This window comes from Chlamydotis macqueenii, chromosome 5, assembly GCF_036417535.1.
Source record: "Chlamydotis macqueenii isolate bChlMac1 chromosome 5, bChlMac1.mat, whole genome shotgun sequence".
Lineage (NCBI taxonomy): Eukaryota > Metazoa > Chordata > Aves > Otidiformes > Otididae > Chlamydotis > Chlamydotis macqueenii.
The window spans coordinates 26,520,797-26,744,859 of NC_141560.1; the positions used below are offsets into that span (position 1 = coordinate 26,520,797).

The 224,063-nt window shown below is 43.7% G+C and overlaps 8 protein-coding genes across 31 annotated transcripts; 4 read left to right on the top strand and 4 right to left on the bottom strand.

The window, feature by feature from the left end:
* Nucleotides 1-2,063: 2,063 nt before the first annotated feature.
* VSX2 (visual system homeobox 2) lies at nt 2,064-25,010 on the bottom strand. Of its 2 annotated transcripts, none has more exons than XM_086749929.1 (5): nt 24,569-25,010; nt 23,284-23,368; nt 20,238-20,361; nt 3,446-3,626; nt 2,064-2,395 (listed from the first exon to the last, which is right to left on the bottom strand). In XM_086749929.1, the coding sequence occupies exons 1-5, from the start codon at nt 25,008-25,010 to the stop codon at nt 2,064-2,066; spliced, it is 1,164 nt and encodes a 387-aa protein (XP_086606055.1). The 2 variants fall into 2 exon arrangements, with proteins under 2 accessions (XP_086606055.1, XP_086606053.1); XM_086749927.1 differs by having other exon boundaries at nt 2,064-2,458.
* A 45,864-nt stretch (nt 25,011-70,874) lies between these two features.
* Nucleotides 70,875-117,260, bottom strand: LIN52 (lin-52 DREAM MuvB core complex component). 6 transcript variants are annotated; one of them, XM_086748764.1, is made up of 6 exons: nt 117,191-117,260; nt 117,033-117,107; nt 116,785-116,822; nt 116,271-116,337; nt 114,981-115,064; nt 70,875-73,287 (listed from the first exon to the last, which is right to left on the bottom strand). In XM_086748764.1, exons 1-6 carry the CDS (start codon nt 117,207-117,209, stop codon nt 73,232-73,234), a joined length of 339 nt encoding a protein of 112 aa, XP_086604890.1. In that variant the 5' UTR covers nt 117,210-117,260; the 3' UTR covers nt 70,875-73,231. The 6 variants fall into 6 exon arrangements, with proteins under 6 accessions (XP_086604890.1, XP_086604889.1, XP_086604891.1 ...); XM_086748763.1 differs by lacking the exon at nt 70,875-73,287 and adding an exon at nt 75,632-75,729; XM_086748765.1 differs by lacking the exon at nt 70,875-73,287 and adding an exon at nt 83,652-83,876.
* Nucleotides 117,261-117,582: 322 nt separating this feature from the next.
* ALDH6A1 (aldehyde dehydrogenase 6 family member A1) lies at nt 117,583-129,731 on the top strand. Its single transcript, XM_086748608.1, has 12 exons — nt 117,583-117,688; nt 117,903-117,965; nt 120,391-120,465; nt 122,023-122,184; nt 122,773-122,851; nt 123,401-123,703; nt 124,406-124,527; nt 124,774-124,963; nt 125,645-125,826; nt 127,274-127,453; nt 127,652-127,750; nt 128,190-129,731. The coding sequence occupies exons 1-12, from the start codon at nt 117,623-117,625 to the stop codon at nt 128,292-128,294; spliced, it is 1,626 nt and encodes a 541-aa protein (XP_086604734.1). The 5' UTR covers nt 117,583-117,622; the 3' UTR covers nt 128,295-129,731.
* Nucleotides 129,732-133,271: 3,540 nt separating this feature from the next.
* On the top strand, nt 133,272-158,338 carry ENTPD5 (ectonucleoside triphosphate diphosphohydrolase 5 (inactive)). 9 transcript variants are annotated; one of them, XM_086748483.1, is made up of 16 exons: nt 133,284-133,384; nt 135,603-135,720; nt 136,290-136,491; nt 138,666-138,943; nt 140,178-140,257; nt 142,245-142,388; nt 142,769-142,844; nt 144,462-144,497; nt 145,372-145,460; nt 148,177-148,256; nt 149,744-149,805; nt 151,246-151,347; nt 152,217-152,357; nt 152,716-152,772; nt 154,334-154,449; nt 154,637-158,338. In XM_086748483.1, the coding sequence occupies exons 4-16, from the start codon at nt 138,727-138,729 to the stop codon at nt 154,721-154,723; spliced, it is 1,287 nt and encodes a 428-aa protein (XP_086604609.1). In that variant the 5' UTR covers nt 133,284-133,384; nt 135,603-135,720; nt 136,290-136,491; nt 138,666-138,726; the 3' UTR covers nt 154,724-158,338. The 9 variants fall into 9 exon arrangements, 8 of the variants coding, with proteins under 8 accessions (XP_086604610.1, XP_086604609.1, XP_086604608.1 ...); XM_086748482.1 differs by lacking the exon at nt 136,290-136,491; XR_015258641.1 differs by lacking the exons at nt 133,284-133,384; nt 136,290-136,491 and having other exon boundaries at nt 133,436-135,720; nt 154,637-155,006; nt 158,089-158,338.
* Nucleotides 158,339-158,854: 516 nt separating this feature from the next.
* COQ6 (coenzyme Q6, monooxygenase) lies at nt 158,855-168,603 on the bottom strand. 2 transcript variants are annotated; one of them, XM_086748478.1, is made up of 13 exons: nt 168,372-168,503; nt 167,557-167,683; nt 166,534-166,668; nt 165,764-165,822; nt 164,520-164,643; nt 163,946-164,076; nt 163,470-163,577; nt 163,315-163,377; nt 162,856-162,963; nt 162,237-162,439; nt 160,995-161,110; nt 160,473-160,639; nt 158,855-159,008 (listed from the first exon to the last, which is right to left on the bottom strand). In XM_086748478.1, the coding sequence occupies exons 3-13, from the start codon at nt 166,595-166,597 to the stop codon at nt 158,979-158,981; spliced, it is 1,173 nt and encodes a 390-aa protein (XP_086604604.1). In that variant the 5' UTR covers nt 166,598-166,668; nt 167,557-167,683; nt 168,372-168,503; the 3' UTR covers nt 158,855-158,978. The 2 variants fall into 2 exon arrangements, with proteins under 2 accessions (XP_086604604.1, XP_086604603.1); XM_086748477.1 differs by lacking the exon at nt 167,557-167,683 and having other exon boundaries at nt 168,372-168,603.
* A 279-nt stretch (nt 168,604-168,882) lies between these two features.
* On the top strand, nt 168,883-191,452 carry FAM161B (FAM161 centrosomal protein B). 4 transcript variants are annotated; one of them, XR_015258747.1, is made up of 10 exons: nt 168,883-169,151; nt 170,319-170,881; nt 172,488-172,825; nt 173,202-173,329; nt 173,624-173,791; nt 174,278-174,377; nt 175,345-175,475; nt 175,717-175,923; nt 181,427-181,562; nt 190,385-191,452. XR_015258747.1 is itself a non-coding variant. In XM_010125389.2 (8 exons), exons 1-8 carry the CDS (start codon nt 168,922-168,924, stop codon nt 175,805-175,807), a joined length of 1,749 nt encoding a protein of 582 aa, XP_010123691.2. In that variant the 5' UTR covers nt 168,883-168,921; the 3' UTR covers nt 175,808-176,781. The 4 variants fall into 4 exon arrangements, 2 of the variants coding, with proteins under 2 accessions (XP_010123691.2, XP_086605577.1); XR_015258748.1 differs by having other exon boundaries at nt 175,862-175,923; XM_010125389.2 differs by lacking the exons at nt 181,427-181,562; nt 190,385-191,452 and having other exon boundaries at nt 175,717-176,781.
* Nucleotides 178,298-201,546, bottom strand: ZNF410 (zinc finger protein 410). Of its 6 annotated transcripts, none has more exons than XM_086749458.1 (11): nt 201,487-201,546; nt 199,337-199,464; nt 195,636-195,834; nt 187,471-187,606; nt 186,941-187,174; nt 186,457-186,648; nt 185,540-185,699; nt 184,534-184,715; nt 181,460-181,549; nt 179,486-179,611; nt 178,298-178,918 (listed from the first exon to the last, which is right to left on the bottom strand). In XM_086749458.1, exons 3-11 carry the CDS (start codon nt 195,666-195,668, stop codon nt 178,734-178,736), a joined length of 1,338 nt encoding a protein of 445 aa, XP_086605584.1. In that variant the 5' UTR covers nt 195,669-195,834; nt 199,337-199,464; nt 201,487-201,546; the 3' UTR covers nt 178,298-178,733. The 6 variants fall into 6 exon arrangements, with proteins under 6 accessions (XP_086605584.1, XP_086605580.1, XP_086605582.1 ...); XM_086749454.1 differs by lacking the exon at nt 201,487-201,546 and adding an exon at nt 199,947-200,388 and having other exon boundaries at nt 199,337-199,460; XM_086749456.1 differs by lacking the exons at nt 199,337-199,464; nt 201,487-201,546 and adding exons at nt 196,557-196,748; nt 196,787-196,956.
* Nucleotides 200,995-221,075, top strand: FBXO33 (F-box protein 33). The gene is made up of 4 exons (XM_086749452.1): nt 200,995-201,530; nt 208,277-208,387; nt 213,928-214,613; nt 218,675-221,075. Exons 1-4 carry the CDS (start codon nt 200,995-200,997, stop codon nt 218,944-218,946), a joined length of 1,605 nt encoding a protein of 534 aa, XP_086605578.1. The 3' UTR covers nt 218,947-221,075.
* The last annotated feature ends 2,988 nt before the right edge of the window (nt 221,076-224,063 follow it).

Genomic DNA, 224,063 nt, shown 5'->3' on the forward strand with positions numbered 1-224,063 from the left:
GGACCAAAGTGCCCAAGCCAGGCTTTACTAGTCTGCTCCCGCTCCCAGTTGCCCAGGGCTGCTTCAACCCCTGCTCACCTCCCTCCACTAATCCCCATCCTGTTGCTCCCCACAGCCCCTCACTGCCGGCCCTGAGCTCCTCCTCTGCTAACTCAGTATGGGCTCTCGCTGCTCTCAAATCAGAGCTGGCCTCGCTGGAAACCCCTGCTGGTGCCCTTCCCACTCAACAAGCTCCCTCTGCTCCTCAGGCCAGCCAGGCCCTGCAGCCTACTCCTGGCAAAGATGGTGAGCCTGCCCAAAGGTCTGCCCGGCTGTCTAACACCAGGGCACCTGTGATGTGGGGTAACCCAAAGCACCAGGGCTGTTGTGGATGCTGAAGTGACTTGTTCTCTGACCAGTTGCGTGCCATCACACCGAACTTCATCCCCAAGTACAAGCGCACCCGCTTCAGCTTTGTCTTTCACTGCAAAGGGAGAGCAGCACCCAAGCTGCGTCTTCTCCATGCCTGGATGGTGAAGAAGATGGAGACTGCTCTCTGTGCTGCTTTGGAGCTCCCACCTCTCTCTGGCTTTGGCCTGATGTCCAACTCCCTCTCAGCTTTGGCTGAATTCACCCTCTTTGAACATGGGTGACCAGACTCGTACACAGTCTTCCAGTTTAGTTTTATTCTTGTTCATATCTTTACAGAAAATGGCACATAAATCACAGATGCTGGATGACTAGAAGTTGTTACAGCTCCATATCTCAAACACCTCAATACTGAATTCTTTTCTCACTGTATATACATTATTTACACACCATGGGCTATCATCTAACACATCAAACGACTGGGGGACAAAGACAAACAGGGGCTGGATGGAGGGGCTTAACCTTTGATGAAAGGAAAACAGTAGCTCTGGGGAAAGGGTGCTCACAGCTGAAAGCAGGACAGAAAGGGTCGCCTGGAAGTCACTGTCCTACCGCTTTCGGGGAGGAATAGTGCCTTACCAGGATGGGAAGGTGATGGTACCATGAAGTGAGTTTGGCTGCATGGGTCTGTGTGTGCTCATGTGGGGCTGGCTGGGAGACGTATGTACAGGTTGCGGGGTGTAGTGGGGTGGATCTGCATGGCTGTCGTTCCCTTTAACACTCAGAGGGCGAGCTGGACAAATTTAATTCAATAAATACATTGGGCAGATGTTGTCTCGCTTGGAATAATGTATTCAGTAAATAAATTCACCGCTCGACCCCTCTGCAGGGGTGCAGGAGGCTCTGTGGGCTTTGGCGTTTGGGGCAGAGTCAGGCCCGGCTGTGGTGGCCAGCCCTGCGGGAGCCGGTGGCATGGGCTGGGGTCACCTTAAGGTGCCCGGTGGGACTGGGATGTCACACTCGTGGGGTAAACCTGCCTCTCCCTGCAAAATGGAGGCAAAACTGAACCGCCCCAAAGCTGCAGACCCTTCCCAGCAGACCCTAGTGCCAGGCAGGGAGAGATGGGTGGAAAATGCAAACCACCCTGGATGGAGAGTCGCCATTTCATGCAAACACTGCCATGGGCTTGTCCTGCTATGGCCTGGGCCAGAGGCAGAGGTGATGGCCGGGGGAAGGTGGCAGGTCTGCCTGGGGCACGGTGGAACAGGGTGCCCGGGAAAGGGGCCCAGGCAGCACTGGGGAGAGACGTGTACCAAGGAGGGTCATGGTGGTAGGGGACAGGCTCTCTCCAATATGGCAGATGGCATCTGGGACTGGAGCAGGAGGATAGAGCCCCAGAGCTGGTCATGAGGCCACAGGGAGCAAGAGCTTCTGTGTCCTCTCAGGTGGTGATGACGATGGGACACTTCCCTGTCCCCCAAAAGGAAGGGGTGGGAGGGTGAGGAAGGCCCAGTGGGGCAGAGGAGCGAGTGACAGGGGTACACTCAAGGGGAGCAGGCAGGGGACACCTCTGCCAGGCAGCCCCAAATGCAGAGACCGGGGCCCCACTCCCTGGGCACGGGCAGCCAGGGGGACCTGGCGGTCCGGGGAGGGGGGTGTGGCCCCCGGAGGACACAGTGTCTGTCAGGGCTGGCTTCTGCCACCCATTCCCCGGCCTAGATCAGCTTCTCCTCCTTCTGCGATGAATTAGACTTCTCCATCTGTCTCTCATCCTCTGCTGTCGCCGCCTCCTCCCCTGTCTCCATCTTCCTGCCTGGGGCCGGGGTGTCCCCAGTGATGGTCCCCAGGACTTTGGTGCTGTGCTCCTGAGCTTTGGCCCTGAGGGCGGCAATGCTATTTTCTCTCAGTTCCTCCTGGGAAATGGTGGTTTTGGGATCCGGGCCCCTCTCTTCCTTGTCACCCTTGTCAAGTTTGGGCAGGGCCTGGCGCTCCACCTCCGTCTTCCTCCCCGCCTCAGCCGCTGCCTCCAGAGACTTTTTGTGCATCCCTAAAAAGAATTGTTGGTATTCGGGTTTAGAAAAGCGCCTGGGCATGGGAAAGCCATCTTGAACTGAAAACAGCAAAGATAAAGAGAGGCCAGAATTAAGGAAAAGCAGAAACCCTCACTTCACGCAGCAGTCACGGTGAGCCATTCGCTCTGGCCCCCGCGCAAGGGCAGCCCAGGCAAGGCAGCCCCGGGGCTGCCCCCAACGGTCTATAATTACTCTCCCCTTCATTTCTCTCTGTGACCCTAAAGCTAACTTGTCCCTGCAAGGGGACAAGCAGCACAGTTGTCTGAGCTTCACTGAGGCTGGGGAGGAAGATCCCCCATTGCCTCTTCCCATATCAACCTGCTCCTCACACAACCCATCCCTCTGCCTCTCTCAGCTTCACACAGAAGGAAAGAACAGCCCATCGTCAAGATGTCAGACATTAGTTTTGGGGCAGAACCAGCCTGAAAGGTCAGAAAGCAGGAAGCAAAGAGTAGGAGTGTGGTAGGGCAGCTGCTACCTCTGCGTTTGCACAGAAAATCAGGTGAAACCAGACAGAAATGCAGCTTCCCTTGGTGCTGAGAGCAGGAGGAGGCAGAAGCATTTTCCTCATGGAACTTAGGGCAAGGAGAGCGCATTTGGGAATCCCAGTACCCCACACAGCATCACTGGGATGGGGGAGTTGAACTGGGATGACCTCCTGCCTTGGGTAAGGGTTGGAGCCCCTGCTCCAGGGCTGGGCCCAAGGGCTGCTCATGTCATGGGAGCCGAAATCTAACACCAGCCTGAGCGCAGGGAGCAAATGCCTGCCCCAGACAGATCCTGCAGGTCAGGATCCAAGGACCAGCAGGGATTTGGGATGAATGGTCAGAGTCTATTGGCCATTGAGGGACAGGGGGGTAGAGGGCTGTAGGGCGAGGTGTCTCCCCCCTGCATATGCAGGGCAGGAAGACCTCGCCTTACTGACCTCCACCCATATTTTCAGCACGGCTCTATTTTCTTCCTTGCATCCCTCCACTTTGTCTCAACCCACTCACCATCCCCCATGAAGGTGGCTGGTCACTTACCCAGAAGCCAAGGGGCGCAGGACTCCATGATGCCATCCTTGGCAGACTTGAGGATGGACTCAGGCAGCGGGATGGAGTGACGCACCATGGCACCGTAGAGCCCGTACTCGGCCATCACGCTGCTCCTGCCCCAGCACTTCTCCCTCTTCCGCCACTTGGCCCGGCGGTTCTGGAACCAAACCTGGGGTGGGTGACAAGGAGGAACATGGGTATTTTGACAGACAAGGTGCATTAATCCCCTTCCCACATGGGAACACATGTGTGCCTGTGCGATGGGATGAAGGCGGATGCATGGATGCTCCTCCCGAAAGCACTGCGACCTCTTCTCCCATGCAGCAGCTGCCAGGTATCTTTCCCTCCCTCCCCTGCAGGAGCAACAAGGGCCAAGCGTGAGAGCAGGTCCCATCCCTCTCTGCAGGATGTAATTAATTTGCTATCACAGTGTCTTTTTCTAGCAGCTTTTGGCTCTCGTGCCTGGGATTTTCTTTCATTATTTACTGGGTGTCTGAGCTGCGGCACGGGGCTGTGGGCAGCGGTGCCTGCAGGGAGGGCTGGGATGGGGGTGGATGCTCGGGAGAGGCGGGAGAGGGGGGAAGCTGATCTGTGCGCTTCGCCCTGAATTCCCAGTTTGAAAAGCCCCTCATCTTCTCAGAAAATTGGCAGAATAATCTCTGAGCTGTGACCTGGGGGGCAGCGAGCAGAGAGGCGGGCAGCAATGCGGGGGGGGGATGCTCTCAAAAATCTATTAGCGCGCTCTCTCTCCGATTTCCATTCCTCTTGTCTCCCTCGCCCTCCTCCCTTCCCCGGCTCCCCTCCCTTCCCTCCAAGCAGAGGCATCAGCTTTAAATGAAAAATTGCTCGAGGTCTATTCAGAAGAAGGCAAAGGAAGAGTCAGCCCCAGGGGCAGCCCAGGCCTGATTGAAAAATAAGTTAATTTCAGTTTGAATCGATGGGCCTCAGGCACTGAAATATCACGGGAAATTAAAGCAGCTGGTCCCCGGGGAACCACGCCATTGACCTGCGCTAATTAATGCCATGGAGTTACCAGGCCCCTCTCCGAGAGGCAGCCCCTCCCTCCCCACGGACACCCCAAACACCTCCTCATTTAACTAATTAGACTCACAGAAAATTGGGTGTTAATTTGTTTAGGATTTTTTTTTTCTTTTCTATTTTTTTGCCTCCCTTTCCTGGAAAGTACACAGCAGAATGGAAATGAATGGTCGGGTCTCGCTGGCAGATGGATGCTCGGGGTCACTCCGCAATCTTCTCCGACTTGATTGCTTGATTAGGTCGTTAGCACATTAAAAAAAAAAATTGCTTGCCGTCTGGCGCTGGCCTGATGAGTGGGATGAGGCGGGAATCGCCTGGGTAATTTATCTTTTTATACTGCAAAGAATTTGATTTCAATCTGCAGATATATGGAGGTGCCTTTGACACCTGTTTAACATTACAGAGCTGACAGCTTAACCCTCTCTTGTCCCCACTGCCCATAACCATGCTCAGGCTGCAATGGGGAGCACTGGGGGACTGGGGCAGACCCCCAGCTCTGCAGTGGGGACCATGAGACTGATGCCACAGAGTGATGTCCTGCTCTCAGCTAGCAAGGCAAGCTTGTCTCTTCTAGCTGTGCAGAGGGGACCTGCCCAGCACCGAAACCTTAGGGGGACAGAGCTGCAGGGTAGGCGAGTGGCTTGCTAGCGCTGGTGACAGCCAGTCTTGGCCACTCCTGGGAGCCCAGCCAGCCTGGCCCCACAGGAAGCTCTGCGGTGTGGCTGGGGTGGTGGTCCCAGCGGCTGTGATGCCAGTTTCTCCCAGCAGAAGACACTCTGTGTACGTTAGAGGGAATTTAACAGCCAGGCAGCTTTGCCACACGTTACCTCCTCTGCATGATAAACAGCCTGATTTACACTGTCATACTGCCAATATGTAACCCCTGGACCGTGGATGGCTGTGAATCCACTGGGATTTGAGCAGGGACCCTCAGGAGTGCACAGCTTCCTCTCTCGGCCGCTCCTCCATGCCTGCATGACACCTGGGTTTGCTGGGTCATGCAGTCAGCAGGACGCTGGCAGGGTCTCTCGCTCCAGGCCACACACTCCTCCAGCTCCCGGAAGGCAGAGCTGGTCCCCTCCATGCTGCCAGTGGGCAGCTCGATCCACCGGTGCCAGGAGAGGGATCCTGGCTCTTCGGCCCTGGATAAAGCAATACAGTTACATCCCTTGCCATAGAGCTCCTCTCTGTCTCCCCTTTCAGGGAAGACATTTTTCAGGGAGAAATTCCTGCACACCTTGAGGGATGGCGTCTGCAAATCTGCCTTGGTTTGGAGCTGCAGTGACTTCTTTCCTTGTATCCAGAGCAGCTTTGCAGGGCTCATCTCTGCACAACTGCATTTGTCACCAGTTGCACACCTGGGATCTCAGCCAGGAACAGGTTTTTCCGTCAAGTACCAAAGCAGGCAACTTTTTAAACCCTCCTCAATCCTCTTCTACACAGGTGCCTCCTCACTGATGCTTTTACCACCCTCCCTTTCCCCGCCCTCCTGCCTTGGTGCTTCAAACATCTTCTCTCCTGCCTCATGCTCCCCTGCCCTTCTCCCTGGTCAGATCTCAGCCCTGTCCCAGCACTGCCCACCAGCCCACCCGGGCACTGCTGCTAAACCTGCTGCCCTGGAGCAGCCATGCAAATGCCGGGGCCAGGAAAATGCTGGGGCCAGCAGAAGCTTTGACAGCTGGCAGCCTAATTTTGACCAGAGCTGGTGGAAAATTTTCAATCAAAAAATGCTGATTCAATCACACAGGAAAAACTGCGTCCGGCCAGTGGAAGTGTAATCAAAATTATCTATGGCTTTCTTCTGAACATTGCATTTTAATCTCGGCTGCCTAAGACATGTGAAATCTATATCTAAAGTCAAATGGGAAAATAAAAACGACATCAACACCTTAGTAAGATCATTCGAGATTTCTTAAAACAATTTTTGTCGTTTGATGGGAATTTCCTCTTGCTTTTGACTTGGAAAAATGAAAGTTTGAAATCCTAGAATTTCTAGCAGAACAGAAATCGGGAGGACTGGCCATCTTGCTTTAATAGCAGGAGCCATATCTTGATCTCAGGAATGAAGTCAAGTGAACCTAATGATGCCCACTATTGAATATTACTGGGCTCAGGACCCAGCCCAGCACCTCTGTGACAAGCCTGTCCTGAGGAGCACGGAGGGAAGAGCTCCAGCACGGCACTGGCAGCCCCCACACCATTTCAGATCAGCAGAATTATTCCCCATGGGTCATTCTCAGGGTCTTGCCATCATTCAGATGGCTCCATCAGTGGGATTTTCTTCTAAGAGAAGATTTCATTGCTTTCTTCAAATTTCTTGATATGTTACCAAAATTTTCCTGTGCTTTGATTCTGAGCTGAATTACACACTAGGTATTTTTGACTCTGTTGGTACATTAACCACAACTTACAAATAGGCAGTTATTTATTATTGCCACTTCACTTCCTGCCCCAACTGGAGAGAGTTTCACCCTTACACTTGCATTTACTCGTGGTTTTGGTACTGTATGTCTTCTTTGGTTGCGTGTTGTCTTTGCTGGGAGATATCTACTGCACAACTTCCTCCAGCTCTGTAAAATTCAGCCTGTTTCAAGGAATGTTTAAGTATGTCCATGTTTGGTCTTGTCCCTTCTCATCACATGGGTTGGCTCAGCTTTGTGAAATGCTTTATTAATGTGGCTGTGTACCATGCACTCTCCTCACTTGCTTTCATGTGGTTCCCCGTTGCACAGCCCAGAGTACAGGGAAAATATCGTGTTTGCACGTCCACACTTTACAACCTGTGGTGAAAACCCCTCATTAATTTTAGACTGAAGCATATGAGATGTTTGTGCAAAGCTATCGTAATCTGATACACAGGGATCTTTTGGACCAACAGGCTACATCTTAAGATAATTTACAGCTTTTTATTATCATATGAGCACCCTCTGAAACGTGGGGAGCTTGCTCCAGGAACACTATCCTCAAACATGGGACAACAGAATAAAGAGGACAACTTTGTCTTGCTATCCACCGCATACATTAGCATCTGAGTTCAGCCCATGCATGCTCGTTTGCTGTTTAGCAGCCCAAAGCCCTCACCTGAGCTGCTCCCAAAGCCCCACAAGTGCCATCTCTGGCAGACCAAGGGCTGGATCTGGAGTGGTGAGCGTCCCAGCTGAGCTGGGGGCAGCAGCCAAGCATGCTTCTGACAAGGCTGCCGGGCACCCTCTGTGCACCGGCAGCAGGGTAAGATGATGCTTGCTGCACATTGCACACTGCAAGTTGAGTATGCCCATGCACCCTGCAGAAACTGCAGGCTCTTCCATATCCATGGGTTTTGGTCCTCTACGCATAAAAAAGCTGCAAAAGCAAAATCCATCACCTTGCAAAACCTGCTCTCAGTATGAAACAGGCGGATAGAGGGTGGTAACATAACACATCACTCAGAGAGGATCTGCCCATCACACCTTCTCTAACCCCACCAGGCATGTCACATTGATGCTGTCTCCTCCAAGAGCAGCCACAGCCTATGAACCAAGACAGCAGCAAATACCAGCACCTTCAGTGTCATCTCTTGGATGCTTGTTCCACACAATCTGTCCTTCTGAGGCCCCCTTTCCAAAACCAGCAGTACTGCAGAGCTTTATAAACTGGGATGTCCCTAATCCTAATCATAATCTAATTCTCACCCTCAGAGCCCACTGCCCAAAGCAGTAAAAGTGGAGGCACCCTGCGCTGCACCGCAGGGTTGCAGTGTTTCAGAGTCAAGACTGGCAAGGTTATTCCTGCCAGTTTCCTCCTCTGAATCGCAAATGATGACTGACAGTTCTTCGGATTATTGATGATCCAGAAGAGCAAATTGTAGTAGGAGGAAATCTCTCATTTTGCAAAGGGACGTGAGACTCAACGTGTCCTTGTTATCCACATTTATCATCTTAGTTAGTTTGTTTACCTAATCAGCTCCTGAAACGTTGTCTGCTAGAGAGAGAAATCTCCCAGAGGTCAGCTATGAGGCAGGAACCTGTATTAGCAAAGCGACGTTTTAAGGCATTGGTAGTAGCCGATTTTGTCTTTCTGATAAAATAACGTCATATTACCTGCCCAAGCATTCCTCATCTCTTAGAGGAAAAGTCCAGGCTAGATAATGGGGAAATTTTGCTTCACCAGATTTCACAAACTGCCTTTGACATAGCACTTCAGCAGGGGTCTTTCAGGGAACAAGCTTTACGGAGCACAAGATGGTCCCAGCCCAAAGCAGCGCATGCTGAAATGCCCACTAGATGGCCACAAGCAAATGCACGTCCACACAGACACAGACACGCAGACACAGACACACAGACACAGACACACAGACACACAGGCGCACACCCCAGCACATGCCTTTGCCAGGCTGCGGGGAGCAGCCGCACATGGCTGTTGGCAAACTGAGGCAAGGGACAAAACCCCGAGTCCCCCCCAGCGCCAATGCTGAGACAATCTGCCCCACACGTGCACTAACAGGCATTTTACCCTGTCTTCTTTGCTCTCTGATAATTCCCCTGGCACAAACCTTCAGCTTAAGGGAGCCAAACTATACATCTATCTGATCCCTGCAAAGAAGCCATTTTGGATACTGAGCTCTTCCAGTGAGGACACAGTAGAGAAACCCTGTCCTGTTCAGCCAGGGAGCTTGGAAGCCTTCTGGACTATTCCAGTGATATTGCTTCAGGTTGTAATCTGCTGTCATGGTCCCACCTGATCTCATGGTGCTGATAGCTTCTGACCCAACGCACTCCTGTCCATCCAGCACCAAGCACTTCTCCCAGGGATCCAGCCATCTTGGTCTGAACCCTGCAGAAGGTGAACTTCTCACATTCATCCACCAGACCTCTGTGGCATTTACTGCTGTGGGAAACACCCAGACATGGATGCCAACACTCTGTAGTTCCTGATGTCCCTTTCCCCCCCAATGCTGCTCTGGACTGATTTTGTCACCTCACTGTACACACAGTGAAGCATTGCACACTGTGGTATGGAGAAGCTCTGTTTCTCAGTGCAAGCTCTTCATGCTTCTGCCTGCATGTTGGTTCCTCCTCTCCTTGACTAGAAAAGCCCGGTCAAGCCCATTCTCCCCCTTGCAGCAGAACACTGCTCCTAAAGTCATTCCCAGCGGCACACCTGGCACTTCCCCGCTTGGAGCCCTTTGGTGTGTTCAGCTGCGGACCAGAGAACATGCGGACCAGAGAACATCCCCAGCTCATCTCCACACCCGGGGCCCTGCTGCTGTCTCAGTGCTCAGTTCTTTCTGACAACTACACACCTCCCTTTCTACCTTCTTCCTTTCCAATGCAAGCCTTTAGAATGAGAGCAGTCAAAATTAAAACCTCTTCTGAAAAAAAAAATAGCCATGTCCTCACCTTTGTATCTGACAGGGCCCATGGCCCTGGCTGGGTCCAGTCTGAGGATGTGAGCACTGCAAAGAACAGCCTCCTGTATTCCTCTGAGCATCTCCCCATCCACACTCATGGGCCCTGGGGCTTTGTAATTAATTGCCACAAGAGTATATGGTTTGACTAGGTCTTGGGGCTTCCCTGGATCCCTCCCCTGTAGCCATCACCCTAGGAAAATTTCCTGTCCGCAGGCTGCTGATGGAGACTGCACCACTTGTGTAAGCCTGGAAACAGTTTATTGCTGTCTTTTCAAGTGTAATATCAAAATTATTGGCACTGTTTATGGTGATATCACTTTCTATGGCTGGTGTAAAGTGGGTATGAAGTTAAATGAGAGCAGTAAAGGTTGCACATGGGCTGCATGGCTGATCGCAGGACTCATCATCCCTCCTCTTACTGAACACTGGCAAAGAGCTTCCTGAGCTCACATTAGAAAGAGCAATTCCTGTACATGGCATGGCAAGAGCCCTTCCTGGTAATAGCTGGAGTCGTGTCTGACCCACTTGGCTATCAGGTCCAACCAGATGTACTGAGATGAGCTGCGAGATGGTGCTCATCCCTCTTGAGCAAAGACGTGATGGTTCATCCAAGCTTGGGTCTCCTCTAAACTACACTTGCACAAGGCAGACTTTGAATATGGGCTCAATGCAGCACCAAGCAAAACTGTACATGCTATTACCATGCCACCAGTCGTGCAGGCCAGGCCTGCCTCTGAATCTTGCTCCTAAAAGCACTACATGGCCAAATACAGCTTGTTGCAATTTATCTGACTTAAGCAGGCAAAGCTGTAAAATCCCTCTTGACCAGGGAAGATGTCTTAAACTGTGTCCCCTTGGCAAATCTGGGGGCTTCACCTGGCCTTGCCACCTCATATGGTGACATGTTTTCTCACTTGTTGGCATGTTGGCATGTTCAAAAAGTGAAGAACTTCATCAAGGGCAGGGCTCCCATCTTCCTCAAAGAAAGAGAAGTGTGCACACGATGTACATGGTAGATATAGCAAGATCAGTGGTTCAGCTCACACCCGATCTGCACAGCACATGTGCAGAGCAAATGCATCCCTGAGACATTGTCTTCATCACGGTTAGACCATGATGCCAGCTGACCAGCAACTTAGCTGGAGCTATGGCTCCATATAGGCTGCCAGAAGCTAGGACATGGCAGATAAATACCCAAATTCCTCTCTTCCTAATCTGCTGCTAAACAGGAAAAGCATCAGAGTAGTGGCTGTGTGACAGACACAGGAAAGCTAGCAAGGGTGCACCCATCATCCTAGTTCACACAAACGAGGGGAGATGTCTATCATCAACACAAAGGGTGATACTGCACAGAACCTCCATCCTTTGGGTGCTCACAATGCCTGTCTCCATTAACCAGGTCAATATCCTGCCTGTGTAATTTCATTTTGCCTCCTTTTTCCCTGCTAAAACTGCTCTGCAGCTCCTCTGGCACAGAGGAATTGTGAGCGTTGGTCTTCATAAACACTCATATGCAATGCACTCTGTGAACATGCAGGGACGTGCTGTATTATCACCTTCATGTTAGAGCAAGGCGGGTCAGGGCAGTCAGAGGAGAAATGGCATGTCCTTCTCCATGATGCTTTTCAACGGGCACCAAAATCAGAGCTTGGGACGCCCGTCTTCCTCAGAGGCTGCGGAGCACTGCCTGTTCTCTGGGGCTGCCCCTTGCATGCCAGAAGTACGTTGCCCTTTCCTTTATCTTTATACACAGAGTGAAGGATAAAGACGTGCTTGGGTCTTCTCCAGAAAAAAACATAGGAGCCTAAGGCTGTGCAGCAGCAGGAGATGGTGTCTGCAGACCTGGTGCCCATCATTTCCTGAGGTGAGGCTCAAGCCCATCCCTGCGTATACAGAGAGGGCCCACAAAGTCCTCCCTGAGGGCTACAGCACGGGTTCAGTGATGCACAGGAACTCTTAGCACATTGAAGTATTAGCTGGAAGATATCTGGGGAAACATGTTATGTATTGTAAAGTGTGGTAACATGTTTCCATGCAGCAGCTTGGACTGAGCACCAAAAGGAGAAAGTTGTGGTCCTTTACAATCTTCCCTTAGGAAGATACATAGTAAGGATGGTGTTTGCAATTCCTTGTCTCATGCAATAAGATATCTAATCACCCAAACTCAGCGAATCCTTCACCAGACTCTCTTGACTCTGGGGAAGGAAGAGGACCACCACAGCCAAAGAGCAGGCCAGAACAGCAGTCCATCCCCTGACCACCACCCAGGAGGTTGGGACCATCAATTATGTTGGCTGCACTGGATGTGGGCCTTCAGCACACTACTTCTACCATGTGTCTACTCCAGGCTCTACAAGTTCCTCAGCTCTGTGTGCCCTTCATCTTTTTCAGGTAACTCATGACTCCAAGATTTTTCACGTGACACCTCACAGCTGCAGAATACTTATGCTTCAGTGTTGTGGTTTTGTTTAGTGAGGGGAGACCCCCCCCTCACTAAACAAAACCACAACATTCAGGCACTGGCTGCTGGTGTGCCATTGATGTCTGCAGCTGATGTTGTCAGCTCAGGGCTGTGCACAGCACAGCTGATGGTGCGACCCACAGAGCTGGCAACATGCAGCCCACTCGTGGATGCTACTCACACCAGGACAGCACATCTGAGCTCACCAGGGCATTCCCAGGTATGCCTCATGCCTGGTCCACCCAGACTAAGATCTCCCAGGCAGGGACCCTCCCTCTGTTGTCACTTAACCACCAAACAAGTTGATGCAATCAACTAACAAATGGCAAGGCACTGTAGTAACAGTCATGGGGGACTCTGAGTTGGAAGGATAGTGGTGAAGCCAAAGACATGAAGGGACCTAGAGATATCAGAAACACCTGCAGGACAGGAATCAATTTATCTTGGAAAGGACATCACTGGCACATCTGGCTGAGAGCAGTGACCAGCACAGATAGTCATCATGTATATTTACATGGATGAGTTGGCTAGATGCTTCCAAGAGGTTGTTTCTCAAACCCTCTCACAGGTCAACCTCCCTCTGGGTGAGCCAAGCCCTTGGAGATGACAGGGTAGCATGGATGAGAAGGTATTCCCTGTGCAATACTCTGTGGACCCTATGGCTGCAGATGAGACAGAGCTTCCCAGAAGCATGGGTGGTCAGCCTGGTTGCGCTGGCCTGGCTGAACAGCATAGGTACGGGCTAACCCAGCCTGGCAAAGTGCTGCTGTTTATCCAAACCATAGTAGGTCAGCTCCAGCAGCCAGGCAGAAGTCACTCAGTAAGCTTCTGCTAGACCACAGAGGGGACATAATACCCATGTTTATGAATGGGCAATATGTGTGCCATGGACACTTAATATAGTCCCAGGAAGGTGACCAGGTATAAGCAATGCTTCACTTGCATTCCCTTGCTATGAATTTGGAGAAAAAGCTGCAGCTGAAAGCTCTAATAACCACCAGCCAAAGTTTCAGCTCTGCCTTTGCTCAGACAGTTGGGAGCCTAACAGAAACTCACTGAAACAGAAAGTAGGGAGCAAACTGCTTCTCACACCAAGTAGGTACTAAACTGAACACCTTTTGCTGCTCCCAGGGCAATGCCACTCAGAGTAAAGAGCACCTAATGCCTTCTCACAGCCTGTGATGAAGGTGGTCTCTGGAAGCCACCTTTGCTGTAGGATTTTGTAGCAACAGTTTGTTCTCCAGCTCAGTTCCTCTTTTCTGCTCCACAGAAGGACCTGCCAGCCTCACGTGTGCAGAGAGCAGGGTCACCTGTATGTCTGTGGAGGACTCAACTTGTCAACCCTGCACAGGCCTGTGCAAAACCTGGCTCGCAGAACACCCACAAAGGAGGACAATGAAAAGGCAGAGGAGGTTTGTGCTGCCAGAGAAGGATCAGAAGAACTTGTTGAGATTTATCAGGGTAAAAGATAAACACTACAGAGAAAAATAGACCCATTAAGAAATTAAGGAGAAAGTAAATTAACTGTGTCTCTAAAGTGGCTGTGTTATTGAACTGTTAAAAAAATCTCTATTCAAAGTAAGGAAAGGAGGAAAACTTTATAACAAAGGGTCGTTAAAGGAAAATCTGAACACACAATCGTCAGCTGGTCCCTCTGCCAGGCATCCTAAGGCTAGAGGGGAATTAACTATTGAACTTGCTGGGCTGCCCAATTATTTTTTTAAAAATCAGTTGTGAAAAACTGCAGCGGTATCAGAAGAGAGAAAAGAAAGTTTGTCATTAAAAGGAGGAGTGAATGCAAGTGTTGCCAGCGCAGGGATTTAGTGTAGCATTTCCAGAAGAGCTTAAGTGATCGAGGAACTGCAGTGCCTAAGCTAACTCGGAGAAGTGTTACCCTTAACCAACTGCTGTTAAGAAAAGAGGGAGATAACTGTGGGGAAGAGTTGTCACAGCCTGACATTAAGCCTGCAGAGCTGTTCCTCATTCTCCTGGCCATGATGGGGAAAGTCTTTGCCAAAGCACTCCACAGCAACGGGCTATGGCATGTTCTGTTGCCTGCCTGCCTTTCCACTTACAGCCAGCTTAAGTGCCCCAACACTTGAAGGTATCTGACCCCCAGTGATGCTGTCTCCACACCATGGAGAGAACAAGGAAGGAGCTGTCACTGCAAAGCCCCATTTCCCTCCCACTCATGTGGAGGAGCACACCAAAACCACACTGCCCCTTATGCTGTGACAGCCATAAACATCTTGCAAGGAACAGAGCAGAAGGCAAGGACAGGCAAGTTTGCTTTTATTTGTTCTTCTGTCCCATTTAGAAAATTGGTCAGTAGCTGAAGCAACTCAGGGACTGAACACAGAGGGATACCTCACAGTAAGGTGAAAAAATGTCCCATTTTCTTCCTGTTTCCTGCCACTTTTTCTTTCTCTGGCCAAAGACATGCGGTGTAAGACTTTTCAGACAGTAATCTCCCTGGGAAGGCTCGCCTGGGCCCCTGCATTCACCCATCAGCCAGCCCCTCTCTTTGCAGCCATGGTAATTAACTTGTAAACGAAGTTCTAGCACATGGGCTGAAAACAGGCCACAGATAAAGGGTAATGAAAACACTCCATTACAGAAAGGGCCAAATTAAACGACTCTTAATTGAAAAATGGAAATGAATATGAATTTAGATCAACTAAACACGCATGTTATTGAAGAGGCAGCAAAGTGGATTAACTCCTCACATACCAATTAAAGACATGGAGGCAGAGATGCACCATACGCCATGAAAAACACTCATAATAATATTCTCACCAAGCCAGTAAGTTTGATTAGTTTTATTACTCTCACTTGTACACTTCCTACATTTCTAAAAGCGTGGGGGAAGGTAATGACACTTATCCGGTATCACACTGCCGTGGCTTGCCCCAGTGCTCAGGAATTATTGGCAAATGTAGCCAGCAGTAGCTGTTCAGCTCTATTTCGTGATTAAATTCTTGCAGGGTTCTTAAAAAAAAAAAAAAAAGATATTGAAATGGCTGGCGCACACAGCAGCAACACTTCAAGCTTCTCCTTCACCTTTAGTCTACCTCCAGCCACTCTTATCACTCTGGTAATTTCCTTCCAGCTCCGTGATCTCCATTACCGTGCTGTGTAGAGATACAGGTGGGAACCCACTGTGCCTCATGCTGGTCTTTGTCTCCTAGGTGTGAAAGTTACCCAGAGTTTTAGCAAGAATAGACAGGTCCTCCCTTGGTAAGAGTAATAGTGACAAGCTTAGAAAAAAACACCAGCAGTACTACTTTCTGCACCACTAAGAAATCCCTTGGTGGCCATTCCAGGCACAGATTCAGGAAAGGCCAGTAACTGTATGGAGCAATCACCCCCATTCCACACTTACAGCATGGGATTAGGACTAAAATTCAAAACTCCGCTGCAAGCAGGAAAAGCTGGTGAGAAGGGGAGAAGCCAGGGCTGCTAAAGCTGCATAAAGCCAATTTTTCTTTCACACTTTCCACCATGTTCCTTGAGGGAACTCCATGGGTTCACTCCTGAGCTCCTGCTCAGTGCCATACAGGTTCCTCAGGCCTTTTCAAATTATGTTTACCTCTAAGTACAGAATGTTTTTGCAAAACTGAAGCAAGGTAAGCCTCTTGTTCTCAAAAAATACTCTTGGTATGAACGTTTCCCTCCAGATGAACACCCTTCCCGATTCCTCCATCCCCATCCAAATCCTCAAGGGCTATACAGTGATACTGAAATGTCTTCATCGGATAGCACCTAAAACAATACATTTAAACTAGAGTTTTAGTGGTTTGATTTTGATTTTAGCCAAAATTGACCTCTTAGCTGCCTGACAAAGCTTACTGGACACACAGACAATCCCCGCTCCTCACACATGGCACTAGCATCTCCTTGGGGTTCCTTTTGCTTACGTGAGCAATTTCATTTGTCCCAAAATACTTCATCCACGTAATTACTATACAATCATTTAACAACAAAAAGGACAATTTTTAGCACTTTTATTTTCTTTTTTAATTGATTATTTCCCTTAAAAGATGAATCTAGCATCCTCACAATGGCAGTCAGGATCTTATTTTTTGGAAATACTGAACTGATTAATCGATCTGTTTGATCAGTAGGAGACATACTGTAATGACAAACACAAACAGTTGTTTCAATAACCTCAAATCAAACTGTTACTGAGCTTTAATACTGTAGATACTGGTGTTTAAAGTTTGAAACTGTCACATATTAATAAACTCAGTGAGGATAACTTATCTAAACCCTATGCTTTAAATGCTTTAAATTTTTGTACTCTGCTGAAAATTCTTTTCCCTCGGGTTTATAAAGCATTAATTTGTATTTTTTATTTTACTATTTTTTTTCAATTTTAAATCAATAAGTAATTCAGGACTAGCATTGCAGTTAAGAGTATCTGCTATGAGAAAGACACTGATTTAAGTCAGGTGTCAGAATACTCATCAGCTTGAGGCCACTTTGAATACTTCAGGTTGTCTCTTAAGGATATGCTTCCCCGCAGGAATCTGCTTACCTCCCCTGGATTTTACAGAATGGTCTGTGTTTATTTATTCCTGCAAATATATTGATTAATGGAGCCTTTTTCAAGTATCTTGCAAAATGGCCACAGTGATATCTGGTCTGACTTGTGCAAAGTGTCTCACTGGGAAAATTAAATTCTTTTCCCATGTTGCCCAATGTGAGGATGCTCATGTTCCTTCTAGGAGCAGCTGGCTCAATATGGGAGGAAGATGCATGCAAGGTGAAAGAGTGCTGCCTTGAAGAAGACCACATGTTCATCTTCTCTTTAAATGGAGGATTTTGAATATTTTTCCAGAATTTATCATTCTCTCAAACCAATAACTGCCTTGGCCTCTGATGGCTATTTGAAGTGTTCTGCTGAAGGTTTTACATGCAAGCAGTTCCTATATCGTTCTCTCAATTGCACTCTTTGAATTTCACTTTCATATTGAATTTCATAGGTGATTTACTTTCTCTTTGACTACTACCTCCTGAGAAATAATTCCATGAATGAAAATAAGGGGTAGATATCACTCTTAGGTGTGGATCCAGTGGGATCCCACATGAAATGCTGTGAAAACCCCTAGCATGGGATGTTCGCAACAATCTTAGAAACCACTTTCACTAATGACCTACAAGAGGGAGAAAACAATATTGAAAGATGGAAGGAACTGCAAACAGCAATGAAAATGCAAAAATATAAACTCCCTCAAGCAGTTAGAAGCTCATGCAAATAAAAAAAAAAAGATTATAAGAAATTAGAAATATTATAAAGGGAATAAAGATTCATTGTCAGCTGTTTCTTCCAAGGGGTATTAAATGATGTTAATAGATTTAAAGCAAGATTTACTTCACTTGTGCAGTTCTGCTGTGGAACTCCGTTATTATGCTTCTTAGCCAAAGTTAATAAAATGCTATTTGAAACCTAGAACACTGAGGGGAAAAGCCTGAGGATAAAAAAAAAAATCTGTCTAAAAAAGACTTGAATTAGATAAATAGAAAGAAATAGATATGGAAGCAAGTAGACCAGTGCTAATCCAAGGCTGTTTCTGCAAGGACTCAGAAGTCCATCCGAACTGGTGTGAACACAGCACACAGCTGCAGGCATGTGGTCCCTTAGCTTTCTCATTATTTTTCCTTTCATGATGAGCAAAAGTGTCATTCATGAGCACTTTTTCCTGGAATACGTGTGCCATTAGCAACACCTGATGTTCAGAACAGCCACTCCACAGGGTGCTTCTGCTGTCCAAGTCTAACCAGATCTCTGGGGCAGAGGGATCACAGTAAGGAGTAGGTTTAAAAACTCTGCAGTACAGGAAGAGTTGGCAGTCGTACATTAGCCAGCTGCAGAATTATATGCCAGCAGCAAGTCAGTGAGAACTGAAATAAGTTACCCACTATTGCACTTCCAAATCAGATAAAACACTGAGCCTCAGAACTAGAAGGATGCTCCAGATGCTGAAGCAGTACATGCAGGGCCCAGCTCTGCACTGTTTGCTGTAACATCTCACTCCACCCCACCTGTGGTGAAGGCCCTCAGCTCTGGCCACAGGAGAAATGGTGCCTCTGCAGTTCAGTGCAGAGGCACTGTGCCTCTGTTCAGAGTTCTGTGCCTCTAGATGAACCTCTTCCTTGAAAAGGCTCTTTATGGGAAATCAAAGGACCTTCTTTCCAACCCAGTATCAGATGATGGATGTAGACAACACTAAATTCCCAACAGGCCTCTCCTTTTTTGATATCCTACAGAGTCACATGTGGAGAAGTGACCATCCCGCTCACGCTCTCTAGAAGCAAAGCACCAGGGCCTGTTGCTCAGAGCAAAATCCCAATGCATCAGGTAGGATTTCAGATGGTGGGTCATTATGTCTGAAGACCATTGGAAATCCTGTCAGCATGCAGGTTGTCTACAAGCTGTTAGGTCAGCAGGAGTCCCGCCAGTACAACAGGATAAGAAGCACAACTTGCTTTTATGAAAATGTCACTCTTGATTGAGCACAAGAATGAGGGCAGTGAGAGGGGCTCAGGACTGAGAGAAAAAGGGCTGCACTTCTGTTTAGGAGCATCTCCCTGTCTCTGCACAAGGTCATGCCTCAGCAGCTTCCAGCATCAGCATTATCTCGCTAAGTGCCCTGTGAACTGCCTTCCAGACCCACGAGGGAGCAGCTTCCTGATGTCTCTTTGGCAAAGGAAGGGCTCACACTGAAGGCACAGATCGACAGGTGCTGGGTGTGCATAAGGAGGGACTGAGCAGAAGGAGGAACTGGGGAAAGCAGGACCTTCCCAACACCACGTGGCACTGAGCCTAATGCCTCTTGGAGAAATTGCTATGCACCAGTCACAGAGGCAGCCACTGCCACTGTGTGGGGAACCAGACCCATTTCCAGCCAGCCAAGAAACATCACCCGCACCAGCAAAAACCTGGTTCAAGGCTTGGCCGTTACATCTCTGTGCCTTGTGCGGCAACCAGGCTGAAGCGGGGTATGGGAAGGGAGGAGGCAGCAGAAGCTGCTGGAGTCCACTCTTGTGAAATTCATGTTTGGTCTGACCAAGCAGACTGTGCCCCCCATGCTGTAGACAGCAGCTGTAAGTCTTCTCTGGTTTTTTGGGCTGTAATGATTGCTCGCATACTGGCTGCCATGCACACCGACGGCTGGTGCTGGCACAGCCCTGCAGCTCAGGGTGCTCCTTGCCACCGGAGGATTTGTCACACAGCGGCGATACTCCACTCGGCCTCATTCTGTCTCCTCACAGTGGCACAACAAAACTGGCATGCAATTAAACCCCAAACATTAAAAATCATTGAAAAAAATATCCCCAGAAACTTTCAGGGAAGCTTCACCTGAGGAGGCCAAATGCAGTGAATGTGCAGATGATGCAAACACTTCCCTGCAACTCACCCGTCATTCCCATGCTGCAGTCCTAGCTGCAGTGCTAGCTGCCTGCAACATCCCTGTGCACCCCTCTTCACCCAAAGGAGTGGAGACAAGCTCTTTCCCTCCTGCAGTGCCCACCCAGACCCAGTCTCTGGGAGGTTCTCGTCTTGTCTATACCACCAAGACCTCAAAAGACTGTGGTCTTTCCTTGCACACCAGTTCCCCTTCAATGATTTTGGATTCCCATTGTTACACCCCCTCCGAAGCACCAGTACAACACACCACGTACAGCACGTGTCGACACACAAACACCAGATACAAATCTGCCAGGAACAGCTGATCTGGCTGCCTACCCATGGAGAGCGGGGGAGTGGACAGCCTGGGGAGGTTCATTCAGAGCAATGTCAGCCTTCCCGTGCCGCTACCTTTTCTTCAGAGCGGGATGAACGTGGCTGAGAGGGGCAGGATAAAGGGGAGTCTGAGAGATATGATTACCTGTATTCTGTCTTCTGGTAACTCTGTTTTCATGGCCAACATCTCTCTAGCATATACGTCAGGATAGTGGGCCTCGTTGAAAGCCTTTTCCAGCTCCTCCAGTTGGTAGGATGTGAAGATTGTCCTGAGGGGAGTAAAACTCTTTAATCAAAAAAATGCAAAAAGAAGCAGCAAAGATGACGAAGAGTCAGAGAAATGGACACAGAAGCTACAGACCTAAGTAACCTGCTAATGCATATCTCCCCCCCGCTTCACCTCGCTCCCCCCCCATCTTCTGTGTTTCTATACACAAAAGGTCAGGTGCCAGGGTGAAAGGAGAACCAGAAAATGCCAGAAGACAGCGCTTTAAACAGTTACAAATCACCTTCCCTTTCCGGGACTTCCCTCTGGAGACAGTTCCTCCCCAACAGCAAGTACCCGCAACCAGCAGCTCTCACATCTCAGACCCTGCTGCCTCTTGAGAGGATTTCAGGGGTGTCCCTGTCCCTCACCCTCCTCTGACCGGACAGCGCACCCACCCCCTCCTCCTCTTGCATCCAGGGGTTTCTGAACCCTTTGACAGTCACGATGAGATAAAGCAGCATCCCCTCAGCACCCTGCCTGGAGAGGTGCTGAGCCCTTCTCCGGCTGTTCTTCAGTCTCCAGGAGCAAATAATCCTCTCCTGAAGCCTCAGTCCTCAGCTGAATCTTCCAAATGTTTTCTCCGCACTGCTCCCCACCGCTTTGCCCCAGTCCTTCCTTGAGATGGTGCCCCTACAAAAGCCAGCGCCAGGTCCCTTCCTCTGCCTTTCTCTGGTTGCTTCCAGTCCCATATCCCATTAGCTGCTCTCTGCCAGTTCGCATTACCCCATTATCCTCTGGAAATCCTCCTGGACCGCCCTGGGCGGGCAGCAGCCCAACCCGCCTCCGTGCAGCCAGTTCTCAGCTCGGGACAAGGAGATTGAAAAATCAGCAGCTGGAAAGCCGAGACGGATGAAAGGCTTTCTCCAGGGGATGGAGGAGAGGTCTCGGACAGCTTCCACTCCCCCGAGGGTTAAAACTCCCACCCTCCAACCCCTCTGGTAAAAAAAAACCCACCATTTTTGGTAAAAACTAACAACACTCCAATGGCAAAAAAAAAAAAAAAACAAAACCCAAAAAAAAAACCACCAAAAAAAAACCACAACAAAAAAAAAACCAAAACCAAACAAAAGCAAAGACCAAAAACCAACCAAACGAAAAAAAAACCCACAACAACGAATTTGCAGCCTTTGTTCAAAGTAAACGTATAAATATATTACCAAACTAAGAATCATGTACTTCCCAGAAGGGGGAACGAAAGAGAAAAAAAAAAAAAAAGTCTTTTTCTAAAATACATCTGAATTTCGGAAAAGCCCTACGACTCCAGAAAGCATAAACAGAAAATCTCAGAAATGTCCTCCACTATTCAGAATGAAAAGGATTCCACCAGATCGATAACATTACTGACAAAAGCAGCATGCAAATGCAAGGGACCTGCCTGCAACCAGATCCTTCTTTAAATTCACTCCTAAATCCATTCTGTTTTTGAACAGTTTCCGTTCAGCTCCAACAAATCTGTGAAGTCCAGGGACAGCAGAGGCACGTTAGCTCGTATATTTTTCTCTCTCTGGGACCACAAGAAAAATTATTCCAATTTTGATCCAGTTGAGATTTCAAGCATTCCCCTCCACCCTCCTCCTCCACCAGTGGAAGGGTTTTGCCTGACATCCAGCCGAAGTTTTCCCCTTTTAGCTCTCATCCCTGGGTAGCCCCCGTCCCTTTTACAACACACGATCCACTCTCCTTTTTGGTATTTCTATCCTGCAGCTATTTGGAGGCTACTGGCATGTCATTGCCCAGCCCTTTCTTGGTACAACTGGAGTTCTTAACGATTTAGCACAGAATATACAGCTACAGCTAAAGGTTGCAGGTTTGTTTCCGTCTGGAACCGAAAATAAAACAAATCCTAATTCCCTTTCCTCTCTCCCATCCAGACCATGACCTGTACACCAGCCCCTGCTGCGTTTTCACCCAGCACTGTCCGGTCCACAAAGAAAATGAAGCCGTTATTTACTCCAGAGCACCCAAACTGGGAGAATTTGTCTGGGGCGGGAGCCCGGATTTGGGATGAGCCCTCCGGACCAAGGCTCCTGTTGCGCGCGTGGCAGGACGTCTCCTGGGACAGTCGGTCTCCTTCCACCCTGCATCCTGCTAAGCTTTCACTGGGGCATCGTCTAATCCACCCTTCCTGCATCGTGGCAGGATTGATTTAATTATTCCTAAATCAGCCTCGGTGGATGGTGTCTGGCCTTCCTTTGTCCAGAACCCCGCACGGGGTTTTGCGTTTCTGTTTATCAGGCGCAGGCAATCCCACTCCATTTTAACTGCGGGACAAGTCAGACAAAGTCCAGTACCCGGCGCGTTCCCGAGGGAAAAACCACCCCCCCACACACATACACCCCCCTCGGATCTCCCAAAGTGGATCTTCGTTTCCTTAAGCAATTCTCCAGCCCTTCTTCAGCTTCTCCACAGGCTGCGTCTGCTTCCCAACTATTTAATCGATTGGCAAAACATTTATTTATAACTAGTAAAATATGTAAATCACTGATAGACATGGTCCCTTGCTGATAGCCAATATTAGGATTGCTATATGTGGAGCAGGGAACGGTTTTGATTATTTAACTGCTTCAGTTTCAGACAGGTTGATCCCCCCCCCCCCCCCCGAAACACCGCTGGTCCGCATCCCGCCCGGATGCTCACGGGCTGCTCGGGTTTGCGGCTCGGGATACCCGGATCCGCAGCCAGAAAAATTAAACAAAATTACACGTGCGGCCGATACCGCTCCCGTGTTTATAGTCATGTTCCCAAACCCGATTTATTTCGGATGGACAGGAAATAATAAAAAAAAAAAAGGGGCGCTGAGGAGAAGCCGCCGGGGCGGGTGTTTCGCCCCGGGCCGGAGCGGGTCGAGCCCGCCGGGGCGTGGGGCTGGCCGGTACCCGGTGCCCTGGGGAGGGGGGCTGCGGAGCGGCGGCCACTCGCTTACCTGTGCCGCCTCTTCTTTCGTTTCTTGCTCTGGTTTAGGGAGGATTTGGACATTTTTCGGTCGCTGGAGGAGACATCCTCGGAATCTGCGGAGAGATGGATAGCGGCCGTGGGCTGGGGCTCCCGCCCCACAAGAGACCCCCGGGCAGGGCCGGGCCCGGCGGCTCCGCTCCCTCCGGCGGCTCCGGCCGAAGGTTTCGTTGCGATCGCGCCGCGGACGGGGCCCGCCGCCGGCCGCTCCCTCCAGCCCCGGCCCCAGTCCCGGTGCGGGGGGCTCGGGGCCATCCAGCCCCGGCAGGGAAGGCTCCGGGCCGGGCCCCGGCCCTCGGTCTCCCCTCTCTCCCCCCAGATTCGTTTGCTGGAGCTGCTGTAGTCGAGCTGCTAGAAGGCAGAGCCCGGCGAGCACAACAAAACCGTAGGAAAATGGGGGAGCTGCGGCCCCCTCCCCGCGGCCTCTTGCCCCAGCCCGGGGATCCCCGACATCCCCGCAGAAACACCAGAGCAGAGAGGGGAAAAAAAAAATTTGCGGTTTATGGAGCTACCGGGGAAAAAAAAATTAAAATCCAAGGAAGAGCTGTTGTCTGCCAGCAGCACCCCGCTCCCCAGGGGTGCCGGGGCCAGGGGTGTTCAGGGTAGGGCGGTGCCGCTTGTGTCCCCGAGGAGCAGCCACGGGACGGAACCGGCACCGGCATTTCGATGCGGGCCGCTGTGCCCCGCGGCGGCCGGGACTGGCCCCGCGCTCCGGCCCGGTTCCCGCCCGCGGCTCCCCGCCGCCCGCCCGGCCCCGGCGGGCCCTGCTGCAGGCGGGGGAGGCGGGCACTGCCCGGAACGGGCACCGCGTCGGGTGGCTCCGGCCGGTCCCGGGAGGGGGCTGGGGGTCGCCGCCGGGGCCGGGGCCGTGTGCTGCTGCCTGCCGCTCCAGGGAGACCTGCGGCTGCCTGGGAGCGGGGCCTGTGGACGGGGTTGCGGGGCGGCTGCTGCCGTCTAGGAAAGGGACGCCGAGCGGCCTCTAATTCCCCGGCAACGAATTGGGGCCGCCGAGGCCGTGGCGAGGGGCCGCTCCGCCGGGATTCCGCGTATCGCCGGGCCGGGGGCCCCCGGCCGCGCCATCACACTGTGTCCGCAGCCCCGGACGGGGAAAAATGCGGTGCCGCCCGCCCGCCCTCCTCCTCTTCCTCGGGAACGAAACGAAATCGCCTTCCCGTCGCCGAGCGTGGGGCCTCCCGCCGGAGTGCCGGGTACCGGGGGAAGGCGGGGGAGTCCCCGGGGGCCGGGGCCGTGCCTACCTGAGCTGGCCGTCTGGCTGCTGTCCAGCTGCCCCGGGGCCCGGGCCAGGGGCTGCAGGTGGACGCTCTGGGGGTCGGAGAGCACCTCCAGGAAGGTGGGCTGGGTGTAGAAGCCGGGAATACCGCCGGCCCCCAGCAGACCCATGCCCACACCGCCCACCCCAGCGGGGCTGAGCACGGAGCGGGCCGCCAGCAGGTGCCCGGCGGGCAGCGAGTCCAAGGCGGCCCGAGGATGCGACGGCGGCTCCTTGTTCAAACCCAGGATCTCCTGGATGCCGAAACCGGTGCAGCGGGGAGGGGTGGGCCCGGAGCTGGGCTTGGCCCCCGACGCGGGGGGCGGCGGAGGGGGCGGCGGAGGGGCGGCGGCGGCGGCGGCCGCGCCGTCGGGCTTGGGCTTTCCGGGCAGGCTGGGGGCCAGCGCCGCGCCCGCTTTGCCCGTCATGCTGCGGCCGGCGGTCCCTGGTGCCCGCTCCGGGAATGCCTGGGAGCCCCCGGCTCAGGCCCCTTTTATCCGCCCAGCCGGGAGCCCGAGCGGGGTCAGAGCCGCGCAGCCAATCACAGGGGCCAGCCGCGATTAGGGATGCCAAAAAGCCGGCACCGGCGGCGGCGGGCCCGCTGCTCGGAGGGTTGGGGCCGGTGCCCGCCGGCGGGGCTGGGGCCGCCGTCCGCCCCCGAGCCCGGAGAGGCCGCCCCGGCGGGGCAGGCCTCGGCCCCGCGTCGCCTCCAGCCCTGCTGGGGAGGTGGGGCCCGGGATGGACGGAGGCGTCGGTGGTTTCACCAACACGGCTCCAGCCTGGCCGAACGGCTGGTGTCCCTGGCTTTCTGAATCATCCCGTGTGCTGAGGTATATACGCGGCTGATAGAGAGAGAAGGGTCCACGGAGGAAACCTAAGGATTAAAGGCAAGCAGTGTTCCTTGAAAGCGTAGAGCTGGAAGCTTCATATGCTGGAGAAACATCTGTCTTCACACCGTCGGAGGTGGTGAACTACTTGGTTGGACTCTCTAGACACCCTTGCCCATGAGCATGGTTTCTGAGCCACACAGCTCTTCAGTAACTGAGCACGCCTTTCGCCACCCATGGGCAAGGTACCATGCACCTCCTCCCTGCCAGCCCTACCGCAACCAAAAACTTTAAACTAAGAGAAAGCCTAAGGCGTCCTGTTTTACTCAACCTGAAGCAACTGCTCCACCACCACATGTATCTTGACAGTGGTCCACAGTGTGGCTCCTAAAGTCTGCTCATGGGGGCCAGTTAATCTGTGGGACGCCAAGCTGGGGCTTGGGACTGCAGCTCCAAAAGTACAAAAAGCCCAGCTTCCACCCCAGCTTTGATAGAAGCAGCTCCCCATTCCTCCTCCTCTTCTCAGCTTTGCAGGCCTCCTGGGGTGGTCCATCAGGCCAAACAACTCGTGCCTTCCTGTGAAGGGGAAATTCTCCTGGTCTCTGGAGGAGGCCTGCAGTGCCTGGTGTGTGACGGCACAGCAAGGGCTGGGAACTGCCTCTTAAATTGGTGAGATCTGTCCAGGATGGTCACAGGTGTTTTGGGCTGCCCATCGGCCACGTTCTGCGTGCTTTGGGAGTCCGGATTTAGAGTCTTGGCCTGTCAAAGGATCGGGGCTGCTGCAGACGCTGAATGCCATGCCTTCCCTGAGCAAACTGAGGGCACCTCCACCGTGATGGCAGTATTGCTGAGGCCATCTCCTATCAGAGCTGCAAGGGAGTCATATACCGACTTGGTGTTTCAGATATTCCCAGCCGTGATTGTAAAGAAACTCGTGTCTCCATGGTGATGAAAGTGGTTCATAAGAGGTGAATGAAGACTGACAGGGTGCTGCGGGGGCCAAGCTGCTCCCTAAGGGACGGGAAGCTGGGAGCTAGGTGTGATAACACAGCCATTGGGGCAGGATCCCCCCAGCCAGGGCCCTGTCCCACCGTACCTGAGCACGGCAGGCGGAGTAGTTCACAGACAGCAGCCAGGCTCAGCCTCCAGTCCAGGTTGTCAGACAAGTGGACAGGGATGAGACAGATCCCAGTTCAAGCCAGAAAGGTAAGTCCCCAGGTGGGGGTCCAGATGAGTGGGCTGCATGGTCAGGTACAGGCACAGTTGCAGTGTAGCTCAGGAGCCAGGAATGGGACCCTCAGTTTAAAGCAGCTGCCAAGCAAAGGAGAGGGGAACCCCTACTGAGGTTCCCTCCAGGTCTTTCGTAACAACAGCCCGTATCAGTAAGCTGACCTTGAGCGGCCAGCTTCACTCCTAGAAGGTGGGGAGGCAGCGCTATGGGCTCTGTCAGGGATACCCCAAGCCCTCCTCCCACCTCAGACCTTGGTTGTGTCTTGTCTGCGTTAGCTAATGCTTGTTTTGCCCTCTGTTCCACTCCACTGGGGCTTCCCGAGTATGGTACAAAATTTCCTTCTCCAGCATTCAACCTGGAGTTACACCAGGCCCTGCCTCAGTATGACTGGGTCTGTTAGGGTAAAAATTCAAGCTATCAGGTTGCCAATAAATTGTTCAGAACTTTATTATGGTTACTCTAATTCTCAGGTTCTCCAGGAACTGATGCAGATTTATCTAGAAACAGCTCCTCCCCACACATCTCCAATGCACTATCTGGGCTACACAGCCACAGGCTGCAGTCTGCTGCAGAACCAAGACCACCAGGTCTGAAGGCCTCTGAAACGTTGCAACTACCTCTGTTTGGTGCCAACGTCACTGTGGGGAGGTGCGTGCTGTGTCTCTGCCTGAAGAACTGCCCAGGGCTCACACAGGTTGTAGAGGTGCACAGGTGCTGCCTCACAACTTGAGCCCATGTTCTCATCACTCTTTGTGCACCACTCTTCCTCCCCTTTTTCCTTCAGACCTGGCTCTGCAATCCCTACCCAAGCACAGGTACAGGCGTGTGGGTTATCTGAGTAGGACAATATGTTCTAGCTGAAGTGGTTCTGAAGCGGTTGAGAAGCCCATCAGAGCTTGTCAGCCTGAGGTTCGCTCTACAGCCTGTGTCACCTCTGCCATTTTGTGCCTCCCTGGCTGGTGATTTGAAGCAAGTCCTGCAGCTCATACAAAGTGAGCTCCAAGCACTGCTACACTGTAGAGGTATAGACATAGGGTCTTGCAGATACACACTGGAGTTTCTTGGTGTTTCCATTGCTTTGCTCCAAACAATTCATCACCTGCCCACTGGACTGGCTTTGCAGTGGAATGTCACTCAATGGTACCCCACATATCCTCACCTTCGTTTCTCCTGACCATGCCTCCAAAGCTGTGAGGACAGCTCTGTCCCTCCCTGCCAAATTTTTTGTGACTTTCTGGTCGCGGAGCTGCAAAACTCAGTGCTTGGCTGTCTGCTTGTCAGTATGCCTGCTCTCGTTCCTCTTTGCTTCTCTGCAAGCTTTTGTGATTAGGAAACTGAACTTCTATTTCAATACTTGCTTATATTTCAATGCCTCTGTGACTATCCTCTGGCAACATTTTCAATCCATCTTGACCAAAAGAAATTCTGACTTTATTTGAGCGTTCCTCAGCTAAATGGCTCAGATGCTTTCCTGTGGAGAGGAGCCTCAGCTACCTCAGATCCTCTCACATTTTCCTAGTCCAGCTCATCCTTTGCCTTCTTCCACCATTCTGCTGCTTTATCCTTGAGGCTGAACTTCTCCACTTCTCCCGTTTCTGTTTGCAAATCTGTCCTTTGTCCAGGGCACACATATTGGGCTGACTTGGTTCTTCATCCAGTCTTGACTTTCTCCCAGCCTCCTTCTGCATCCATGGACGTTCTGAATCCCAGTAGAAGCAATGTTTGTCATGACCCCCTCACTCTGCAGAGTGTCGCTTCTCCTCCATTTCTATCATATAAGTGTGTTGTGTGTCATTTCTTTCAGCAGTCAGTCCAAAGCTGCCTTGCCCTTTGTCTAGACAAGCTTCAGTGGATTCACACTGATCAGGTCACAACCCTGATCTCCCTGTGCTCTTCCATCTCCTCCAGAGTGGCTTTTGGTTCCTTCCAGCACAGCATCACTTGTCTTGGTCTCCTCTGCATGTTCTCCCAGGGGAAGTGGCCACGCAGCTTCTGCCCATCTCCTTTCAAATCTTATATGGGGAAAAATACTTTGAATAAAAGTTCCTCCCAGTATGATTTTATTTCAGCTGTGTTCTTTGGAGAGCACTGGTGATGTACTGAAGTTGCAGACACCAGGCATTTTCACATTATCCTTCCACCATATGTTGCACTCTAGATGGATATAGGACATGATAATGCTAATATGACAAGAACAAACACTTGCTGTATTAATAAAACTGCTGAGACACAAAGAGTGACCAGAGCTACATACCCATGGATGTTGTAGATTCTCTGTCACATAAAGTCTTCAAATCAAGGCTGAAAGTCTTTTTAAGATATGATCTACAACTCACCTAGAAGCTATTGGCCTAATGCAAAAATCATCTGGTGAAGTTTTGTAGCCTATTTTATGTTGAAATTCAGGGTAGAAGGTTGTTAACACTCCCTTCAGGCTCTAAAATCTTGGACCCCATGGAGCTCATATTGTCTGTTAGGTATGCTCTTCTGCTAGGTATGGTCTTCACATGTAAGAAGCTTCTGATGTCTATTCCAGTGTCCTGTTGAAGGTATCTTTTTCTTTCCATGTCAGTACATTGATTTCTAAATAATCACTGGGGATACAAAGTACACGCTGACAAGGAGATTATGGCACCTGTCATGCCCATCACCAAATGCTCTCAGCTGGCAGCTGCCGGCAGAGTTACCGCAGCCCTGAGCAGATCTCTCTGTTTCTATCTGCTCTGAATTATCCTGGTAGTTTTGAGCTGCACCTCTCACCCCCTGGGTAAAATCCTCATCCTACTGAAGTCAGTGGGACCTTGGTCACTGGCACTTCACAGAGCCAGGATTTCACTTTGCATAAGCACTTATTCTGGCATTTTGCTTTTTTCCGTTACATCTCATCATCCCTCCTGACACAGACGCATCTGCATTTCTCCTGTTGTTTCTCTCCTGTGGCTGAGTGCCTCCATTCACGCCATGCGGAGCATCCAGCTGCTGGGACTCAACCACACCGCACCGGAGGCTGTTCCTCTGTCCTGCAGTTTTTCTGTGGCAAGGACAGGGCAACTCATCATGTCTCCTCTGACATCTTTCAATTTGAGACATCGGGCAGCTCTGCCCTGCTCAGGACAAGGAGTTAGCCAACGTCTTTTCTGTGTGGGGCTGCTGAGGGGTAAGGGATGGGCAACAAGGCTTTCTGTTAGCTGAGTATGTCGGCTACTCCCAGTTATCTGTAAATTGGAGGGAAAACTTCTAACCCTTCGGGCCAATTTGGAATGGGTACTGCGTGTCAGCACCCCATCACATCTGATCACACCTCCTCTCTCTGATAGCAGGCAGTGCTGCATGGGGCAACACCAGAGGTTCCCTGCCGCTATTTCCCATCAGAGGAGAATAATATGCAATGAATAAATGTTTCTATCTCCTTTTGAAAGAAGCTTACCGGAAGTTATTTCATACAAGATAGACCCATCATTTAAACATGCTATCAACTATTTTGGAGCAACTAAGCTTATTTTTGTTCAACCGGTTTCTAGTGCTTCCGGTGTTGATTCATTAGAAAGTAACAAAGTCACCAGACATGAGCTATGCCAGGGTACAAGCAAGTGGACTAAAATCTGTTCAGCAGAGAAAATTTTAAAGCCAGATAAAATGTGGCACATGAAAGTAATGATACTTGACCTGGACATGCTAAATGAATCTGCCACAAATGTTTATAAAGATTCACTTGATCCACCTCATTCACCATTTAATTCTAGTGCTAATTTTTGGGTGAGGATGTCCTGCTCTGTTCTAAATAATGATTTGGCATATAAGTACAATAGGTAAGTTAGACACTGTGCCAAAGTATTTTCTCTGAAGCATTGTCCTTTAACTGTATTAAGTGTTCCTTTTTCTTGGTTTGTGAGAAAGATGAAATTTGGGAACCAATTTGATGTCCTTTCCATCATCAGGTGACGAAGTAGTCTGCCTTGTTTGAAGAAAAACGTGTGTGTGGGTTTGGGGGGAAATCCAGCGAGATATCGTTTTGCTCCAGGGCATGGAGTCTTCAAGAAAAGTAAATGTATAGGAAAATGCTACCAGACCCAGCTTCTGCCCATAAGTGAGTGTCCATGCTGGGAACAGTACAAAAGATAAAGCCAAGTATCTAAAGCAAGTTTCTAGCCAGTCCATGGCCTATGTTGCACCCTGCTCTACCCATTCTGGGTACTGAGCTTCAAGACAGATCTGGACCAATTGGTGAGGAACTGGAGAAAAATAATGAGATGTCCACAAAGCACAGATTTCTTTAGTCTAGAGAGAGGATGACTAAAGTAAGATACCATCAAATCTTCAAATACGTTTAGAAAACTGAAGCAATGGTGAGCTTCCAAAATTGTCCACTACATCTACTGAGGACAGTAGCTATACTATCAGGCCTGCTGAGGTCCTTACAAGCTGTGATTGCCGTGTTTCTATGAATGAGAAGTCAAAATGCCAAGAACAGTGCTTATTCCACTGCCGTTGAGAAGAAGGAAGCCTTCTACCAAGGGTGAAATCTAACAATCAGATTTGGGAAGACATGTGGCTTTTTTTCCCAGAGGAAGCAATCTGGTTTTCCAGACTCTAAGCTTTAACTAAAGAAAAAATATCTTGCACCAAAAATCTTAAAATTACAAAGTGAACATAAAATGATGCTGGGAAATCTAAGCAGCCCGAAGCTCCAGCCCTGTAGAGAACTGCCCTTATTTGTGTCACATATTGCTAACGGGGACAGTTTGAATTTCACTCTCCTTCACTTTCTCACTTTGGAAACAAGCTTGTGTTTCATACTGGAAGGAGAAGTCTGAGCAGGTAAAGGCTTGTTCTTATGGATTTACCAGATGTAAAGCTGTGTTGGGCCTGGCCCTGTTCAACATCTTTGTTGGCGACATGGACAGTGGGATAGAGTGCACCCTCAGCAAGTTCACCGACAACACCAAGCTGTGTGGTGCCGTCGGCACGCTGGAAGGGACGGATGCCATCCAGAGGGACCTGGACAGGCTGGAGAGGTGGGGCCATGCAAATGCCATGAAGTTCAATCAGGTGAAGTGCACAGTCCTGCCTGTGGGTCATGGCAATCCCAGGCACAGCTGAGAGAGCTGGGGCTGTTCAGCCTGGAGAAGAGGAGGCTCTGGGGAGACCTGATAGCGGTCTTCCAGTACCTCAAGGGGGCCTACAAGAAAGATGGGGAGAGGCTGTTCAGTAGGGCCTGTTGTGACAGAATTAGGGGTAATGGTTTTAAAATAGAGGGAGGTAGATTTAGATCAGATACTAGGAAAAATTTTTTTACACTGAGGGTGGTAGAACACTGGAACAGGTTGCCCAGAGAGGTGGTGGATGCCCCGTCCCTGGAAACGTTCAAGGCCAGGCTGGATGAGGCTCTGAGCAACCTGATCTAGTTGGAGATGTCCCTGCTCCTTGCAGGGGGGTTGGACTAGACGACCTTTAAAGGTCCCTTCCAACCCTAACCATTCTATGATTCTATGTCCTTCATGAAGTCAGTTGTGGGGCATCTTTCAGAGTTTCGGCAAATGTGCTTGGCTAGAACTCCTTGCAAACAACCCCTTGCCTGGGAGTGTGCTGTGTGCTGGATTTAACTGGTGGCTGTAGCCTTGGGAAGAAGTGCCCCTGGTAGGATTTTTCCTCCAGTGCCCCCACAAAGAGGTTGAGGTTTCAAAAGCTGGGGCACACATTCTCAAAATGACCTAATGAGGTGGTAGGACAGGCTGCATGCTCCCTCACTGCCTCCAGTGCCTTGGGGAAGTGTGTGGAAGGAGGCAGGGTGCTACAGCAGCCCCCGCCACAGCACCCACTGGAGGCTGCAGTGCTGCCCTTACCCCCACTACGGGGTCCTGCCCCCTCCTGCGGGTCCGCAGCACAGGTCGTGTCTGGGAGCTGCTCTCCCGTGCGTGGGGTGTGAAGCCATGGGCAGAGGCACTGTGGCAGGGACATTGGGTCCATTCAGGCTTGGGAAGGCAGCATGCCTCAGCAGCGGGGAAGGGTTTCCTTTCTGCCTTGCCCTGCTTCTTTTGAGCTGCTTGTGTGGCAGGAAAGGAGCACAGCTCTCAGACCTCTGCTCAGGGTTTCTGTGCTCAACGTAACCACCCCGGGTCCATCTCCTCCTTCAAGTGTGCAGCAAGCTAGGCTTCCAGGTCCCAGAGATTACTTCACCCACAGAAGTGAGCTGGATGAGGTCCTTGGGGACCCTCCTCCTCAACAGGGTGCTCCCATAGGCAGATGTTGCCCACATCCCAAGCTGGGCAACCTGCCATGCCCAGCATGAGCTCACGGTGATGCTAGGAGCTGCCAGGACATGTTACCAGTCCTGGAGCATGGGGCAATCCAGCATCCCAATGGAAGACTGTGGGTGGAATAGAGACATCCTGGGCCCATGACATCAATGGGGACAGGACTCCTGTGACCAGAGGCAATCATTTGGAAGACGTGGGCTCAGATCCACATGAGTTTGGAGATGCAGTGCAGGGCCATGGTAGGAACGTGGGTAAAAACTACCTCTGGGAGGTGGGGTCAGGAGCAAAACTTCCTCCCAGCAGCTGCTCTGCACTGCATCCTGCCTTCCGCAGTGCCCAGAGAGGCTGCGTAAGCCCCTGCGTACCAAGAAGGACCAAGACCATCCAGTGGCCTCCTTACTCAGAACCCTTTTAGGAAGGATTTTAATTCGTGTAAATGAGTGTTTTTAATTTGTTATACTGGCCTTTATCTCTATTACCATCTCATTTGCTTTTAAACCTAGTTTTGCCATCCTGACTGAATTCCATTTGATGCATTAGGAGTAATTCTCTTCCCAAAGGGTTAGACATTTTCTCTCCACATAAAAGTCGCTTATTTTGGATAAAGAGACGATTAGATTTATCTTTAATATTTTAATGGCAGCCAGGATTATTGGGTGGGCAGCCTCGGTTTTGGTTGTTGTTGGGGGATTAGACTCTAATAAACTCTTCAGATTGGGATTTTTTTTCTGTTTTGCACAAAGTACTTGTATTTATTTAAAAAAATTCACTTCTTTTTGAGTCATAAATTCCATTTGCTGTTTCCTATTAGTATTAAATCAAGTTGATTAAATTCGTAGTGACTATTTGCACATATATCTTTTTAATTTTAACATCCACAACATAAAATCTTTAATGGTGCAATTTGAAATACCTGCAATGTACATTGCTGCTGCTGTTTAAACAGATGGAAATGAGGATCCAGGGGGGTGGAAGGGGCGGGCAGGGAGAGAGGAAGGGATGGAGAGATGGACAGACAGACGGATGCTGAGAAGGGAGTGACATGGCTCTCCCCATCGCATGTGACGTTAAAGATTTGGGGGTTTATACGGAGACAGAATTTGGAAAGAGATCCCCTTCCTCTCCTCAAAATCATGAGCCTCTCTGATGAGCAAAAGGCGCTCGCAGCCCTCCCAGGGCCACAAGCCCAGCTCGCCCGGTAGCCCTTCAGCGCTGGGAGGTGGCGTTTGCTGGGAGCCGATGCTTGCGGGGCCGGACGGTTGCAAACCCAAAGAGCGGGCGCCTCTCGCCCCTCGGGGCTCCGCACCCTGCCTCGGCCGCCACAGATCCTCGTTTAGGCTAATCGGAAACTTGGTAATAGAATAAAATGTCAGCAAAGTAGAAATCAATAAGTGTTAATGCTCCCGGACTTTCACTGCTGGGCTCCCCTCTCGGGCTCCCCCCCTCCCGCACCATCCTGTCCCTTTGATTTCAGTCCCTTCTCTAATCCCCACCTCATCAGCTCCGGGAAGGGCTGATCTGCAGCAGAAAATCCCTCATTCGGGGCAAAATCAGCTTAATTTGCAGCAATTTGTAGCAGGTCTTTGCTGGGATTTGAGTCTCAAAATTATCCCGCGGGTGGGGGCGGCAGCCCCTCGCAATATGGGCAGAGATTTCCCCCCCGCTCCTCTGTTTGCAGAGATTTGTCTGGGGAGTAATTACAGGCGGGGGCGCAGCCCGGCCCCCGGCCCGGCGCTGCCGCCCCCTCCGCCCGCCGGGCCTGGCACCGGGCGAGCGGCCGAACACGCAGCCGCCCGGATTAGCAGCATTAGCGGCCAGCGCCGAGCAACAATTAATCATTTGCTGGTAAATACGAGCGGGAGCCTCCCGCGGCTGGCGGGGAGGGAGGGGAGAAGGAAGAGAAAGGAAGGGGGTGGCCGCCGCCGCCGCCGCCCGCCCCGGCGTGCAATAGAGCAGTGAGGGGATGGAGAAGGGATGAAGGGAGCGAGAGAGAGTGGGAGGGAGCGAGGGAGAGAGGGAGGAAGGAATGGAGGGAGGGAGGGAGGAATGGAGGGAGGGAGGGAGGAAGGAAGGAATGGAGGGAGGGAGGGAGGGAGGGAGGAATGGAGAAAGGGAGGGAGAGAGAGATGGAGAGATGGAGGGATGGAGGGATGGAAGGCAGGAGGGAAGGAGGCACCCGGGGGCCTTGCGGCCTCGGGGCGGGAGATCAGACCAGGCGACTTTCCTGCCGCTAATGCCGCTAATTACGGGCGGGCAGCGCCGGCCTCGGCCTTGGGGGGACCCCCCGGTATAGGGACCCCCGGTTCTCCCACGGGGGCAGGGTGCCACCGCCAAGAGCCTCCGCAGCGCCCGGAGCCCCGCAGCCTCGGCCGCGCCCACGGACGAGCGCCTTCCCGCGGGGACAGCCCATGGACGAGCGCCTTCCCGCGAGCATAGCCCACGGGTGCGCGCCTTCCCGCGGGGATAGCCCACGGGAGAGCTCCGGTGGGGCCGGACCAGCGCCAGGCTGCGGCGGGTACCTCTTCTCACGGAAGGGTGAAGGTGCCCAAATCCCCAATCCCAATAATCCCGGGGGATGAGCGCCCAAAGGGGAACGGTATTTTGAGTTCCCGGAGAGGGAGAAGTAAAGCGGCATGGAAGTAGCAGCTGTCACGGCGTGTGCGAGTGTCGGGCACTTTGCTTGGCACCCCGTGACCTTCTTGGTAAAAAAAAAAATTAGCTTGAGGTGAAATCGGAATTACGCACGTTAAATAAATTAAAAGCTGACTAATTAGTGGTTCTGAAAAAAATCAGCAGGGAATCATCTGCCGGCAGTGAAGTTTTGGAGATGGGCTGCCTAGAGATTGGTTCTCGGTCCGTACAGTGTAATATCTCTGTAGTGACTCGCAAGAAAATACGAAGTCAATGCTGGTAATGATTTCTACTTGACATAAAAATTGGTGGAGTGATAAATAATGATGGGAGCAGGTCAGTTACACCGAGCAATCTGGATCACTTGGCAGGCTCTGCTCATTTAAACAATATGTGATTTTAATATAGCCAAATGCAAGATCATATATCTCAGAAAATGAAGGTCGCAGGATGGGGGATGCTGTCACAGGAAGCAGTGGCTCTGAGGAGGATGGAGGAGATGTGATAGATAATAAAAACTAAACATGGGTTTTTGGTGTAATCTGCTCTATCGGATGTACGCAATTTTTGGATGTATCAGCAAGAAAACATTATCTAGCAGGATGAGGTCGGGCTTGGCATCTCAAGACCATAACAGATCAATGTCATGTCCGCTTCTGCTGTCTGTGCTTCCAAAAACAACACCGAAGAACTGGAAACTCTTCAGACAAGAGCTTCAGGAACAACTTGTGAGCTGGAAAACCTGCCCCACAGTGGGAATTAAGAAGCTCAATCCATTCAGTTTGTTAGGGAGAAAATTAGGAGGTGGCTTGGTCACCCTCTCTAAGTAGTTAGGAGCGACGCTTTTGGACAGTGGAAGGTTCTTTAATTTATTAGACAAAAGCATAACAGGATTCAGCACTGGAAGGTCAAGCTAACTAATTCATAATTAAATTAATTAATTTAATTAAATATAAGCATTAATATAAGGCCTGGATTTTTCACAGTGAGGATAATTAGTAAAGTAGGCGAGACATTTTTAAAAGAGCTTCTACCTGGAAAAAAAAAAGCTGTTTTGATGGAAATGTTTGGAGGTTTGACAGAAAAATAAATAGTTGCTTACAGAAATTCCTACAGCAATATATTTCAAAACGGTTTGTTTTAGAAAATTGTTCTGAAATGTATTTTCTCATGTTGATTTATGCATTTTCATTTTTTTATTATTGTACTATTATCACATTATATAATGAAAGATCATTTAAATTTATTTTCATTTTAATATTCAAACTGTTAAGTACATTTGCTACAGAGTACTGCGTGAATACTAAATTGATGGAAAATTCTTTCATTATAACATAGCGGAGACTCTTCGTGCTGCCAGAAGTGGGAAATATTTCAAGTGCCATGAAGTTTCTGATGACCTTAATGATTTCAAAATATAAAATAGGAGTCACTGTCTCTGTTGTCATTCATGGTGTGTTGCCAGCACTAGGTGTGTGCCTACTGCAGGCAGTGCTTGCTGTCAGCTGTTGCTGCTGACCTGTAAGACTAGTGGGGAAAAAAAAAAAAAAGAAACAAATGAAGTTACAAAACAACAATTTAAAATTACAACATTAATTTTCCATGGAAAGAAGATACTCCAAAATGACAGAATTTCCCATAGTGTGAGAAAACCTGATTTACAACCACCTCTAATATTCAAGCATTAAAACACTTTACCTGAGTAGTGGTCTTTCTACTTAGATCTTCTAAAACATGTTCTCCAGCACACACAGCGCTTACAGCCTTGGCATAGGTCAGGCAAGGCAACTAATGTGTCTGTCTACATTGAACTTTGCTTTTGGATCCAGAGCACACTCAAGATCAAAGATCCCGTTCGATTGCTGTGCTTTGTGTTGTGCAGGGGCAGCAGGAGATGCCCACTGGTGTCCTTATGGATGAAATGGGATGGGTAGACGATGTGCTGCTGGAGCGCCCCAGCACCCTCCAGCTGCTAATGGGTCTTTAATCCACGGCACCAGAGAAGAGCTAATCCAAAGGAATTGCACCAAATATCTACAGTGGAGGTGCCGGGTCTTCAGCACCAACAGTCATTAGTGCCTCCTGGCCCCTCCAAATGGATTAATAACCTGCAGGGCAGACAGAGTCATGAAATGCCTAAACAAAGCCATGGAGCCAACAGAGAGCGTGGCCATGGAGAACTGGGATGGAGCCAAAGATTCCCTCATCTGAGCAATCCCAGGAGGTTCTAAACAGGTGATATCCCCAAACCAGGGCTGCATGGAGGGTCACTGGGACCCCATGGTACCCTTGCTCCTATGGCGGGGAGGAAGGCTGCACTCTGGCTGCCCAGGCATCTAGCAGCAGGTGTCACTTACACCACTTTGCTTTGAATCACTGGGGTCCCATCAGCCCTCTGCATCCCCCTTGGTGACCCAAGGGACTGAGATGGCAAAATGAGTGCAGGGTGCCCTTTTGTTTCCCTAGGCTCTGTATTAGCAGCTGGAGTATCTCATGTCTATCCCAATTTTGGGTTTCTTGGGATAGGTCCACGTTTTATGAACATTCCCAGGCCTCTTTCTTATCTTACATCCTTGCATAGGATCTTCCAACCTGCATCCCATTTTGTTGGAAAGCATTTCCCATTCTGTTGGAAAAAAGCTTCTATTTAGCAACACATCTCTGCTTTCATCCTGGTGGAGCTAAGCAGCACCACCACCTGACAGCCCACCTTCAGGTCAGCTTGGATTTCTGGAAACACCACAGTCTCACTCTCCAGGCTCTTTACAACCCAACCTAGAAGACTTAAAAGAGCATTTTGACAGTCAGGGTTGGGGAAAGCCTCTGTCAGTGCTGCTGCTCTGGTGTGGTGGAGCATGGGCTCACAGCCACCTGCCAGAGGTTTTGTTTGCCAGAGAGGGAACGAAGGGGAAGGAGCTAAAGACACAAGGAAGTGCTTTGAACTGCTCCTGGTCCTTCTGCACATGCCACGGCACTGCCCTTCATCTTCAGACTGCTAACAAAACCTACACTGAAAAATAAAGCTAAACATTGCTCAGGGCATTGCAATAGGTTCTTAGATTCATTGTAAATGAACATCCTTTTCCCGAAAATCTCCATAAGAACCATCAACAAAACCAGCTTCAAACTGAGGTTCCTCCAGAGGTTAATAACCCTTAGAAAAGCAGATACTGAAACTGTGATGGAAGCAATGCAAAAAAAAAGGAGAATGAGATGGCAACGTGTGTTAAGGTCTTGATTATGCTTCCAGTTCACACATCCTCTAACATAAATCTAAGCCTGGGAAAATTAAGGGTAGAGAAACATTTCTGTAATCTCTTTAACTTTGAATCTCTGCAACAGAAATATCAAGGTGCATAATGCTTTCATGTGGGCTCCAGAGATGTATTTATAAAATAGAACAAAAATACTTTTTTTTTTTTCAAAACATAAAGCATTAACATACCTTCGGTAACTATGGCTTGTCTTGCATTAACCTAAGGGGCAGATTTGCCACCGCTCCTCATATTGAATGATACTCATAGAAGCCAATGGAACTACTTATGAGTAAAATATTACTCAAAAAGGTAAGACTATCAGAGCCAAATCATATGTAAATAATATCCTTCAAAGTCTGCTGAACACATCTTCTAGCTACAGAACACTAACATTTTAATAATCGAAATATAAAAATGCTCACTGCAAAAGCTCAAGAGTCCAGAGTTTTTGAATTAAGTCCATAAAATAAATATATTAGGTTGAAAAATATGGAAGACTTTAAATAATGTATTAAGCTTCTTTTTTGAGCATTAGAATGGCTCCAGTTTGTATTGTCAAACCTTCTGCAGCAGTGGTGGTAGGGACAGTTTTTAATAAAAGCTGAAATTTTCTTGTAATCTCTTGATTCTTAGAGATCTTTGTGAAAATCACAAATACAATGAGATGCAAGGCAACACTGTAAAATTTGACAATGCAGAAATTGCAATTAATGAATTCTTTTTCTTGCAGTGTCCTGTAAAGGAGACACGTTACTTTAACAGGATCTTGATCAGCTTCCTTTGGAGCTGACAGTCCACCATGGAGTTACTGGCTAAACAGGGAATAAATATGGGCCCGGTGCTTCCAGCACTCACACAGGCTAACTCACAAGAATAAATCTTTGTAAATATTTTTGAAGGGCAGGGTAGGCTTTCCAGAGGAAAAGCAACAATATAATTGATCCAGACTGCGTATTACTGGAATGACACAGTAAATCTTCGCATTTACATTTGTGCTAATGAAAGGGTATGAATGACAGAGTAATCAAAACTTTACACATTTTGTAGTAATTTATTTCTATTACTTTTTAAATAATTACAGTTTTTGATGCTAATATTCTCAAAACTTATTTTGTGAAATGTTTGCTGCAGCTGTGAAATGTTTGTTCGTGCAGCTCTAGCTTTAACTAAATTCTACCATGAAATTCCTTTATGTTTAGAAATGTCTTCCACTTTAAAGAAGGTGCATTAAATAACTTCCAACTGCCATTACAATGTCATCAGTGACCTCAGCAAAATGGTCTGCAGCCCATTAAATGCTATGTTAAGTTTCCACTCCCAGCTTTAGACCTTTGGTCTCTCTGGCATCTGCTTCTCCTCGGTAGGGCCAGCCAGGGTTATGGTCTCCAGCGTCAGGCTGGATACCTCAAAACGCAGCAGCTCCCGTAAAGCTGGCAATGCCGTCTTCACCTAAGCTAAGGAAGTCTGTAATAATTAGAAAGGCAGAGAACTGATCACCATACCGCTAAAAGAAACTCCTCCTTGAAGTTTTCTTTGACTAAGCACCAAACAAAAGCACCAACATACAAAGTGTTATTTATTCCAAATTATTTGTATGGGCTTACACTCATAGGATGCTCAGATGCCATGGTAATGAATGCAGCCTAGAAGTCACATAGATTATACGCAAATACTTCTGGGCACAACACTACTGCACCTGAAACTTTTGGAGCCTGAGCCTGGTCCTTCTCACCCTCCTCCAGGATTTCCACCCTGAGCTCCTGTGCAAGTGCTGAGCCTACTCTGATCTCACCAGTGCCAATGCTACAGGATAGATCTCAGTACGGTCTGGGAGCATGGACTTAAACTGATGCTGGAGGAGCACAGGAGCTGATTCTGTTGACTTTGCAAACACTGCAGCTGTCCCTGAGAGATGGAGCAGCCATTTATGGACAGTTTTGGGGGAAGGGGTATGGACTGCAGATGGCTTAGAGGTTAGAAGGGGGAAAGGCGGACCTGCTGCTGTGAGCAGTGCTTTTGAGGGTGATGTCTGCAGGAGGAGTGGGGCTTTAAACTCAGAAACAAGGTGGCAGGGAAGACAGCATTCACATAGCAAGGCAACACATTGAAGGTTTTAAATACTTGGTACCTCAGTACAGGTAGATGAGTTTATGAGAGTTAATATGTTTGGGGTTTCAGCTCCATTTTTCTTGTAAAAGAGCGTTTCTCTAAGCCTTATCCCTAATTGTCACTGCCCATATCTGACAACCTCTGTGTTGAACTAGGGGGTAAATTTCACTTCGGTTGTAGGTTGTTAACTGATAGTTTCCAAGTTATGTTATGAAATTACCTGAAATAAACAGTCCACTCCAGCTCAGCAGGGACATCAGCAAATGATTTCTTTTTCCTTGTTTGAATTTACAAGAAGAGTAAAAATAATCAACAATAGTTTTTAGTTTTTCAGTTTCATGCCATTGCAAATCACAGCGAGTGATGAAGGTGTACACCAGGAGACAAGTAGGTGACAGCTAGGAGAGAAGGGCAGAGGGAACGCTGTTAGACAAGGGAGGGAACAGCAGAGGAGACCAAAAGATCCCCATGGAGCATTCAGGTAGCGGGGTGTTGTATTTTTTCTCTCCATTTTTTCCTGCTTCCAACACCTAGACAAGTACTGCACTCTCTCTTTCAGCCTGGCTCAGGGGTATTGTGGCTGTATGTTTGGGACAGGAGAAAACATCACTGAAAAAATAAATCCATTACAAGTTTTCTGGAAAAACCTGGGCATGCTTCTCCAGGGACACCACGCTGACACCACAGGAGCTCGGGGACTTGCTGCTGGTTCTTCCTGGTGCAAGAGTTGGAGCCAGAGTCTCCGCACCGCTTATGATTTTACAACATCCAGCACAATGTAGAAATTGCTCTGCATGACTCCGAATGACATGAAGAGGGAAACCTGATAAGAGTCTGCCTTAGGAACACAAAGAAAAGGCAGGGATTCCAGAATTGTTTAACAGAAAAGTGAGAGTATAAGGACATATCATTAACATGGCAGGACGTTAATGCAGCCGAAAGCTCTTGCTGGTCAGCCCTGCCAGAGCATCTCCGACTACACGGGTGTATCAGCAGCCAGACTGACTCTGTTGACATAGGTACGTGTGATCAGGAGGAGAAAGTGGAGAGAAGGCACTGGAGGGACAGAGACCAAGAAATGAGAAAGAAAGAAGAGAGAGGGGGGAGCGAGAGAGGAAGGAAAGGGCAGAGAGAAAAGGGAAAAGGAGAAAGAGAGAAAATGGGGGGGGGGTGGGGGGAAGAAGAGAAATGGGGAAGGCGAGCAAGCGAGACTGTATTTCTATAATTACTGTGGATTGGCTCGGATTAAGGGCAACTAGCTATCTCTTGGTTTTTCCTTTTTATATAACAACTAATCTCCTTCTAATCAGTTATTATTAAATTATATTCCATTTTTAATTCATTCACAGATCATTGGTGGCACAATTCGGACATCTGGACAGATAATTGAATAGAGATAATTTATGTAAATGAGGAACAGTTGTGTACAGAGGTGGGGGAGGGGAGATTTCGGCTCCTGAGGCCGGTGACCTAATGAGGAGTCTCCAAAAGCTGCCCTTGCTCCCTGGGAGGACTCAGGTGCGAAGGGGGATGCTGAGGATATTTGGTTATTGTGTGCTGGGTATTAACACAAGATGATGCAAGAGGGCATCAAGCTTGAGCTCTCTCCCTTGACCCGAAGGACCAACCTGTATTGAACACCATTTCTCCCAAGGCTGAAGATACCGGCCAAATCGGCAGCTGAAGATGCCCCTTGCCTTCCAGGAAGGGGTTGTTTTTAACGCAGATCTTTTCACCACTCTGATTTACAGCGCAATGCTCCAGCACCGCACTGACCCATCCGTGGGGCTGGGGTAGCAGTGCAGGAGCTACCCCATCTCAGTTATCCCAGGTGGAGCCAAGTAGCCCAGGGAAAGGCCCTGGGCAACTGTTCCTCCCAGGGAGCAGGCCCTCGGCTCAGCCTGCTCAGGGGAGCTGGGTGCCCCGAGCCAGGGCCGAGGGACAGAGCAGGCTTGGCTCAGCCACAGGCACACCAGGCCTCACAAGTGACTGTCATTTCCCTGTGACCAGGGGCTGCTATCTTGCAAAAATTAAAATCTCTCAACAGCCATCCACCCATCACCAGCGCTGCTGGGTGGACAGACACCAATCAGGTGCCAAGCCTGTCACCTTGTGCAGGCCCAATCTTAACCCCGGGGATTATTCTTGCTCCTCAAAAATGCCTCTGTGCTCTTTGATATACATGGATTAATCCCTCATTGCCTGTTCCGAACTCTGAATTTGCGAATCAGGACAAACTTATGCAGGTAGCCTTCAAAGAAAGCTTTCATGATCAAAGGCAATAGCTGAGCACCACAGAGGACCCCAACTAAAGCATCATGTTAGCAACAATAGGAAAAAATTTCCCCAGAATTCCTGCTTATTGCCGTTGTATTGCATAGGAACTATCAGAATGAGCGAATGGACATCTGAAGTGAAATAATGTCCAGAGAGAGGACACAATGCGGCAATGGGATTCATCAGACCCGGGGTGAATGACTACAGCACAGGGAGTCTACAAGGAGCACATTCACATTCTAGCCAGAGGGCTCTGGTCAATAGACTCAATAGAGCCTAGGGCACAGTTCATCTTATCTTGAAACAGTGGCCCACAGTGGATTAGAGGAATTGCATCTCCTTTGACTTTATAGACAAGACTGATATTGGCTGCAGAAGTAGCCCATGACTAGCTCAAGTGTAGGCATCTAAACTTAGGCCAAAAGGATCCCACTCTAAGGGAGACAAGGTATTATTCTGCTTTCGCAGCAATGGAACAGCACAAATGTATATTCCTCTGCCTCAGAAGAAGGGTGAAGATGAAAAAGAAGTTCTTGTTCAGGGCTGCGGTTGTATTATTTTTCTGTTATATTTGGATGCCACTGAGGTAGGTGCTGAAGAAGGAAGTATGATAGATAAATCCATCTTCCAAAGGGGGAAAGAATGCTAGACCCAGTCTCTATGGCAAAAATCTAATTTCCATCCCTCTACCGTAACAGGAAGAATTTTGCTGTGCATACTGAATTGTCTCAGCATTATGGAACTGTTAGAGGAAGAGAACACCACAGATGCATTCAATGTGTGGGAAAACTACTCACAAGATTTGTTTGTCAAAATAAATTCAGGTTGAATTGTCAAGGACACAATCCAAATGAAATGAAATTGGTTAAATTGACCTTCTTGCCTGGTGTCAGAAATACACTGGGCCTTGTTCAGCTCTGTGCTTCATTTTGTCACTTAAAAAACTCCCTTTTCAGGTTTGTACTTGAGGTTCTAATTAGCAAAATGCAAAATTGCCTCTGGGAAAATAATTGTGAATTTTCAGATAGAAGTTATCAATGAGAATGCATCTAGACGACTGTAAATAATAGGCTCTGAGTGTAGCTGTCAGGCTGGGACAGAAGTTCTCCAGCAAGGAGAGTTTAAATCTGCCCTCCTTCAAGTCTTCATAAACAATTGAGAAAGCACACCAAGCTGTGTATTAATGCCATTTGCAGATGACACAGAGTTGGAAGAATTTGTGCCCATTGGGGGAGAGAACCAGAATGCCGCAGCGAAGAGAATATAGGTGGGAGTCAACTCAGCAAACCGTCCTAGGGGGAAAATCCCAGAGCCAAAATTATGCCTGAGAGACAACCTGACAGTGAGAACAGCTGAAAATAATGGTTTGGTGTGATCACAATGTACATGTGTGATATGACAAAGCTCTAGAAAGGATTGAGACAGCTCCATGTTCAGAAGCATGACACTGTGGAGCAGCCTGTTAATGCTATATTGCTCTAACATTGAGTTAAGACTCTAATTTTCTATGCAGTTTTGCGTGTTTGTTTTTTTAAGGAAATACTGACAAAGTGACCAGAGTCTACAGAAGAGGAAAGAAAATGACTGGGAACTTGTGATTTTGGTCTGTGAGCCATGCATAGACGTGCCTGACTTGCTTAAGTGATAACTAAAGGGAGGGGAGTAGTAATGCCTCATCTACCAGAAAGGTACAAAATCTGACGAGGAAGACTAAAGATCTGGGCTAGCACCAGTGCCAGGAGTGGTAGTCACTAAGTGAAATGCCGATCACAGATTGCCTACACGCAGGATAAGGTGAGCACTGAGAGGAGATGGTTGACATTAGACTGTAGACATTTCCCCAGAGTAACTGGTAGAACTGTGAGAGCTCTGTCACGGGGAACATTCAATAGATTAGATGTTTTCACTCTCACACACTTGCCTTCTCACTTGTGGTAGCCACCAGTGCCAGACACAGGAGCTGTGCAGTGCTGCTGACCCCTTGCATCCTGCACGCTTGGCTCGTACAGATCCTGCCGAAGGCATCTGCATTGCAGGACACCCCCACACCATGTACCAAATCCTGTCCCAATCCTCCTCAGCCCCACCCTGCCAGCCTTTTTGACAGGTTTTCCTGCAATCTTCTGTACACTCTGTGTCTTTCCTGATACTGCTCGTCCTTAAGCTTACTGGGGGCTGCTGAATGTCTAACGGTCTCAGATAATTTTTCCTTATGACCATTAAACTATTTAGGTAACTGCTAATATAGTGTTAAGAAGGCACTATCATTTGTTGTTGTTGTTGTTGTTTTAATCATACTTCATAATACTAAGCTCTCTTTTCCATTATAGTGAAAAAGCTTCTTACGAAAAGGAGCATTGCTCTGTGTCCTAAATGTATCCAGTTCAGAGTAGTGTATTTCCTCTGCAAACTTATTCAGTAGCCAAACCTCCTTGACATTTATCTCCATTTCATCTCCAGTTTCCCTCACTTCATCTCCAGTTTCCCTCACTTCATCACGGACTTAGTCAACTGTGTTTTCCCAAAGGAGCAGGAGGGCCGTGATGAAAATGCAGACTCAGACATAATTGACTCTGAGAGAGCTTTGAAGACCAGAGCTAGTATCTTGGCTTGGCAGACAATACAATATGAGAATCGGCACAACCCCTGGAACACAATGGTGAGCTACTCATAGAAGCCCAAAGAAAGATGGAGTTCAGGAATATGTCCATCCTTAATCCCAGTTATAGTGAATTTAAGTCCAAGGCCAATCTGGCCAAGGGACCATGATCCTCTCATGGTCCGTTTCTCATCTCAAAAGAAAGCACGAAAGGCTTTATTCTCCTCAGACAGACAACGGTGTGTGAAACATCAAGTGTGATACAAGGGTGTCATACAAGCATCCTGGCCTGTGTCAGGAATAATGTGGCCAGATTAGGGAAGTGATTGTTCCCCTGTACTCAGCACTGGTGAGGCTGCACCTCGAATACTGTGTTCAGTTTTGGGCCCCTCACCACAAGAAAGACCTTGAGGTGCTGGACGGTGTCTAAAGAAGAGCAATGAAGCTGATGAAGTGTCTGGAGAACAAGTCTTATGAGGAGCGGCTGAGGGAACTAGGGTTGTTTAGTCTGGAGAAGAGGAGGCTGAGGGGAGACCTTATCGCTCTCTACAACTACCTGAAAGGAGGTTGTAGCAAGGTGAGTGTCAGTCACTGCTCCCAAGTAACAAGTGGAGGCAAACAGCCTCAAAGTGCACCAGGGAAGGTTTAGATTGGATATTGGGAAAAATGTATTCACTGAAAGGGTTGTCAAGCATTGGAACAGGCTGCCCAGGGAGGTAGATGTGGAGCTTAGGGACATGCTTTACTGGTGGATTTCGCAGTGTTAGGTTTACGGTTGGACTTGATGTTTTTAAAGGTCTTTTCCAACCTAAATGATTCTATGATTCTATTTTATGAACAGGAATGCATGGAGCCAAGGAAAGAAAGTGACAGAGGATGAACATACAGACTGAAAATAGCTGGGAACAGAGAGAAAGGGGCAAGGAAAAAATTTCCAGCCTTTACTTGAATCTCCATTAATTGAGGTACTCATTCCAGCCTGATACATTTCCAGCCTCCCAAGATTTCCCCAAGGAAATGTCACAGAAATAGATACTTCTATGAAGGTATATGGCCAGTTTATAATAAGTCTGCAAGCTATTGCTTGTTTTAGATTTCCTGGCAGGGAGGAGCAGTCAGGTTGGTGATCTGGTGGTCATGGGGAGGCAGATGCTCACGCCACTGTGTTTACTCTAGTAGCAATGCTCCGTCAGTCATAGGCTGGAATGGCAGATGGACAAGCACCTAAGTAATTTCTTTCAGTGTCTCCTTTGCAGTCTTTCTCTCCCCTTCCATTTTTCTCAATTTCACTCCTAATGTCTAACACAGACCTTTCTTGCAACAATTTCCTGTGGACTTACCCTCTTGCCACAGGCACAGAGGACAGATTTCTCCCTCTCCCTTTACAGTTTTCATGCCTGGGGATTTTCTCTTATCCTCTCTCAGTCTTCCCTCTTCAAGTTATACAACACCACTTCATTCAGTATTTCCTTGCAGAACATGTCTCAGACCTGTGATCATTCTCATTGCCCTCCTTTAGACACACTCCGGCAGGTCCAAATTGAAAAGCAATGCCAAAAATGGGCTCAAAACACCAACTGAAGTCTCACCAGTGCTGATCAGAAGGAAAAATAATTTCCAGAGGTCTTGACAGCTGTAGTCTTATTTATTCCTTACAGTAGAAGGTTTGCTTTTTTGCAACAGCATACTATTTTTGACAGGGCTTGTAATCCATTCTAACCCCTAGTGCTTTTTTGGAAGAACTGCTGCCTAACAAGTTGTTTTCCAACCCCTGTTCATGCATTTCATTTTTTCTGCATCACCAACATTCTTTGCATGGTTTCTTACTGACTTTCATCTATGTTTTTTCAACCACTTTCCCAATTTGCCAAGATTATTTTGAATGCTAAGCCTGTCCTCCAGTGTACTTACAGTGCCTTCCAGGTCTGTGTCTTCCCGATGTGCCCACTCTCTCTTCTGTCATCCATGTTGCTAATTAAAGCAGCAAGCAGAACCAGACCCAGAACAGATCTTTGCAGAGGTATTTTCAATACATCCTTTATTTTGACAGTAAACCACTGATTATTCACTGAGCATGGTTTTTCAACTACTTTTTAATCTATCTAACAGTAGTTGCTGCTAATTTATATTTCCCTAGTTTACTCATAAGGATAGCTTTTGAAATGGAGCCTAAACAGCTTATTGAAGTAAAGATACACGACATCATCTGTTCCTTCCTCATCTACAAGACCTGTTGCCTTGTGAGAGCAAGAAATCAGAATGAATGGAACGGACTGATCCTTGACAAATCCACACTGTGGTTTTCCTGTGCTCTGCTGCATCTCTGCAGGTTCTGGAAGACAGCCACCCACTACTGACTGAGACTACTGCAGCCAAATCTCTAAGTACCGACGATGAAGCTCATTACGCCCAATAAATCTGAGTGCATCTAACTCATCTAACACTACCTCTACCATACTCTTTCCTTATTCCATGCCAAGATCTTACCTCTTTATCACCCATATTAGTTTCTCTAATATTATCCTCTGTCAATAGTTTTCACTCGCTGTTGAGCACCAGTCTAGTATTTTGCTTAGCCTTCCTCCTGCTACTAATGAATTTACAGAATGATTTCTTGTTCCCTTTGATTATCTCGCTACTCCAAACTTATTTTATGCTTGGCCTTTTTGATTATGTTCCTGCATGCCTCTGCTGTCCCTCTATACTCACCTTTTGTGTTCTAACCTACTGCTTATCTTCTGCATCCTTCCTTCACAGGAGTGAGGTCAATGGGGAATTTGTGACTTAACAAGTTTGGTTTTAAAATATGTTTCCTGTTCTACCAAGAAGCTGCTCCTTCTGGAACAGAGGAGGATGAGGTGGCTCAAATAAACAAGGCTGGCACCACATGACCTTGCCATTCTCCCACCTTGTTCCAGTGGAAGGAGAAGTTAAGGGGCAGGTAGCAGGTTGGCAATTAGATCAGGAGATGCTGTAGGCAGTGAAACACAGGAGAGCTCTTTTCCCACAGTCATGTTAGCTGTAAAAGCAACTATTTAGAACATTATTAAAGATCATAACCAGAGCCCTAACCGACATCTGTTTGAAAGCAGCATAGGCTACATCTTTGGACTCTGCAGCCCGAGGTGTTAGCCTGCTACTCCAACCTGGATGAAGCTGGTTGGTCTGATCCTCAGTCCACCTACTAGCAGTGCCAGGGGTGTGCAGGTGGAGGAGGGGTGGGAAACCATGGTGCTGGGCTGCGAAGATGCCCTGCACTGCAAGGCACCCAGGGACAATGCTAGGGCTCCAGTGTATCACCGCAGTGTCGCCCTGCCACCTCTCGCTATGCCATCACCAAGCCCTCCTCCAGCATCCCACCTCAACGGAGCCAGGGGCTGAATGCGTGGGTAGAGGGCTGGGCGTCCCCCTCAGCATCCCTTCACACCACCCTGCCAACGCTGCCCCATGCTCATGTCTTCTCCAGCATCCCAGCACCAGTGTCCTTACCCCTCTATACCCATCACTCCTTTCCTCCTCCTCCTCCTGGTACCCTGGGGTCTCTGCAGACAGCCCCCCTCCCTGCGCTCCTCATTAACACCCCTCCTAACCGGCAGGCGCAGACACCACCAGCAGCTCCTTTCCCCTCCAATCCCCTCCCCTTCCCTTCCATAATCTATCTACATATTAAAATGAGTTTGTCCCTGATTTACATGCGTAAGAAGGGATGTAATAATGAGGACGTAGATTAGAAGATTTAGCACAATCGTTTGTGTAGATTGTGTCCCATCAAAGGGCAGCTCTGACGAGCCGAGATTAAGGAGCAAACAGCTGCCGCTGGAATTCAGTCCATTTGTTTGTTTGCTGTTTTCTCTCTTGACTCCAGCAAACAGTCTCATTAACATGCAAGTGATTTGCCCCTTAAGCCTTTTCCTGTTTATTATTGGGGGAGTTGCTGACAAGGGCTTTGCAGAGTCCCTGGCCCAGTTCTGAGAGATCGACGTGCAAATCAAGATTAAAATGGGAAGTAATTAAAAACAAAGAAGGGGCCACGACACCTTGGTCCCCCCTTCCCTTTGAGGGGTCTTAAAGTTAGGGTGCCAGGAGAAGTCGTAGAATGGGGGGAAAGGCACCGCTGCCCACCAAGCCTGTGTGCCCCGGCGGGTCCCTCTTGGCTGCAGCACCAGGCTCTCCCTTTCTCCTGCTCTCGTCTCCTCCACTCCCCCTCTGCCTCCCCCCTCCTCAAAATGTCTGGCTGTCTACTAAACTCATTTGCAGCCTTTGCTTCAACGGCCTCGTTTGGCGGCACCTTCCATATGGTCCCCGCTCGCTCCCCGCCACAGCCTCGGGACGCCAGGCAGCATGCCCTGCACCGGCTGCTGCCTTCATGAGCATGGCCCCTAGTGCAGGGTTGTCTGTGCCCTCTGCTCCCTTAGCGGTGGTGTCCCCGTCCAGCATTGTGTCCTCCATCACAAGCTGCTGCAGCCTCCAGCATCTGCAATGGGGATGCTGGGACGTGCAGGGACCATGAAGCAGCCATGCTCACGGGCACGGATGGTGATGCACCAAGGGCTCCTCATGTTGTGAAGGGTAGCTCATGTCACTGGAGCAACACTGGGAACAAACTGGCATGGCGTCTGTCTTTCAGTAGCACTCAGATTCAGCTGGGTAACTCTGCCACAGTCGCAGATGAACAGCACTGGTGCCCTCAGCACCTCCGAGGAGCCTCGGCACCGATGACCGCCACTCCCTGGGCTGCTCTGCCTCTTTGTGTCTGGCGTTTTAGCTGCCCAGGGCTGGTCAGAGCCCGCTTGGAGGTGGCTTTGTGCCGACTTTCTCCTGGTGGGAGCACAGGGACAGCAATGGCGTGCCCAGCCGCTGCCTCCCCAGGCCCAGTGAACCCTACCCGCAGCTGGCTGGGGATGCCAACCGTGAGGAATGGCAGGATGGATTTCCTGGGCTGAGAGAGAGACTGTCACATAAATCCCCTGCAAAGCAAACGGCCCTTTCTCTTCATTTATCAGAGCGCATGCTGTATCCCCAGCAAGACAAGTGAAAACATAACGAAGCCAAGAAACTTGCTTTGGGAAGCAATACCGGTTATTAAGTGTTTGTCTACACAGCCAAACAGGGAGAGGTGCAGGTTTGCTCTGCCTGCTGAGCTGGTTGGCTGGCAGCTGGCTCCAGCCCGGTGGCGTGGAGCTGTGCTGGAGCATCTCCACACCCAGCCTCATGTCTTGGTCACCCTTGAGGCGCCTGGCCAGCCCCAAACCCCTGGCCCGGGGGGCTGGCTATTGGTTTTGGTGAGGTTATCACTGTTATCGCTGAAGTTAGTTTCACGCAGGACTGGTGAGAGACTACGGCACTGCAGATACGTGCTGCAGACTGCATTGTAACGAACAGGCGTAGGAGAATCAAGATGCGCGCTGTAAGCACTTTCTAGTCTGAGTGCTTTGTTTTTATCATCTTGGGGTAGAGCTGTGCAGAGGGTTGGTCAGGAAGAGCTCACACTCCACCTTGCTCCAGTTAGCTGCCAAGCCCAGAGAAGCCCACGGCTTTCGTTGGATCAATGGTTCAGAGCCACAGTGCCTTCCCCTCAAACCACTTCTGCTACTTGGCAGGGCAGTGCAGCAAGGAACACCCAAACCAAAAATGTGGCCAGCCCCAATGTTATGGCATTGCACAAAGTAAATGAGGCGACGTTCACAATCTTTACAAACAGCCAGTATTTTGTACAAACGGAATGACAGGGGGGTTGTTGTGAATTCCCTACTGTTGTTTCTAACTCACTTGCCAAAACAGTTACTGAAATAGTTACAGCTATTGCTTTTTCAAACTCAGAAAAAAAAGCACGGCTTCATTGCTCACCCAGGGTTTTTTTTGTGTTTTTTTTTTATGACAGTGCCAAGGGGCAGAAGAGCACTTTCCCAGCTGTGGCACTACCTGCAGGACAGCAGAGTCTGGTACAGCTGGAGTGGCCAGTAAGGTTCAAACAACATCAGGGATAGGAATAAATATCTTATATTTTCCTGTCTTGTACCTGAACAGCCACTCTGATCTATTCTGGCTCTTCCTCCTCCTCTTCAGGAGGTACCTCCCCAGCCAGTGGCCGGGCTCCGGGTGTGCTCCCCTAAGAGGTGGCCATCTGTGCCCTCAGCCAGGCCCTCGCAGTGCTCGGCCATGCAGTGCCTTGCACGCTTACCCGCCGTGCAGGCCCATCAGCAGGAAGGTCACCAGGCAGCAGCAGCAGCAGCGGCGCCTCACCAGCAGTAGCACTGCCGCTCTCAGCACGATTTCTTGACCTATAACAACTCCATCCTGTTACAATTGATTTTCAGTAGATCATTGAAAGCTGCTCCATCAGTCTAGCCCTAACAGGTTTCTACTGCCTGCTTCTCCGGTTTGGGGGGGTTTTTTTGTTGTTTTTGGGGGGTTTTTTGGTTGTTGTTGTTTTGGTTTTTTTTTTCATCTCCACAAAGATAGAGTTTTGGTTTATAATGGGATAAGGGTTCTGTGGCCTGGGCACTTACCCTCAGAAACCCCCGAGCCTTTTTTGCTCAAACACAGCACAGTCAAAGCACCCACCGCTTCCTTGGATAGAGATCAGATCTGGAGAACTTCACACTCCCAGGCTGAAAGAGTTATGAGTGATTAAGAAGGGAGCTGATAATAGAAATGCTTAGTCAACCCTGATGCGAGTCATTTGAGTGCTCCAGCTCTAAACGGGAACGAGCCGGTGAAATCAATGTGCATCTGCAGCACGCCCGTAAATAAACAGGGAGCTGTAGGAGAGCGCTGCTTGCTCACAGCTCATGTCACCGTCTGTGACACCGTCGCACAGCACATCCCTCCCACATCCTTGTGAACATGCTGATAGACCCCAAAGAGCCGGGTCAGTGCTCCAGCCAAAGGAAGACATGATGGAAAGGGGAGAAAACCACTCATAAAGTGGCGGAAATGAGGATACTGGAGTGGTTCCTGATTCCCCAACAAAGACCTGTCCTCCCGGAGGGTCTAGAGACCACCCTGAGACAGGAGCTGCAGGAGAAGCTCTGGAAAGTGGTGGCTTTGCTGAGTCCTCCAGCATCTCATGGCCTCCTGCATTATGTGCACAGAGGGGTCCCTGCCCAAACCTCCTGCTGTGGCAATAAGCACTCGACTGGGAACAGGGCAGGCAGAACAAAAAGAAGTGCCTCATGGGCCTGGCTGCAGCCTGTGCCACCTCGTGAGGCGGGAAGGTGAGGGAGTCTCTAATCCCCTGGGGTCCGGCCAGCTGCCAGGACCCGGCTTGTTCCCCAGCCTGGCAGCGTCACAGCCCCTCACCCCATCCTCCCTCCGCACCCAACGGCACTCTTTGCAGGGCAGCCAGCCTCTCTTCTCAGGGCTTGTGCTCCAAATAGCTGCAGGCATGGAAATGCCAAGTTTGATGTACACCTCTTGAGAGGGCCAGGGGGCTTTTGGGACCTGCTCAGACACCTAGCAGGGTCAAGGGGGCTGCTTGCATCTCCTGACTTGCCACTCTAGTTGCTGGTTGTTACATGCACCAACTTCGCCAGGTCTGGGCTGGGTTGTTGCTTTTCCCTGCTGTCAGGAATAAAGCATAAAAGAATTCTTCCGGACACAACAGAGGGATTTTTAATCAGAGCCACTCCGAAGCAGGCAGCTTCTCTCTTCAGAGATGAGAGATTTAACTCACCCTCCACCGCATCCTTCTTCCCTCGACTATGATTATCGTTACATTACTATTATGTCATAAATTGACGTCTTGTGTCCCTGTTTGTTATCCGGGGATTCTGCTCTGCTCTAATCTTGACGATCGCTAATGCAATGTAAATCCAGCACACCGGGTGATAATCTGGCTACATAAAAAAAAAAAAAAAAAAAAAAAAAAAAAAAAGATACTTTCTAGGCATAATCAAAACCTTTCACTTTAATATCACACACAATACTTTTATGGTGAAACTGCACCTCCCTCAGCCCCTCTCCGCCACTCAGAAAGATGCTGAGCGGCGTTGGGGATGAACAGCGCTGGTGCTCATTGCGAGCTGAGGCGCGGGATGGGGACATCTTGGTCATCTCCAGTGACATCTCGGAGTTGACAGGAGCCCCGCTCCCTCCCGAGCCCTGAACGTTTCCCCTCGGCACAAATATTCAGCAAGAACACACGCCCCCCACCCCGCAACCAGCGCCACGGCTTTTTGCAGGCCGGATCGCTCTCCCCCACCAAGCAGCGCCCGGGGGCTGCCCCCACGCCGTTGGGGGCAGGGACCCCCCCGCCCTGGGGCCGGTGGGGGCCGAGGAGGGGGGGGGGCCCGGGGCGGAGCGGGCCGGGCCGGGCCGGGCCGGGCGCCCGGGTGTCGGTGGCGCGGCGTCCGGGAATGCGCGGCTGATCCTAACCAAGTTTGCCAGCCATGCTTTTCTCATGGCTCCCGCACAATGGCCCGTTCTCTGCCCACCTGCCGATGATGCTTAATTAGGCGAGGAGTTGATTAATTTGAGGTAATTGACAGCTAATTACGGGCCCGCGGGCTCATTAACGTGACGTCCTTGTCCGAGGGACTCGGCTGGAGGGGGTCAGGTGATGTGCAGGCCCCCTCCTCGGGGGCCACCGCTCACCTGGGCGGCCCGGGGACGGGGGCGAGCGAGGCCGCTCCGTGGGGGGCCCCGTGGGAGCCGAGACACCGCGGGGCCACGGCCGCAAGCGCCTCGGGTGGGACCGACGCGACGGGGCGGGAGGGCTCCCCGCCGTGATAAAGCCGGCTCCGGGGGGAGAGGGGTTTTCCGAGGTCGGTGACGGGGTGGAAACGGCCGAGCACGCAGGTAGGAGGGGAGGGGGATGTGGATGGGGTGAGGGGCTCCCGCGGGCTCGGCCGGCGGTGCCCACGGCGCCCGTGGCCCCAGTCAGGGTCTGTGGTAGCAGAGGGGGTGCCACGGGTCTGTCACCCCGCCGGGAGCGCGGAGCAGCCGCTGGCAGGCTATGAGCACCCACGCTCGCCATAGGGCCGGGCCCCCTCCCAGGCAGGGGTCACTGCAAGGCAGCCTTGGTCGCTTCATCTGTACATCGAATAATACAAATATTGATTGAAAACAGGGGATTTTTTTTTTTTCAGTAAGATTTTTCTTAGTTGCTCCTTACTATGTGTAAATCATGATGCAGCAAGAGAGGGCCGTTTACCTGACATCCTACATGATCTCCTTCTGGAGAATTTGGGCACGTCCTCTGGATTTACAAAGCTGTCCTTATCTCGCGCTCCTGGAGCAGGCAGGGTGCCTGCAGAGAGAGGCCGAACGATATAACCATGGTCACATTGAAAATCTAAGAGCTGAATTCAGCTTTTTAAGCCCTAAATGCAGGGCCTTGACCATAAAACCAGCTTCACCATATTCCCCAAGCCCAAGGCAGGTAACTACCTGGGGACTGTGGCAGTAATTAGGTTTAATTACGTGGTGCTACATGCTCTGAAATTGCAGTGAAAGACAAAGCTGAAGGGGCAAACAGTAGTCTCTGCTTTTCTGTATGGTTTCCGATGTGGTGCTCACTGACAGAGGCTTTGCTGCCTTCCAGGGGTGTAGAGGATCATGAGTGACACCTGTCAGAGGGCTGGCCTTGTGGCTACTCTTTTTCTGGGGGACAGGCAGCTGCAGTGGAGCACTTACAGGTCTGGGATGTTCCTGGCAGTGCTGACGAGAGGGGCAGATGCGGCCTTTTTAGACTCTGTACCTTGCTACTGTCTAATTTTTGCAGGCAGAATGTGGCTGAAGAAATCATCAAATTGTACAATATCTTGAGTTGGAAGGGACCCATAAGGATCATCGAGTCCAGCTCCATGTACTTGAAAGGTCACAAAGGGATGGCTGAAGTTTGTGTTGGCTGCCTGCTGCTGTGGCAATGCTCACCACCCTTAGACTCCGTCTCATCTTTTGGAAATCTTGCTCCAGACGTGGTGCATTCTGGATGCAACAACTGATTGCTAAGCTTGGTTCAGGATTCAGTGGTAAGCTAGTACAGAAAGTGGTAGAGAGGCTGAATTCAGAGTCAGCCATGCCCATGAGCAGGGCGACAAAAGCACACGGTAATAGTGGGACTGTCCTAGCAGCCACAGGCTCCATACCAAGGTACTTTGCTCTGCTGCTGGAGGTGAAGGTTTGGATAACTGAAGTGGAAGGAACGGGATCTCCTGGCAAAATTGCAGACAGCTCTTCCTGGGTGCCCACATGGAGGTCTGGTGAAGAATCCCCAAAATCACCTTAAACCACAGTCTGACCTGACAGCTGCAGCTCTTCAGCCAAAGGAAGCTGCATTGCAACTGCAGCCTTCTGGGACACCTCCCTTCGCCCATTGGCATCACCCTCTGCCTTACTTCTGCCGGCGTCTCCTATGAAAGCGCTGTGCCATCCTCACGCTCTTTGTGTGATCAGAAGGGATGAAAAATAGTTAGAGGTGTCTCATCTGCATATTGCTGACAGTGGATTTTAGAAACCTGACTAAACAACTTGCTTCGACATCCTGCTATTGCATTCCACAGCTAACTTACACACTGCCATTTGTCCCTTTGAAATGTACTGGGGTTTCATTTTCTAAGCTCTCTTGTTTAAATTTCATGGAGTTGGGTAAAGATGAGCGGTCTCTATGGCAAACATTATTTAATATCCTCCTCCCATTTGTTGTTCCTTCTTTCTACCCTAAATACATTCAGACTTGGTGATGATTCATGGTATGGAGGCCAAATGGACCCATGTGATGAATAAATTTTGCTCACCTGCTCAGAACCTCTCCTGTGCCTGTCTCTTTCAGGAGAAGGTGTCCGTAATTTAAGTTGTAGTTCAGAGGAGAACACCCAACAACTTTTATTATGGCATTTATCACTTAGAACTTGGGAGAGGAGTTATTTGGAGGAGCCCAGACAGGTAGTTTCCTCTTTTTCTCTGTAGATTCATTGTTGAAATTGGCTAAAGCTTGGCTATTTCTCATCTTGACTATTACAAGGCTGTTGCCTTCTAGCATGAATACAAAGACTATACATTGGTGCAACGATATTAACCCTTAGGTATAGCACTGGGCTGCCTAGTAGTGAATGTCTTCGCCTTTTCTGCGTTGACCCAGATTCCATCAGTAGTGCATGAGAGTCTCAGAAACAGGGATACATTTAACCATATACATTTTCCATGAGATTGCTTAATGTTATCATCAGTTTACAGATGGAGCACTAGGACCCAGGTAGATTAAGTGGTTGCCCACATTCACCAGGATGTGTGGGGTAGATCCAGGTGAGAAAAACACATTTTCTGTGTTTCAACTTGCAGAACCTTTAGACCTCTCTCTTGCTACAGAAAGCCTCACCCACCAAGCACTGCACTGTGATGCTGAGTGCCTTTCTGAAGAAAGAATGCTTTGTGGGGATTGTGACTTTTCTGAGGCCTAAGCTTTAGGAAAACTTCCTTTCTGATGGTCAGTATTTGCCTGAATCCCCCAGTCATCACTAGAAGCCAGAAGCCCCACTCAACTGAGTCAAGAGCTCCTTCTGTAAAGACATTGCTGAGTCTGGGCTTTGGGGTTAGTTCTAGTAGCAGCAAATTTTACACCACTGTAAAGCTCTGGGTAGGCAGCAACAGATATGATCCCTGAGGGAGCAGTTAAGTAACCTCGCTAGGATTGTCCCAACAGATCAATGGATCAGCATGGTGTAGGATCCTTCAGTTGGGAGGTGGCTCTTCAGAGCAATCCACTCTGTAGCAGTATATTTTGACTTCAGCTCTCCTCGTCTGAAGAGATGGGTTACTGGTATATGTTTGTGACAAGTTGTTGGTATTTGAATACAGGTCTCTTGGGCATTTTGAATTTGATTAAATTTAGGCCATCTCCTTTCTGTATTAAGTCTGTGGATGCTGGAGAAAAACACAATTGGAAAAGTCACCAGTACTCAGAGAAGTGTGTAATACTGGTGGTCTGATTTACAGAAGTGCAAGTATTCCCTACACAAACTACACAGAGTCTTTCTAAATAAGTTGACAGAATGGAAGTTATGACCAAGATCAAAGACAGGGTAACCTGTTTGAATTTAATTTGCTTTTTATCTCAGAATTTTTGGCTTTGGAATCCTCTGGCTCTTGGGAATCCAAAGAAGAGGGGAAGGTCTCAGCAAGTTGTTTGTCTGTGGGAGGCAGCTCTAGCATTTTTTAAAAGCAATCTGGACTTCTAGCAGGTGGGAGTGTCCTAAAGTCTTTGGATTTGAAGGAAGAGGGTAAGATATTCCTACTTCTGACCGTTACCTGCTGCGAGGATGCAGTTGCTCGTGCCCATGGTGGTATAAAACGCTGCATCAGCCATCATGTGAAGCAGTCATTTGTGTTGCTGGGATGAGAACTGTGCTCAGATGTGGACTGGTGACGTGGCTTGCTCGTTCTGGGATACCCTTTCCATTGCCATTGCTTTCTTCTTTGAGCATAGCTCAGGCCATTTCAGCAGGAAGAGCGTTTGATCTAAAATACTAAGATTTTCTTGAATCTTCATCTGCTTTTCTCTGATGTGGCAGATAGGAGCCGCTGTTCAGCTCTAACATCCCTGGAGCACACCTCTAGCCACAGATGCTGCCTCCCTTATATTTGCAGCTGAATCTGTGTCTGAACCTCTTCACAACACTGTCTGTAATCAGCGACTTCTTTTAAAAGTGACCTACTGATTCTCCAATGTCTTTGTTTAATTAAGGTACCTCTGTGGCATGAGATAATACAGCAGGCCAAGAGGACTCCTCTGAGCCTGAGGGGTATGAATGTCCAGAGGGAAGGTTTCTTGGGTCTGAGTTTTCTGAAATACTTTCAGCTCTTTTTCTTACCTCAGATAACTTCTTTTGTAACCTATGGAGTGTGTGGCCACCAAAAACAAGCTCTTTCTATTAATTCTGGCTCCAGAAGTCTTCCCCACCCTCCCCCCAGGTACACAAGGTCTGTGTGAATTAACACCAGGCTGTGATGGCAACAGCAGCTTGATGCAATATTGCTTTAAAATCCAGGTGATAACTGCTGCGTATTTATACATGCCCATGTTTGTACATGTGCATGTTGATGCCTGCTCTGTAGAGGCTGGAATGGCAACCCTCCCAATGAGAAGGTTGGTAGTGGCATCGCTGAATTTTAGAGTAAGATCCTGGTACTCCCACAAATATCCTCAACCTATGGTCACACCAACCAGGTCACCTTCCGAGTTCTGAAGTCCAAAGGAAGATATTTTTCAGGTGCTGCTTGTGTAAGTGCCATAGCTCCCAAACACCAGCAAACCAGCCCGTATTTTAAGCTTAAATGAGACCTCGGGATCAAAATCCTACACTTCCGACGCAAATGCAGTACATGGTGCAGAAATTACACATGCTTAACTTAATGTGCCTGAAAAGCCAGTTAGCAGAAGAGTGTACACAGGTGCACAGACTTTTTATATCATTTTGAACATATTTCATCTTAAAGAGCTTTTAAGTAACTATTCTCTATTGATATCTGGGTTTCAGAAGAGAGGCTGCCTGATCGATTGCCTTGCTGAGGAGTAAGAAGGTTACTGTAATTATCTTGTTTGCAAGAAAAATAAGAACATTTATCTCATTTTAGGTTAGTAGAAGCAATAGCAATTGTGGAATTTATCATTAGCCCAAATGCATTTTTATTTTGCTGATGAATAAATGTTGAATAACTGACTTCTGTGCTAGTATTTTTCCCAGTATCTCTGTAGGAATTTTATATTAAATCTTGTCTAAAATGCTGAGATTTTTCAAGACATCTGACCCAAATAAGAACAAACCACATTATCCTTGCATGTCCTGCATTTTTACGTTTTGAGTGAGAGGAGAACTGGAAGCCATCAGGTTCCATGCTGTAGAAAATAAAGAATATTTTTGAACACTTGGCTTCCATGAGACTGTTTATATTCATGCACAGCAGTGCTGACCTGTTCCAAACTTGTTTGAATTAAACTAAAGGGTCCCAAGGGGGACCTCATATCTAATTGGTCTGAAGGTGCTGCCAGACAGTGGGAACCACAAGAATCAAAGGCAAGGAAACTTTTATTTTTTTAGATCAGTAGGTCACCAGGAGGACTAGTCTCCTGGATACCCTGAAGGAAGATGGTTGCCTTGGAAAGAGTAAGCCAGCAAGTGAGTTTCTCCTTCCTGGCATCCATCTCTCTGTGCATTCAAGTGAGGTCCGCAAGTCCAGAACGAAGCGGGCTCTTTGGGGAATGTAGGACTGGTATGGGGGTATCAAATGATCTGCTATCCAGCAGCAAGGTGTTGTCCAACAAGTCAGGTGTGAGCAGTAAAAGGTTTGCCTGCGCACCGTCTTTTGACTGTACCTGACAGTACCTCCTGCAGATCTGGAGTGTGAGGAACGGAGTGAGGGGCCAGCTGAGTCAGTGTCTATACACACATTCTCCCAAATAAAGGTATTTTGAAGTAGTGTAGATGCTAGACATTAAAAGACATCAGATACTCACCTCTTCAAGGTACAGATTCTGTTTACTTTGGTATAATGGCAAGCTGGGCTTTATAACCAATTTAGCAGGAGAGCTTCTCTGAATTTATAGGGGTTGATTATTTTGGCATTAGTTTGATGACAGATCTCCCATCCAATGCTAAGAATAAGTTAATTTACTGATCTGATAAGACAGTGTTCTTTTTGTTAGCTTCCCTCAGTAGTACTTACAGCTTACACATACATATATGCATATATGTGGCTTATTTGGATGCTATTTTTACTTCATTTTAGTTTAAGGCTTTTATGAATATTACAATAAAAAACATGTAAAAATACCCTCCTGATACTTGTTCAGCAGGCAATAACAATTGCCCAGAATGGATATTACCAAGCAAAAAGCCTGACGGGATTCACTTAAGAAGTTAATGATTTCCATGCATTTGTTTCACTGACAGCACATTTGGCTCGTCAAAGATGTAGATGTAGCACTGTACCTTCAAGTTTTCGGGATTGGGGCTTGTGATGAAGGGACATCTGTCCGTCCTCTACAAGGAAAATGACAAACATACTTTTTTATCACAGACAATAATTTTGATAAATTACAAAAACTAGGAAGCTGTCTGGAGGTTAAAGAAAAGAAATTGTGCCATTGATATTAAAAAAAAAAAAAAGAAAAAGAAAAAAAAAGAAAAAGGCAAATTTAGAGTTCTCAAGAATATCTATTGCCAGCAAAATAATATAATTTTTTAAATGTGAAAAAAACCACTAACCACCTTGCAAAAGGATAAGAAAACAATTGTCAGCACTAGGGCTTTATTAAAAAAATTGTGCTGGAGAAACCTGATTGCTTTTTTAAATAGAATTATGAAATTAGTGAATGAAAGGAACACAATGGATTTGAAAATTTGGATTTTAGTAAAGATTTGATACATAAATCCTACTCAAAATTAATTCAAATTGGCTTGGCTACACCACGATATGGAATGAAAAATTGGCTGGAGACCTGCAAATAAAGGATAATGATGCATAAAGAGGTATTGTGTTGGAGGCAGAGGTCTCCCTCCCTCCCGGAGATCAGCAGTCAGTTCTGTCCTATTTAACACCTCTTGCCATGACACCTTCTGCCAGGAAATCAGGGAATTTTGTTAAGTGAAATGTAGGGATGTGCAGGATAGACCAGATCCCAGTAAAAATTCAAGTATTATCCAAACCACAGTATCCAGGCATGGGGAGGTCCCTAGAAAACACCAGATGAGAATCACTGCAGCAGAAACCAATGAGCTGGGAATTTGCAGGGAAGGACAGCAGAGAAATAATTGGAGTGTCTGAGTAAAAGAGCTGCAATCCATCCTGGTACAGAAGGACCACAAGGCCTTTGCAGTATCTGTGTCCCACAAACGTGGTCAATGAGGCCCCAGGTGGGTTTTGGTGGCATAGCTGGTAGGGGAGCTCCTTGCATGCTGGAGACAAAACTGCAGTAAGAGATTTTCCTCCCCAGAAGCAACTGGTGCGGACACTCGCAGTGAAATTAGCCTGATTTGGGAGGAGGGCTTTAAATCCTAGTTAATTTTATTTTTTTAATGTAAAACCAGGAAAGAAAATGGCAGTAAAGCAAATTAAATGCATTAATAGCAGACATAAATCCCCATTTTCCTAATGTTTTCCCCTTTCCATCACTCACTCAATCCATTTGCAATTTCATTTCTTCATTATTTTATCTTGCCACCCATCCACAGGTGTACATGAGTGTCCCAATAACTTTGGAACCTGTCATCCAATTTCAAACAATTTTGTGGAGGGCAGATAGTATATTTCTGTACGTTTTGTTAGGTCAATCGACAAAAGAAAGAAATTCAATGGCTGCCCGCACTGAAGTGTGAGCATACCCTCTGTTAGGCATCAGAGAATCCACATACAATACAATCTTGAGACACCTTCGCAAGGAAAACCATGCTTCTCTGGCTAGTTCCACTGCTCATAAAACTTCTGCTTTTCTCTGGCCTCCTTCTTGCTGAAAACCACTATATATTTCTATTTGCTCCCCTTCTGTTTTGCTTTTTTCACTATTTTCTTAAATTGCATTTGTGACAGTATGCCACCTTCACTCTTCTGCGTTCTCCCCGACCTCCTGCCCATGCCTTGCTGTCTTCCAAACTGTACTCTCTTACCTCTCTCGGTCTACTCTCCTCTGTTTTTAAGTCCTTAATTTTAAATTCTTCTGTCTTCCCTGTATTTTCCATTCAGTCTTCCGTATCACTCCACTTCCACGGTCCTGTCCCACCAGAACAGCTTGCTAAGAATATTTTGCTACTTGCTGGTGAAACTCCTGTACCCAGATGCATTACTAGGTAGGGCGTCAGCTAGTATTTATTGCAGCAAGTTCCAAAACTATTGAAGTGAATGAGAGAGGTGATCTCTCTTTTGCTAAAGCAACTAGTTTTAAGCTCCCTAGAGAGCTGCTGTGATCATTTTAATAATGTTCTCTGTTAAGGCAGGATCAGACTCACAGAGCATCAGAGCAGGAACAAGGACTTCAGTGTGGCAGAATTAGGAAAATTACATTTTTCCTGCCCTGGTCTGTCAGCAAACATTTGGACTGAGCAAGTGTAGAATTATATGAAATCTGAAAGTAGCATTTCACCCTCTCTGCATCAGTGTGAAAGGCTTGGGAAGGTCAGAAGAAGTGTTTTACATCAGTGAAGATGTTATAATTGTTATTAGGATCTCTGTAATGCTTATAGCTTTCCTAAATGCATGGGTACACCGCGCACACTGTGGCAGCTAACAGCACTGTGAGAAACCTTCATTTTTCGTGTTCTGTTTTTAAATTTTCAATCTTTAACACTGCATTAAGTGACTTTTAAAAAAATTTAATTCTCTGAATAGTTCTTACAGGTCTTTTAAAAAAGATTAAAATGTCTGGTATCACATTGTAATGTATTATTATTTAAATTACTAATGCCTGTCAGTTGCTTAGGCGCTTACATTTTTATTTATTTTTTTTTTAAAAGCCACATCTGTTTAATGAAACAACAAGGCAGATGGCAAGCAGTGGAAGGGCCACTGGACTGTGGCTAAGAAGTCACAGGGTTTGAGCTGTGTTTGCTGGATAACCTCTAACAAATCTCTTCACATCTTAGTGTCTCCTTTTCTCCTCCTACTCTTTTACTACTTCATCTGCTCATAAGCTCTTGAGGACAGAGAACTTCACCTAATTATGCGTTTCTATCATTCACAGCACAATAAAGTTTTGATACTTACTGAGATCGTTGTGACTTAAATGACTACTGTAATGCAATTGATAACTCAAACTGCTAAAGAGATGTCCTCCAAACATCGCTCCAGCCCACAGGCCAGGCACTGCAGGTGCTATATGAGTGCCAGAATGTCTTAGTGAGGAACACAAGAAGTCACTGCATCCTTTCCCTCCATCTGCATCTTTTTCACCTGTCTTCACAATATTCTTGAGTGCTGCTAATCTGTAGGCAGGATGTTCTTCACCAGAATGTCCTTCTCACAAGGACAAAAAACCAACACTTTTTTATAGCCAGTCGATACTTATCTGCATTTGGAAGTCAGAAATTTTGCATGATATTATTAACACAGCAAGATGACAGGCCAGTAAAATAGAGGTGTAACAAGCAAGGACCCTAATACTTCCTTGGGCAAAGAAATTGAGATAAAGTGGGAAAACTTTATCTCAGCAGCAGTGTCTTTTTGGAGACTTTTCTCCTGGTGTCTGCCAGTGAGGTCCAGTCTCTCGAGGGAGGCTTGACATGGGAAGTGTCACCAGCCCTTACTCAGGGAGGTCACTCAACTCGTGAGCTTCCAGAGCATGAAAATGGAGGTGAGTATGATGCTCTTCAGTTTTCTGCCATTGACTTGGGACTCCTCCTCAGACCAAGCATCTGGAAGTCAAGGTAAGTGGCCACTCGGTGGCCATCTGCAGGCAGTAACAGTATTTCTTCCTCTTCAAAATTGGTGTTACTGATCTGTTCTGCTGGGACACTTGAAAGCAGTGGTGATGTGGGTTTCACTGAGAATCCACTGGAGAGCCTCAGGGCAGGTGGAGTAATTGCATTCAGATGTTTCTCTCTGTGCTTCTTTCTGTTTGTGAGGCAGCATAAAAGCTCCCTGCTCACTAGGGTAAGGCAGGAGCAATAAAGCATTTCACCTTTCCTCTCTGGGTTTTAGTAAGAGGATTACATATCTCCTCCTTCTAGAATAAACCTCTTTGCAGCGAAGATACTTCTCAAGCCCTCTTTGGAGATCAGTCCCTGCATCAAGACTCCTAAGATTCAAGCCATCACAGCAGCCAGTAGGAAATAGACCCCAGTTAAAAGGGAAAGGCTTTTCCAGCTCTGCAGGACCGCACGGCTAGAACATAGCGTACACGCTGCCACGGGGAAAGCGTCCTTGCTGGGTTCACAGCTATCGGAGATGGAAAAATAAGGAGGTACAAGCACAGATCAGAGTTCAAGCTCCAGCCAAGATGACAGGAGACTGTTGCTGGAGCCTGGGAAAGACACAGCTAACTGTCTTGCTGGAACAGCTTCACCACTGGGGACAAATAACCCAAGAAAGAAAAGTGGAAACCTCTTGTAGCTTTAACCCTTAACCAGATATGTCTGAAAACAGTACCCAAGCATGAATGGGTGCATGCAGTGAGTACATTGCTGAAAACAGAGAAAGCAAATTGAAAGATTTAAGACATAATATTATATGTTTTACTACATCTAGGCCAATGATTAATTAAGGACCTTTAGAAGGACCATAACATCCAAATCAGACTTAATCACTAATACCTTCCCATAACTTTGGAAACTTCTGCAAGTTACTGTGTTCCTTTACAAAAACACCTATGCATTAAAATGAAAGTCTGTGTGACAAGTAAATAAAACTGCTCACTTCCACTTACCCGCCTCAGCACCCACTGTTCTTCCCTTCTGCTGAGGCTGTTTCAGACACTGTAACACTATGGACTTGCTCTGGCTCCTGTTTTGTCTTCCATCTCTTCCATCACTCCCTCTACTCTCACTGTAGCAGGTTTAGGCAAAAGGCATGAAAAGTGCACTTTTTTTTTTTGCATTTCCTGTGGCTCCTTTGGTCATCATCTTCACTTGCCTTAACCTATGCAAAGCATTTCAGTTTTGTCTAGCTGCCTTTCTGGGGCAAAAGGAACATCCTGATCCAAACATACATCTTGCTTCTCACCTCAGACCATATGTGTCCCACCATCAGCATAGAAAATGGTAGTCTGATTCACCTCCGGGTTACCTCTCGTTTTTCCAGCTTTCCCCATCCTGGCTACACTGGGACCTGTGATGATCACAAGAACTCACAGGAGATATATTTCTTGATGGGATCTGGAGGCCCTGGCGATTCCTCAGGTCTCTTCCTTTTGCCCACTTCCCACCTCTGCAGGGCAGAAGACAACACTTTGCACTCTACATGAAGAGGCACTCGGGGGAAGGGATTGTTGGAGCTCGACCTGCTCCTGCTGCAGTGCTAAGCCCTTTCCTTCTTTCTATTGACCATTTTAATGGTTCTTCTGCCTTTTTGGATGACTGATGGATGCATCATATGCAAATCCCCTTCCGCTAGTACACACAGTGTTTGCCTGGCTTGCCCAGTGAGATGGTTGAGTTTTGAAGCACCAGGTGCAGCTGCTGGGACCGCTGGTTGGAGAAACATTTGCCTCCTGAGCCCGTTAATTAGCACAGTAACGGTAACTGTGCTCCATTAGCCAACCCATGTGGTCGAGTCCCCTCCCCGTCCACCAACCTTGCCCTTAATGAGAGCTGGAAGGGGGACACTCACAAAACACTGCCTCAGAATAATATTCGGCTTTGTCCGTGCCGGTAACAAGAGCTGACAGGATCACTACGTCCATTTCTCTTCTAATTAGCACACTTCCAGCTCGGCCTGAGCCAGCAGCCAGAGAAAAGCGATCGGACAACCGTACCGAATCACAAACACAAAGAGGCCCATTCCCCGTAATTAGGTGAGACAATCCCTCAGTCTTTTCTCGGCTGGAGCTTGCCGGTAAGACTCTCGCTGTTTTGGTAAGTCCCAGCAACACAAGTTACACGTCTCCCCAGGACACTAATAAGCCCCTAATTGTCTTCCGCTTCACACGGCTCGTACCATGGGTCTGACTTGGGGGAATTCTTCTAACGAGCGGCAGCCAGTGCTCCCCGCGCCGCAGACGGATGGAGACCCGCCTCTCGGGCACCGGGAGGAGAAGGCGGACGGAAAGAAATAGCCAGAAAAGCAGCCCAGGCGCTGGGGCCCAGCTACGTGGCACGGGGCTGGTGGCAAGGGAGCCACCCGTTACTGGCATCACAGGCCTTCTCCACCCTCTCTTCATCGCCACCATCCGTCTGTGTGGTGGAAACCCAAGGTCAACTCTCTGGCCTGTCTTCTTTCTCTTCTCCAGTGGTACACAGGTACCCCACGTTTCCATGCAGAAATGCATCATCAAACCCAAACATCTGATTGCAAAGATTTGCCTTAAGTCTCTGCTAAGGCTCGCTGGGGGCTACCCTTAGGGAAGTGCAGCACCCTGCACGAGCTTCTCTTCAGTGAGGCCTTGCCTGGGGTCTGCCTCAGGGTTCAGGCTGGGAAGGAGCAGGGGCATAAACAAGACCCTGTCAGTTCCTGTGGAAGGGAAAACGTGCTGGGTCTCACAGGACAGGTTTCTAAAGATGCTCACAAAACGATAAAAAAAATACAAGAACTTCCAGAAGAGGTCGTGAGGTGGGTAGGAGACCCCAGCTCAAACTCCCTGATCAAAATAAGGCAAAGGAAGGACACATCCTCCCTCTCTGACGCTTTCTTGAGAAACTGTCATCAACCCAATATTTTTCAGCAAAATATTTTGCCCAGAACCTGAGGACAATTTCTGACAATAAGCCCATTTTGAGCAAAGTATCTCAGCTCATCATGTTAAGGACACCCAGGGCCTACAGATGGATCCCTTTGCCTCCTGTGCAGCTGATTACAAACCAATCACTCCTGCAAACAAAGCCAACGAGCCTCACCAGAAATAGTTTGGTCCCTGGTTTTACATGTGCTATGTGGCTTTGGTGTGCTAAGCAGTGGGGAGAAACCTAAGACAAGGGTGACCAGGGTGATAAACTGATCCATGCAGACTACAAGAGAAAGATAGGCACTGATGATTACCTTGAAAGGCAATTTAGGATAATCAATACAAACACACACACATATATATAGATATAAAAATAAATCAATTAAAACTAACCATAATTTATTTTAATACAGGGAGAAGAAAACAAAATAAAGGCCACAGAACCAAGCAGCCTGAGCATCGGCGCCCACCTGGGTCACCCTGCTGGTCTCTCGTCCCTCGTTCTCACAGCTGGTGAGCCCTCATCCTGCCTTTACATAAAGAACCTGCTGCGTTTTGGGCTACTGTTAGTGGAAGATGGCAAATGGCAAATTTATGATGCTTCAGAAATAGCTTTAAAATTCTGCGATTACAAGGAATGTTGTTAGATGTGCCCGGTATTTTTCAGAGAGGAATCTTCCCTGGCATCCAAGTGCCTGCAAGCATAAAATTTAATTACCCTATATTATTACGTCTGCTCATCAGCTATTGGCCCTAGAGCCAGCCTTTCAAGTGATACAGAACCAAGTCAAGTACTTTGTCCCCCCAGAGATCTGGTCAATAAATAAGGTGCAAGGTCATTCTTATTACTCATTTTTTCTACTAGCAATTAAGTAAGGGCTTTCAAGCTCACTCCTCTTCCTCTTTTCTGTTCCTTACTGAGGTGTCTATAACAGAGACAGGCAGGGAGTGTTCTGGCTTCACTGGTCACTGATCTGTATTATGGGAATCAGCAGGCAAGCCAGAGGTCAACCACACAAACCCAACAAGACAACGCCTATTCTGTACACGCATCAGCTGTCTGGAGTCAGTCATCCTGCTCAAAGGGACATGACAGAAAAGGTCAAGTCTAAAATCGGCAGTTTCAGTGGATGATGAAGTCAAAATGTGAAGAGATCCTGCCATGCTGAAAATCTAGCACAGCCTAAATAAAAAATGTGAATTACACTCTTTGGAAACTGGATCAGTCTATACTTCTCCGGCCACTTGAGATTTTAAGTATCTTTATGTGGATTTAAAATGATTGGCCACAGTTGACTTCAGGATTTTGCATTTCACATCCTCCTGAAAGAAATTCAAAGCACTGATATAAGGACTGGCTTGCAGAGATAACACGTCTCTAGAGTAGCTTTGATTTCAAGAATCACAGTATCACAAGACAAAAATATTGAAGACAAAAAGGATCCCATCTTTTCCTTTTCCCTTTTTTTCCTTTTTCTTTTTTTTTTTTGTTGTTGTTATTTTCTTGCCTTTTAAAATACCAAGGTTCATCTCTTATCAGGACAGTGTGTATTTGACACCACACATACAGTATCTTTGGAAGTATTTGGCACACTGGCAAATGTATATGCTGGGATGTGCATGTAGGAACCACGGGTTCTGATATTTCTGAGGTCGGATATTTCTACTACGGTGATTATAAAAATGCATTTACAACAGTTGCATTTGTTGTTCTAATCACATTGATTTGGTTCAGAGTTTGTTGGCCCTTGAGAAGCGTCTGACCAATTGTGATTTTGCTAGGCTGAAGATACAGAGAGGATCTTCTGGGAAAATGTCTTTCAATGAATTATTTTCTTATTCTAGAGACTCATTATTTAATGACTTTTTTAAAAGTGTCAGTACAGAATGGTCTATGAAAATGGGGGTAACAACATTAAGAAGTGAGGATTACTTTCATATCATAATAAGTTTGCACACCATATTCACACAGCTTAAATATGTGATGCATTTCCCTGTTAAGAGCTGTCTTTATTTTGATTGCATACATCTAAAAATTGATATTAGTTTAGAAGTATTACAGAAATGTTTATGCAATGTTACTGAACTTGTGGTAGGATAGGAGTACAGGACTTCAGACCATATGACAAAGATGCAATTTATCTTTTTTACATACTGCATAGGCTGATGATGGAATTACCCTGTATCACTTGCTCAGTACGAAGCAGTTGGCATAACTGTCATCACGATTTGGAAAATGTGTTGCCTAAGACAAGCTGCTGCAGGTGAAGAAGAAGTGGACAAGATCAGCTGCATGCACAGACTGCAAATATAAGTGATGTGCTTGATCTTAGAGATACTCAGAACAGGATTTAGCCCATCATTATGTGGAAGAAAACAGCAGAGGAACAAAATACAAGCTGTAATTAGGACCTACACGCCTCCACAGTATGCTCACACTCTGAAAACTCCGTAATTTGGATTATGCCATCTCAGAGAGGCTGTAAGAGGAGACAGACTATTGAACATTGTGAACATAAGGAAGGTGAACACTAACCATGGAACCAAAAACATAACAGGAGCTGAAAAATCATGAGTAGTGCACAGAAAGCAAAGAAGAAAAAAAACCAAACACCTCTTTCTGACAATAAAACAAATGAAAGGTTCAAAATGGAATTATCAAGTAAGCAGGTTTAAAACAAATGGTGACACCTCCCCCCCCCCTCTTTTAAAAAACAAAACAAACAACAACTTTTCTTTATATAACTGAATTATGGAACTTGCTGTCTAGGGGCATTTTAGAGGCAAGAAGTACAGACAAATTAGGACTAAGATAAATGTATGGAGGTTAGAATCTACTGTGGACCACATTCAAATAAAACAGATTGCAGGATGCTGAGTAAGTTAACCTAAAGCAAAATCACTCTGTGTAAGCCTTTTGTTTCTATCCTTCCCTATGAGTCTACAACTGTTTATAATCAAAGAGAAGATTACAGATAGGATGTGATTCGACTTGTAATAGCACCTTACATTTTAATGTAAATAAAAATCAGTAAGATAAACCAGCATAAGGTTCAAACATTACTTCTGAGTTGGATTACTCAGTTTCCACTAATCTGCTATTTCTAGGTGACTTGTGGAGCAAAGTTGAGAAATGTCAGTTACAGAATTATTCCAAAATTGTTAATTTTATAAAGACAAAACACTGAGTTAAATGAAATATTATGGTCTTCAATCACCAGTGCAACTAGACTTTCATTTTGATAATGATTAATGTAACAAACAATAACTTCTTCTCAGTTGAGTTAAAGAGCAAAGCATTTGATACCACAAGACTGAAGTGAATAGCCTTTACAACTGAATATATGTAACACTGGCATTTAAAAGGAAGTAAATACATTCTGGGTTTATTTCCAAGAACCTCACGGTAACATTTAACATTCCAACACATGAAAACACTTTATAAAGCAATGCATTAGCTCAATTAATATTGCTAAATCTTGATCTTCTTATGCTCTTCATTCTCATCATTTAATTTATCAAAACTTCTGCTTCAAAATATAGAAGGTTATGAGCATACCAACACCCAGCTCTTCTTGTCAGGAATAACATCACTAAAGGAAAAAAGTAGGGTTCCAAAGGGTAGGAACACCCTTATTACCATTTGGATATTGCCCAATATTTATTTACTGATGGCCAAACCCTGAGGTGGTGGCATGCAGAAGTGTAAAGAAGAGCCTAGGGAAGAGTATTGTCTTGGTGGCTAAGCAAAAGCTTTTGCATCTCAGAGGGCTATTTTGGAAACCCAGATTAATCTCTGATCTTTCCGTTTGTTTATTATCAAACCACAAAGCAATAACAGACAGATTACAATTCTCTGGCTAACACATAAAAATACATATAAATATTACCAATAAAAAAAATACATCACTGGCTCATCTCTACAGATGAGAAGTACAAAGCCAGTAAGTATCACAATTCTAAGGCATATGTTACTGGCTGCCCTATAGAAGATAAGTACTGTATATGGTAAAAGGCTTTTTTCATTTGTTTTTTTTTAAAAACACATGTATGTTACTAAAAACTACCTAAAGTTTGAAACTCCTTACTGAACGTATCAGAAAATATACATATACTGCCATGCCAGGCTTTCCTATCTTCTCCTATATTCCTCCTCCTCCTTTCAGTCCTCAATTTTTTAATGTGTTGGATCAACAAACCTCTATAAAATGCACAAACTCATACTGGTGATACAGACGAAGTATCCCATTATGTCATATATGTGTATATATATTATATATATAGTATACAAACTTAAAATTGCATTCAAGATGTATAATTTAATACTTAAAGCTACATTAACATCAGTTTGCACCAGCAGTTTTTTTTTTCTCTGTCTCTGAATTATCACTTTTAGCTTCCCTTCACGTTCACCTGTCTTAACTCTTGTGTTCTCAAGGGATGGAGTTCCTGTTAAGTTCAGCCCTGCATAAACAGTGAAGTACAGAAATAAACCCATTAAGTTTAAAATCAGACTCTTGACGTTCCTAAATATTCAGTATTTGTGCAGTGTTTTTCCAGGATTTGGGGTTTAAATGCTTAAAACTGAGCTGTCCAAAATGAGCCTAGTTCTGACTGGTAATAACTAAGACTCCAGACTGCAAACCAAAAGGCCACCAATATGTTAGTAAAAATTCAGAGAAGTCTATTTGATTAAAAAAAAATCTCCTCCTTTTTATTGCACGTGCACCTGAGGAGATTCTTCTCTCTCTGCAAAGACAGAAAAATGCAATGCTCTAAGGACAGCCTATTTCCAAGTAATTTCTCCTCTCACATGTCACTGCAGCCTGGGAAATGACAAGGTTTGAAAAGCCTGCATGCTAAAAATAACATTTCTAAATGGAGAAAAAACCCTGCTCTTCATCCAATGTTTCAACATTATGCTGTAACCTAGAAAGAACATACTTACTAATGCTTAAAATATTGTCTTCTAGGAAAAGGAAAGAGCATGAAAAAATTCTTCTCTTAAATATAATAAAAAGTCTGAATATGTTCCTCACCTCTTCTCAGGGGTGAACATGCAGAAGTGCATTAACAGAAGAAAAAGACATTAAACCGTAAGATGAATAAAGCCCAAAACTGTGCGCTGGAAGACCAGGTCACAGAAAATTCTCTTAAAAATTGTGGGTTTGTAAGGAAGAAAATTCTGAGGTTGCTGTTTTATAAGTAATTGAAAATACTACAAAATGTTATTTTCAAAAGTGTTAAGATTCTGTATAAGCAGACCATCCTTGCAATGTGGCTACCAATCCTGTTGCCCCTTCTTGGAGCGCTAACTGAAAATATTACCACCTTTCAACTTTACAACCTTCTTCAGTTTCTAGCTCTGCAGAAAGCGGAGAATTGCAGTGGGCTGACAAAGTTGGACGAAGTTTTTGTAGGGATATTTTCCTTCACGATACAGTAACACCTCTCACTCCCTATAGTCTGTCAGTCTCGATTTCATTCGAGAACCGTTTAGAGGTGAGATGAAGCTCCTGGTACTCCGAAGGTCTGGAGGTCCTCCTTGGAGTACCAGACACGCTTTTCTGAAGGCAGCGAGTAACTGAAATCTAATGCACAGATTGCACTCAGCTTCTACACCAAAAGCATACACTCCTGCTGAATCAGTGCTATCGGTCAATCTGCACCCCAAACTCTGCTCACAACTTTTAGCACAGATGTTACACATAGGAAAGCAATGCAACTAAGACAAACGACACACAAAAGGCTCAATGCCTCATGATGCGCGCTGGCCAGTGTTGTAAGATCTGCTGTGTATTTCAAAGAGGTGCTGCCACTGAGAGAAATTTAATAAGGACACTACGGCTCTTCACTTTGAATAGCTGATTAAAACAGGTAACTTTGCCATAGCAAAGGGCCGAGCCCTCCTGTTGGACATCTTGTGGTCAGATGAAATCCGAACTACAATGCAACCAACTGCAGTCCTTGTGACCTTTGCATGCAATATGTCTCCTCCGTAAAGAGATGAACTGTGGAAGCAAAAAGAGATGTTTGCTTCTGAAGGTCTAGAGCAAGAGCTTCGTACTTCTTGGAAGTTCTGGGGTTCATCTGGATCCACAGTACGTAAAATGATCTAGTTGGGGTATTTTTGTTCAAAGTCCAGATGTGGCAGCTACTTTTTGGGTTTCTCTAGGATGTTCAGGAATTTCCCTCGAGTCATTTCTCTAGCTGAAATCACAAGGGAGAAAAAAGAGAGATTAATATTTTTTAAAAAGCCAAGAAAGCAGAACAATTGTATAATTTACAGCTTTTAACCATAGAATAAGAAATTCATTTAGATTAGTGCTTATACCAATAGTGACTAAGGATTTTTAATTTTTAGTTATTTATTTAAGTGGAAAATACATAAAACTGTGTTCCAGCTTGAATTCCTGACATTCTAGAAATACAGGCAGGGCCTGGAATCTTCAAAATTCAGCAATAATTCCCACATGCTGTCTCATTACATACAATCTATGCTTTCTATTCCTGCTGCGTTATGCTCTCACAGCACCTCCTTTTCCCTGTACTATCCATCTCTGAAGGGTATAATCCAGATCTCCATCACTCCATCTCAGAGCAATTGTTCCTGGATGTTATAATCCGTCAGAGATTATGGAACTCTCTCTTTCTCCATTTCAGGATTATTGGTCCCTGGATGCTATGATCTTCAAGAGAAATTAGACAGCATTTTCTCTCTCTCAGCAGTGTCAGTCCCTGGATGCTGTAATATAATGGGGTTTGTATTCCTTCAATGCAGTTCATCTATGGATAGTGTAATAAAGTAAAGTTTATAGTGCTTTGGTCTTCTCTCTCTCTCTGCATTGTCAGTCCTTCGATGTTTAATACAGCAAGGCAAGGTTTATATGTCTCTCTCTCACTCTTGGCACCATCAATCTCTGGTAGCTGTATTACAGCAGGGTTTACACAGCCACTTTTCTGCACGAGACATTTCTGACTTGCGAGTCCATAAGCTCACAAGCTGGCAGAGCAGCCCTAATACTATCTTTGTCTTGCAATAACAATACAATGCATCAGAGACAACACGATTAGCAATTGAGTCCTGGAGAAAGACAATCTTCCCACTGGTGCTTTCCTTCATTTCTTTTAAATAAAGGTCTAAGCTTTATGCTGGACTGACAGGCATCAAAACATGGAGGTTTTTTATTCACAGGATTGATGAAAGCATGCACATTACCCAGAGCCTAGTCTACAGAGACTCTGGAATGAGATGGGAATTCATTTTCTGTTTTATCCGTTCAATTCCTGACCTCTCTACTGAGAGGAACAACAGAAATTACAATTAGCACAAAACCTGGAGATAGGTTTGTTGCTGATGTTGGCTTTTCTACATTACTGATTATCTGTTAGAATCTAAGTAAAATGTAATAAAAATGTTCATCTTAAAATACTCAATATTACCCCCAGATAAAGATATTTTGTTACGCTTTACCTAAAGGTTAGAATTTGTGCCTTAAAGCCTCTTTAAATTATTACATTCTAATTTGTCTACCCAAAATTGTACCACAAGGTACTGCTATCAACAAGATCCCTGTAAAACAATCAGTGGTATTATGAATTGTCCGGTACATATTGATATTCATAGGCTGCAAAGCCCACTGCCGTGAGTGGAACATGCTTCAGACTGGCTGCAGATTCAAGCAGATCACTGCATTATTCGCTTGGTTCATGCCTCCAGCTGTGAGTTATATCATCTGGGATCCATTCCCAACTCTGCTTCTGATGCACAGCGTGAGCTACCAAGTAGTACTCAAAAGTACTCATCCGTACCTCTACTTCCCCATCCGCAAGATAGTTTCTATCTCGTAAGTGCTGCTGAAGTGACACACAGACAGAAGGTGCTGCAGAAGGCATTGTGGATTGTTATTTTGTAAGGAACTAAGTTCTTATACACCGAGAACATGATTAAATAAAAATGCCAGTTTTTAAAAATTTCAGCTAGAAATAGATTTTCAGCACCAGTCCTTTGACACCTCCCTGCCTTGCACGATCAACAGTGCATGGTTTTAAAACACTCTTAACGGAGAAAGCACAAAGACGAACTGTGGCTGATAGAGTGGAAAGTTTTCTGGAGTGCAAGTCCCATATCAGAGATATACGAATGCATGACAATTCTGTTCCCCCAAAGAGGGCTGCACCCTATAAATCAAGCAGAGAGCATAGAGTCCTTCTGTGCACTGAGTGAAATTACTGTGGGTTGGGGGTTGCTCCCGAGCACGTGCCCTCCCATTCACTTGTCATCGGAGATGTTAACATTTCTGATTAATTCACAGACCTCTCATTTTATTCTTCATTCCTTTATCCTTGCTATCCTGTTCTGCTGCAGCTTAAAGATTCTTACCAACCTGCTACAATAATCACCGCCCGCTTCCCCCCCCAACCTGGTGAAATTGTTTAGTGATGCCAACCGCGCTTTTAATTTGCAAGACATCAGACACAGAGGTAATTTATACCAACATCTGTTCATTTCTGACTTCTGAAACAAACTCGCACATGCTGCTACAAAATCCCATTAGGAGCAGGAGACAGCCTTCTGCTATTCTGTATTCCTCTTCTCTTCACATACCCAGGTTTGCATTGGGGCTTTATTTTTAAAGATATGATGCCAAACTGAAAAAAAAAAAAGGACCTTACATCTTTGTATATGTATGAAAATGGCCAGGAAATAACATCCTATCACCAAAAAATCACAGCCAAACTAAGGGCAGGTTTCCACAAACATTACCAATCTTGTTTTCCCTGCTTCAGCTGCTTCTCTTATCTGCCCAAGAACCACAGTTCAATGTATTCCTGGTAAACGCAGGCCAAATACATATTACATGGTGCTGCGTTCAAACGTCTTGGCTATTCCTTCCCCTTTGTTCCTCTTTAATCTGCACTGGAGTACGATTTTTGCACAGAAAAGCCTGTAATATTAAACTGACTCCTCTGCTCAGTATTGCTTCTGATAAATGAATTCTTAATAATCTGAATATCATTTCCAATGGGGCCTTTTAGAGCTTGCTGGAGTGAGGGAAGAGCTCGTGAATGAAGAAACCATCACCCACATTCTAAATACGATTGCAGTCCAAGAGAGACGGCAAAACCTGCCTTAAGCAACTACCCAAGGGACCAGCAGAAGCCAGTTGCGTAGTAGACAGAGGTGGATTTTTTAATTAAAAGGTTGGACAAAACTGTAGTGAAAACCTTAGGGATTTTTTCTTTAAAATGGTTGCTTAAACCACAGACTTCAAGTGCAGAGAGAGCCTGAGTGCAGGTTTCATTGTACCAGCAAACAGACACTACAGAGGCTGTGCAGCATGAAACAGAAACATGAATCTCCATGTCAAGTCACGATTTATAACCTTGCCTACACTGTGCCTCTACTACAATAGAAAAATCAACAATGGATATGATCGCAATAGCTTGGATACAAATTAATCTCACCTACTAGGGAGGAGGAAGCGGATACTGAAGACCATAGAAAAAACACTTTAAGACGTTATCAGCACTGGTTACAAAGGAAGTTGAGTGCTTCAATAGACTCAAGAGAAATGTATTGAAAAATGGTATCAGGCTATTACAATTAATAGAGAACGCTGTAATGTACAAATTAAGTTTGCTGCCTGGCAAGATCTGCCAAGCAGATCTCAAGACAGGTATTGGGTAGGAAAAGCTGGGGCTGAAAGGAGAAGGAGAGATTTCTACTTGATAGGGGAGCAGAATAAGGTTTAATATAATCTCCTCTTTAGAACTTCAATCCCCCAATCCTGCATTTAGCCTTGTTGCCTGAGGATCCTTTTCTACTACAATTGTCCCCAAGCTGCCTCTTCGCAGTAAATTTTGTGGTTGCTGGTTGAAAAAAATTTAGTAGTACAGATTGATTTCCTACAAGTGAGGAGATGAGGGATTACCAAAAGCAGTCCTAGTTAACAAGATTGGGTACAGAATCTCCTGCTAGAGCAGCCCACTCTGCCAGTGCTTTGCATCCTTTCACTATGACATATGGGTTTCATTACACAAAGATTTTCCTGATTTTAACTCAGAGGCGATTACATTGGAAACTCAGAGCTATCTTTACATCTGTAGCAATTTAAAGGTTAAGTAACTTTTAATCAAATGACAAAGACTCATAATGTTTTTTCCTCGACTGAAAATGAAAACTGCTGTTCTGGATATTCCTTCCGGTGACAATTTAATTAGAAAAAAACCATTGCACTGGAGATTGGGGTCCAGCCTGATTGCTCCCCATAAAAAGCCTTCTCATACACACGACAGCTCAGGACATACTGTGTCATAAGGTCTGGATAGCCAGGAAATAATGAAAGGATTTAGTGCTATAAAATCAGCACCAAAACCAGTGATTTACACTTATATAAGCAACTTTCATCCAGGAGAATCCCTAAGCAACACACATACTACATGTTTTTTTAACATAATATACAGTTAAATGCAAAAACACAACACACTTGCTGATAAAGTCTATGTAGAAGTTGTATGTAACAAACTGTATTTATACACATTTATCATGATCATTATACTTCCTGCTCCTTACTACTTCTTGGCTTATCTAAAATCTCAAAACAAAGTCTGTGAGCATCTTCAAAATCACAGATATTTTAAAATGAAGTCACTCGCTGAAGAAGCACTTCTCTGCCTCTCTCCCAGATGTACAACTTCTGGGACAAATTTGAACGTGCTCCTTCTGACATGAAAATGTAGCAGTTGTGAATCTAAAGGTCTTGCTACTAAAAAGAACCGGATATACAATTAATGCCCTGTGAACAGAACATGTTTTTAGCCCTGAAATGTCTTCTATTATCACACTTTGATCCTTGACTATGAAAAGGTTATTTTAGGCACTGTCATACTTTGTTAGCTCGCCAGTTATTCCTCCCATTCAGTTGTATTTACAGTAACTAAAGAATTTGTTTTTCAAGATGGAAGGATTCCTTTAAAGTACTAATCGTGCACTCTTAAACTACTGCTACCTTATGACTACACAGAAAACAAAACTGAAAGGGTTTATTTCTACAGAACTATCAGTAGAAATTACCACTTCAGGGCAAAGAACATGAATTGCAGAGAGACAGCAGAACACTCCTCTGGTTTTCAACCTTTCTATCACAAGGGTCTGTTGCATGAGAAATTATTTTGTCCTGAGACACAATGTTAGGATAAGAAGACACAACCATTCTTCCTAGTTTGTAGGACATAAAAAAGGCCTAGAGGAATCTGCCTGTGAATAACTGTGAATGGCAAAGCCACATCTTTTGGCTGGGCTCAACTAGCATTGCATTTGGAAGGGAAATTTTAAAAATCAGTCATGGGGGTTGGGGGAGTGAAGGCAAAAAGGCAATCTGAAACCAGCAAAAATATTCACAATTGACATTGTTATTAAACAGCTCTCAAGGAAAGACAAGGTTTATTTCGGACAAGACCAACAGAATACTATTACCCAGCCAACATAATCTGAACTTCTTTGAGAGAGAGATCTGTATGGACCACTTTCTATTCAAAAATCCACCCAAAATCCTAGCACTGCCTGGATGCCTGCTGGCAGCAGCTTGCTCCCCTTCCTTCACAAAGAGCTCCAATTACTCTGCTCATCGCGTACTTCCTTAACGTAACTGTCAAATGAACTGCTACTTGATGACTGTGGGCCTGTGACAAATACTTGTCAGCGAATGCTACACCAAGCCCAGTTTCATAAAGAGCTGGAACTGCCACCTCAGGAGAGCAGTGGTTAGCAATGTCAGTCATCTTTACTGAAAGTAGGACTGGCACGTGCAGATACCCAGATCTGTGCTTCGGGAACTGTTACATTTACACTGAAGACCAGTGTAATCACCTAGCACTCCTAAAACACATTTTTCAAGTAAGATGGCAGAATCAGCATAAACCTCCAGGTGGAATAGGCTTGCATGACTGCAGCATCTTTCAATAATCAATATCAAAGCACTTGCAAAGTTTATCAAGCTTCACAATATTCTTGAGACATACAGCGATTTAATCCCCATCTTACAGATGGGGTCACAGCCTCAGTAAGGAGTGATGCACAGATGTATACTAAAGGAGTCAGCAACTGTGCTGACTTTCAGGCTCTGAAAGATGAGCTCTGTCAAGTCTTGCTGCATTTTAAAATATTAACACCACCCTTGGTACAAAACATCACCGTCCTTCCCTTGGTGAATGAGGCAGCAGAATGTGCCCTTACTTCAGCTGTAGTTCACAGTCTGGCATGACTTGTTTTGAAATGCCCAAGAAGATGGGGCCTTGCACAAAACCAGGCTCTGAACCAGAGCAGGTGAGGCACATGGACTACTATTTTCATAGCACACTGGGAGGAGCTATCTCTGGTAGAGAACTGGTAAGCAGCTGACACTGACTAAGTTTTAAACCACTGAAACAGTTTTGTGAGTGTTAGCTAGAGCCTCAAGAATTGGAATCAAATACCTAACACTTTCCTGAATCATTAAATCCTCATATCACCTCTTTCCACCTCATTTTTCTCCAGTAGTATTTTATCATATACCTGATAAGAGATCTCAGAGATCGTTCAGGATTATCTGGAATAGCGATAACAGATCTGCTGCAGATTAAGATAGCCTGAAAAATGTTATTGTTGCTATCAATAAATACTAAAAAATTATATCCACTCTAAAAAAAAATTGATTCCTTCTCTGCAGAATAATTTACCCTGTTCTCCTAATCAGATTTCCCTACCTTGCAGGGCAGCACTGTTCTGTTTGTGCTCAGCTGCAAATAACAACGTTAACAGAGCTTCAAATGCAAAAACTACAAACAGTATTCATTCACATACAGATCAGCAAAGCCAGTCAATGAAAACACTCGAAGCAAGGGGCAATGACATCCCTGCCAATGCCCATGGAGCTACTGAACTTAGGTTCCAGGTCACAGATATTAGGATGCACAGCTATTTTGTTCTGAGTGACTGCCACGTTAAAGGAAACTCTTACAGCACCTCCCACTTTGAGGAGCTGCCTGCAGCCAACATCCTGTAGGGCCAAAGACCTGATCTGTTTGACCCCCAAAGCAGGGAAAGAGTTACACCTTCTCTCTGCGAAGCCAATAAAAACCTCTCTTGATTATAATTTAGATAAGAGCCACTGGATTGAATAATAATGTCTGAAACTCCCCTGGCTGTTTCACCTTGAGACGTCCATCACTGGGTTAAACATGATGCTAATTGCATTTGGATTGATTAATTTCTCTCACTCCTGTCTATTCGAATAATGCTTAACAAAATAATCACAGTACCCAGAGCCAAATCTTCTCCGTCAAAGGAATGAAGCCATCAGAACCAGCAGAGATGAAAGAAATGAAGATGACCCGTAATTACTGCTACGGTGATATCATTACCATATTATAGAAAATGAGTGTACGTGGGGGAAGCAGGGGCTGCAATTATTATTTATTTTTTAATGGAACCTCACATCCCAAGAATACAGATCTGACACCGTGGAGCATACGGAAATACAGAACTAAAAAAATACTGTGCATTAAATTGCAAAATACAGTGAACACTGGGATTCTAGATACATAGTGTCCTGTACTGTGAGCTGTTGTTTACTCACTTGACTATTTTTTCATTGCAACAATACTTTGTATATGACTAGCATAGAGATTTAAGATTCCTCCCTTCCAAAAAGACCCTCAAGTATCTGCAACACAACTCACCCACAACCCTGATGCTAAAGCCACTCTCCTTTAGTATCATTACAAGTCATCTTACTTTGAATATTGGCATTCAGATTTTTAAACCACAATACCTAACTTGATGCTCAAAGAAAAGCTAGTGTGCAATAAATTTTTTCTCTTAAATGCTGATTCCTATGTGAAGGTAGTTATAAATTCCATCACCAGCCGCACTACATCACTTCCAGTCATTCACTGCGCCGGTTCTGTAAAGATATCAAATGTATAAAGTCTGGAAGAATTTAACCTAGGATTTGAGGAAAAAAATTAAAAAAAAAAAAAAAAAAAAAACCACAAACAAAACCACAACCCTAACATCCAAACGGAAGGCCTTCTGCTCCCTTTATTCTCCAAAATGCACTCCCAAAGCCCCTCTCATTTGAGAAACAAATAGCTTGGCAATTGTATAAGATCTTCAGACACCTGTGCACTGCAATTCTAATTGTGGTTTATACAGTTCACTTCTCTCAGTGCTGGTTATGTCTGCCCCCTAGTCACAGATGAAGACAAAAAAACCACACACAACTAGCAGCTTAAAATATTTATTCTGGAATAAAGCCAAGGTCAAATACACAAAAAAAATTCACATGCTAAAAATGTCAAGACCTAAGACCAGACACTGATTCCTGAGGTTAATTAAACACAGAAAAATGATGTTCAAGTATTTTATAAGGCTTAAAGAAAGTTATGCTTCTAATATTAAAAGCAGTATGAAAAGAGATTTTATATCAAAGTTGAGGATATTTTCAAGCATACCTGAAAGGGACTTTACTCACGTACATTATCACTGGAACAGCTACAGCTTGGGAGATCTTTGACCACCAAGTCCCACAGATGTTGGAGGCAAATAGTGGGATAGAAATAGGGCATGTTTTAACAAGTAGCACTCTGAAGTGTTTTTTTTTTTTCTACCTGCTTGTACCAAAAGGAAAAGAATATCTTCCTAGCCTCCCAGCCCCTGGGGAGGACCAAGAGTTCTTCATGATTTAGGTTTTCTCATCACAGTATCTCAGAAAGGGATCTTCTTTATGAAGTAACATGGAGAAATGAGATCAAAACTGTTTGCTCAAGAACTCTTGAGCATAAAACACAAAGAACCTACGCAGAGAGGTCTGCACTGAGTATACGCATGCAGTCAGGTATGAAAGGTTTCTGGGTGTCAGTGAACCCTTCTCAGAAGGCATGCAGGCAGAAGCGCTGCCCAAGTTCCCATAAAACACTGCACCACGATGAGATGCCCCTGCCTACACTGGGGAGCAGGAATTTACCAGTTGGGAGCAAAGCAGGTGAACCTTGAAAGTAACAATTTTTTCAAGTCTTATCAGTGGCCGGGGCACGCAGGCCATGGCAAAATCTGAGCCCAGGAGCCAATAGGAACAAAGGGATTAAGAGTTATTAGGAGGAGAGAGAATTACATATTTACAGTACAGTTACTGAAAAATAATCGTGTAATGATTATGTAAGTCCCTATATTCCTTTTGGCTAATAACGTTGGGATACAAGCTGTATGGTTATGCAAGCCAGGGCACACAAATCCAATCAGGAGACATCAAGGTGTGTTTACAGGGAGGCTCGCAGCTCTGGTTCAGGAACAGTACAGCTTCCTTGACCTCCAAAAGGCAGAAACGAGCCCCTGGCAGTAGGTTAGCTAACGGCTTGAGCTGTGAAGCAGAATTGAATTTTTAAGTTTAACTTGTCAACAAACTTCATGAGAAGCGATATCTGGATGAAAGAAGCTCATACTATGGTAGTCTGTATTTATTTGTCCAGAGGTATGACTTTACTTTAAAAAGCAGACTACATTTTTTATGTGTTTTCTAATCCCAAGATTCCTTATTGAAACATTTTCCATGTAGATGACTGCAGCTCTTGACATGACAATTATCAATATCAAAGGTCTCTATGAAAGGAAGGTTCATCCTTTTATGACTGAACAATATTATTTGATTTACATATGAAATAAACCAAGATTCCTTTTGCCATTAGTACAACAATATAACACATGAAATTACATAGGGGACTTCTATAATTTAAAAAAATTCAAGTAAATTCTGTATGAGCAAATACAAGTAAATAACTTAAATCTCAGTTTTCCAATGCCCAAGCCTCAACATTTGCTAAGGTAGAATTAGGGAAGGGCAGCAAAATGCAGTTCGTAGGCCACAATCCTCTTCTGGCAAAAATACCCTGAGCTGAGGAATATTTGAAAGTCCAGAAGAGGTTTCAGGGAATTCAAAGCCATCTTTACCAACTTCAAGTTGTTCACAAGGCATCTGAGGAAATGCACTGATTCAGAAATGTTACAGTTTTAACAGCATACAAATGCTACTAGAGTCAAATTCAAATGAATAGAGAAAAAAAAAGTATATTTCAATGAGTTAAGAATCACAGGAAAATTGTTGTTTCTCAGAGAAACTATCACTAGTTTTAATCTGACCTACTTGGTAACAAAACTGTAAAACCATTCAGAAACATTTGGAATAGATATTAAAATATAAACAATGCAGGCTCTGTAACAATTATTACAATTTAGCTGTTAATGAGCTCAAAGGCAACTAGACAAGGCCCAGTTGTAAAAGCAGATGCACATAAAAATAAAATCTCCCAGACCCACGGAAAAACGCAAGAACATTCTTCATGAACACCCTCACACTTCTAGTACTCATGGGTTTTGAAAAAAAGCTTAAAGACATGATTCAAATACAAGAAAGAGAGAGGTACTGGAGTCTGCAGATATCTCCTGAGAGTAGTGGTCACAAGAAACTCCAGTTTCTTGAAACCCAGAAATAAAGCATACTAGTCAACTGTCGTTCCTAAAAAAAAAAACCAAACAAGACAAAACAAAAAAAATTCACAATATTCTTTTTTGCTCCAGAAGGTCTACTGAGAACAGTCCAGAAAGCTGGGCTTCCAAAAAAAAAAAAAATCTCTTCATGTTTCCCAGTCCATGCACGCCACTAGCCTGAGGCTGTATCTACCATTATTTTCTTCTCTTCTGAAAGATGAATACAGTGCCATAGCTGTCTTTTAATGAGCGGACTAGTGTTCTTCACCCATTACTGGAAACAAAGAACAGAGGCACTGCAGCAGAACAGATGGCAAATCATCTACAAGACAGCTCAGAAAGTAAAGCAGAAGGTGGTGACGGCCATGAGGAGTAGTGACTGGTGAGATTGCTCTGAGGGTTGAGGGGCATTGAAGAAACTTTGAAAGCCAGGAGAACCCAGAAGACTCCATGATCCAGTGACTATGGGACTACCAGACATATCTGGAGGCAGAAAGGCAGAGTGGAGTAGAACAAGTAAATTAAAAAAACCCCCCAAAAAAACCAAAAAACCAAACAAACAGAGGATACAAGGAAAAGTGATATGTGAAGAAAATTTAATGTATGAGAACAGGTCAAGTGTACAATATCATATGAGAAAAACTGTACAGAATCAGAGAATTATTCAGGTTTGAAAAGGCCTTGGCAGGTCTCCAGTTAATGTTCTGTTCAGAACAGACAGGCTGCTCAGGGGTTTAGTCGGTCAAGTCTTAAAAATATCCATGGATGGAGACCACACAACATCTCTTGGCAATCCTTCCAATACTTGACTGCTCCATACTGAAAAAATTTCATCTCAAATCCAGTCAGAAACCTTCTTGCTTCAATTTATGATGTTTGTCTCCTGTCCTCCTGCCATGCAGTGCAGAGCCCGTCTCCATCTCCTCAATAACCTCCTCGCAGGTATAGCAGGCAGCTATCAGATCCCTGTGAAGTCACCTCTTCTGCATTCTGAACAAGCCCATTCCCTCAGTCTCTGTTCACAGGTCAAGTGCTCCAGCCCCCCTGATCATCTTGGCAGCCCTCCACTGAACTCACTCCAGTTTACCAATGTCTTCCTCATGCTAGGGCATGGATGACACCACTGGATGTGGCATTGCTCAACACGACCCAGCAATTAATTTAATTTAATTTAATTAAGACACATTAAGCTCATCATGACCCAGCAACATGTGCCTGCTGCCCAGAAAGCCAGCCGTATCCTGGGCCGCATCAAAAGAAGCATGACCAGCAGGTCAAAGGATGTGATTCTTCCCCTCTGCTCTCGTGAGACCCCACCTGGAGCACTGCATCCAGGTCCAGGGCCCCCAAGGTAAGGGGGATGTGGATCTGTTGGCGAGAGTCCAGAGGAGGGCCACGAAGATGATCAGAGGGCTGGAGCACCTCTCCTATCAGGACAGGCCAAGAGAATTGGGGTTGTCCAGCATGGAGAAGAGAATGCTCCGGGGAGACCATATAGCAGCCCTTCCAGTACCTAAAGGGGGCCTACATTATTCTAGAGAGTATAAGTATAATCACCTTTCTGTGAGGGTGGTGAAGCACTGGAACAGGCTGCCCAGAGAAGCTGTAGATGCCCCATCCCTGGAAGTGTTCAAGGTCAGGCTGGATGGGGTTTTGCGCAACCTGGTCCAGTGGAAGGTGTTCCTGCCCAGCACAGAGGGGTTGGAACTGGATGACATTTAAGGTGTCTCCCAACTCAAACCATTCTTGATTCTATGATTGCAGATGCAGTCTAATGACTGCTGACTAGGGTGGACAATTAACATCCCTTGATCTACTGGCCATGCTCCTATCAACATATGTATATGCAATCCCACATTCCTTTCCCAAATATTATCTACTTGCTATATTCCTGTTCAACACTGTCTCCTAGCCTCTAACCCTCCACCTAGCCACTGCTTTACTTATTGTTCCAGAAAACCTGAGCACCATAGTCAAGCATCACTGCATTTCACATCTTGAGACAGGGGAGGAACTGTTTGCTCCTCCAAGTTTTATATGCATGCATTAGTAAATAGAAATTATAAGCATTTCTTTTCTTAATTAATATAATCTCTATTTTCAAGTAAGCCAGGTACTAGGCATGAAAATCTTGAGGCAACCCAGAGAACTATCTGTTGAAAACTAAATGACAGCTTGGCCTGCTACCCAGAAACATCCATCACCCAGCCCTTTTCTGTTGGGATTTGTGCTGAATGACGTCTTCTGCAGCAGGTTAACAATTAGTTTTTAGCATAAGAGTCCTGTGTCATCGTCGTCATCTCCCCAGGAGAGAGAAACAGGCTGAGTGATTTTTAGATTATATGCTCTGATAAGACACAGAGCTCCTGACTCCCTGTGTGCTTGTGCCGTGCAGGCCACCTGCTCTATGGAGCTGCCACCGGGGACAACCTCAAAAAGGTTTAATAATAATGTTATCTCTAGAGACGTAACTCAGAGCATGCTCTGAATCTACACTCTATATGACTGACTAAAATCTTGTATATAAAATCCTATCAATAGATAGGACCTGAGACTAGTCGCTAAAAAAAGACTGTAGAAACATTATGTCCTATTAAACAAGAATCTGTCAGATCTGTAGTCAAGAAAACCATAAATGAACACAGGAATTGATAGAGGAGGGCAGAGCAGTCATCTACCCCGTAAGGTAACCTGTCTGACTGCACCCAATATCAGAAGCATCACGGGGGGGGGGGAAGCAAAGAACCCCATTGTGAAGACATATGGAATAATTGTCTGAAAGATTCTTCCTCTTCCTAATTGCTTGTTTTATATCCTGAAGCAGTTGATATTTCTTACTTCATTTTATATTTTATTCTGCTATAACTAGCAATGTTCTCATCATCCATTTAATTGCTTGATTCCCTTTCAATAGCTAGTAAGTACTTGGCCTAAAAAAAAAAAAAAATCCCAGTGTGGCAGAAAGTTCCACATCAAATTATTCATTGTGTAAAAAGCATTCCTTTTTGCTACTTTTAATCTGACTGGCTTCCATTACTTTTTTCTGAATTCCCCCCCTCTTATTCTTGTCAGGGTTGGGAGTCAGTAGGAATTTTCAATTTATCTTCTCAATTGTAGAGATGTAAAATAACAACTGTGCTACCTTTCAAAATCAGAGATTCACTTTTTTCCCCACATTCTCATGAAGAAATCTCTTGATTTATAAGCAGCTCTCTCAAAGTGAATGGTGTATTTCACACTATCTCAGAATTATTCCTACCAAAAGACTGCCTGAAGTGACAGAGTATTTGAAGTTACAAAAGAAAGAATGAGACTTACTTCCTTTCTGGGAAAATAATATGAAACCTTATGCAGAAATATGGACTGTAAAGTGCAAACAATTATTAAAGTCAAGCAGAAGAGGTGGGAAGCAGCACAATAATTTGCTGTGTCTTGGAGCATCACTGAAGCCTGAAGACATACACAGATAGGGCACAATCCGCTCTGCTTCACCATGCTGGGGAGCATGCTTCCACTTGGCTGTTCTGGACCATCCTAGGAGCTCAGCAGGTTTGAGGGGTACATGCAAAACATGGTTAAACACTGCCACGTTCACCAGCTGCACACAAACTCCATTCACTTTGTGTAACTAAATTCTCTGGCAGATTCCGAGAGATTTGTCATGAAAATTCATGCTGCAAAACAGCAACTTTTTTGTTAAAAAACATCAAGATCCTATTCAAAACCCCAACATACAGAATATCAGAACATCTTAGCATAACTATTCTTATCAGTCTGAGCATGAAGAGCTATCAAGTGAAGCTGGCCAGAGTACAGATCCTTGGGTCACCACCTTCTATCCAACAAAACTTATGTCAATTATTTTGAAACCTACTCTTTACGAATCTACCAAAGTGACAAATCTTTGTTAAGAAAAAAAAAAAACTACATCAGTGTAGTTTAACTAAAATTTTATGATTACAAACACCTATGAAGATCACACTTAATTTGTTAACTTTCTCAGACTTACATAACAGCAAATTACCATTACTTTACCACTTCTTGAAAAAAAAAAGATTGTTATTTACATACATGACATAAAACATTTAAAGATATTATGGCCCTTCAAGAAGCCTACAATTTACACAGAAAGTGAAGGTCCAGAGACAAATTTTACTCCACTCTCTCCCTTCTGTTTCATAATAGAAGAAAAAGCAAGGCTGTGACTAATTGAGCCACGTTTGAACTTCAAGGACCTCTTATGTTTCTGATAATAGTGCTGAACGACATTATTTTGGTGTCAGAAAGTATTATCTCAAATACAATAAGAGCTGTGTTACTTATAAAGTTTTCTTTGATACAATTATTGGGCTAGAATGACAGCATGTCCAAGCACACAGCACTTTAGCCTGCAAATGGAAACGTGGTTTCTATTCCTGATGCAGTCACTCCTCCTATGTGATTTCTCAATCCATCTCCCGGGTTCCCTCACCCATGAATTGGCATGTATCTTTCTCTGTCAACTTCCAAGACTGAGGGAATAGAATTATTATGAAACAAGGAAATCCCATTTTAATCTCAGGAATAGTGTTTTAGATCCAAGATCCATGCCAACTAAATTAAGGTTCCAGACTGCGGGGTCCAAGATGAGAATCTCATATAGAACTACAGAAAGATACAAACGCTTTCAAAACAGCCAGTTCAGCATATTTAAGATCTGACTGCATGTACAGCTTAGCATGAGTCTATTTCTGATTTGGAGAGTCCAGGCAGGTGTCAAGGGTAACAGGTATGGATACTGGTCCCAAATGTCAGCCATATCTTTTTGTGACATTTTCTAGAACTGCTTTCTTAAGCAGTTGGTCAAAAGAGCCTTGAGCACTCCTGCAAAAGACTGAGTTTATGTCATCAAAGCCCTTCAAGGAATACTTCACAAAGTTTATTCCATACGTATCTGCTGTTACAACATGTAATGCCACATGGTGTACAAACACAGGACAAGTTACTTCTGCCCTAAGGAGCTTAGGGAAGACACTATATAAATATAGACAACAGATGTACACAGTAAATGAAGACACTGAAAAGTATCACACTTACAAGATATAATCGTAACAGTTATCAAGATTTCTATACCTACTGTACAGCAGGTGGAAGGAGGATGAGCTAGCTGCCTGGATGTTTACAGAGTACGCCTCCAAAGTCTGCAGGGAAACCAGTTTCTTAGAAAACACAGCAATGGCTCACAGTAATTTGCATTCTTGACAGACTGGAAGCGTCTGTTGTCTTTCTTTTACTGGATGCAGTGTATTAGATAAAGCACAAAAAAACATGAAGAGAAAGAAAAGCAGTTTGATACAATATCAAAATGTGTGGAGAAGTGTATGGAGACCTTGATCACAGTCAAAATTATGAGCTCATTTTTGTGAGTGGAAGAACATTCGTTAAGATCAGAGTAAAAGATCCTGGAAAAGGTGTAATATTAAAATAACTTGGATAAGAGCTGTGTGGATAGATAGGAAAGGTTTTATTCCAGAGGTATTGTACAGAAAAATGGAAGATTTAGATTATAGGTTGGATGCCTTGACTTACTGGAGAGTCAAGCACTACACTTGGCCACAAGGCTAAATGAGGGACAGAACAGCAGCAGTGTTCACAGTCCTGAAAAGAGGGAGCACACAATTTGTTTGGAATAGGAAGAGAGAGTAAAAAGCTCTGGTTTCCACATCTTCTCAGGTCCTCAGATATAAAGGAAATGCAGGGACTGGTAGATGGCATTTTTAATCACATAGGTTCCAGAAAGGCAGCAGTGTTCATTAGCTCCCAATGTGGTCTAAGTACTTTGAAATGGGTATGTTGCTAACTTAGAGTCACAATATAGAAACAATATGAGGCAAACAAAGCCATGCTATGTAGTTCTGACATGGGCATCCATGCCAACTCCACATGATAGTTGTGTTTCACATACATAAATGTTATCATTTTTTTCAAATTATTTGGCTGCTCAGGAGTAACAAAACACTACCTTGCATGAGCTACAGTAGTGCTTGTACATAAACGATATCAAACAGTATATTTACTGAAAATAAAGAATAAAGATAAAAGAATACAGAAGAGACAGGAAACAAAGATAAAGTACTACAGAACTGACTTTTTCACTTCTCAGCTTTGTTGGAATAGCCAGTTACAATTTGAATCATCATACTACATCTACATCCTACTGTCCTCCTCATGTTTTAATTACAAGCTAAGTGATACCCACTCTAAATATCATCAATATCCACAATCTCTCCTCCTCCCAGTGACCCACATGCAAAGCGTCTACAAACTCCTACTGTTACCAGCCTAAGGAATGTCCTTCTCTGGGACAGATGCTGCCCTTGGCTTGAAGAACTTGTGCCTTCTCTGGGAATCCAGCGGCAGATCTGAACTAGTGAATATCGCAGGACTACTCAAAAAGATGAATGCTTAACGGTGCCTTTGGTGCTGAGCTGATTGAAAAACTGCTGCTTATTTGCCCACATGACACAAATATAAAGATGACTGGTAGGCGAGCAGATGGACAGACAAACAATGTAAGTCTGGAAAGACATGACTACTAACAGGGCTTGCCCAAATGCTAAATGTTTAAAGGAATACTTTGAAATCCCGAAAACTGATTTTGTTGCACAGTATGGCACACCAGCCTTAAATTCCTTTCACGTTAATCCATGGATGTGTTGGCTTTTGTTTTACCCACTAGGCAGGGGGCACTCCAAATCCTCATTAGGAAGTGATCTGCAGCTATGCACCAGAGAAAAGGGAAGAATACTGCCTGTAGGATTTCAAATTTCAGTTGAGGCACTGCTTAGCAAGAAGAGAGAACAGCAGGTACATTTTCAATGCCATCTGCTGGATAAGATGGACAACTCTAATAAAGGTGAGAAACCATTGTTTTCTATCTATCATCATCAACACATACCAACAGTTCCCTCCTCTTCATACCTTACCTAAACAGAGATCAAAACTGAAGTTGTCTTAATAAGCACTTCTTATTCCCCACACTCTATCAATGCATCTAAGAAGGCAAATCAGCCATTAGTTACAAAAATGTTAGGATGCGTAAAAATGACTGCATGTTCCTCCTCCTGAGAATTCAGGTGGTTCCGATGGCGGAAAATTATCTTAAATTAGATTTGATGAGAAGAGTCTGATGCCTAGGTTGCAAAAAAAATATTTCAGCACTGGGCCCATCTCATGTCCCATCCTAGAACAGCTAATATTTCTTTCCAAAGATAGCAACAAAAAAGTCACAAGACAAGAAGGTTGTTTTCCTCTTGCCTGAAGAGTATTTTTCCCACTGGAAAGACCAACAAGTGGCAGCGTTCACCCAGCTAGAGGAGTAGAGACAGACTTGTCACACTAAAATGAAACAGACCACTACTCTGAAGAGACAGGTAACTTCTATTGCTAAGGAAGTCCAATACAGAAAATAGTCTAGAATTTGAGGACAGGTATTTACTCATACAGAGTGAATAAAAGGTCAGCTTGATCTTGAATATGAGGTAACAACTTTCTGACTCTCATGTATTATAACTATCCAGGTCGTTCAAATTGCAAAGTTGCATTAAATCTGTCTCAACTGTTTGCAGAAATCACTGACACTACAGATCTCTATAATTTCTCATAATAAACATCCAGAAAGATTCCTCTCATGATAGTGTAACCAAAGAAGTTCTGAAGACTCTGGTGGAATGATTGTCTTAGTCTATCACACCATTTAGGCAGCCTATTGGATCACTTGGATTCAGTAAAAAAGAGGGATAGACATGAAATATGGTCTGGCATGAGACTGATATCATTCGTATAAGAGATGCAGCAACAGATTGCACTCCCAGGTCCTCAAATACAAAAATCGTACTTGCTGACGTGAAAAAACAACAATTGTTAATAAACAGATATTCTGCTCTTCAACACTCCATATGGCAGTCTGATGGATTAAACACCAGCAGAGTGTTGATCACTCTAAAAGCTCATATTGAGATGATCTGGAAAATCTGTCTATCTACAATTTACGAATTCTGGTTAATTTAATTAAAATGCTGCATCACTAAGTGCCTTAATATGTGGAAAGCCATAAGCTTGTGAGGTTCCTGGCACATGCCTGCTTTCAGAAGCTACACAACAAACTAACATGAGTCTCCTTTTTAATTTTGGATATACAAAGGAAGACTCCTGAGCTACACAACCAGTCTAAGGCTACATGCAGGGAAAAGAGAGCAGAAAAATCTCCAAAATAGGCAGAGGGACAGGTGATACAGTAAGGCTAAGGATACTAGTGTCATGAGAGAAATAAGGACATAAGCTTTCAAGGTACTGGTGACTTCTTTGAAAGGGCCAGTCAACGTTAAAGGAAATTAGATGGGTTATAACTAGTTAGCAGACTGAGAAATGGAGAGAGAGGGGTGGGGTTCAGGAGACAAACTGTCCCCTTGCAAGGCGACAAAGGCCAGAAAGTCCCAAGAGAGAAGGAGCCCATGATCAACAGGCCTGGCCAAAGGTAAATCCAATGCTGTCATCTACCTTTACCAATGGAGGCTTGAGGTTTGGCCTCTTCTTAAATTGAGGCTACATACACAAGCAATTACTGCAATTTACCTAAGGGATGGTACCTGTTCATTTTCAATTTGGTGCCAGCACTAGGAAAGAGAATCCTCAAGACTAAGCCAGCTTCGAATTTTTTTTCCTTGCTAGAAACATGGCTGGATGAAAGAATACAGATATCCCCAACCTAAAAACTCTCTGACAAAAAACAAATGAGTAAACTGTTGGGATGTGGAAGCAGACGATAGTTTGGAAAACAGACGGAAAACCTCTTCCCTGTCTGCAGCAGCTCTGAGTTCACACAAGCCAAGACATTCCCAGTACGCTCATTACTGTCTCTGGAAGGGACCCATGTATACGAACACTTTTCTTACACTTAATAATATCTACTTTTGTTCTTCCTAAACCAAAGATGATGATGCTGGGATCAGTTCTTAGCAGCTGAAGCTGAGGATGCAGCATCAAGGGTTTTCCAGGCATGATTGCTAAAATTTGAGAGGAGTCCGAAAAGAGGAAAGTGGTCTTATCAGGGAGAGGTCATGAAAGAACAGATGAAAGTCCCCATCTTACTACTGTCTCAGTCCACTATAACTCAAAGCATTCTTTTTTTTTTTTTTCTCTTCACAGTCTCAAAACTATCTAATGAGAAAAAATTACAGAAGGTAGGAACAGCAATTTTCCCCAGGAACACATTACTTTAGGCTAATTTCTCATTAAGAAATGTTAAACAGAAACAATTTTGGATTTTGTTCTGCAGAATGACCATCTTATTTGGAAAAAGAGGAGCAGTCTCTCTAGTATGGCAATTGGTTACCCACTTGCACAGGCAGATGAGGTTCTGCCTGCAAAACCCCGGAGGATATGCTGACTTTCTGCAACAGAGGATAAGGCATTCAAAATTGTGAAGGTGGTCTGATGGCATTCTATGTCTAGCACAGTACTATAAAGGAAGACTGTCATCCAGGAAAGGCCACTTCAGCTGTCTTTCTACAATTCATTGTACGACAAGAGAGAACATTGACATTTTGCAATGCACACCCCTATACTCATCTTTCCCATAATGGCAGAACTCAGAAAAATTGATCTGGAGTACATAAAAAACAAAGCCATGTGCTTAGAGAATAAAACTCATTTCAAAAAAGACCAATGAAATTACATTTCGCTCTCCAATATGATCTCTATGCTTCCTCTACACTATTTCCAACCCCTTTTCATGACATGTGACTGAGCATTCTGGAACCAAAGTTAATTATTTCCATATTCAAATACAGGAGTACTGATCTTTTATACTATTACAAGCATAAGAGCCAAGAAAAAGTGCCTAAGACAGAAAGCAAGGTGGGAAAAAACCTTCCTTCCCCTAAGTCTTCTCTGCTTCACAGAGACCAAGCAGGCTGGTTTCAAAACAAGAGCAAGTGATATAACCAAACAAAAGCAGATCTGAAAGGTGAGCAAGCCCCACAAGCCACACAGTCGTTATTACTCTGTCGACATCACACTTGTTAAAAATGTATATTTTAATTTTCTGTATTGCTAAAGGTCCCAATTTGCCCAGGGATCTAGCTAAGCTGCCATTTTCTACCACGACAGAGTCTAATCTTTATTTAATGGATTTAGCATCTATCTTCACTAGAGTGGTCTCTGAGGAAAAGGGGAGGGGAGTATGAAGGGGCATGAAGAGATGATCAGAGCCCCCCTCTCCTTCATCCATCCGGCGCTCATGTTTGTGTTCAAAATTCAATTACCTCCTTATTGATACTTCACAGAGATATTTAAGCTGCAAACATGAAGCCCTGATTTCCCAGGGGGCCATGCCCCTCTCTATTTCACTGCTCTGCTTCCCCCAGGGTGAATTCCTGAGGCGTCCATATTAATAGGTAATCAGTCACAATTCATTTATTAAACAGCTAGCAAGGTTTATCAGCCTGCCCTGATTAGCCGGAAGAAGCCACTGAATTCCTAATTTATTTATGGAAATGTAAGTGTCTTTTTGAATTCCATTCATGAAAGACAGGGGTGCCGTCGGTCTGGCACACTGAATTCTAACAGGGAAGCAGCAGGCAACCCAGAGACTGGGGACTTTGCAACTTCAGCCCAGGAAATGCACTACAGTGACCCAAGCGTTATCGATAGATTTAGGGCCAGAACCTTATACAAGCATTCACAAGCCAGCTCTTCAGAGAGCAGGCATTGCCACCCATTGCAACTAGAGAATGACCATTCTCATGGCTCAGGGTGTGGATAGGCTGAACAAAGTTCCCTAAACAGAGCAGATGAAGTTGTGAAACTGGATCAAAATAGAAAAAAAAAAAAACAAAAAAAAAAAAAACCAAAAAAAAAAAAAACCCACCAAAAACGTGCTAGATGACACTACCGTAAGCATTTACATACAAAGTTCAGCTGTTTGAAAACTGCAGACTGTTACAATTTTTAAAGTACTTTTGCTATAATAATTTAAACTGAACCTGTTTTAAAATGCAACAAACACTGCCTCTGTACTTTCAAACTAAGACACTGAAGCTCAGCGATGCTGCTGGATTAACAGAAAATGAAAGCGGCTAACAAAACTAAAGAAAAAAAAGTCACTTCTCTATTGTTTTAAACAGAGAAATGGAGAACTCTGTAAAAAGCAGACCTTGAAGCTAAAAGACTTATATATGCATTTAATACATCTTAAGGCAATCAGGATACAGCTTCATATATACAGGCCTTTGAAGGTTCAAGGCCAGCACTGGTAAAAAACACTTCATTTTCATCCCTTTCAGCTGTGTAGTGATCTCTGAAACTCATGTTCACCTGAATTTTACCCACCACAGTTACTTAACCATAAAACAACTAGGAATGGAAGACTATAGAAAATGTTTATTTCCTTTTTCTTCTCCAAACAAATTTGTGCCAAGTAACTTTCACTCTATCCCCCTCTGCATTTAGTGACTTTTCTGAACAGCTCAATCGGGAAATAAACAGAGGGATTCTATTTTTAAATCCTCCAAACAAGACAGATGTCCCTCAGGCAGATGCAATAGCCAAAAGGGTATTTTTAATTCATTTTTCTCCTAAATTATTTAGATCTCAAAACTGACAGGGTTTAACAATGTACAGTGTTATATGGAATATAGACAGAAGCATGTTTAAACATATTGAGAGCATTTCTGTAACCCTGCGACATTTTGTTCAGTGAGTTCAGTATTCTGACCTGATTATTAACTGACTAGCAAAGTATTCGAAACTATCAAGTCAAAGCATAAATAATAAAGGATGCTCTATTATTTCAGTTAAATCACAATTACTTGAAAATGTATTTCAAATAACAATCCAAAATCTATGTAGTTTAAAACTGGCTACACCTATGCTTACCCTCTGAATTTACAAGCACAAGCTCAATAGTTGCACAAAAGGTTTTAATTTGCTTAAGATCCCATTACACAAAAAATTCACTAGTGTATTAAAATCCCCACTTCAACTAAACTAGTACATCCCATACCCTTAAATGAAAAAAGATATGATTTCCTCTCAAGTTACAGTGGTCAGACATGAAAAAATGTAGTACATGCAATAAATACATCCAAAATGCTAGGAGGAATGAGCATTTGAATTAATCTATGACCAGAACTCGTGCACTGCAGGTGTCTGAAGTCAGGGATGGCATGGGAAAATGAATCCTGGAAGAAGTATCTTTTCACTGCCCGAATAAGTAATCAATAGCTTAATTGTTATTAGTTTGTGTTTTATGCAGACAAGGGTCATTCAGTGTATTTTTCCTACTATGAAAACTAGCTCCTAGAGGATGCTAAAAAAACCAGAATTTACAGGAAAGATTTCTCAATATCTTTCCTTCACTGTCTAAGGAGGCTTTCCACATTGGCACAACCGGTAGACATCACAAGATTTTACAACAGGCCCAAACACCTAATCAAAATGTGGCTCTCAGCAGCCAGTTTCTTCAGCCCTCATTGCTTGGGGAACTGAAATGCTACCAGTGAAAATAAAACAACCTGTTCCCTTCCTGAATCTAGCCATACTTCACCTTTTCCCCCCTCAGCAGTAAATTTACAAGGGTGATCTCAAGTGAGGGCTCTGCAGGGCACACAAGACAGAACTCACCACAGAGCAGGTAAAGCAGGGCACTCATGCATGGTCTTACTGGGGAGCTTACTGAGCGTCAAACTCAACATTATTTTCACTCCCTCAAGACATAAGCTCCTATCATACAGAAAACAGCAGCACCATCCATAACATTCAACCGACACTGCCCAAACAAGTTGGGGAATATAAGCTGTAATCACACTGCAGTTATTTCTAATCTTCTCACAGATGTTATTTCTAGTTATGTCTAGTCTTCATGCTTTTGAAACACAAGAAAGTGAAAGCAATGCAGCACTGGCTTTCTGAAACCAAAGACAATTGCTCCAGGAGATGTAAACTGTTGTCATTCATGTCACTAAATGTTTCTTCCTTGGCTGTGTTTAAGACATTAGCATTAGCACTGAAATCATTACACACCACTGCTGACATTAGCGCGCACCCTCAATGAAAGGGCTTACCTACCCAACTGCCTTGCAGTCTTACCTGCATGTCAACCCCTCCCTAAATGTCTCCAGCCAGCTTCCCAAGCCATCGGCTTCCCTTATGCAATGCACTATCAAACACAAAACCATGTATGTGGAAAAGTAAACCTACAAAACTAAGAGAATATAATTTAGCATTACAACAGAGAACACAGCATTATAATCCTTAACTGCTTGACTCATTTTCAAACTAACAATTTTAAAGTCCAGTTTTATGTAACCAAGTCAGATACAGAATATTCAGTCAAACCCAGCATGATATCGCACAACCACTAAGGCAGAACTGGGATTCATGTCCCTGTGTAACACCCAAAGGAAGGGTTTGGAAATAAAAAGTATTACATAGGTATTCCTTCCTTTCTAAATGCCACTTGATACAACTTGATGACAAATGCCTATTAGTCTGCTGAAAATTACTGTTCATACTTTCATCTTGCCTCATCTAGTCATCCATCCTTTACACTTATTTCTAACACTCCCGTAACAATGCCCATACACTTCTACAGGTTACTACAGTAACAAACTGCATGGTTACAATAAAGACTGGGGTCATTATTTCCAGTCTTTCTTGCACATATAGCCAGTGCTGATAACATTGTACTTCTAGCGACGTACACAAGGAACTTCACAAGTTGCATACACAAAAATTATTTCCTAGGCTCCTTAAATGCTGTAACTTAAGCGACAGCTATTTACTCGCAGAACACAACACAGTTCAGAATTAAAATGAGAATCTCTAATTGACACTTGAGAAAATTAGATTCTAATTGCATATGCTGTATTTTGTTGACGACAATGAGGTAAGCATTTGCAAAAAAAAAAAAAGTGTTATGAGTTCTTTAATGACAACAGGTTATTAAGACCTTTGTCACACAACTCATTGGAAATGAAACATTTCCAACAGCAGAGAGCCCTCTAGAGCTGCCACGGGATAACAGTTCAGCAGCCCACTGGGAGAAGGGCACCAACACCACCTTACTGCAACACCTGGCTCTTCACAGATTCCCCTCCAGCTGCTGACCAAATCTGATTTTACCTGGTTCAGCAGTACTGAGATTAAACCATAGAGTGAGAAAACAGAAGTCACATTTTAATTTGAAGAAAATGGAAGCTAATATTTGTTGAATTGTCACTGAACCTAGAAAGCTTTAACATATAACAATAGGCTTTAGACACATCATACAAGGTGTTAAAGACAGATTTACATTATTTATAACACAGATGTTTGTAAAACATCACCAAATAGCTGGAAAGCCAGACTTTACTGACAGCGTATATTGACACCAAAATAATTGGCATTTTGGGCAGTTAAAAACAAGATGTGGGTATATGCCTTATGGCACAGAAAGCTCTCCATATGGAAACCTCCTATCAGTGCAAAATAATTTTTACACAGAAAACATACTCAGCTGAACTTTATTATAATAAGCTTCACTAGCTTTAACTAAAACAGTGCTCAAAACAACACACAAACAAAATCTGCTTAATCAGTTATTAGATGCTTTTCACTTACCTTCACTCTTGTGATTGTGCTGTAGCAAGCAATCAGTAAAAATATCTCCTCAAAATTAAATTACGATTTGAAAATCCCTACTTAGGCAGCATGGAGTTTCCCATTCCTACCTCCCCAATTAGAGCAAAAAGTTGTAAGATAAATGACAGGAAAATAACTGAACTATATCCTTTAGCTTTACTGTCAACACTTACAACTCTGAAAAGCAGTAAACAGAACTTTATTCTATCCTCATTGTGACCAAAAATTTCTGCAAGAATAAAATTTCTGAAAGAATAAATGCACTTATTTTCTCAGAACCAAAACCCATCAATATATAACATTTTGGGACTGACAACTGAAGTACAGCACACCAGCCACATGTTTTAAGAGCCCAAGTTAACCTCTTAAAAGTTATGACCTTAACTTTCTGCATGTTAATTCATCAGGCTTCATTATGATACGAGTTTGCAGTGTGCTCAGGGAACAACAATCTCTTGGACACTTTAAAGAATCCACAAACAGCATTCAAACATGCCTTCATGGGCAAGTATAAAGTAATGTTTTATTACCAAAATAAATTTCTAGGAGCCAACATTTCACTGGAGGGGGGAGGTGAAGAACAAACTTGCAATGAATATGATGAGAAGAGGTAGTATGTTTACTCTGCTGGCAATGGCTTTAAGCACCCTTTTTTGATCTCCAGCTAGAACTCAAAAAGCCACAGCAAACTCCTCCTGTATAGACAGAGACAATTCAAAATATCTCAGCCACCAGACAAATTCACATTAGGATCAAAAGTTGGATTTTTAATAGTGAAGTAAACAATAGGTATGTAGTACATTCTCTATCATTATTAATTTGTTTTAGTGAAACAGGATTTAAATTTTTTCCCCCTAAAAAAGATGAGACAATTCAGGCAACAAATTAATTCAAAGAAGCCTCCTAGCCACATGATCAAAATTTTTCTTGTGACCTTCTTAACTGTATCTCTTTCCCACATCTCAGACTGGGTCTCATTTACAAGCTCCATTCCCTAGGGTCACCTTTTAGGATACTTTGGAAGAGTTGGAGAGAAGTGCTCTCTGTAAATTCTAGTCTTCTCAGAAGATTGCCCCTAGGCCTGCAACCAGATAGACGTACACTTAGAATAACATATGAGCAAGAGCAACAAAACACAGTTTTCAACACTTAAATCCAGAAAGTGGCTGGAACGAATTACTACGACCTATTTTAACCGTCCCGAATTTACTAAGATACTTCACATTGACTTCAGAGTGGGCTGAACTGAGTCATCTAAAAGCAGAGATGAAACAAAAATGAGACTTGGTACCAAAAAATTAGGTTCATTCCATTCCCCTCCCTGCACATTTCTGTCTTATCATTTGACCTTGTACATCTGTCCCACAGTCTCATGACTGATCTAGTATTAAACACCCTGCCTTCAGTGAGTCTGTCCTTTTAACTCTCAGCTTCATGTAATTGGTGAATGCATATTTCCAAGCACCCTCAATAACTAAGACAAAAAAAAAAAAAAAAAAAAAAAATGTTTTCCATTTGGCAAGGTCTCCCCTTTCCCATCTCTTTTCCAAATTCCTCCTCCTGGTCACTCAGCTTTGTGAATAAACCTGTTCTCTCCTCACAGCTTCCTCAAGCAGGAGCAACACGAATTTCATTCTTCCTCCGTCCAAGGCAGCACCGAGCCAGAGGTGACCTCTTACGTTCACTCTATAGACTCTCAGAAAAGAACGGCCTCGTAAGTAGCAAAATCAGCCACAAGATCTCTCAGTCCAGTACAACAATATCATACCAGATCCAGTTAATTCATACATGAGAAGCCCTTTTATAGTCATTACAGGTAGATTTGTTTAATGAAAACAAACTGTATAGAAATTAATTTAAAAAAAAGAACAGAGGAATAAGAATTAAATCAGTCTAAAGAGATCTGTGAGAGGAAATAAAGGCAAAGCAAAATTCGCTAGGAGAAAAAGTCTTACATTATTAGACCAATGGATATAGCTGGAGGGGAAATGTAAGCTTTCATGCACTCACATTATTAGCTCTTTAATTAAAAATCATATGACATTATATTGTTAAGTTTAACAAGATCCTGAAGAAGCATTACATTAAAATTTAGAAACAGCTGTATTTTCAATAGATAAAGCTCTAGAAGCTTCACGTTTCAGGGAACGCACCAACTGCTGTTGCAGAGGATTGGCAAGAAACCTCCTGCTCCCCTGCAATTGTGTAGAACAGTGAGTGGCTCTTCACACTGACAACGTCCACTGTCAGGGACAAGATACTAGAAGAGTATTGCTCTGAGTAGGGCAACTCTCATGTTCCTGTTAAAACTTGTTTCCTGGATTGATATAATGCTGTGATCTTTGCTATTACTGGCAGAAAGCATTCATTTAACCCAGTAAGTTTCATCTGCCAATCTCAACGCAGCACTTAAACAAAACAAAGCACCAACAAAAAACACACTCCACACACAAAAAGGCTATCCTGGAAATCAGGAGTACAGTTCCACATTCCAGCTATTTTTATGTCAAGCCAACTGCTATATTCAACAATGCATCTCTAAAGGAGACAATTTTCAGGAAAAAAAAAAAACCAAAACACTGTTGTATATAGATTGGTCACTTCTCTGTCCTAAGCCCCTAAAAGCTCAAGGCCATAAACTCTGGTCCTCTTGGGACACAGGGATGTGCTACGTTTTTGCAAGACTTTAATTATCTTACATCCAGTTTTCAACACCTAACAAACTGCAAATAGCTATCACTACTTCCATGCCATTAATACCAGTGATCCTTTGATATTCTGAAATAGTTCTTGCCTTCTTTTATAATCCAGTACAACCTCCATGCATCAAGGACCAGTATCACAGAAGACAGGGCTTAGACATAAAATAAAAGGTATGCTCAGGTGAAAACAGTTGTACACGCCTGTGTAGTGACACCGAGCAGATCCACAGCAAGACTAGAGGGGAGCAAGAACACGCAGCCATCTTTGTTAGAAACACATCAGGGCAGCAAGCTACATGTGTAAACCAAGAGTCATAGCAGAGTCCTCAGCTTCTTTTCCCGCCCCCATAAAATGTATATTTCTGCAGGAAATATATGGGAACTAGTTATGAAAGTCAAGCAATTAAAAAGCATTTCTGAGGCATTCATGGGACTGTACCAGCCACAAGTGCCTGACAGCTCTACGCGTGTGCAAGTCCCTGGAGAGCCATCACGCTTCAATTACTATCACTAACATTAGTCATTATCAGGCTGGCTTCAGTCCCTGGGGAAGGCAGCTTGTGATGACAATATCCAGCCTCTCCTTGTAAAACAATTCATTAGGCAAAGCGGAACAGCTGGGGCAGCCACGTGGAGGTCTGCAGAGTGGCAGCCCCACCGGGAACTCCAGCCCCCCCTTTTCCTCTTGGAGAGGGGCAGCCACCGCCCCTATGACAGCTGTAAAAGCCTCCAGGGACACTTCAGGTTTAATCAGTGCTCCTTATACTCAAGGGAAGCATTTGATTGCAAACTTAAACTAATGGCACTCAGAAGGTTACAACAATCATCAGATAAGAGGCTTTAAGGCATTTTTATCTTGTTCTAATGCTCACAAGTTAATGAGGCAATAAGAGACAGATACTATCAGACTTGGTCTAGCAACATTATACAGCTGGGATGTTCAGAGCTGCATTTACTGGAGATGCAAGAGGTTAGGTGGCAAGTCCATTATTGATCTTACACAAGACTTCACGCTCAGAACAACTGAAATCACTCAATAAAGAGAAAAAACGCCTGGAGATTTTTCACATCGCCTTGTATGCATTATCACCTGATCCAAAACAGAGAAAGTAAGTCCACTGCTTCTCAGCTAGCAGGGCAAATGTGCCACCAAACAAGTAAATAATCCCTGCTAGTAGTATGGATACATACTAATGATTTTTAACCTTTATGCTACATGCAAATAGAAATATTTTTATACATAACATCTGTAAATGGGTCAGAATAGCCTTGCTTTTCTTAGCTATCTTGCTTGGGTCCCAGGCTGAAGAGCACTTGATATTAGGATCTGTTCCATCATCACATTCTCATTTTACTTCTACTGATGACATACAGAGTCTTCTAATAATGCCTTTCTGCAGCATATAATAGCAGCAAGCAGGAGACAACAACAAACAGCATATAGGATAGGATACTTCATGACAAAGGCTTTATATGGTGTTTTTTAAAATCTGTGATTTTTCCCACATCTTGCAAAAGCAAGTTAACACGAACTCCATCTTACAGTTGGAGAAATAGGGAGGGACACATGAGAAGGCAAACAGACCAAGCAAGCAGAACGGTGATAGTGCCAGAAACTGAACCAAGGTCTCCAAAGTCATGTACTCTAGCGCAATTTTCACTAAGATCAGCTGCTGCTCCACAAATAGGTCCAGCTACCCATACCGAGAAAGAAAATCCTCTCTTCACTCCTGCCAGGGCCAAAATTTACAGGAAAATATTTCAGACAGAGGTGATAATCTCAAGGATAATCTTTCCAACTCGTGTAAATACAGAGGAAATGTTCTATTAACACAGATGAACTAGGAAAGTTTTAACTGAATAGCGGTATAGACAGCAAAATAATTTTAAATAATAAACACAGACCAGCTGTAAAGGTTTGAGAGTCCCTGCCAGCGCATCTCCTGAGATTTGTTTGCCATTTTTGTGTTTTTAAACCGTAATGGAAAAATACACATAACCTTATGCTTGATCAAACTTTTCCCCATCCTCAATTCCTCCACTGACAGTAGTCTACAAGTTATCCTGTCAGAGTAAGAGTAGCAAAAAATAGGCTTCTGACAGTATAATGTAAGAACATTTTGTTTGTAGTCATGTTTCTTTCTGTGCCAAGCATGTGGCAGGTAGAAATGCTTTAATGTGACAGCCCATTCCTTTAGTTTGGTGGCTAAAAGCTCTTCAGTCAAGCCCCATTGACCCCCTGCTTGTCAAGTGATGGTGGTTTCACTGTTCATTTGAGCCGAGACACAGAAGAACCTCTGGTTATGCCGAGAAGCATTCTCTCCCTCTGCTTAAAAAATTATATTGACTGTATATCCCTACACAAAAAAAAAACCACACACAAAAAAAAACCCCAAAACAAAAACAAACAAACAAAAACCAGGTTGCCCAGCCCAAGTTGCACATAATCAGCTCTCTGGATAAGTATCAGGAAGTCCATTCATTTTTCCCAAAAAGCATGAAACCACCACTGTGACAGAAGAATTCTTCAGTTTCTTGGTTCTAATCAGGCTGCTTACATGGAGGCAGACCATGGAGTTGCACCTGAGATCTCCTGCTTAGAGCCCAGAAGCTGAACCAACTGCCTGGTGCTGTGTTCAGCTGAGACTGGGGAACGCAGGTTTTGAACCAGCTCACTTCTAGAAAGGATTTTAGATCTTTGAATTACTGAATCACTGGATGATCCAGGTTACAAGGGCTCAGGAGGTCTTCTAGTTGAAGTAGGGTTGATTATGGGATCAGATCATATTGCTGAAGGCTTTATTCAGTCAGGTCTGGAAAATCTCTAAGAACAGAGATGGCACAACCACCCCTGCCATCACACAAGGTGTTCCACTCCTTAACTGACCAGCGCTAATACTCCAGATGTCCTCGCAAAGCACAAAATACTGTTTTGCGCAGCATACCAAAAATTCTGCAAAAGCTAATGGTGATGCATCAGATGAATGACTTCACAGTCTTCAAAGCAGTTTGCTCAGTTAAGTCTCAAGATTAATCAGATCTCTTCCTCTTCCTCCCCACTAACACCAAAAAGCTTTCCTTCTCTTAACCACAGGAAGTACCTAGATTGACCTTTATTCTATCAACATAAACTCAAAAACTCTTTCCAGAAACGATCAAACTACTGCAGCATTTCTTCCTACTATCAAAAAAACTGTAGGAGCCAAAGGGGACTTTCAGAAGAGACATTTTTAGAAAGGAATACCAGGGTATAACACATGTTTCGTGTGGAGATTTTGTTGGGGTTTTTTGTTTGTTTGGGAGGTGGGTTTTGTTTTGTTTGTTTTTCTTCCTTTCCTCTTTTTTTTTTTATAAAGCAAATAATACATCCCAGTTGAAATACCTTTCAGAAGTGACCTTTGTTTTAACAAAATCAGATCCACAAGCTAGGTATGGGGTTGTAGATAGGAGAGGAAAGGAAAAGAGACAGCCATTTCAATAAAGATCAGGTAAAAAGCATCCCATAGTAACCCAGCTTTTTTTTTTTTTTGCCTTTTTTTTTTTTTTTTTTTTTTAAGAACACTGCTGGCATTGAGCATCACTCATTAAGATCAACAGCAGTTTTAGGAGCACAGTTATCTGCCAGCTATTGAGCCACTTAGCATGTGGTCCTTATACATAACTTTGGAAACTCAGTTACCAGAGGCAGGTGGACACTGCCCAGCACTCATAGAATCATAGAATAATTTGAGTTGGAAAGGACTTTGGTTATCTCGTTCAATCCCCAGCTCAGAACCCTCCCCTCTATTTTCAACATTAGGCTCCAGAATTAAGAACCATGCAATCTCAGATGTCATCTTAACATTTCTAAGATTCCTACATCTATGCACAGTAAAAAGCTATCTATGCAAGCACAGAGTTTTCATTGTGTATGATTATCTCCCTTTCGTAAAAGGTGTCCAGCAGACTTAGAAAAATTTAATGAGTTGCATTTGGGTGTCTCAATGCACACCTGACATAATGGAAATTTGTGTTTTTACAGCTTAAAAATAACTCAGAAAATAATTACCTTCTTACTCTAACAAAAATTAGTAAGAAGTCAGACCAAAAAAATTCCAACCCAAACTATATAATCTAACAAAAGGATATTCTATCTACACAAATACCAACAGGCATCAAACAGAAAATAAAATCAAAGAGAAACTGCAGGAGTTTGAACTTCTGACACATTTAGGGGAGTTTTAGAGATTCTTCTTCTTTTCTCAAACTCCAACAGTATACACCTCCTTCTGCAGCAAGCAGAGTCATCAATGCCTGCAGCCTAGGATGCTGTATGAGTACTTGCCATGCAAATCCACAATAGCACTCTCCCCTCAGAGTAAGGGAGGGGGAAGAAGGCAAAGATGCAGAAATTTCTTGAAGCTTAGAGAAATATTTATTCTACTTCACCAGCAGACAGAGAACACCCTAAGGATCCATGCAGTATTTTTTACATATATGACAGTTACCTAGATACAGCATTTGTTTTATGGTAAGAATGCACAATTTATGCATATGGGTAGTATCACATTCAATATCATCAGTAGATTCTGTATTTAAGAACAGTCTGGACCTGCTTTTTTTTTATGCACATAGAGGGCAACTCAACCACACACCCCCTTATTTAAAAAAAACAAAACAAAACAAAAAAAAAACCCAAAAACAACAGCACCAAGGTCCAGACTCAATTTCCATCCTCACTATCGCAACCTAATCTCCTGGCAAGTTAATGCAAATCAAAGCTAACACTTCTCTGACACTGGTAGCAAAGCATGTTCCTCTCCCAGGAGAGACCTGTAAAACAGGACAGTCACTGACAGCAGTACAATTACTGACACAGATACAGACTTTATGGACATGTTTATCTCTGCTGTAAATCCACACTCTCTCTCCACTCCGATTCATGAGTCATAAAGAAATTGCAGATAATGAAAAAGTTGGAGAAATTTACAGCATGTCGGAAACCTCAGACAGCCAGAAGAAATTAAAGAGCTGACTGAGGATAAATCACACAGGTACAATTAAAACTTCCTATACCTTCTACACTTCCAAACTGGGGCACAAACCAATGGAGATGATGAAAAGTTGAGGTCATGACTCCTCTGACTGTAATAATTTCTTAACTACCTACATGTCAAAATTAGCCAATTCACAGATCATGTATGAGTGGCAATTTCAAGTCGGCATTCTGATGTCTCGCTCTTCCAACAGGAGCTGCCCCAGAAGAATTCTGCCTGTAAATAAGCCACCCACTGAGTAGTATAAGGAAAGTTGATCTCCTTGTCCCTCTGCACATGCAGACTATCTCTTGCCCTAGCGCTGTGCTGTGCATTAAAATGAAGAAGCAGATCTACACTGTGGGAGGAGGGGATAAAGAGAGTCGGGAAAAAGGCCAAGGTTTCACATGGAAATCATAGCAGTTTGGACATCAGAGTGACAAGGCCATATAAACACCCTAACTGACAACGTAAGTATTCTTTTCACCTCTCTGAAACAATCAAATAAGGACTGAGAATTACTATGAATGTAAATTGAGAACAGCCTCCAAATTTTTTTCAAGTAAGGAAAACAAAACCAACCATTTCATCTGTTTATGTAGTTCCTTAAAAACTCTGTGATCATTTCCTAACCCACAAAGGAACCACTCAAAATGTGAGACTTTTTTTGGGAGAAGTCTACTTACTCTGCTAAGTAAATCCTTAAGCTAACCGCATATTACAGAAATCTAGTGTCCAAAGAGCATAATTTTGTTGTCCAGCTATAAAACTCTGCCTTCAAGCTTGGAAGCACATGAAGGATACTATTTCACATAAAGTCCTTGCAAACACAGTACTAAATAACAAAATAAGGGAGAAATATGCTTTCAGGCAAAACTGAAACACGATGAAGATTCATTCCGCAAGGCAGGGAATGTAGAAACTAACCAACAGAAAAAAAAAAAAAAACAGTTGCTACAAAGAAAATTCTAAGCAGAGCAGAAACAAATGAAGTACATGCACCCGAAACTGCTTCCTCCTATGCAGGACAGCCCACCTTGCAAGAGTAAGTAAACCGTGTATTTTAAGTATAAGGACATAATGAACACTAGACTTGGCATACAATGTTCTCTTCTGAGTCCAACATATTTAGAACAATGTAGGCAATTCTAAAACATATTTGCTTCCTTCTTCTTTCAGATTAATGTAGATACACTAGTGCTAGAAGCACTATACTTCTGGAGGTGGCAGCTTTTAACAAAGAAAAAGGGAGCATCCTCCTTACTCTTTTGTCAGCAGTCAAGTTGTTAAGAACATTGCTATATCTTTCCAATAACAGGCACTGAGATTCTTGCTATGGGATCTAGATTTGAATCCACACCACGTGACTCTTTCATTTTATTACCTTCTTCCTCTCCAAAAGTCAGTTCTCTTCTCCAGCTTCCCCACAACACTTTAGGTAGTCTATTTCTCCAAGGAAATAAGGAAAAGGTTCATGTTCAGGAAAGAGACTGCTCTTCTACGTAGATTCCAAAAACCCATTCTAGCTAACATGAACTCATAAGAATCCAGTTCACTTTTTCATGTAACTTCCCAGACTGCAGAGAGCGGACACACAGCTTTTACTGAAATGGACCAACAAGAGATTTCAGAAGAAGCCATGAGGCAGAAATTCAACTGACACCCTGAATATTAAAACTGTCTTTACTTACACGTACCTGTTGATATGTTGATTTCCTACAAATGCAAGAATCTGAAACATTTTGTTACAAACAAGTGTACATACAGACTAGAAAAGGCAGTAGTCAGCTGGAAAAGACACTGGGCAACTGTACAGCAGGAAGTGGGGATATGTTCACAAATGTAAAAGTAAGGCTTCTGAGCTTAAAAAGGCTCTGTGTTGATTGACTCAGAAGTGAAAAAAAAAAAAGTAATTATGGTCAGGAAATATTTTTATCTGATCCGTTACATCACTAAGATAAGCCTGTTGGGGTACAAAGGCTGTGTTTTGCATGGAGCCTAAAGACTGCATGTTGGTACTACACGTAGACACTCCTAGAAAAGACAATCCATTACAGGAAAGGAAAGAGATGTTTCAGTCAGAGGATACATTGTCATCTCCTCTTTCCTTACTTTGATTCTATTTCAACAACTTACACAACGTTCAAGTTTAACACTAAATTGTCATGCCCTGCTTTTTAGTTTAATACATAATAAAAGTTTAAAGATGATGCCCCTGATTTAAACATATCCTACCTACAGTCAGCCTCAAAAAGCAGGGAGGGGTGCAACATCAACCATGTAGAGAAGAGCTACCCAAGCTTTGAAATTACCCAGGTCAAGAGTAGCCTCCAAGGATCTCAGGCAGAACTAAGTATTTACGTTTCAAAATACACTACAGTTAAATCCTGCTGAAGGAAAAAGGTAGAACTGCTCTACCCCTCCAAACTTACAAAAAAAAGCTGAACTTGCAGGCAAGACATCATGATAGACAGCATTTATGTGAGAGAAATGAAAACCAAAGACAACCAATCTGAGAAAGATTGGCAATCTGTAAATAGCTTGGGAGCTCAGAAGGACTCCAGAATTTCCAGAAATTTCAGAGGCTGCAGAGGACTACAATTCACAACCAAGGAGAGCTTAACTTGGAAGGAAGGTAGCTGCTCCTCATTCATGCACCCATCAGTCTCCTGCTGTCTCTGGAAGGGTCTCTCTGTTATAGGAACACCTCAGTGATTTCTGCTAGCAGCTGCTTAATTACCATGCAGTCTAGCTTATTACTAAAATAAATAAATAAACAAAAACCACCCACTGTTAAAAAGGGTACTTCCAGCCCACCACCCTGACTGACACGCTGATAGGAAACACCTACAGAAAAGTGTAAGGGCAGCAAAGCACATAGCTGTACCTGCCTAGCAATCTCTCTCAGCTTTTTGCATCTCCAAGATTTCCAAGCCACTGGTGACTCCTCTGTGGCCAAACAATCTTGATGGATTTATCTTCCAATAATTTGATGCATTTATTGAGCAAGATAAACTCCATGCCCACAACCTCCAGCGGTGATGAGCTTTGACTTTAATGTGCAGTACAAATATCTCCTCTTGTCTGTTCTGACATATTATTTTATTCTCTCTGGCTCCCATACTATAAGGAACAGTGAAGAGTCATTCCCTATTCATACTTTCTCTGCAATAATCAGTTTTACAGATCTTTTTCACATACTGCTCCAGTTGTCTCTCTCCAGGCTAAAAACTCCTAATCATTTACTCATTCTTCATATTAAGGAAAACCACCACTGACAGACTAAACCCTAACTGACTTCTCCTTCATCAGTCTGTGGTGCTACAAGACTACCAACTTTCTGCTGTTCACCTGACATCTCTCAGCTCATCCAGGTCTGATTCTTGGGCCCCTGATAGCTAGCATCAAATAGTCCTTCCACAGTACCCTTGGTATTTAACTTGCTTGAACATATACAGGAAATGAATCAGCATTACAAAGAAAATAGTAGCAAAGTTGCTAGAGTCCAGTGAAAGCCAGGGCACTCAAGATCATGGGGACTAAAAATAGGGAGGCTTAGTTGAGCATGTTCAGTAACTGTCTCATTGCTTTTGCAAGAGTGTGAGGATTTGACATTGGCTAATACAGTCATTCTTACATTCCTAATTTTACAGCAGGAAAAGCACAAAACAGCTCCAAACAAAAATCTAATCTCGTGTAAGACAGCAGACTAGCAAAAAATCACTGGCAGGGAAATTACAAACGGTATTCACATCCGTGGAGTGAGTTATCCCACATTTTCTAGTATTAAAGGCAGATACTGCACAAAAGCACCATTACCTCCACAAACATTAGGGCTTAAAAAGAACAGGCTTTTCAGGAAGTCTTGCACTAGCGATATCAAAGCGATACTGTGATAGCATAGCAGCCAGATAATCTCTCTGGCATCAGTGAGATTTTATAAACTTGGCTGTGATACCAGGTGTATACATAAATATATTTCAGGACTTCTCAAACAGTATAGCAAATGTTATCTGAAAAAATATCAGATTCACATGGAAGCAATAGCGGGGTCTTCAGAAAGTCCCTGGACAACCACATTCTTTGAGTGATTGCTTTCTCTTGCTTCCCCCTCTACCTATCTGTTATTTTACATAAGTTTGTTCCAACGTTTGGAAAAAAACCCAAGTTTTTAATTTTACTTTTAAATTTTTTTTTTTTTAAGAAAAATATTTTTCTCTGTAGTTCTCAGATACACTTCTTTGTATATTGAAAGGGATGACAGGGCAGATCTTTAAAAATAACTGCAATCAAGGATAATAAAAATCTCTTAATACCAAGTCAGGTTTGCTTACTAGCAATGTATGTACTTCCCAGAACTGCTAGCTCATGAAACCAAGATTTTAAAAATATCGTTCTTTGACTCAGTTGCTCTGAAAACTCTAATGGGTCATACAGTGGAAAAAAAACAGAGCTGGGTATCTAAACTTGCAGTTATTTATCCAAACTGTTTTGAAACTTGCTGCTTTTGTGGGCCACAAACATTAAGTCAGGATTTGTGACTGGGTTTCCAGGTAAGATCTCCTTCTTGCTTGCCAGACCAGCTGAGGTCTCCTCATTCTGCAGTGCTCACTACCTCACTCTAAGCAAAGCTGGAGAGACACAAGTGTGGACAAAAGCCCATAATGAGGCAAAATGCCTATACTTCCCCCCTGCCAGACTTCTGCCAGCAGCAGAGATGAGACTCACTGATGCAGCTCACATCAGCAGTGATACTATGCCTCCCAAAGTCACCCTAACTGCATAAACAATTCGGAGTAGGTGTCCTCATTGAACCTTGTTCCTGCTCCCACCCTTACAATATCCACACTAACAAGGACAGCAAAATCCACACAAAGCCAGATTTTTAATCCTAAAAATTGTTTCAATATATTCTAACCAATAAAATAACTTTTAACAGAAGGAAAATAGAAGCTCTAACAAGAGAGCTGAAGCAAAAAGAAAAAAGCACTAACAAGCAAGAGGACAAGGTAGACTTGTACATAGCTTAAAAAGGAGGCAAGGAAACACAACCTGATACCTCAGAAGAGGTGTTGAAAAATACTTTATTTTTTTTATATTTTATTATTATTGATACCAGGTCCTGAGCCTGGAAGCTGCTGGAGAACTCCGGAACCACCTTGTAGCAGAGAGCTACTACACAAACCAGAGATCTAAGGATAGACTTGTCCTTTAAGAGGAGAGTGAAAATAAAAAGTCATTTGTTAATGCTACAAAAATCCTGCTTCATTCAAATAAGGTTATCCTTCAGGTGAATTCTGTGCTAAGGAAGGGATGAATATTCTGCAAGGAAGAGACATGAGTGAGCAAGAATTCCCCTACCAGCACGCTATGAGGAGAGCTGAAGAAGAGAGATTCCCCATCATCTCCTCAGAGATCCTGTCTGATCCACAAGAAAGAGCTTCAATGCAAGTCATCAGCAAATTTAACGGTGCAAATAAGAAATTCTGATTTATGGAAGATAGCCCATCTTTTATTGGTAGTTTAATGACCTGCATCTTAGTAAAAGTGAAGTGAAAGTACAGGAGATCATGTAGCCAGCAGTCAGAAATACATTTTTAAAAAAAGCAAAGTGCTCACTTAGCCATTTGGTTAAAAATAAAAAGATTACAAAGTTGTAAAATATTCACCAGAGAGATGTCTTTTTAAACTACAAAGGTAAAAAACCACCAAAAATAAGCAACTTATCTTGTCTAAATAGGAACTAAAAGTATTAGGTTCTACTGAAGCTAGAAGAATTGGATACATGGCTGGACAGATCAACAGTTGCCTTATTCAGAAAGAATGAGCAGAACCCTCCAACAAAGAGGAGGGAAAGGGCATTATCAAAACCAGCATTAACCATTTCAACTGTCAAAAGTCTGAGAACTTGACACTACCATCCCACACACCCGGAGACTGACAGATTATCAGAAAAAGCTACTGCAGTCTAAGCAGGTTCGTGCTGTACTGCACAGAAAGCATAACAGAGGATAAGAAGCCGGACTCCTCAGACGCCCATATAAACTACTGGAGGAAGCTCTGTTCGCATTATTCCAGCCTGAATTACATTCACTCTATCTCAGATCTCTGACAGTAGAAATCACCTCTGAAGTTTCTAGTTGACTGTTTCTTGAACTTGTTGTTATAATTCAAGCAGGGCAAGTGTATTCAGTTTCACCTGATAAAGAAAGGCTTTCACAAAACTTTGTAGTAATTAAGATATAATTATTTAAAGCATATAAGAATACAGAGCTTAAAGTGCAGACCAGTGAAATAGCAGGGACTGTAAAAACAGCTACTTTTAAAAGTGGAGGCTGACTCTAAATCAAATCAGATGTCAAACAAGCTGGAAAGAAAGCGTGAGTTATGTGTTAACAATTTCATTTCATTCACAGAAGCCATGGGGTATGCAACAAAACAGCCAGGGTTACAGAAAGTAAAGGTAGCCCTATGGGAAAAAGGGCACAGAAACTTAGTTGTAAAGAACAGAAATTTGTGAGAAGTAAGCAACAAAAACAGGAACTGAGAAATCCATGGTCAAAAAGTTAGAGAAAGCAGGAATTACATATAAGAAGAATGTGGAATCCAGATAATAGCATACAACCATTCCTAGATGAAAGTAGTGAAGATGAGCAAAGCATTCAATACATTTGTTCCAAATTTGTCAAGAAAGCCCGCTTCTGTAAATAAAATAGTAAGACAGTCCACATGAATTCAAGAAACAAGGCCTGTAATTCAGTAATTATTAATTTAATCAAACTACATCATGTCAAATCATTTGCTCAGATTTCAGTTTTAATATTGCAACTGTACCTTGATGAATAAACTTTTCAAAAGGTACCCGGTCCCACATGTCACTTTGCCTAATGAATTCTAACACAAAATTAACATTAAGCGTGCTATGAACTGGTTCAGTACCAGACCTCACAATGTAACTACAAAGTCACTCAGTAGATACATTTGTCATGGAGTACTGCTGAAATCACTCTGGTCCTGTACGGCATTTTAGCAACAATTTGTTTGAAAACAGAAGTCTCTGAAAACATAAAGGATTTGAGATGGAGCGTAGAAGAGGAGAGTTGGGAGAAAAAGTAAGTTGCCAACACAATGAAGCAGAATTGTTTCTCACACCCAATACACATAAAATGTTTGAGAATATTGTTAAAAAAAAAACCACCAACCAAACAAACCAACCAGAAGTGCATACTCAGAACAAAAAAAGAGTCTTGGGAAGAAGAAACTTCAAATCATGACTGAAACGGTAAAATTTTATTAAAAAAACTCAAAACACCAAGACTTCTGTGGCAAGCCTCATGCTGCCATCTAGAGGAGACTGGTCGGCAGCGGTTTTAATCCTGGTTTCGACAGCCAATTTCAACTAACAGCCAAATCAAGAGGAGACTATTAAATTTCAGTACACAAAGATATAATCAAATCCAATACCTTTGGACCAAAACCACAAGTCCCTTAGCTTTAATGAACAGATCTTTTGGATTTTTCTTCTTGTTCTCTCACTTACCTAAGTCTGTAAGAGAAATGAACTTAAAGACAGTATTAGGAAAAACAGTACTGAGAAGCCCTGTTCAAACTCCGCAGCTAATTTTCAGTAAAAACTTTCCCAGGATAAATGTATATTATGACAGACAAAGCATGCAATGTATTATAACCTAAAGGAAAACAGACTTCAGTGACAAGAAGTTACAAACATGGAGAGCTTTCATACAGCTTGAAAATTCAAGATTTCAGTTACTATAGACTAAAGGTTATAACTGCTGGACCTCGGATATTTTATTGTTCACTCACTTTGTCTTCTTTCTGTATTTATTTGGTCTCAGTAAAAATAAATGGAAATCCACACAACAAATACTGATAAGGAAACAACGACCTTGTTTGCTTTACTGTAACTCAGGCTCTGCTTAAACCATTTCGCAGGACAAAGCTGTCTGACATTTAAGACTGCAGCTTAACTGAGAAAGCCTATCATCAGCCAATCTTTGTATTTGACTTGATTTTACATTGTTATATTTTAACTTATACTTTAACTACTCCACTAAATGCTTTGCACAGTCCTAACAGATGTTAGCACTGAAAGTAAAATAAAACTTGCAGGGATAAAATAAAACTTAATAAGAAATCATTAGAATATCCTAGGTTTACAGGCAGGAAGACTCTAAAGGTCTGTTACTGATTTTTGTTATCCACTGAACGGAAGGTGAAAGACATGTAAGCTTTACAACTTTTGGTGTTTTGTGCAGGCCAAGAGTAACTGCAACTAGAGCAAAATGAAGCAGAAAAAAAATTGAATGTGTCAGTACGTACACACAGTGTTTAAAAAAGAAACACAATACTCCTGAAATCCTCAAAGCTGGATCAACCTGTTAACAACAAAGTACTAAATGCGATGATAAAAGCAGCTCTTTCTTCAAAACACCGGAAAAAAAAGGGCTGCTTGTAAGTGGATGAAGGACAACTTTAGTACTCAATGACATCACCTCCTGCCACAATTGAATGTAGAAAAAAATAACAGCGACAGAAGCAGAAAACAACATGAACACTAAGTGATAGGAGAATTCCAGATGCAAGTGAAAGTTTCACTGCGGAGGCAGTATGTGAAGTTTGACAGAAGTCCTGCCACAAGTACTCTGAGAAACAGCTGCAGTATCTGAGTGGGAAATTAAGCAAAGTGACCTGATTTATCTAAGACAATGTTAAGTCAGGAACAGAAGTCTCTGTGCCACTAGACAACACCAGATTGACAATATGACCTCTTATTATTGCTGCTAAGAGGTTTCCCCCCATGCAAGGTAGGCTGTAAACTGGAGATGTAAGTTTGTTTCATCCTGTTTTGGAAGGTCACAAACTGTGACTGTCAGACACTTGCCTAATCCGCCAACACACTTTTCCAGCTACAAATGTACCATGAGTGCATGTTTTAGTGGGAAGATCTGCAATGTAGTCACATCTGCATACAGCACTTACATTCATCCAGTCCCAGCTGGTAAGCCAGGTTCTGCAGGCCACGAACTTTTTCCATCAGGTTAGCTGTAGTGAGGCTCCCCAGCTCTAAGAAGAGAGAAAAGTCTCAATTTTGATACACTGGCTAGAGCCCTGTAATGACAGTTTACCTGTTTACTACTTCACAGAGCACTTTCAAGTCATAATTCTGACATCTATTTCCAGTGAGCAGAGTATGTTTGAAATTCAAGCTGACGCAACTCCTGATTTTTAACATACCAAGAAAAGACCAGCCTTCCCTACTGAAAAAAAGACAGCCATGGATCTGGTTCATACTGTAATCTGCCACCACTGCAATAAGCAACTTGCCCTATATTTTGGAGGTTCTTGTACATCCATGTTGCTATGGGAACAAGCTACAAAAGAGTACGCAAGGGAATGGACTTACTATACATTAATAATGTGTGTTTAAGCACATTTCTTGCAGCAAGTCAAAGTTAATTTGTCCCATTTTCACTTTGGAACAGTTTATCTGGAGTTCACATGAGAGGCAGAGCAGGCTCAAGGATGTTTACTGCAAACTCGAGCTGTAACATGCAGCAAATCTACATGCTAGCTAGCCCTTCTGTAACTTGCTCATACAGCCTTACTGTTCCATTAGAGATCTTAGATCTATGGGTGAAGATGCATGCACGGAACATCTCTGAAAAAGTCAATCAACAAGTCTAAGCTGCCCACCAAATTTGATCAGCTGAGGCCCACCAAAAAATACACACCACTTCTCAGACTACAGGAGATACCCACTATACTTATGCAGCAAGAGACTGATGAGGTAACTGAAACACACGTAACATTGCACTGCTTCAACCAGTTCTTGCATGATTGTTTTGAAAAATCTACCTGCCACTGACATCTGGATAGTCTCTTGGAGATAACTGGATTATTGAAAAATGTGTATCATTAAAAAGAGACTCCTGAGCTGGAGATTCTGCAAATGTGAGGGCTAGAGATATGAGGCCACAGGGCTTACTTACGGAAGACATCTGCCTTCAGAAATGAGACAAATCAACAGTATAATTAAAAAACAACAACAACCAAAAAAAAAAAAATAATAATTGAGCACAAGCATTTAGACATCCAGAGGAAAAAAAAAAATAAATCTCTGAAATACATAACGAACAACATAAACAGACTACTCTCCATTCCTTCACCTCCACAACATTTAAAGAACAAGTGTTTTAAGCCTCCTAAATAAGTCCTGAATTTCCATCTACTTTGGCAACCTTACTTCCTACCCACAATGTCCATACTCACCCTTTAACATATCAATATCATCATTTTCTAATTCAGCCATCCACTTGGGAGGAGAACTTGTAATAGGCTGTTTGGAAAAAAAAAAAAGTGCATTTTTAGAATTATACAAAAAAAGTCTGAAAGTCAGTTACACTGACAGCAAAAACATGAGAGTTCCATGTGCTCTGTAGAGATATTTTTATGTTTAATCTTGTTTTCTAGCTTTCCCTGGACATTTTCAGAGTTAAAAACAGCACACTACTACCCAGATGCCAAAGTCAGTTTGAAAAGCGGGATCTCCTAAAGTTTAAAGTCTTTTGTGTCTTCCAAGGTGTAATTCTCACTCACAGTCAGTTGCATAAGCTATTAAAAACAGATTTATGTAAAACAGATATTAAAACCAAAAGGATTATGCTAGCATATACTGAAGTTATCACTGAGCTAGTTTTACAGAACAAAGATGTAAAGCCCACAAGAGCAAGCAGCAGCTCTACCACCACACGAGGCCGGGGAGACGCGAAAGGCGCTCACTCACGCTTTTGAAGGAGGCGGCGAACTCAGCCACGCCGGGCACTGGGAAGAGAAAACGGAAGGCAGCGAGTGGTGAGAGCCTCCGGTGGCAGCACTCCAACCTTCCCCTCCCCTCCCGGCCCAGACCCCGTAGGCCCAGCCCGGCCCGCGCAGCTGCCTGAAGAAGGGCCGGGCCGGACTGGGCCGGGCCGGGCCGCGCCGGGCCCCCCCCCGCCCCCGGCCGACAGCCGGCGGCGGGCCCGACAGACTTACGCTGCTCGGGCCACAGGTCCGGCGAGGCGCGGTCCAGCTTCTCAAAGCTCAGCAGCGAGGCCTCCAGGTCGGTGCCTGCAACAGAGAGCGGGGAATGAGGCACCGCCCGGGCCCCGCCAGCGGGACGGGAATGGGGGCGCCCAGCCTTCGCGCCTTACCGTCCGCGGGAGCCGCCATCTTGCCCGCGTCACGTGACGCCTCACCACCACTCGCGAGCCCCCAACCCCGGCCGAGTCCGAGCGGGAGACGGAAAACAAACCCCGCCCCGAACCACACGTGTCGCTCTTCGCCGCCACCGCCAGGAGGCGTCACCGCGGGGGCGGAGCTCGGCCAATCCGGGCTCTGACGGCCAGTGGGCGGCTCAGCTCGCGCGGCCAATCCACGGCCCGGCACGGGGGGCGGTGGGGGCGAGGGGGCGCGGCGACGGGCTTGCTTGACGGCGATTGGCTGCGGACAGCGAGGGCCCCGCCGGAGCGGGGCGGGGAGCGGGCGAGGCCGCTGCGCGGCAGGCCAATGAGCGCGAGGGGGCGGTGCTTCGGGCGGGGCGAGTGGCGCCGTCGGGGGCTGCGGTGCAGCGACCCTCGGCCGGGATGGCGGCGGCGGCGGCGGCGGTGGCGCGCGGCGCCTGGGGCGGGCGGCGGCGCGTGGCGCTGAGGGTGAGGCCGCGGACCGCAGCGGCTCCCACGGGGGGGCCGCCGTGTTGGCGGCGCGGGGCGGGGGGGAGGGACGTCGCGGCCCACCTGGCCCCGGGGCCCCGTGAGTGGGACGGTCCCGAGCGCGGGGTAACCGATAGCACCGCGGCGGGTGGGGGAACCGGGGCGGTCGGAGCCCTGCGGAACTGGGCTGATCTGTGCTTCCGCTCCTGTCCAGCTGCCGCGGAGAGCCGGTGCCCCCTGGATCGCCCCAGCTGCCGCCTCCTTCTCCTCCTCGGTGGTGAGTGCGCGTCCCGCGGAGCGGAGCCGGCGGGCGGGGGGAGGCCGCGGGCCTGGGAGGCGGCGCCGCCCGGGCTGAGGAGAGGCCGCGGGCGGGGGGAGGGCACGGGAAAGCTCCGGGCGCCGCCGCTGCCGGCCAGAGACCCCCCGGGTCCTCTCCTCTGAGGTCGTTTCTGCCAGCTCAGCTCAGCTCAGCGCAGCTCCCCGGTCCGTGGCTCCGTCAGCAACAGACGTTCGGGACTCCCCGTGCCCGGGGCACGGAGGGCCGCCCCCTTCTCCAGCGCAACAGGAGGGAGGGAAGAAACGTTCGGTGTCAGAGGTGTTGGACTCCGGAGCCGAGTCAAACCCTCTCGGGCTGCCCCCTGGGCCGGTCGCGGTGCAGCCCCTCGGGGCTCACCCCCGCGTCGAGCGGGCGAGCCCGCCTGGCCGGCAGGTAGCCCTAAGGCCGGCACATGGCTCAGTCAGTCGCGTCCCGGTCTGGTTTGTCCGTGTTCCTTAAGCGGCACACGTTGTGCCGAGTATACACCAGCCGTTTTCCCCCCGATTTTTAGATGTCTTTTACCATGTCTGATATCTCTTTGATAAGATCAGCAAAAATTAATACAGAATACATGACATGATGATGTGTGAAAAAAGATTGTTTCAAGCTCAGTGGACTGGCCTCTTAACTATCTATGGCAGAGAGAGGATCTGATTCCCTTTGGGCAGTATTGGACGACTTTAACTTACAGTGCTTTTTTTCTTCCGATATCCATGGCTGTACACTCTCCAACTTCTGAACAGCTAAATCGTGATTGTCCAAATAGTCTGCTTTGCTACAGTCCTTATCCCCATAGCAGGCTCATTCTCCACTGACAAAAGTTGGTGATCTTATGGAAAAAGTACAGTCAATGTTAATTCAGCCTTTCCTGACTTGCTTAAAGTATTTTTTCTTTGTATGTGTGATTTTCTAGGTATTCCTTTTTATCAATTTCAAAAAAAAACCCCGTAAATTCCATTGCAATGAAGTCTACGTGGGTCATACAGCTCTGGAGCTTGTAGGTCCACAGCAGATACGTGGCACTTGGACTAATGCAGTGACTGATAGCAGTAGGAGTTTGTCATTCTTTAGGCCAGCACTGGAAGACGTTTTCTGACAGTCAAGAAACCAGGGACTCAGATTTCCTGTGCTTGCTTCCTTCCAGGTTCTAGAGGGGATTGTGTTTTTGTAAGCACAGACTTTTGCCTCTTTTTCCCATGTGTAATTCCAGCTACATAATCATCTGCAGCTTTTTTTTAATCCACTCCTGATGTTACCTCCCAAATCAATAGGTCTTGCTTATCTGTTAACAGTCTTACTTTACACTTCTCATCCTAGCCCTGCTTTCTCAGCTTGTCCCAACTCTTATTGCTGTTCACTTTTTCACTGTCATCACTTGTCCAAACATCCCTGTTTGTTTTTCTTATTCTTCCTCTGATCTCTCTCCCTTTATTACACCTTGGATATCATCTCAATCCTCATCTCCCTCTCAATTCCACATCCTAATTTTTTCATGCTGCTCCCTGATACGTTTGTTTTTGTGGCCCAGTTGTTTTGATGTGTTGTGTCCCATTTCTGTTCTTCACACAGCAGATCTATTTCCCCTTCCTCTTATCAATTCTCTCCAAGCTACTGTTTTATGGCATGATTAACTAGTTCTCACTTTCTCCTTACCTCCCAATATCAACTACTAGTTTCCAATTTTTATTTATACAATAATATACAATAAAATTTATTTATACAATCCCAATCTGTTCTCCTATGGTTTTGTTGCTTATCCGGTGCTAGATACAGCTTCTACCTCTGCTTTTCCTTCAGTCCTACGTTTACCTCCTTTTTCTAGACTTTACTTTTCTCTCCTCTGCATCTGAGTTGAAGAGTTCTGTTCTACATGCTGCCTACCAGGACAGTTACTGTGAACTCAGCAGATGCAGGTTCCTTGCTCTTAGTTGCAGGGAATGGGGAAAGTCCCAATTTTACTCCTGTAGCTATGAGCTGGAGAGATGAACCTACTTAGTGGCTTAATGAGAAGGAAACATGTAGTACAGTGTGCACCGAGTACATGGAATTCTCACAAGGTGAATTATTAACTGTTTCTTTTGAACATTTATGAACTGCAGTTTTTCAATTAGTAAATTGAACCGAACTTAGTAAACATTGGGTGATAAATAGATTGAAATAGTCCTGAACATAAGCATAGCAAGAGTTTTGGTGTAAAGTGAGAGAAAAATGGGGTAGAGAGCATGAAAAAATTCAGCCTAAGCAGTTAGTTGGATCTTGGTTAGATACTGGATCTAGACTCTCTAATAGACAGCATAGCAGTAAATTATGCATGTAATAAAGCACACTGGTGTTTGAGCATCTTGAGACAAAAATCACTAAGTGGCCAGTGCTTTGTCCTCCACAGCCAACAACCAAACTCTTCATTGATGGGAAGTTCATTGAGTCCAAAACTACTGAATGGATTGATATCCACAACCCGGTAAGTGAAACGGCATCAGCCCATATACTGGCGATCACTGAGAGTCTGTGCCTCTGTTCAAGCATTTGGCAAAAGGGGAGAGTACATACGTTTCTTGAGAAAGGCTTAGACTTGGAGCTTAAGATGCACTGTGCAACTGCTTCTCTATTTCCTTTTCGTATGAAATGTCAGTCTTAGGAAAGTTATGATCTCCTTTATCTCCCCTGTGTAGTAAAAACCTGATCTCTGTAAAGGAAGCTTAAACACTGCTTACTTTTTTTTTTTTTTTTTTTTTGCTCATAGAAAGGCTCTGTGATCACTATGTCAAATTTCTAAAGAGTTTCTTTCACCTTGTACGTGAAATGAACTGAGTGTGATTTGATGTCAGCTGAATGTGAAGTCCTGACAGAGACTGATTTCACTCTCAGACCAACGTAAAAAAACCCTGACAGCTGAAGCTCCTTGTATCTGTGAGCCACAATATTAAGAGTTAATTCAGAGGCTGGATGCTATGCAGTGAGAAATAGTCTTAGATTAGTAGCACTTGTACCTGAGTCCTCCACCAAAGACAAATGGAAATGAGGTTGCACTCAGAATTCTGACCCTTCTGCTTACCCTACTAAGTATTTGGACATCAGTTTCTAAAACTTTTCTCCATAAAGCTCTGTTTTGATTTGTTTTGTGGAAGTGATCAGAGCAGCAAGCCATGTTCATGAAGCTCATTTGGTCTCTGCAGTGACCAATGTTCTTGTTTAGTTTTCTTTCTTTCGAGTAGTTTCTCTTTTAGTGATGTACTTGATATTTTTATCACATCAAAAAAGACTTAATTTTTAAGAGCGCATTAGAAGGAGATTAAACTAGCAAAGACAAGCTTTTAAAGTTTAAGTACTGTAGAACTAAAGTTGCTTTTAAAAATCTTACTTTGGCCTAGTGGTCTAGGTAAACTAACATCACTGCAAATTGCACAGTCATGTACTGCTTTTTCCAGTGGAACCTTGCCTCGTTAAATGTGCGAGAGGCACAGCAGATGAGCCAAGACGATGCAGAGGGAAAAGACCAAAGTCCACAGAAACCTTTGCCTTATAGAATCATTGGAAGGAACCTTAGAGATCATTCAGTTCCAACCCCTCTGCCATCGGCAGGGACACTTTCCAGTAGACCAGGTTGCTCAAAGCCCCATCCAACCTGGCCTTCAACACTTCCAGGGATGGGGCATCCACGGCTTCTCTGGGCAGTCTGTTCCAGTGCCTCACACCCTTACAGAAGGGTCATTGTAACTACACTTATATTCTCTAGAATCTGCAAGATAGTCAAGTCACGTAAACTCAAACTTGGAAATCAGCACTGCATTTGCAGCTTTCTGGGTGCCTAACTTGAGATGTGTAGAGTGCAAGTTTTCAGAACTATTCCAGGCCTTTTGTGTGCACCGAGGAATGAGTCTTGTTTGTACTCTCCCCTCAGAAGTACAGCTCCTTGTAGAACAAGGGTATTAGGTGTGTAGTGTGAAAGGACGATTGAATGGTTGGCAGGGGCAGCTGGAAAAAGCTGAGTTTTGATGCAGTCTGTTTTTCCCTTCAGGCCACAAATGAAGTGGTTGGCCGTGTACCAAAAGCCACCGCCAGTGAGATGGAGGCAGCTGTGGCTTCTTGCAAAAAGGCTTTTTGGAACTGGTCAGAAACATCTATTTTGAGTCGCCAGCAAATCTTCCTGCGTTACCAACAACTCATCAAAGACAATCTGGTGAGACACCATGGCTGTGTGTGATGGCTGTTGCTGAATGCGTTGACTTTAGGAATTAAATGTTGACTTCTGGAATTAAATTGAGAGACTCAGGGTTTACTGTGTTCTTGATGAGGCATTGTTGCTATGATTGAGGAGCCACCTGAGACTTATTGAGAGGTATAGCAAAGCACTCTCCAAGCAAATGAGGAAGAAAGGGAATATTATTCTGCATTTGTTCCTTTACCAGAAGACCACAAGAGGAACTTTCAGCCTTGATGGAGAATGTGCCAGTTGACAAAGACAAATGGGACAAGAATATTACTATGACTTCGGATTCCTCTGATTGCTTTTTCTGTGTGTCTGTGATGTGACACATGAAAGCTGTGGAATATAAGCCAACTCATGGTTGATTTTTCTGTAATGTCACCTATGTGCTTTATTAGCTTCTTATCTATAAGGAGCAAATAAATCAGTGTAGGCTTTCCCAAGTTCTACTCGGTCTTCATTGTGATATTCAAATCTCTGTTAAACTCTCTTATCTGTGCACCCTGTTTCACAGGCAGACAGTTTTCTAATGTTCATAAACTTAATCTTTTCCATTTTCAGAAAGAAATTTCAAAACTCATCACCTTTGAACAAGGGAAGACCCTGGCTGATGCTGAGGGAGATGTGTTCCGAGGCCTCCGTAAGCTGCTGGCTCCTCCTGTTTAAAAAGGGGCTTTGAGAACCTATAGGAAGGGAGGAGGTCTCCTGAGTGACTGATTGCTCTGGGGATCTGTACATGTAGCTCTCTTCCCAGCCTTCTTCTGAAGGAAAAGAAGCAGTTGTAAATAACCTGAAAAATTCTCTTAGATTGAGTTACCCTGAATCACTTCCAAGCTGTTAGATCCTTCCTTTTCCTAGGAGTGACTACAAATTGCTGTAAAGGGATAAGAACTTCTTGCTTGTGCTCAGATGTCTAAGGTTGAGTCCCAGGTGGTCCACTAATACTATACCTGTGCTTCTTTTACTGGGGCTGTTTTGTCTGTGCTCTTAAAATGCACTCAAGAGAGAATCCATTCACAATAAGCTCACAGTGCTTGGCAGAGCAAAGGTATTTTCTGGAGCACAATGAGTTTTAAGTTGCGGGAAAAGAGGCTGGAAGAAAGACTTAGGTCAAGGCAGTGGTGAGAAGGGAGTTTGGGGACTGATTGTTAACAGATCATCCAGTGGCATATTGCCCTTTCTGCCGCAGAGGTGGTTGAACATGCTTGCAGTGTGACATCCCTCATACTGGGAGAGACCATGCCCTCCATCACTAAAGACATGGACACTTACACCTACCGTCTGCCTCTGGGCGTGTGTGCTGGAATTGCACCGTTCAATTTCCCAGCCATGATTCCTCTTTGGATGTTCCCCATGGCTATGGTTTGTGGAAACACCTTCTTGATGAAACCGTCTGAGCGTGTACCGGGAGCACTCATGTTCCTTGCCAAGCTGTTTCAGGATGCTGGTGCCCCTGATGGGACCCTGAATATCATCCATGGACAGCATGAAGGTAATAATAGCCCTTGGGAGATGTCTGGAGTGTGTAACTGTTGTGCTGTATGTTTAGTGAAGGTACTAAAGAAGTCGGGGAGTCTGATACTACTGCTGTTAGATAGGTTTGGACAGGCGCTTCAGCCCTCTTGACAGAGGAGAGGTGACTACGACATTCTCTGCCGTTGTGCACCAAATCTGTCAGGAGATATGGTGGACAAAATTCTGGGGGCTGGGGTCAGAGTTCCCAAGGCATGTAAGTGCTCAAATTCTGTATAGCTGCCTAAGCTCCAATTGAAATAAGTAGAGAAATCATCTTGGTTTCACAAGGAAGCCTAAACAAGAATTAAATGTTTCACTGAATATGGAGTAGATGCCAGTATTTCAGCTCCTAATATGATGTTTTGCACAGCACGCTACCTTCACAACATGAGGATGCAAATAGACAACAGTAGCTTCGCTTCAGCGTTGCTCAGGCACCTTGGGAGATGCCCAGAACATGAAGAGATGGCAGCGAGCCAGGTGTATGAGCACGGGGGCAGGACTACACACTCTGAGAAATTAGTGGTGGCGAGATGCATGGACAGGGGAACTCAAATGTAGGAAACACAGGCAGGAATTTTGGTAAGAAGACAGACACTTAGGTTTAGCATTGTGGGGGTGGGGACAGAGGGAAGCGTTTGTGCACCGCAGTATATAATGTATTATTTCCCGTTTGAAGCTGTGAATTTCATTTGTGACCATCCGGATATCAGAGCAATCAGCTTTGTGGGATCTAATCAGGCTGGCGAGTACATCTATGAGAGAGGATCCCGGAATGGCAAGAGAGTCCAGGCCAACATGGTAATGCCTCTGAATGGAGCACACTTCAGCACATAGACTGCCTCTGTCTCCTGTGAATGTTAAGAGAGACCACGCCACTCAGCAGCAGAAGCTGACTTTGCTACTGATAGTTAAGTGATGAGGCTGCCCTTCCTGCCAGCCTGTTGGTAGCAGAGTCATAGCTGCTATGTAAAGATATTGCCAGAGAGCTAGAGAAGTGGGCTGGGGCGGTTAATAATGGGAGACTGTGTATGTGTTATATTTCAGGGAGCCAAGAACCATGGTGTGGTGATGCCTGATGCGAATAAAGAGAACACCTTGAACCAGCTAGTTGGAGCTGCTTTTGGAGCAGCTGGCCAACGCTGCATGGCCCTTTCTACAGCAATTCTAGTGGGAGAAGCTCAGAAATGGCTGCCAGAGCTTGTGGACAGAGCCAAACATCTACGTGTAAATGCAGGTACAGACTGTGATAATTTCTTACAATGTACTTCTCTTCTGTGCAACTGTAGCTTTTTAGGTCAGTGAATCTGCCATGCTATGGTGTGTCCCTTGGAGCTATTGGCACCATAGTTTTGTAGGAGCTAGCAGATTGCCTAGACTGCGAAACACAGCCCTAGACTTGGAGTTAGGAATATGTAGGAAGTCTTGGCAGTGTGATTGTGATGCAAGGTTTATGGGATCAGTATTGTTTAACTCAAACCTACCATTTATGTAGCAATCCTTCCAATGTAGTAGTAAGAGATGTAGAGATCCTTCCAATTTGTAGTAAGTGTGTGATAAAAAGGAAAAATAAAAACAAGTACTTTGGAAAAAAACTAGACTGTGATTTAATTCTAAGAGGATTATCTTTTGCTTATGTCCAATAAAATCCTGCAAAGGGGAAAAGTTTCCTTTCTGAAAAGAATATATCATGGAATTTTGGCTTCCTGGTGATCTGAAATTATGCTTATGCTTAATCTTATTTGTTGATTATGAGAGTTGCAGACTATTACTCTTGTTCATTAATGTCTCAAATCTTTGTTCTGCATCTCAGAAACATCAGGATTTTCAGATATTTCTGCCAGTGTAGTTGTATCTATGATGCCTGTGAAGAGGAAGCTGTTGGGGTTAAAAACTTGGTGTCTCTGCCTCTTCACAGGAGACCAGCCTGGAGCAGATCTAGGGCCTCTAATCAGTCCCCAAGCTAAGGAACGGGTTTGCCATCTGGTTGAGAAAGGAGTAAAAGAAGGTGCCAGCCTTCTTCTGGACGGACGTAATATCAAAGTGAAGGGCTATGAAAATGGCAATTTTGTTGGACCAACAATCCTTGCCAACGTCAAGGTAAGATGACCAAAACCAGTGCTTGATGCTGTATATTGCAGGGTCCGCTGAAAAATGGGTCACCCGAATGAATGATCACCAGGTAGAAAGCCCATAAATGGCTCAGCTTTCCCTTGCACAATTCCAATTAAGTGCTCATTGTAATGCTGCTGTGGAGGTGATAAAGGAATTTGCAGTAGTGCAACATATGCTGAACGAGGTTAATGATCTTAACTTGAACAAAATGCAGTCAATTAAAAGAAGATATCGGCAGTTTGTACTGTGCTAAACTAAATGTCCATGGAACATAGTGTACTGTCTGTAGTAATGGCCAGCAGCAGATGCCTAAGGAAGAGTATGATGAACAGCCAAATGTGCAATTTCCCTTCCTCCGTTATACATTCCTGCAGTTTGCAGTTTAAGGATTTGCAGAAACAAAAATTAAATATTTGTGGAAATCTTCACAAGAGTGATACAGGAAAAGGTACAAAATCTCTTTGTTGTTGAATGTATTCACAACTTCGTTGAGTCAGCCTCTCCATACGATGCATGGTGTGCAACAGGTGGACTCTGCTATGGGGGAATATTCTTTACCAGGTACACATCACCGTGAGTGTTCATACCTAAATTCATTCTTTTATGTTTATGCAATTAGCTGGTATGATTTACTTAATATTTAAGTGTTCGGTTCTTTGTGGGCCTTTTGGTGAGTGATTCTATGATAGCAAAACAATCTTGATAATTCTGCTATTGTATTTAGTATTCTTAGGATTTTATTGATATTATGCTATTATGTAATTCAGGGTTTTAATCTATCTCAGAATTTTCTTGCCTTATTTTCATGAAATCTTAAAATACTTCACTTTCCCGTGATTTGTCATAAATATTGTTAGGTATTTGCAAGTAAAAGTTTCACTGAGATTTTGTGATTCTTAGTTTTCTTACACAGTGGTTAATAGTATGGTAAGCCACGTAAAACTTACAACTTGGCAAATGAATATTTTTATAGTTTGCTGTATTAGCTATTAGTGATTAAAGTACTCTCCAGCCGGTGTTTTTGTATTTGTCAGATGTTGCTAATTATCAGAAATAAATCCTGGACACTGAGTTAGAAAGGATAGCAGGTTCAGTCACCTTGCCAACAAGAACTGAAGTAAACAATCCTGAATTAATCCTGGTCTTAATCAGCCTTGGTCAGAGTAGACCTGTAAGTGAGGTTAGGCAGGCAGTAAGAGCAGAAAGTGCTCTGGAGATGGAAAGCGGTACGTTAGTGGACTAGATAGATGACAGGGCATGGGAAATGGTGAAGAGGCAAGGAGGACTGAAGGATGGCCTGTGGCAATGCAGTATGATGGGTGATCTTAGGAATGTCCTGAGCATTAGCAGCATGTGTGTTTATCATATCCTATTTCTTAGAATATTTTTATTATATCCTATACAAGCTGCTTTTCTGCTGTTTTCTTGGCAGCCAAACATGACTTGCTACAAGGAGGAAATCTTTGGGCCCGTCTTAGTGGTTCTGGAAGCAGACACTTTGGATGATGCCATTGAGATAGTGAACAATAACCCCTATGGAAATGGAACTGCAATCTTCACCACCAATGGAGCCACAGCTCGGAAATATTCTCACTTAGTAGATGTGGGGCAGGTATGTTCAAGCTAGAACGTTGCTATTAGTATTCACCATTTAGAGTGGGTAACCAGCCATCTGTAGTGACTAATCACTGACTACTCAGCCAGCAGTACCCAGCCTCAGATTTAAGGAAACCAAATGCGATAGCTTTGGGAGAGTGCTCTGCAATCTGCTACTTCTTGTGATTAACATGGCAGCTTTCCTTTGGTTTAGGTGGGTGTCAACGTTCCAATCCCAGTACCTCTGCCCATGTTCTCTTTCACTGGCTCTCGTGCTTCTTTCCGAGGAGACACCAATTTCTATGGCAAACAGGTAACTCCTTTATTCAGAGTACTCTATTGGGTTGAATTGGGATAAATTACGTTACAAATGGCAATGGGGAGATGCACATCAGACCTCAGTAAGGAGACTTTGAAGCTGTCTCAACCAGGAGACTGAAGACCAGCCAGTGATCACAGCTGCCATAATACATCTTACAATAGTCGATCCCTTTTTTTTTTTTCTTTTAATATAAAAAAGCAAGTCTTTTTGGGAGATTTGAGAAAGGAGGAAGAACTAGGTAGCAAACTTTCTCATAGAACCAGAATCTTCAGGGAACTAGTAAAAGGAACAGGCTGACAGGAATTGTTCCCACAGAGGAAAACTCAACCCTCTGTAGATAAAGCAAAAACTGTTTGATACACGTCTAGTGCAGACCTGAAGAATTTGTATGGCCAAACATCTGATCCTTTGTGTCTCTCCTTTCCTCCAGGGAGTGCAGTTCTACACACAGCTGAAAACTATCATTTCTCAATGGAAAGAGGAAGACGCTACTGTTACCAAGCCTGCTGTGGTTATGCCAACTATGGGAAACTAAATCAGCCTTTGCAGATGTTCTTCCTGGTGCCCTTCTCCTTCTATGCTGCACTTTCCAGCTTTGTCCTGACTATCATCATTTCCTTGGGAATTAACAGAACGCTCCATTTTCTCAAGGACCTCTATTTCTGTGCAGATCAGGCAAGCTCATATAACGCACAGTCTGGGGTTTCTGTTGCTGTCAGTGGTTTTTGGCTAGCTGAACTCAATTTTTTTCCTACACCCTGTCACAAGTGGAACAACCTTATCTAATTGAAAGAGCAGACAGTGAGATTGGTCTTGTGTTTCTTTCCAGACCCTCTGAACTTGAACATTACTCTGTTTTCCACTTCAATATCTTTAGCCTTAGTGACTCACTCCTGGCTACATCTTGTAGCAGTTTTCTTTACCTCTTTATCTTACCTGTTAAGATTTTGAGTTCACCGTACTCAAAGATGAGTACTCATTTTGAGTGACATAACTGGGACACCCTGGGTGTCTCAGAAGTGACTTTACATACAATGAAGACAGCAGGTTTGGGAGTTGAAAATGTCAGACTTTCATCTGTTGAGCAGATTCCAGAACACTTGGGAAATGGCCTTCTAAGGATTTTTCAGGAAAGCGTATTTGATTGCTTGCCTGAGGATGAAAGAAAATCCTGTATGGTACAGTGGCCTTCACCATGCCTCTGACAGCTTGAAAACTTCTATTCCTGTCATGCATGTGGCTTGTATTCTCCAGCTTGCTGTCAATTCCATTATACCTGAAAGTTGTTTGGTGCCTTTTTACAGTGCTAACAGATATGTGCCTACAGGTCCTGTAACATAATGAAACTGTGGAAGCAGAAATATAAACTTGTGTCTATGTCTTCGCGTCACAGCATCATGCGGGTCTGGGCGGAAGGGAGAATAAATAGACAGGTCAGTAGGAAGCAAGAACACGGTTTTTAATCACAAAGCAGCCAGGCCTGTTCTGTTGGTTTCTTTTCCTGACTATAGCTGTGTTTCTTGTGTTGATTGATTGATTCCTTGTCACATTTGCTCACAGTCATGTTCTCTAGGGACTGCAGGTCCTATTACTAGAGAAAGAGAAGACTTGGTAGACCTTGTTTTTAAGAGTCTCTGCATTTGGAACTGGAGAGCCTGTATTTTTATTCCTGGTTCCTGCAATATGATGCAGCCATGAGGGATCTGCAGAAAACTCATTCAAGCACCCATGGAAAATAATATTCTAATGATTGTAACCATTACTTGTTCTAATTAAATGACCTGAACATGAACACTTTGTATCCTGCTTTCTGGTAAAGATGCCGTGTAACTGACAGTTATGTATTAATGCAATTGCTGTGCATTCACTGATGTTGGTATCTTGTTTTTTCCCCTCTGCTGTACCCTAGAGGGAAATTCTCACCTTGCAATTTGATTATGAATTAAAAACATGCTAATACGTTTCTGCAGAATATGACTGTTCCTTGGTAAGGCATTCTATGGGTGTGATATTGACTTTATTCCCCTCTTTGCAGAGGTTGGTCTGTGGCTCCTGTAACCCACATACATATACATCTTCCTTTTACAGTGTTTCAAGGACCTCTGTACCAATTTTCTCATACACCATTTCCAGGAATGCCTTGTTTCTATTTCCACATGCACATCATTTGATCACAAAAACTCTTTAAGTTTCACATAAATGACTTTATTACAACCTGGAAATATATCTTCATCAAATTATAGCAACATATATATACAGAGTTCTAACCACTAGTCCAAATCCACTAGCACCACTAGTGCTTTCTACGGGATCATCCAGGCTCCTGGCTTGGGAAATAAAAAAAAATATTTATTTTAAGAAGGACAAAATTAACTATAGTTCAGATGGATTTCTAATGCTTAGTCAAAGCAATGGTGTAGCAAACGGGGGATTTAGAATTTGCAGCTTTACTTACAAGGTAACTTCCAAAATGAAAAATGCAGATGAGTTGATAATTGCTGTGGCTGTTGTTCATGCAAAGTGTACAGCTGCCTTACTCTCTCTGTGGTGTTAGCACCTGAGTATGTGGGAGGATTAATGCAGAAAATAATTAATCTGGTAATTTTGCCTGCTATGTAATGAATATTAGGTTGGGAGAAGTATTTTCTATGCTGCAAAGATAAAATATTTAGGTAAATTGCCGTTAAGACATTGGCATTCATTCATGCACCCGGGAAAGGAATACTAATTAACAGCATCTAATGCTGTCTACAGTCATTCACTTCCAAAATGCCTTCATTTTCTTCCTAATCAGTATTGCTATTCTTAACTTTTCTGTTGTCCTGCTGAAACCCATTAGATCTTTCCTTTAGAAATTCTAAAATCCAGCTTCTCCTATAACAAAAGCAGTCTTTATTATCAAGCTTACCTGCTCCCTGAAGAATTGCAGGAGTATCTCTGCACTTTCTCCAGACTTGTTATAGACACTTGTATAATCTTTTTGTTTGTGTGCAAACATCTTTTCTGATGATCTGCATTTCCAACAGTATTTTTTTGAACAGATGGTTTTAAATAATTGTACTATAAATACAAATATTGTATCTGCCTTTTTTAGTTAATTAAATGCCTTTTTAGATCGTTTCAGATCCACCTGCCTCATCTCACTGCTGTTACTGCTTTCCACTCACCTGTTTATTCTCCTTTTTATTTCAACATTCACTATAAAAAATAAAGCTAAACAATGTCTTCTCTGTTATAGAAAATTATAATCTAAGTATAAAGTATCTCATAATAAATTTATTTAGACTTTATTAAAATACAGTTTTATAGTCAACCCTTTGTCACCTATTAAAAATTGTTTCTTGCCAAGAGGCACTGCAGTCTAGATTCTCAAAGCTATTTTGTACTCTTTAAGTCCAAAAATTATGTTAAAATAGTTTAACTACCTTTGAGAATTGGGTACTGTGACTTGCACTTCTGTTTTTTTTTCCCTGTCTGTGAAAAAAAAAAAAAAAATAGGCTGCAACTCACTTCCACTCCCATTTCTGGAAGTGGCAATGTGCCTCTCCAAAGGAGGTGTCATCCTTCCGTATAAATCCCTCCACAGCTCCTGCTTATGAACGGTATCTGGTCATTTGATGTCTGTCTATTACACTTCGGTTTGTGTGCTTGGCTGCCTCCTGTCTGACATGATGGCATGCCAGAACCCCTCCCTAACTTACTCCTCCAGGGAAAGCTGATACTGCGGCATGTGTAGCCCTAATTTAAAATAAGCTGCATCATAATACAAATTCTGAGATACTGACACTTAGAAATCTGAGATTTTGTTTTATTCACTATAAAATGTAATTTTGTCAGTCAGTGCTGTACTGCATGTGATCTTGGTTTTGGTATGTCGGTGTCTGTTTCATGTAATGGCTTAATTTTTAGATTATTATGAAGCTTGAGGAAAACAGCCTTTCAATAATAGAATCATAGAATCTTAAGGTTGGAAGAGACTGCCAAGATCATCAAGTCCAACCACCAACCCAACACACCATGTCCACTAAACCATGTCCTGGAGTGCCACGTCTACACGTTCTTTGAACACCTCCAGGGATGGTGACTCCACCACTTCCTTGGGCAGTCTGTTCCAGTGCCTGACCCCTCTTTCAGTAAAGAAGGGTTTCCTAATATCTAATCTAAACCTCCCCTGCCACAACTTGAGGCCATTTCCTCTTGTCCTATCACAGGTTATTTGGGAGAAGAGACCAACACCCACCTCCCTACAACCTCCTTTCAGGTAGCTGTAGAGAGCAATGAGGTCTCCCCTCAGCCTCCTCTTCAACTGAAAGCACAATGCAAAGTGCTGACATAAGGGAGAAGAGTTGAAAAAAGACTGGATTTGCCATCTACTGGATGTTTCTGTTCAAATGACCAGCAACATGGTAAAGTTAATTGTAACTTTTAGGCGTCAGTGTTGTCAGCTCACTGGAGTGAGTGAAAAGCAAAAGAGCAATGCCAGAAGACCAATGCCTGTAAACCCAAAAAGACTAAAGAAGCAACAATAATTATTACATTTGAGATCTCCATATTCTCTTTTAACCTTGATAAAAAAAAAGATCTATATAATAGCGATTTATTTCAGCCATATAACTAAAAAGTGTGGCTCTACTCTTCAAGAAGGAATTCGCTACTCCTCTGTACTGGATAGGTGGAAAGAAATCGGTGGGATGTGAGCAAGAAAATTGCCTCCTACCAGTTGACCTCACCGATGTCCTGGGGATTAGAACTTTGTATCTTCTTATTCAATAAATAGGATATTAAAATAATTTAGATTTACTTTGCATTTTCAGTTTCTTTTTCTAACTGCAAAGGGTTTTTCTTGGCACTTGGATTTAGAAAAGTAGGAATAGGACTAAGGGGAAACCACCTGCGATAGAGGAAATGGAAGCTACAGCGCGGGGCTTCATCGCGGCATTCTGAGTAGAGCTTGGCTCTATTTTCTCGACAGCCTTCCCCAGGTAGCTAAAACCAGCGGATTCCCCCTCAGCTTTCTCTTTTCCAAGCCGAGCAAACGCTTCGGCCTCTTCTCGTACACCCCGCGCCGAAGCCCCCGACCATTTCGGTGCCCCTCCCCTCAGTTCGTTCCGGTACGTTGCTCTCTCCCTCGTACTGAGGAGGGGCAGAACTGGAAGCCGCATTCCCGAGGTGAGGAAGGGGGTCCCGGGCCGGGAGGGCACTAGGGGCAAGGCCGCCCCCTCGGCAGCCCAGCCCGGAAAGACTCTTCCCGCCGTAAGGCCGCCTGCCCCGCCGCCGTCGGCCTGCGGAAGCGGGAGAAGGCGCTGCGGCCCAGCGACCGCCCGCCACGACCCCCGCCACCGCCGCCACCGCGTCTCCACGGCAACCCGCCCCGCCCGTTACGGCGGAGGCACCGCCCCGTTGCCTCGGTGACCGGCGGCCGCGTCGCCTGTCTGCCGGGCGCGCCGCCTCTGCCCCGGGACGCCTCCTCCTGCCGCCAGAAGCGCGCGCCGGCCCGTTGCCGTGGAAATCGGACGGCGCCCTCCCGCGACGCGCAACTCACGCGACGGGCGCGTCGGGCAGGCGCGCGCTGACGTGACACGCAGGACCGGCGGGATGTGGCGCCGCCAGCGCTGCGAGCGGCCGGTGAGCGCGCGCAGCGGCGGGTAAGGGGGGGAGGGAGGTGTGTGACAGCGCCGCGTTGCCATGGAAACCGCGCCCCTTCTCGCCGCCCTGTGCGAACGGGCGGCCGGCACCAGGAGAGCGAGGGCTGGCACGGGCCCGCTCGGGGCTGCCGGCGTCCTGCCGGGCGCGGCGGAGGAGCGGGCAGAGAGCTGGGTGACCCCCCCCCCAGCCACTGCCGGCCCGTGCCTGTTCCCGGGGCCCTTGGAGGCAGCTCCGCGGGGGGGATGAGGCCTCGAGGAGGTGTCAGGGAGCGGCGGGAGACCCTGGAAAGCCGAGAAGTCGGCGGCGTTTCCGTTACTGCCCCGGGGCGGGCAGCGGGACGCTCTGTCTCCACCGAGCCGCCGCCGTTGGGTGGCCGAGGAGGCAGAAACGGGCGGGTGTTCCTGCTTGGCGTTACCGGCCTCCGCTTCGGGAAGAACCTCTCGGTAGTGAGGTTTGGCAAAGGGGGGTTGGGGTGCCCGTCCCGAGCCCGTTCTCGGAGAAGCTCCGGTGCTTCTCAGGCGCCCAACCGGCAGCGCCGAGCCCAACCGGGCACCGGAGTTCTGAGATGGGAGGCAAAAGCCCTCTGCGCCCCAGATCTCTCCGCGCCCACCGTCCGTTTCCGAACGATACCGGTCGGTCCGATAGATATTTGCAGCCCTGGAGGTTCGGGGGTGCGGGGTTGCGGAGGAGACGCTCGCTGTGACGCCGCAGGCTCTCGGGAAGCGGCCGCGGGCTGAATAAGGAGGGAAACTGAAATCGAAATAAATAATTAACTGGGCCAGAAATTGAAATAAATAATTAACGTGTATGTGGAGCCTCAGTACGGGGAAAAGATTGAAACTGCTGATAACGCGTGTTTGTGAGTTGGTTCTGTTTTGGTGGGGTTTTTTTGTTTGTTTTTTTTTTTTCCCCTAGCGTTTAAAGCTCTAGATCCAGCATTTTGCCCAAAATGCATGCGTGCAAATAAAATTGTGCCATTATCTTTATGGAAATGCTGGAAAAATCTGTCAGTGAATTCGGTTATTCTTTCTGTTGTGACTTTTAAACTGTGCACTTTTAAGAAGCTTACATTTTTGTTAAAACAATCCAATAAAGCTTTTTTTTTTTTTTTTAACTAGGTAAAAATAAGTCCAGGAAAAAAATGTAATTACTTTTTGTTTCAGGGAAAAAAAAAAAAGAAAAAGTATTTGTCTAGTCACGAGTGTTAAGTGTAAAAGCCGCTCATCTGGGAAATCGATCTTGTTACTGTTTTAGTGCGGAAAATAGACTTTCCATTCTGAATTATTTTTGGCATGCTTGAGTCATAAATAACAATATGAATTCAATTACTTAATTCATCTATTTTGTTTCCTAAGATATTTGCCTAAATATTTATATATAATAAATATTTCTACTTATTTCCTAATTATTTTTATTAATATCCAAATATTTCCCAATCATATTTTAGAAAGCAGAAGGGAAATTATTGTGTATCTCAGATACACTGCTTTTCTTTCCCCTCAGATCAGACAAATTCCTTTTTACAGGGAAATGCTCCTGTTGCTGTGTTTAGGGTTTTGCATGTTCTTTTGTGAGAAATACTCAAGAACGTGAGTGAGACTTTCTTGTCTTGAAAACACCAGGTTTTTTTGTATGGTGAACTCTAAGTAAGGTTGTGTTTTGCTGTCCTAAGGTTTATTATTATCATTATTCTGGCATTGGTTTTACTTTTGTTGTTTAAGGAGAATTTGTTTGGAATTTTTATTTCTTTTTTTTTTTTTTATTTCTTCCAATTCATGCTTTCAATCTTTGGCAGTCTCTATGCAACATCACAGTATTTTTGGATTGTGCAGTCTGTGCAGCTCCCAAATCTTAATATTGGAGGTGCTTCAACTTTTTGGATTAGTACTTAAAATCTGCCTTACACAGATGGTATTTACATGTGTTTCTCTGTGTTGGGAAATGAGCGTTCTACCTTGTGTCACTGGACTCAGGCCAGTGCTGTTGAGGTCAACTGCAATGTTTGTGCAAATGTTTTACTAACTTGTTGAACTCAGTTAACTTTCAACTTTAAAATTTGTCTTGTGTAATTATCTGAGCGTGTTTCACTTCTTGTATTGAGCAATGATAAACTCAAATTTGAATAAAGCAACTCAACTGACATTTTATGTGCCTCCATGACCTTATACATGCCTGATACATGGTCCACTCCCACTAGCTGAAAGCAAAGGTGAAGAAAAGAAGTGCAGGCACGGTGTCTCTTGTCGCAGCGCTCCAAAGTGGTTTTCATTAGGAATCTCTGGAGTGGAATAGCTGTCGCTTCCATCCTGCTTCAGGTGTGTGCCTAACGTAGTCACAACTCATGTTCATTCTTACTGCTCATTTCTAAAGGCAGTAACTGCAGCCTACTGATGGTGATCTGTGTGTTTTACCTGCTGAACTGCTTGCTTATATTAATGAACTTGTGCTCATATTGCTGTTACCCTGTTTTCTCCTTTCTGTTTGTTGTTCATTTTATCTATCCTGTAGTATTCTGATACTAGCTAGGATTTTAAGTTGTTTGAGAGGAACTGTTCTGGAAATATTTTTCCTTCTCAGTAACTAATCTCTTGTCTATCTCTACCCTAAATTTTTTTCTTGCATTCTTTCTTGTGACCTTTTCTTTCCAAATTACTTTTCTATTGCCATTTCTGACAGTTTCCCTCTCTTGTCTCTAATTTCTTACTTTCTTTGTCTGTTTTTATGCTTCTTGTGTACACTATTTTGGCAGTGCGCTCTATTAAATGGTCTTCACCACTCATCAAAGAGGCTCAGTGTGCTTTTTTCATTCTTAATGAGGGTGGAGAAAAATAAAATCCTGAGCGGTTTTTTTTGGGTTGTTTTTTTTTTTTTTGTCCTTATGAAGATAAAGGTGGAAAGGAAAAAGGTCAAGGGAGAAGTAGAGAATGGAAAGTGTGAGATGGTGGTGGATGTCTGAGAAGGAGTAGCTTAGGGAGCGTTTCATGGGAGGCTAAGGCTTATCCACTATTAGACCTGGCAAGAAAAGTATGTGTTAATCATGGCAGTTGCTCAGATATTTTCGGATCATTGGAGATTCTGAGGCTTGCGTAAGTGTCACATGTGCCACTTGTAATAGGACTCTGGAGTTTGTTCTTAAAGCAGGTGCTTGGGTTGTGTTTGAGATTGTTCGGTAGGCAAAATCCTTACATTGCATGAGAATAACAACACTTTTTCTGACCAGTTGGAAGGTAGTAGCTCGTTAATGCAGCTTATGTTCTGTTAAAACAGCACAGCTTCTTGGATTTTCAGTAGACCTCCTTGCTGTGAGTGAAGCAAATGTGTGCACCTTAGTACAAATCCATAGCTATGGAGCTGCCAAACTGTGCAGCACTTTTCATGAACTCTCTTCAGGATAGGACTTTTAAGTTGTTATGGGCTAGAACTAAGTTTTTACTCATCTCCATATAAAATGTGAATGCTTTAGAAACTACTACAGTTGGAGCTGACCTGTCATAGAGGGTGCCCAGAGCTATTGCCCGTTTGTGGAATTGTAAAGTCACTTCTTTCTCCTCTCAGAAACTGCTTCTAGGGCAGAGCAGATCGAGAGCTTGTGCTTCTGCCGGCAGCGCTCTGCATTTACTAGGAACAGGAGGATGCAAAAAAAGGTCACAAAAGACAGGCAAGGTTGTGTTCTGGGGTGGGCTGCGCATTTTGTTTGCCCTAGAGATAGCTGAATACTTGTGTTAGAGACACTTAAGGAATGAGCTAATGTGACGTTGTTTATTGAGAATGGGTAAAAGTTAATCTCGCTTTGCTGTAACTGGGAACAAAGGTGAAGGATGTAAATAATAAAAGCTGTACAAGGGCTAAATCTGGGATAAAAGGTAGTGGAGGGTAAATGAATTATTCAGGTGTGGAAGAAGGGTGTGTGGAAATAGAGTCTACACCAGGTTCGCATAGAAAGAGGAGGAGAAAGGTTAGGATTAGGAATGAATAAATGTAGGATAAAGGTGGCAAATAAAGATTTTGAGAGAATTAACATAGTGGGGCTGAGCAGATTGCTAAAAAACAATCAAATGTAAGGGCTAGACATGGGTGAGGGTCTCAGGCAGAGCAGATGAACAGGCATATGAAGTAGAACATTCAGTGCTGTGGGTGGATGGATGTGTTACCAAGTGTCTGGAGAATGATAAGGAGCTGTTTGCACCTTCTGTATGCTGAGTGCTGTGTGTGTATCAATGCAGGCGACACTGCATATGGTGGGGCATCTGGCCACGTGCTCTTTTCTGCTGTTAAAATACAAATATATATTCTCCTCCTTTTTACCTGGGCACCTAATGAATCCTATAATTTCTGTGCCCATGTGTTTCCCTTTTTAGCATTTCTTAGGAAAAATATATGCAAAGAGATACGAGTTAACAGAGAGGAGGTGTAGTTGTATCTTGATATCCAATAGTGCGCCGCCCACCTCTGGGGCCTGGGCTTGCTGAAGCTGCCATTGGAAGCTCTGTACGCAGCCTCAGTGTTCGGGGCAACTGGTTTAGATATGAGAGTGTGGTGGGGTTTTGTTACATTTTTTTGTAATTCTGAAAATGCAAACTGTGTCAGGAGAAAATTATGAAAAACCAAAATGAAGACAGAAAGGAAAAGTATGAAGAATACTGAGGCAGAGCCCAGGTGCATCTTACAGTTCCGTCCCTCTTGTGCGGCACAGGCTTTTCTTGGGGACAAGGATGCTGCTGGAAGGATATACCTTCACTCTGTGTGCTGTTCTCTCCCAGCAGCTGTTCTTAGCCTGAGATGAAATTCTCTTTGTTTGTCACTCTGAATAACACTTGTGTTCTGCCACAGCATCTCAAGTGTGTAAATGTTAGGGCAAAGGGGTTCTGCCCTGAGCTCCCCTTTGGTCATACTTCTTTTCGGATAACATTTGGGCTTTTGGAGGTTCTGGGGACTCTAAATGTTGAGAACCTTCAAGCCAAATCAGAGGAAAAAAGTAATCTAAAGTCAAAACTAGAAATACTGGGAAGCAAACTACTTTAATTCTTCTGCATTTGAGAAATGGAGAAACCTTTACTCTGAAAAAACAAATCACTTACTTAGATGCAGTTGCAGCACTAAGTGCAGTAAATGACATCTTTGCAATGAGAGGTTGAAAAGTATCTAAAGAGAATATATGTGGATGGACTGCTTTTTTTTTTTTTTCCTACAGACTTTTTAAGGTGAGGACTCTTGGTAATTTTCATTCCAGCTTTTTTTTTTTTTTTTTTTTTCTCTACAGAACCTGCTGCAGCTCTGTGATTGCTGATCCGTACTTGACTGCCTGAAGGGATTCTGGCAATATGGCATCTTCCAGACTTCCCATTCTTCTAGCATTGGCATTTTCCTCTTTGTCCTTTGTTCTTTCCCATTCAAACAGAAAGATGTGGTTTCAGGATTTCTTTCCACCTAACATGTGCCCTATAAATGCCAAAGCAAACACTTTTTATGGCATAATGTTTGACGCAGGAAGCACTGGAACCCGGATTCACATTTACACCTTTGTGCAGAAGAGCCCAGGTAAGACCCCGTGTCAGTCTGTGCCCCTGGAGCATGTTTACTCAGGTTCCCACTTCCCAAAAGAGAGGGGCTTTTTTCCGAATGCTGCATTTGGAAACAACTGAAGATTTCTACAGTTTGTACTTCAAATGTTCCTCTGGTAGATGATTATTGTCCATTTGTGGTGGTGTTTTGCTATGAAAATATCTTTCTTGTAGATCTTCTGAAACTCAGAGGTTTAATTCTGTGTGTACTGGAGATTTCCGAATTTCCAAAGATTTTCATATATGCGGCTGTTTAAAGGAACTTCTCATTGAGTTGGAAAGAGGCTTACACTGTTTTTGTCAAGTTGCATGTTACCTTGAATCATATAAAGAGAAACTTAATTTCTGCATATGTTTATATGTCACAATTTGTAGCAAATTGAAATCAGTAAATTACAAAGTTAGAAGCACTGAAGGTCTGAGCTGTTTCTAGAAGTCCTGTGCACAGATGCACTGCGCTCTAGTGTTTCTGCTTCTGACATGGTGCAGAGGTACCCAAGTTGGCTGTAAATGCAACCGAAATCCCAAAGGTGAATCAGCTTGGGTACAGTGAGCCAGCAAATTTGCAAAGTTTGAAGGCTGGTTGGTGGAACTCAGCTAATAAGCCCTTCAGGGCCACGTGTAGTACCTATGTAGCTTCACATGATTTCAACCTCAGTTTGGAAGGACTGGTGCAAAGTCCAGCTCTGATGGGCTCACCCTGACTTGTAATATGCAATACTCAGGGGTAGCTTCTAGGCTCAAGCTGCTCTGGGAGCAGTGGTCACACTTGTTTGGCTTTGCCTGAGCCCAGTCAGCTCTGTTCTGTGTTTGTGAGTTGGATGAATCACCTTAGGATAATCAGGTGTTGACTGTGTGAATTAGTATTTCACAATTAGCTTGGGGACAGAAAAGGAAATAAATTTTATTAAGATTAGGCAACAGTCGTACTACATTGCTATAACTCATTGTAGTTCACAAATGCAAAATTAACATGCTTCTAATTATAACCATGTGTTCTTAATAAATTGTTTGTGAATTTGGAGGGTACAAAGGCAACATTAAATATCTTCCTGAAGTGAAGGAGCAGTGCTTATTTTGGGAAGGGAATAGTATTGTTTGCAGGAGGAAATCAAGGATAGTCACTTTACAGGCGTTGCAGGCAACCTTTTTGAAACTAAAGAAAAATATTGGAGTTGTTGACTGTCTCATGTAATGTTTTATTTGTGCAGAAAACCTGCCAGAGTTGGAAGGGGAAATCTTTGAGTCTGTTAAGCCGGGTCTTTCTGCCTATGCTGATCAGCCTGAAAAGGTAAGACTGCCCTTCATTCCCTGTGAGTTTGTCTTGCTGCTGCTAATATCGGTTGGACTCTAGCAAGCAGTTAAAGTATTACTAATTGTAATTGCAGAGAGTCAAGAAAAAATGTAAAGGTTCTACTGCTGCGTCTCTAAACCCATTGCTCTAGTTTTGTGAGTTAATTTCTACACAGTGAAATGGGAGCTCTTATTTTACATATTCCATGAGTGGAACAATGGCTTAATTAATTGCTTGAATGCTATATACAGCTAGACTCTGCCTTTGAAAATTTCAAAGACAAAGTCATTTTTGGCTCTAGAAGCATCCATATTCAATGTTTATTTCCCCTATAGCTACCCCAAATGTGAGTGAATGTATACCCCTATCTCATTTACTAATAATTTTCTCAATTTTTCCTTTTGGTTCAAATTTTCAGTGCTGGTCACTGTTCAAAATGGGCCTATTTTGTTTTGATTTGTTTAGTTTAGAAGTAAGGGGTTAAGACTGCAGAAGTTTTATTTTTCAGTTGTGTTACACTGACAAGCAAAAAGGATTAATTTCTCTGATTCCTAAAAATGTTTAATTTTTTTGTGTATGTAGTCAGATCTACAAAAGTTAGTTAGTTTTTGTTAAGTTGTGGAGAAGAAAAAGAATAAAGATACACCTAGCATGTTAAGTCAGGCCTTAATATTTCTCTATCCTCAGACTTCCAAGAATTTGTTTGTTTTGATTCTTTGCTGTTATCTTTGCAACCATAGCTTGGAAGCCAGCGCTCAGTGATATAGGACTTGCTTCGGTCATGCTCAGTTCAAATAGTTGATTACAGTCTTAGCTGAATAATGATTTAGGTACAGGCAGTTACTCTTCTACTGCCTCAGGACTTTTGTTTTTTGTTTATATACTAAGTTTTTCAAAATACAGTTGGACAGTTCCATCTTCCACAGTCAGATATATTCATTAACATATAAATTTACAATGTTAATAAGAAATTGAAGCTGAGTACCATCCTCTTTATTTTCAAATGGAGGTGGTTGTGAATTTGTTCATAGTACAGTTATTCCATGCCACTCTGTTGGATCAGGAGTCAGAAATGAGCAACAGAGCAGAGAGCGCTAAAATGATCCTGTTGTTATGATACACAGGGCCACTCCTGAAGTAAGCTGCCATTTTCCAGATCCCCTGTGCTGACAGTAAGCTCTTTCACAAGCTAAAGGAGGTGCCAGAGAAATGATAGATTAGATACTCTACCTTGTGTGCTTTTGCAGTTTTGGAGCTGAGGGCTAGCAGAGTTACATTCAGTGCTACAGGAATTTGAGTGTGAAACTCTATGGAGGAGTGAATGGCATTTGGATTTTTTTTAAACTTTGATGAGCTCTCCCATGGTTTCACTAAATTGTCTTGTTTGTGGGTAGGAGAGGAGAAGAATTCACCCAGAAGAAATTTCTAGGAATTTCAAAGGAGAATGTTTATTGCCAATGCCAAACTGTAATTGTTAGAGCAGTAAATAACTGAGAGTGCAGCAGTGATGCTTGTAGCTCGTGTGGTAACCATTCTACAGCTGGCATTTTCATTACGCTACTTGCTATGGACACACTTGGAATTCTTATATTGCATTTAGTGAAATCTACAGACATCGCCCCTGAGCTTCATAGCTTCAGGTAGTAATTGCACAATTTAGTTTCATCATACTGCAAGATGTTTAGATTTGTCAGGTAGTCGGTTCCCTCACCTCTCTCCACCCTTTCCAAAAAATACCTTTTACAAACAATTAAATTTTTCTCACCTAAGCTATATTTCTGAATACACCCTTCCTTCCACTGCAGACATCCTCTTTAAGGTTCTAACAAGATGTCTAGCACAGTTTTTATACTTATCTTGGGTGTGGGTGAGAGATCTTCTGCTATTGAATACTGCTTTCACTAGAGTTGAGGGGGAATTGGGAGGCCTATTTTCTGATGGTCTGTGGGAGGAAACCGTAAGAAAAATATCTTTTTATTTTTAGGGTGCTGAAACTGTCAAAAGATTGCTGGACATGGCTGTAGATGCTGTGCCACCTCATCTCTGGAAGAAGACCCCAGTAGTGTTAAAAGCCACTGCTGGGTTGCGCTTGCTGTCGGAGGAGAAAGCTCAGGCTCTGCTTTTAGAGGTAATACTAAGATCTTCCAGATGCACTAATATTGCTCTCCCAGTTTCATCTTTCATGACTCAGTTCTCCACTCTATTTAGCATAAGAGAATTTCAGCTGTGAAAAGTGACTGTAATCCCATAATAGCATGAAACTCACAGGCTTTACGGACTTCCTTGTATGGTCCTGAAATCCCCTGTCTTGATGTGGATAGAAGGCATGGGGAGAGACCTACGATACTTGGTTCTTGCTTCCCTGGCCCTTGAAAGAGGAAGAATTTTGTCTGCTCCACACACTTGTCTTATTTTCTACTACTGTGAAAAATAAAACTTCCTCTGTCACCCTCAGAGCAGAACAAGACTTTTGAGACCAAGGAATCTAATCATTATTTCTTTCTTCAGGTGAGGGAAGTTTTTGAGGAATCCCCTTTTCTCGTTCCAGAGGACAGTGTTAGCATCATGGACGGGTCTTATGAAGGTACGTTTTAGAAGGAGGAAGAAGTGAAAGTGAAGAGAACTGGGGGAAAGAGGGAGAGATCTTACGAACATGAGAGGGGAAAGAGAAATTGTCACTGAAGTGAGGGGAAAAATGAAATGTTTCTAGCCCTGTTTGAAACAATGCAAACCTGCTTTTCCTAGGAGGTGTTGATTACTTGGTCATCTATTAGGCTACAAATGCAGATACACAATTTGATGTACGAGTTAGATAGATTAAGATTAATCTGAAACCTTTTGAGGCTCCAGAAGAGAACCTAATCTCAGAAATAATTACGCAGGCTAATGCAGGCTAACCAGCTGAAACCTGCTCTTGGGAACTGGTGGAAAAAAGATGGTGTCCACCTCTGAAAGGCTGCAAGAAAACATATAGCAAGCTAGGAAGCTTATGGGAAGTGCCTTGTAAATTCTGCAGTATCAGCGTTAAAAATAACCTCTTTTTGGGTTAAAGTTGGAAGCATTGTGAATATTAGAGGGGAATGAAGGGTAACTGCCAAGTATTAAAAAATGAGATAATGAAATAAATAATAAATTTTAAAATACTGTGGTGGGAAAAATGCAGCTAGTAAAATAGCAAGGGAAATAACATAAAATGCAAGAAAAGGTGAAATATGTTGTAGGTTTGGAGTGAGTGATGATTTTGCAGCGCAGAATAGACCACTGTAACATTTTGGCTACGTATCCAGACATATTACCTTGGAGGATAGGCAGATAATAATCCTTCTGTATGGATGCCTGATAAGAGCCATCTATGATGTTACGTTCAGTTCTGAGCACTTCATTATGGCAGATATATTGCCAGTTTGGAAAGCGTTCAAGGAAAGCAAAAAGAATTATCACAACGCTTAAGTGACTAATAAATGGAGGAAGGTTAAACAGCAAAATCTGTCCCTATGGGCCAAGAGAAAAGGAGAAGTAACATAAAGTCTGCAAGTATTCAATGAAGTACGGTGCAATGCATAGTATATTGCTAGGATTAACAGGTGATTTGTATGATAGGGAGAAGTGTTGTATTGACAGGGAGTAGGACTAATGAGGCTTAGTAGAGCACTATATAGCCTGCCAAGATTTATTTTAAAATCCCACTTTTTCTACTGTCATGTGTTTGCCTGTGTTTGGGTGAGAATCACACCAGCATCAAGCAAGGCACCGGAGTCAAAGAGGAGTTGTTTGTGCATTTCAGGTTGCCACTATGTCTGTAGTGTAATTATACAAACCACAACATTAAAACACAGAGTGCAATTTTCAGATTAGGAATTGAAATGCTGTGGGGGAGGAATGTGCCCAAGGAAGCTTGTGCATTGTGTCAGCTCATTACTTCTTTGTATATTGTTTGGATAATAGACATGATTTGTGCATGCTGCAGTTGCGTGCACGCGCATGCACGTTCTACCTGTCCCAGCTTGTGAGATTTTAATGAATCAATAATGCATCCTATCACTTAATTATAAGTTTGAATTAATCTCTGATGTATGAGGTGGTTAAATTAAAATATTAATGATTTCCAGGTAAATTAATAACGTGGAGGGGTGGTGGGGTAGGCAGGAGGTTGTAGAAGTGTTCAGTGGTGACTTGTGTTTTCCTTTTTCACTCTTTGCAGGAATTTTAGCCTGGATCACTGTGAACTTTTTGACAGGTAGTTAATTCTGTATAACTTCTCTCTAAATATGAACTTGAGTTTCTTCTATGGAGGTGATTGCCCTAAGTTCCTCTGCCTTGGTTGCTGTGTCCTGCTTTTCCTCCCCATTGTGGCACCACTGCTAAAGCAGTGGATTGTCTTGGGCAGACTGTGTTCCAGACGGCGAGCCATACCTGTAGTAAGAAGGAGGCATCTTAATGCAGAAGGTGCCAGGATTTACTCAGGACTGGGAGGCACTGGCAAGCTAGTTTCCCTAAGATATGTAGGGGAGTAGTACTGCTAATCAGGTACAAGGTGGGAAACAAGGTTTACAGTATTCTTCATTCCAGCACGAATGACAGGACTGAAATGGTGTAACAGGGAATGCACTGGTGCTGTAGCCCTACTGGCTCTAAGAAGTTCTGAGAATGCAAGCTGGTGAACAGAAAAGAAAATCAGTATTCTGGTAGATACATGAGCATGCAAAAAAAAGCTGCTCTGGATTGAGAGAAATGATAATAGCTGCTTCTGCTCTTGCTGTCCTTCCTCTCCTACTGCTCTTGGCCAGTTCCATGTTGGCTACAGAATTTATGTACTCTCCCTGAAAGTGTTCTGCAGGAGATACTTTGCCTCTTACTTTCAGTTTTTGCTGGATGCCTGGAGATTTATCTGCTTTTGTCTCTTTGGAGGTGAAACTGGAATCAAGAAAGAAAGTCCTGTGAATCTTTTTGTAATACCTTCTGTTTGCCTACCTTGACTCTGTGATGTTTTTTGTCTCTGAAGGCCAGCTCAGCCCTCCTGTATTGCTGTGATAATGTGATAGCTTGAGGCTGCCTGAACGTGCACGCAGTATTTTGCACTTGGGGTGTTCTGAGCATGATGTTGTTTGCAGGGCAGCTGTCTGGCCAGAACCAGTATACTGTTGGGACTCTGGACTTGGGAGGAGCCTCAACCCAAATAACATTCCTGCCACGGTTTGAGGTGAGGTTACAAGGGTGCGGGTTGGGACTGCAGGGCCAGTGGAGAGACCTGAGCACTGCTGCGCTCTCTGATATAATTTTGTCAGCACTGGCACAAGCAGAACATCTGTGGTGCACAGAACATCTGTATTTCTGTTCCCTTTGACATCAGCAGTTGGCTGATAGGCACTTGCAAACAAAGGAGCCTGGATAACAAGGAAGAAAAAAGAAAGAAAGAAGGAAAATGGGTAAAAACAAAGAGAAGCAGCTTTTGTTTTCTAGACCCAGCCTGGGAAAGCCCCATTAATGCAGACAATTATTTTGTATTCAATAAATGTAGAAGATTTCCAGGGAGTATTCTTGCATATTACAAGAAATTTAGAGTCTGCTCTGAGTTATGTTTTTGGTTTGTTTTTTTTTGGTTTTTGTTTTGTTTTGTTTTGTTTTTTCCATTACAATCTGATAGCAGATCCTCACTAAATTTTAGAGGGGTGTCTCATGGGGCAAATGTCTTTTATAATAGCACAGACAATCCCTCTTTGTTTTCTTATCAATTTCTTCTCATTTTCTTTGAGAATTCCCCTCTCTGCCCCTCAGTGTATCTCTGCTGGATTTGTCAGGAATACTATAGCTCTTTAGAAACAGTTTGAACTGGGACCCAAATCTATAGTTTGCATGGGAAAATTACTTGGGTGTTGGAAGGGCACTATAGCATTCTATGCCTTGATATTGTGAAGTTGGTTTTGTGCCCCTTTCTGAAATAATCCTTTGTTTAACATTTTTTTTTGTTTACAGAAATTGAGATTCTCAAAGGGTATTTGGGGACTATGAAACACATGGGTTTCATATCGGGATATTTTAATTCTGCGATGGTGGGTCATGTTGAAACATGACGTGCAACCTTATCCTGTTCGGCAAAGCCTCCAGTGCTCTGGGCTTGCCCTCTGTTTTGTGTTGATAACACCTGCTGAAGCGGGCGCTGGACCAACAGGAAGGGGTGTTGCATGTCAGGGATTTGAAGAATAAATAGAGCTGCTAAGTAGGCTGAATTGCAGCTCAGGATTCAAACCTCTCCTTAGGGCCCTGCAGAAAAAGGCCTGGAGGGTTGTTACTGACCAACCAGGACCAATGGTGTGAATTCGTAGGGCAGCGTGGAAGTCAAGGTTTACATTGCCTGCTGGTATGCTATGTCTGCTTCTCGCCTGTATTGTCAAGTTCATATAAAAAAGGACATACATAGCTCAGTGTGTTTCTAAAGAGTTTTTCCCATCTGGTGGAATTAGCAGGGATTTCCCCCTTTGATTTGCAGAGGAGTTTTTTCCCTTCCTGCAATTTGAGCCAGTCACATGTTTGCTCTTGTATTAATTTTGAACAAAACACTGTAGTAGTAAGAGAGTCATTAATGAAATATAGATTACAAGCAAACAGAGGACATACAGCTGCGTGGAGCTGTTCTTAAGGTAGTGTTATGCTTTTCCAGGTATTATTGCCAAAGTTATAAACAACTGAAAACCAATCATAACCACTACAAAATTGTCTGGTGCCTGCCTCATTTGGAAAGGGTGTGAGGATTTCTACATTTTTGTGTAAGTGAGGCATAAAAAAAAGCTGGTTGTTTTCTCCAAATAATTTTTTTTCAGGATCTTTTTTTTTTTTTTTTTTTTTTTTTTAAATTTTGTGGTGTAAGGTTTAGGAGTAGAACTGAAAATATGGCAAGGTCTGAGTGTGGTGGGTCAAGGACGTGACTGCTATTCCAATGAAAATATAGCTGAGGCCCAGAACAAATTTCAATTTGTATTTGTTCAGGAGAGAAACTCAAACTAACTACTGCCAGATCTCTTTCAGCTTTGAACAGCTTTCTGTCTAGGACTTTACAATTCCAGATCTGTTTGGTGGCTTTTTTTCTGTATCTGGTTACTTGAATGGTAACTGCTGGGACTCTGCAGCCCAGTCCTTTCTGAGATTCTGCTGCTGAGATTCTGTAACAGTGTCTGATATGAATGCGTAGGGCCAAGAAGGGATGGGAGAATGAGGTCACTAGCAGAGGGAAGACGGAAACGAGGATTGAGATCTTGGAGACTGGAAACAAAGAACGAGCCCTAAACTGGTTCAGATTTACAAGAACATGAGAGTTAGTCTGGCAAGAAGGTAGGGACTGAGTACCAGTGAGGTGGAGGTGTGCACAGAGAAAAGACTGTAGAAAGAGGAAAACTGGAGGTGGTGAGACAAGAGGTGAATTTAGAGGAAAGCACTTTAACCAGGAGGTAAAGCAGCCCTAAGACTGGGAGTGTAGTGTTTCCTTGAGTATTAGCATGACATCTAATATGGTGAAAATGTGGCCTGTACTTTGCATTTTTAATTCTTCTGAGTTCCTGAATTGAGATGCCTAAGCTGGGTTGCAAAAGTTCATAGTGCTTCTAGTGCAGCTGATTTCAGTGAGGAGTCTGGATATACATACTAGCATATAAATAATCTGAAAAATTCAGATATCCTGAATTACAAAGTGTTTTCATCCTGATCTGTTGCATTTCCCTATTATACACTGAAGTGACACAAAGTAGCGCATAAATAAACTCAGTGCTAAAAGCTGCAGTTATTACAGCAGTGGGCACCATTGGAAACTGTTACTTGTTTTCAAAGCCGACCAGTCTGCAGTAAACCCTATGGTGATAGTACATCAAAATTTGTTGTTCTTTATTGCATAATAGAAACTAAAATATTTCTTCTTTTACTTTTAGGAAACTTTGAAGGAAACCCCTGAGGATTTTCTTACTTCATTTGAAATGTTTAATAGCACCTACAAGCTCTATGCACACAGGTGAGGAGCAAAAAGGCTGCTGTCTGCAATGGGAAAATCAGTCTTTCTGCAGTCCCTGAGCTAACCACAAATGGCCACGTCATCCATTACCAGTTGGGACCATGACTTTTTTTCTTAGTTTTCTTTTCTGCTTGAAACATTAGTTGAAGTGGAACATGACATTATATCACTGGAAATGTTCCAGGATCATGTTGCTGTCACTGCAAGGGAACATTAGTCTGTCAAATGAAGAGGAAGCATTATGAGATATATTTAAGGAGAAGAATTCTTATTACTGGATTCAAGCCAAATATTCTGGACCAAGCAGAAAGGTTGCTATCGTGCCAGCAGTCAGAACTAAACCTGCTCAGAGATTTGGAAAGAGGACCTTCCTGAGACTTTTTCCTTCTTAGTTCAAAATGGCACATCTCATCAGCAACTGGATAAAAAGTAAAACCTAGACTGATGTAAAGCAAAGAGAGACAACCACAGGCAGCTGATACAGACCACGGAGCCCAACAGATTCTTGAACCAGTTGGAGGGGATACTTGGCCTGGAATAATATAATTGTGCTTAGACAAGTTTCTGAGATGTCTGCAGTGAAATCCAGGGAGTTTACCTGCATGACTTACAGTTGGTCTCAGTTTGTTACTACTGGGACAAAGACTATCATCTCAGTCAGTTACAGAATATGCTTACTTGACAGCAAAACTGGTTTAATAGTACTCCTCTCCTACTACTTACATTTACTCATGTAATTGATTGCTGTATTCACCAATACAGTCCATTAGATCACTTAATATAATAGGGATTGAAAATCGTCTCCTAAAAAAATGAGGGAGCTGGAGGTTAGTTTAACTCTGATTATTCTGTAAATGTTTGTATTGACATGACTAAAGGGATAAGTAGCCAAACACAAAGAGGGAATGAAAGGCCAACGGGTTTTTAATCTAGCTGTGTTGCTGAAGCCAACAATGTGTAATGACATTCTCATAAATGTTGTTCACATCCTCGCTTGTAATGAGTATAGCGATCATCTGTGGAGTCAAACAGAGGTGAATTTCACACAAAGGCACAGCTCCTATTTAGTGGGAGGTTCTGCAGTTTCCTATTAGTTCTGCCCTAAGAGCACATAGTCTTATGTGTGTGAAATACGAATGGCCATCCTGTTCCCCATGCAGTCCCCACATACACTTCTTTCTCCCTCGTTTTTAAGATGGTGCATTTTTGCTTTTCATGAGTGCCTTGTAGAAATACCACATCAGCTCGAACCACTTTCTGCAGTGTTAGATTTACCCATTTTACAGTTCTTTGTAATTCTTGTGTTTGTATCACTCTTTTGGTACTTGGAATTGTTCTGGCAAAGGGAATTCTCAGTTTTAGAGAGGGAGACTTGTGGAAAGCAGAGGAAGGAAATTTGGTTTGGGTGTTCCAGGATTTAGGAAGAGGCTACCGGTGAAGCATACCAGATGTGCAAGAATTAAAACTGTAATGTCTGTTGTTTGCAGCTACTTGGGGTTTGGACTGAAAGCTGCCAGACTTGCAACGCTTGGAGCTTTGAATATGGAAGGTATGTTCATATGATAAAACATCCAAGGTTTTTTAAGAGACAGTTAGACTTAGTCTTGTGCCAGCAGCCCATTTCCCATGTCTTCACTTTTGTATCTCCTGCTTTTCTATGTTTTCACTGGTGTACATCTGCCTGGAAATGGGCTACTGCTTGTTGTCCTTTGGGACAACTGCTTTTCCCTGTTTCCAGGTTCAGCCAGCAGTGAGACTGAGTGCAAATTCCAGAAACACACACATGGTAACATACAAACACTGTATAGACATGGCCAGCCATGAACTCACAGCTTTACCAGCATCCACAGAAACACAAACAGCATTAATAAATCCATTTCCTAAGGATTACTGTTTGGGCCAAACCCACTTTATAGGTCTCACTGGTATCTACCTGGTCCACTGTGTTCCCCCAGACCTCCTGTTGTGTTCTCTGACTAGTCTAGCTTGAAGTCCACGAGCATATCACACACACTCTTGCTCACTAAGCTGAATACATACTCACATTCCTGAGTCTTTCTAGTCTCTGACTCAGATCTTAAGTCCTTACAGTCTTCATGCCCAGACTTTGGGCCTTTTGTCCAGCCTCTGGCCAGGACCTGGGGTCTTTCCACCTTCTGGGTTCTTACTTGCCAGCTAGGTGGACTTGTTTTAATTACTGGAATGTACTCAAATAAAAAATAGTTGGAAATAGTGTTTAAGAAGAAGATAGGACAGACTGTAGTGATTTGTCACAAGGCTCGCCCGGAAAAGCATACTGACCAGCTGCCTACTTAGTTGTGATTGCCCTCTTTTATTGCCCCTTCCATTTTTCCACACTTGTACTTCCCTGATCCCTTGATTCCCCCTTTCCCTGCCTTTGAGCCTTCCTCTAAACATGCCATAGTAAATTTTGCACAACCATTCTGTAAGAAGTTTGCTTTTTCTGTGAGACCTATGCTGGCCACAGTAATCATGTTTTCTTACCATCAGTTACAGTATTTCTGGTTGAGCCCTTCAAGGGTTCCACGTTCAATGGATCCTGTAGTGGCCATTGATCAGCATCTTAGGATTTTTTGTCTTCATTGCTCAGTTGCTTTGTTTGTCTCAGTTATCTGCTGTTTGTTAGAGTTTATGTATCTGTGTGTTTAATTTATTACCTCTTTTGTTTCTTGTCTTCTGTGGTGAACAGCCATTATCCAGATATCCTTGCACCATTTATCTTTCATTAGCAAATGACAAGCCCAGCTGCTCTGCAGCTTGCAGGGCAAAACAGACACAGCTTTTCCAGACTGAGACTGGTCCTTAGTTCATAATCAGTTTGTACAGCACCCATCGATTCAGATTTCCATACTTTTGCTTAAAGACCTTAATGAAGAACTTTCAGGCTTTTCTTTTCTGGTTCTTCACACTGATTGATAAGTGTGTTAAATTTTATCCTTTCTGACTCTCCTCTCTGGTTTCATTCCAGCTGTGGATGGACAAATGTTCCGCAGCTCTTGTTTACCAAAGCAACTGGAGGCAGAGTGGCACTTTGGGGGAGTGAAATACCGGTATGGTGGCAACATAGAAGGTAAACTAAGGAGACTTGTTGCTTCTTGTAAGCTAAGGCTTGTCTCCAGAATCTTAAGTTTTCCTTGGCAAATACTCCCATCAGTTACCTTGGGTTACGAAGGACACATGTCCAGTCATAGATGTGGACTTTTGATAGAGCCGAAGAAAAAGCTGAAGCTGTAAGAGTAGCTGGCCTGTACTCTCCATATTCTGGCTGTGATCTCTTATTACAGATGCTACCTTTATAGGAAATATTAAGAGTGACTTGTGCAAATAAGAGGTTTTTTTCTGAGGCTTTGAGCTAAGTGCTAAAACTCGGGCTGTGTTAGGGTACAATAACTGGTACACCAAAGTGTATCATCTCACATGTGGAGCTGCCGCTTAAAATACTGTCCCTAATGTTGCACCAGAGGGTGAAGGTGATACCAGTCAGTGTCTTGAACAGACCTCTTTGGTGACTGATGTTGCTTTGCTTTACAACAGGGAACATAAAAGCCGAGTTGCTGATTTGGTGTGTGTAGAGTGGATTGATAAAATGATGATGTGATGGGGAGGGAAAGTAAGGTTTTATTTGCAGGTGGTAGCAAATGTAAATGAGATTCTGCTAACCATAGAACATAACAATGGGAGATTTTGCCTGATGTGCAGAAAGCTTTTCATGCACTCACGCTAGTTTACTCAGCACACCTTTCAGATATTGCTATGATCTGCTCTGACCAGTTCCACTTGATGATGCTGATTTAGAGTCCTTGCCTGCATGCAGGTGCCATGCTGGATTATGGAAAGGATATCTAAGCTCTTCTCATCTCTTCTGATGCTTTAATCTCTGATTCTTCCATCTCCTGGACGTGCCTCTTTGGCTTACCCCGTCTGTGTTTGTCCTGACAGGAGAAACAGGATTCAAGTCTTGCTACTTAGAAGTACTCAAGGTTGTCAAAGGAAAACTGCACCAACCAGATGAGATTCGTGGAAGTTCCTTCTATGCTTTCTCCTATTACTATGATCGCGCCGTTGACACCAACCTAATTGGTAAATTGGTTTGGGATAATCTACTAAGTGTGAGCATGTCAGCCAGAAGGTAGACAGAGGAACTGTGGAAGCTGGAGCCATGGGGAGCAGGGAAAAGGAATGGTGTTGAGAAAGAGGAAATAATACACAAAATGCCTTTGGGGAGTGAACATGTATCCGTCAGTGCAATTTGATGTTCAGAGTTCAGTGGCTGAGACCTGTGCTCTGAGCTCCAGTTATACTTGCAGCTCTATCCTCTGTTACCAACAGATCTCCCTCCTAGCCCAGTATCACCTAGTTGCACTCTAGGGTCAACTTAGGTATAGAACACAAATGCTGTGAGGTCTATGATGATGTTTTCTCACCTCTTCCTTTTCAGACTATGAAGAGGGAGGTGTTCTGGAAGTGAAAGATTTTGAAAGAAAAGCCAAAGAAGGTAAAAGTCATGAGACTTGGGGAAACTGGTGGGGATGACAAATTAAAAAAAAAAAAAAAAGAATGTCTGTAGGCAGTACAAAATGTGAGTCTGACTTAAAAAAAAAAAGTTTAACCTTTATTCCACTTACACCTTCTGTGTCATGTTACTTAAGCTTTTATTAGCCAACGTCTGTAACTATTGCAGAAGAAAGTTCTGAAGAGCAGTGAGGGGAAACAGTGTTAGCAGCTTTGCAGTTCTGTTCAAGAGAGGAGAGAGAGAGTTTATAAATGTCAGTACAAAAGAAAGTTAATTTGTTGTATCAAGAGCTCCTTCTGTCAAACTGCAACTCTCTTGAATTTAGGAGAGTCCTGACTTCTGTGAGTCTATCACCTTAAATTCTTTTTAATCTCTAACAAAATGGAGGGAAAGAAGAGAAGTTGTTTAAGTATGACAGCCTCTTCTGCATTCCTTTCCCTCCCTTTGGCTTTTTTTCTGAATGCTTGTTCTAGTTTTATACCTCCTTCTGTGAAAAAAAGAGCTCCCACCTTGCCATGCTACTGATGGCTAAAGCTTTAGCTTACAGAGCAAGACATTACCTCTGAATTGTGATCATCCTCATGATGATTAGTAGACCATATTTGTCACCAGAAGATGTTTAATTATGTAGTTCAGGACTGACTTTTTTTCTAAAATAGGACCTAAATTCTAATGATTTTTAAGTTAAACCTTTCTCCTTAGAAACTCAGATGGTTTTGAATAGGAGGATTAGGCTCTAAAGTTTGAGTGTGTTTGTTTCGTTTCCTTGGATACTGAGAGAGCTTATTTCCAAAGATGCAGCTGTTATTTAACACCATCAAAATGTTTATTTAGCTTTAGAGCATCAGGAGATCAATTCTGTGATCCTAAATTAATGCTCCCCTTTCTCATTTTAATAGTATGAGGATGCTGCTTATCAGTAACCTTATCACTTATCAGAAGTGAACTCTGCTCTTGATGCTTGTAGAACAGGGCAGTAACAGTAACAGTAGGTCCAGAAGACAACGGTTATGTAAATCTGCTTCCCAGTCACCGTCACCCTTACTGTGGAATCTTGATTTAGCTGCAGTGGCAGAGTGGTTGGTTGGGCAATAGCCTCGTCCATGCCCTTGGACATGTGTGGTTGGAAAAAAAGTAAAAGCAGCTGCCAGCCTAGAAGAGGGAGTCCATTACTGGAGCCATCCTTGGAGACTAGACAAGGAAGACAAATGATGTTGTGTTCTTGAAAGACTAAGTAATAACAAACTCCCTGACAGTTACCAGTTGAGCAGAGATTCAGACTTCAAAAGAGCTACGTGGATTATGTTGCTGTAATAAAAGATGTACTTATGATGGAGTTAAGAGAAACTGGAAGTACTATATGGTGTATTCTCCAACATCATAGAACAGCTGCGCAGCATGTTCCATATGTCATATGTACCCCTTAATAGAAGTGGGTGGCTTGTTTTAGTAGGTTTTGGCTTGAGTTCAGTTTAAAAGTGTAGCATAGATAAAAGCTGCTTTATTTGGCTGAGATGCCTTTTTTTTTTTCTTCCTTCTCTAGTCTGTGATAACATGGAGAGGTACAACTCAGCCAGTCCTTTCCTCTGCATGGATCTCACTTACATCACTGCTTTACTAAAGGAAGGTTTTGGATTTAGGGACAACACACTCTTACAGGTGAGAAAAACAGTTAAATCCCAAAGCCAGCTTCCAAATTTCTCTTATCAATCAATGTGCATTAGTTCATTTTTCTGGCTAATTATCTGCTGAGTCTTTCCAGAGTTGTTACATGTAGTTACTGTCACCTGTGTAACATAAGAATCTAGAAAACTGTTGGGAACATCTTAATTTTCTTCCTTTACAGTTAACAAAGAAAGTGAACAACATAGAGACAAGCTGGACTTTGGGTGCTACTTTTCACTTACTGCAATCTCTGGGGCTAACCTATTGAGCTGTGACATTCCTGTGGACTTCAGCATTTCTGAAAGGCTGAGAAAGCAAACTGAAATCTCCAGGTACGATGTTCAGCTGGAGTTGGTTACAGAGCAGAACATGGACCAAAGCTATAAAACAGATCTTCACCCTGGATTGGCATCATGCATAATGAGAGTTGCCATAGTGTGATTTATAATTGTGATTGCCATCAATGATCCAGAAGCTGCCTTCTGAAAGTCAAAAGGCCTAAATTCCAGCAGAGTATCTGCAAGGGGCTCAAAGCCAGCTTTCACCAGCAGGTTTGTATAGCATCCCATTGCTAGAAGCACAGAGTACCTGGCATGTGGTTGCAGACTACAGACACGTGACTTCCCCTCCCCCTTTTATTTTAAAAATACATTAACTTAAGTTTGCTTATGAGATGCTAAATACAGAAATTAAGGATGGCATCAACAGTCTTCAGGGAAAAGTAAACAACTCTGGATGCTGCCAGGCTGAGCATTCCAAGTACCCGGCTCTTAGCTTAGGTAGTACATTGCAAGACAACTTGGTCTTTCAAGAAGGGCCTGCTATAAGCACACTTTGGGCATGGTTTTGGGAAAGGTGTTGGCTAAAACACAGGTTGTAATTTACCAGGCATTTCTTTAGGCAGCAGTCGTTTCCTAAGCAGAATGTATTCCTTTTTGCTGCCCTTTACAAGTCTGCAGCTGTACCATACATCTGGCTACCAGACCTGACAACTTGATTCATTTAGCTTGTAGTCATAACACATAGTCGTGCTGGCACAACTAGGCAGCAGTGCCAGCTATTTAAACTCCACTGCCAAAAGAAACGCTTGTCACATTACACCCACAAGGAAATTAAGGGTGCAGTCAGATTAAATAGCTCACTTTGCCGTTGGAGGCAGTTGTGCTTCTCTGCTCACAGCAAGGCACTCCCACAGCCTTCTTTCCTCTGGTGCTGCTGCTCCTCAGGTTCTTTGGTGAGACAATTCACAACACCAAACTTGAGTTAAATCAGCTCGCCGAAGAGTCAAGTCTAGTGCTAGCACAAGGGAAATAGGCACTGCATAGCCTGGAGAGACCTGCTGGGCCAGCAAGCTGTTAGAACAGCACCTCAGCCCATTTTGTCTGAGTAAACTCTAAGGTGTGGTTTCCCATCTGAAAGCTGGGGCTTATCGCTTCCTGCACTCTCCTTAGGAACCTCCTCTGAATGCAGAGCTGTGGTGAAACAAGTTGTTTTTTTCAGTTGTTTAACAGACAAAAATAGGGAGAGAGCAGAATTAGCATCAGAAAGGGGGAGAACAAGAGCTTATCCCTTCCTTGCTTATCCCTTGTCCATTTTTAATTGTTTTAAACTTCATTTCTCTTTAATTGAATATAGTGGACTGGGACCCATAAAATGGTGTATGCAGCCCTGCATTGCTCTGGAATTATTTTTAATATACACAGCAGGTATTTAGGAACAGTGTATCCCATGAAGGGGCTGCAGCTGTTTAGGAAGCCCAAAACTTCTGTCAAGATGGCATGAAGCTATTTGAATAACAATATAAAGCGAATCTTGCCATCTCTTTCACACCAAACACATAAAACCAATGAAAGATCCATATTTTAAATAAAGCTGTTTGTCAGACAGTCTAGAAAGCTGGGCTGTAGGATCCCGGTTTTCTTGTTTAATTGGCTATAGAGAACATCAAGATTGCTTGAATATCTTGAGGCTCCAAGTGTGGACCTTGCATTGTCCTAAGTAGAAACAGCTGTAGAGACAACTTTTTCCATCCCATGAAATAGCTGGCACCTAGCTCATCAAAAAGTATTATCTTCTACTCACCATGGAATGCGTAAGGTAAAGATGACTTTACCCTAGTCATAAGAACAGAGAGGTATTACCCACATGAGTAAGGGAAGCTTTTATCCACTGTGATGAACGCTTTCTTGTCAGGCATTTGCAGTTACTTATTTGCTATAACACACCTTTCCCACTTCTGTAAAACCAAAGACTGCCCTCACACTACCTTCTCTGCAAACTGGATTTGAAAATAATTGGCAATTCCGAGCAAGGGGAGGAAAGTAGCACGCACATGCCCTCACTCATCTTGCCAAGCAGTTTGAAGACTTAGAAGTTTGCCTTACTGTGAATATTAGTCCATTTCCTCTAGTTAGCAGCGCAAGTTTGACTGTGGCTGATTAAGCTGCTCCCTTCTCAGATCTCAGGTTTTTACGGTGCTAGAGTACAAGGCGTGTTTTTGATTTAAAAAGTTCAGCCAGCAACATGAGTCCAAGGGTTGGGGAGGGAGCTACCCGTACTTGTCCCACCACTGACACCTTGCTGTAAAATCAGACTGTTTCTTTGAAATCTGAAGTGCTCATCGTACCTGTACTCCTCCTTACCAGAATCTGCTTTGAGATCCATCTTGGGAAATTCCTCAGTGTCACACCAAACTTTGTTCCTTCCTCACTAGAAGCTTCAGTTTGAGCATGAAGTAGTTATGGCCTCTTCTCAACCACAAACCTTTCTTACTCCCCTTCCTAGTGTTTGGCAAAACTTAGTATATGGTCTGGTCTGGTCTGCACAACAAGGTGCAAACACATTCATTTTGTCTTCAGTGAACAATAGTATTCACTTTTGTATTCTCAGAGGACACAAAGTAGGATGCAGTGGTTACTAACCAGGTTGCATTACTCCTGAAAACTAGCTAATTTAATAATCCAAAAGCCATCTTTCAGTCTGAGCCAGTGCTGTGACAAACTGGTACTGTATCTTGGGGCTACGAGCCGTAAGCAGTGAGGCTGTATTTCAAAAAGGAAGGGAAGGTGGGATGTTTGATGTAAGGAACAAGCAGAAGCAGCATATCTGCCAACTGAATCGAAGCTTGCCCTGACGAGTACTTAAGGGTTTGGTTTTGTCTCAAGGGAGGATGGTCTAGAACAAGACAGGAGGCACCATGTAGAGGAAGTTTCTTTTCTGTGTTCTTTGCCTCAGATTCCGGTACTACACATGCTAGGTGGGAGTATCTGCTTCCCAGTACCAAAGCTGCATTAAATCTGAATGCTCAGGGTCTTCATTTGTCAGTGGCACAATTTGTTAATGGAGGCAAAACTGCTGCTCTCTACCAGGGGCCTGATTCTGCAGTCATGAGAGAAACAAAAACTCAGTGCAAAGGTTTCTTTTGCAAGAAATTGCAGAATTGAGCCCTTGCTGTTTACATCCAAACTACTCAAGGTGGGTGGGGGATCCAGAGAAGCCAGTCAAGTCCTCACACTTACCCTAGTGCAATGAGATTATTTATTAGCTTAACTAAAGACTAAGCAGCCTTTTAAGGGAAGAGTTCTACTTCCAGCCCTGATTTTTATCTCCTCCTTCATAATGTCTTTTAACCAGCCACTAACAGGAACTGCCTGATAGGAGTGACTGAAGAAGCACAAGTGATGACTTTCAGTTCAAAACTTCTGTTTCATTCTTTCTGATGTTAATTCCTGATACTGGTTAACCGGATGTGTAAACCTTGCCCACGGGCAGTGCCCACTTAATGTTGCGAGTGTCAAATGTCTAATGCCGGAGGCTGGTGTTTGGAACCCAAGACAGAATATCTTGAATGTCTATTTTAGTAATTAAAGCATTTTTAACAATATTCAAGACATTGTTGTGCAGTTTTATTTCCTAAATATTATTGTTGTCTTGCATCTCTTCATGGAGCCCTTAAGACTAGCCAGTTCCACAAGAAAAAAACATTATTAAATAAAAGCACCAAGAGAAGGGGAGGGAAAAAGGTGAAAGAGAGAGAGACAGATTAGTGCTTTAAAACATATCTGCCATCATGAATTGGCTCTCCTCTACTGAAAACTACCCCTCCTTTCTACGTCCAGGAAGTGCTAAGAAAACAGGAGAGACATTACAGCTCTACAAATTCTGTCAGAGAAAACTGAAAGTAATTAAGCAGCAAACATCGTAGCTGTCAAAATTCAGCACTGCATTTGCCAAAAGACAGCCAGCTGTTTCCACCTCAGTCTTCAATTCAAAAGGCCCAAATTAAAAGCACATTGTGCAGATAGGTCTGTGGCTGAACACACCTGGTATTACAGGAAGAGACCTCTTGAGGAGAGCAGATGAGATAGAACTTTTGCATAAACCAGTGGATGATAAAATACACAGCTCAATCCCTCCATTTTATTATTAAATTAAAATAACACAATTCAAAGATTCAAGTCAGTCACAGTCCTTATAAGGGCAATGTATTCACTGGCAAGCTGCTGTTCCAAACTGACAACAGATCACTTGCTGGCAAAAGCCATGATTTGCTCCTAAAGAGGGAGAAAAAAAAAAAAAAAAAGTAACTTGTAAACTGGTAATAAGCATACATTCTAGAAAGCATCTATAGTCTCCTTCCCTTTTATGTATATGGACAACAGTGGTCAGCCTTTCTAGCCAAGTGCAGAGCATCTATACCTGTATGCTAGAAAATTAAAGAAGTTGCAGCATTCCTTTCCCTCCTCAGTAGCACAAAATGGAGGTGTTACCAACAGGTTTTGTGCTCAGAAAAGAGGTCCTCATTTGATTTTGTGCTTTAAACAGGGGAAAAAAAATACTGAGCACTGAAGCAGCAGCATAGTCCTCTCTTTAGTGCAACTACTGGGGGTACTGGTGGATGAGAAGCTTGACATGAGCTGACAATTTGTGCTTGCAGCCCAAAAAGCCAACTGCATCCTGGGCTCCATCAAAAGAAGCGTAGCCAACAGGTCAAGGGAGGTGATTCTGCCCCTCAACTCTGCTCTGGTGAGACCCCACCTGGAGTACTGCATCCAGCTCTGGAGCCCCCAACATACGAAAGATATTGAGTTGTTGGAGCAAGTCCAGAGGAAGGTCACAAAGATCATGAGAGGGCTGGAGCACTTCTCCTGTGAGGACAGGCTGAGAGAGTTGGGGCTGTTCAGTCTGGAGAAGAGGAGGCTCTGGAGAGACCTTGATAGTGGTCTTCCAATACCTCAAGGGGGCCTACAGGAAGGACTAGGAGAAACTCTTTAGCAGGGCCTGTTGTGACAGGACAAGGGGTAATGGTTTCAAAATAGAGGGAGGTAGATTTAGATTAGATATTAGGAAAAAATTTTTTACAGTGAGGGTGGTGGAACACTGGAACAGGTTGCCCAGAGAGGTGGTGGATGCCCCATCCCTGGAAACATTCAAGGCCAGGTTGGATGGGGCTCTGAGCAACCTGATCTGGTTGGAGATGTCCCTGCTCCTTGCAGGGGTGTTGGACTAGAAGACCTTTAAAGGTCCCTTCCAACCCTAACTATTCTATGATTCTACTAAAGACACCTTGCCAGGGGCAGCTACTACACCTTAGGAATTTACTGCTCTTCAACTCGTGTCTTAACTGTGACCGTAACACAAAGGAAACAGGCCACCTGTGTTTAACAGGAAGAAGGTGACTTGACTTGTGGAATAAAACATTCAAACCCAGAAATGAGGAATCTAATTTGAGGATGCTTAGGAGCTTTGAGACTTTCAACCTCTAACTACTGATACAGAGCATACACTTAGATCCTTATCTTCCCTTGTGCTGCAGGAGAAGCCAGTTATTACTGAGCCATCTGTTATTTAGGAACTCTTTAGGCTCATTCAGGTCACAAAACCTCAGTCTGAAAAAGTAGCATTTTCCAACCACAAATGTTTCATTTAAAAGAAAAAAAAAAACCTTCACAGCTTGTGTATGTTTCAAGAGTACTTCTGGACTCTACCTACAGCTGTCACTGAAGGGAGATTCTTACTTTGACAGGAGGCAGGGCATTTGTTGCTTGCAATCCCCATGTCCTCAGCAACACCAAGGGAGTCAGCCTCGTAGAGTAAAGCCTCTTTAACACATCAGTAGCAGCTATCAAGGAGACGTTGTGCCTCTGCCGTTCTGTCTCAAACTTTAAGAGATGTTTTAAGGAGCCTGGAATAGATAATTGAATGCTTCTTTTAAAATAGACCTGCCACAAACAATTGTGCATCTTATCTATATAGCAGTCTCCACTGACAAATGAAAACAAAGAAAGAGAACAGAGAAATGATCCATCTTAATAAAGGCCTCCTTCCATGAGCTAGTAGTCTTCATCTCACCACCTCTAACTTCCATCCTGTTTTTTCAAAGCAGCTTTGAGATTTGTGGGATGGAAACTGCATTCAAGAATCTTTTAACTGCTCCACAGGCAATGGACATTAGAAGAGTTCTGCTTCAAAGGTGCTCGTGCCTTTCAAACACAAGACAGCAGCATGCTTAACCTGCAACAGTTGTCTTGGATCCTTACCTAGGTCACTCCCATTGAAGGCTGCTGCACTGAGGTGATGAGTTAAACACGCAATATCACCAAAGCCCAAGTTTACACCTTGTCCTGCAAGTGGGTGGACTCTGTGTGCCGCATCCCTGGAGCAAGAGAAGACAGAAATTTATATCCCTTCTTGAAGAAAGCCATAATGGCTGACAAACCCCAGAAGGCATTAGTACAGCACTCCTCACTTCTTTGCAATGAACACCTCCTCACAGCATATACACTTCAGTCAGTACCTCCTTGCGTGCCACGCTGAGCTACCTGGCTCCCTCTCCAGTTGTTAGAAGCAAGACAAAGGGGAGATAACAAAAAGCAGTTCTGAAAGGAAAAATTACAAAGAGGTAACTAGCCAAAGTCCTTTCCCAGATCACGTGTGGAACAGGCCTTAATGTTTTTGTAAGCGACCCTGGCACAACAGGAGGGATATCACTGGCACATTTCACAAACACAAAGTAGACAGACATCATGAACACAAAGGAGAAATGGGATATCACTGAATTAAAACAAAATCAGGTTCTTTTATGAGCTTATCTGTAAAGGACAAAGCCAGATATACTGATAAGGGAGTCTTACAAGTTAGACAAATGAAATTAAGTTTGAGTATGAAATGTAAGATCATGCACTTTAATAAGCTATAAAGCACAGAGTGCTCCCAAGCACAGAGTGGCTCACAAGTATGAAAGATGAAACGTATCTGAAGTATAATACAGCATCCAAGAAATTACTATAAGCTGCCAGTGTATTGCAGCTGTAGTGGAGAACAAAGTACATGCAACCTCAGAATGCAAAATATGAGATACTGTCCTGTTTCTATAGACCACTGTACAAAAGCCTATGGCATCCCATCTGGAATAATTTTTAAGTTTTGTCATTTGTGCTCAAGAAAGGTGAGTTTTAAACTGGTACACAGAACAGCTGGTACGATGTTTTGGGAAGTGGAGGTCCAGTATGAGACACTGGATTGTTTTGCTGGACTACACAAACCAGAAGAGGGAAATAATTATCTCAAAATTTACAAAGAAAGCACACACAATGGACAGAGAACTACTCATACAAAAGGACTTTGTTGGCGGAAGAGCACATGGTCCAAACTGGGCCTGGATAAAGTCAAACTGAAACTGTAAATTCTTTCTAACCATCTAGACTGGGAGTTGTTAACTCACTCATCATTTCTAACCACACGCCACCCACTCACACAAGGGCTACCGCTGGGGACCTTACCCAATAAGAGCCACACGGTGCTGGACATACTCTGTTGCATGCCCCATTCCAAGAGGGAACATGGCTCGGCTCTCTGGATCTACTTTAGCGATGCTTGGGGGCAGCTGACGGACTGCAGTCCCTGAGGGTTTCAGGAGTGAAATGGCAGATCGAAACATGGACCCAGCCATATCAATGAAGTCAGAGTGGTTTACGTTGCTCCACTGAAAAAAACCAAACAAATCTTCAGATGTTAACCCAAACTAGATGCACAAAAGAATCCAGTTGAAAAAAAATCTGAATGAGATCCAAATACTGAATTTTAACCATTTGGACAAAATTATACAGTAGAAGAAACTATCTTCATTGTTTTAGGACATATGAGTTTCCAACTAGGATGAGTCTACCGTTCCCACCTTTAAGAAATTTAGTTCAACAACTTCTGTGACTTTTAGAACTAACCCAATTCAGTCCCAAGTGGTCACCTTTTCTTTGCTAAGTGCCTTTTTAATATCATCCACACCAGAGGAAGGAACTTGAGAACCTACCTCCCCCATTACTATCCTTTAAGCTGTAGGGTTCCATTGTATTTCTCACGATTACAACAAAGCCTCATACCTGCCACAAGGCTGATACTCACAAAGGCAGAGTTGATGCTATCCACAAAACTTTCCTCATCCATAGCGAGAAGTTCCGATGCATGTTCATGAGATGTAGACCAGACCAGAGAGCTGGCAGTGTCAGACAGCTAGTTTAAGAGAAGGTCAAGGGTATGTATCAAGAGAAAAAGATTCAAAAATAAATTATTTCCTCACTGCCCTGCCCCACACCAGTACCTCTGCACATTACTCTTCCAGCCCAACTTGCTACAAGTGGGAAATACCAAGGATAAAGTGAGAGGACAGAAGGGGAAAAGAGATGCAATAACTGAAAAGGGCAGATGGACAAATTCTTAAGAGACAGAACCAAATGCAGAAAGGTACATACAGAAATAAAGTTACTAGAAAAGAACAGAATAAAAAAACAACCAACCAAAAAAAAAAAAAAACAACCACTCAAAAAAAAACTCAACAAAAACAGAGACCACAAGTCATCTTACCGGAAGAAGCGCAATTGGCCCTGTGGGAAGGAACCTCTGCCATGCTACATTATTGTCCGTGGCCTACAGTGGAAAGAAGCAAGTGGACAATTACGAATTAGTGACCTGGATCACCTGCTTAAGCTGTTGTGCTGCTTACAGAAGCAGAATTTCACCTCAGACAAATGAAGAGTTGCCACCACAGCAGACTGGTCATACCGATGCTCAATGTTCTTAATTTCAGCTTCCTTCCGGACTACAGAGTTATGACCATCCGCACCAATCTGCAAAACCAAGAGATACAAAGTAACCTCTTCAGCAGCTCCTAAGAAAGCCAATATTCCAGTCTACAAACTGGAACACATGTACACATTTTTTTGTTTATTCAGGGGAGAAAAAAAAAAAAAAAAGATTCCCCAAAAACCACAAGAGGTGGCCCTTCTGCTCTTGTCCAATTCAGCATAGTCTTCTTGCATCAGGTACAGAAAAGGCTATGCACCGCATCCCATAGCATCTCTGACAGACCCAGCCACTCACCTCACTCAAGCCCTCCACGTGGGTGGAGCGGCACACACGGAATCGAACCAAATCCAGTGGAAAGGACTTGGGTGAGAGATGACGCCTGATCAACAGAAATAAAAAGTTTAGTTACCAGCAGTTTGGTCTGAAGTCTGCGTCCATCAGCTAACTCAATTTGGACCCAAGGGCTTGTGTCACAGCTGTGAGAGGGAAGGGGCCAGGTATACCCGACTGCTCTGCTCCCGTAGAAAACCTCCACCCGGTCTGATGGGAACACAAAGTACCATGGTCACAGCATGATACAGATACGAAAAAAAAGGAAACATCACTACAACAGCAAAGGCCATGCAAGTCTCAATGGCACCCTAAGAGATGACCCTACAGTTCTCAAGGCATGTTGAAAGAACAGATCTGGCCAACTCTTTGTTACTGCAAGGACTGCTCTGGACAGAAAGCTACAGATCTTTTCATTAAGTCTATTTTTGGAGAGAATATGTTCTGGAGAACTACATACGCAACTTTCTTGCCGTGTAGCCTTTGGAAGACAGGTTTATTTCCCCCTCCCCAATTCAAGAAGCCGTCTATGTCTCAGAGTTACTTGTTAGATTAATTATCTTTCTCCCTTTCGTAACTTAGCACACACAACAGAAAGCAGGTAACCGAAAGCTCTCTGCAGGAAATAAAGTATTAAAGAAGTTGTCCACTACCTGCTACTGCATCTAACTGTTTTGTGAGAGCAGACATAATGACATCATTTTCCACTATGTAACCCATGTCATCTAAGTCATCTTTCTCAAAAACGATCATGGCTTCTGAACAAGCATCCCACACCTACAAAGAAAAAATACATTACATGAAGCTACACATGATAAATAAGTGCTGTTCCTTTCAGAGACTGTGAATGTATCCATCTTAACAGCAAGGGCACGGCAATCTAGAAACACAGAACTAGAGGAAACATCCTGATTACTGTCTGTACTGAAGTACATCACAGAAATCCTTTCACAGTGATCTACCATCATCTCAAAAACTAATTGCAAAAAAAAGTTTTTTATCCCTACTTTCCTGTTACCTAATTAACTTATAAAGCTACTCTACCACTTTGTTGTGGGTTAACCCCAGCACGCAGCTCAGCACCACACAGCTGCTCACTCACTTCCTCACAGTGTGATGGGGAAGAGAATTGGAAGGGGAAAAGTGCAAAAACTCATGGGTTGAGATAAAGTCAGTTTAACAGGTAAAGCAAAAGCTGCAAGTGCAAGCAAAGCAAATTCATTCACTACTTCCCATTGGCAGGCAAGTGTTTTGCTATTCCCGGGAAAGCAGGGCTTCATCATGTGTAAGCTACTTGGGAAGACAAATGCCATCACTCCAAACATCCCCCCTGCTTCCTCCTTCTTTCCCCCAGCTTTTATTGCTGAGCATGATATCATATGATACGGGACACCCCCTTGGTCAGTTGAGGTCAGCTGTTCCAGCTGCGTCCCCTCCCAGCTTTTGTGCACCCCCAGCCTACGCGCTGGCGAGGCAGTGTGAGAAACAGAAAAGGCTTTGGTGCTGTGTAAGCACTGCTCAGCAATAGCTAATACGTGTCTCTGTTATCAACAATTTTCATCACAAATCCAAAATACAGCACCATACAAGCTAATATGCAGAAAATTAACTCTATCCCAGCCAAAACCAATACACACTTTACCTTTATTTCCTGACTAGTACCCATGCCTCAACGCCTACAGCCTCCACTAGGAATCAACCTTTCATCCTGTAACATCAAGACTCTGAGGATGGGTATTTCTGAGTAGACTGCTACCTCCCAAAAAGTAACAGGAATCATCATAAGCATGACCTGCCCTTTGCCAAAGAAAAAACACCTTTGGGTCATTAATGTAAGTACTTCTGAGAGTTCAAAGTAGAGAGACACACAGTATATTTGCAGCCCTAAGTAAGGCACCTGCATTCGCCGGAACGGTTTGAGTCTCAGGCTGCAGACATGATCCCAGGCACCAAAACCTGAAAGAAAAAAAGGACACAAATGCATGGAGGTTCACACGTGACACTGAGACCTTAACAAAACTGAAGCTCACCCCACACTCTCCTCTGCCCTCCCTGACTATCAGCGCCCAGACTCTCCTTGCACCATCCCTTGACAGAGGCAGGCCTGCCTCAGTACTTTCACAGCTCCAGCATCACATTATTTTACCGTTAATGCAAGCCAGTAGAAAAGAAACAAGAGCTTTCCATGAATGCTGTGACTTAACAGTCAACTTTCACTGTCCTATCACCAAGTAATAAAACAGATACAGAAACGCACGACCATCAACGCTGAGAATCTCTTTTTCTCTGTAAGGAGTTAAGGCTCAAAGCTCTCTGTAAAATGAAAATTAATCAGAAGTGAGTTACCAGACTCCGGAGCAGTAAGTATGTCCTCCTTTTGTGAACAGAACAGGTGCTGTAAACAGCACCTTACAACCTTTCACTCGCCTAATGTCACAAATATTTATATAACAAATCAGACCAAGATACCAGAACACAGATCGCCGTTAGCAAGAGAAGCCTGATTTAACCACTACAATTCAAAATATAGACTACTAAGAGACAAAGGCAAGTAATTCCATTGAGTTTAACATGAAGACAGCACATGCTCAAAGGGGTTTTGTTTAAACAGAATGAAACCAGCTCAAACATACTGTTAAAAATGCAAACAATAGAAATGATACTTACTGCTCAGGAGGGTTGCTGATCCTGGGGAGATGGAGCTGACCCTGTTACTGTAACTGTCTGGCATACGGTCACATTCTTTCCTAGGACCAGCCTCCAGCAAAGCAATCTTTTTATCATGGAAGTGGATATCATGCCCTAAAAAACCCAAATATACACTTTGTTACAATGTTCCTGCTAAAAAATATAATTTCTCATTTCTGTATCAGTAACACCTTTGCATTTTTTTAATAAGATAGAGTAGATGCAAAACTTAATAAAGAAATTCATTTACAAAACAGATTTTGACCAGGCAGGTAAGCTTGACCAGGCAGGTAAGTCATAAGCAAAAAGCTTTATGACTACAATCCTGTTACTAAGATGGATGACCCCTTTTTCAATTAAAGCAAAGGTTAAATGTTTTCTTTTTGTACAAATTTCACATTTTTGTACAAATTTGTGCCTATTCTGTTATGAAAGTTCACTACTGAAGTGTTAACGAGTGAAATCTGCAATGTTTACTCCACACACAGAACACATTTTTCACACTTAAACAGAAACTCACCTATTAGAACAAGAGATCAAAATAAAATTTTTATGATACTTAGCAACTACATTAATGTTTTTGTTATCCTTATATTCTGACAGTGGAATAGCACAGACATTTTAGACTTTAACTTTCAGTTAATGAGAATTTAAAAAAAAAAAAAAAAGAAAAGATGACTCAAGTAACGACTAAATCACACTACAGCTGAATTAGCCATGCTTGTGGCATGACTGCCATGGTTGTGGAAGGTACTGAGAACAGAGATGGTGTCCTTGTAACATCCAGAGTTTACTACTACAGCAGTCCTAATAGCAGCAGTACTCTTAGTGTATTTTCTAGATTATGCATAACATAACCTCATCTCTTGAAAGGTCCCAAACCTGCACGTTACCCTTAGATACCACTGCTGGAGGGGATCCTTACACTGTCTCGGTTCCACTGTGGTCTTGTTTAACAACACAAGCAGAACAACAGTAAGTTTGTAAGGTAAACCCTAATACCTGCAAAGCACTTATTGCTTAGGATCTTTGCTCTTTTGCTTTTCTTTGCACTCTTTGGCTGCTGTCACTATTAGACCCTTCTGGCTGCTTCTTTATTTGCAATGTTGACTCAGTACTCTCAGGATCCCTAGTGATGCAAACCAGTCACAAATCCATTTTAAATTGGTATTCCAGTGTTTACAATACAGTGTTAGAGCATGAAACCAAGGATCAGAAAAGCATTTTCAGCTATGGCTGTCAATATCCATCGGTGATTTAAGGGTGACCATGTTTGACAGAAATACTACAAATAGTCTACAGAATTCAAAGTAACAGCTACATTTAAAAAAATACATAAATAGGATAAGACTCATAGCAATCAGGTATGCAAACAGCTTTAAGTCAACCTTAGAGTGCTGTCACAGGACGATGTGGAAATTAGAAAATTCCACAACAGGACCTTGAACATTAAGATCCTAAACGGCAACCACACAGTTACCTCACACTGTCACCAGCAGAGATTCACAATTAAGTTCGACTTATGAAAGTACCCAATACTCCACGCACTGAAACATGAAGATTTTGAGAAAACTCCCACTTTTTGTGCAACTGGTGAGACACACAGCGAGGTCAGCGGGACACAACACCCGCGACACGTTGCACTCACAAAACAGGGTGCGGGAGGGCCAAAGGCCTCCGACACCTCGCACCACCGCGGCAGGGGCAGCAGGGAGAGACCTGAGCCCCGGGGGGACGGCAACGGGCCGGGCCGGGCCGGGCCGGGCCCAGGGCACCTGCGATGCCGCCAGGAGCGGGCGAAAAGGTCACAGCCTTACCCAGCACGGCGGCCATGGCGCTCCCGACCATTCCCCCGCCCGACACCACCACATCGTAGAGCGGCGCAGCGGCGTCGGCGGCCACAGACCGGAATGGAGCCCGCAGACCGACCCGCAACCGCCCACCCCGCGGAGCCAACAACCCCCTCCCGCAGACCGCCGCCATCACTGCGGAAGTGACGACACGCCAAGCGGAAGTCGCTCCGGGAAACCATGACAACGCAGTCCGCCTGGGGGCGGGCACTACGGAAAAAAACCAGCTCTACCTCAGCACCAATAAGCGAGCAGCGGGAGCTACCCGTCTTGGAATCTGATTGGCTGCTTGAGGATAAAAAGGCGGGCCTACAACGCTGGCGCTTTCGCTGATTGGTAGGAGCCGCGATCGGTGCCGTTGGAGGGCTGAGGCGGCGGCCTGCAGGTGAGGGAAGCGGCCCGGCCTCGGCGCTCCCGGCTCCACCTCAGCCCCGGCGGCGGCGGCCGCCGCCGCCGGGGCTGAGGTGGAGCCGGGAGCGCCGAGGCCGGGCACGGAGGTTGGAGTCGCACCCCCGAAATGAGCACTTCTCAATTTTTAAAATCTTTTTTCCCCCCTCCTCAGGCGGTAACGGACACTTGTGCATCTCCCGCCACCGGGATGGGAGGGCGGCGATCTCCGTTAGAACCAGGCTTACCGTCCCAGGCAAACTTAAGGGTCGACCTCGGGGTATCCGAAGAGAATGAGGAGCTCGAGGGTTTCGGGCAGGAGGCGGCAGTCCTGCGTGACAAGCTGTGGGAGGCTCTCAGGTAGGATGGTACCTAGTAAGGATGACAAAATGGCGCAGGGGATTCCTGCTGCTTCTCAGCAGTGATGAAGCAGAGCACGAAGTCCCAACGCGCACACGTAAAGGACCGACACACTGGCCACAAACGTCTTGACGGGTGAGAGGATGGGGCCAACAAATGCCCCCGTAAGCAGCATTCACATAAAACATGAAAGGCACAAACCCCATTCCTGTTTGTCAACTAATCATACTTAACATTTGCTAGCAGATCACACATGTTTCTATCCTGTCTTCAGAGCTGTGGTGTTTCCAGCATCTAGCACTCAGACCTCTTTTCTTTCTCTGTTGTTAGTCCGGCTTGAAGTTCACTAGCAGACGATGCGCAGTCTTACAAATGAAATAGTTTATCAAGAACAGACTGCAGCATTCACTGGGCAGGCGTATTGACCAGGTTTACACATGATCAGCACCTTTTTTTCCCCACTTTTTCCCATTTCCCTGTTCTTGGTCCACCCTGATCCACCTTGATCCTTCCTTTTACCTGCATTTATTCCTTCCCTAAATATCTCATACGTTTCATTCAGTTTCCCAATCACCCTCAAATGTCCTATGAGAAGTTTGCTATTTCAGTGAGACCCATTGATAGTCTTGAGTTTTTTTCTTATTATATCAATCATGGTCATCTTATCAGCTACAAAATTTCCAGCTGAACCTCTTAAGTGTTGCACTAAAGCAGCTCCTTGCAATGGCCCTTCCATCAGCATCTTATGAATTCTAGTGTTTGGTACTGTTTGTTCGGATTTGTGCATCTGTGTGCTTCATTTATTGCCTCCTGGAGTCTGTCTTTTATGTTGAGTTATCAGCCAGATATCCCTGAAGTTGGAATTTTCTGCTTTACTTGTAGTCTTGCTGGCAAGAGAGTGCTAGCAGCATAGTAAATTGCATTACAAAGCTAAGTAGGCATAACTGCCATTTTATAAACGGAAAATGGAAAAGAAGCAAAGCTCTGCTCATGAACTTTGGTAGCAAAGCAAAGTACAGAGCCTGAGAATGGTAAGCCCTAGGCCTGTCTTTTAATGACCAGCTCAGCCTACGGTATCTTTCTCTTAATCAGCGATGTTTCCCTTCTTTTAATTCTATTTTTTTAAATAATTTTCCTTATTTCCCCTTCATAATGTCTTTGTCTTAGTCGTACATCTGGTAACAAAAGACAGTCCAGTTCTTTGATTGACCTCACCTCGGACAGTACCTGGGATCAGCAAAAGCCTCACTTGTTTCCTAAATCCCGCTTGAGGCCAAAAAGCGCTTCCTCTCCTTGGATTCCGTCCATCACCATCCCTCAGCCCTTCGAAATGACACTGCGGGAAGCTCGCAAAAAGTCCCAGCTGATGAAGTCATACATGTTTCTTGAACTAGACAAACAGAGAGACAAAAGGCAAAGCCAGGATGAAGCTGAATGCCAGAAACAATTCCGGGCACAGCCTGTACCTGCCCATGTGTTTCTGCCCCTTTATCAGGAAATAATGGAGCAGAACGAGATTCGCAGGCAAATAGCAACGCAGAAAAGAAAGGAGCTGCTACTTTCAACCCAGCGGCCCTTCAGTTTCCTGGAGAAGGAGGAGAAAAAGAAAGAAGCTATCAGACAAAAGTTCCTGGCAGCAGCAACCCCAAATGAGAGCTCCAAACAGAAGCAAGCCAGTAAAAAAGTTCCTAAATCTACTTATGACTCACTTCTTGGAGATAAACTCAAAGGTAAAATGTCAGGGCTCTTCCTGTAAAAACAACTCCCTGCCTGCCCCTTCCTGTCTCCGTGCTGGGAGGTAGGATCATGGCCCATAGGGTGTTACCTGGAGTATAAGCCAATACCATTACATCTTACATCCCCTGATGTTGTCTAGTCTCCTGTGTATCAGTGGTCACATTTCATCTAGATACCCTTACAGTAGTGTCCTAAATTTAGGAGTCTTGTGTCAGTGTCAGCAGCAGTTCTGTACCACTCCCCAGCACACATGGGTACATTGAGTTCTTCAGATTTCCGTACCCCTTTTGCTGCCAATCATGACAGTTTGGGAATCCGTCCCTGAACTGGATTCCGTATCTTTCGTTATGCTAAAGGGACTTAGATGACTTGCAGCATAATCGTGATGGATGTAGTGCTAAAAGTGTCCCAGGTCCATGCAGTATCTTGGAACTGACAAGTCTACTCCCACCCAAGTGACCTGTGCTGCTATCATGCTTTCAGTTACCTTCCCGCTCACTCCCCACCTTCGTAAGTGCTAAAACGGGAGGTAAGTGCCAGGACCATTCTAGTCAGAGGGGCAGCCAAGGAAATTTTCCTGATGCTTGCTTTCTTTCAGATGGCTTAAGACCCCCTACTTGTAAGTGTGAAGTAAGCAATACAGACTTCACTCTTGAATATAGGAACTAAACCAGTCCTTGATAATTCTCATTGCTTTTCTCACCCTTTTCTTTTTTTTTACTGTTTCCCGTGGATTTCTTCTTGAGTATACACTAGTTCAGTTTTCATCAGAAATCCTTCAGTTGTGGTGTACTAAACTAAATAGAGAGCAAAGGACAAGCCATTGTTCTGTTTCTATCTCATATATGAGAAAGGAGTAGGAATGAACATTTCATACCTCAGTCAATGACAACTTATAAATAGACTCGAAAAAAGTCTTATTTTGCAAACGAAAGTACTGATTTTTTTTTTTAAGCAAAAAAACAACCCACAGCCTTCATCTGCTTTTTCACAAATATGTAGTGCTGCACAGTGAAGGACTCAGTTTGACGCTATACCTAGAAACGCAGTCTTTCTATGTAAATTTTGTCACAGAAGTCACATGATCCATCCATCAAATGTTCCTTACTTAAAATCTTTTCTAATACAGACAAACAGTGCTGGATATTACATAGAAAAGCCATCATCCATTACAATTATATTTGAACAGCCTGTTTGGATCAGAGAGTCAACGTAATGACATAAAGTCCCATATGAAAAGTAGAACCTTGATTAACATAACACTTCTGCAAGACAAAGGGCACAAGTTATCTGGTACCCCTAAGAACAGGAATAGGATGAGAAGGCCTGTTCAGTAACTTACTCTGATAAGTGAGATATCTAGAGATTAATGCCTAAGAAAGAGACTCTACCATGGTTTTCCTGGTATCTTTGAATTTTTCTTCCCCAAGAGGCAGAGGAGGAAGAGGCTGGAAAGCGGGGATAGAGAACACAGGGTGTCTGGTCTCTCTTATATATGTAGTTGCCATCACAAAGAAAAGTTCAGAGTTGTGCAGTGGCAATTTCACAGCATTTTATGTCGCTCATGTTCTTCTCATTGCTTTGCTTTTGATTCATTAGAAGCTGAACTCTACAGAGAAATCCGCATCCAAATGAGAGCGAAGGATTTGCTTGAGAGCTCCGTAGCTCCTATAGATACTAGCAACTGTCGGAAGAAGCCTCAGTCCCGAACTGCCACTAAAACTAAGCAGGAAAGACTTGGCTTCTTGCAGGATGAAAGTTTCAGCTTCAAGCCAAGGATTAATCCAACAATACCGGATTTTGAAGGACTTTACTGGGCATTTCAGAGGGAAGCGGTAAGGAGACAAGAAATCAAAGAAGCAACTCGTAATAAGCCATTCAAGCTAAGAACCTCCAATCTCCGTGGCAGGCAGAGGCAGGCTAATGAAAAGACAAAGGTGAGATGACTGGATATTTCTGTGGTACTGCTTTCTCTGATCAAGATGGCACCTTCTTAAGTCTATAGCATTTATTTATGGATGGTTAATGTCCTGCGAGTTCTGCCCTTGTCTTGGGAGTACAGCAGAATTCTAGGACAAACCAGAGAGCAAAATTCTACACAAAGAGATGAGCTATGACAGCTACGGCTCAGCCACCCTTCTATACTTGTAATCACCTCTCCTTCCCCTCCCCCTCCCCCTGTAAATCCCTGATGGAAGACAGAAGAATGAGTGCAGTGCCCATGCACCCCAACTGTTCTCTTTGGTAGACAAAGAACAGAGGAGATTCTGTATTGTGAACAAATACGCTGAATGAGGTTCCATTTTTTTTCAGGATTCTCAGCAACTTTCCAAGATTTCAGTGCAAAAAAGTCATTCTCTGACTGGACTTTCCTCTTTGTCTTCCAACACCCTTCCAGTGCATATTACAGATGCAACTAGAAAAAGGGAATCTGCTATTAGGTAAGTAGAAAAGTTTGTCTACAGGACCATACACCAGCTACTGACCAAAACAGAGGAAAAAAAGTCAGTGTTTTCCCTCGTCACGTCAACTACATCAACAATACTTTTCATAAATGTTTCTCTGTCTTCTTTCTTTACTAATTCTTGTCGTGCTTCCCAGTTGATTTGGGAGCTGCACACTTGTATGTCTGAAATTTTGCTTTTTTCCTTAGAGGACTACAGAAGTGAAATTCCCAGATAGCATGTAGTCTGGAAGTCTCAAGTGAGCTCATTGCTAACTTTTTTTCTATATAGATGCTCCCAAGATAACAAAAAGGAATGGGACAAAGAAGGAGTTTATTGGCTGGAGAAACACAAAAAGAAATGCCAAGCTATCAGAAAGTCAGTGAACAGCCGAGCAAAAGCCCTGGATCCACATAAAAGTCTGGAGGAAACACACAAGGAGAAGTCAAACCAGAACTGGTCAGTATCCTATTCTGCACGGAAATAATAGTTTGCTCTACTAACTGGGGTTCATCAGGTAATTCTTTAGGAGGAATTGGTCTAAGAACATTCCTAGCCTCACTTTTTTGGCTGTCATACCCCTTCCACATTCATTTGGGTTTCTTGTTAATTCCACACTACTCTTTCCATACAGAACAGTTTCCTTTAGATTAACATTTGTAGAAACTAATCTGTACAAACAAGCCAACTGAAGTGTATAATTTTGTAAGGCATACACAAGACAAGGTTTTCTAAAAATGCGACCACTGGTTCTCTGCTTGCAGTTGAGCAGTAAAGCTTTGCTAAGGGTCCATAACTTGCCAGCAATAGGATTTTTTTTTTTCCCAGCATTCAGAACCAAGAGAATTACCAGAGCTATTTAAAGGACAAACAGTTATTGAAAATTCCTTGTTCCTCATCAGCTATAGTCAGAGCTGTATTAGACCAGCAACTTTTCAATTTCAGGCAAAATATGAGAGAGAGAACAAAGGAATACAGAAAGGAGCTGGAAGAAATGCAGCTGCGAGTCAAGAATAGACCGTACCTCTTTGAACAGGTCACCAAGGTAACTGGTCAAAGTTCCAGAGTGTTTCTGGGTGATGGGATATATTGTCTTTCATTTAAGACAGGCATTAAGAAATCTACTCTCAAGTAATTCATGGATAAGAAAGTGCAAGTGGTTGCATAGTCTCTTGACTACACTCAAAATAACACATGGAAGGGCCACTCAAGGATAACTTAAATTCCCTCCCACCAATTAAAAAAAACACTCAGACTTACTGGTTGTAGAGCTTTCCAGTCAGCAGTATGTATTGCAATCAAATTATATGGTCTGATCAAAATTAAGACCTATTATACCAGAAATTATATGAATACCTATTCTGCACCTGAATACTACAGTCTGCAGTCTACAAACATTAAACATTTTTTTCTTAAAACTCTTTCCAGTTGAGCACTTTTTTTTTTTCTACCTCTAGTGCTACTAGAAAATCATTAATGACAGCTAAGTTGCTTATATCACCTCCCAACTCTGCTGTCTGGGGTTGTGTTCAGCACACCTCATCCATCACAGGATGCTTGGTTTTCAGTTTCTAGAAGATAAGCTGATATGAAGCTAATTCACAGGTGCTGTTTCTTGAACTCCACTGTGGTTAGTGCTTACAAATTACAAGCAAACGTGCTTCCAAAATTTTTCACAACCCATTTTTGCACATATTCTCAATCTGAGTGTCAGGGTCAGGACTCAGACACAAGTATGCTAGTCTAGTAACACTGGAATGCTGTTAAAACAGGAGAACAGAAGAAGGAATAAAAAAGGAACAGAAGCAGGAAAAGGCGAGCTCCGTCTATGTGAGACGTTCTCCTAGCATTCAGTTTTGGTATTGTATCAGACGGATGACAGAAATTCTGGATGGGGGCTTTGCTGCCCTCTTGTTCTGATTAGGAGTGTTAGCCATGAACTTTAAAACAACTTGACCATTATGGGGAAGCCCCAGTTCTATGTGCTTACTGTTTAAGTTTCGATTTCATAGCATGATGCTCGTCGAGGAGCAGAGCGTCGCTACAGAGACACCCTCCAGCAGGTTGGCCTAAGTGAAGAATTTGTAAGGAAAAAAGGAAAAGATGCCACTGACTTGCTGGAAGAAGAATCTGACATTCACAGGTAATAAAAACAATGCAATACAGCTCTTTTGCCTTTGAGTAGAAATATTTTCCTTGTCCATGAAAGTGTTCCGGTTTGTATCATCTAGTGCAGTGAAAATTAAATCAACTTCACTCTTATTAAGCATCATGGCTTCTCTATCTTAACTCCTATGACTGCACTCTATTTCTTATGGATGGGGTGAAGCAGCAAGTAACCACTGCAAACTATTTCTGCTATTAGAGAATCACTATTTCTGCAGAGCGCCCAAGCCTCAGGGTGAAAAGGATGACTGTACTGTACAGGAAGGAGAACCTCAAGAGGAACAGAGCAGAAAGGAAATGGCAACATAACATCCAGCAGAAGAATCCATCGATCATCTCTTGATTTTTTTTTTTTCACTCAAGCTTCTCCAGGTTAATCCTCAGGAACTTTCTTGTTTAGGCTGACACCGAAGAATTGCTCTGGGGTAAGTGAGATGTGACAACTTAGTAAAGGAAAAAAAGACCAACTGTTGTTTAGAGCATGTCTTGTCCAACCCAGCAAACCCTGCAGCCTGCCTTAGTTTTCACAAGTGTTCCTTGTGTGAACCATTTCTCTTTCTTTAGTGGGAAACAACACAAGTTAAAAAGGTTGAAGCACTATGTTTGGATAAAAGTAGATAGGAAAAATTGAAGAGGTGCATCCTCTAGTGTCAGCTCCTTGCATTTGTGCCACAGAAGCACACAGAAAGGGGAGAATGCTGTTCAGCGTGCTAAACCTTGGTTTGGACATATATGTGGTAGAATGCTTTTAAACAAGGTATTTCTAAAAAAAAACAAATAGCAGGATTTGACCGAACTTGGGAGAAAGCTCAGAGGGAAGTCCTTCTCTGGTATAAACTCTTCATTCACTCATTACCAGCTCTGCTCCTTCCTCCCATTAGGAAGAAGCAATAGTCTTTCTATTCTAAAAAAAATCTCCCATATTTCACTATTTGAAACTGTTTTAACATCTTACCAGTTTTGGTCATTAATTTGGCTTGAAAAACAATCAAAATTATGAAGAAGGTTGTAATTAAACAATGTATCACTTTAGATTGCTGTTGTCCTAATTCTACTATTACTGTGATATCAAAGATGGACTTTGGTGGACAAAAGATTAGGTATTACCTGTCAGCATGTTGTACTCAAATGCCTGACGCATCTTGAATGTATAGTTCACACATTAGTGGTCTTCCTTTACCTGACAGTAATAACGATGTCAAAAATACAAACCCTACGACCTGGAATGTTTTCTGAGAATTATGATGTCACAGCACTTTGAGATTAAAAGATTTTTAAATGGCTATCATGTTTCTGCAGAGTCCAATTTCTTTTTCAATCTCTTCCTCACTTTTTAAATAGAAGCTGTGTCTCTTTCCATCTTCATCACCTCAATCCATTTCTCCTTACACTGTAACAACAAAAGCTTATCATCAAATCAGAAATACAGTACCTGTAAGAGCTACCATATTAGATAAAGATACAAAACTGAGATCATGACATTTTTAATCATAACAAAGTACTAGACCCAAGAACTTATGGCCCCGGGCTGTCAGGCTGCTATGTTACACTTCCACAGAGACCAATACATAGCTGAATGCACTGGGTTGCAGCAGTCCTCCTTCCTGACTCAAACAATCTCGACACTGGGAGGAGGCTTAAGCACCTGGGAGGGTTCAAGGAAGGCTGTTATCAGTGTACGCGTTTCTACATAGGTTTAATTGTGTAGGACGCACAACGGCTGTTCTTTCTCCTGTATCCCCTGGAAAAGAGCAGTGATCTAATCATATTGTTGCCGTGCCTTGTCACATTGAAATAGGAAGGAAATAAGATTTCTTCCACACTCCAAGTCTGTGGTCTAAAGCCCATTGGACTTGTATGGATGTATCTGGAGCAGTGGGAGTGAAATGTTAATACACACATTTTAAGGGGTATTTACTAAAATTGTTTGCTAGTTTCCATAGTAATACTTGATGATGTTGGAAAAAGAAATCTCCAAGTATATGAAGTGTAAAGGAAAAGCTTAAGAAAGAAGGAACAAAGGCTTGACTTTAAATTAATATATGATATTATGACATATCCCTTTAACAAACTGTAAAGTGAAATGCATGAATACAGTAACAGATAAATCAAAGTCTTAATATTAGTCCCTAAACAGAAATTGCTGAAATGGTGATGAAAGTAAAAGCATCAAACTAAGTAATTGAAACTCACCAGCACCTTTCTTGTTAAACAAAGTGGTGTTCTGAAAGTAGGATTGCATTTCTGAAATCCTAAAAGAGATTTGTAATTGCTTAATGTATCTCTAAAAGTGGTATGGAAATAAAGAATTTCAACTTTTACTCTGGATTTTTGCATTTTATGAAAATATTTTTATACTTTTAGTTAAAAGAATTACAGCCCGTTCAGCTAACCTATAAAAATACTGTAGTAAAGAAGATATCTCGCTGGACCATCTCCCATCAACTGATGGGATGGTAGCCAAACCACATCAGATCCTGATTCACAGGTACCCGGGGAACTTATGCAAGGACCTCCAAATTACACCACCTTCACCAACAGCAGCACTACCTTCATGTCCAGCTAGGGAGCAACATAACCTCAAAGCACTCTCTTCGCACGGGAGCTATTATTGACGCATAGCACCTGACCAAAAATCTGCATTCTTGATAATGCCAATTCTGAAGAAAATCTTCAAGTTAACAGAAATTCAAGATATCTACATGGTAGACTCATTGAAAGAGCTTGATATACCAAACAAATCTGGGAGGAAAAAGTGACTGGGGAAAGTGGGAAAAGAACACAGCAAATGTAATTAAATGATATCAAGTAGTACATTTATTTCAGATAGTAAGTCAGCTTCTGGCAGCGAGATGTATTAGAATATAATCTCTGAAGGTAAAGGATGGAAGAAAGGCCTGTTGCTCAAGATACTGAATGTTTGTACAGCGCCTAGCACAATGAGGTCCTGGTCCTTAACTGGGGCTCCTAGGTGCTCCAGCAAAACAAACGCATTAGGCTTTAGGAGAATGGACAGTTTTGAAATGGCGTTCCACAACATGGGCTAAATGACACCTAAGCAGTAGACTTCACCTTTTAAGCTCCGCAAGAGAGAAACTTGGTCCGGTAGGTCTTCTCCAACTCCAGTTTTATGATTCATTCTCCATCTACCCACCTGCTGTGTGCACAGTTAAAGCAATGTTCACTCATCCCACTGCAACATGGTGATCCTCTAGGAGGAATGATCGATCCCACTTCAGTCACCACATATAAGAGGGCGGAAAAAAGAGCAGCTGGTCTCACCCTCCTCTACTCCAATAATAGATTCAGTGTCTGGCAAGTGCAGAGACTCAACACCAAGGCTTGGCTGAGAGTTCATGGAGATGAGATTCTTACTATGCACTGTAGATTCTTCCAGCAAACTGCTGCCCATCAGTGACTCTATTGTAAGGAAAAAAAAAAAAAAAAAAGAAAAGAAAAGAAAAAAAAAGGTGTAAGCCAAAATTCTCATGGTGTAATGATACTGCAATATAAGATAGAATCCCTGCCCACCTCCAGGGCACACAGACTTCTTCCCTAGACACTTACTTTATCCGTTCCTACTCTTTGGGCATCTGGTGCTCCAATGGATGGTAACACTTATATTTATTGTTTTGAGCCTTAGTTTAGTGGGTTCTCATGCAGGCTTGGCTTTCTCTTTAAATAATTCACATTGCATAAAAAAACAGACAGCTTACAGCAAGAATACTGTCCTGGGCACAAATTCCATGTAAAAAAAAAAAAAATACTAGATTTGTGTTAATTTTGAAAACAATAAACCTATCTGCCCCTTGACCACAATACAGAAATACATCTTTGTCTTCTATCCTAGAAAAGGGGAGGGTGAGCGGTCTATCCTCATCTCAGCTTGTGGTCTCGTATTTTCAGGACAAACATCTTCCCTTCTCTTTGACCATCCACTAACTCTTTCCTGCATTTCTGCTCCACAGAGTGCCCTCCCTTTCTTACCTGGCTGTTCTCGCTCTCTGCTGCCAGCTGTTCCAATTCTGGAGTGGTGTTTCCTCATATGCACATTTCTGCTACCGCTCTGGGAAAAAGTCTTGCCACAAATTTGGCACTGATGGGGCTTCACTCCTTGGAGTAGAAGGGGAAAAAATAATTGCAAGAACTATCAAATAAAGACCTCATCAATGAAGAAGCCAATAATGCTGTTTTGAAATGGCTGTTGACATCACTGGTGCTAATTATCAGTGAAAAAACAAATCAGAAATATTCCTGTTTCCTGGAGATCAGTAAGTTTCTAGAATAAGAGAGTTCTGGATATCAGTATTGCCAGCTGCTGGAAAACTCAAGTCTGAAGAGTAACACAACGTCTTAAAGTCTGATTTTTGAGGGGGAACAAGTTATTTAGAATCTCTTACTCAGTGACGTGGAACTATTTATGTCCCAGACCTAGAGTAAAATTACCAAAAGCAAGGAAGCAGAGGCAAGGAAGCTATCTCCTGCCATCACAGAACAATTGCAGCACCTGGTTTACATTACTGAGCAGAGATTGAATGATGACTTGGCATGTGAAAGGGCTTCCATTTTACAGAAAGTCCATAATTTTCACAATACAACAAGTATGATGTCTGTATGTGTGAGCTCAACAGCATGGAAGCCAAGGAAACAGGAAAGAAAAAGCGCTGAGCACTCGGGTAGTCCCAAAAGTTACTACCCCAATAAAATCTCCTCTTTCTCAAACAAGCCATAGTCATCATGTGCTGATGATATTTAAGACAGATCAATGAAAACAGAAGGCAAAAGCTTTGAAACACTGGGCGGGGAATGGATTGAGAGCAGCCCTGAGGAGAAGGACTTGGGAGTGCTGGTGGATGAGAAGCTCAACATAAGCAGGCAATGCGCCCTTGCGGCTCAGAAGGCCAACCGCATCCTGGGCTGCATCAAGAGAAGCGTGGCCAGCAGGTCGAGGGAGGCGATTCTCCCCCTCTACTCTGCCCTGGTGAGACCCCACCTGGACTACTGTGTCCAGTTCTGGAGCCCCCAACACAAGAAGGACATGGACCAGTTGGAGAAGGTCCAGAGGAGGGCCACGAAGATGATAAAAGGGCTGGAGCACCTCTCTTATGAGGACAGGCTGAGAGAGTTGGGGCTGTTCAGCCTGCAGAAGAGGAGGCTCCGGGGAGACCTGATAGCGGTCTTCCAATACCTCAAGGGGGCCTACAGGAAAGATGGGGAAAGGCTGTTTAGTAGGGCCTGTTGCGACAGGACGAGAGGTAATGGTTTTAAAATAGAGGGGGGTAGATTTAGATTAGAAATTAGGAAAAATTTTTTTACGATGCGAGTTATAGAACACTGGAACAGGTTGCCCAGAAAGGTGGTGGAGGCCCTATCCCTGGAAACGTTCAAGGCCAGGCTGGATGAGGCTCTGAGCAACCTGACCTAGTCAGGGATGTCCCTGCTCCTTGCAGGGGGGTTGGACTAGATGACCTTTGAAGGTCCCTTCCAACCCTAACCATTCTATGATTCTATGATTCTATGAAAATACATCTCCATCTAATGCTTTGCCCAATTACAAGTACGTAGTATTAAAAAATAAAGGAAAACCCTACCTACGGCAGAAACCCACTCATGATTTCAGATTTGAATGGCTTTGATTAATATATAGAGGTACTAGATTCTCTCTTTTAAATAAGAAAATGGCAGCTATGAAACACATATCCAATTTCATGACATTTTAGAAAAGATTTTGAAAATAAATTTAAAAAATGTAATTTTAATTTAGAAACATAAGATTTAGAAACAGAAACAACAGAAAAGATTAAAGTGCACAGGCTACAGGCACCACAAAGGAAGTCATGAAACACTACGATTAGAAGTCCTGTAGAAAGCAGGGGATTTTTCTTAAGGAAATCAAATCAAAGTCCTACAATAAAGATATTTTCTCAGACAGGTCACAGAATGTCAGATGAAGACTCTTACCTGAGTGGACAACCAAATGTTTCCGAAGGCTGGAGTATTCAGCAAAGGAGCGACCACATCCCTGTGCCTCACACAGAAAGGGTTTTTCCCCTACAAGGGAAAAGTAAGTTCTTAGATTCTGGGATCAGAACTTAATCTCACTGTCCAAGTCCCTGAGAACAGCCTGGCGTTTTCCACCCCATTCTCCCTTTTAGCCTTACATGCTACAAAGTTCAGTGGATATCACACACATGCTTCCTAAGTCTTTCATTATTTTCATCAGCTTTCAAGAGGAAACACCAACATTCTTTCTGAAATATTCTTAGATCATCATTCACTGAAAGCGAAGCAAGGCTCCAGTGTTTCTAAATAGATCTTCCAAGTATATAGATACCAAAAGAGTAATATAAAAGTGTCTGGACTATAACATATCATCTATATGCAGTTCTTAACAACCAGCTCTCTGCTTCACACACTCCCAGGATCCTGTTCCCTTTCTGCTTCTGAGTGCCAAAAATCCCATTAACTGTATTTCCCTTCATATCAGATTCCATACTTGATTTCAGATCAGGCTGAACTTGGCAAAATCCCATGTGAGATGTGTCAGGCATTTATATTTATGTGTGGAGGAACAGTAATTCAAGGCACAATTTGTTCTCATAGGCTGAAATTTGTTATTTTTATGCATCTTCACAGCTATTTTCGTATTTGTCTAAAGGATGATAAACTGGGAGGTGACTGCATTAATGCAATGCAATATAATTATTCTGTTCTAAACATTCTCTCAATAAAGCCTTAAATTAAACTAGAGTTAACTTTTGCCTGCAACATCCCACTAAAGAACTCGATACACCATGTTTAACACTATGATTTCAAGTCTTTAACTAGACTACTGTATCTTTGATATAAGGAAAAAAAATTTTACAATGAGGGTGGTAGAACACTGGCACAGGTTGCCCAGAGAGGTGGTGGATGCCCCATCCCTGGAAACATTCAAGGCCAGGTTGCATGGGGCTCTGAGCAACCTGATCTGGTTGGAGATGTCCCTGCTCCTTGCAGGGGGGTTGGACTAGATGACCTTTAAAGGTCCCTTCCAACCCAAACCAGTCTGATTCTATCTTTGTAACAGCAAGTCCACAGGTGATAAAGCAAGCATATACATAATTCTTTAAGAGTAAACTTATTTTTAAAGTTGTTTCTACTGTGATTTTGCCTTTATAAGTCCTCTCCCTATGGTTCATTTCTTAGCTTCCTATCTGCTATAGCATTCAACAGATCTGAGCAAAAAGGATCAACACAGCATGTTCTGATTGGTGTTACAAACCTAAAATATGTAGCAGATTCTCAAACACTGATTGTACCTTCTGGCTTGTTATAAATATTTAAAACTTGCAAAGATGGAAGAAAAACTACCATTGACAAAAATAACAGCACACAGTTGCATCCATAAGACACCCTAGATCTATTTACACCTGCAGTTTTATAACACCTTTGGTATGATCAAACTCTTAATTGCACATTATCAATTTGCTGTTAAGAAAGTTATTATTTACTCCTCCAGAAGCTCCTACTCTGTTGGTTGCAGAACACTCGTGCTATCATGGGGATTGTGCATGTGGCAGCTCAGCCTGTTAACTTCACCTGTGCCTTGGCTGAGAGCTTTAAGTGCAAAAAAAAAAAAAAATTTGCAAAAACTATGGCTGCTGTCACTACACATTCAAAATTTTATTTTTGGTATATATAATTTTTAACTACATCCCAACATCTGCCCCCAAACCATGTGTTCTAGCTAGACTGCAAATTCTTTAAAATAGCAACCTTTTTCCATGTGTATCTACAAACCACACTACGGTACGTATACCATACGGTAGTGTTTAAGTAAGGCAGAAGGCACAAACAGCTGCTGGCAGCCCACATAATCTCCCATTTCTTTTTACTAGAGAGGCTTTCTGTTCTCACAGTTGTCAAGGTTATTTTGAAACATTAACCAACTGTAATGCCATGCTACCTTCCTAGGCCATCAGGGAATCTCTAACAAGATTCTGAGAAGCTTGAACTGGACCATTTGTTTAAATGGTGTGATAAACCTGAGGCTTAAAAAAACAACCAAACAAACCAACCCACCAGAATATTCACTATGAACTTTGGTAACTATTAAATTGCTGATCATTTCAGCAGCAACTTGTGTGCCTCTCTCAACAACTTTCTAGGATAAAAACACCTAAAGCTCTTTATGCAGTTGTCAAGACTTTGGCTGGTACTTTTAAAAACATTGACAAGGCAGGATCAAATTCTCCAGAGGAGACAGCCTAAACAAACCATGTATAAAATATAGCACTATGAAATGAAGGTTCTTGTTTTACTTCACATAAAAAGCTAAGCATGAGTTCAGAGTACACAGGCTCCAGCATATGGTCATATGCCGAATCAGCATTAGCACAAACAGAGCATCTTGGATACCAAAATGTTGTCTTCTAACTATTGCCTTTTCTATGAGACTTTGCTACTAGATTTTTGTTATTCATTTCACTGTATTCCTTAGTTCCCCAAATTTCCCAAATGTAGTCATTCTACAAGCAACATAGGTAACATAAGCTAGTCAGATTCAGCCAGATGTCAGTACAGCTACATCTGTGCCCACCAGGACTCCACAAGGGAAAAATATCTACACTATTGTGCCTTTCAGGAATTTCAAATAGCTCCTTTATAAAAAAAAAAAATTACAGCAGTAGTATTCACTAACTATTCCCTTGGGAAGAGTCTAGCTTCTCCCTAAAACAACACACAACCCTCCATCAAACAACTGGAGGGCGGAAGGGAATCTTCAGAGCGTGGGTCTGAGCAGAGTACAGCACCATCACACATTATTTGAAGGGTGAAACCTGTGTGAAATTATACAGGACAGTAAAGGGGGGTAAGCAGTTGATTAATTTGACCTACAGATCAATGTGAATTGATAGAAAAGGGACATTACTGAATGGCAGAGATAAACAACATAATATTCTCGAAAGCTTGAGCACAGAGGAGGAAGTGGTTTATTCCTCAGTAAAGACTCCACCTCTGCAGACCACAAATAGGTGAGGTCTAAAACACACCAGTGTGAATTCGTAGGTGGTTCTTCAGATTTCCAGCTGTCGTGAACTGTTTCCCACAGCCCAGCTCCGTGCACACAAAGGGTTTTTCACCATTGTGAGTTCTCATGTGCACCTTCAGCCTCTGCAAGACGTAGAAACTTTTTCCACAGCCTTCTGCTGGGCAGGTGAAGGAGCGATCGTTCCTGAAAAGCAACAAAATAGCTGTTTCATTACCAGCTACTGTGATGTATTTTTCACGAACACTTGACTTCTTTTTTTGATTAAATAAAAAGCAGAAACATTTAAACCAAAACTAATTATATCAGAAAATGGAGAGATTCAACTGAAGTGAGTGACCTAAATTAGTCCTAAGGAACTACAGTCTGCGTGGTCCACTGGAAGAATTTGTCCAGGTAATATCTTTTTATCATATTACCTTGCCAATTCCCTACTCAGGATGATTCAGTAAAGCGGTGCAACAGATTATATAGGAACATTGTGGAATTTCAGTCACTGGAGGATCAAAAATGACTGCATGTGTACATATAACATATGCAATTACTGCTGTCCCTGTCTCAGGGCAAGATGATGGGCTCATGTCTATTGGAGTCCTTCCCAGTTTTTAAGCTTCTTGTCTACCATTTACCTTAGAGATCGCCAACTTCATAACTAAAAAAGATTAGGGTCATTTTCTAAAGTAAGCAACTTTGTTCAAGCACATATAAAAACATGATCACATCCTACAAGTTCTAATATTCTCTATACCACAGAAGTGATAGTGATGCTCTTTATTGAGCACCTGTTAAAATACAAATATTCTAAACCGAACACTAACAAGGACCTGCAAAAATAATTTAAATCTGGTCAAAGTGTTTCTACATAAACAATCTAAAGCAAGCAACATGCCTACTATTTCTAAGAGGAATACTAGGTTTTCACAGCTTGTCGATGTCAAAAACTAACACTATACCAAATACAGAGCAGAGTTTTTCAAGGTTATGACAACATATAGTTTTACGCTGCTCACCGGTGTGTTTTCAGATGATACTTGAAGTGAGCTGGCCACACAAATGTACGATCGCAGCCCTCCACTGTGCACTTCAGCTTCCTTTCCACGCGAGATAAATGAGGAATTGGGCTAGAGTCTTTTGGCTGTCCATCTCCTGAGCAAAGATGAACACTTTCACCTGGAAGAAAAAGCCCATCAAAATCTAAAATATATACAGATTACTATAATGTGTCAAATTTAATAGATAAAACCAGCATCATATATGATGCAGGACTATAAAGCAGGTATGTGTCTGGCTACTAATTGTTTACCATGTCCTACATGCTGCTGCCCAGCCCGTAACAGGAATCAGAAACAGATTTGTAAACTTTACAAGGCCCATAAACTATTTCCAACAAGCTATCAGTATCAGATCAGCTCCTACCAGATGAGACTGATCAAAAGAAGAATATAATAGAAATTGTAAAAATGGTCTCTATCTCAATATCAACCAACCAATTTTAAGTACCAGCCAGGACAACTCTTTAAAATCCAGTTTGTATTCTCCAGAAGGCTGATTTCCAAACCCAGTAGAGCAAAGAAGAAAGTATGAATTACAGTATGCACTAAAAATAGACACTTGAAAGCAAAAATGAAAGTTGAAATACAAGCAGCTGCAGTCAGAAACAAGATACTCTTTTACATGTATCAGAGAACAGGCGGACTACAATAGAACTGCCTACTCGACTGAAGTTCATTTCCTGAGAAAAACTGAGGAACCTATTTATACTGTGGAAAAAATACATGGTTCTTCTGTATAATTCTGTCACTGATGATTTGAAGATGTCAGAACAGATTAAAAGCAAGAGAGAGTGAAAGACAGGAAGAAACAAGCTGAAACTAGGGGCCCTGTATGGAACATTCAACTTTTGAGACAGAATCAGAGGATTTCCTACCATTATTGTTTGCTTTGGCATTCTTAGCAAGCTGTGCCCGAGTGGCAGCAATTAAACTGTCATGGGCCAATTCTTGCACTCGTAGGAACCATGGGGTACTGCTGTCTGTGCTATCATGAGAAAGAAAGTCATTCCCAGAATCTTCTGCTTCATCTTGAACAAACACCAAGTGCTCCGCCGGAGACCCGAGCCCTAGAAAAGACGACAACTTCGTTAAACAGAAGGACAGTGTAACAGAGGGAAATGTCTTTTGTTTCCCAGAGGCTAGTGTGCATGGAAACAGCTGCATTGAAAAAGTCTTGACTGACCTCTACATTGTGGAAAGCTGTTGATGATTAAATGTTCCTGAAATATCAAAAAAATGCCCAGCAAATGTTGTGATCTTTCCCCTTCATAAGCAGCTGGGACAGAGTTGTACTTTGTATCTCCTGCATTCTGCTGTCTGAGACATACCCAGACAGCTGAAAAACAGAAAGAGAATTACCTGCTCTTGTCAAGTTGAGAAGAATAAATGAAGTGCTGTCACTGGGCTGGAGATCTTGCAATAAGCTGGAAGTCTCCGGAGTTGACAGAAGTTCAGATGGTTTCTGTACATTCTGTGCCCTTGTTTCCTCTCCATCAGGGCCCACATTTACCTGGAGACTCCTCAAGACAGCAGATGAAGAAACATCTTTGGAAGAATTAGCGTGACTTGGAGAAGTGAGATCTCTTTCATCATCTAGTGAAGAAAGTGGAACCACAGTAAATAAAAGTATAAATACACGATGAATAAAAGATACCTATGAAGTTATTTTTCTAGAAAAAAAAAAATGGAACTTGAGAGAGATCAGAGGAGGAAGGAATTTTCTAATTAGTCAGACTTCACTGTTAAATGAGAAAAGTCTCAGTCACCCTTCTGAACTCGTTCCTTCATCCCTGGAATGCCTTATCAGGAAGAGGTAGCGGGGCACAGTGGTGCAGTAAAGACAGCTGTATGAAGGGCATGCCTGCAAACATCTGCCACATAGATTTTACCTGGCAACATGAGTCTGTTGCATTCTGAGGTCTCAGTAACAGGAAGGAGAGAAAGACAGGTGATGTCTTTTGGTTCCGATTCCACCAACCCTTGCCCCAGTGGAATAGAAGTATTCTGAACAAACTGAACCAGCAGCTGAAAAAAGATACTGAAGATTAGGTCAAGAGCAGCACAAATCACTTAAAAATGTATTAAATCCAATTCATTACCCCCTACTGTTTTGCAAGAGACACTGAATATAATCCTACGAATATACAGCAAAGTAAATGGAAGCTTTTCAGTTTACATTAATAACAAAGAAGTAGTTGTTTGTATTTGTCATCTCTGAAGTACCTACAAAATTCTAATTTCTTTAACATACAATAAACAGCTAGGATATGTAGGTGATATTCCTTTTTAATTAATCTTTTACCAAGATAAATTTTACCAATATATGCCATGTTCTAAGGCATATATTCCTTTTTAATTAATCTTTTACCACTTCATACTTTGCTACACTCTAACCTTCCAAGTAAATGCTTTCCATGCTCAGCCTTTGGTACAGGTATTTTAAAAAATCATTGTCTTTAAAAACTTAACTGAAAGAAAGTTGGCCTTCTTTAAATAAAAAAGCAAGCAAAAGACTAGCTGAAAAGACATCTAGCTAATGGCTATTCAAAACAGGCAGATAATGATCAGAGGAAGAAAGCTGGGATGACCAGGGGGAGAACAGAGACAGCCTTATCCATCCCAATCAGCTACTCCCAAGACCATCAAAGATGGACAATTAAAGCCATTGTCCTTAGTGTGAAACCTGCCCACTAAGGGGATTCAACAGAAGAAACTCTCTCCAGAATACTACACAAAGTAGGGAGGACTACTGCATAAAGAGGTATAGGACTTATACTGGGATGCATTCCCTGGGGAGGAGTTTGGGACTGAACAAGAGATATGGGGGATTGTACAGGACTTATTATGCATTGTTTAAGGGAAAGGCCAGAGGCAGCAAAAGGAAGGGATCAAAGTGGACCAGGACAGAACAGACACAGGAAAATGGAGAGGGCAGAATAAAAGAGGTCCACTACATACAAGCAGGAAGACGGTCAATTGGGTTGTCTGGCACAGCCTAACCATGGCTGTCCATCCCGTCTCATTAAACTTAATTCCTAACTATTTCCTGTGTGAGCCTGCTCTCTAGAGTGTGTGTGTGTCATATGCTAGTGAACTACAAGCCAGATTAGTTGGCAAGCAGAACGAGAAGTGTGGGGATATATCCTAGAGAAACCCATGAACATTTTCTCTAGGCAGCAACCCTTGAAAACAGAATCAGGCACTTTGTGCTGCCTGTGATTTACATGGGTAAAGCTACGAGCATCCTACCTGTGTTAATCTGTTTGGCACCAGTCACATCTATACAGTGTGGTGTGTGTGTGTGTGTGCACTGATCTAAAAATTGTACTAAGCCTCACTAAGTGGCTGGGTCTAAGATCAGAATTAGGGAGCACCCCTCATCTTGATGGGCTCAGGAGGTGAGAGATGGCCCCGTCACTCAGTCCAGCAGATTTAGCTATCCTCAATGTCAGTCATCTCCGGCAATGCAAAAATTACTTCTGGCTAACTCATAAAAATCTTGAGTTATAAAAAAGGAACCTGACATTTGCAAATGAACCGGAAGTCAGAGAAATGCCTTTCCTCTCCCCTGAAAGTCTCCCTATATTTAACCAAGTACAGAGCAGCAAAGCATGTGTCTTGTTTACTCATTCTGTATCCTTGACAACATCTCGAGCTTTTGTCAGACTACTGGATATAATATATACACTGGATACTACATCTTTACCTCCAAGGCATAGACACAGAAATTAGACTCTCTTTTTGCTGTTACCAGTGCCACAGCAGCCCATACAAAAATATTCTGATTTAAGAAAGGAAGTGCTGCTGGGAGTTAGGAGATAACACAGCCCAACTTTTGCAATGGACTGAAGCAATTATTCCGTGAACTCCACAAGCTTTTGTAACAAACACAGTCTCAAATCCTGCCCCTGTGTGGAATGAAACTTCAGGAGACCAGAAAGACTGGGTTGTAACAGACCCAGACATGCACTCTACATTTCAGAGAAAATCCTCCTCAAAAACCATATACAGGATCTACTAATTTGGCTATAAGTTCTGTCAAACAGACTTACTCTTATACTCACATTCTCAAAATATTTTGAAAAGCATAGATAAAAGAAATATGGAAGTTAACACATGGTTAACTTAACCATCAACCTCTAGGAAACTTCTTGACATAAAGATCTTGTATTCTGCTGCTGTCTAGCAAACAATTGCATGCAACAGACTTCCTTTATCCTCGGCATTTAGAAGGAAACTGTACAAGATAGTTATTCAAAAGCTACCACCCTCATTGTGACACACTTTAGCACGCATTCACGCAGAGCCCAGAGGGAGCTGTCTGTGCAGTGAGATGGCTCATCAGTGTCAAAAGAAACAGAGTAAAAAAGCATGATATGCCCATGGTATATTTGTGATTAAAAAACAACAGTCACTAATAATTTGATTCTTATTTTGTATGTTGTGATTGTCTTGGTATTTAATTTTCAGAACTACTGGCACCCAAGTCCAAATTATTTCTACAGCAGATAACAGCTTTTTCAGCCTCTCCTATATCCTCAATCAAAGAAACTGCAAAGCAAACGTAATGGTTTGGGCTCTGACTTCTCTATACTTATTTTCTCTCATGAAAACACTGGAAATATCGATGCTTCCTCAAACAGTTTTACCTCAAAGAGTTACTGCTGTCAGGGCCCTTAATCGCCCTGAATTGTCTCACTTGGGGCCCACACCCACACCCTCTGCCTAAGGGCTCCATTTATACCCAAGAGTTCCATTTAAGCCCAGCTTGTGCTCACTAGTCCCTTTCTGAGCTGTGTTTAGGTTTACCTGTCCCTGTCTCCTGGATGGACCTCAGACTTTTACTTTTTTAGTGTCTTCAGCCCCATCTCCTGCGGTTCCTGACTGGACTCTCTGGGTAGACCCCATACCTGGTTCATTGCTTTGCCTTGTCCAGGGCTGTGGAAGGACCCTGTTTCCAGCACCCCTCTACCTGCCATGTTCAGGTGCTGCAGTATTGACACGGCCTGGGCTGGAATCACCCTTGGCTCCTGGCTCACTCTCCTTTAGGAGCAGCCCAATTGTCACCACTGACAATTATGAAGGTAAAAATTAAGTCCCGACATCATTCAGATGGCAACATGCCACTTGAACTAGGCCACAAGCCAGACTGCAGTTTGAAAGGTTAGCCTTTTTTCCTCTTAGGTATATCACAAGATTATTCAGAGGCCCCAGTCAGAATAGGGAACTATTTTTACATTGTCCAAAAAAAAAAATACATAGGCAGTGAGAGACAGTCCCTCCCACAAGGCCATGCATTCTAATTTAAGATTAAAAAAAAAACAGGAGAAAAAGGAGTAAAAAGAGAAGACAGTTAGGAATAACAGAGCAAGGCAACCAGAAGAAAGAAGTTAGGACTAAAAATTGTAAACAGCAAAATAATTCTAAATTAGTGGATTGTCTTTCCTTTAAAAGCTGTTCATGAACCCTACTGCTTCCTGCTCCACCATGAAATGCTAGTTGTATGGACTCTTCTATTTTTATAGAGAAAGCCTTAGATAAAACTTTCCCCCTACAATAAGAAAGCTTTGCTTCAAACCCTCCACTTCCACACAGCAACATTAAGCCACAGGGGGAACGCAAAATACAGCAGCCACAAACAGATGCTCAGAAGAAAAGAGATGCTTTTAATTTTCTTTGTAAAGTAATAACAAGCTAGTACAGCGAATTAAACGGGGGCAAAAGAACCAGAAGTAAACAAAAGGACAGGAATCATGCTCATTACTGAAACTTGGAATAAAAAATCCCAACCCTTTCCAAAAACTAAAGCAAACCACTCACCAAACCTACATCAAATAATTCAGAGAAAATAAAAAATGTCATGTGACAGTTTTATCTTGACAGCTGAGTACTTTCATAAACCTTCCTTCCTGTTCAAAATAATTTAATACTTCTGTGACAAAAAAAAATAATTACAAACACTGTCATGCTTTAAGTTTCTTTTAATTTGGTTTTGCAGCTGAAAGCAAATAGGAAATTGTAAGGGTATCTGGTAATTGGCTATTCAGTGTGAGACAGATTAGGAACAGGAGAGGTGATAAATTAAATGTGCACATACACAAACTCCAACAAACTGCAGATAAGAGAGTAACAAAGACCAGAACTCCCGGGGCACTCATGGATGGGTCATTACAGGAACGACTTGAGTGTGACCTTGAATAAATTCAACAGAAACTTTGTACGAAATAGCAACAATGTTATCATGGATTACCAGACCGCATCTCATAGGCAAGAGCCAACTTCTTACGGGATACAGGGGAAATCCTGGGACCGGGTAAAACTCATTTTTAAGATGTCTTAAGAGGAGGCTGTGGGAATGTGAAAAACCTACGGATGTTTAGGGGAAGCATCAAAGGCGTGGAAAGGGAGGGATCAAGGTGGACGGGAGAGGAACAACCAGGAGGAACAGGAAGTGGGTGGGGGATGATATGGACCGACCACACATCAGCATGCGGCAGGTCAGTACACTGCTCTGCCTCCTCACTGTAGTCTATCCCGCCGTGTCCTCAAACGCTCTTTGCTCTTAAATAGTTTCCGAGTATGTTCATCTAATTAACTTCACCTTGGACTAGCCTGTGAATAGAAGGAAACCACAATCTACAAACCCAAGATCCTGGCCAGAGGCTGGATTAAAAAGCCCAATGCCTGGAGATGGATATTGGAAGGACTCACGATTTGGCAGAGACTGGACAGATACATGACTGCGAGTATGATGGCAGCTGAGAGGGCATGTGTGCGACACGCTAGCAAATTTCAAGCCTGGTTACCTGATGAATAGGAACAGGATCGGGCCATTTGTGGTCTTCCTGTTCTATGCGAGTGCGATTTGCGTTTGTGGGTGTGGGTGTAAAAGTACTGTACTGCTATGTGCTAAGTGTTTACAGCCACACATGTGTGTACTGTCTATGTGTGCAGACACATTTGCAGTTCAGGCTCAGCCTCACTTCTGCCTGCACCTGGCAACAGTCCAACGCTCTCTTGTGTGAAGGACCAGGAGGGAAGGAATTCCTGGATGCTACAGTTCGTCAGATCTCGTAACCACATAATATCTGGCATTACAAACAGGATCCAGATGGGCTCTAAGCATTCCTGGGATGGTGACTAGAGAATCTCTATGTAAGGAAGGGACTGATCCTTCTGCAAATATGGCAAAAGTGCTAGAATTTGTAACCAAGCAGACAGAACATCTTGGGGCACCTAAATAGGAATACCTAAGGAAACTGAATGTACAGAATATTAACAGAACACAAAAGGAATGATAACAGGTGTAAAGTGTCTTTACTCTACAACTGAGATATCCCTTGGAATTTGAAACAAATTTTGATATTGATTAATTGCAAAAGTAGATCCTCAACTCAGAGATTTAAACTTTATGGGTCAGATGTGAGTCATACAGAGAGAATCTATAAGCCTTGGAGGGACAAAATGAGCAAAGTTCAGCTGCATCTTGGTATGAAGCTTTTTTTTTTGGCTCTGCCATACCACCTTCTTGAACATACCCTCCTTCCACTGAAACACCACATAACTGTGAAAATCATGTAAATAATGTAGACAGTGTAAGTACTAAAAATGTAATCTATTTCTTAGCTCCTGTCACTAAACAACTAATTGTCATCCCTGCTGGTCAACAAGAGATGGTTGGACAGGATGATCCCAGGGTCTATCACCACAAGCAGTGCAGACTGCTTGTGTTACCAAGAAGCTTGGATAACGTCCCTAACCCGAGAGAGGGAAAAAAAAAAAAAAATCCAAAACAACAACAACAAAAAATCTGTTTAAAGAACTGGGAACCCCTCCTAGAGATCCTTAAAAAAACCGCAAAACACTACAGAAACAAATGAAAATATGGCCATCTGGGATGGACTGGGTTGAAGTTTGTGTCCTGTAACAGACCCCCTCAATCAGATGATTCGAAAGCTAAAAAGTGTCAGGCAGCTGCTTTGTTTGAGGTGGGGGTGGCTGGGAGGGACAGAGGGCGAAGTTTGCACCAGTATGAATGTTCAGACCTTGCCTCCCACCGGATAGCTGGAGAGCTAGACTAGACTCCCACAGCAGCAGGAACCATGTTTTTAATCGATACTGTTTCTGTTCTAAATTTAACCGGTGAACCACAACAAAATAGAGGGCAAAACAACATTTAGCAGAGGGGGAGGGGTGGAGGGGAAAGGAAGGGTTGGAGCTGAAGGATGTGGAGGGCAAGGGGCTCATTGGCTAGAAACTAGGATGCCCTCCTCTCATAAAACCTCTGGGGAATTAATTAATTCACAAGTCTCTCCTTGTGAGGTGCTGATGCAGAAAGTAAAGGCTAAAATACCCGCCTGCAGTCCCTTTTCAATAACCAATTCAATTTATAGATCAGAGCTGTAGTTCACTTGATTGTGCTAGAGCTACCCCCAACAGCAAAAAGCACCCCGCAGAGGACCAGCCGGGTGGAGGCGGCTGGAAATATTTGCAATTGTAACAAATCACCCTGAAGGCTCAAAGCATGCAAAACGCGGATCTTATCAGTTCCCTGAGGAATGCTGGCAATACAGCTTTGGGGGCTGGGAGTCCAGAAGAAAAAGCAGATCCATCTGTCAGTACAAACTGTCTCCAAGCAGCTTTGTAACTTTCTATGAAAGCAGGATTCACCTCTATGCAAGTATTAAACATTTACTGGCACATTGGTGGCTTCTTTAGGGATAAAACCAGTAGCAAAGAAGCTTATGCAATCCATCCATAGTGCTTTGATTAACATTATCTAGATGTTACACAAACACAGTTAGCTCTTAATTAATACCTCTCTCACACAGTAGGGCATATGAAAGAACATTTGTGGCTGTAAGAATGATCGTGCCATGGCTCATCAGAGTATATAAAATCACGGTTAACTTTCAGAGATACTTGAACTGCTATTTGGGAAAGGTGTAAAAAGGATATCTATCAGTTTCACATCAAAGGAGTTGAAAATAGTACTAACACTCAACTTGCACAGTCAGAACCAGAAAGAGGGTGTGAATAGATCTGGTAATCCACAATGCAAATGAATCCCAATTTGTGGTATAAAATAGCCTTGATCAAAATTGAGGAACATGGTTTAGAAGACAGCATCTATGGAGACGATGCCTTCTGCAACCATGGTAGCTTTCATGCATCAGACCTGTTCCTACTGGAGAATGGCCTACTCTGTTCTGGGCTTGCTGGGAAGGAAATGCAACTCTGCTATGGGGAAATGGAGCTATTATGTAAACATGCCTAACTAACAAGTACTTTACTCAGGTCAGAAGATTCCAGCCAGAAGCTGGCTAAAAAGCCCTCGGTCCGGGCACAGATACTAGAAAGACTTTAGGCCTGACAGAAGTATTTGTGAATGTGGGTATGCATGAGAGGTGAGTGATGAGGGTATAGATATATTCCAGAAACAAAGTTTAATGTTGTTTACACTCTGCATTTACCTCTTAAAGGAACTTTATCTGTATGTGTGTTAATCTGTTTGTGCCCAGCTGTGTGTGCAGTGTGGCACACATGTATCACTGCGATTTATGCTCAGCTGTGCTACCGGCAGCACTTGGGAACAGTCCAGCAGCCTCACACCGAGCAACCAGGATCCCCTGGGTGCTGCTGCCTACCACTTCTGCCAACTGCTTAATGGAAACACAGGCACTTTAAAAAAACGGAACTTGCCGATGTTAATAGAATAATCCAGACTCCCGAAAACCAAGTCAAGTCAATTTGGTTTGAGGGAAAGAAGTAGTCAATACAGTAAGTTATTTTATTCTTGTAACAGAAAGAACATTATCATAGTGAAAAAATAATGTAGCCTGAGAACAGGCAAGGTTATTGGCTGGCACTTGAAAGAGGGAAAGAAGCCTGCAATGTTCTTTAATCTTTTACCATTCAAATCAAAAGCATTAGAAGATGCCACTGAAAACACTTGGAGAACATGTAAGCAGCAAACTGAGTAAACTCACTGAAGTTTTTCTCAGTGTTGCCCATAAACATTCCTGGCAACCAAACCCAGTTCATAATTGCTCACCTCAGGTTTGGATTCTAACTCATCCGATAACATTGATTCAAGTGTCCGATTCCTGCAGCTGTCCTCAGCAAGGCACAGATTTGGGATTTTTTAGTTCAGAGAGAACAACACTCCCTGCTTATTCTCATATTTTCCTAAGTGTTAAACAGTGTGGTGGTCCTTCTGGAAGAAACTGTGTTGTGCAAATATTCAGTTTAACCTACAACAACAAAAAAGGAAATATGAAGAGATAGGAAACAAAAAACAAGAGCAAAGCAAAACAAAGCGAGCTGTAAAACATACTTTGAAGTACTGGGAAAACTCATTTACCCAAGTCCCTGCATTTCTGTTGTCATTGAGGCAGCAAAATAATATCCTAACACCGTGAAATTAATTTTCAAAGGCTGTTCACATTTTCTTTGCAATCGCGCATTTTCAATGGAAAATTGAATTGTTTATCTTGAAGAATTACAAGATTAACTGAAAATCACACAGAGCGTGCAAGAGACAAGGAGGCTGAATTTACAGCCTGCAAAACAGTGGAATTGTCCAAACTGTTGATAGAAGGCAACCAGGAAACCTCTGCTTTTCCTATCTGTTAAGATTTGACATTTCTGATCGTGAGAAATATCTTGATGAACACAGGTAAGTTAGAAGTTGTTTCACAGATACCCAAACAATGTTTTTTCTTTGGGCTGCAAGGGAAAATGAGAACAAGACTGTAGCTATTTTTGCCTACTAGGAAAGCATTCAGACACTAGCAATGGGAGAAGAAAGCGAACTACATACAGTTCTTCCCTCCCCTTCCATCACAATTACAAATCTACTGAATATATTAAAAAATTACAATACTGGATCACTAAAAAGAGAACCTAAAAGCCTTCCTCTAGTACTCCTGACAGCAAGCAGTGCGGCACAAGATACCTCGTACAGGAGCCTCACCTTCTGCCGAGAGGGGACAAGGCAATAAACAGTGAACGCAGAGTAACTCAGACCAACGCACGCAAGCCAAGGCTCGGGAATATTCCCGCTTGTTCACCCGCTGCCCCCTTCCATCCCGCACCCGAGAGGGCAGGCCCCGAGCGACCCGCGGGGACGAAGGCCGGGGCTGCCAGGCCCGGGTGCCCCCCCCCCCTCAGGCGGGAGGGCAAGGGGGACAGCCTGGCGGACACTGGCCGGAGCCCTGCGGGGGAGAGAGAAGGAGACCCCGCCGCCACGGGGAGGGCGAGCGCCGAGGCCCGGCCAGGCCCGCGCCCCTCCCCCCTGCGGGGCAGGTGCGCCACCCCTCCCCCACCGCGGGGGCCGGTCCGTCGCCGTGAGGGGCAGCCCTCGGCGGCGAGGAGGGGAGGGCCAGGCCGCCTACCCCCGCTCCCCGACCCGTTTGGCTTCCGCGCCCCGCAGAAGGTGGCGAGCCCCGGAGGAGCGCCCAGGCCCCCGCCCGCGGCCCCCCCCGCCCGCCTTACCGGCATCTCAGCCGCCCGGATGTGACGGAGCACCCAGCCGGAAATGCCAAAGGCTGGGGGACTTGGGGGGGGGGGTGCGTCTCCCTCAGCTCTATGGTGAGCGCTGTAAGGAGCGCCGCTTCCGCCCGCCGCCGGGGCTCAGCGGCGGCTGCGCGGGGCGGGGGCGGTGGCCCTGTCCCTGTCTCCGCCCCCTCCTACCCCGGCCTTACCGGGTGCCCGTGTCCGGCAGCGCCGCCTCCCTTGGGGCAGCTCCGGTGCCTGCCTGGGCCCGGCCTTCCCGAGGAGCCTCCGCGGGGATGAGCGTTGTCCCGGGCAGGAGCCCCCCCCCCCCCCCCCCCCCCCCGCCGGTCCCGGGAGTGGGTTTCTTGCCATTTCCCTCAGCCCCGAAAGACAGCAGTAACGGCTTGGTGCGTGGGCTTTTCCCTGGTTCCACCGGGGTTGTTACCAGCGTTGCAGCATGCAGCTGCAGCCTGATTGCTCTTAAAATAACGTTTTGGTTTGGAGACTGTTCCACAGGTGGAGAATATGCAGGAAGCGTACAGTCAAGTTCAACGTTTAACTGCTGAATTCCTCTTTTCTTCAAAATAAGCAGAGGCAGAAGACACATTATTTCAGCGCTATTACAACACCTGTGGGAACGCGGGTTTGTTACTAGTACTTGGTTTCTGTTTCTGCTGTGCTCTGACTTGGTGTGTCTGTTCTTGCAGTTGGTGATGGAGAACCCCAGAGTTCACAGTGACACGCACCAAATTAGTAATTCCAGAAACACACGTGTCTTAACAATGAACCTAAAACCCAAGAAGGGACCGAGTAATTTAAAAAGCCCCTACTTTGGTTTTTGCTCATTAGCCTTATCTCAGTATCTGTAGGTTAGCAGGACAGAGGTCCCAAAGCGGTGGGGTTGGCAGCCTCTGGTTTTGATGTTAACTGCTGAACCGGTTACCTTCAGGTCCGGTAAACTTTAACTTGGTTACGGCTTTCCGTAGCTTTGGAGCCACCTGTGACTCCCAACTGCCATGCCAGAACGGCTGCCCTGTGGGATGCCGCTGAGCAATGAGAATCCCAACAATATGGAAGTAACCCAACGGGAGCTGTCGATGCAGCTTTCCCAAAGCTCCCTGGGTGCGCAGCCTGTTCTGATCCACGGTGGACTGCGCAAGAACCTGTGGTCACTTCCTGGGAAATGATTGTCACCTCCTGCCTCTGAACTGCTTTGGAATTGTTTCCTCTTTTCAGTCCCTGTAAGATGTGCAGTATGGCTCCTCTGCCTTTCAGCCATTTGAGAATTTTTATTTGCAGCTTAAAGATTCACAGTTACTCCCCTCGGCTTTAAATGTTCAGCAAGTGGCTTAATGGAAGGCTGTGCACTGGAGCTGCACTGACAGCCTGGTGCTTCAGCATAAAGATCATTGTCCAGCTACCTGCTGGAGTCACCCAGTAACTCCCTAAAGTCTGCAAACAAGTTAGATGCACGTCTTTTTCCAAGGTATCCCATCAACTTGCAGTCACTGCATTAGTACTAACCGTGAAGTCAACTCTCACTCACGCTGAAGCACATTTCTGATGTCCAAGGCAGGGAAAACTGTGGTTCAACACCCAGAATTGGCAGCTTCAGAGACTGGGCTGTCTCAGTGCCATACTGGCCATGCAGACGGATTGAATCGGAGAATCTCACCAAGTCTGGCATTTATCACGTCAGACCACTTGGCCATAGTTGTGATGACCCAAATGAAGCTTTAGACAGACACATTTATTCACTCAAGCCTACAAAACTGAAGGTAATAGCTCCTGAGATTGATTTTTTTTTTTTTTTTTTTTACATAACTTTGATAAGCTGGAGCTGAGTAAACGACCATGCAGTGGTCACAGTAAAAGACCATTTCACTGTGTTTATTATCACAGGCACTGATCCAATACAGTCCAACAAAGGCAACCAGAAATGCAGAACTACTGACTTCATAAACCATTTTTTTCTTGATGCCACTTCAGTAATCCCTGGGCACTGAATCGTAAAGCTTGATTCTGTCACATTAAGACACTTAGTAATCTCAGAAGTTCTTTGACTCATCACCAGCCCAACAATGTGGAATTGTTGAGTAGGTATTAAAATATGGAGACGTGTAGGCGCATAAGCTCCTTTCATTTGCATCCTTCTGGGGCAGATGAGTTTGGCTGCTTCAGAGCTTGCATCTCGACTGCCTGGGGAATTCTGGTCTCATCTGAAAGGGGAATCTGTAGTGGGAGTAGCACAGTGCTTACCTGAGTTGTTTATGCAGGTCCAAATCACTTGCGCAGGTGTGTGAAGCAGCACTGGTCCCTGATGGGAGAAGAATTGTCCGTCTGGGAATCTCCTACAATAACAATCCACCCCTCTGGGATCCTTCTCTCTAATCAAGGAGAAAAGGAAGACTCAGTCAAATTTCCCCCATGACCAGATTCAAGAAAAGAAACAATACTGTTTTTTTCACCCCTGCTGCGAGACAAAGAAAATGACCAGTCATGGAGTAAAAGAGGAGTGGTGGTTTAGATTTGGTGGTTGATGCATCTGTTTATAATGGGACCCTATTCTGAATGCAAAGAGGAGCCTAGGCTTTATTTCTCGTAGCACATCTTTTGTTCTTTCATGTGTACGCTTCTGTGCCCTCAGATGTAACACTGTTATACAAACTTGTGTGCATTATTCCAAGATACTGGCAGGACTCTATTTCAATAACGTTTTTAAAATTGTAAATCATGTACCATTGCAATTAACATCATTTTGATGTTCAGCCTTTGCAGCACGAAAGTCTTTATGCACGGGAGAAGTTATCTTTCCACACCTACAGTTGACGTTGGCATATTGTTACAAAGCGGATGAGTTTTAAGAAACCGAGCGAACTAAGATTTGCAGCATTTCCTCATGTATCCCCTCAGGCTCGCATCCAGGTCTGTCACATGTCGGACTCGCCGTGGCGCTTCGCTTTTTCCTGCGCAGTCAGCGCGTTTCCCGCGGCGGCGGCAGCTGGGACGCTGCTGAGGCAATTTCGCTGGCTGAAAGCCGTACGTGCGGGCAGGTATGGGCCTCCACGCCGCCGACACCCGCCCCAAGTTTTCTTCCAACAAGAGGCGCCCGGGGCAGGCGCGGCTTGCGGGGACCCTCCCGCGCCCGCTCCCCGGCAGCGCTTCCACAGAGACCGGCGGCGGCTCCGCCGGCTGCGGCGCCCGCAGGGAAGCAGGCTCCGGAGCCTCGCCCCGCTCCTGGGCCTCCCGCCGCACTGCGTTACGGCGGAGGAGCCGTTGAGGGGGGGGCAGGGGGCCCGCGCCGCTGGGTCGGCCCCTCAGAGCGCCGCGCCGGTGGGCGCCCAGACACTCCCGCCCCGCTCGGCCGCGGAGCTGCGCTTCGGCCCGCCGCTCCAGGTTCCACTGCAGGGCTGGGGCGGAGGGACGCGGTCTCTCCTGCTAGGCGCCCGGGGCTCCCGGGTTCCGCTGCGGGATGGGGCGGTGGGGCACAGGCGGCCCCGCGCTGCCGGCACGGAAGGGTTAACAGCCACCCTCCCCGCCCGGAGGCGGTTGAGCTGGCTCCGCCTCCTATTCGACCGGTGGCACGTTCCATTGCCTCCGCAGGGTAATTCCTCCTCCCTTCGCCGCCGCGGTTCTCCTCGCTCCGCAGGAACAGAGCGCAGCACCAGCGGCTTGTGTTCACACCTCCACCCCCCTCCCTCCGGGGCTGGGTGGTAGAGCCCACGCGGCGCCGCGAAGGCGAGGAGTCCTGCCCACCTCTCCCTCCTCGCGCCCCTCCCCGCTGCGCTGGGCGGTGGTAGGGCCCGCTCCGCCCCTCACCGTCTCCCCCCTACTCCCCCCCCCGGCGGCGGCGCGGGTGGTGCGTCCCGGCAGCAGCCGCGTCCCGGCCGGCGCCCGCCCCCTCCGCCTTGTCATTGATGTTGTTGTTTTTGTCGCAGGAGCCGGAGGCGAGGCCGGGGCCGCCGCCTGTGGCCGCCGCCGCAGCAGCAGCGGGGCTCGGGCCGGCACCAGGCATGTCGGTGTGCGGGGAGGCGGTGGGCGCCGGCTCCCTGCCCAGCGAGCTGGTGGTCCACATCTTCTCCTTCCTGGCGGGCCCCGACCGGCTGCGGGCCTCGGCCGCCTGCTCGCACTGGCGGGAGTGCCTGTTCTACCCGGCCCTCTGGCCGCGCCTCCGCCTCAGCCTCCGCGTCTCACCGGCCGAGCGCCCGCGCCTCGAGTTCCTCATGCGCAAGTGCGGCTGGTTCGTCCGTGAGCTCCGCGTACAGTTCGCCGCCGACAACTACCCCAGCGGCGGAGGCGGGGGGGCGGCGGCGGCGGCGGGAGAGGGCGCCGGCGCGGCGGCGGCGGGCGACGGAGAGGCGCCGCCGCCGCCGCTGTGCCCGCGCTGGCTGGACCTGCTGAGGACCTACCTGGAGCTGGTGCTGTGCGTCCTGAGCAGCGTCCGCAACAACAGGTACCGCCGCCGGGCCCGGGCCCGGGGCTGGGGCGGGGAGAGGAGAGGAGAGGGCCGCGCCTCGTCCGGCGGGAGAGTGAGGGGGGGCGGCGGGGGCGGGCGGAGCCCCGAAGCCCCCTCCCCCCACTCTTCGAGCCGCGCGGGGCCGGGGTCCGGCCGGCCCGTCCGCTTCCGCAGCCGGTAACGGCGCCTGGGGGTGACCCAAGCCGACCGGTTCCTGCGGGTCCGGGAGCCCCGGGGCCGTGGGGGGAGGCGAGACCTGGGCGGCCGGCGTGGGTAACCCGCTGGGTGTTTCTGCGGCTGCGAGTGGAGAAGAAGCGGAGGCGCCTGCTTCCAACTCCCTAATTTCTGTCGTATTCTGTAGTTTGATGGAGAACACAAACCCTGGCGTTTAGCTGGTAAGCGGCTGGTCAGTGTGCAAACCGGATATAGCTGCACTGACAAAAACTTCTCCGGGCTTTTGGAGGAAAGAGGAGTGCAGTTCAAATGGAGCGAGCGAGAGCCGGGAGTTTGAATTTGGTGCTTGACGAGGCACCCTGCCTCCCTTTAAAATACAAACCTTACTACGGGAAGGCTTTAGACTTTTTATGCATGATAGAAATGTAATTAATGTAATGAGAAATGAGTAAAATTGCAGCACTCGTGTTTTTCTGGAGGGAGAAGGATGGAGTACTGCCCAAATAAAATACTTTCGCCTTTCCAGCTATAAAGGTGTTTGCCATTGAAAAGCTGAGCTTTTGTGCCAGCTCTCGAGTTACCTGCTAAACTGAGATGTGACTCAGTTTTAACCAGGAGGAGGTTTTTATGTTTGCGTGTTGAAAAAAATACTTCAAACGTCAGGCTTTCTTACCAAACTGAATTTAAATGATAGAAATCTTGTTCTGTGGTTTGGGCTTCAGATGTGCTTAGATCCTGCTTTTTCACACACTTACCTTTGGCAGGTTAGATACTTGATTTCCTCAGGCTGGAGCTCTTTAAGATGAAAATGCTTGCGTTTTCTTTACCCAGTGTGAGTGTGATTAAGATAAATATCTTTTTAAAAATATAATAATCAGATATCCCAATATATGGCCTCTAGTCAGCACCTAGGACAGGAGAGCAAGGATATTACAGTTAGGTTATGAGACGTGCGGATTTTAGGATAGGAAATGGTTAATGTTATTTCCCCTCTGTGTGCATATAGCTTCACTTATCAAGGGGGGGGAGGGGGAAGTGCAAGTATTTCAGGATGTCCTTAGGATGAATTAAACCTTGCTGATGGCCTTTGGAAAACTGTCTGCAGCTGAGCGTTGGTCTGGTCACTGCCCATCTTTGACTCCAGAGGGATTACAGAGTAGTTTGAGGCCTTCCTTGCCGCTTTATTTTGCGTTATAGCAAGGGAACTTTAAATGTAATTCCTCGTTGGTTTGAAATGAATGCAAATATGTTGTGTGAAGTCTCACTTTCAGTTCCTCTGCTCTGTTGTGCCCAGCAGGTACTTCCTGTGGTGCGACTGCGATGGTCGAGTTACAAATGTTACTTCTGAAAGTGGCTGCTTGGTCCCAGCTCATCTTTGTCTTAGCTTTTTTCTTTTCCCGTGGACTGTCGGTGTGCAAATCATGATCATCTGTCTCGATCGGTCTTCTCTTGCCTTTAAGGCGCTTTCTCTTAACTGTTAAATCTTTGGGAAACCCAGCTAATGTCATCAGTGGAAAGAATGCTGAAGCAATCTTGATGATTATCTGTTCTGAGACAAGTATCACTACGTGGACTTGGAGTTTTAAAATAAGTAGTATCTGCAGGAGGTGTTGCCTGGGGGTTTCGTTGGAAAAACTAGAATGCCTTTTTTCGTTTCCCTCCATCTCACTAAAATATGAGACTGTAAAAATTAAATGTGTTGTGAGAAGGCTTTTGGTACGCTATTTCTCTTGAAAAAGACTCATTCTCCATGGCCTTATGTGAAACTCGTACAAGGGCACTTACTTTTAAAGTCCTTTTTACAGACTCTGTATGCACAATGACTGGTTCGGGACTGCAGTAAAATACTGTGCAGAACCAGTTGTTTCTCCAGTGCCTGTTCTCTGGTAGATTAGTATAATTTCGGTGGTAAACCAGAGGTGGAAAGTTAGCAATTTTGATAAGATTTTTCATTACTGTACTTTCTTGCTGTCTTCAAATCATTTGCATGCTGCTCTTTTGTTTTGAAATGAATAATGTATGACTGGGGAATGCAGGGTACCTGGTTATTACAGCAAGCTTTTTTTTTTTTAATGAGCATTTAAAAACTGGGGGGAGGATTTACGTTAAACACTTGACCTTTTATTCAGATTAGCTTTCTCAGTAGAGTCCTTTTTTTCCCCTGAACAGACAGGTTTTTAGTTGTATCTTGATGTGTCTTGGTTTTTTTTGTGTTTTGTTTTGTTTTGGTTTTTTTTTTGTGTGTGTGTGTGTTTTTTGTTTTGTTTTTTTTTTTTTTTCCTGCAAGGTAACTACTGATAACTGATTAGTTTGGGTGTAAAACATTGTTTTTTAGCTCTTTAAATAGAGTTTTGAGGTTGAAACAAGGAGGGAAGGAGTTTTAACATATGCCAAGTTGCTGCTTAGTTCTTACTATGACTGCATGTCTAAGCTGGAGGCATTATCACCTGCCTGATGCTTTTTTTTGAATGACCATAGTCCGGTAACTTTAATTCTCTCCTTCTGTTTATTCATCTGTTGTAACTCAATGATAATTCCTTCTTATGTCTGCCATGTGTGATTGTACATGAGATAGCTATTGTAATTTCCAGACTAGTGGAAACAGCAGCATTTTTAACTTCTCCAGTGGTTGAATCACTGTAAATGCATTCCTTTTGGAATTAAGTTTAAAACAGGATGGTTCTTTCATAAGTCCTGTCAGCTCTTATGATAGCTTTTTGGCAGAGGAGTTCAAAGAACTTCCATCTTGTACCTCAGAGCTAGAGAGGAAGAAATCTGCTTCTGTGAAATGCTGTGCTGTTTCTTAACTGTGTGATCTTGTTGTAGTCTTCTAAATCTATTATTAAACAATACAGTAACAATCCCCCTCCTTGCAGGAAAAAAACCCTGTCCTTTAGATGGCTCTGGAATTCCTTGAGGATTTACAATACCGCAGGACCTAAGAAAAGTATTGACTAAAAGTAATGCAATTTCTGGATGCTTTCTAGTGTAAAGCAGAATTATGTGTATTTTTGCTTTTATTAAAGCATTTTCTGCACAACATAAAATTGCCAATTTCTAAGCAAATCTGCATGTTAAGTCTATAAACATATTTTGGAGTTACTTTTGGTAATTCTGATGGGATTAAGGAAATGACTATTTGTCCACGACTTGGTTTAAAAAAACCTGATAATACTCTGGCAAATACTGCTGCTGGCAGGCAGTTATGATCCAAAAAGGTATGTTCTAGGTCTGTCTCTTATTTGAGGTAGAGCTCAAGTTGCCATAAACCTTATTTTGTGGGTGGCAGCGTATTACTCCTGAAACGTTGCTTTAATAGTGCTGGGACCGTGATGAGCTCTAAAAATCTATAATTTACTTAATTAAAAGGTACTAAAGTAGTGTTTATAGAGATCTGCAACTTTTCCCTGAGCTGTTAATGTTTATGGCAGTAAATGAAGCAAAATAACAAAGTATATTATCATTTAAACAGTTGATGTTCTACTCCCTATTAAAAAAAAGGGGGGAGGAGGAGGGCAGGTGGGCATAATGTTCTGTAGCAATACCAGGAGGGACAAGTTGTTTCTTAGTGACTCTTAGAGATCCTAATAAACTGTGCCCTCTCAAATTCATCTTTCAAAACTAAGTTCTGGAAGGCAGGTGGGAGGGCGACAAGCTTTCTGTGAGTCATTTTAGTGCATACAGCAGCTAATAAGCTACTGCTGATCATTCAGTGGGAAAATTCAGCGTTCTTTTATGTAACTCTGAAATTCTGAAGTACGGTCTCCCCTCGAGCTGCTTACAAAGGAAGATAAGGTAGTGATTTCCACTCCTCACCCTTTCCTCTGCCATATGTTAATTTACGTGACTTGTTTGATCTTTGCTGTGGAAACAAAAATGCAGATTATAGGAAAACTGTGGTGTCTTAGTGAAGTACGATATCTATCTTAGAGTTGCCAAAAATTGGTAAATTGCTCAAAACAGTAGACTATGTCTGTATTTGAGGTTTTCTGATGGCTCTCTTCTATTGATCTGAGCAGGTAGCTGAAACTGGCAAAAACGAGTGTAATAATACATTATGTGCCTTACCACTTTGTTCATGTTGAATAAGCAAGGACATCTTGTTCTTTTTTCATTGGGTGTTCAAAAAGACCGAACAAAACTGAAGATGGAGCCTAGTAAGAAGCCTATTACTTTTAGGACCTTTTGACCTAGGGGAAAGTAAATGGTTTAGAAATCCCCCCAAAACACTTCCTATGTGTATGGGTAGTACATAGGATTAAGATGCCATTATGACTTTTAGCAAAAGATGATAATTACATTCTAAAGAATTTTATTAAATAGCAATCCCTTTACAAACTCTCTGAAATAAAGATGTGAGCTGAATGAGATGGAGATTATATGACACTGCAAGTAGTAGGAAAAATCTAATATTGTGTTGAATTGTGATCAGATCTGTTGATGGTAAAAACAGTGCTGTGGATGGAAAAATATCGGAATGTTTTCGTTGCTTAAGTTTTTGAAGCAGAGAGCTTTTCTGTGCATCACTGCAGCGCATGAAATAACAGTCAACAGATGTAGTAAAAATGTGTGGGATACTACTAAAGAGTGTTTCCTGTGTCCTGCAGTTCGGTGGCTCTAAAATTAATACCTGCCTACAGCAGCATTCACTGAGGGTATGAGTACCACAAAACAAAACCTAGGTGTGATGTGAATGTGCAGGTGATTCAAAATTGTTCTGAAGGTTGCATTTTGTCTCTTAGCTCTCAGAATTAAGTCACCGAGATGAGAAGATGAAAGCTTAATTATAGCACCAGCTGTGAACACTGCCTTTCACATCAGGTGGATGTTTCCACTGCTTTCCCTGTCATACCAGACTGTCTCTGAGTGCTTTTGAGGAGAGAAGAGCCCAAAATACTCTGGATGGTGGTGCCAGTGTCTTCAGGTTTCCCTGCCAAGCTTGTTCTTCAGTATGATCAGGCATTGCCATAGTCAGATTTGTAGATTATTGAGCATGTGGTCAGGGCTCAGTTTATATTAATGTATCATCAATACAATACTCCTGTATTTAAAAGACTAAATATTAAATTGTTATAATTTCTGGAACAGTTATAAAATCTAGGTATTTTGAACCAGTGAGCAGTATTTGTCTGACTCTGTATGAAGCTTGTGGATTGTGCTGTTGTCGTTCACCTATAGAAGAAAAGCAGCAGGTGCAACAGTGAGTAGATTTCAGGAAACTGGTGTATGATTATTCAATACAGGAACTTCAAAACGGGTGACTTATGACTTATGGTAGATACCACTTACAGACTGCAATTCATACATTACTTAAAAAATGTGGAACTTGACTGCTTGATACTTCTCCCCGCCCCAGTCCCCTTGGCAGAGTATCAGCTCATACTGTGGAGGTAGTGAACTGGCACCAGAACTTCCCGGTGCTTTGAGCATTGGAATTGTGTTGTGTTTTCCTCAAAGCTGATCTGAAATATTAGCATATATATGATTTGTAAGCCAGCAGAAATAAAGATTTATGTAACTCGTTTAATTGTCACCTACAGGTTAATTGGCATCTACTGTTTAAGATGAATTTAACTCATGTATCCGTTTGTGATGAAACTGGAGTTTCTACTTGATAATGTTCATTATCGAGTCCAGGCTAGTCCTTGCGTGTTAGGAGTAAATGTAATTTGCAGCATGTATAAATAAAAAAAATGTTGACCTGAAACTTAGTCGGTTAAAAAAAAATAAAAATCTTAAAAGGAAATGCCATACAGCTACTCTAAAACTGCAGTAATTTTCATCTCTCTTGCTTGATCTTTTTTAGGAATAGAAAAGGTGGAAGTCGGAGAAATAAACTGTACTAGGGAAAGGAAAATTGACTGTCTAGCACACTGAGTCATGTCCAGCGTAAACTTAAAGGTTCTTCATTCACTTCTTTTTAGATAACCCTTCTAAAAATTAAAATTATATGTCATGGTGGACCACTGATCCTCCTCTGGTTACTGATGGGAAATCAGCTTCGCATACTTTGATATAACAGAAATTAAACACTGATTAGGGTGTGGAGAACTTTCACTTTTCCTGTTTGAGGTTTGTGTTGCCTTGATTGAGGCAGATTTGGGCTCCCATTTGTAACCCAGCTGCAATGCGTAAGTGCTCAGACAGGGTTGTTTGTGGTTGTGTTCTCCTTGGGCAGTAAATGCAGTGTTAAATGTTAAAAGGAATAGGTATTTAATGTTTTCATCTGCAGCAGCACATGTTCCAAGGAGTAAAAAGTGCGTGAAAGTACTGCTAGAAGTTTTCTTTATGGTGCTGGCCTGCTGAAAATACTCCTGTGGTGACTGAAAACTGGCATTTGCTTTTACAGCTGGATTTGGCAGTTTGTATAGCCTCCTCTCCCTTTATACTTCAGTCTCATTTTTTTGTAATTCCATATGTGCCTGTATTCCAGGACAGTAAGATGTTTCCCAAAACAGACTACGTGTTCCATGTAATAATGTGTTCTTACTGCTTGTGTTTGTCTTATCCAGAATGATTCCTCACAGTGTTTTACTGTACAGATTCCTTTTTATTTTGTTGTTTCATAGGAACCTCCAGAAGTTAAGTCTCTTTGGAGATATAAGCATTCTGCAGCAGCATGGAAGTATATCAAATACATACCTCGGCAAGGTTGACCCTGATGGCAAGAAGATTAAGCAGTAAGTTACATTTGTAAATTATCAAATACATGAAAATAGTAAAAGCAGATAACAAAACAGATTTTCATGCCCGAAATACATCACTCAGAAAGCTTTAAGTTTGTTAATAGAATGTGAATCTAAATTATTACATTGAGTTGCTTTCTGTGCCTACTATTTCATGAAGTAGTCTGTTTTTGTGGCTTTTTTTCCCCCTTCTCAGCAGGGTGAGAATCCTTTCTTTCCTCTTTTCATTGTGTTCTAGAAACAGTATTATGTTAATAGCACAAAAGGGGAGGGGAGATGGGGGGGTTGTTACCAGAACCTCTGCTATTGCTGTACATGAAAAAATTAGAAAAGGAGGTAATCTGTTGTATCTCACAAGAATTGAGGACATGTGGAGAGTAAACTTGAAAGAGAACATAAACGCAAACAGTTAACTTCAAGTTACATCTCAAAACTAGGTCCTGTATTTGCAGAATTCCTGGAAGATCGTAGCTGACAATGTGCTTTTTTAGTTCAGAGGTGTATTTTGGCTTGCCATAATTACATTACAGTACAGTCCTTGAATGCTTGTAACCAGAATAGCTAGTTCTTCTTTGGAAAAGGTTAAATACAATGTAAAGAGCTACTGACTTCTGGAACAAATTACTACAGAGAGAGTGATGCTAAGTTAGCTATTTTAGATTTCTGCCTAAATTTTCCATATAGATAAAACCTGAATACCATCATTTTAATTTGTGCCAAGCATATTTCTCCCAGTAGCTTGGGAGTGGAATAATTACAGCTACTCTGGATCTTTACTGTTATTTTTCAGAGTAATTTTAGAGCTAGTGTAGGCATATTATCAGATCAGTGTATGTATGTGAACACAACCATCGAACTAAGTGTTTGGTCCTGACTTAAATTTGCAAAACAGTGCCAGTACAGACCTGTGTCACATACTGTGTCTTTGTCATCCATTATGCTTAGAATGCAGAACTTAGAGCAATTAGGGTTCTATTTAACGTATGTATCGTAGTGCTGTGTGCAGGTGAAAGGCTGGTTAGTAAAAGCTTCTTTTCTTCATATCCTTTGTTGTGAAAACATAAATATATAATCAAATCTTTGCCAGAGGGCTTGAAGAGAGCCATCTAAGCAGATGTATTTTAGCTGAGTGCATGGTTAAACATTTCTTCAAATAACAAAAATAAGTATGCACATTTCAGAACCATAAACTATTTAAAACTCATTACTGAATCTGAAGTTAGTCTTCTAAATGAATATTGACCTTTGCACATTTTGGAATGAGCAAATAAATGGTACCTCTTTTTTGTTTGGTTGATTTTGGTGAGGGTTTTTTTTTTTCTAGAATAAGACAATGTATTTGGGACCTGCTAGTCCTTTTCTAAATTAACGGACAGCTGTCAGTGTTCTAGTCAGTGTTCTCAAATTCATTGGCGCCAGCAGCAGATTTACTTCAGGCTCCTTAGGCACGTCTTGCACTTGGGATTTGCATCAGTTAAGTTGCAAAACATGGATACTAACACTGAAAGATACCTTTATAGACAGCATTATTGGTTGTTGAGGATTTTTTGAACCTGCATGGTGCTAAGCATTACTAGATGTTTCAGGAACTTCCTGCAATTAAAGCAGGCAGAGAAGAAAACATGACACTTCCTTAAGTCCACAGCACTGAGCTGAGTGTGACAGTGGGTGAAATCTCAGCTAGCACAGAACCATTAGGATGATCCCCCAGGTTAAGACCAAGGGTTGCTCTCAGGGAGAGGAGGCTTTGCATTCTGTTTTCAAAAACATGCTTTTGCAGTGATCAGCATGGGTTTGTAATGCTTGTTCTGTTTCTGTATAGCATATATGTCCCTGGTTTCTAAAATTCTCTTTACAACTTAGTTAATTACTGTTGGGAAGCTTGGGGTAAACAATACATTTGTCTTGAGCTGAACAAAGGGTAGTTGTTTAAAATTTTGGCTTTCTGAAATCTGTTTCCCGTGATTGATCCATGTGGTTCAGATAGTTTGATTTCCAAAAGAACCCGTTTAGCCTCTATTATTAACCAAAACATTTTTATTGATAGCCTTTAATTAAACAAATGGGCTCCATATGGACCTTAGTAATATGTTTGTTTCCTGTCCAGGGCCATTGATGTGCTTCAGTACTGGTCAGGACTGGTTTTGGGGCTTAAACAGCAACTCAGCCTGTCTCGTCATGCTTTGGTCTGTCCTCTGGCTGAAAGGACCATTTGGGGCATTAATTGTAAAAGTAATTTATTTTGGGGTTTTTCAGTTTTTAAATAGTTTGCTCCAGTATGATCATTTGTAGGTTTACGGTTGATGGTGAACATCCCATAATTGCTGCTTACAGGGAGCAAAGGGAACTGATTAGGTACACTTGACAAGGCATCACTAGGTTATGTTGCTTTCTTGCATATGTTGAGCTCTGCTTATATTTTGTGTTGTACTTACCAAACCATGCTTAAACTTCAGCTTTATAAGCAAGCTTTAAGATAACCATGCATAAGTTAGGATAAATGTTGTACTGCGTGCTAGGCAGTTGAAGTAAATGTTACTGTAAGTAGATGTTAATTCCCAAGAATTCACTTAATGTGTCTAAATTTCTAGAGCACAATTCGAACTATTTTTGCAAACTCCAGACAGATGCAGTCTGTTTATGAAAAGTAGGATGTGCAGAAGAGTTTGCAGAGGAGGAAGAATCCCCATTAGCGTGTGTGAAAAATGTATTTGAAATATGTTAAAACTAATGGCATGTGGTTTATATTGTGCTTCCTGTCTGACCTTATATAAAGCAGGTATTAAAAACAATCCAAAAGTGATCACTACTAAATATTCTCTATTGACATGTTTGATCTCTTTGTTAAATTGGCAAAGAACTAGGGGAAGATGGCTGGAAAATTTTCTTACGACCTATGGGTTGGTAGACTGCCAGCACAAATCTAAATATTTGTATAAATACTTTGGTGCTTGCACTAAAAAGTTTATGTGTAGATAGCATTAAATCGGTATTTATCTTTTTAAATGTTTCCCATGGGGGAGAAAGCCCACCCTACAGCTGTAGAGTGCTGTATCATATTTCTTTTAAGTTGTGCAAGTACTAGAACAGTACTCTTACAGGCTTAGATGTTTAAGTTGTATTAGAAGCACAATTTAAACAGATTTTTAGTGCAGCAAGGTATATAGATGGTAGTATTCTACTGAGCATCTCAAAATTGATTTGTCATCTTTTTCAATTGTTCTGTAAAATATTAACAAGTGCTATTAAGATTGACTACTTGGACTGTTACGAAATAAATTCTGCCGTTGCTGCAACCATTACAGCACCTTTGATAGATGTGTATGGTGAGAGGAGGGAGGGAATTGTCTTTGTTCATTGGCAGAACCTTTCTGTTTGGAGGGTTGTCAGAGAATCTGCCTTCAATTTCAGCATTGGCAGGAATAATTACAAAACAAACATTGCTGGGACAGAATCGTAGAATCTTTAAGGTTGGATAAGACCTGCAAGATCAAGTCCAACCGTTAGTCTAACACCGCCATGCCTAGTAAACCATGTCGTGAATCAGACAGGGGTCATCTGAACTGTAAAAGAATTTAAGAATAAAATAGCAAAACTACACTGTCTGTGACTCTTGAGCTGTTTAAAACTTTAATTTGTGTTGCAGTTGTCAGTCCTCAGTTAAAAAAAAAAAAAATTATATTCAGAGGAGATCTGGGAGAACTGAAGTCTTTAAACCTGATGACTATACTAGGCAAAACCTTGGGAACTATTCTGAGGTGTATAATAGATAAATACAATAACCACACCGACTTTTCCACTTACAAAGAGAAGTCAGGCCTTGCAAACCCAGTACATTCTTAGGAGGAGGAAGAAGGCACATGCAGGCAAGGGAGAGGATGAATAAGGATTGATCTTTTTCTTACTTCCTTACAGAAGGATTATAGGTCATCAGAGGTTCAGAGCAAGCAAGAGAGAGGGGAATCACACTGCAGAGTTCTTTATTATCAGATGTTACAGTTGCTAAAAGCTTACTTGTCTCAAAGAGGAACCTGGATAAATTTGTAGAAGTGAGGTCCCTGAGTGTTAATAAACACAGAAAGCCACCTCTGGCTCAGGAGGTCTGAGTCAAATTTTTTTTGAAACTAAGGGGATATTTGAGAAATACCTCTGTGTGCTTTCCTTGTTCTGTCACACTTCTTAAGGCGTTAGTGTTTCTCTGCTGCCAGTCAGGATGCTGGGTTAAATAAGCCTTTAGTTTCGTCTGGACGTTATCTCGATTGAAGATGCGTGGATGATAATAGTAACTTTAACATTATTTTGCTTAGATGTATAAAGTATACAGATACTAATAACAATAAAGGAAAGTGTTCTGTGCAAAACATTACATGATTTAAACCACAAAGATTTTTGCTAATTTTGTGTTGGAAGTGTTTACATCTTATTTCTTGGTGTTTCATGGAAGTGTCATAGCCTGGCTCAGTTGCTTCCCTTAAATGCTGATCTTTCCTTCTGGCTGACCAGGGTTTGAGATCAAACTCTTATCTACACACGTGTCCTAGAATGTATGTGCTTAAAGAACACTTGTCATTTCGGCAGGAGGACTCTTCTGGGCCTTAGCAGCTGTGGGAGGAAGACTGGAATATTTATTTGGAGAAAGTTTGTAGAGTTTGACTGTGCTATTTGAATTTAGTATTCAAAAATCTTATCTTAAAATACTTTTGTTGCCTTCCTGAATTATCTATTTAACTTAAAGATCATCCCTTCATTAAAAAAAATAAATAGGTAGGAAAGATGGGATGCATCAGAATAACTGCGTAAGCAGTGCACTAAATGGCATGAGGATTCTGGCAGTGCCAGAATCATCTGTCACTGATAATCTGAGATTGAAATGTTACCAGGTCCAGGCTGTTTTGGGAAAACTTGAACGTGTTGACACTTGAAAACCCAGTTAGCTGTACCTTCAGTATTATTTAAAAATCTTCTTTCTTCTTAGATGTTTGTTCTTTACTGTTTAATGGGCAAAGTCAAGTGAGTAGTTTCAGATCATTATAACTTATGCTCAAAGTCAAATTTCTGCAACCTTTCATTGAAAATGACCTTTTTTTTTCCATCTTGAATTTGCAGTTCTGGAGAGGTTAGCAAATATGAAAAGCTGTTTTCAAAAACAAGAACTGTGTTTTTAAAGTATTACAGGTTTTCTTATTTGCATAACCTTAAAATGTATGTGGGAGGGTGTTAAATATGTGCTGAGAAATGCATGAAATGAAGGTTCATAGTGTGCCACTGCTTTGAAAGACAAAGTGCATAATTTTTCTCAAGATAGTTTACAATTTTAACCTTTTAAGTGCGGTGAACGTTGAATTGCTGTGGGAAGTCTGCAGAGGCAGGTTCTAATATTTGTAGTTCACAAGAACCATAATAATAGCATCTTCCTGCAGAATAATGCTATAAATGAAATGAGAATAATTACTGAATAGAAAAATAGAATGCTATGCAACTGGTAAGACTAAACAATGTTTAATAGGATCATTGTCTGTTTTGTTTACTTGCAGAATCCAACAGCTATTTGAAGAGATATTAGGCAATAGCAGGCAATTGAAATGGCTGTCTTGTGGGTTTATGCTGCAAATAGTGACTCCCACGTCATTGTCCTCCTTATCAAACCCCATAGCCAACACCATGGAACACCTGAGCTTACTGGACAACCACATCCCTGGTAATACCACTCTTATCACTGCGGTGGAATTGGAGCGCTTTGTGAATCTGCGTTCGCTCGCTTTGGATTTCTGTGATTTTACAGCTGAAATGGCAAGAGTCCTGGCTGACAGCAACCATGTGCCTTTGCATCGACTGTCTCTCCTGGTCCACAGTGTTTCCATAATGCACAAGTCATTGGACAGTATGCCAGAAGATGAGAATTGGAAGGCGCTGACACGCAATAGCACTAATCTTCGGGTCTATATAATGGCTTTTGATGTCAAGAGTGATGATATGTTAAGGATTCTTAAGCCCAGTATCCCCCTAGAGAGGATTCACTTTGACAGCTACGTTACTTGTGTTTCAGGGGCTGTTGTTGACCTCATATCCAGGCAGTATGACAAGTTCCTCACTCATTTTATACTAATGAATGATGTGATAGATATGTCTGGCTTCCCAGATCTTAGTGACAACCGGAATGAAGATCCCCTTGTCTTATTAGCCTGGAGGTGCACAAGACTGTCTCTCCTAGCTGTTCATGGTAGGTAATACATTGTGCAGGCATAGTCTGTGACTTTGAAATACTTGCAACACTTTGGCCTTTCTAATCGTAATGTATTTTAGGGGAGTGGTGTTCAGAAGTCTGCTGCACAGTTGCTATACACACTGTACCTTGTACTGGTATTTTTGTGTTTGAAAATACGAAGGCGTTCTTTGTGTACGAGTTCTAAACGTACTTGCGGCTTACTAACTTCTTTTGAGAAGTCACACAGGATTTTATTAGACTGCTCACAAAAGTGAGGATAACTAAGAACTGAGCATTCCAGGAGGCTTATCCTGACAGCGGTCTGCACTGTGCAAGTTCCGCAGGGTGGCTTGTTATGTGAATGTGAGCACTGGAAATACATGCTGTTTTACTGTGAGCTCTTAGGCTGTCAAGATTAGATGATTATGCTTCCTATTTGTAAATCAAATGGATTAAGTGTCCCAAGACTGATGGGAGGAAGCCTGTTACCGGTTTGGTAAGACTTTGCCAGGAGATGAAGGCTGAAAAATACAATGTGGAGGAGGTTACTTCACTGAGTGCATTAGTTTTACCAGTAATACCAGAGCTAGCTTTATCCCACCTATTTACTTGCTAGATAATTGCAAAAAAAAAAAAAGTGGATTTGTATTCCACTCTGCCATCAGTACAGTACTTGCTAGGAGTTACAGTTGTTTAGCAAATCTTAAAGCATCAGAATGAAGGAGTTAAGTGATGACTCTGTATTGTGTTGCATAATAATGAATGCAGTTTCCTCAGACTGCTTGAGGGAGTAAATCTCCAGTCATTCAGCACAAACAGGAGAGACCTTCAGCAAGTGAAGGTTGTACGTTCAGATTTCTGTTGGTTGAAGTCAGAAGGTCCTGCTGTATTTGCTAGAAAATGTTTTTCCACTGTCTTCTATGGAAAAATCACAGATGATTAATCTGTTTCTCCTCCGTAGTTTCCAGGTCTGACAGATTTTTGAATACTGGCATATGACCTTACCACTCCAAATGTGGATTTTAGCAGTTTTTTTAACATTTGGATACAAGTTTGAGGACCTTTAAAAAAAAAAAAAATCTGTATCTTATATTGTCCTCCTACTACAAGGAAAATCCTCTGATGTATTATCTAAACTTTAAAAAGATGGTAAAATATCTGAACGTAAGCTAGCATAAGTGTCATTTAATATCAATGCCTGTCTGTTCAGTGGAAGGAGTTAGTCTGTGCAGAGCGTTGGGAAAGCAGACGCTTTCTACAGTTCTGTCTAGCAAATGGTTGTTGCTGCATCTTCTTTCTTTGGAGAGATGCTGTGTGTACCTGGGAGAGAGAATGGCCAAATACCACCCTTGCTCTGATGTTGGGATTCAGATTCTTTCCCGTTTTTTCTACCCTCCTTGCAGCAGAAGTTAGCTAAGCTGCTTCTAAATGCCTCCTGATGTTTTATAAGCTGTGAATATTACTTTTCTGGTACTACAGCATAAGCATCTTTCCTCTAGAGTAGCAACTATGAGAACGTGACTAGGAAGAAAGATCTAGAACGCTGTGATGCTTCAGGACAGCATCTTAGCCTCAGGCTTGTATTTTCTGAAGTTCACCAAATAATGGTTTCTGGCTCCACTTGTCACATTCTTCACGATACTATCAAGCTTCCTTCAGGAAAAGATGGTGGTTTTGTTCAAGGTGCCATAGTTTGTTTTTTATGTAAGTGCTCAGGTTTCTTCTCCTGTCTCCTGGAGTGGTTATTCTTCAGTTTACAATACTTCTCAGATGGGTTTAGTTTTTTTGTTTGCTTGTTTGTCCCATTTGCTATTAGTTTGTTCTGAAAAAGGCTGCCACTTATCACTGACCAGAACAGGAGGGGGGCAACATACCCTAAGGACACTCTTTCCCTTGGGTGCCTCAAGTTTCTCTTCTGTCTTTTGTGGGAAGTCGTATTAGCTTTCCGCCAAGGTGGGAAGCTGATTGATGGGTATTAAATACATTCGTGCAGAATGAAGGAAGAGTGTGAAGAGTGAGTGGTCACTTGGGATGGGATGGGGGCAGTAGGATAGTTGGAGTGGTGCGATCTGGCACTGTGAATAAAAAGCACAGCTGGGGGCTGAAAAAGCCTTTTTTTTTTTCCCTTTTTTTTTTCCTTTTCTCTCCTCCTTAAGAGAAGGACACTTCATGTGGTTTTTCAAGGCTTTGTATTGTTAACATATTGTGTTACCTATGAGATTCTCAGTTTTATTCTGCTCTATGAGCAAAACTAAAGTTGAAATTTTTACTAGCAGGGAAAAACAAATTAAGATGTGCCCATGGTGAATTTATTGTTCAGTGATACTTGTAGTGAAGTGATCATTCCCTTTTACTTCTGAATGCTTAGCTGAGCAGAGGCTTTTTGGCTGATGAAAGGTTACTGAGAAGGTTCAGGGGAAACTTTTGAAAGGAGAGTTAATTTAAAATTAGATTAAGTTGAGAATAAGATGGTTGTTCTGGAGCATAGGGGATCTGACCACAAAAGGTTACAGCAAAAGCCGTATACCTGAACCACAAGGATAGTGTGAGGGACTTAACCGCAATTGTTGTTCCCTTTATTCTTGCACTTTCTGTCAAGGATTTCTTTAGTAAGTTCCTTTGTGATCAAGATCACTGTTGTGAGCTCCTTCAGATCCGGATAGGAGAGTGTCATTGTATAGGTGGAATTTTCTGTTGGGTTTAATTGTCCTACAGCCTTATTGACAGTTTCGTCTTACGGAGTTGTGCTGGAGGTGAAGTATCAAGAGATGAAAATTGTGGGAATTCATGCACTCCTAGTGATGAATAGACCAGAAATGAGCCATACAGATGTGTGCAGGCTTCTTTGTTGAAAACGTACTCTAAGCAGCATATTTACAGGAAACTAGATGAAATATCTGATGGTTTTGTCTCTCTGTCTACCTGCCTGGGAGGTTTTGAATTACATGTGTCTATTTTGTATTTATAAGAATAATGATACCATTTCCTGAAAAGAGCACACCTGAGGATGCTTTCTGTGCTGTTCAGAAGGGAGTCACAAACAGTAGGAAAAAGTAAAAGAAAACAGAATGACAAATTCCCTTTTCTTTATTATTTTGACATCAGTTTTCTTCATTCTTTAACTGTCTGTCTTATTTTGATACATTATGATGTAGAGCGTGTTAACTGCATTGTTGAAGACCAAACCACAGTTAGTTTTTATTTCTCAGCAGCCTAACTTTCCCAGTTCCAATACTGTGTAAACTGCAGCTTTACTCTGAATCTAAGCGGGCATCTCACCAAGAGGCTTAGCACCTGTGAGAATGATGATGAAGGCAGAAGTGAGCTGTTCCTTTTGCAATGGAAGGGCTGACTTGGCAGAGCTCCCGAAAAGGGAAGTTCCCAGCTCATCTGTGATTTGCATCCAAAGGAGGAGCTCAGCATTTGCCTTAGCTAGGGTACAGAAAGCTAACAGGTAACTGGGGGAGTAGGTCTTTTTAAAGCTTTATAATTATGCTTAATCTCAGATAGAATACCAAGATACATGTAAAGATATATTTATTTACTTATTTATTTTTACACTGGTGTGACCTATTTCCTGCAGAGGCTTCTGTTTCATGTTTTGGTTTGTTATTTTAGGGGGTTTTTTTTAAGTCTACCTTTAATGCAACAAGAGGAAACTTCAGATCTTTCTTTCCTAGCACAAGAAGTTTTAAAACACTCTTATACATACATTTAAAATAATTTAACTCACTTTTTAATGCTATTTATTTATATGATGGAGTAGATCACAGAAGGTTTGAAATTGTAGCTATAACTTACATTGGAGTAAAGAAGTCCACTTTTCTACAAATGGGGATAAAATCAGATCTAGAAAAGTTTGATCAAACTGCCTGAAATAGTTTTGATACTTTCTTATTCAGCATATAAGAACTGGGCTTTATTACTTGCAGGGAAAAAAAAAACCATCATGTCATGGAAGGTGACAAAATAAGTTGGGAAAGATGTTGTGAAGTCCTGATATTAAGTACTTCAGTAAAAAAATGCCTTTTAGCAAAATGACAGAGCAACTTTCTTTTTTTTTTTTTCCCCTGTAGGTTACACGGTGTGGGCTCATAATCTTATTGCAATTGCTCGTCTTCGTGGCTCTGACCTGAAAGTTCTTGAAGTCACAGAAGAAAGCATTGATTTCGACCAAGGAGAACTGGCTGATCAGGATGTGGATCCAGTACACAATCTCATTGAGCAAGTATCTCTCGGATTGGGTCGACCTTGGCACGCAGTCATGGACATAGAGCTGCTCAGTGTCTTCACTGAGCCAACCCGTCACTTCTACAGAGAGATGCAAAGCTTCAGTGAAGGCATTTAGCTCCTTATTTACAATTCCTGTGGTTACATATGCAAGTAGGGTCCTATTATGTTTTTTCAGTAGCGTGAATTAACCCCTTTTGTGCTGTGTTTAATCAGTATTAGCTATATAGAATTATATATGTGTATTCTACTTCTTGATCAAAGAACGTAGTCGGGTATTGGTTTAGAAGCTGAAAGTGGCAGTGTTTAGGGTTTTCACGGTTAATGGACTTGTCTACCGAACCTTACGGAGATACAGCTGAGGGCTGTCTGAGGTTGCCAGCTAACTTTACTTTTATTGAGTAACTGCATTTTGAATGGTTTTACTATTATATCGGAGTTCTGTGCTCAGGAGCCAACTCTTTTTTAATACCCATATCCATAGCCCAGTAGATTTCTGTGCTGTCATTGTGTGCTTCATCTGGTAGCACGCTACTTAATAGGCTTGAAGGAAGAGAAGTCTGTCCAGGGCTGTTCACTGTAAGACTCTTGCCTTGCTTTACTTACATGCAGGTTCTGAAGTGTGGCTTAGGACCGTTCTCAGCTTTTCTTAGCTGTCAAGCAGTGGTGTGAAACACCAGCTTTTCAGGTACTTGCGCTTACAGATTCACTCCATAAGCTGTAGTCTTTTGGATTCTTTGCAAAACTCCTCCTCGTTTATTCTCATGTTCTGTCAGCTTCCTTAAAAGTTAGCTTTGGGCCAAAGTTTAAATGAAAAAACCAAGGATGTGCACTCCGATGAAGTAAAAACATAACAGTGAAGACTTCAGTACAAAGGTATACACCTGCAAACAATCATTAGTCGTGAAATCCCTAGCAACCAAGTCACTGGATTTTCTCTGTCAGCGCCTGTGTCAGCTGCCAAAGAATAGATTAAAAACGAAGAAGTGCCCACATGCTGGCAGGGGCAGGCCAACTTTTGGCCAGCCAGATACTGCTAGATTGTAATATATAAGGTCGAATTTCGACCTGTGGTACACAGCTGTGCTGTGGCTCAGTCAGCAACCTCAGAACTCTTAACAAACATGCACCTGTTTCACTGTGAATAGTGAATGTAAAGGAAGGAAAGGAAACAAATACAAAGCTTGTTCTATCACAGGTATGAGCTGCTATGATGCATGAAGAACATTCCATGAAGTATGTTTTAAAATCTTGTTATATCTGAGAGGCTTTAAAAGCCGATTTAACTGTTTCAGGGCAACCGCGGTACAGACGTGGTCTCTGTGAGACTTCCACCTGACCCCAGTTTTAAGTGGTACGAATGTTGTGCATTTAATGTTTAAAGGACAGTCTGCAATAATAAAGTAAGTGGCCAACGTGGGTGCCCAGCAGTGCTGAGACCTGGCTGCTATATTGTAAGCTTTGGAAAACACAATTTATGCAACAGATGTCCAGATATGATTCTATTTATGGAAAAAGTTTATATGTGTTTTACAAATGGTTTTACCATCTTATATTAAAATGACCTTTTGACAGGTGTGCGCTGTTTTGTCTCCAGTGAGCACATACCATGCGGATTTTATATGTACATCAGTAGAGTGAATCCACTGGCACAGTGTGTGTATATGCCAGATGTGGTGAGATTTTATCTTATAAATGTGATCAGATGAAAAAAAAACTCCTGACAGAAAATGTAAGGAAACCAGCTGAATGTTTGAATTGATGACTGATGTTGTATGGTTTATGTTAAATGTATATTCTTTTAATCAATGAATAAAGCATTAAAAATTGATCGCTGTATAAAACATTTTATTGTATCAGCATGAAGATTTTTAGAATTAAAATGCAACATCGTTCATAAGCTGTGTTTAACTGGTAGCTCCCATTGTATTTAGATCAACAAAAGAGTCTAAAATAAGTCGTACAGTTTTTTTTTTTAATTGGGATGAATTTTGTCAACTTTTGGGGGGGGTGGAGGAAGGGGAAGGATGCTTTGCTAAAGATCAGACTATCAGACCAGTTAGCACAAATCATGATATTACTTATTAGACTGATACAGTAAACTGTGGATTGTAGAATATAGAAGACTATTTTTGAGAAATTCCTGCATCCGTTGCAATTGCTTAAATCAAAATCTAATGTGCTCAAGAAAAAATGTGTAGTATTTCTTTGGTGTCCCACTATTAAATAGATTATGAATACCTGCAATGCTTTGGTTTGACGTTTTATCCATAGTCAAGAGTACGTAGCTGTGCATTCTGAATGAAAACTGCAGATGATTGATAAGCTGTCGAACAGCTGCCGTGCCCTGCAATGGCTGATTGTGCTGTGAGAGTTGCCAGAGTGGCTGTTCAGTGTGTGCGTGCCAAGCACGGATTTGATTTGAGCTTCTGAACTTCATTTTACGGTAGTCCCAACTGCTACCAGGCATGAGAATTGCACTGCTTGTGCAGACTGCAGTCTCCTAGATCTTCTACATTTGGTAAGCAAGATCATTTACCAACATACTGAAGAGATGCTGTGGGTGATAAAGGTAAATACAGTTACAGCTCTTCATATTCCAGTAAAGAGAAATAACGGGACTTGGTCTCAGTGCATTTCAGGGCTCTGCCTCAGGAGGGAGGTTTATGTAGCAGTTAAATGTGGTAGGGATTGTTCAGCATCATCTGCACCTTAAATTTGGTCATAAAGTGATCAAGATTCCTGACTCTTTCTGTGCAACTTCCTGAAGCAAAGGCTGCATCCTCTGGTTTAAACGGAGTTGTAGGATGTTAATTTTATCTCTGCAGGCTACTGTGTTTCTGTGGATAACTGCCTCACTTAACGCAGTTTGGAAGTAACTTGTTTACCTTTCTGTTCTATAAATGGGTTTCTCTTTTTAGTCTAACCTCTTTTTTGCTTTGTTTTTAATTAACTTAATCTTGAAAGGTAAGGTGAAGAGCAGGAGAAACGGGCCACTTGGCTACAGTAGAGAGATGTGCAGTCCTTTCACTTAACTGCAGTTGCAGCCACAGTGTTTAAAACAGGCCATACCCATGGATCTCCGCTGTTAATACTCCAGGTCTGATTATTTTTTTGTTGGTTTTTTTTTTTGTTGTTGTTGTTCTCTACCCCCCGCCCCCCCGCCCCAATACACTCTGAAGTCTAATCACTGGGTATGGCTCGTGTTCCAGGTACAACATCAATGCATCAATGTACTTCATACATACAGACTACTATAATCTTTCTTACTTTACAAGTACAGGCAGTCCAGTAAGGCGCACGTGTGTAGTGAAACTTGTATCTTGAGCAGTGTTGGAGAAATACACCCCTGATTGTTCTGTTGTCTGAGAAATAAATACCAGTGGGTTGCTTGTTTGTATTTTTAGCAGTAATCTGAATTAGCGATACCAGGATGAAGGGATTCAAGCTGAAGCAATTTGAAGTCAAGTGTTAAGAAATGAAGATGGTCCTAATGTGGAAAGCACACTTGTACTGGGAGTGGGGCGTTACAAACTGTATGAAATTACTTCCAGCTTGCATAATCCCAAATGGGTTTTAAATTTTTTTTTTTGGCTTCTCTTTGTTTTTCCTAAAGAGACAGCGATGTCAAGTTAGTCTTGCTGCATTCTAGCTTTAGCAGCAGGAACTTGGAACACAAGCCCTCAATTGTTCTTTTTCTTTTGGGGGGGAATGGGGACTTGTGTGACCCTTCTCGGTTAAATGCATCTAAAGACATCTGTCAGGCTACTGCACCCTGCTTCCTATTGCATACCTCTGAGCTTGTTTTTAAATTGCTTGTCAACAGATAAAATTTTGGGCTATTCCTGGGGGAAAAAAAAAATCTGAAATTATTCCACTCTCTGTGGGATGATCCAAGCCTTGCTTGACCTGCATTATCTTAGCCTAGCTAAATTTGGTTTTGCCTGCAGCTTCCAGCATCCTCGTGGGCATTGATTGTTTTGGCGGAGTAATAATTGTTTTTTGTGGAGTTAACTTAGTTACAAGCTAGAACAAGTATTTAACCCACAGAGGGAAAATACTTTATTCATTCAGAAAATACAGTTACATTCTTAAGTAGTGTGCAACCCTTAAGGTGAGTTGGAGAAGGAAAAAAGAAAAAAAAAAAAAGGGTGGCAGTATTATCAAACGACCTCTGTGGTACCTGCTGATTCTACAGACATGGGCAAGTTGGCAGTTCTGGTTCTAGGACTGCTGGCAAGGGCGAAACTTAATAGTTTCTTTTAGAACCTGGTGAAGTCCTTCAGGCAAACATAAGAGCCTTTAGAAAGCAACTAATTGGCGAAAAATTGTGAAACAGCTGAATTAAGCTAAATCGCAGTTAAAACAATGGAACATGGATGATGCTTTGAAATGTCTGTTGTCAGAATTTGTTGGTGAATAGCTCAAGTACAAAGGCTTATCTAAACACCTTTGAGCACTAAACTAGAAACAGAAAGGAGAATAAAGAAATTAAAGGAATGAGCCATGGAAGAGTTCTGCAGCTGGAATAAGCCCCCTCTACTCTGCTCTCTTGAGACCCCACCTGGAGTACTGTGTCCAGTTCTGGAGCCCTCAACACAAGAAGGACATGGACTAGTTGGAGAAGGTCCAGAGGAGGGCCACAAAGATGATAAAAGGGCTGGAGCACCTCTCTTATGAGGACAGGCTGAGAGAGTTGGGGCTGTTCAGCCTGGAGAAGAGGAGGCTCCGGGGAGACCTGATAGCGGTCTTCCAGTACCTCAAGGGGGCCTACAAGAAAGATGGGGAGAGGCTGTTCAGTAGGGCCTGTTGCGATAGGACAAGGAGTAATGGTTTTAAAATAGAGGGGGGTAGATTTAGATTGGAAATTAGGAAAAAATTTTTTACGATGTGAGTTATAGAACACTGGAACAGGTTGCCCAGAAAGGTGGTGGAAGCCCCATCCCTGGAAACGTTCAAGGCCAGGCTGGATGAGGCCTTGAGCAACCTGATCTAGTCAGGGATGTCCCTGCTCCTTGCAGGGGGGTTGGACTAGATGACCTTTGAAGGTCCCTTCCAACCCTAACCATTCTATGATTCTAAGCCTACGTGGAAATAATGGCAGGAGCAGGAGTACCGCGCTGGAGAAAGAGCTCCCTTGGCAGACCTGACCTAGGCAGTTACAAAAAAAGTGGGCTGGAGATTTTTTTTTTTTTTGGTAGCTTCTCATTGTGGGGTGTGGTGGCAGCATGCATA

Bases quoted from the DNA above. Each gene is read 5' to 3' on its own strand.
- VSX2 (XM_086749927.1), bottom strand. From the start codon at position 25,010: ATGACGGGCAAAGCGGGCGCGGCGCTGGCCCCCAGCCTGCCCGGAAAG. The intron at 20,362-23,283 runs GTAAGCGAGTGG...TACTCCCCTCAG, and splicing joins CGAAAGAAGAGGCGGCACAG to GACAATCTTCACATCCTACC. The intron at 2,459-3,445 runs GTAAGTGACCAG...TGCTGTTTTCAG, and splicing joins CTGCGCCCCTTGGCTTCTGG to TTCAAGATGGCTTTCCCATG.
- COQ6 (XM_086748477.1), bottom strand. From the start codon at position 168,537: ATGGCGGCGGTCTGCGGGAGGGGGTTGTTGGCTCCGCGGGGTGGGCGG. The intron at 164,644-165,763 runs GTGCCTTACTTA...TTTTCTTTGTAG, and splicing joins AACCGTTCCGGCGAATGCAG to GTGTGGGATGCTTGTTCAGA. The intron at 163,378-163,469 runs GTGAAATTCTGC...TTTCCACTGTAG, and splicing joins CAACTCTTCATTTGTCTGAG to GCCACGGACAATAATGTAGC.
- ENTPD5 (XM_086748484.1), top strand. From the start codon at position 138,727: ATGGCATCTTCCAGACTTCCCATTCTTCTAGCATTGGCATTTTCCTCT. The intron at 142,389-142,768 runs GTAATACTAAGA...TTCTTTCTTCAG, and splicing joins CTCAGGCTCTGCTTTTAGAG to GTGAGGGAAGTTTTTGAGGA. The intron at 152,358-152,715 runs GTAAATTGGTTT...CTTCCTTTTCAG, and splicing joins CGTTGACACCAACCTAATTG to ACTATGAAGAGGGAGGTGTT.
- LIN52 (XM_086748762.1), bottom strand. The intron at 115,065-116,270 runs GTGAGTATGGAC...CTCTCTTCTTAG, and splicing joins TGATATTGATATGTTAAAGG to AGCTGGGGAGCCTCACTACA. The intron at 84,086-114,980 runs GTAAGTGCTGTA...TTCTGCCTCCAG, and splicing joins CCAGCTGGGACTGGATGAAT to ATATGTCTGGTAGTCCCATA.
- FAM161B (XM_010125389.2), top strand. From the start codon at position 168,922: ATGAGCACTTCTCAATTTTTAAAATCTTTTTTCCCCCCTCCTCAGGCG. The intron at 173,792-174,277 runs GTCAGTATCCTA...TTTCAATTTCAG, and splicing joins GAGAAGTCAAACCAGAACTG to GCAAAATATGAGAGAGAGAA. The intron at 175,476-175,716 runs GTAATAAAAACA...CTATTTCTGCAG, and splicing joins GAAGAATCTGACATTCACAG to AGCGCCCAAGCCTCAGGGTG.
- ALDH6A1 (XM_086748608.1), top strand. From the start codon at position 117,623: ATGGCGGCGGCGGCGGCGGCGGTGGCGCGCGGCGCCTGGGGCGGGCGG. The intron at 117,689-117,902 runs GTGAGGCCGCGG...GCTCCTGTCCAG, and splicing joins GGCGGCGCGTGGCGCTGAGG to CTGCCGCGGAGAGCCGGTGC. The intron at 122,852-123,400 runs GTAAGCTGCTGG...TTTCTGCCGCAG, and splicing joins AGATGTGTTCCGAGGCCTCC to AGGTGGTTGAACATGCTTGC.
- FBXO33 (XM_086749452.1), top strand. From the start codon at position 200,995: ATGTTGTTGTTTTTGTCGCAGGAGCCGGAGGCGAGGCCGGGGCCGCCG. The intron at 201,531-208,276 runs GTACCGCCGCCG...GTTGTTTCATAG, and splicing joins AGCAGCGTCCGCAACAACAG to GAACCTCCAGAAGTTAAGTC. The intron at 214,614-218,674 runs GTAGGTAATACA...TTTCCCCTGTAG, and splicing joins GTCTCTCCTAGCTGTTCATG to GTTACACGGTGTGGGCTCAT.
- ZNF410 (XM_086749458.1), bottom strand. From the start codon at position 195,668: ATGTTATCGGATGAGTTAGAATCCAAACCTGAG. The intron at 187,175-187,470 runs GTAAAATCTATG...TTTCTTCACTAG, and splicing joins CAACAGACTCATGTTGCCAG to ATGATGAAAGAGATCTCACT. The intron at 178,919-179,485 runs GTAAGAAAGGGA...TCCTTACAATAG, and splicing joins CAGAGAGCGAGAACAGCCAG to AGTCACTGATGGGCAGCAGT.